The 288,358-nt window shown below is 39.9% G+C and overlaps 1 protein-coding gene and 1 long non-coding RNA gene across 3 annotated transcripts; both read right to left on the bottom strand.

Annotated features, from left to right (window-relative positions):
- Positions 1 to 120,834: 120,834 nt before the first annotated feature.
- LOC136861319 (coiled-coil domain-containing protein 112) lies at positions 120,835 to 276,518 on the bottom strand. The gene is made up of 11 exons (XM_067138814.2): positions 276,396 to 276,518; positions 238,540 to 238,812; positions 233,438 to 233,541; positions 229,395 to 229,470; positions 224,817 to 224,985; positions 180,082 to 180,226; positions 174,811 to 175,055; positions 160,307 to 160,402; positions 156,225 to 156,367; positions 143,273 to 143,506; positions 120,835 to 121,083 (listed from the first exon to the last, which is right to left on the bottom strand). Exons 2-11 carry the CDS (start codon positions 238,743 to 238,745, stop codon positions 121,050 to 121,052), a joined length of 1,452 nt encoding a protein of 483 aa, XP_066994915.2. The 5' UTR covers positions 238,746 to 238,812; positions 276,396 to 276,518; the 3' UTR covers positions 120,835 to 121,049.
- Positions 276,519 to 280,333: 3,815 nt separating this feature from the next.
- Positions 280,334 to 286,632, bottom strand: LOC137502920 (uncharacterized). 2 transcript variants are annotated; one of them, XR_011018924.1, is made up of 3 exons: positions 286,343 to 286,632; positions 285,609 to 285,776; positions 280,334 to 283,200 (listed from the first exon to the last, which is right to left on the bottom strand). It is a non-coding gene; the product is annotated as an uncharacterized lncRNA (long non-coding RNA). The 2 variants fall into 2 exon arrangements; XR_011018923.1 differs by having other exon boundaries at positions 285,609 to 286,632.
- Positions 286,633 to 288,358: the final 1,726 nt, after the last annotated feature.

Genomic DNA, 288,358 nt, shown 5'->3' with positions numbered 1-288,358 from the left:
TAGAGGCTCATCCCCCGACTTCACATACCGATTTTCATTAGACCACCAATAACATAAATAGTTGAGAATTCAATTTTAGGCCTTCCCCTAAACTACCATTTCACTCAGCGTGAGTAAAATGATTTATAGCCTAGACTGTAGAGGCTCATCCCCCGACTTCACATACCGATTTTCATTACACCACTAATAACATAAATAGTTGAGAATTCAATTTTAGGCCTTCCCCTAAACTACCATTTCACTCAGCGTGAGTAAAATGATGTATAGCCTAGATTGTAGAGGCTCATCCCCCGACTTCACATACCGATTTTCATTAAATTCTCTTCAACCGTTTTCTCGTGATGCGTGTACATACATACAGTACATACAGACAGACAGACAGACAGACAGACAGACAGACAGACAGACAGACAGACAGACAGAAATTACGGAAAAGTAAAAAGTGCATTTTCTTGTTATTATGGACATGACCGATACACAAATACCATTATTGTCAAATTCTGAGCAATGTACAGACAAAACTCTTATTTTATATATATAGATGCATCTCAACAATTAAATTTAAAACATCGGTATTTAGGCATACCAATTAGAAATAAGCACAGTCAGTACAAATCCGATAATACGAAGGGTAGCTAAATTTATGTATTACTTTCATTAGCTGCATTATTTTCCTCTTTTTCATTTCTTTGAGTTATTATAATTTATTAACGTTTGCAATCGATGAAATTAAATTATGGTTTCTTTCTAGGAACCTTATTTTTTAATATAGGCCAGATGCAGTCATTTATACAAGTGGAGGCACACGCACCGTCACTGCATTGTCTTTCAAAGAAGGCTTGCTGTGGTGTCTCAACGGCATACTAGCGCCAGCGTCTTGGAAAGGTGTAGCATTCCAACTGATGAGCCCATTGCTACACTGGAGTGAAACGCTGGTAATTTCAGGATTGAAAAAGGCTTAAGACTTAAAGAGCTTAAATATTATAATGTAGTTTGTTAAATCAATATAATGCGGATAGTTTTTCTGGGCTACTTTTTTCTTATCTTATTTTTAAACTTTAGTACTATTTTGTGAAAGCCTCCGTGGCTCAGACGGCAGCGCGTCGGCCTCTCACCGCTGGATACCGTGGTTCAAATCCCGGTCACTCCATGTGAGATTTGTGCTGGACAAAGCGGAGGCGGGTACTCCGGTTTTCCCTGTCATCTTTCATTCCAGCAACACTCTCCATTATCATTTCATAGCATTTATCACTCATTACTAAGTCACCTTGGGAGTGGCGACCCCATTGTAATAACAGCCTATATATGTTTCATTCCTTTCATACCTGACCCGGTCAATGACTGGAAAACAGGTTGTAGGTTTTCATTTTCAGTACTATTTTGTAGTTCTTAGTGTTTTAAGTTTTAATCTGTTTTATAGTAACAATATGTGCCTTTGCTGGCGGGACCTAGTGTTTACAGTGCACTATGTCTTCTGGTATGGGCTAGAGCAAATTTGTTACTTTCATTGATCTGTCTCAGCTTTATCCTTGGCTTTGACAAAATGAAAGTGACTGAGGTATGAGTGATACTAGTAATGCCATTCCTTCTGCAGCCAGTCCTTGCTATGAATGGTGTGAAAATATTGCTCATAGGGTCCGTTGGTGCATGCATTTCAGTGGGCTTGGCAGACTGATATGTACTAGCAACTTCTGGCTCGGTGAGGAAAGCAACGGAAAACTACCTCACTCCTCATTTCCCTAGTACGCCTCTTCAGTGATGCCTAGGCCATCTATGACAGCTTATGGCGGAACTGTTGAGGATCCAACCAGCCTTCGGGCTGAGGACTAAACATACACAGTAACAATTAAGAGATTAATAGATGGGCAGGATCTCTAACGTTGCTACGGACGATAAAACCTTTATCTAGATCTAAATCTAGCCTCAACAGTAGATATTTCAACGATACATTTCAATTCGTTGTTAGGCGTCACCTTTCTTCTAAATCGAACACTAAACAGTATGTGAATATAAAATCTAGCTGTGAACACGTACTGAATTATTCACGATCGCAGAAGCCAGATCCTGTCACCACTCTGTTTCATGACAGTCATACCGTCGCTGTGTCCTTTAGATGCGCTGAGAACTGGCTTCCGTGTCCGGTTGCGGTGGTCATTATTGTGCTAACGGATTGTGTTCTATAATATATTAATTAGTAGTGCAAATAGTTCATTGCAGAAAAGCACCCATTTTGATACTGGGGTGATTTGGCTACGCAGTTTGAATCACGTAGCTGTGGGCTTGTGTTCGGGCAATAGCGGGTTCGAACACCACTGTCGGCACCCCTAACAATAGTTTCTTTCACATTTTCACACCAGGCAAATGCTGAGGCTGTACCTATCCCATCGTCAAACTTAAGATTTTTCCGTATCGATGCGTCGTAAAGCAAATAATAATAATAATAATAATAATAATAATAATAATAATAATAATAATAATAATAATAATAATAATAATAGTCAAGTCTCCGGGATGAGTGGCTCAGACGGTTGAGACGCTGGCCTTCTGACCCCAACTTTTCAGGTTCGATCCTGTTTTTTTTTTGTTTTTTTTTTTTTTTGCTAGTTCTTTACGTCGCACCAACACAGATAGGTCTTATGGCGACGATAGGATAGGAAAGGCCTAGGAGTTGGAAGGAAGCGGCCGTGGCCTTAATTAAGGCACAGCCCCAGCATTTGCCTGGTGTGAAAATGGGAAACCAAGGAAAACCATCTTCAGGGCTGCCGATAGTGGGATTCGAACCTACTATCTCCCGGATGCAAGCTCACAGCCGCGCGTCTCTACGCGCACGGCCAACTCGCCCGGTGGTTCGATCCTGGCTCAGTCCGATGATATTTGAAGGTGCTCAAATACATCAGTGTCGATAGATTCTGGCACGTAAAAAATCTAATGCGGGATTAAATTCCGGCACCTCAGCGTCTCCAAAATCCGTCAAAGTAGCTAGTGGGACGTAAAGTCAAGAACATTTATTATTATTGTTATTATTGTTATTATTATTATTATTATTATTATTATTATTATTATTATTATTATTATTATTATTATTATTATTATTATTATTATTATTATTATTATTATTATTGGAGCCTCCGTGACTTAGGCGGCAGTGTGCCGGCCTCTCAACGCTGGGTTCCGTGGCTCAAATCCAGGTCACTCCATGTGAGATTGGTGCAGGACAAAGCAGAGGCGGGACAGGTTTCTCTCCGGGTACTCCGGTTTTCCCTGTCATCGTTCGTTCCAGCAAACACTCTCCAATATCATTTCATCTGTCAGGCATTAATCATTGGCCCAGAGGAATGCGACAGGCTTCGGCAGTCGGCATAATTCCTATCCTCGCCGCTAGATGGGGGCTTCATTCATTGCATTCCTGACCCGGTTGAATGACTGGAAACAGGCTGAGGATTTTCATTTTCATTATTATTATTATTATTATTATTATTATTATTATTATTATGTCAAGAGAAGTTTCAAAATGAGTATAATTACAGTTTCTAAGAAATTATATCTCCTTATGGATGGAGGCGTAAAATAACATACTCGGTATCCCCTGCATGATATTAAGGCGCAACACAACACACATTCTCAGCCAAGCGCTCAAAGCGAGCACACCGCAAGAGAGCCAAGGACCAACCGAGCCAGCACCCTGTACAAGCGAGCTCGCCACCGCCAAAACTCTCGCCAAGCTCCCGCACTGACTGCCAGCCAATCAGAGAGCAGCACCACGACTGCCAGCCAATACCAGCCACCAGCCTGCCAAACCTTGTGCGGGCCCACGAGCAATTTGTCTAGTACTCAGTGTGGTCATTAGTTCGTGTCTTATCTTGGCGTAATCCAATTTAAAACTAAACCTGACACGACTAGTGCCCACTGAGTACGCCAAGTAAGACGCCGGTCCTCGAATAGAGTTTGACCGTTTCCAGTGCTTCACCGCACCCCTGACCACCAAGCCTCAGTACCTAACCCGCGCCGGGATAATTCTGGTGGATTGAGTAGCCAGAACCCCGGCCCTTCCCATTTCCACCATGAGCACCGATTCCTTTGACTATAGTAACTGGTCCTGGAAGTCACCCACACCTATCACCGAAGAAGAAGAATAAGAAGAAGAAGACTACGAAACCCCCTTCCATTACGTCCGCTTCGACTCACCTTTCCCTACATCAGAGAAATGTGACGTCCTCATCATACCTCTACAGACATCAGGCCCTATCCCACTTACCAGAAAAACCGTTATTCAGTCCATCAGACCCATCCTGGAAAACCTCATCGCCGTTGCAGAGGAAACCCACAATAGTCTACTCCTGATCACCCCAATCAAGAACAAATTCACACCAACCATCATTGAAGTAATCCAGCAAGCAGGACTCCCTAAACCTATTCTGATCAACCCCCTCCACCTCACCTCAGACCCCACCTACACGGCCACACCATACCCAGAAACCCAAGACGCCAGCACTCTTACAGATCCCACACCAACCGTACACACCGATCCCGAACCATCACCACCCGTCCCACCACCTACCCAATCCACAGACACTCAGACCAACCCGCAACCAACACTCACCGACACTCAAACACAAACCAAGAGCAGGCGTAAAAAACCTGCTCACACTGCACCACCCCAGCACAGAACCCAGACTCCTTCACGCCCAACCCTCATCACACAGTGCTTTAATTGCCTGGAACTAAACCACGTAGCCAGTTCCTGCTCTAAAGCCACCCGATGCAATAGGTGTGGCGGTTCTCACCGTCATACAGATTGTAAGGTGCCAAAAGCCCAGGCGAGGTGTGCCAACTGCCAAGGTAGTCATGCCGCCTCATTTCCTGGCTGCCCGTTCATCAAGAGCGCAATTAAGGCACACTACAGACAATCCAGACACCTACAGACACACACACAACCACCCTCACTGCTCAGTCTACCTATCCAACCACCCATGCAACCGAACCCGGGACCTTCGACTCCTTACCACATCACACAAATTCCAGACACAACCACACTAATACAGCTCCTTCTACTCAACTTAATGGCAACCCAACCCAGACCACCACCAATACCCACGCCGCAAAGCCATCCCACCCTCAAGTAACCACCCCCACCAAGCAACCGCCCCCACCAAGTCCAGAGTAAGAATCCCGAACAGTTCTCACTTCCTCATAAGACAATCACCGCACATCCTCAACCAACAACTGCCAACACCCAATTCACCGCACATCCTTAACCAACAACTGCCAAAACCAAATTCAGTACGCACAACCCCAAAAAGCACTGGAAACATTGCCGACGCCGAGGCGGGTATTCATAAAAGCTCCAACTTCAAATGCTGTATTTTTCTAAATTTACAAGTATCAAAAACAACGGATACACGGGAATATAAACATATTCCAGCGAACAATCCAGCGGCAAGGCCCGGTAAACCAAAGCAACACCGGGCGTGGTCAAAACATGGATGGGTGACCATCCAAATTTGCCCTTGCCGCTGGCTCAAAGGCAAATTTAGATATTTTATTTAACATCCAGCCATGGCACACAAAGAATAACGTTGAGTTTTACCATATTCCCACACAACCGCACCCACTTAACAGTAAAACTTCCACCATTTATTATTATTATTATTATTATTATTATTATTATTATTATTATTATTATTATCACTCTAATATATTTTATTCTTTTTATACTTATTTTCTACAACAGGCCAGGTGAGGAGCGCGGCATAGCGCACCGGTACTGGCACCGCAACCGGCACCCCCTAGGGGGTGTCCAAACTGAAACATGGGGATATTAAGGCGCCACAGGGGGTCTCCACTTGGGAGCATGGGTTGGCGACCACGGGGCCCATATCTGATGCATGGCATTTCTTCCACTTACTTACGCCAGGCTCCTCACCTATGCTATCCGACCTCCCATGGTCAACTTTTGTTCTTTTCCGACCCCAACGGTATTATGTATCAAGATCTAGGGAGTCTCTCATTTTCACGCCCTTCACGACCCTTGGCCGATACCTTCATTTTTTGAAGTGTCGGATCCCTTTCATTTTTTCCCCTCTGATTAGTGTTGTGTAGAGGATGGCTGTCTAGTTGTACTTCTTCTTAAAACAATAATCACCACCGCCACTCTATAAATTACGTTACTTATGTTACATTAGAAAATAATAAGAGTTATATAATGAATTGTTTTATGATTAAACAACCCCACTGAGGTAAGGGTATATTCTGCCCAAAGGCAGGTCCGAACCTCCGCAGAGGTGTGCCTGAGCCGGAGTTTACGTGCAGTAGGGTGGCCAGTTCCTTTCAGCTCCTCCATTCCCTTACACCATCCCCCCCCCCTTCCCCCCCCTCCTAACAACGCGCGGCGACCCATCGTTGCTTAACTTCGGAGACCTCACGGGATCCGGTTTTTCAACACGACTACCGGCCGTTGGCATCCCGACTGAAATTTAAAATAAATACACTTTATATTAAATGTAATACCATATGTTTAATACGCGATTATGATGTTTATTTAAAATACCATGAATTTCACGTTGCTACTATTCTAAAGAATGTATTGTTACATTTGTATATTATTTATGCACTTTCCAGCGCAGCTGATTCATTGCGTGGTAGACAGCACACTTTCTTTTTTACAAGAGATCTTTGATAAATTTCTTTGTTAGTGTAATCCTAGCCTAAGTAAGGCAGGCCGCAGACATTTTACGATTCCCCGGTACACAGACTACTACTCTCTTCAGCTCATTTACCCTGGCTGACACTAATCTAACCTCAAGCGACAGTATTAGGGGAAGCCTATTAAACATGCATTAGAGTTTCCAAGGAAACGGATGGAATGGCGAGAATTCAGCAGCACCGTGCTCCGGGGAACCGGTCGCTGCCTAATTCCTTGTCGCCTTGCGTTTTCCACACACCTAGCACAGTGAATGGATCGAGAGTCGCTCCCTCAAGACAGGACCAGTTCTTCTCAAAGCACGCCGCCCCGTACGGCACATGTCAACAATAGTTGTTCCCATCTCCACTACTTAATTGGCCGTCTCCCAGGTAGCTGGAATTACGCAAGGGAAAAAAGATCCGTTAACTTTACATTGCTGTGGCGGCTTTAAACCCTATCTCTTTAAAAATCAACCTCGGTTCTTTTCTCGGCATTATTATGTATAATCGACAAGAATAATCCAGTACTTCTTCAGAGCCCTAGCATTTCTGTGTTCCTGCAAACAGATATCCCGTTTACGTAACAGAGAAAGTGTTGCTAATAAGGTGCCTACTCATTTACTACTTTCCAGACCAACCGAAATCTATTCTGTCCTTCGAAGAGTTCCCTATGTAGTTCCGTTTACATACCAAAGCCGGCGGTCGACTGACTCGTGGTATATTCCCTAGCCTGTCAACATGAGTTTGATCCTGGCCGGGTCCGTGACCTTCGAAAAAGTGAAAATCGATTACACACCATATCTTTCCTCATCAGGGCCCGCAATGTGCTAACTTACATATAAATCCTGACCATGCCCCCTCATTAAGGAAGTTCGCATTTATTAAGTCATTTTAACACGTTTTTCTTTTATTTATTTTTTCAATTTTGCCTTATTATACAGGGTGTATCGTAATTAATAGCGCAAACAGAAACAGCTGTAAGTCTTAATTGGCCGTCTCCCAGGTAGCTGGAACTACGCAAGGGAAAAAAGATCCGTTACCTTTACATTGCTGTGGCGGCTTTAAACCCTATCTCTTTAAAAATCAACCTCGGTTGAAAAAAGTCTTAGTAAACATGGGTACGCAAACGAAACGTTTACGACATAAGTTACCATTTGTGGTTACCAGCCACTACTGACTTAATTGTGTGTAAACGCCATCTTAGTTAGAAAAAATCCGGGCGAGGTGGCCGTACGGTTAGCGCCGCGCAGCTATGAGCTTGCATCCGGGACAGAGTAGTTTCGACCTGTCTGTGTCGGTGCGACGGAAGACAAATGTAAAACAAAAACTGCACTTTTACCAAAGTACATAATAACTTTTCTTAATGTCGTATTGGTAACTGTTCCTATTAATTATGATACACCTGTATTGTCTTTTCCAGCAAGTCGTTTAATTACATTCTTGTTTTTAAGTGTTATTTCTTCTGTTACTATTTAATCACTCATATGTATTTTGGTACATTCATTGATCTGTCTGTCTTATCCTTGGCTTTTACAATGTGAAAGTGACTGAGGTATAAGTGATGCTAGTAATGGCAGCTAGTCCCTGCTATGAATGGTGTGAAAATGTTGCTCATAGGGTCGGTTGGTGCATGATATGTAATAGCAACTTCTGGTTCGGTGAGGAAAGCAACGGGAAACTCCCTCCTCATTTCTCTAGTACGTCTCTTCAGTATTGCCTAGGCCATCGGTGACAGTTGATGGCGGAGCTGTTGAGGATCCATCCAGCCTTCGGGCTGAGGACTGATCATACACATACATACATACATACATGCATTTACGTTGGGTAATCAACATACCTGAACAACACCTGAGCTTTCAATAAACGAGAAAACTTAAACATCGACAGGTTCAATACTCGGTTCGAAAACAGTGAAATTAAGTAACTTTGTACAACCCTTAGCGGAACTCTTTGGAAATCCACATCCCTAGAAAGCGATGAGACACTGCTTCTAATCTGGATGGGCTTGCGATAAGAGTGGTATTATCACTGTAGTAGGTACTGATGATGATGATGATGATGATGATGATGATGATGATGATGATGATGATGATGATGCTTGTTGTTTAAAGAGGCCTAACATCGAGGTCATCGGCCCCTAATGGTACGAAATGAAATAACAAAAAATTCAAATTCATCCACTGACCAAAATAAAATAAAAAATGTCATGAAGAATGAATGGATGGACATGAACCCTACAAAAAACAAAAACAAACAAACAAACAAACAAACAAACAAACAAAAACAGACTCAAAAAGTAGTTAATTAGAGTATTACTGACCAAGGGACCATTTATAAAGCACAATGATGCTTGATGTCTGAAGGGGTGCTAAATTCACGTCTAAGGCCCCACAGAATGGTACATGTCGCAAGTAAAGTAGAACCATGGTATTTGTCATTTTGGGGTACTGATCAAAAGTAGCGAAGACTCACGGTGGTCCACACAAGATGGTACTACTCACAAGTATTGCAATTCGTACAGGGAACGCAGACCTATGGTGTTTCTCACACAATGGCGCCACTCATAGCCAACGCAAACCGGTAAGGTTCCTCACCTAGGTGTACTAGTCACGGGCGCCGGTATTCCCGTGGTGTTCCTCACATAGTGGGTACCAATCACAGGCAACGCTGACCCACGGTGCCGCTCATATAGCGGTACAACTCACAGGCTACGCCCAGACCCGCGGTGTTGCCCACATGGGTACAACGCACGGGTACTGGAATCCACCAGGCCAGGCTTTTTACTGCAACTAATCACAAACCTATTTCGTACCAATTTAGTGATACTACTCGCAAGTACATGCAACCCATGGTGTTCCCCGCATGATGGTACGAATCAAGAGTAGTTTCATGGTTCTAATTCAATCATCCCTTGGTCGCCCCTTGTTGTCGCCTCTTACGACAGGCAGGGGATACCGCGGGTGTATTCTACATGTGCGTCCCCCACCCGCAGGGGGTAGTGTGTTTGGTCCGCGATTCCCTCAAGCCCGCCGGCAAGCCGGTTAGGACCCCCCTATCCGCCACCTGGGACGCGCCACGTGGGAGTATCACCTCTCCCCCTGCTACGCGGCGTAGCAGGTTCGTGGTAGTAGGTACCAGAGGCTTGCATTATTCGAACTTCAGACGAGTAACCAAGACAGATGTACCTTGCTGCATGTGCAACCACCGCTAGGCATGAGTGGAATGTGTAATCTAAAATGTCCGACTTTGCTCTATTTCGTTCGACAGACAATTGGTTCATCCAGAGAGTAATAAGTCCTTGTTTACAAAAAGCAAAGGCCGGGAATTTGGAGGTATAAAAGGATGATGGAATGGTTGAGTTAACGATTAGTTTTGAGCTAAAGTTCACAACGCCACATGAATCGACGGGCAGTGTTATGGCTAAAATTCAAAACAGTGAATATAAACTAATCAACAGAGAAGGGCTCAGTTCTGATGTTTGGAAGAAATTCCTGCTTGTTGTCACTGCAGACAGTCAGGAGACAGGTTATATTTCTTGTGAAACGTTTAGTGTACTGTTAGCATATACATCCGGAACTAATTTAAAAACAAACACATTTTTAAATTTAATTCTATCCCTTCTCGCCAAGTTTTGCCCGGCGATACAAAGCAAACCGAAGATTTTCGAACATTCAACGCAGCTGCCGGAGAAGGCTTTAAATAATTAGGGCAAGAACTGATTAATATCGATATTAATTTTAGCAAAGTAGATCTTGTTGATCTGTTACCGCATCCTTCCACCATTAGTAGAAACAAGAACGGTTGGAGGGGAGCAGGCGTGAAGAAGCGAGTATCAAGATACAAGGTCGATCGAATCCACCTCTGTGGTGTAGTGGTTAGTGTGATTAACTGCCACCGCGGAGGCCCGGGTTCGATTCCCGGCTCTGCCACGACATTTGAAACGTGTTACGAGGACTGGAACGGGGTCCAGTCAGCCTCGGGAGGTCAACTGAGTAGAGGTGTGTTCGATTCCCACCTCAGCTATCCTAGAAGTGGTTTCGTCGCCATAAGACCTATCTGTGTCGGTGCGACGTAAAGCCACTAGCAAAAAAAAAAAAAGTGGTTTTCCGTAGTTTACGACTTCTCCTCCAGGCAAATGCCGGGATGGTACCTAACTTAAGGCTACGGGCGGTTCCTTCCCTCTTCCTTGTCTATCCCTTCTAATCTTCCCAACCCTTACAAGACCCCTGTTCAGCATAACAGATGAGGCAGCCTAAGCAAGGTACTGGTCCTCCTCCCAGTCGTTTCCCCCGACCAAAAGTGCCATGCTCCAGGACACTGCCCTTGAGGCGGTAGAGGTGGGATCCCTCGCGGAGTCCGAGGGAAAACCAACCCTGGAGGGTAAAGAGATTAAGAAAGATGGTCGAACGAACATGTCCCGCCTTTTAGAAGCAAACTTCGATCATGGTCATGTTCGACAAAATAATATGAACCGAGCATAGAGAGCGTTTTGCATGAGACTAGTAGGTACAGAGTCGCATTTAAATTCGATTGTTGAAGTGCCGGGGTACTAAAAACATATATTCCTACGTACTTGTTAGCTTCGTGCGAGTGTTGTTTATTCGTGTGATTCACTTCAAGATAAAACTGTAGCTGTCCATTAGGGTTGGGCAGACCGGAACATTCACTTGTTCCGCAACATTAGGAACTTGAGGCGGAATGCTTCGGTACAGAGTGCCGAGACACGGGACACAGGGCACAGGACTGTAACTGCGTCCTAGAGAGAACTTCGAGAGGCAACAGGACATGCTCCGCTTCAGCTGGAATGTGCCTGAACCGAACGTGCTGTGCCAAGGCCGCACTAGATAGATTAGTTGGCCTTGGCTGTGTCTGCCTGTCGATACCGGCTGTGTGCCGCCCTGTGTTGGAGTGTCAACATTTTTTCATCCAGTTATATCTTTAATTCCAAAGCGATGACCCGTATTTTTCTTGGGCTTAAAAGTTTCCTTAAAGTCCAAATTAATTTTTAACATCAATCCCCGAGAAAGTGTTGAGGGAAATTTTCGAGATATTGAAGAAAGTAAATGGAAGTTGAGAGGGAAGGAATTCGAAGTGCAGAGAGCACATTGGGACGCAGGCGAAGCAGCTAAAGCAGTGCAGCGCAGAGCAGATTTTTGTAATCCACACAAATCATTGCACCATCGCAAGTTGACAGACACGGCAGGACAGAGCAGAGCAGGCCGGTTCTGCACGTACTTCCGCCTACCACGCGATGTCTTCGAAACACAGTTTCCTGCGCACGTGTCACGCAGTTAAGAAATGGAGGAGAAAATTACCACAGCCATTCAGTCTCGCCATGTTTTGTAGGTACTATGTGAATCATGTGGACTGCAATGCAGTATGTATGTATTATGTATGTATGTATGTATGTATGTATGTATGTATGTAGGGCCTATGTATGTTCGTGAGAAAATGGCTGAACAGAATTTAATTAAAATCGGTATGTAAATTCGGGGAATAAGGCACTACAGTCCAGGCTATAAATCATTTTATTCACGCTGCGTGAAACAGGGACATAGGTAGTTTAGAGAAAGGCCTAAAATGTAATCCACCGAGCAAGTGGCCGTGCGGTTAGGGTCGCGCATCTGTGAGCTTGCATTCGGGAGATAGCGGGTTCGAACCCCACTGTCGGCAGCCCTGAAGATGGTTTTCCGTGGTTTCCTATTTTCACACTAGGCAAATGCTGGGGCCGTACCTTAATTAAGGCCACGCCCGCTACCTTCCCAATCTTCCACCCTTCTTCCGTCGCCGAAAACCTTCGATATGTTAGTGCGACGTTAAACAAAAGCATGCAATCCTCATATATCTATGAAACAATCCACGACCCAAGTTCTCGCAACATATAGAATTTAAGACAAAGTTCTAATGTTGATTATGGAGAGCATCATCGCCGACTCCGTCGCCGTCATCCATCATCACATTTATGTGAAGAGATAAATACGGAAAATCATTTATCATGTCTTGTCAAATATAATTGCAAACGCGTTCACAACAGATTGTGAATGTTGATTGATTTTAGTATCTTGTGTCTTGTGACAACTAGATGAAAATCTAGCAGTACATTTGTAAATACATATTTTTCCCTCTCCCCCACTGTGATCCTATTAATGAATTTACCATGCAAGTTGGTCGTGCGGTTAGGATCGCCTTGCTATGAGCTTGCATTCGGGAGATAGGGGGTTCGAACCCCTCTGTCGGCAACCGTGAAGATAGTTTTCCGTGGTTTCCCATTTTCACACCAGGCTAATGCTGGGGGTGGGGGCTGTACCTTAATTAAGGCCTCGGTCGCTTCCTTCCCATTCCTAGCCCTTTCCTATTCCATCGTTGCCATAAGACCTATCTGTGTCGGTGCGACGTAAAAAATATAAAAAGTAATCATGAATTAAATTCTTTGCTTAGTCCATATGAACGCCGAATATCGGTAACATAGAAATATTGTTCAGTCTTGTAAACTGGCGAAGGTGGTTGTTTTTATTGCGATTGTCTTAAGCTGAATAACCGCGTTGCCATCAGCACAAGGAAAATTGTGAAGATGACTAACAAAATGAGAAAAATCGCGAATGCTTGAAGAAAAAGAAAAAAGAGCCTCTTTATACTGGATGCCCCAGTATCACAGAGTCTAAAGAAAACATGTTATTTCTGAAAACCGACGAGACCCTGCGTGGCAATGTGCACTCACGTCCACTTTGCAATTTCGTAAGGTTCGCGGTGTTCTGCTCTGCTCTTCCCTGCTCTGCGGCCAACTGCTTCTCAATGTGCGCCCGGCCTAACAGCAGGAAAGTACAACAATGTATTCATCCAGTTATATTTTTAATTCCAAAGCGACGATCCATATTTTTCTTGGGCTTAAAAGTTTCCTTAAAGTCAAAATTAATGTTTAACGTCAATCCCCGAGAAAGTGTTGAGGGAAATTTTCGAGATAGTCTATTAATTACTCACTAATTACTCACAATACAGGCCAATACATTCAACTGGTGAAAATATTCTTGAATTGGTTACTTTTAAACACCTGCACTGCCATTGTAACCGTGTTATGAGTATTTTATATTGACCGGAAAAATCTTAACCTAATAGCAGCCTTTAACGTGATTATTGGGCGCGAATTTCAGTGTTCCGACTGTTCGTTCACGTTCCCTGCAGCTTTTATGCTGGACCATGGCCATAACTACACACAGGCACACACCACACAGCACGTTCCGTACAGGCACACTCCCAGTTCCCACTGGCGCGGAGCATGTAATGTTGCCACTCGAAGTTCTCTCTACACTGCGCAGTTGCAGTCCCGCGTCCCGTGCGCCCGCTGCACAGTTCAGCTAGTAGGCGAAGGGCAGTGCATAGCGGCGCTTCTGATGGGACAACGAGTCAGTGTCTCCGGCTCGCTTGAGAATGTTTCGGAAGAATTGATACTCGGTGTTCTGGAACAGCGGAACGTAACTGTGCACCGGCACCTTGTGCCGAAACAGGGACATAGTGCCCAACCCTACTGTCCATAGAAGGAAAATATTTCACAATTCGGTGAGTTCTACAGATGGTCAGATACCTTTCTGAGAAATGTGTGAAGTGAGAGGGGCAGTAAATAAAAGATTTATCATTCAGCAACACGTGGTTCACGACAAACATGTAGTATCCAGAATATCAGTGAATGACATCATAGATGCTTAGTAACTTGGATTGTAAGAACTCCATTTTAAAAAAGAAGGATTGAAATCTGAGTGGGTCAGGTGATTGAGGCGCTGATCTTCTGATCCCAACTTGGCAGGTTCGATCCTGGCTCAGTCCGGTGGTATTTTAAGGTGCTCAAATACGTCAGCCACGTGTTGGTAGATTTACTGGCACGTAAAATAACTCCTGCGGGACAAAATTCTAGCACCTCGGCGTCTCCAAAAACCGAAAAAGTAATTAGTGGGATATAAAGCTAGTATTATTATTATTATTATTATTATTATTATTATTATTATTATTATTATTATTATTATTATTATTATTATTATTATTAAAGACTGAAATATTATTCTCTCGGGTATTTTTGTATGTAGTAGTAGTATTTGATGAAACTTATTAATTCAATGGCCGAGAAAGAAAGGCATATAATTCAAAATCCATGATTTATCAGGGAAAGAGATTAAAGTTTTAGCAGTTTACTGCATTGCCTCTCAAAAATAATGTTACCCATATTTTTTAAAGGGAAATTGGTATGTAAATGGTTCTCAAATTATTTACTGTATTATAATCTAGAAAATAATTACAACTCAAAATGACCCTTCCGAACTAAGCAAAGCCACTAATGTCAGAACACTGAAAACCATTAGAAATGCTTCCTGGTATGAATACATTAGATATTTTATCGTAACACTTTCGGAGGGGGTAGAGGTCGAAATAAACTATACATTCATGGTAAAATCTCAAAAATGCTTTTCCTTTTTTTAAGTTTAATCCTTTCGTTCTCAGCCGTGGAATTCTATTTACTTCATTACGAGTTAAAGGTAATGTGGACTTACCTTTTTTTTTTTTTTTTTTACCAGTTGCCTTACGTCTCACCGACACAGGTAGCTTTTATGGCGACGATGGGTTAGGAAAGGGCTAGGAGTGAGAAGTAGTGGTGGCCTTAATTAAGGTACAGCCGCAGCATTTGCCTGGTGTGAAAATGTAGGAACCACGGAAAACCATTTTCAGGGCTTCCGACAGTGGGATTTGAACCCACTATCTCCCGAATGCAAGCTCTGCGCGCCTCTAGCTGCATAACCTACTTACTGGGTACTAACTATTTTTAGGCAAATATATATTTTCTTTCATGTTCCGAGTCATTTTCTCCCTCTTTTTGTACATCATTCTTTTTTAAGGATTTGTACGTAATTTTATAGGCTATTGTTTGGCAATTATTAGATCATCAAAATCCGTTCACCATCATATTCCTCCTCCATCTCTTAATATTATCCAGCAAGAGCAGGACCCGTTTTCCGGATCGCATATTCTATATCTTAAAACGCCAGCATTACAATTAAATAGACTTAATTTATATAACATGCAAACTACGACCACCTTAGTTACAGCCACGGCCGCTACCTTCCCAATTCTAGCCCTTTACCATCCTTGCATCTTAAATGTGTTGGAGCGACGTTAAAACAAGTAGCCAAAAAGCTATAATAGTAACAATTGTCTACCGTTTCACAGTAGAAATACAACCTGTACCCTTCTCGCTGTACTCAATGTACTTTATGTTGCTTCAACTATGTTGTTGTCGTTTGAGTCAATAGTCCATAGACTGGTTTGATACAGCTCTCCATGGTACCCTATCCTGTGCTAACCTTTTCATTTCTACGTAACTACTACATCCTACATCTACTCTAATCTGCTTGTCATATTCATACTGTCCGACTCGTTGGGTGAATGGTCAGCGTACTGGCCTTCGGTTCAAAGGGTCCCGGGTACGATTCCCGGCCGGGTCAGGGATTTTAACCTTAATTGGTTAATTCCATTGGCTCGGGGGCTGGGTGTTTGTGCTGTCCCCAACATCCCTGCAACTCACACACCACACATAGCACTGCCCTCCACCACAATAACACGCAGTTCCCTACACATGGCAGATGCCGCCCACCCTCATCGGAGGGTCTGCCTTACAAGGGCTGCACTCGGCTAGAAATAGCCACACGAAATTATATTATTACATTCATACTTGATCTACCCCTACCGTTCTTACCGCCTACACTTCCCTCAGTAACCAACTGAACAAGTCCTGGGTGTCTTAAGAATTGTCCTATCAATCTATCTCTTCTTCAGAAGTCTTCAAAAACATCTTTCTAATTCCTATATCAATGTTCGAAATGAGCAAATTTCTTTCTTAAATAAGGCCTTCCTTGCTTGTGCTAGTCTGCATTTTACGTCCTCCTTACTTCTGTCTGCCATTGTTAGCTAGTTTTCTGTCCAAGTAACAACATTCATCTACTTCCTATAAGATTTAATTTCCTAATCTAATATTTCCTGCGTCACCTGAGTTCGCTCGGCTGCACTCCATTACTCCAAAATTCTGCCTATACCATTCAACAATTTCTCCAGATCTTCTGCAATCTCAGATAAAATAGCAATATCATCGGCTAATCTCAAGTTTTAATTTCTTCTCGTTGGATTGTGATTCCCTTTCCACATTCCCCTTTGATTCCCTTTACCGCTTCTTCTACATAAAAATTGAAAAGGAGTGGGGGAGGGACAAACTGCAGCCTTGCGTCACTCCTTTCTGGATTCCTGTTTCTTTTTCAAAGCCCTCAACTACATGTTGTTAGAAAGATAATCTTGGAATTTTACGTTTCTTCTTCGGCTTATGCACAGTTAACTCACGATGTGGTGTCGCTTCTTCTTCCACTTCTTATGTCGTGCACCTTCTCCTTCACAAGTCGGCACAGGTTCATATTACCGAGCTCGATAGCTGCAGTCGCTTAAGTGCGGCCAGTATCCAGTATTCGGGAGATAGTGGGTTCGAATTCCACTGTCGGCAGCCCTGGAGATGCTTTTCCGTGGTTTCCCATTTTCACACCAGGCAAATGGTGGGGCTGTATCTTACTCAAGGCCACGGCCGCTTCCTTCCCACTCCTAGCCCTTTCCTATCCCATCGTCGCCGTAAGACCTATCTGTGTCGGTGCGACATAAAGCAAATTGTAAAAAAAAAAAAAAAAAAAAAAAACCAGTTCATGTTGTCCAACATCCTTTGGGACGCCCTTTTCTTTTTTTCTTTTTTTTTCTTTTTTTTTTTCCCTCTGGCAGCATTTCCAGCATATCCCTGGTGACTTCTTTTGACGTGCTCGTACCATCTGAGTCCAGCTTCCCGTGATTTATCGAACACTTGCATCACTGTTTACGTTACTATTAATCTGACATCAGACATCACACGACCTAGAATTTCAAGTAGAATCAAACCACGTGGTATTTCATTTCGAAAATCGTATTTGCATTGTCCAGGAGTAAAGCCACCATCGCTTTAATGGGAGACTATCACGCCCGTTCGTTTGCCCGGTTTTTCAAATTCAGCCTAAAGCATTCTCGAGAATCTTTGTGATATTTCCGGTTAACAAATCTTTTTTCCGTGACTCTCTTAAAGTAATATTTGTAGAAAAGCAGATCACACATCAGTGACTGTTAAAGAATCCCATTGAGAAATCCCGCTTTTAACAAACTAACCCCAATAGCACAACACATCTGATGTGCCTTGGCCAAACAAACGACCACTGCTCAGCCCCAAGGCCTGCAGATTGCGAGGTTCTGCGTGGTCAACGTAACGAATCCTCTCTACCACTATTCCTAGCTTCCTAGATCGGGGCCGCTATCTCAATGTCAGATAGCTCCTCAAATGTACTCAGGTAGACTAAGTGGACCTCAAATTGGCCCTCAGTTCCGGGTAAAAATATTTGAACTGGCTCGGAATCGAACCACTATCCCTGTAATGCCTATTTTAAAAATAAAATTCCGGTGCTGAGAGATTCTTCATACGTGGCTTGCTCGTCAACGTTAGAATCAATAAATCACCGCATCTTCCCCTTATATCTTCCGGTTTCTAATGACACTCACAGACAGACAGACAGACAGACAGACAGACAGACAGAGACATATTTAATGTAGTCCATATACAATTTCTCGTAAAGTAGACTAAGTACTCCATAAACTATACGTCATGAGTGACACCATCATTTGGATCGTGAAAATTGAATCTCATCCCTCGGGCGATTGGTAACACTGATACGAAAGGCTATTGCATGAATTGGTGTCCATCAGTAGAACTAAATCTTTATCAAATACACGAGAAGTAGGATTAACCCTTTTACCGGAAAAGAAATGTTGCTGAAATAATTCTGATTGCCAATTGTTAGCACTGATCCAGTACAAAAGCCATACATTCCTTATAATAAACATATATATATATCATCTTTATAGACCGTTATGCCTTTCAGCGTTCAGTCTGCAAGCCTCTGAGAATTTGCTAAACGTCGCCAGAATCCCCTATTTGTAACTAGTACTGTGGCTTCATTTAGTTCAATACCTGTTACCTTTAGATCGTTAGAAACTGAGTCTAACCATCGCCGTCTTGGTCTCCTTCCACTTCTCTTACCATCCATAACATAGACCATTGTTCTCCTAGGTAACATATCCTCTTCCATTCGCCTCATATGACCCCACCACCGAGGCCGGTTTATGCGTACAGCTTCCTCCATCGAGTTCATTCCTAACTTAGCCTGTATCTCCTATTTCGAGTACCCTCCAGCTATTGTTCCCACTCGTTTGTACCAGTAATCATTCTCGCTACTTTCATGTCTGTTCCCAAACCAAATCCCACGGCACTTAATGCTCTTGAAAGGGCCTTGGCCTGGCCAGCGACCGCTGCTCAGCCCGAAGGCCTGCAGAATACGACGGGTCGTGTTGTCAGCACGACGAATCCTCTCGGCCGTTATTCTGGGCTTTCGAGACCGGGGCCGCCATCTCACCGTCAGATAGCTCCTAAATTCTAATCACGTAGGCTGAGTGGTCCCCAGGTCGAGAGAAAAATCCCTAACTTGGCCGGGAAACGAACCCGGGGTCTCCGGGCGAGAGGCAGGCACGCTACCCCTACACCACGGGGCCGGCTTCATGTCTGTTACTTCTTATTAATAAGATATCCTGAGTCAACCTAGCTTTCGCTCCCGTAAAGCAAAGTTGGTCTGAAAACAGATCGATGTAAAAATAGTTTCGTGCAGGAGCTGACTTCCTTCTTACAGAATACTGTTGATCGCAACTCCGAGCTCACTGCATTAGCTTTAATACGCCTTGATTCAGTCTCACTTACTATATTACCTTCCTGGGAGAACACATATCCTAAATACTTGAAATTATCTACCTGTTCCAGCTTTGTATCACCAATCTTTTTTTTTTTTTTTTTTTTTTTTTTTTTGTTAGTTGCTTTACGTCGCACCGACACATATAGGTCTTATGGCGACGATGGGACAAGGAAGGGCTAGAAGTGGGAAGGAAGCGGCCGTGACCTTAATAAAGGTACAGCCCCAGCATTTGCCTGGTGTGAAAATGGGAAACCACCGAGCTCGATAGCTGCAGTCGCTTAAGTGCGGCCAGTATCCAGTATTCGGGAGATAGTAGGTTCGAACCCCACTGTCGACAGCCCTGAAAATGGTTTTCCGTGGTTTCCCATTTTCACACCAGGCAAATGCTGGGGCTGTACCTTAATTAAGGCCACGGCCGCTTCCTTCCCACTCCTGGCCCTCTCCTGTCCCATCGTCGCCGTAAGACCTATCTGTGTCGGTGCGACGTAAAACAACTAGCAAAAAGTGGGAAACCACGGAAAACCATTTTCAGGACTGCCGATAGTGGGGTTCGAACCTACTATCTCCCGAATACTGGGTACTGGCCGCACTTAAGCGACTGCAGCTATCGAGCTCGGTAATCTGACGTTCTATTCTCTTAGATTTCTTAGCTATTGGCATCAGTTTAGTCTTCGAAAGGCTAATTTTCATACCATACTCATTGCACCTATTTTCAAGTTCCAAGATATTAGACTGCACGCTTTCGGCACAATCTGCCATTAAGACCAAGTCATCAGCATAGGCCAGACTGGTTACTACATTTCCACCTAACTGAATCCCTCCCTGCCACTTTATACCTTTCAGCAGATGATCCATGTAAACTACGAACAACAAAGGTGAAAGATTACAGCCTTGTCTAACCCCTGTAAGTACCCTGAACCAAGAGCTCCTTCTACCATCAATTCTTACTGCAGGCAAATTGTCAACATAAATACCTTTGATTGATTTTAATAATCTACACTTAATCCCATGGTCCCCTAGTATGGAGAACATCTTTCGTTCGGTACCCTGTCATATGCTTTCTCTAGATCTACGAAACATAAACATAACTGTCTATTCCTCTCGCAGCATTTTTCAATTACCTGGCGCATACGGAAAATCTGATCCTGACAGTTCCTCTGTGGTCTGAAACCACACTGGTTTTCATCCAACTTCCTCGCAACCACTGATCGCACCGTCCCTTTCAAGATGCCAGTGAATACTTTGCCTGGTATACTAATCAATGAGATAGCTCGATAGTTGTTGCAATTCTTCCTGTTTCCTTGCTTATAGATAGGTGCAATTACTGCTTTTGTCCAATCTGAAGGTACTTTACTAACACTCCAGGCTAATTTTATTTCTCCATGAAGCCATTTCATCCCTGCCTCCTCGCTACACTTCACCATTTTAGGTCTAATTTCATCTATTCCTGCTGCTTTATGACAATGGAGTTTATTTACCACCTTTTCCACTTTCTCAAGCATAATTTCACCAACATCACTTTCCTTTTCCCCATGAGCTGGGTTGTTCGCGACACCACAAGGAATATTTCCTTTTACGCTGAGAAGATTTTCAAAATAATCCGTCCACCTGTCCAGTGATTCCCTGGGACCTACTATGAGTTCACCTGAATTACCCAGAACACAGTTCATTTCCTTTTTTCCTCCCTTCCTAAGATTGTTTATTACTGTCCAAAAAGGTTTCCCTGCTGCTTGACCTAGCCATTCCAAGTTATTACCAGAATCTTCCCTTGACTTCTTTTTGGATTCAACAACTATTTGCCTCGCTCTGTTTCTTTCATCTACGTACAGTTCTCTGTCTGCATCAGCCCTTGTTTTGAGCCATTTCTGATAAACCTTCTTGTAACGTTTACAAGCTGCTCTCACTTGTAATTGGTCCATATGTTCGAATGATCAAAAAATACACACCCACATCGTTGCACATTTCCAGGAACGAAGACATACGATCCGACTGAACAGAAGAGTCTGCAGTACCAGCGGGATCAACAGCATTGTACAAGGACGGGTATTTATTTAAGTAATATGAAAGCACCATTATTAACATCGCTTCAGGTAGTATGGATGATAAGAGACGCTGAAGTTTTCGGATTGCGTTCTGAAAAGGTGTTCTTTAACGTGCCAGTAAATCTACTGACAACCGAGGACACAGCTATACGTTGAGGCGTGCGACAGCGCTGTATCCTGCCTCTTCTCCTTTTTAATATCTAATCTGAGGCTGCGTTCAGAAAATCAATAAACTCCGCATAGCTGATGATACTGCAGTGTTAGCTAGTAACCTTGCTGCTCTTCAAATTATTATTAATAACATCCTAAGGATCAGTGCAGCATATGGCCTGTTCATGAATACTGACAAGACCAAACTGTCTGTATTTTTGAAAACACCTAAACAGTAGGGTTGGGGAGACCGGAACATTCACTTGTTCCGCAACATTAGGAGCTTGAGGCGGAGTGTTTCGGTACAGAGTGCCGGGACACGGGACACAGGACACAGGACTGTAACTGCGTCCTAGAGAGAACTTCGAGAGGCAACAGGACATGCTCCGCTTCAGCTGGAATGTGCCTGAACCGAACGTGCTGTGCCAAGGCCGCACTAGATAGATTAGTTGGCCTTGGCTGTGTCTGCCTGTCTATACCGGCTGTGTGCCGCCTTGTGCTGGAGTGTCAAAATTTTTTCATCCAGTTATATATTTAATTCCAAAGCTGTGACCCATATTTTTCTTGGGCTTAAAAGTTTCATTAAAATCCAAATTAATTTTAATATCAATTCCCGAGAAAGTGTTGAGGGAAATTTTCGAGATATTTAAGAAAGTAAATGGAAGTTGGGAGGGAAGGAATTCGAAGTGCAGAGAGCATAACAGCACGAAAGTACATTGTTTTTTTTCATCCAGTTATATTTTTAACTCCAAAGCAACGACCCATATTTTTCTTGGGCTTAAAAGTTTCCTTAAAGTCCAAATTAATTTTTAACGTCAATCGCCGAGAAAGTGTTGAGGGAAATTTTCGAAATATTGAAGAAAGTAAATGGAAGTTAAGAGGGAAGGAATTCGAAGTGCAGAGAGCATAACAGCACGAAAGTACATCAATGTTTTCATCCAGTTATATTTTTAATTCCAAAGCGACGACCTATATTTTTCTTGGGCTTAAAAGTTTCCTTAAAGTTTAAATTAATTTTTAACGTCAATCCCCGAGAAAGTGTTGAGGGAAATTTTCGAGATATTGAAGAAAGTAAATGGAAGTTGAGAGGGAAGGAATTCGAAGTGCAGAGAGCATAACAGCACGAAAGTACATCAATGTTTTCATCCAGTTGTAAATTCCAAAGCGACGACCCATACTTTCCTTGGGCTTAAAAGTTTCCTTAAAGTCAAAAATAATTTTAACGTCAATCCCCGAGAAAGTGTTGAGGGAAATTTTCTAGATATTAATTACTCACTAATTACTCACAATACAGGCCAATGCATTCAACTGATGAAAATATTATTTAATTGGTTACTTTTAAACACCTGCACTGCCATTGTAACCGTGTTATGTATATTTTATATTGACGGGAAAATCTTAACCTAAAAGCAGACTTTAAACGTGATTATTGGGCGCGAATTTCAGTGTTCCGACTGTTCGTTCACGTTCCCTGCAGCTTTATGCTGGACCATGGCCATAACTACACACACCACACAGCACGTTCCGTACAGGCACATTCCCAGTTCCCACTGGCGCGGAGCATGTAATGTTGCCTCTCGAAGTTCTCTCTACACTGCGCAGTTACAGTACCGCGTCCCGTGCGCTGCACAGTTCAGCTAGTAAGCGAAGGGCAGTGCATAGTGGCGCTTCTGACGGGACAGCGAGTCAGTCTCCGGCTCGCTTGAGAATGTTTCGGAACAATTGACACTCGGTGTTCTGGAACAGCGGAACATAACAGTGTACCGGCACAGTGTGCCGAAACAGGAACATAGTGCCCAACCCTACTAAACAGGCTTCCCTGCATATCAACAACACTATTTTTCCGCAAGTATTATCCTTTAAATACACCCTTTGGGACTATAGTGACTGAGCATTGCGAACTCAACAACGTAATCTTAACCAAGATTTCGCAAGCCAAACATTTGTTCAACAGTATGAGGGCCGTATCCACCAGTAGAGATCTCAACCTTCAGCTCCGAGTTCAGATGTTGCGATGCTATGTTTTCCCTTGCCCTTTTGTAGGTTTTGAATGCTGGACGCTCAGCCCTTTGCTGGAGAGGCGGATTGAAGCTTTCGAAATGTATTTTTTCAGAAGAATGATTCGAATATCCTGGGTAGAAAGGAAGACCAATGAGAAGTCCTCAATTTGTTACATAAGAAAAAATCTTCTAACAACCAACCAGGAACGAAAGATCAGATACATCGGGCACGTCATGAGAGGGAAACAATATGAACTTCTCCAACTCATCATCAAGGAGGAAAGTGAAGGAAAACTGTCTGTGGAGAGACGGAGAAACTCCTGGCTTAAAGACCTGCGCCACTGTTATGGACGATCTTCCATTGAAATAATTCGAGTCGCTGTTTCGCGAGTTATCATAATCAATTGGATCGCCAACTTTCATAGGGATACGGCGCTGGAATAATAATAAGAAGAAGAAGAAGTCTAGTGACTGTCTTCCGCATTTAAGTGCTTTTAAACATCAGCCGACTGCGGCAGGATTAGATCCCAGCTCTGTCTGCATTGAAAATGAGTGTCTAACCAACTATGCTACACAGTCGGCCCCAAGAAGTATTTGTGGACGACATATGAAGATGTAAGCTTTTTAGAAAATAATAAAAATATCTTAAAAACGCGAAGACACAGATAAATATGTGAATACACTATGATGAATATCTCAATCAGTCACCTCCAAAGTCGGCCCAGCATGAGAAGTCCTGTTCTTTCGAAGGCATGTATTACGTAACCTTCGACTGCGGTTGTCAGGCTTTAAGTACAATATAGGGCATTTCTCAAAACTTTCCTCTACCCAGTCATGTTTATTACGGATATGCCTTCTTTTCAGTGTTGATATTTTTTCCCATTGTATGAGAGACAGTTTCATGTAGAACCATTGACAGATTTTGTTTTACATCGTTATCCCCTCGAAGAGTAAAAGAAACTCTGCTATTATTATTATTATTATTATTATTATTATTATTATTATTATTATTATTATTATTATTATTATTATTATTATTATTATTATTATTATTATTATTATTTATTAATATTATTAATTTTGTTTTCGTGAGTTATTCCTCGCAAGTGAAAGCAAAGTACATTGTTTCCCACTTCTCTAAATACACACAGAGGAGAATCACTCATTTTGATTCCAACACTAACTTCTTCTCTAAGTCTTAACAAACACTACACTCGACATTCGGGATGGCAAGAGGGCAGTGTAACGACCATTATTTAATACGAGAATTCAAATTCATTGTAATTTTTTGGTAGTTTAATGTATGTGTTGTTAATATCCCTGAAGGTGATTCTGTTTCATCTGTGCTGAACAGTTACAAACGTACAAGATAAAACACATCAAGAAAGTGTACAGCCAAGACTGTATGTGGTAAATAATAATACATGCCTTATAATGTAGTCGGGTTTTTTTCTTCTTTCGTCTCCGATACAGTTTTTTCCGTATATAACACGATATCTTCACGATTTTAATGGGTGAAATAAGTAAAGAAAATGGTTGATTTATACTGTTCTATAAGAATGAGATATTGGCCGTCCCGAATGGGATCAAATGGGACGTTTGTTAACCTTACCCATGACACCAGCTACAGGAAACAGAAAAGATCGGCCAAACGAACATGCACGTATTAGAAAGAGAATGAAGGTACACGTTGTCTCTAGTACACCAATGAGGAAAGTACAGTGCCCCATAAACGACAATTATGAAACTAAAGATGTCAAGCTTTTCTCGAAACCTTCCAATGACAGAGTTGATATTATCGAGATTTTTAATCTCTTATATAGGATTGATGGTACATCTAGAAAGGAACATACCAGAAGATATCACAGACAATGATATATCTAACAGACAACAATAATGTTAATGAAGAGTAGTCTAATTATGTATTTGTACATACTACTGCTTCTCCAAGCTGCCATAACTTCAGGAAAGGCGGTGTCACAGCTCAAAGACTTAAACGCCCGGGTAGAACATGAAAGGGTCCGGAGTTACGAAATGTATATTTAGTATGTTTTCTGATTGGAGATATGTGAACAGTGACTGAAAGGACTTGCCTGTCAGATTAATAAATTACAAAATGTACGTGGAACAGTCCAAAATATTTTAATTTTAAAACATCAAGAATTGAATCAATAAATGATGGAGGGGACGAAATGGTAAAGTCCCGGAAGCTCGAATAACAGCTGAAAGTTCTGATACTACCAGACTTGACACTAGGCTATTTCGCCTGCGTGTTATTTGTTCCTTACTTTTGTTTATTGCTATGTTAGTCGATCGTTGGGAAACAACCTTACTTTCGAATGCTAGGAGAAATGGGACTAACATCCATATACTCTCTTTGTATTCAGTATTAGTTCATTTCAACTTCCAAGGCCTGTAGCTACGGGTGATACAGCCCGGAGTATGAAGTTCTTTTTTGTTTATTGCTGCGTTACTCGATCGCTGGGAAACAACATTACTTTCGAACAGCAGGAGAAAGATATTGACATCCACGCACTCTCTTCGTATTCAATAGATTTTCATGTTAATGTCAAGGCTTGTAGCTGCGGATGATTACAGCCCACAGTAGCTAAATATGTTGTGGTGTGGAAAGCTCACTTTACCCTCTCGAGAATCTAATTTTAGTGGTGGTGATGATTATTGTTTTAAGAGGAAGTTTTTTTTTTTTTTTTTTTTGCTAGGGGCTTTACGTCGCACCGACACAGATAGGTCTTATGGCGACGAATTAAGAGGAAGTACAACTAGGCAACCATCCTCTATATAACACTAATCAGAGAGAAAAAATGGAACGGAATCCACATTTCGAAAAATGAAGGTATCGCCCAAAGGAAAGCAAGAGCCACGAACGGCATGAATATGAAAGATTTCCTAGGCCTCGAGTGCTCTAACAACGTCGTGGTCGGAAAAGAAAAGAGTTGACCAAGGGAGATTGGATAGGATATATGAAAGTGAGGAGCCCGGCACAAGTAAGTGGAAGCAATTCCAGGACTCAGCTCAGGGTCCCGTGGTCACCAACAAACGCTCCCAAGTTGAGAGCCGCTGGAGCCCCTTTTAGTCGCCTCTTACGACAGACAGGAGATAACGTGGGTGTTATTCTACCACCTCCACCCATAGGGGGATCTCTAGTTTTAGCGACTACTTATCGATCTCCTCCCTTGTTCGATTTAGAGAACATGTTCGCAAAATTTTTAGTCTCTCGCTTGAAGCACTTGCGCTGGATTTTGAATATTTATTGAATTAAACAAGTGCAGTTCCTAACACTGACTGGAAATGAATTTCATAACCAGTCAACTGAAAGAAGCGGTTTTATGCTGATGAACGATGCACAGGTAAGTTATTGCAAGCGAAAAAGCTTATTGTGTGTTATGTTCATAAGATTCGGAGAGAAAAGCAAACTTTGAGGGTAGATACTGGGGTTTTAATTCATTCTACCAGTTGAAACATGCCAGCTGGAATGTGAAGATATCGTAGTTCGTCTATTATTTTTAACTAAACCAAAAAAAAACCTAACCCCATGGCACAATAACCCCGAAAGACCATGGCCTACAAGCGACCGCTGCTCATCCCGAAGACTTACAAATTACGAGGTATCGTGTGATCCTCTCGGCCGTTATTTTTGGCTTTCTAGACCGGGGCCGATATCTCGCCGTCAGATAGTTCTTCAATTGTAATAACGTAAGCTGAGTGGACCTTGAACCAGCCCTCAGATGCAGGTAAAAATCCCTGACCTGGCCGGGAATCGAACCCGGGGCCTTCGGGTAAAAGGCAGGCATGCTATCCCTACACCGCGCGGCGGGCCTATTTTTAACTAGGAGAGTATTATTAATAGGGGAGGCGTGTGTTGAAAATGCAATTGAAAATATCAACCTAATACACGAGTTCATTGCCTTCTGTAGTTTTATTGTTTCTTCCATGAAGGCAATGATCGTTATAACATCACAATAACCGGGCGATTTGGCTGTGCGGTTAGGGGCGCGCGGCTGTGTGCTTGCATCCGTGATATAGTGGGTTCGAATCCCACTGTCGGCAGCCCTGAAGATAGTTTTCCGTGGTTTCCCATTTCACACCAAGTAAATTCTTGGCCTGTACCTTAATTAAGGCCACGCCCGCTTCCTTCCAAGTAGGCCTTTCCTATCCCATCGTCGCCATAAAACCTATTTGTGTCGGTGCGACGTAAAGCCACTAGCAAAAAAATAAACATCACAATATTTACGTAAGGGAAATATGAGAGTCTGGATAAGTTTAATTTTCATGTTGTGTAGTAGAAGTTACTGATGAGTTTTGAGAGAGTGCAGTGACGAGTGAATTTTCCTACAGATGTTTGTTATGTGCTCACTGCAGTCTAACGTGCCACTCATGAGAATCCCAAGATTTTTACAGACTTCTGAAATGGTATAGCTACACCATAAAGTAAAAGTGAATGTAACGATCTCTCGTTTAGGGCATTTAGCTTCCCTATTAAGACAGCTTTTGTCTTTTTTTGATTAATTAACAAATAGTTCCCACTAGCGTATGAGATAATTACTTTTAAAACAGAATTCACCTGATGAATTCCAAACTCAATATCAAAAATTTTGGAATGGCTTATAGATCACCTACATACATATGGTGGCTGCAGTTATTGAACTTAGAAGAGATGTCATTGGTGTATAACGTAAACAGAAGAGGTCCAAGCACGGATCCCTGTGGAACACCTGAGTGTTTATTTTTCCAGTTCATGGCCATACTGAAACAACATGGAGTCGTCGATTGGTTAATTAAGAAACAAAATGTTTAACAGCACAATAATATGTCAATATTTACAGTGCCCAACACACTACTGAAGTCAAGTAAAAATATAGTCACCTTCCGTTCGTCCATAGCTCTTCTAACGTCTTCTGTGATTCTCAGAATTGTCATCCATGTCCTATGTTATTACCTGAAACCAGAACGGAAGGAATCGCGCAGAGAACTTTTTTCCAAGTATTCGGCAGTTGCTTTTAAATCAACTTTCTAGAGCTTTGTGTAGAGCTCAAAAAATGCGTACAGGATGAAAGTCAGATGCAATACTGTCTGGCGACCTTTTCGAAATTGGGACAATTTCTTCATCTCTCCATTAATTCAGGAGATAACCGTAAGAGAGACAGGCATTAGAGAAGTAAGTAATAGTTGGTAATTATTTCAATAATATCAGTAATGAATTAATAGGAATTGTACCATCTTCCGATGCATGGTATTTAATTCACTTACTTCTCTTCTCACTTCATACCCTGAGAATGTTTGAAATTCGAAGCATGGACGATCCGATTATTGTTATCATACTATAAAACTGATGGTGTTCTGTACTATATCGTATTCAGGAGTAAGAATATCTGTTGAAAAGAGTCTATTAATCTCATCAAGGAGTGCTTCCGGTTAACAGGAGGCTTCCTGATATCTAATGCACAGTAGGGAGTTGTCACCAAGTACGACTAGCTTTCATAGCATTTGGAAGACGCCGAAAATAATCACATTTCTTATCGTGGATAGTTTGTTTAATTCGATTTCGTAGTTTGCGGTACTCTTCAAAACTGTGCCGAAGACTGGAAGCATTTACCTTCCACTGATCCAAGGGCCTTCGTGGCCTGTGCGAAGATGGCTTGACTTAAATATTTCAAAAACATCTTTCAAAAATCACAACAAATAATTAGAGCAGAATAAACATTTTGTATAATAGAAATGGCTCAGTCCCAGACCTATTAAGTAGGAAGAAATTCCAAGGAAACTACTCATCCCAGGACATTCCGTACCACCTGATTTTTGAGGACATTCCGTACTCTCTATGTCGTTAACTACCTGCGAACGGTTTCCCCGTAGTTCCTAAATATTTACGCCAGAACAATCCGTACCACTTGATGTCAGATGGGAATTTCAGTTCCACATTAACATCAGTAGTGATCACACTGCGCGGCTTATAAAATTTTGGAATTGTAACATGGAGTTGTGTACTACGACTACGGGTGGTTTGTGTGCGCACTTCGAGGGATACGCATGTAGCAAGGAGCGTCAGGAGAAGGATGATACTATTACTTAGATTTATGCAAAACAACAATCGGACAAGTATTGTGTGTTTATAAAATCAGGAGGAGATTTGCCAATCCACAGCATGGATTTAGTGTGATGGGAATCAGAAAGCTTCTGAAATTTTATGTTATTGTCCGCATATATATTATCAGGATTAATTGAGCAAAATATTTGGTTTTTTAATTACAACTCTGTAAAAATCCGGTTTCATCCACGTTTAGCTCATCATAAGCAGCTATTTTTATGTTTCTTAGCGCAACGTCCAGTTGTTTTAGCATTATTTCTCAACAGAACTATTCAAAATCCAATGTGAACCTTCTAAATCATCAAGACTATTGCCATGTTAAATTTAACATCAGTGTCGTCAGCCAGTTTCACAAAATATTCTTATGCCAGCAAAAGATTACAACAAACACCAAAGAGTTGAGCTTTCCCGTATTTCTGTTCGTCCCCGGAAACTCGGCAATGGTTAATCGAAGGCGTTAACCGCATTCACTATAACCCTATGGTGTACAAAACATTTTCTCGGGTAAATTAATATACTGTAAACTCATTTTGGAGACGTAAATACGGCCATAATGAACCTGGAATACTTCCCACTCTTTCAAGTGGTACGGAATGTCCTCTCCTGAATATTTTACAGTCATTAGCTGACATTTCGCAGGTAATCAGCCAGTCAAGTGGTACGAAATGTCCGGGATTCAGAAAAATAACGCAGGTTTTCAGAGAATTTCAACAAACATAACTGAATAGGGCTGACGACAGTAGATATTGAAATCTCGAACATGTAGCAATAATAGCAGCTCCTTTGTGCCAATTCTGTTTCCATGCATAAGATGCCCGGCAAAAGTCAGTCACGAGGTTATGGGTGTATTGTTCAACAGTAAATCTGAACAACAAGAAAACTAGCACTCAAGTATTTCGATATATGACAATAAATATTTACTCGAGTTGTATACAGAGGTTTGCTGAGACTACGATTTTCGTGTTCTTTGTTTATCTCAGTCCACAAGACACACTCTTACAAGCCTTGAGAAATCTTAAGGAGGTACTTGAAACTGCACGAACTGAGAGCGCGGCAATCTTTCATCTTCTTCATACCAAATATACCAGGCGGTACACCAGGAACTATCAGACGCTATGTAGATAGTACGTACAGTGTTAGCTCATTACATTAATGGCAGTTGAAGAATACACTTCGAGGGACGTGGAATTCAGATAACGGGTGGCTATGATTGAACTAACGCTACCTTGGCGGTTCGAGATGGTAAATGTGTGATTAAAGGAACACGAGACTTTCTGCGAACAAGCAGAAGAGAACAAATGGTCCTGAAATGCCAATGACATAGTTTGAATTAAAATATGATCTGCTGAAAATGATCAAGTCCCCAAGAACAGCAACGACCGAAAGGAAGGAGCATATTATCACAGATATTTGCTAAATATATTTTGAGCATGCTCGGTAAATGTTGGGTGATGGGCAGTAGACACTGGTATGAATATAAATGGGATGAAAAGTAAAGTTCCAAGTTTCACCTTGAAGAAAAGCCCTCTCAGTTTTAATGATTGTGTTGATGGAGTGATAAAACATCTTAATTGGGCTAATCACATTAACGGGGTTACAGATTACATGCTACAGATCTCTCCACGTGGTTATGAGAGTATTTAGGAGTTGTAGTAAGGATGTAAAGGAGAGGGCGTACAAGTCTCTAGTAAGACCGCAATTAGAGTATGGCTCCATGCGTGGGATCCTCGCCAGAACTACTTGATACGAGGACTGGAAAAAAACTCAAAGGAAAGCAGCACGGTTTGTTCTGGGTGATTTCCGACAAAAGAGTAGTGTTAGGATAATGTTGCAAACTTTAGGATGGGAAGACTTGTGGGTAAGGAGAATAGATAATCGACTATGTCGTATGTTTCGAGCTGTCAGTGGAGAGTTGGCGTGGAAAGACATTAATAGACGAATAAGCTTGAGGGGAGCTTTTAAAAGTAGAAAGATCATAATATATATAATAAAAGTTTTGTCTGTACATTGCTCAGAATTAGAAACAAATTGTATATCTGTATCGGTCATGTCCACAGTAACAAGGAAATGCATTTTTTTCTTTTCCGTAATGTCTGTCTGTCTGTCTGTCTGTCTGTCTGTCTGTCTGTCTGTCTGTCTGTCTGTCTGTCTGTCTGTCTGTCTGTCTGTCTGTCTGTCTGTCTGTCTGTACACGCATCACGAGAAAACGGCTGAAGAGAATTTCATGAAAATCGGTATGTAAAGTCGGGGAATTAGTCGCTACAATCTAGGCCATAAATAATTTTATTCACGCTGAGTGAAATGGTAGTTTAGGGGAAGGCCTACAATTTTATTCTCAAATATTTATGTTATTAGTGTCGTATCGATAAATACTACATAACTAAAGTTCGTCCATAGCTCTTCCAACGTCTTCTGTGATTCTCAGAATTGTCATCCATGTCCTATGTTATTACTTGAAACCAGAACGGAAGGGATCGCACAGAGAAGTTTTTTTTTTTCAAGTATTCGGCAGTCGCTTTTAGATCAACTTTCTAGAGCTTTGTTTAGTGCTCAAAGAATGCGTATAGGATGAAAGTCAGATGCAATACTATCTGGCGACCTTTTCGGAACTGGGACAATCTTTTTGTTATCATCCACTCTTTATTTATCCTATAATTTTTCTTCAATAGTAATCTTAATTAATTGAATTATTCTTATTCCTTATCTGTCTCGCTTGTCTCAATAACTGTAATTGATTACAATGATATTTTAAATTAATACTGTAAAAATAAATAAAAAATTGTATGTGGTTAAGTGTAAGAGAGGGCCAGAGCCCTAACTTCGCCACTTTATAAAGACACAAATAAATAAATAAATAAATAAATAAATAAATAAATAAATAAATAAATAAATAAATAAATAAATAAATAAATAAATAAATAAATAAGAGCCAAGTTAACTCCTAGCGTTAAGATCAGCCGAGCATGGAACTAATCACTCTATCTAGTGTTATGAGTTTGGAAGCTTTCACTATCCACACTTTCAAAGGCTAAGCAGAGACTTTGCTTTAAAATGCTGGCCAAAAAGCCGTTACTTTAATAGCAATCACTATCAGGAGCCTAGTGATCTTATTTTTTGGTATATCAATAAATTTGACCATTTTTGGTCAAATTGCAGGGGCACGGTGGGATTGTTTGATCCGCTCTCTTTATATATGACCAAGTACCCACCATAATAGGACGAGTCTGTACAACTAAGTTACAGTCCAAGAGGTAACTTATTCTAAACAGATCTTAGGTGATAGAAAGAAATTCAGTGGGGAATAAGAACGCCATATATGGATTTTTAACAGCAAGCAGGACCCCAAGATGTTAATTGTTTTATTTTATTTAATCCAAGAGATCAACGACGATTTTTAATACGAATATTTTAAATGCTTTCTCATCAATAAGAACAAATATAACAGCTATTAATGCTATTTAAATAAGCATTATTAAGGAAATGTTTTAGTGTGTATGTGTGTTAATATAATATTTTACGATTTTAACTATATTTAGTGTAAGTTAGTATTAATATATCTAAGAATGTGAGGAATTTTGTTTTGAGATGTCAAATTCGCTGCTAAAGAGAGTGGGGTATCTCTTGAGACATGTACGAGTAGCCTAATAATTATGTAAACTTACGAATTTTATAATAAATATTGACAGGGCGGACCCAACAACCAATTACAACGCAAGTTCGTGCATGTTGCGAGCATAAACCAACTGATAGTTTTGTGCCCATGCAGGCACGCGAGGGCTGAGCTCAGCCGTGTAGTGGTACAATGATGAGAACCTGTCCGCCGCGCTGTTGTGGACTTCCACAAGGGCGTGGCAAGAGGAAGCACGTGGCAGGCTCCAGCATCCCCTTCACACTACCCGCCTACTAGATTTGACCTCACGGGGTTACGAGCGAGCATACCGCCCGTGATAAACATCATACAAGATGCCAAGAGTTCTAACCACAGCTCCTGCTGGGTAACAGCATTGTGTCAGTCAGCCCAAAATCGAATACCTTCCTCGCTGGCATCAAGGAACATGTTGGTAAAAGAAGGAAGTTCAATGTCACAATGACGTAGCTAAACTCAATAAGATATTGTTCTTTAAAATGTGTGTTTCATGTTATGTGCACCCATCATCACTAATTGAAACAAAAGATGAGTCTTTCCTCTACGGCAAAAAAAGTTTTATTTTATTTAGCGTGCGAGGACATGTTCGAATGCAAGCTCACAGGAAAGATAGTGATAAAAACATGCAGTTTCACTTGTAAAAGCCGGTGTAGGGGTAGCGTGCCTGCCTCTTACCCGGAGGCCCTGGATTCGATTCCTGGCCAGGTCAGGGATTTTTACCTGGACCTGAGGGCTGGTTCGAGGTCCACTCAGTCTACGTGATTAAAATTGAGGAGCTATCTGACGGTGAGATAGAGGCCCCGGTCTAGAAAGCCAAGAATAACGGCCGAGAGGATCCGTCGTGCTGACCACACGACACCTCGCAATCTGAAGGCCTTCAGGTTGAGCAGCGGTTGCTTGGTAGGCCAAGGCCCTTCAAGGGCTATAGTGCCATGGAGGGGTTTCACTTGTAAAATTGGTTCTTTCATTGTAATTATAGCATCTTGTAACACCGTCCAATCAGCACGCTAAAGAAAAGAGCCGAAAGATATCTCGCCAACTGCCCTACTACTTAATTAGAGATAATTTCTACCAAAAATACCAAATAGTTCTATAAGATTATGTGCTACTACGTATATTCTACTGTATTCTACTGTAAGAATAAAGCAAGTTTTGGAAAGAATGGCATATGCCCCATAACAAAGTTAAATCTATATAAATAAAGTTTTATGGGTGTCCTCTGTCTATAATTCCATTTATTTTACTATATTTTGATACATTTATTCGCTTTAGATGACCTCAGAACCGTATCAGAGGTTTTTAGCTTTCGTGTTTGTTTGTCCGTCTTCAATCAATCAATCAATCAATACTGATCTGCATTTAGGGCAGTCGCCCAGGTGGCAGATTCTCTATCTGTTGCTTTCCTAGCCTTTTCCGAAATGATTTCAAAGAAATTGGAAATTTATTGAACATCTCCCTTGGTAAGTTATTCCAATCCCTAACTCCCCTTCCTATAAATGAATATTTGCCCCAGTTTGTCCTCTTGAATTCCAACTTTATCTTCATATCGTGATCTTTCCTACTTTTATAAACGCCATTCAAACCTATTCGTCTACTAATGTCATTCCACGCCATCTCTCCGCTGACAGCTCGGAACATACCACTTAGTCGAGCAGCTCGTCTCCTTTCTCCCAAATCTTCCCAGCCCAAACTTTGCAACATTTTTGTAACGCTACTCTTTTGTCGGAAATCACCCAGAACAAATCGAGCTGCTTTTCTTTGGATTTTTTTCAGTTCTTGAATCAGGTAATCCTGGTGAGGGTCCCATACACTGGAACCATACTCTAGTTGGGGTCTTACCAGAGACTTATATGCACTCTCCTTTACATCCTTACTACAACCCCTAAACACCCTCATAACCATGTGTAGAGATCGGTACCCTTTATTTACAATCCCATTTATGTGATTACCCCAGTGAAGATCTTTCCTTATATTAACACCTAGATACTTACAATGATCCCCAAAAGGAACTTTCACCCCATCAACGCAGTAATTAAAACTGAGAGGACTTTTCCTATTTGTGAAACTCACAACCTGACTTTTAGCCCCGTTTATCAACATACCATTGCCTGCTGTCCATCTCACAACATTTTCGAGGTCACGTTGCAGTTGCTCACAATCTTGTAACTTATTTATCACTCTATAGAGAATAACATCATCCGCAAAAAGCCTTACCTCCGATTCCACTCCTTTACTCATATCATTTATATATATAAGAAAACATAAAGGTCCGATAACACTGCCCTGAGGAACTCCCCTCTCAACTATTACAGGGTCAGACAAAGCTTCACCTACTCTAACTCTCTGAGATCTATTTTCTAGAAATATAGCAACCCATTCAGTCACTCTTTTGTCTAGTCCAATTGCACTCATTTTTGCCAGTAGTCTCCCATGATCCACCCTATCAAATGCTTTAGACATGTCAATCGCGATACAGTCCATTTGACCTCCAGAATCCAAGATATCTGCTATATCTTGCTGGAATCCTACAAGTTGAGCTTCAGTGGAATAACCTTTCCTAAAACCGAATTGCCTTCTATCGAACCAGTTATTAATTTCACAAACATGTCTAATATAATCAGAAAGAATGCCTTCCCAAAGCTTACATACAATGCATGTCAAACTTACTGGCCTGTAATTTTCAGCTTTATGTCTATCACCCTTTCCTTTATACACAGGGGCTACTATAGCAACTCTCCATTCATCTGGTATAGCTCCTTCGACCAAACAATAATCAAATAAGTACTTCAGATATGGTACTACATTCCAACCCATTGTCTTTAGTATATCCCCAGAAATCTGATCAATTCCAGCCGCTTTTCTAGTTTTCAACTTTTGTATCTTATTGTAAATGTCATTGTTATCATATGTAAATTTTATTACTTCTTTGGTCTTAGTCTCTTCCTCTATCTCGACATTATCCTTGTAACCAACAATCTTTACATACTGCTGACTGAATACTTCTGCCTTTTGAAGATCCTCACATACACACTCCCCTTGTTCATTAATTATTCCTGGAATGTCCTTCTTGGAACCTGTTTCTGCCTTAAAATACCTATACATACCCTTCCATTTCTCACTAAAATTTGTATGACTGCCAATTATGCTTGCCATCATGTTATCCTTAGCTGCCTTCTTTGCTAGATTCAATTTTCTAGTAAGTTCCTTCAATTTCTCCTTACTTCCACAGCCATTTCTTTCCAGTCTGCACCTCCTTTTTTTGTTTGTTCCACCATCACGTGGAAACGGCTCTATAGATCTCAATCAAATTTCATATTTAGAGTCTGCTCATTCAGGAACAGGTTTTGATATACATATGATTTCAAAATCACTGAACATACTGGGGGTTTATAGGAAAAACAAGCGAGTTATTTGATATTTTCTCACAGACTATTGATTTTCTGTCAAATCTGTAGACTATATTTAGGAACCGTCCCTTCCTTTTAAATAATTCTTGTTATCTACATAACTTCACTTACTCTTCAAATGACGGAGAAAATGATTATTTTCTAGAATTCCATGCTCTTCACAGAGTGACAGACACCCGCGCAGACCAACAGCGAATTTGCCGAGTGCCATGGCAATGTCTCAGTCTGCTTGCCAGTAGGGAAGTAACATAAGGATATTGTTGTAATCATTCCTGTAAACTCGTGGTTGTTCGTTGGGTAGAAGGCAAGAGAGGCGTCAAACTGCCATTCTACGGCATATTTGCGGAATAACGTTGGAGGATATAATCGTCTTCGAATAGTGCTAAGTGTGGCTGTTAATAACCTACTTGCACAGTATCGGGAGTGAAGCCCACTATTTCACACAGTAAGGTTTCTGGCATTTGCTACAAACTACTTCTGCTCTACTTCCGTTTTCTGGTTTAATTTCTTGTCTCTGCTTTGCCTCTTTAGTCATCTACTTACCTGATTGCTTAACATGTCCTGCACTGAAATTTTTCCTCTGTTGCCGCTTTCGAAAATCCGCTACTCATATCATCAGAATTTAGTGAATGGCATTTTTTATTTTTCCAATACATCCACATGGTATATACATAATAATAATCAAAGACAGAGGCTGTCCTATCTGACGTACAAAGCTGCTTACGCAACAGGTGACCATTCGAAAGCTAACACCGTGAGTATCCTTTCAAGGCACTATCATGTTGTAATTACATAGGTTATTTGTCAGCCAGTTATCAGCTCGAGTTTCAAAAATATGGGAATTATCCCCTGAGGCGAAACAACAAAATAAACAGTGGAGTCCAGCACGCCTGCTAAGATAAGCTTCTTGCTACTGGTGTGGAGAGCCACCTCGAAGGTTAACTGGAGTAACAGTGATGGACAGCTCCCGATAGCGCACTAACAGCACATCGATCGGTCAGCCGACAGATGTCCGATAACTGAAACACTTGTGAACAGTTGTGTCAGGGGCAACGGGTGTACTGAGGTTGCCAACCTCCCTGTCAGTTACAGCAAGAATTTAACTCCAATAATATCATGACAAGGACTCGTCGGACCACACTCAGATTTTTATTTCTCGAGATTGATTGGGCAGTTCACAGTTTGTGTGTTACATTATTTATTGGCTCAGGACTTATACCCGTGTGCGAGATGATAAACTAAACAATTGTTCACTTGTAGAAATAACGAAGCGACGAACTCGAGTACTACTAAGAGGTTTTAATTCCATCCCTGAAGGGGTCGGCGGGCCTCCTAGACGGTAACGCCATCTCTCAAGCCAGGGTGATGTGATACGGTGAAGGAGATGTTCAGAGAAGATGAGGGGGTTGGCGGCTGTGGCCTATACTAGGAACTGTCCCGGCATTCATCTTAGTGCAGGAGAATGAAAAACCACGGAAAACCATTCTCAGGACAGCCGACGGTGGAGACCAGCCCCTCTCCGTCTCCCGAATACAGAGACGTAGAGCCTACCCCTCCTCTGTCGGTCGGTTGGAGTACAGGGCTGTCGAACCACGGATCAGTCGTGGCCACCTGTAGGCCGAAGCCTACCTGCAACCGATTTTGGCAAAAGAACACCAGAAAAAAGAAGAATAAGATGTGATCCGCAAGACATGGACGTGCTTGTATTCTGCTAATTTTCACAGTCAAAGTCCTGTGTTATAACGCATAAATCTAGCCTGAACTACTCAAATTGCAAGGACAGGCGAGTAGGGACATCATCAAATGATTAGACGTGACAATATTTCTTCCTACAAATGTATACTTTCAACATTCATTGATTGATTGATTGATTGATTGATTGATTGATTGATTGATTGATTGATTGATTGATTGATTGATTGATTGATTGATTGATTGATTGATTGATTGATGTGATATTTTAGCATTACTTTATGTACGATTTCGCGAAAGGGAAACTAATTTTCCGCGTTATTTCGCGAAATAGGCCTTAACCCATCGCTCGAATTTCGTTGTAATCATTTTTTAAATTGTTGATAAAAGACTCATTCGTGTCATTTGTGACCTTTTTATGTGAAATATATGAAAATGAAAACCTACAACCTGTTTTCCAGTCATTGACCGGGTCAGGGATGTAATGAATGAAACATATATAGGCTGTTATTACAATGGGGTCGCAACTCCCAAGGTGATTTATTAATGAGTAATAAATGCTATGAAATGATAATAGAGAGTGTTGCTGGAATGAAAGATGACAGGGAAAACCGGAGTACCGGAGAAAAACCTGTTCCGCCTCCGCTTTGTCCAGCACAAATCTCACATGGAGTGACCGGGATTTGAACCACGGTATCCAGCGGTGAGAGGTCGACGCGCTGCCATCTGAGCCACGGAGGCTTCTATGTGAAATATATATTATAGAAAAATACCATAGAAACAATATTGATAATAATGTATTTTCCCTATGTAATCTTGATTAGGACTATGATATAGCCCTAATGATTACATAACAAACTTCCTTCTCACTGTATATGGCCTTGATTTTCTCCCTACATGACCATACCCTACCATTAAGGGATTCCCTAGAAAAATAAAACGAAGAGGCGAATTGAGAAATCCCTATTCTGTCTTCAGTTTCCCTTCACGCACGTTATATGCTCGTTATATGCCATGAATTTCGCTGCAGTTTCTCGCTTATTGCAAAAGTAGTAAATTTCGCTTTAAACTGGCCTTATCGCTTTAATTCGGTATCCACGCAAGTAGTATAATGGGACAGTTCTGCGGCCTCCTCCGCCGCCCGCCGCCTCCTCCGCCGCCCGCCGCCTCCTCCGCCGCCGCCGCCGCCCGCGGGAAATTTGAATTTTGGCGCGAGATTTGAATTTGTAAACAAAGCCACGTGCTTTTTGACAGCTGTCATCGACAACAACGCATCGCTAACCTCACTGCTGCCATCTTGACGGGCATAAACCTCACTAGTGCCAACTTAACCTAACTAGCATGTGGTAAACAAAGCCACGTGTTTTTTGACACCCACGTGCTTTTTGACAGATTTGTAAACAAAGCCACGTGCTTTTCGACAGACAACAACGCATCGCTAACCTCAGTACTGCCATCTTGACGGGCCTAAACCTTAGTGGTACCAACTTAACCTAACTAGCATGAGGTAAACAAAGCCACGTGCTTTTTGACAGCCACGTGCTTTTTGACAGATTTGTAAACAAAGCCACATGCTTTTTGACAGACAACAACGCATCGCTAACCTCAGTACTGCCATCTTGACGGATCTAAACGTTAGTGTTACCAACTTTACCATAACTAGCATGAGGTAAACAAAGCCACGTGTTTTTTGACAGCTGTCATCCGCCATCTTTAAACACTGTGCTGCCCTCTTGCGTCACCTGTCATCGGCAGTGCTGCCATCTTGGCGGGCCTAAACCTTAGTGCTACCAACTTAACCTCACTAGCTCGAGATAAACAAATCCACGTGCTTTTTGACAGCTGTCATCCGCCATCTTTGAGCATCGTGCTGCCCTCTTTAGCTACTTACCTTTGAAATGTGGTACATCATTCGCCATCTTGCATCCGAAACCTCAGTGCTGCCTGGTGACGGCAAATACCACGTGCTCTTGTTTGGAAACAAAGCCACGTGCAGCTGTCATCCGCCATCTTTGAGCACCGTGCTGCCCTCTTTAGCTACTTACCTTTGACAGTTGTCATCCGCCATCTTGCATCCGAAACCTCAGTGCTGCACTCTATGTAGTGACGGCAAATTCCACGTGCTCTTGTTTGGAAACAAATTCACGTGCTATTTTTCTGACAGCTGTCATCCGCCATCTTTAATCCATAGAGCACCGTGCTGCCCTCTTTAGCTACTTACCTTTGAAATGTGGTACGTCATCCGCCATCTTTAATCCAGAGAGAACAGCGCTGCAATCTATGTGGTGGCGGCAAATTCCACGTGCTTTACAAATCAACATGCTTTTTTGACAGCTGTCATCCGCCATCTTTAATCACCGTGCTGCTCTCCTCTTTAGCTGCTTACCTTTGACAGCTGTCATCCGTGGTGGCGGCAAATTCCACGTGCTTTACAAAGCCATATGCTTTTTTTGACAGCTGTCATCCGCCATCTTAGAGCACCGTGCTGCGGGCAATTTCGTCAGCTGTCATCCGCCATCTTTAAACACCGTGCTGCCCTCTTTATGGCTACTGCCTTAAGCACATAGTAGCGGGCAATTTGAAAAGTTCTGTTAGCTATCATCCGCCATCTTTGAGCGCCGTGCTGCCATCTTTAGTTGAAATGTGGCGGCGGATAATTTGAAAAAATGCTTTTTCACAGCGGTTATCTTTGAGCACCGTGCTACCCTCTATGTAGTGGCGGCAAATTCTACATGCTTTACAAACCCACGCGCTTTTTTTGACAGCCATCTTTAAGCAACAGAGTACAGTGCTGCCCTCTTTGTTGTGGCGGCAAATTCCACGTGCTCTACAAAGCCACATGCTCTTTTGACAGCTGTCACCCGCCATCTTTAACCGACAGAGCACTATGCTGCGGGCAATTTCGTTAGCTGTCATCCGACATCTTTAATGAACAGAGCACCGTGCTGCCCTCATGCGGGGCAATTTCGTTAGCTGTCATCCGCCATCTTTTAATGAACAGAGCACCGTGCTGCTCTCTGTAGTAGCGGGTAATTTGAAAAGTTCTGTTAGCTGTCATCCGCCATCTTTGAGCACCGTGCTGCCCGGTGGCGGCAAATTCCACGTGCTACGCGCAGCTGTCATCCGCCATCTTTAATCTATAGAGCTCAGTGCTACACTCTTTAGATAATTTTAAAAAGAAAAAATCTACAGCAGCCATCTCTCGACGCTAATTGCACAAGATGGTGGCTATACATGACTCCTTAAAGGTGCTCATGCAAGATGATCGCTATACATAGACGCCCTTGGGATGCTTGCGCAAGATGGCGGTTATACAAGGCTCCTTATGAGGGATGCTTGCGCGAGATGGTGGTTGCTCTTATGAGGCGGCTTAAGGATCCATGGCTAGAGATGCCCTAAGGATGCTTGCGCAAGATGGCGGATGCAAGATGGCGGCTATACATAGCTCCTTATGAGACAGCCAGTACTCGATACAACATGTGATCAGAACATTGATTGATGTGTTCAGAACACAAAATAAGTAGAATCGAACACTGTACTCGATACAACATGTGATTAAAACATTGTCTGGTGTGCTCAGAACACCACATAAGTAGAATCGAACGCTGTACAACATGTTAGGGGATACCTTTGTTTAGATTGAAACATAACAAGACTAGAATTGAACACTGCGTATTGATTGATGTGTTCAGAACACAAAATAAGTAGAATCGAACACTGTACTCGATGTCGTTAACTTCAACATGTGATTAAAACATTGGCTGGTGTGTTCAGAACACTACATAAGTAGAATCGAACGCTGTACAACATGTTAGGGGATTCCTTTGTTCTAAGAAGATCAGATTGAAACATAACAAGACTAGAATTGAACACTGCACTCGATGTCGGAAGATCAGATTGAAACAGAACAAGACTAGAATTGAACACTGCACATTGATTGATGTGTTCAGAACACAAAATAAGTAGAATCGAACACTGTACTCGATGTCGTTAACTTCAACATGTGATTAAAACATTGTCTGGTGTGTTCAGAACACTACATAAGTAGAATCGAACGCTGTACAACATGTTAGGGGATACCTTTGTTCTAAGAAGATCAGATTGAAACATAACAAGACTAGAATTGAACACTGCACTCGATGTCGTTACATGTGATCAGAACAATGATTGATGTGTTCAGATCACGAAACAAGTAGAACCGAACACTGTACAACATGTTAGGGGATACCTTTGTTCTAAGAAGATCAGCTTGAAACATAACAAGACTAGAATTGAACACTGCACTCGATACAACATGTAATCAGAACATTGATTGATGTGTTCAGATCACGAAACAAGTAGAACCGAACACTGTACAACATGTTAGGGGATACCTTTGTTTAGATTGAAACTAACAAGACTAGAATCGAACACTGCACTCGATGTCGTTACATGTGATCCGATACAACATGTTAGGGGATACCTTTATCCTAAGAACCGAACACTGTACAACATGTTAGGGGATACCTTTGTTTAGATTGAAACTAACAAGACTAGAATCGAACACTGCACTCGATGTCGTTACATGTGATCCGATACAACATGTTAGGGGATACCTTTGTTTAGATTGAAACATAGCAAGCCTAGAATCGAACATTGTTTGATGTGTTCAGTACAACTTCAATGATTAACACACACTGTGCACATATCGCATAGCTAAAAACACACTGTGCACATATCGCATACCTAACACTTCAAATGATTTGCTTAGTACGAAAATAAAAATAAAAAATCTATACCGCGTAGCTAACTCGTTCATCACACTGCTAAGACGCTTAGTAATTGTGAATACACTCATACGAAAATCAAGAAAGCACACTGCGTAGCCAACTCGCTCGGCTCACTCGCTTAGTAATTGCAACACTGATACACACACGGATAAGAATGTTCCGAGATACTTACATGTTTTTTAAGGGGGGGCTGAAAGATCATAAATTATATGTACACATGTTGTCTCCTCCAAGTTGTAAGATGAAATAGACGCAGTACTGCGAGTTTCCGCTCTAGCTGGCGAACGGAAGTAGCATGATATCTCAGCAAAAAATAAAAATACGCGTGAGCTTGCAAGTCAGACACAATGATGGATACCGCGATTCAAATCCTGGCAACGTATGCCGTCGGGAAGGGCATCCGGCTAGATCATGTAATTACGATCGCGCAGGTCCCTCACCTAGCATTTGCTATTTTTTACGGCTTCTAGTTCGAACCCGCTATCTTCCGAAGTAGCGAGAATGATTGAAGAGTGTTGAGGGTGATTCATTTGACGGATGGAGACGTTAAGCTGGCTTCTTCGGTAGGAGTAGGCTATGTCGGGATATCTAGTTATCGATTTAAAATCCTAGTCAGGAAGGGTACGCGATTCAAATCCTGGTAACTTATGCCGTCGGGAAGGGCATCTAGCTAGATCATGTTATGACGATCGCGCTGGTCCCTCGCCTAACATTTACGGCTTCCAGTTCGAACCCGCTATCTTCCGAAGTAGCGAGAATGATTGAAGAGTGTTTGAGGGTGATTCATTTGTTGGATGGAGGTGTTAAGCTGGCTTCTTCGGTAGGAGTAGGCTATGTCGGGATATCGATTTAAAATCCTAGTCAGGAGGGGCAACCGGTCGTGTAAAACTATGGTGTGAGGCGGGGTGTGCAAGAAAGATAGCAATAAGTAAGGGCTGTTGATAGGGGGTGTTAAACCTTGTGCAGACTCCTTCGAAAATGATTTTTTGAGTACAAGACTTGACGGTGATTCATTTGTCGGATGGAGGCAATAAGCCTTGTGCAGGCTTCTTCAGTGGGAGTAGGCTATGTGTCGGTACCGGGATATCTAGTTATAAAAAACGCTACAACAAATTTATCGCGTATACTGCGATTTAAAATCCTAGTCAGGAAGGGCAGCCGGTCGTAAAACTATGGTGTATGATCTAAGAGGCGGAGTGTGCAAGAAAGCCAGCATTAAGTAAGGGCTGTTGATAGGGGGGGCGTTAAACCTTGTGCAGGCTCCTTCATCAGGAGAAGCCTACATGCCGGCACCGTGCAGGCTCTTTCGATAGGGGTGTGCTATATGCTCGCACTGTGTGTGTGTGTGTGTGTGTGTGTGTGTGTGTGTGTGTGTGTGTGTGTGTGTGTGTGTGTGTGTGTGTGTGTGTGTGTGTGTGTGTGTGTGTGTGTGTGTGTGTGTGTGTGTGTGTGTGTGTGTGTGTGTTTTAACCTCTCCGTACAATCATGATAGTTTACGTTAGGAACTTACATAGGCTAAATGCTACACATTCCGTAGCAGAGCCGGGAATCGAACTCGGACCTCCGAGGGTAGCAGCTAATCACACTAACTACTACACAACAGAGGAGGACTATTTCAGAATATTTTACAACCTTAATTGGTACTGTGTTTTAAGAGCTTACATGCTACTCAGCTAAGAAGACGTTCGCGAGTTACAAGCCGCTTATCAGCACACCGTGTCCTCGTTCAAGGCCGAGCCGGAAGATACGTGTTCAATTTCAGCAAACACACGCATTCTACAACTCGCTGAGAATGACTGTGCCGATACTTCAAGGACTGTAGAACAAACCCATAGCCTACAGTTTAGTTTAGCGTGCATGCCTCTCACCCAGTAGTCTCGGGTTCGATTCTCTTGGGAATAAAAATGTGTTTAAATCGCATGAATGTGTTGAGTTACCCTTCCTGACGCAAAACTAGCAGTATCTAACCTCATACACTATAGTTCTCAACCGGTTGCCCTTCCTGACAACTCGGATTAAGAATCTGTTTTGTTTTAAGACTAGTTGTCCTTCCTGACGCAAAACTGGTAGTATCTAAGCTCTTACATCATACACTATTGTTTTCGACCGGTTGCCCTTCCTGACGTCAAAGAACTCGGATTAAGAATCTGTCGAGAATCGGGGGTTTTACAGCTAGATTTTAAATCGCTGTATCACTACAGCCGGATGCCCTTCCTGACTAAGATTTTAAATCGCAAGAATTTGTTTTAAGACTCAAGTCTTGTTATGTTTCTTTCGTAATCTGCAAGTCTAAACAAGCATATCGCTGCACACTCTTGCCTTCGCGATGCGTGTTCGATAATTGTTTTCAACCGGTTGCCCTTCCAGACGTCAAAGAACGCGGATTAAGAATCTGTCGAGAATCGGGGGTTTTACAGCTAGATTTTAAATCGCTGTATCACGAACTATTGTTTTACTACCGGTTGCCCTCCCTGACTAGGATTTTAAATCGCAAGAATTTGTTTTAAGACTCAAGTCTTGTTATGTTTCTTTCCTAATCTGCAAGTCTAAACAAGCATATCGCTGCACACTCTTGCCTTCACGATGCGTGTTCGATAATTGTTTTCAACTAGTTACCCTTCCTGACGTCAAAGAACTCGGATTAAGAATCTGTCGAGAATCGGGGGATTTACAGCTAGATGCACTTCTTAGATTTTAAATCACGAACTATTGTTTTACTACCGGATGCCCTTCCTGACTAAGATTTTAAATCGCAAGAATTTGTTTTTAAGACTCAAGTCTTGTTATATTTCTTTCGTAATCTGCAAGTCTAAACAAGCATATCGCTGCACATTCTTGCCTTCACGATGCGTGTTCGATAATTGTTTTCAACCAGTTGCCCTTCCTGACGTCAAAGAACTCGGATTAAGAATCTGTCGAGAATCGGGGGATTTACAGCTAGATGCACTTCTTAGATTTTAAATCACGAACTATTGTTTTACTACCGGATGCCCTTCCTGACTAAGATTTTAAATCGCAAGAATTTGTTTTAAGACTCAAGTCTTGTTATGTTTCTTTCGTAATCTGCAAGTCTAAACAAGCATATCGCTGCACACTCTTGCCCTCACGATGCGTGTTCGATAATTGTTTTCAACCAGTTGCCCTTCCTGACGTCAAAGAACTCGGATTAAGAATCTGTCGAGAATCGGGGGATTTACAGCTAGATGCACTTCTTAGATTTTAAATCACGAACTATTGTTTTACTACCGGATGCCCTTCCTGACTAAGATTTTAAATCGCAAGAATTTGTTGAGTTGCCCTTCCTGACATAAAACTGGTAGTATCTAACCTCTTACATCATACACTATTGTTTACAACCGGTTGCCCTTCCTGACGTCAAAGAACTCGGAGTAAGAATCTGTCGAGAATCGGGGGTTTTACAGCTAGATTTTAAATCGCTGTATCACTACAGCCGGATGCCCTTCCTGACTAAGATTTTAAATCGCAAGAATTTGTTGAGTCGCCCTTCCTGATGCAAAACTGGTAGTATCTAACCTCTTACATCATACACTATTGTTTTCAACCGGTTGCCCTTCCTGACGTCAAAGAACTCGGATTAAGAATCTGTCGAGAATCGGGGTTTTACAGCTAGATTTTAAATCGCTGTATCACTACAGCCGGATGCCCTTCCTGACTAAGATTTTAAATCACAAGAATTTGTTGAGTTGCCCTTCCTGACGCAAAACTGGCAGTGTCTAGCCTCTTACATCATACACTATTGTATTCGACCGGTTGCCCTTCCTGACGTCAAAGAACTGGGATTAAGAATCTGTTTTGTTTTAAGACTAGTTGTCCTTCCTGACACAAAACTAGTAGTATCTAACCTCTTACATCATACACTATTGTTTTCAACCGGTTGCCTTTCCTGACGTCAAAGAACTCGGATTAAGAATCTGTCGAGAATCGGGGGTTTTACAGCTAGATGCTCTTCTTAGATTGTAAATCGCTGTATCACTACAGCCGGATGCCCTTCCTGACTAAGATTTTAAATCGCAAGAATTTGTTGAGTTGCCCTTCCTGACGCAAAACTGGCAGTATCTAGCCTCTTACATCATACACTATAGTTTTCGACCGGTTGCCCTTCCTGACGTCAAAGAACTGGGATTAAGAATCTGTCGAGAATCGGGGATTTACAGCTAGATGCTCGCCGGATACCCTTCCCGACGGCATAAGTTGCCAGGATTTGAATCGCGGTATCCATCATTGTGTCTGACTTGCAAGCTCACGCGTATTTTTATTTTTTGCTGAGATATCATGCTACTTCCGTTCGCCAGCTAGAGCGGAAACTCGCAGTACTGCGTCTATTTCATCTTACAACTTGGAGGAGACAACATGTGTACATATAATTTATGATCTTTCAGCCCCCCTTAAAAAACATGTAAGTATCTCGGAACATTCTTATCCGTGTGTGTATCAGTGTTGCAATTACTAAGCGAGTGAGCCGAGCGAGTTGGCTACGCAGTGTGCTTTCTTGATTTTCGTATGAGTGTATTCACAATTACTAAGCGTCTTAGCAGTGTGATGAACGAGTTAGCTACGCGGTATAGATTTTTTATTTTTATTTTCGTACTAAGCAAATCATTTGAAGTGTTAGGTATGCGATATGTGCACAGTGTGTTTTTAGCTATGCGATATGTGCACAGTGTGTGTTAATCATTGAAGTTGTACTGAACACATCAAACAATGTTCGATTCTAGGCTTGCTATGTTTCAATCTAAACAAAGGTATCCCCTAACATGTTGTATCGGATCACATGTAACGACATCGAGTGCAGTGTTCGATTCTAGTCTTGTTAGTTTCAATCTAAACAAAGGTATCCCCTAACATGTTGTACAGTGTTCGGTTCTTAGGATAAAGGTATCCCCTAACATGTTGTATCGGATCACATGTAACGACATCGAGTGCAGTGTTCGATTCTAGTCTTGTTAGTTTCAATCTAAACAAAGGTATCCCCTAACATGTTGTACAGTGTTCGGTTCTACTTGTTTCGTGATCTGAACACATCAATCAATGTTCTGATTACATGTTGTATCGAGTGCAGTGTTCAATTCTAGTCTTGTTATGTTTCAAGCTGATCTTCTTAGAACAAAGGTATCCCCTAACATGTTGTACAGTGTTCGGTTCTACTTGTTTCGTGATCTGAACACATCAATCATTGTTCTGATCACATGTAACGACATCGAGTGCAGTGTTCAATTCTAGTCTTGTTATGTTTCAATCTGATCTTCTTAGAACAAAGGTATCCCCTAACATGTTGTACAGCGTTCGATTCTACTTATGTAGTGTTCTGAACACACCAGACAATGTTTTAATCACATGTTGAAGTTAACGACATCGAGTACAGTGTTCGATTCTACTTATTTTGTGTTCTGAACACATCAATCAATGTGCAGTGTTCAATTCTAGTCTTGTTCTGTTTCAATCTGATCTTCCGACATCGAGTGCAGTGTTCAATTCTAGTCTTGTTATGTTTCAATCTGATCTTCTTAGAACAAAGGAATCCCCTAACATGTTGTACAGCGTTCGATTCTACTTATGTAGTGTTCTGAACACACCAGCCAATGTTTTAATCACATGTTGAAGTTAACGACATCGAGTACAGTGTTCGATTCTACTTATTTTGTGTTCTGAACACATCAATCAATGCGCAGTGTTCAATTCTAGTCTTGTTATGTTTCAATCTAAACAAAGGTATCCCCTAACATGTTGTACAGCGTTCGATTCTACTTATGTGGTGTTCTGAGCACACCAGACAATGTTTTAATCACATGTTGTATCGAGTACAGTGTTCGATTCTACTTATTTTGTGTTCTGAACACATCAATCAATGTTCTGATCACATGTTGTATCGAGTACTGGCTGTCTCATAAGGAGCTATGTATAGCCGCCATCTTGCATCCGCCATCTTGCGCAAGCATCCTTAGGGCATCTCTAGCCATGGATCCTTAAGCCGCCTCATAAGAGCAACCACCATCTCGCGCAAGCATCCCTCATAAGGAGCCTTGTATAACCGCCATCTTGCGCAAGCATCCCAAGGGCGTCTATGTATAGCGATCATCTTGCATGAGCACCTTTAAGGAGTCATGTATAGCCACCATCTTGTGCAATTAGCGTCGAGAGATGGCTGCTGTAGATTTTTTCTTTTTAAAATTATCTAAAGAGTGTAGCACTGAGCTCTATAGATTAAAGATGGCGGATGACAGCTGCGCGTAGCACGTGGAATTTGCCGCCACCGGGCAGCACGGTGCTCAAAGATGGCGGATGACAGCTAACAGAACTTTTCAAATTACCCGCTACTACAGAGAGCAGCACGGTGCTCTGTTCATTAAAAGATGGCGGATGACAGCTAACGAAATTGCCCCGCATGAGGGCAGCACAGTGCTCTGTTCATTAAAGATGTCGGATGACAGCTAACGAAATTGCCCGGAGCATAGTGCTCTGTCGGTTAAAGATGGCGGGTGACAGCTGTCAAAAGAGCATGTGGCTTTGTAGAGCACGTGGAATTTGCCGCCACAACAAAGAGGGCAGCACTGTACTCTGTTGCTTAAAGATGGCTGTCAAAAAAAGCGCGTGGGTTTGTAAAGCATGTAGAATTTGCCGCCACTACATAGAGGGTAGCACGGTGCTCAAAGATAACAGCTGTCAAAAAGCATTTTTTCAAATTATCCGCCGCCACATTTCAACTAAAGATGGCAGCACGGCGCTCAAAGATGGCGGATGATAGCTAACAGAACTTTTCAAATTGCCCGCTACTATGTGCTTTAGGGTAGTAGCCATAAAGAGGGCAGCACGGTGATTAAAGATGGCGGATGACAGCTGACGAAATTGCCCGCAGCACGGTGCTCTAAGATGGCGGATGACAGCTGTCAAAAAAAGCACATGGCTTTGTAAAGCACGTGGAATTTGCCGCCACCACGGATGACAGCTGTCAAAGGTAAGCAGCTAAAGAGGAGAGCAGCACGGTGATTAAAGATGGCGGATGACAGCTGTCAAAAAAGCATGTTGATTTGTAAAGCACGTGGAATTTGCCGCCACCACATAGATTGCAGCACTGTTCTCTCTGGATTAAAGATGGCGGATGACGTACCACATTTCAAAGGTAAGTAGCTAAAGAGGGCAGCACGGTGCTCTAAGGATTAAAGATGGCGGATGACAGCTGTCAGAAAAATAGCACGTGAATTTGTTTCCAAACAAGAGCACGTGGAATTTGCCGTCACTACATAGAGTGCAGCACTGAGGTTTCGGATGCAAGATGGCGGATGACAACTGTCAAAGGTAAGTAGCTAAAGAGGGCAGCACGGTGCTCAAAGATGGCGGATGACAGCTGCACGTGGCTTTGTTTCCAAACAAGAGCACGTGGAATTTGCCGTCACCAGGCAGCACTGAGGTTTCGGATGCAAGATGGCGGATGATGTACCACATTTCAAAGGTAAGTAGCTAAAGAGGGCAGCACGATGCTCAAAGATGGCGGATGACAGCTGTCAAAAAGCACGTGGATTTGTTTATCTCGAGCTAGTGAGGTTAAGTTGGTAGCACTAAGGTTTAGGCCCGCCAAGATGGCAGCACTGCCGATGACAGGTGACGCAAGAGGGCAGCACAGTGTTTAAAGATGGCGGATGACAGCTGTCAAAAAAACACGTGGCTTTGTTTACCTCATGCTAGTTAGGTTAAGTTAGTACCACTAAGGTTTAGGCCCGTCAAGATGGCAGTACTGAGGTTAGCGATGCGTTGTTGTCTGTCAAAAAGCACGTGGCTTTGTTTACAAATCTGTCAAAAAGCACGTGGCTGTCAAAAACACGTGGCTTTGTTTACCACATGCTAGTTAGGTTAAGTTGGCACTAGTGAGGTTTATGCCCGTCAAGATGGCAGCAGTGAGGTTAGCGATGCGTTGTTGTCGATGACAGCTGTCAAAAAGCACGTGGCTTTGTTTACAAATTCAAATCTCGCGCCAAAATTCAAATTTCCCGCCAAAATTCAAATTTCCCGCGGGCGGCGGAGGAGGCGGCGGAGGAGGCGGCGGGCGGCGGAGGAGGCCGCAGAACTGTCCCATTATACTACTCACGCATACCACTGATGTATGAGTAAATGATTATGTAATATGTAGAACGCCCATCAGAGTGCATTCGTGATGGCACCGTCCTGTTGTTAATAAGTAGCTACCAGTCAACAGCTGTGAGTCAAACAGTTAAGCAAGCCGTGCAGAGAGTACTGCGTACAGTACGAAGCACCCGCGATGTCTCGCAGACGCGTTAGCCTATCCACCAATTGACAGCATTTGACAGAGGCCACATTGTGGGACTGTATGAGGATGGTTGGTCGTATCTTGTAATTGCCAGGCATGTGAGCTATTCATATGTCACAGTGGCACGATGTTGGACTCAATGGGTACTTGAGGGCACCCAGTCACGTCGTGCAGGTTCGGTTCGACCAAGAAATACAGTACCGAGGGAGGACCGTCGTATGGTGCACCAAGCATTGCGGGATCCCATAACTTCGGCACCAACAACCGCGAACATGTACCAGAGACTCTACAACATCCTGTGAGTTCCCGCACAGTGTCTCAACAACTCGCATCCACCGGAATGGGATCCTACCGCCCCATGCGTCGATTGCCATTGACACCAGAACACCAATGCCTGCGTTTGGAGTGGTGCCTTGCCCGGGAGGCATGGACAGAGGACGACTGGCGTCGCATCATGTTCAGTGATGAATCCCGCTTCTCAATAACCTCCGATGACAATCGTGTGCGGGTTTGGCGGCGTCGAGGGCCTACCTATATTGTGGAACGACACACAGGCGTAATCAATGGCATCACGGTGTGGGGAGCCACAGGATATGTGTTCAGGTCACCTCTAACAGCGCTTCGGCCGACTTTGACGGCACAGCGATACGTCACAGACATTCTGCGTCCGCATGTCCTACCCCTTATGGCACAACATCCTGGGACACTATTCCAACAAGATAATGCACGTCTACACACATTACGTGTGTCTATGGACTACCTAGAGCATGTCGAGGTCCTCCCGTGGCCAGAAAGATCCCCGGACACGTGTGGGTTGACATTGGAAGGGGACTCCGTCCCAGTACCAACCTGTGGGATCTGGAGGGACAGCTTCAACAACTGTGGACGAAGTTACCTCGAGAGAGGATCCAAAGGTTGTTTGACACCATTCCGAACCGCATAAGGGCACGCAGTGCGGCTAGGGTGGGTACGACACCCTACTGACATGGCGCGAACATTCCACCTCTAACTGCCAACGGCCTTGTCTCTTTCATCCCATATTGTAATCAGATCAATAAAGGCACATGGTCTTTCAGCATATGTAGTTTCATTCACTTTCAACCACTCCTTCTGGTTGGTTAATCTTTTTTGTCAGGTAAGGTAAGGTAAGGTAAGGTAAGGGTTATTGTACCCGAAGGCAGATCCGAATCTCCTCAGAGGGGTTCCTGAGCCGGAGTTTACGTGCGGTAGGGTGGCCAGTTCCTTTCCGCTCCTCCATTCCCTTACCCCCACCAACAGCGCGTGGCAACCCATCCAACTCCTGACCACGCCCAATGTTGCTTAACTTCGGAGATCTCACGGGATCCGGTGTTTCAACACGGCTACGGCCGTTGGCTTTTTTTGTCAGGCATTGTACAATATTTAGGAGATATAGTAAGGATGTAAAAGAGACCACAATTAGAATATGGTTCCAGTGCATGCGACCTGCGCTAGGATAACATGATTCGAGAACTGGAAAAGATCCAAAGGAAAGCAGTGCGATCTGTTCTGGGTGATTTCCGACAAAAGAGTAGCGTTACGAAAATGTTGTAAACTTGGACTGGAAACACAGGGTGATAATTTGAAAGTACAGAGCGGAGTGCCGAGGATTAGGCGCGCTGGGAAGCGGAGACAGCGAGCGCAGTGCCCGCCATGACAAGCAGGCATAGTCGGCTCAAAGAAGCGGCATGATTATGCCTATAGAAACCAAACGAAACTGAACTCGCCGCCTACATAGATGATCTGGACAAATAAGTAAATGAATAAACAAATAAATACATCAACTAGGAAATTAAACTGAATTCGCCAGTAATAAATAAATATATAAACAAATAAATAAATAAATCAACTAGGAAATTAAACTGAACTCACCAGTATTTACAGACGATGCTGAAAGTGATCTCCTTCAGCTGCAATGCAAGCTTCACATCTTGTAATGAGATTTCGAAACACAGTTTGTAGTTCATAGACACCGATAGAACGCACAATGATCCTAATTTCAGTTTTTAATTCTTCTGCAGTTCGAGGATTATTCCTGTAAACTTTTCCTTTAAGATTTCCCCATAGATAAAAATCACATGTCCTTAAATCAGGCGAACGAGGGGGCCATAAGCCTTTACTGATGACCTGATCATCATCGAACATTTCCCGTAACCGTCGCATAGAGCTACGCGCCGTATGGGCCGTTGCACTATCCTGCTGGAAATAGCCGTACCTTTTCTCTTCTTCAGTCAGTTCTGTAACTGTTCCACCTCGTCAAGACACTTGAGGAGATGAAAGTTATTATCTTGGGACACATGAATATTAAATAAACTATTTGTGGCTTGCCCGCAAATTGCCACGCAAATAGAAACAATTAACATTCCATGGTTTCCCATTTCTCTATGTAATGTTTGGGGCGCCATGGTTACAGTTTTAAATAAAATTGTAAACCAAAATTTATATTTACTAGCATAGAGACTTATACTTAAATCATAGGGGTAGGATTTTAAATAATTAACCATTAAGTATCGCTTAAGAAAGAAAATTAACGCAATATCAAATACAAATGAATTTATTATACAAAAAAATGAGATGAATCGGAAAAGTTTCCTTAAAGCGTGGAGGAATTTATAATTTACTGAATTTACTATTGCTTGCTTTATCTAATTGAAGCTCACCAATTGCAGCTTCCGTTGAAGTCATCTGGTTTCCGTGGTTACTCGTTCTCTCCTTCTCGATGTAGAATTTGCTCCATGGACATCCTTCCTTCCTTCTCTGATATGGTACGGGCTATCTGGACTAACACTCCCTACTTGCCTAGTCTTTAAAATAGACATTGGCCCTATACTTGTAAAAACTGATCAGCGTTGATCGTATGAGGAGAAAATTCAGAGATATGAATTTTTCCATATTAGTAGAAATCTCAAACCAACTGAGCTATACTATTTATACGGTACAGACTTGTACCAAAATTCCGTAGACTTGAACTAAACATAGTTCTTCTTCCACAATATTTACTGAATATCACACAAGCCATAAGCTTGTTTCGTTTCTCGTAGATCCGATAACCTTACCGCAACTAAGTACTGTATCGAAGCGATAACACATTGTACAAAAATAACTATGTCGCAGAGCGACCACACACTGTTTCAAATATCAAATCATGTCGTACAAAGTAGATGTTCACAGTAGAAGTACTAGTGATGGAGTATCTCGTTAGGATGTTAGCTTCACAGCAGAAGTTGTACTTAGTTAGGTGCCGTTCTCGTGTTGAGAATCAGTATATATCCGGGCTCACCCCCACTCTTGGTAACAGCTTAATCTCAAAAGTCATATACAACGAAGTATCTGATTCGATAGATCGAAGCATCAACTCCCCTTCTCTTGTTCCTCGACAAGTCCAGAAGGCGTGGCGAAGATATAGCTGACCCTCTTTGCAAGCCTCGCGCACGAGTCGCTGTTTACTAGCCTCGGTCATAAAATAAACCCATGACTAACGCAAAATCCCAAGCTTCAAGAATAACCCTCCGTATACACAAACATGAGATGAAATGAAAACAACTATGTCTCAACATATTGACCGTATTTACAACATAATGAATTCTTATCCTACATAATATAATATTTTAAATAATAAAACTATGTTATCATATTGCACCCGCCCCCTCCCTAAATGGCACTGGCATGGAATCTACAGGATCGCACATGGGTCAAGAAGAATGAAATAAATAGGCGCTGAACTAAAGTAAACTTAAAGGCGTACAGGGGAGGAGAAGCGGGGCATACATAACTAAAATGAGAACACATTCGAATTAAAATATTTAACTCACAAACCGGTTTATTCAACCTTAATGATGATGGGAAATGGCGCATTAAATAACACTAATGAATTACATTAAAATTTATAAATGTTTGTTGTGACTTGTTATGTGAACATCTGTCCGTTATGCTTGATAGAAATGAGTACGTTTTTCGCGAAGCGGTGTATCGTGACATGTAGCGAATGGTAATTTTATCATAACACTGAGGCTATATTATCACTTACACATAACACTAACATGCACCCGACAACACGTCTGAGCAATCCCTATTCTAATGAAGACCTAGATTCCCGAATGAAATGACGTAAAAGAAAATACACACATATAATACAACACCTGGGTTCGAACCGACCCTCGCTATTATAGACATCGCCAGGCTGATGGACAGAACCACCACCGACCTTATTTACGACCACACATGACATAAAGAACACATAAATCATACATTATATGCAACAAAATACGTAAAGGCACTTTGATCTTTCTTCTGACGCTGTAGGCCTCCTATGCCTACGTTGAGCATCGAACTGACAACCTCTTGCGATGAAGGCAGGGTCCTGTAATCCCTATCTATATTATACTCGAACAATTAACAATGATTCATTGGCAAACATTATCATTATCGGCCGGGTCGCTTGTTAATAACTACACTGCTCTGGCGTGTTAGGTAAATCACATATTTTGCCGTTCAAAGAAACCAACTTCTCTTTAACAGCAATGTCTCTACTTCCTCAGCTTACGGGACACCCAAACAAAAAAAAAAGAAACACAACTGGGGCAAGTTCAGACGGGCGCGTCCGCCACCCCAAGGGTCAACAGACCACATAACACGCATGACATTCCCTTTTCAAAGGAAACAGTAACACTTCACTCGGAAGTACGTCTACGATAAACTGCGATCTCAAAGACTCGCGCAAATCACCTTGAATTCAACACATATTTACCCAACAGTATCACGTCATTTTCACAACGCGACTCCGGTATTACAATGCTCGTCTTTGCCCGATTATTATTATTATTATTATTATTATTATTATTCCTGCCGTCCTACATGGCTTACCCGCTACATTATTATACATGGTCATCGTGCGGAATCTATTCAGCAATTACAACGCAATTAAGTGCTCGCGCGGCAATTAACATCTGATTACTGACTGCTAATTAATCGATGGCCAGCACATGGTTACTTTATCGTCACACGGCAGTACATTCATTAATTAATTAATATTCACACGGATTGATATTTGACACACGCATTATGATCACTTCCTGGTAAATTAAATCACATAATCAATTTAAATCATATCACTTCCTATCTAAGTATTTCAAAGGGTGGGGTTTTTGTCTGTCATTTCGGCCGCTGAGCCTCGTAGTTACGTGCCCTACGCACTGTAGTACTTACCGTTTTACTTGCCATGCACTTATCAAAATAATAATTACTCTAATTAATAACTTCTCTCACTGCACTCCCCTAAACTCACTACTCCTGGTCTTCTGACGCAAATAATCAAACAAAATCTCCCAAGAAAGAAATAACTGAATAAATCTCTACCCCATGCAAAGCTAAAATATTATATTCCCTAAATTATTTACAATCAATTACTCAGACCTGTCGTCGTTTTCCTAAACTATGAATTAACAACTACGCGCCCATTTCGGCGCTCTATTTCAACAGGACTACATCTTTAATCTCTTATAGCGTCAGTTTACAATAAACATTCCCATCCCCTCTATGAATGCCAGATATTAAAACTTTGTACTCATCTCTATCGCATGATGACACCTTCGTCAGCTCAGGAGGTCCATCCTGAGCTTACTCCTGGTCCATGGGCACCGCGATGGTTACTTCCATTTCCATTCCATCTTGAAGTTGAAGATCCATTGTTCGATGCTGGTGGAGCCGCTGGCAGTTAATCCTGTACACACACAACGTCACTGTTTAATTTACACTCCGGTTAACAGCGTTCACTGTGAACGTCCGGTCACGATCTCGTAAGCGACTACGTAGTCCGCGGTTCAGTACCGAATCTCGTCTATCTCTCGGCCACTATTCAGTCTGCTGCTACGTAAGATTATTATGCTATAGTAATGATAATAATATTACTTTACACATCACGGTTTTATAAAAAGGTTAACACTGGCGTCACAGAGACCAAACTATACACTGTTCATGCGAATTCTATTATTTCACTTAAAATGGGAGTTAACTTCACTTGAACAAAGAACTAACGAGGGCTTAACCGAGCATAGCTTCGCCGTCGATGAGCCGCTAGCCCCGAATGACGCTCGTCCCTTACTGCAGTAGTTTTTACAAGGGAGCGATACCCCTTCCACTAATTTGCGCATCGCCTATTCACGGCATACTCGAGGTATAATAGTACGGCTAATCGGTGACCGATATTTAGTTGATGCGATTGAGACATAACCATTCAATTATCCTTCGATGGATCTCCTTCAATTAATTAAAATCTGTCCGGCTTCCCCCTCCTTGCGTGGTGAACTCCCTTCTTCGAGGACGTGTCATGAGACTAACCAGATGGCCCAGTACTTTTCCACGCAGAAACCACACAGTATTCTTTCTTCTTCTGAAATTTATCAAGAAAAGGGACATTAAACACTCTAAATAAATGTCCCAGCGACATTTATCCGTTTTAAATCGGGAGACGACTCCATAATTTGAGTTTCATTAATTTTCTGGATCGTAGGTAATTAAGTTGGCTAGTCCGAGTCCAAGATGGCTCCTATATTTCGTTTCAAAAAAGTTGGTTTCCCCTCATTCTGTGAGTCTGGAGGAGGGATGTCTTCTCTCGAGTGATGTCACGGGGAATCCCCATTCATAACCCCTCCCGGGTCTAAGTTGGCTTGGCTTCCTCTGCGGGCCCCGCCACACAAAGGACAATACTGCGCAATACGTTGCAGACAAAGAAATCTCGTAGAATAATTTTTAAAGGACACAATTTATCTATTTCAATGGTATGAATATTAATTAGTTTCGGAATTACCTGTGTCAATTATATGAATATTAATCAGTTTCAGCATTATTTCCCTTAAATAGCATTGCGTGCGTAATTACGAAGATCAATATCAACCAGAGGTCCTTGGATCATGCCCCTGTCGGGTTCAATATATACAATATGATTCCAAAAATCCTTGATTACAAATGATTGAAGTTGAATAAATATGTTATTACAAATAATTGCCGATGGCGGATAAACTTGATATCAAATGATATCGCGTAAAATGATATTATTAAATTAGTAAGGCTGGAGAAGCCTGGACGGTTACATACGCCCTCCTGTTATTTACAGATATAACATATATGAAAATAACACACTACAACAAAATGGCTGATATATACATCATTACATCTTACAAACACTTAATAAAAAACATATATAATCAAATCTTGTATCTCATTGTAGAGTGTCTGTTTCAACGATACCAGATAACATTAGTAATAAATCCTGCCAATTTTCTTGCGAAAGTTTGTCAGCAACACTCATAATATTTACAACAACAGGTAAATAACTCTATCTTCGCACTTCACCATCAAAGTGTTCGGCAGTTCCAGGTTATAATTATATATACACCATACACACACGTAATCACACGTGGATTACCTCTCATAGATGGCCGCAAGCAATTTCTTGTTTTCATTGCAAAAAATATTACTACTTAGAAAATTATTGCATTAATTTCCTTCTGCAGTTTCAAAACAAAATCCCAAATTACTCATGGCTTCTACAATGGTGTCAGGTCTAGGTTCACAACCTATACATGAATTCACGTTTTCCAACTCAAGAATATATAATGTTGTCAAAACAGCGTCTGGGAGACATTACACTTAATTCGCAGTAATATATCGTCTCAGAGAGCGAATATTATAAGTGCCCAACATGACACGATTACCATCTTTCAATCTGTATGCACAAGCACCAACCCGACAATGACTCTGGAATGGACCCTGATACAACAAAAAGAATTTCTTCGTCACTTTCTCTTCACTGGACGAGAGCATGGGAACACGTAACAGAACAGAATCTCCTACCTGAAATTCGTCTAACACCTGACGTTTCTGCTGTCTGCTACGCTTCACAGCCGCTTTAACCAAATTCTCTCGCTAACCTGACATATATCTGAGAGTCCCGCTGAGGTTCCTGTGTAATACCTAGTACTTTTGTCAGCTCATTCCTTGGATTGCTGCCAAAATGAACCTCTGATGGGGTGAATTTCGTACTATCATGCTGAACCATATTAATCCATTTCTCAATCAACGCTAAAGAACCAACCCACGCAGTGTGCTTGTCATGAACTAAAGATCTAAACATCCTACCTAATTCCTGAATATACTTGTTACTAATAATCTTACTGCAACTAAAACCTGTCGCTTTACTAAATAAAAGATTGACACACTCACTACACGAAACTTCAATAATACCATCCTCTAACATAGCTTCAATTTGACTGTCTACTGCTTTAGCATATTTATGTGGTATCGGATATCTCGGTCCAGCGAATATAGTTTTATCCAGCACTGAAAATGAGTGTTCATACACATGTGTTTTGCCAGGTTTCGATGAAAATACTTCCTTGTGTTCTCTCAACACATACAACAATCGGTCCCTCTGACCTTCTTCCAAATTGCTACTATCTACCGCTTCTCTCAAAGCATCATCGTGGGGTTCTCCTCTAACCACACTTCACACAACATAAAATCCCCTCTCTCTTCTTCATCTTTTGAAACCTCATTAACACACCACATGTTACAAACCTCCACTTTCGTCTGAACTTCGGCATCCCACGTGACTTTAACATCCTCATTATCCCACCTTAAATATACTATCACATCATTGTAATCTAGCCGAGCTGAGTATAAACTTAGCCAGTCAGATCCCAAGATAACATCAAATATAAGATTCGGAATAACAAGACAGATCTGAATTTTCGATTTCCCGTTAATACAAATAGGTATGGCAACTTGTTTACATATTTGCTTGGATCTTTTACCTACAGCAGTGACGATATATGTGGATTTCACAGGCATTTCTTCAATCTCAATATTCTCCTTTTTTCTGTCCTCATACCACTTCGAACTTACACATGATCTTTGACTGCCTGAATCCAATAAAGCCTGATACTGCGCCCTCCATATAACGATCGTAACAACGGGGTTCTCACTTTTACTACCAACATCGACTTGATCCATTTCCACCTCCCGTAATAACTCATCTCTAACATCGAGATCATAATCCATGTGCGTCATTACACAATTTCTCGCAACATGTTCTGAAGACTGATAATCTGATCTCTCATTACCGTCTACTATCAGTTTAAATTACTGTGCCTCCTTGTATCCTGATTTCGGCTTGTACCTTCCTCTACATTGCGTTCCCTCTGAACATTCCTATTTTGCTGGTGTGACTGATTACCTACAGGTTGTTGTCTCGGTTGAACCTGACCACGGTGATTGTGTCCTTGTCTTCTGGGTGGTGTTTGATAGTTTGTGTGCTCTCGTGTAATATTACTATTTCCTAACGCATCGAAACTTGCTAGCAATCTTTCAATTCCATGAATAGACTCTATCTGTTGCATACAGCTAGCTTCACGGATTTTGTTGGGAAAATGTCTGAGTAATAACTTCACAATATCTCTCTCCGCTGACATCCCGTCTACGTTTTTACAAATCATAACGTGGGCTAAAAAATATTCGGTCATAGAAACTCCTTCGTGTGGCCTAAATTTCCCAAAGACAATGCGTTCTCTTTCCCTGCTTTGTATAGCTTCACTCCAAAAATTTTTCGTGAAATATTTCTGGAATTCCACCATACTGGTCATGCTGCTCTTATACACCGCAAACCATGATTTCGTTTCCCCAATAAAAGCTTTACCAATTATTTCTAACACTTCTTCCCATTCAATGATTCCTTCTTCTATTCGCTTTTCAAACCGTTTCTTAACAGTGTTTAAAAAATCTAAAGGGTTTGTCTGCCTCCCATTGAATTTAGGTAAATCAGTTTCATATATGAAATTTGTACCATGGCACTGACTTCCTATATTACCTTGCTTTTCTCTGATTTCTTTACGTATTAGTGCCTCCGACCTCTCAATATGTTCATTAATTCTTTTCTCTCTAGTTTCTACGTCATTTGCAATGTGTTCCTGTCTTTCCTTGGTGGCTTTAATTTCAATAGCATATTCCTCTGCTTTCTTAAACTTTTCATTACATATTTTGGCATTAATCTCTACCTTACCACACAGATCATCGTATTGTTGGTGTACTCTTTCTCTAACTTTACTATTTTCTTTCTCTACCAACTCTATGACTTCGGTTTTATGTTCAGTTAACTTTCTTTCTACCACTTTCTCATGTTGGCTGCGTCTCATCTCCTGTTCCGCTAACTGATTCTCAAAAAGTTTCTGCTGCTCTAGTGCTTCATCTAATCTATGATCTAAAGCATCCATCCTAGCATTCACTTCTCTGCTAATTTCGGTTTTCGTCTGTTCTATCTTCTTTCTATTTTCTTTAATCTCTGTCTGTGTTTTCTCTACTTCTTTGCTAATTTCGGTTTTCGTTCTCTGTACTTCCTTCTTGATTTCATTCGTTTGCTCAAATATCCCTTGCATAATCACAAACAGTTGTTCAATATTCTTATCACTATTCTTATTACCTTTCTCGCCCTCCATCCTAGCTACATCAGATTCTGTGCTATTTCCCATGCTCCCACCACTCTCTGCCGTTTTATCTACTTCAATGCTTTCATCTACAACATTCCCAGAATTCAGCGTCTCGCCTCCCTTTACTAAGTTTCCGCTACGTAATTTCATGTCCTTTTCACTTTGTGCAGCCATGATTCCCCCAAAATCATACATACAAATTATATGGACACTCACTTAACCCCCACAAACACAGATTCTACTTTTACTGCTTTCCTTCCACGAATACTTAATGGTTTTCGAGCTCCACGTTGGTGCGACAAATGTAACTGTTCCACCTCGTCAAGACACTTGAGGAGATGAAAGTTATTATCTTGGGACACATGAATATTAAATAAACTATTTGTGGCTTGCCCGCAAATTGCCACGCAAATAGAAACAATTAACATTCCATGGTTCCCCATTTCTCCATGTAATGTTCGGGCACCATGGTGTAAACCAAAATTTATATTTACTAGCAAAGAGACTTATACTTAAATCACAGGGGTAGGATTTTAAATAATTAACCATTAAGTATCGCTTAAGAAAGAAAATTAACGCAATATCAAATACAAATGAATTTATTATACAAAAAAATGAGATGAATCGGAAAAGTTTCCTTAAAGCGTGGAGGAATTTATAATTTACTGAATTTACTATTGCTTGCTTTATCTAATTGAAGCTCACCAATTGCAGCTTCCGTTGAAGTCATCTGGTTTCCGTGGTTACTCGTTCTCTCCTTCTCGATGTAGAATTTGCTCCATGGACATCCTTCCTTCCTTCTCTGATATGGTACGGGCTATCTGGACTAACACTCCCTACTTGCCTAGTCTTTAAAATAGACATTGGCCCTATACTTGTAAAAACTGATCAGCGTTGATCGTATGAGGAGAAAATTCAGAGACATGAATTTTTCCATATTAGTAGAAATCTCAAACCAACTGAGCTATACTATTTATACGGTACAGACTTGTACCAAAATTCCGTAGACTTGAACTAAACATAGTTCTTCTTCCACAATATTTACTGAATATCACACAAGCCATAAGCTTGTTTCGTTTCTCGTAGATCCGATAACCTTACCGCAACTAAGTACTGTATCGAAGCGATAACACATTGTACAAAAATAACTATGTCGCGGAGCGACCACACACTGTTTCAAATATCAAATCATGTCGTACAAAGTAGATGTTCACAGTAGGAGTACTAGTGGTGGAGTATCTCGTTAGGATGTTGGCTTCACAGCAGAAGTTGTACTTAGTTAGGTGCCGTTCTCGTGTTGAGAATCAGTATATATCCGGGCTCACCCCCACTCTTGGTAACAGCTTAATCTCAAAAGTCATATACAACGAAGTATCTGATTCGATAGATCGAAGCATCAACTCCCCTTCTCTTGTTCCTCGACAAGTCCAGAAGGCGTGGCGAAGATATAGCTGACCCTCTTTGCAAGCCTCGCGCATGGGTCGCTGTTTACTAGCCTTGGTCATAAAATAAACCCATGACTAACGCAAAATCCCAAGCTTCAAGAATAACCCTCCGTATACACAAGCATGAGATGAAATGAAAACAACTATGTCTCAACATATTGACCGTATTTACAACATAATGAATTCTTATCCTACATAATATAATAATTTAAATAATAAAACTATGTTATCATATATACAATATGATTCCAAAAAGCCTTGATTACAAATGATTGACGTTGAATAAATATGTTATTACAAATAATTGCCGATGGCGGATAAACTTGATATCAAATGATATCGCGTAAAATGATATTATTAAATTAGTAAGGCTGGAGAAGCCTGGACGGTTACAGTTCGGCAAAAAATGGTTCCAGAATGTTGTGAATATAACGGTCAGAAGTAATCGTGTCCTGAAAAAATATCGGACCGATAATTCGTCGGGCACCGATAGCGCACCACACACCCACCTTCACACCGTGCAGAGGTCTCGGCTGTAAAATACGCGGGTTGTCTGTATCCCAGATTCTTGTTCTGTGAATTGACATATCCACTCAAATGAAACCAGGCTTCGTCGCTCATAAAAAGAAAGTTCGGATCCACAATACCGTCGTGGACACTATTTATTAGCCAATTGCAAAATCGTATTCTTGCATTGAAATCTGTTGGCAGTAGGTTATGGACAGAATGAGTCCGATAATATCGTAAACGTAACAATTTTGTTGCATTACGTGCTGAAGAAGGTGAAATACCACTTTCCTGAGCTAATCTCCGAAGCGACTTACGTGGACTGACCTGGAGTCTTGCCTGTATATCTTCTAACCTCTCTTGTGTGAGAGCTGTTCTCCTTCGCTTCTTTTTCTTATTGCTTACGGAACCAGTACCACGCCACTTGTAAACGAGCTGATGCACGTAACGTTTTGATGGTACTGTCGCAAATTGTCTACGGAATTTTCAAAGGCACCTTTTAACTGGTTTATTCTTCTTCTTGTGCAAATAACACTCGACCAAAAATATTCTTTGCTCTATAGTGTATTTAACCACCGTGATAATAACCTCACAACACACCTTAAAAGTCCAATATTTTCTAACTAACTGAGGGACAGAGTGCTAAACAGCTGTACATTGCAGTGAACACATTTTATCTCGCCGTGTTGACAGAAGCCATATGGCGCTCGCTCGGGACTTCCCACGGCATGCGAGAAGAAGTCGGAACACTTAAATTATCCTCCCTGTACTTGACAGTAAGGAGACGAGCTGCTCCATTAAGTGGTATGTTCCGAGCTGTCAGTGGGGAGATGGCGTGGAATGTCATTAGTAGGCGAATAAGCTTAAATTGAGTTTTTAAAAGTAGGAAAGATGTGAGTATAAAATTGGAATTCAAATTGGGTCAAATATTCATTTATAGGGAGAGGAATTAGGGATTGGAATAATTTACCAAGGGAGATGTTCGACAGATTTCCAACTATTTTGAAATGATTTAAGAAAAGACTAGCTAAACAACGGATAAGGAATCTGCCTCCTGGGTGACACCCCGATATGCAGATCTGTAGTAAAGGAATTTTTTTTAAAATGTGTTACTTTAATTGACTTGTTTCAGAGTTACGCTTCGCTTGGGCATTATGAAAGCGAGACTGGGTATGAACAATGCACTCATCCCGGGGAAAACCCAGATAAGTCAATTTTTCGTTTGTTTGTTTTTAATTTTTGCAGTGACGTATGAAGGTCTCTCTATCCTTTGACATTAAAAGATAAGACATTCCATCATATTATTGAAGAAATAGCCAAGTTTTACTTCCACGCAAAAACAGTCCCCGGTAAGAACCAGAGAAGTTGAGTTAATATTCCGAATATTTTTAATAAAAGTGGCTTCAACCAGATAAATCAGTTTGTCTTGCGTGCAGTATATTTTCTGTTATTATTGTGAACTTCGATATCATTATCTTGTAAATGAATTATTGGCAGTGAATTTACACAGTTGCTTCTGTCAAAGAGAACTATTAAATCTTACTAGCTAACGATACACAAATGTGAGTTAAACGCTTCCGTTGTTACTGGTCCACATAAGGAAACAATGCCTGGTAAATACAGCACAACTCACTTTATTCTAATCTATTTACTTTACTCTAAGCAGGTCATCGTTAGCTGAGAGGTGTGGCTACCTTCTCAGCAGTATTTAATACAAAACTTGGAAAGAGTCCAAATAAGATTCATGAAATGGATCAGCTACAAAGGTTTGGGTATTTCTCTCTCTTCGTCCGATTACAAGTCTTTTTGTGAGACTATGAGTATGAAGACATTGCACTCACGCCGCAGATGTGCTAATGCCCTCTTTCTTTATAAGTGTTTGACGAATAGAGTGGATTACTCAACATTATTGGAGATGATTTCATTACATGTTTCTAGTCGCAATACTAGGCAAAGGTATATTTTTCATCTGTCTATAGTGAGAACTGTGGCTCGGGCTAACTCATGGCTTCTGAGGGTACTAACATCACTGAATGAGGTGGGTGAATCAGTGGATCTTTTCCACTCACCCCCGTCTAAAATCAGACATGCACTAAAGACCTTACGAATGTAAGGCACTCTGTAAAAATATTATGTAAATGTTTCTAGATGTAGTTTAATCATGAAAATTATTTTAGGAGGTTCAGTTTTATTTATTTATTTATTTATTTATTTATTTATTTATTTATTTATTTATTTATTTATTTATTTATTTATTTATTTATTTATTTATTTATTTATTTATTTATTTATTTATTTATTTATTTATTTATTTATTTATTTAAGGTGTTGTAAATATGCACATATAAAAAGGTCTCTAGATTTAGTTTGAACTTGGTTATTATTTTAGGAATTAGTGTTATTTATTTAAGGTGTATTTGTTGTATATTATGTTTTACTGAAGCATCTTTAATTTGGCAAATAACCTGTTGATGATAAAAATTTATCTTTATATCTATCTATTTCGTTCACGGTCGAAAGCAGATATTTCATTCATTTTTTAAATTAATCAAAAGCCAACCAAAACCATTATTTAAAATGCTTTTTCATATAACGCGGAATGGTTTGACAACATTTGGTGAATAGGTGTTTTCATATTGTTTAAAAAATGCTTCTCCTGTAACTTTAATGGTTTAACTTATCTTGTTATTCTTGTTAGTAACATTCTCCACGCAGTCAGTCCCTGTTATGAATGGTGTGAAAATGTTGCTCGTAGGGACGAACAGAATGCACATTTCAGTGGGCTTGGCAGACTAATAAGCAACAATACCGTCTGGCTCAGTGAAGAAAACAATGGGAAACTACCTTACTCATTTCCCGAGTTCGCCTCTTCAGTGATGCCAAGGCTATTTATGACAAGCCGAAGGTGGAGTTGTTGGAGATCTAACCAAACTTCTGGCTGAGGACTCAACAAATATACAGAGCTTGCATTACCATTATCGCCTGCAAATACCGCCTGTTGACGGTTAAGCCTTTACAAATGGTGGTCAGTATCACTGGAGTCTCGGCTCTGCAAACTGCAGGTAATCAGTCAAGACCTACGCATGGCCGGATACAGTACCAGTTTCCGCGGTAATTACGTGCAGTTAATGTGCTAGTAGATCCAGACCCTCCCTGTCCTGTGTTTATATGCCTGAATTTATTATAGTTGTTAAGCAGACTTGCTGTTTCAATTGTATTCGCAAGATATACGAGCCATGGCGCCGAGGCTGTGGGACAGACAAATGCTTGTATGGATTATTTATTCATCCGTCATTACTCCCGCTGAGTAAGGCTCTTCGGGCGTAGCTCTAGGTACCAGGATACTCAGTGACCAGGTTTGAAATATTATAAATATATCTTTAATAACACCGAATTTACAAACGCTTGTAGGTAAATAAGGTGGAATCAAGTCATCACTTGATAATGGTCATGAAATTTCAGAAATTATATTAATCTCCGACAAATAATTTCGAATGATGTATGAATCAATATTCATCAAACACCACTTTATAGGTCACTAGCTGTCATCCTCATATTTCACAGATTAGTTTGTATACTAGTATAGCAGAAATGCTGCCTAGCAGAAAGGAGTGGCAGAAAAAGTCAGTCGATCAACACACCAGGTGGCGGATTCCCTATCAATTGTTTATATGGTCTTTTCTCAAATGATTTCAGCATACATACATCTTCATTATAGACTGTTACGCCTTTCAGCATTCAGTCTGCAGATCTCTGTGAATTTATTAACCACCGCCACAATCCTCGTTTATTTCTAAACCATTTATCTTTAAACGCCCGTCTCCATGGCTAAATGGTTAGCGTGATGGCCTTTGGTCACAGGGGTCCCGGCTTCGATTCCCGGTCAGGCCGGAGATTTCAACCTTAAATTGTTAATTTCCTTGGCTTGGGGACTGGGTGTTTGTGCTGTCCCCAACATCCCTGCAACTCACACACCATACATAACACTATCCTCCCTCACAATACACACAGTTACCTACACATGGCAGATGCCGCCCAGCCTCATCGGAAAGCCTGCCTTACAAGGGCTGCACCCGGCTAGAAATAGCCACACGAAATTATTATTATTATTATTATTATTATTATTATTATTATTATTATTATTATTATTATTATTATTATTATTATTATTATTATTATTATATCTTTAAATCGTTAAAAACTGAGTCTAACCATCATCTTCTTGGTCTCTCTCGACTTCTCTTTCCCCTCAATAACAAAGTCCATTATTTTCCTAGGTAACCTATCCTCCTCCATTCACCTCACATGACCCCAACACCGAAGACGATTTATGTGTACAGATTCATCCATCGACTTCATTCCGAACTTATCCCTTATCTCCTCATTCCGAGTACCCTCCTGCTTTTTTTCACCTGTTGGTACCAGCAATCATTCTTGCTACATTCATGTCCGTTACTTTTAACTAACAAAATATCCTGAGTTCATCCAGCTTTCACTCCCGTAAAACAAAGTTGGTATGAAAATAGACCGATATAAAGATAGTTTCGTCCAGGAGCTGACTTCCATCTTGCAGAATACTGTTGATCGCAACTGCGAGCTCACTATATTAGCTTTATGACACCTTGATTCAATCTCACTTACTATATTACCATCCTGAGAGAACACACATCCTAAATACTTGAAATTATCTACCTGTTCCAGTTTTTTTATCCCCAATCTGACACTCAGTGCTCTTGGATTTCTTACCTACTAACATCAATTTAGTCATGGAAAGATTAATTTTCACACCGTACTCATTGCACCTATCTTTAAGTTCCAAGATATTAGACTGCAGGCCTTCGGCACAATCTGCCATTAAGACTAAGTCGTCAGCATAGGCCAAACTGCTTACTGCATTTTCACCTGACTGAATCCCTCCCTGCCACTTTATACCTTTCAGCAGATGATCCATGTAAACTGTGAACAACAAAGGTGAAAGATTACAGCCATGTCTAACCCTTGTAACTACCTTGAACCAAGAACTCGTTGACCCATCAATTCTCACTGCAGGCCAATTGCCAACATAAATGCCTTTGATTGATTTTAATAACCTATCCTTAATCCCATGATTCCCGAATATGGCTAGCATCTTTTCCCTCGGTACTCTATTATATGCCTACTCTAGGTCTACGAGACAAATACATAACTGTCTATTCCTATCGTAGCATTCTTCAGTTATCTGGCGCATACTGAAAACCTGACCCTAAGAGCCCCCCTGTGGTTTGAAACCACACTGGTTTTCATACAATGTATTCTCAACCACTCATCGCACCCTTCCGTCCAAAATTCTAGTGAATACCTTGCCTGAACAGTTGGAAATTTTGGTCGAAAATCTCTCTTAGTAAATGATTTCAATCCCTAATTCCTCTTCTTATAAATGAATATTTGCCCAAATTTATCCTCTTGAATTCCAGCTTTTTCTTCATACTATATTTCTTCCTTTTAAAAACTCCCTTCATAGTCATGAAATTGCTCATGAAATTACAGTAACTATTATATGTATATATACATATAATATATATATACATACATACATAAATATATAACCCTTCAAAATAAACAAACGAAGAGTGGAAAATCTTCCCCTATCACATTAAAATATAATCATAAATAAATTAGAATTAAATATATGGGAAATTAGGCACTACGATCTACTATTATTTGTTGTAATCGTATAAACAACGGCGAACAATGATACCAGTGACAATTCAATATTTTGTGGAATATCCGCAATTTTTAGGGACCGTTCCACCGACACGTGGTATCATGATTTATATTGTTACTAATAAAACTCCGTGTGATTTATAACTCTAATTTATTTCAGGATGACACAATAACAGGATTTAACAGCAGGACGATACTCACAACAGCGAACATTAATACAGGTCCATTTACCCCGACACTCACGATAGCAGGTTCCCTCACTGACTCACGGCGATCTTCAGTCCACAGAAATACCCAAATACACAGTACTCTCAGGTGGTACATTCTTCCGTTCCGCACGTCGCCTGCAGTTCAGCTGCTCGCTTGACACTCCGACACACACACCAAAAACTAGTTGTTCAGACCTCGGTGGGACACTAGCAACAGCCAACACCTCTATCGCTCTCAGCCCAGCCACCGAACACCAACACACTGAGTCTCACACTGATTCCATCACGGAGTTCAACACTGACTGACTGACTGACTGACTGACTGACTGACTGCCCGCGGCTAGCCTCCATTTTTATAGCACGTGTGATGTGAACCAGAATATTCGCGAGATGGTGTGGGAAGAACATTCTCGTTGAATCTCCAAGAAACTCACAGGTAAGCCAGCCCACGAGAACAATACATGGTCGGCTGACTCACTAGTCCCTTCCAAGAAGTATCGAAAGGGGCTACAACAGAGCTGGCATATAACATATAACAATATCGCTTTTGTCTACTGTACCTTTTTAGCCACTCACTGGTTTTAACACAAGTATAATCATGCTGTTTACTTTTCAAAACCACACGTATCTTCACAAAACCCGTATACTCGTACGCCTTTAAAGCAGGCTGTAGACTGTAACACTTCAACAACCCATACTAGTTAACATACAGCAGATACTAGACTTTAGACAGTCCATGAGCACTGTACAACTGACAACAAATAAGAAGACATATTCTAGACACTTGATAATTAACTGACTGACCTTTGATTACTGACACTAAGCCGTGCCAAACACAAGCTTTGTGGATATTTCCAACTTCACGCTCCAACTTGTCATGACGGACCCTGATGGTAAAACTGTCCAGTTCGGAAGAGAAAAAGGAATATCATTCTCGATGAATGTGGACAGGTGTGATTAGAGGATTGGCAGAGGTAAAACCGTCTGGATCTCTTAATATGTAAGGTTAATAAAATCGCTACGGTGTTGATAAACCCGAAGATGTCCTTGAAGAAGAGGTAGGGGTGAATGGGATTTTATCTGATGATGATGTTGTTGTTTAAAAGGGGCCTAACAGCAAGGTCATAGGACCCGGGAATTTATCTGAGATGCTGTTTAAAAGAGCGAAATTTCCCGCGCTAACCCTCCAATCAAGTCGTCCCAGGAAGACACAGTTTAAAACAGTACTTTGGTCCGTAGCTACTATGCTGATGCACTCATCCTGGCTGAGTCCGTAGTCGCAGAAGTGACTCATAAACGTTTCCCTTGATTTGTTTATAATCTGCAAATACCCCTAAATTTCCCAAATACTATACAAATATAATATATTATTAGATAACTTTCCATCTCCTATTATTTATATATGAGATTAATAATTTAACACTGAATAGACGTAATATAATATAATATAATATAATATAATATAATATAATATAATATAATATAATATAATATAATATAATATAATATAATATAATATAATATAATATAATAAATATAATATAATATAATGTAATATAATATAATATAATATAATATAATATAATATAATATAATATAATATAATATAATATAATATAATATAATATAATGATTCATGGTGTAGGTTACTGTAGTCACGTATTGGTACGTGAACCATGGGCAACGGCTGAGTGGCCTAGTAAGTGGTCCTCAGAGTCGGGATACCAGTTGCTACGGAATGGGAGTGGGCATCTCGGACATATTCTGTGTCATGGTCCTCTTTGTGCTCAGGCGGCCAGGCTATACAATCCACCAGTGGCCCCTAACCCGTTAGAGGAGAGATCCTCACTTGGACTATGTGTAAGTAGGGTAGCATCCTGATTCACAGAATTTGCCGAGCCCAGAACATTTTAAGCAAACCTCGGACCTATGGGAGTAACGGAGTCCCACTCCCATTTCACAGGCGAGGGACTCCTTGGAGACTTGGCGAAAGAAATGGAATTCGATGGGGAGCTATCAATATTAACGGGGCTTATGGAAGAAAGAAAGTAGAACTGGCTGAATCAGCAAAGAGGATGCATCTGGATGTGCTAGGACTAATGATATTCGGGTAAGGGGATATAACGAGAAAGAGATAGGAGATTATAAAGTGTACTTGACCGGTGATTGATATAAAGGGAAGGGCTGTTCATCAAGAATATTACTGCAAGCAACATAGTTTCTGTTAGGCTCATAAATGAGCGAATGATGTGGGTAGATTTGGCAGTTGGAGGAATTAGGACGAGAATTGTCTCTGTGTATCCACCATGTGAGGGTGCAGATGAGGATCAAGTTGACAAGTTTTATGAAGCATTGAAATACATCGTGGTCAGGGTCAACAGCAAGGATAGAATAGTGCTAACGGGCGATTACAATGCGAGAGTTGGAAATAGAACTAAAGGATACGAAAGGGCGATTGGTAAATGTGGGGAAAATATGGAAGCTAACAGGAATGGGAAGCGTTTGATAGACTCCTGTGCTATTATGGGTTTAGCAGTTACGAATACATTCTTCAAGCATACTGCTACACATGGGAGGGTAGGGGTACCATATCTATGATAGACTATATCTTAACCGACTATGAATTCAGGAAATCTCTCAGGAATGTGAGGGTATTCCAGGGATTTTTGATGATACAGACCACTATCTGATCTGTAGTGAACTAAGTATCTCTATGCCTAGGATAGGGAACGTGAAATATGTCTGCAAACGAATGAGGATAGAAAATATCCAGGACGAGAAAATTGGACAGATGTACATGGATATAATTAGTCCGACTCGTTGGCTGAATGGTCAGCGTACTGGCCTTCAGTTCAGAGGGTCCAGGGTTCGATTCCCGGCCGGGTCGGGGATTTTAATCGCTTCTGATTAATTCTTCTGACTCGGGGACTGGGTGTTTGTGTCCGTCCCAACACTCTCCTCTTCAAATTCAGACAACATACCACACTACAAACCACCACAGAAACACGAAATAGTGATAACATCCCTCCATATAGGGTTGGCGTCAGGAAGGGCATCCGGCCGTAAAACAGGGCCAAATCCACATGTGCGACCCAGTTCGCACCCGCGACCCCACAGGTGTGGGAAAAAGCGGTAGTAAAAGAAGAAAAGAAGAAGAAGTACATGGATATAATTAGTGAGAAGTTCCGAACAGTGGACAGTAAGCAGGATATAGAAAGAGAATAGGTGGCATACAGGGATGCTGTAGAATAAACATCAAAGGAATGTCTAGGAACAACTGTGTGTAAAAATGGGAAAAAGCGAACATCGTGGTGGAATGATGAAGTGAGAGCAGCTTGTAAACGTAAAAAGAAGGCTTATCAGGCATGACTCCAAACATGGGCCAATGCACATAGGGATTTGTACGTAGATGAAAGAAACAGAGCGAAACGCAATATAGTTGTTGAATTCAAAAAGTAAGTCGTGGGAAGATTTTGGTAATAACCCGGAAAAGGCTAGGTCAAGCAGCAGGGAAACCTTTCTGGACAGTAATAAAGAATCTTAGGAAGGGAGGACAGAAAAAGGAAATGAACAGTGTTTTTGGTGATTCAGGTGAACTCATAATAGATCCCAGGGAATCACTGGAGAGGTGGAGAAAATATTTTCAACATCTCAACGTAAAAGGAAATTTTCCTGGTGGTGTTGCGAGCAACCAAGCTCATGGGGAGGAGGAAATGATGTTGGTGAAATTACGCTTGAGGAAGAGGAAAGGATGGTAAATAAACTTCATTGTCATAAAGCATCAGGAATAGATGAAATTAGACCTGAAATTGTGAAGTATAGTGGAAAAGCAGGGATGAAATGGCTTCATAGAGTAGTAAGATTAGCATGGAATATTGCAAGGTACCTTCAATTTGGACAAAAGCAGTTATTGCACCTAGCCCCTATCTATAAGCAAGGGAACTGGAAGGATTGCAACAACTATCGAGGTATCTCATTGATTAGTATATAGACGGGCGAGTTGGCCGTGCGGTTAGGAGCGCGCGGCTGTGAGCTTGCATCCGGGAGATGGTGAGTTCGAACCCGACTGTCAGCAGCCCTGAAAAAGTTTTTTTTCGTGGTTTCCCATTTTCACAGACAAATGCTGGGACTGTACCTTAATTAAGGCCACGGCCGCTTCCTTCCCACTCCTAGACCTTTCCTATCCCTTCGTCGCCATAAGACATATCTGTGTCGGTGCGACGTAAAACAAAGAGCAAAATAAATATATATATCAGGCAAAGTATTCACTGGCATTTTGGAAAGAAGGGTTGCGATCAGTCGTTGAGAGGAAGTTGAATGAAAACCAGTGTGGTTTCAGACCACAGACGGTTTGTCAGGTTCAGATTTTCAGTATGCGCCACGTAATTGAAAAATGCTACGAGAGTAAAAGACATTTGTGTTTATGTTTCGTAGATCTAGATAAAGCATATGACAGGGTACCGAGGGAATAATTTTTCGCAATACTGGGGGATTATGGAATTAAAGGTAGATTATTGAAATCAATCAAAGGCATTTATGTTAAAAATTGGGAATTGATGGTGGAATGATTTCTTGGTCCAGGGTACTTACAGAGGTTAGACAAGGCTGTAATCTTTCACCTTTGCTGTTGGTAGTTTACATGGAGCATCTGCTGAAAGGTATAAAGTGGCAGGGAGGGATTCAGTTAGGTGGAAATGTAATAAGTTGTCTGGCCTATGCTGACGATTTGGTTTTAATGGCAGATTGTGCCGAAAGCCTGCAGTCTAATATCTTGGAACTTGAAAATAGGTGTAATGAGTATGGTATGAAACTTAGCCCTTCTAAGACTAAATTGATGTCAGTAGGTAAGAAATCCAAGATAATTCAATGTTAGATTGGTGATACAAAGCTGGAACAGGTAGATCATTTCAAGTATTTAGGATGTGTGTTCTCCCAGGATGGTAGTATAATAAGTGAAATTGGATCAAGGTGTAACAAAGCTAATGCGGTTAGCTCGCATTTTCAATCAACAATATTCTGTAAGAAGGAAGTCAGCACTTTGACGAAACTATCTTTACATCGGTCTGTTTTCAGACCAACTTTGCTTTACGGGAGTGAAAGTTGGGTGGACAGACATGAAATGATTCTTGGTACAAACAGGTGGGACTAATGACAGGAGGTACTTGGAATGAGGAGGTAAAGGATGATTTAGGAGTGAACTCGGTGGATGAAGCTATATGCATAAACCGGCTTCGGTGATGGGGTCATATTAAGCGAATGGAGGAGGATAGGTTACCTGGTATAATAATGGGTAAGAGAAGTAGAGTGAGACCAAGGCGACGATGGTTAGACTCAGTATCTGACGATTCAAGGATATGAGGCCACAGCACTAGTTGCAAATAGAGGATTGTGGCGACGTTTAGTAAATTCACAGAGGCTTGCAGACTGAACGCTGAAAGACACAACGGTCTACAGTTATGATGTAGGCTATAATAAATGTAATGCCCCGACGGCCTTACCTGCTATGCTGAATAGGGGCGTTTGGGGGGATGGGAAGATTGGAAGCGGCAGGCAAGGAAGAGGGAAGGAAGCGGCCGTTACCTTAACTCAGGTACCATCCCGGCATTTGCTTGGAGGAGAAGTGCGAAACCACGGAAAACCACTTCGAAGATGGCCGATGTGGGAATCGAGTCCCCTCTACTCAGTTGACCTCTCGAGTGGATCCCGTTCCAGTTCTCGCCCCACGTTTCAAATTTCGTGGCAGAGCCGTGAATCGAACCCGGGCCTCCGGCGGTGGCAGCTAATCACCCTAACCACTACACCACGGGGGCGGACCACGGCATGGCTTTCGTGATTAAATTACCTCGCTGGAAGTATTTCGTCTATGGTAGGAAATAAGAGTGCTGCATCAGACTACCGTATATAACCGTTGTATGTTCGACTGATCAGGTAGCAATCTGTAAGGTCACAGGTCCGCAGCAGAACATTCGAACTTCTGGCGATTATCACTCATATGTTGCGATGGTGATGGTGGTGGTAATTGTGGTTTTAAAAGGAAGTACTACTAGGCAACCATCCCCTATTAATCAGGGAGAAAAAATGGAAGGGGTCCGACACTTCGAAAAATGAAGATATCGGCCAAAGAAAGACCAGGGCCAAGAAGAGCGTAAAAATGAAAGACTACCCAGAATTCGCAAACTTAATACCGTCGGTATCGGAAAGATAGATGAAAGTGAGGAGCCTGGCACAAGTAGGTGTAAACAATGCCAGGACTCAGCTAGGGGCCCCGTGTCTCCAACCCACGCTCTAAAGTTCAGAGCCTCTGGGGCCCCTTCTAACGACAGGCAGGGGATACTACGGATGTTATTCTACTGTCTCCACCCACAGAGGATGATGCGTTGCTAGTTACGCAGGATATCAACAGGCACATGAACATTTCTCACTTATAAAACTGGATTCCCGGGCAAACGATCGAAAACATTCACCCGGATTACCTTCACGGAAAACCTTTCCCGCTAACGACATATTCTGGAAAAGTAATAACCCCAGAAGTTTTCTAAAAGTACGAATTGAAATACGCATAGAAATGTACAAGTAATGCTTCTTCCAGATCGAGTAATGATTGAAAATTGGCTGGTTAGTCTCGTCTTTTTTTTTCAAGTTGTTTTACGTCGCACCGACACAGATAGGTCTTATGGTGACGATGGGACAGGAAAGGCCTAGGAGTGGGAAGGAAGCGTCCGTGACCTTAATTAATGTACAGCCCCAGCACTTTCCTGATATGAAAATGGAAAACCATCTTCAGGGCTGCTGACAGTGGGGTTCGAACTCACTATCTCCCGAATACTGGACACCAGCCGCACTTAAAGCGAATGCAGCTAACGAGCTCGTTGCGTCTCGCCTTTTCTTCCTCCTCAACGTCTTCAAACTCTCGCGTTACGGTAACAGCATGAGCAAGCGTGGCGGAACCCTAGGAAGTTCATTCTTTAGAAAGTTTGGTGATCACTCGCGATACGCATCAACCTGATTTTCGCTCATTCAGCATCCGTAGCCTCTCTATTTTGAGCGTGGATATGCGTTGACTCCTCAATTTTTAAAACCTGAAGGTCTCTCTCTCCCTCTTTTTTTTTTTTTTTTTTTTTTTGCTTTACATCGCACCGACACAGATAGGTCTTATGGCGACGATGGGTTAGGAAAGGCCTAGGAGTGGGGAGGAAGCGGCCGTGGCCTTAATTAAGGTACAGCCCCAGCATTTGCCTGGTGTGAAATGGGAAACCACGGAAAACCATCTTCAGGGCTGCCGACAGTGGGGTTCGAACCCACTATCTCCCGGATGCAAGCTCACAGCTGCACGACCCTAACCGGACGGCCAACTCGCCCGGTAACCTGAAGGTCTAATAATAATTTTATTGTTTTTATGTCCCACTAACTAGCCTACTTTTGACGGTTTTTGGGAGACCACAAAGTGCGAGAATTTTGTTATTTTACGTACCAGTAAATCTACCAACACGAAGCTGACGTATTTGAGCATCTTCAAATACCATCGGACTGAGCCAAGATCGAATCTGCCCAGCTGAGGTCAGAATGCCAGCGCCTCAGCTGTCTGAGCAGGGGCGTAGTCTGGTAATGGTTGGGGAGGGGGATTACAACCCTTCCCCATTTAATTTTTACAAAAAGAAAATAAACATGAACTGACAGTAAACTAAACAAACATTCAAAGACATAATTATGATTGAAATAACCGTAACTATAACCCCCCACCCCAGTCCGCCATCGGCCGATCCTGGCTACGCTGCTGCATCTGAGCCACTCAGCCCGACACCTGAAGGGCTTTTCCATGTCCACTGCTAATAGCCTAGCAAGGCATTCTTTGTTACGTACCTTTTGGTAGTCCCAATAGGCTTTTCCTTTGGGCAAAACTGTACTTTTGACAAAAATGTATCCATAAGGTAGGCTTTTTTTTTCCTATGCCCTCTGAACTAATGTTTGAGAATCCATGTTCTAAATGTGTGTTGGCCCCGTGGTGTAGGGGTAGCGTGCCTGGCTCTTACCCGGACGCCCCGGGTTCGATTCCCGGCCAGGTTAGGAATTTTTACCTGTACCTGAGGGTTGGTTCGAGGTCCACTCAACCTACGTGATTACAATTGAGGAGCTATCTGACGGAGAGATAGTGGCCCCGGTCTAGAAAGCCAAGAATAACGGCCGAGAGGATTCGTCATGCTGACCACACGACACATCGTAATCTGCAGGCCTTCGGGCTGAGTAGCGCTCGCTTGGTAGGCCAAGGCCCTTCAATGGCTGTAGTGCCATGGGGTTTGTTTGTTTATTCTAAGTATGTGAGTGCGGGCAAATATATTTATTACGCAAAAATATTTGGTGTGGGTATGTGGCAACGGAATCTATTGTTAGTTCGGGTCTTGGAATTTTTCCGGGCTGCCCTTCTCGATTGTTGAATCGGGAAAACATCTTCGGGTGTTTCGATTCGGGCGATTTGATTCTGAGTATTGCTCGTCCGGGCTGTGTACATTTGGGGTATTTTATTCGAGGTATTGGATTCGGTGGAATGAGCAGGAACGATAAAATTGAGCAACACTAGGAAGAAATTCACGTTCTGTCTTTCAAAGCAGGTTATACATGCAATGAGTACTGAAATACATTTTATTCCGTACCTGAACTTACAAATTAGCTCTAATCGATGCGAATATTCTTTAACCGGTCAAGTATGCAGTCCGCCTGACACAAACGTTGTGCATCCTGCCTACAGTGGATGCCGGAAAAGTGCGAACACGGAAATTTGCGAACACGTCATTAAAGCGGAAATTTGCGCACACTAGGGATTATTACTACCTGACTAGGGTTTCCCAGGTCTTGGTAAATATTTCGTTGCCGGAAATCTGCGAACACTATCCTGAGAATCCCATCTGGATCAGCTTTCCGATTTTAACATTGTGTTTGCAACCTCCCACACCACGTCACAAACATCTACAAGGTAGTTTTGTAACTATGCGAACAATATTGGGGATTTCCGCTGCGGCTGATTCCACCGCCGGTTCGGGGCGCATACCCATACTTTTGTTCATTTTACTTTTAACCTCCATAGCCTTAACAATATTGAGTATAGAAACTGTTACCACGATCAGGGGTAGGCCCTCCGCTCATTATAATGGTTACGCGTATCGTAAGTATAGAGAAACAAAAGCAGGTGTTGTTACGTGGCTATGTTTACGCCAAAAGTCATGTCACTGTAAAGGATTGATGCGGTCGAAGAATGAACAAGTACTTTTTGTATCCGAACATTTGTGTGGACCGCCTGATGACGCCGCTCAAGAAGTGAAGAAGCATGTGTGTAACGCCAAGAAGAGGGCTCGAGAAGAAACTACACAGTTATGCGAGATATACACCGATGAAACAGGAAACCTACAAAATAAAGGTTACTAAAGAAACGTCCTTATTTATATTATAATAACTTTCGTGTTATATTAATATAAAGTACACATGCCATATGGTAAAATAAAGCAAGATAGAGTTTTGTATTACAAATCATATTATAGGTCAATAAATAACAATATGTAATGTATATTTACGAAAATTCATATATTTACTGCTAATATAGTGTACTATTATTTGGCATAGCCTGTACATCCGGAAACAATAAATTGTTGGAGCTCTTCTACTCTCTTGACATAAATTGTTTTTTGGTTGTTGTGATTTTTAGCTTTAGATGGTACTTGAAAGCAAATTAAGACCAAACACAAATTATAGAGGGTAATAATTTCTACAAAATTGGTTATGATTTTTTAAAATGCATTGTAAGTTTATAAGTAAGAAAAATAAGAATGAGAGAATATATTTTGATGTTTTAATATATACTCTAATAATATAATTAAGATTTTATAATTAATCAATATGGTCGTTTCAGGTTATGACTTTGTGACAAAAATGCCCCACGCAGAATCGTTGAAGAGGACCTTGCGAAATCAGCGAAGTAACGAGCATGGAAATCAACAAGAGCCAAAAGAACGTGGTGACATTATTCTCAATAAAGAAATCTTAAAAATGACCGATGGTAGCAGTTTTCTTCTTGTAGATGACGAACCAAAAGAAAGAATCCTAGTTTTCAGTGGAGACAAAGGAAAGGAAAGGAAAGTTTAAAAACATCTACACATTTTTTTTATGGATGGTACATTTAGGTGCTGCAGCAAACAGTTTGCACAAGTCTACACTGTTCACGCAAGCCTAGGAGGCCAGCCGGACGAAACAAATGTGTTCCCTGTTATATTTGCCCTGCTCCCTATTAAGAAGGAAGAAACCTACATTCGCCTGTTCCTTCTTATTAAAGTAGTAGTTCCACAGTGGTGTCCCAGTAAAATCAATGTCGATTTTGAGGCAGCTGCAATATCGACTCTACATCAAGTTTTTCCCTCAACTCAAGTGAGTGGGTGTCAGTTGCATATGAAGAAATGTAATAATAATAATGTTATTTGTTTTACGCACACTAACTACTCTTTTACGGTTTTCGGAGACGCCGAGGTGCTGGAATTTAGTCCCGCAGGAGTTCTTTTACGTGCCAGCAAATCTACCGACACGGGGCTGACGTATTTGAGCACCTTCAAATACCACCGGACTGAGCCAGGATCGAACCTGCCAAGTTGGGGTCAGAAGGCCAGCGCCTTAACCGTCTGAGCCACTCAGCCAGGCATGACAAAATGCTTATGGAGAAAAATTCAAAGTCTGGATCTACAAGAGGAATACCGTCAGAATGAATAATTAAGGCTTCGCGTCACTATGTGTGCGGCACTGGCATTTTTGAAACCGGAGGACGGATGGCTCTAGATTCGTGCGGAAGCTCCCGACAACCAGAAACTCTTCGAGTTTTTCGACTACTTTGTGGATACATGGCTACAAAATGAAGAATTCCTCATCGAAATGTGGAGTTGCTACGGTAAGAGACATAGAACCACGAATGCTGTAGAAGGATGGCACAACGAATTAAATACTATCGTTGGAAGCCCCATCCCAGAGTCTTTTTTTTTTTTTTTTTTTTTTTTTGCTTTACGTCGCACCGACACAGATAGGTCTTATGGCGACGATGGGACAGGGAAGGGCTAGGAGTGGGAAGGAAGCGGCCGTGGCCTTAATTAAGGCACAGCCCCAGCATTTGCCTGGTGTGAAAATGGGAAACTACGGAAAACCATTTTCAGGGCTGCCGACAGTGGGGTTCGAACCTACTATCTCCCGAATACTGGATACTGGCCGCACTTAAGCGACTGCAGCTATCGAGCTCGGTCATCCCAGAGTCAACATGCTGGTGGAATATTTGAAGAAGGAAGCGGAACACACAAATTGCATGCATATGAGGTTAGAAATACATCTTGAAGGGAAGAAGAGAAAGATAAAATACTTGAAACTGGACGACAGGATTGAGAAAACCATAAAAGTATATGAAGAGACAAGAGACATTAGATCCTGCTTAAAAGCCATTTTTCATATTCAGAAATTGGAATAAATTACGGTAACCCACATGTAAATATATACGTGTGTAAAAATGACGAAGCCTATAAAAGCCGATTTTAAACAACGAATGTATGAAAAAATGACGAAGCCAATGAAGGCTGATTTTAAACACGCCAAAATGGTAAGATGATAATTATCATTTTGACAGGCCAAAGCCTGTGTAAAGTGTGATGGAAATCAGTTTCAATAAGTTGTATGGATTAAAGATTTTTTTTTCAATTTGTATACGTCGCATCGATACAGATAGGTCTTATGGCGACGATGGGACAGGATCGGCCTGGGAATGGGAAGGAAGCGGCCGTGGCCTTAATTAAGGTTCAACCCCAGCATTTGAATAATCCCTAGTGTGCGCAAATTTCCACTTTAATGATGTGTTCGCAAATTTCCGTGTTCGTACTTTTCCGGACACCCCTACAGTACTCGGAGTTCACAGCACATGATTTCGAGCTTAATCAGAAATTGTGTTTAAAAAATGTACTACTTCAAAAGTATTTAAAAGTATTGATTTATTTTTAACATAATCCTTCAGATTCAATAAAAAGCTACAGATATTAAAATGGTTCATGAGTCTGAATATCTGAATATACAGGTAAAATAACTTGGCAGTTTATGTAGGAGAATCTGCAAGATTGACTGGCCCTCAAAAAAAAAAAAAAATTCGTTGACTTTTATGAATGGACAAAGGTTCATCGTCTAGCAAGCTGTTAAACCAATATTATGCATACTATTTAAATAAAACATCGATTGTCCTCTATCTCGTGTAGCTATTTAGTTTCTATCAGTATCTCCTAAATCTAGAGAATCTTCACATGAGATGACCGTAACATTCTGTCCCAAGAATGACATTCTGAAGACAAGTCTACTCCTATCATATATTTTAACACACGACTGCTGTACTACTTGACTCAAATAGTTCTAAAGTTGGTAGTAGCGCATAGGTTTTGGGTGGCCCGTCGTGTCACGCACCCACACCGGTTAGATGCTTATCATCAGGTTCGAGGCCCGTATCTCCAAACATGGTGCTAGCTGAGCGGGGGCTAGGCCCATCAGCAAACTGCTGAGATGAGGCGTGCACTCTGCGCCACAAACAACGTTTATGTCGACAATGTATACGTTCATCCATTCTTCATCTCAAATTTCTCATGCTAATCCAAATCGTTCATTTACATACGTAATGACCTCAAAGGTTAACAGTTAACGGAGATCTCGTTGGAAGGAACTCGAACAGCAGAGTCGCCAGCTGACAAAATAAACTGGTTGCACAGTAACATGAAGGAACAAGACGCTAAAATAGTATGACTAATCTTCAAGTGCTAAATGTGTAAGACAACAAATACAGTACATTAATAGTCACCAGGCACAACATGTGTCGAGATATTTGTAGATGTTAAAGTTGGCAATGTTTGTTCCTTTACTCTTTGTGCTTTGTGAATTCTGTGGTCGGGTGTTAACATGTTTTGATTGTAAATAAAAAGTTGTTTATGAATGTTGAAAACTGAATTAGTTGTTACAAAAATAATGTGTATTTACGACATAATTCTACATATGGCGACCGTGACAGGACATAACGTAGACTTCGTTGAGTTATAATTTGATAGCGAGTATAACTGTGTCTGTATATCCAGTATACCGTATCCTGTTGTTTACATTCGTACCGGTACATCGTAATCATGACGTCTACACAAGTAACTAAGAAAAGAGCTGTTATCCGCACATTGTTCACGAAAACTTGCAATGCTATAGACGAACTAGTGACGCAGAGGGATGCAGATTTACAATTAATAAGCGCGCGTTTACTAGTGCTCGAAGAGAGAAGAAACGAGTTATCGGAACTGGACAGTCAGATTTGTGAAAACATCTGTGCTGAAACAAAAGAAGAGGAGATTGAAGAGGCGCTGATGGCAGAAATGGAGAAAGCAGAGGAGTATACCTTACGTTACCACAGCATTAAAGGTAAGGCCTCTGATTTGATCACAGTGAATAGTGCTGCCCATACTTCGTCTAGTTGTGTTGGTGATCGTTCGGGAAACGAAATATCTCTTCGTCTACCGAAATTGGAATTAAATAAGTACGACGGGGAAATAGCCGGTTGGATATCATTCTGGTCACAGTTCTCACAAATTGACGAGAGTCAGTCGTTAAGTAGGGAGGAAAAGTTTCAGAAAATTCACGAGCACGCGCGGTTGTTATGAGTTTTCCTCCCTCAGGTGAAAATTACGGGAGGGCCATTCAAGCACTTAAAGACAGATTTGGGCGTAATGACCTCCTTATCGAGTATTATGTTCGGGAGCTACTAAGTTTGGTTTTGGAAAAGAAGACAGTCAAGATCAGTATTTTGTATGACAAACTAGAAACTCAGTTACGGGCACTGGAGGCATTAAATGTCTTCTCGGATGATTATGCCGCATTATTGTTCCCGCTAATAGAATCGTGTCTGCCCACAGACATATTGAAGGTGTGGCAACGTTCCAATGAACCCAATAGGACACTGCAGGAGCAAATGGATAACTTAATGTTGTTTTTGAAAAGAGAAGTAGAAGGGGAGGAGAGAGTCGCAATGGCAAATAATCAGTCCCTTTCCTATAGCCAGGCTAAGAATCCGGGGAAATCACATGATAAGGACAAGGTTAATTTTGCCTCTGCAATCGATCTTGCTACTCTCGGAGTTGAATCTGACTCTCAGAAGTGTGTATTTTGTAAAGGAGTGAATCATTATTCAACAGAATGCCTCCATGCACAAAAAATGTCACTTGAAGATAGGAAAAGGGTTCTGTTTAAAGTTAAGCGCTGTTTTTCTTGTACCAAAGCAGGCCATTCTGCGCAGCAATGTCGAGCACGGTGTGTTGTTTGTCGTGGGCGGCATGTGCCATTATTATGCCCCTCTGTTGAGAAGTACCAAGTGGAAGAGAAAGAATGCATTGAGGGTAGGCATCCTGAGAGCAAACGAGAAGAGGTTTCCTTGTTCAATACCTCATCTGTTGATAACAATTTGACAGTTGGCTCCCAAACGGAGGTCTATCTACAGACTCTGCTAGTTTATGTAAAGAATTGTGACAAAATCAAGAAGGCCAGGGTACTGATAGACAGTGGATCCCAACGTTCGTACATTTCTAGTAGTTTGGCCGAAGAAATGAACTACTTTCCAATTGGGGAAGAAAACATTATACACTCTCTTTTTGGTGGTAAGCCAACAGGGGTAGTCAAGCACAGATGCTATAAAGTGCACTTACTCAGCTTATGTAATGACTTTGCATGCAACTTCATGGCGCTAGACCAGAGAACAATTACAGCTGCGGTTCCATCAGTAGAAGTCAGGGAGGAAGTGAGGGAAGAGTTGCTGAGAGAACACATTCCAATGTACAGAGATTCTAGGGCTCCGATTGATATCTTGATAGGTTCTGACATCGCGGGAAAGTTGTGGACGGGCAAAATGAAGACTCTACCTTCTGGACTGGTTGCCATTGAAACCCGTTTAGGATGGACGGTAACGGGGAAGAAGAAGGAAGTATGCACCATAGGAAAAAACGATCTAGCCCAGCATGCAAGTATTGCGAATACAGTCACTGCACTCAGTATTACTCAACTACCTGTATCTGATCTATGGAAAATGGAGACCAATGGGTTCACCGATCCAGTAGAGAATGCAACAAAGGAGGAGAAGAGGATGTCAGCACTCAGTTTCAAAAATACGGTTAATTTTGTAGATGGCAGGTATGAGGTACGTCTTCCATGGAGGAGAGATGCTCCAGACCTTCCAACCAATAGAGTGATTGCAGAAGGCAGATTAGTTCGAATGACCCAAAAATTAAAGGCAAAGCGTGGACTTTACGAAGAATATGATACCATCTTACAAGACTGGGTGAAAGAAAGCATTGTCGAAGGTGCAATGGATCTATCTACAGGACACTACCTTCCTCACCGCCCGGTATTGAAGGAAACTAGTGCAACTACAAAAGTGCGTCCCGTATTCGATGCGTCGGCGAAAGAGAGAGGTTTCCCATCACTGAACGACTGCCTTGAAGAAGGACCGAACCTCGTTGAAATCATACCAGAATTGCTCTTGAGGTTTCGACAACGGAGGATAGGTATCACAGCTGATATAAAAAAGGCATTTTTGCAGATAAGAATACACCCAGACGAGAGAGACTACTTGAAGTTCTTGTGGTATGAAGATAATGAGAAAGACCTACGAGTCCTTCGTCATGCCAGAGTGGTATTCGCTGTTACCAGTAGTCCGTTTCTTCTTGGAGCAGTTATTGGTTACCACCTAGAAAAATGTGTGGAATCAACTGATCCAAAGGAGGCAAAAGTCGCGGCATCGTTGAAGAATAATTTTTATGTTAATAATCTAGTGACAAGCCTCGACCGAGCAGAAGAAGTAGAGGAATTCGTTTACCTTTCGAAGACCTTTATGGCGAGGGCCGGGTTCGACCTTCGAGGGTGGGAGTGGACTGGAGACAACTCTCCCCAGGAGTCTACACTGCTTGGCATTAGGTGGAATCATCGAGACGACACTTTGAAGATCAATGTGGATTGGTGGGAGAAAACGTAGGAAATGGAAAATCTGACAAAAAGGACTGTTCTTTCAATAGATCACCGCATTTTTGATCCGATTGGACTAACCGTTCCAGTAACGATAAGGTTGAAAATGTTAATTCAAGAGTTATGGACCAGAAAGTTAGGATGGGACGACCCTATTGACAAAGATACTCGACGACAAGAGAGGTGGTTGAAGGACTTGCCTCACCTAAGAGAAATCGGGATGATGCGCCACCTCGGCAGCGAGGAGGACATCTCACTGCATGTATTCTGTGATGGAAGTCAGAATGCATATGCAGCTGTTGTCTTTATCAGGAGTGGTTACCAGGGAGAGGTACACATTCGGTTCGCGGTAGCCAAAGCAAGAGTAACACCGCTTAAGCGCCTGACCATTCCTCAAGTGGAATTATTAGGAACTCTTATTGGAGCTCGTCTACTGAAATCAGTTCGAGAAAGTCTAAATTGGAAAGAAGTCCCTGTTCATTGTTGGACCGATTCAAGCACTGTGCTAGCCTGGATTCTTGGCAATGAAGACAAGACTGTGTTTGTTAGAAATCGAGAGAAGGAGATAAGGGAACTCACTGATGTACGACGCTGGAGACACATACCAGGTGAGTTGAACCCCGCAGATCTGCCCTTAAGAGGATGTACTGTCGCGCAACTGCTCGAATCCGAATGGTGGAAAGGGCCTAAGTGGCTTGCTGAAGGAGAAGAAACCTGGCCTGAATCTCACATAAGCTATGGAGTGGCAAACGAATATAATCTTATTGCAGTCACTCACAATACTACGTGGCTGTATCACCGGTTCAGCAAATATGAAAATATTGTGCGGATGGTGGGATGGATATTCAGATTTCTCAACAACTGTCGACGCACTGAAATTAAAAGAAGAGGTTCGTTATCGACAAGTGAGGTAGCTGCAGCTGAAGATAAACTTGTTCTGCTCATTCAGGCAGAGTCCTTCGAATTCCCAGACGATCAGAGACTTAAGAATTTCCAAGTATTCCAAGTATTCCAAGATCAAAAAGGCATAATCAGACTCCAGACACGGATAGTCGAACGTGTGGACAAGGGCCCCTTCAGACTACCGGCCTTGCTGCCTCCCGAACTTCCGGTGGTCAAAAGGTACGCGGAAGAATTGCGTCGTAAAAATAATCATCCCAGTCCAACAACTCTCCTAGGTTTGTTACGCGAGAGATTCTGGATCGTTAAAGGACGCCAGTTTGCGAGAGGAATCGTCAACAAATGTGTTATTTGCCGGCGTTTTCAAGCAAAAATCTTTGACACTCAGCCCCCTCCTTTGCCTGATCTTCGAGTTAAGGATGCAGCCGTATTCGAAGTCATCGGGTTAGATTTTGCAGGACCTTTACATCTTCGTGATTCGTCAAAGACATGGATTGCCCTATTCACGTGTGCTTGCTACCGGGCTGTCCATCTGGAACTAGTTCCGTCTCTGTCAACCGAGACATCCATTGTTCAGTTACCCTCAATGTTTTGATAATTTCCAATTTTGAGAAAATTGTAAATTAGGTGGGAGTATGTCGAGATATTTGTAGATGTTAAAGTTGGCAATGTTTGTTCCTTTACTCTTTGAGCTTTGTGAATTCTGTGGTCGGGTGTTAACATGTTTTGATTGTAAATAAAAAGTTGTTTATGAATGTTGAAAACTGAATTAGTTGTTACAAAAATAATGTGTATTTACGACATAATTCTACAACATGACACATAGTGAAGTAACAAAGCACAAACCTTCTTCTAATCTCAAGTTAACTCGTAAGAAAGCAAGCTCGCAGGGTTACAACATTTAAAACAAGACCAGCAACAATATTTCAGGTCTAGCAGGTCTTCAATTTTACATGCTTATGGTGGTGGTGCTATGTAAATTGAAAGTGATCCCACATTCTTTGGTTTAATTTTGTTTGATGACGTGCGCTGGCCCCGTGGTTTAGGGATAATCTTGCGAGTCTGTCTTTTACCCGGAGGCCTCGGGTTAGCATCTGCATATGAGGGCTGGTTCGAGGTCCACGTAGCGTACGTGAAAATTATTGAGGAGCTATTTGACTGTGAGACAGCGGCCGGCTGTGGCCTTAAGGTACAGCTCCGGCATTTGCCTGGTGTGAAAATGGAGAAACCACGAAAATCTATCTTCAGGACTGTCGACAGTAGGTGTTAAGAGAATTTTGATTTCTATCCTGTTATGTGTTTGTAGTGGTTGGTATCATGACAGCCCTCCCTTAAGTTTTGTTTCAAAACAGATGACAGTCGTGAAGTGAGCTAGTGCGTGTGTTTTTATGTTCCAGTGGAAGTGCTTTTGTCAATAATGGTGTTAGGAAATATTCCTGTACAATAAATTATTTTCCTTATAGATTAAGCTCCAAATTTATTATTACGGAACACTTTCTGGCGACCGTGACAGGACTTAGTTAAGATGGAGGAGCTTAAACAGTATAATAAGGAAAGATCACAAATACGTAGACTGTTTACGAGAGCACATGGCGAGTTTCAAATAAAAATATCTGAAGCAGTCGTAGATGCGGAAGAAATGTTGACATACTTCCGTATTTTAGAAGATAAGGCAATGCGGATGTTATCTTTGGATGAAAAGATTCAAGCACTTAGGGGTGTCGAAGAAACGACAGAAGAAGACGACGCCAAGGTATTCGACACGGCAGAAACGTACCGGGAGAAGTGGCTACAAGCTAAGGTTAGGTTCGAAAGTAATTTTCAAGTGAATTTATCTGTTGGTGGAGGTGAAGCCTTAGCGAGTGAGATCGAGACGACGAAGAAAAGGAATTTTAGTTTACCCAAGCTACAGCTTAAACAGTTCGACGGAGATATAAAAACTGGATTGGTTTTTGGGGACAGTTTAAGAAAATAAACGACGATAGTGATATCGACCCGGAAGATAAATTTCAGTATCTTCTACAGGCTACTGTTCCAGGTTCCGTGGCCAGGGAGCTAGTTGAGAGTTTCCCTCCGTCCGGAGCGAACTATCAAAAAGCAATAGATCACCTGAAATCCAGGTATGCCAGGGAAGAATTACTTATAGAAGTATATGTCCGAGAACTTCTAAATCTTGTTCTGCTTCAAGCTACCGAAGGTAGTACCCTTAGTATTGGAAGCCTCTATGATAAATTAGAAACACAACTGAGAGCTCTGGAATCTTTAGGAGTCACTAGTGATAAGTATGCAGCAATGCTGTATCCTTTGGTGGAGTCTGCATTACCAGAAGAGGTTATGAAGGCATGGGAGAGAGTTCGTGTATCTCATATATCAGAAAATGATCACGATCATCACCTAAACAAGTTGTTACTGTTTATAAAACAAGAAGTGGAGAGCGAAGAACGTTTGTCACTTGCTCGCTCTAGTTTTATTGTGAAGAGGGATGACATGTTATGCAAGCCAGGTAAACAAGAGAGACTTCCCACTGCTGCTGCTTTGTACTCAGGTGAGGGTCAGAAAACTGAAACAGGTTGTGTCTGGTGTGACAAGAGTTCCCATAGATCTGCTGATTGTTTTAAAGTGAGGAATCTTCAGAATGGAGAGAAGAAGGATATTTTGAAGAAAAGGGGTGCTTGCTTTCGTTGTTTAAGGAAGGGGCATAACTCGAGCAAATGTAAAGAATTTGTGAAGTGTATGATTTGCTTAAAAAGGGATCATTGTGCTATCGTATGTCCTGATTTAGTTACTAAGAAAGAGGAGAGGGAAAGTTCAAAGGGAAAGGATAATCAAAATAATCAAAACACTGAGACTTTAACTGCCTATCAAAATGCAGAGACGCTATTACAGACTCTTGTTGTGAAGGTTTCTGGTAGTGAAGGACCGGTCAAGCGTGCACGAATTTTATTAGATTCTGGGTCACAAATGTCTTACATAACCAAAGAAAGCGCTAGGAAGTTAGGACTACAAAAACTGGGAAAGGAAGTGATGTCTCATTGTTTGTTTGGAGGTGTAGAAACTAGCAAAGAGACCCATAATGTTTATGATGTAACACTACAAGCACTAAAAGGGGATTTCAAATGCTCAGTTTCGGTGCCTGATAAGAAAATATGTGGTTAGGTTCCAAGGTTAGAAACGCAACATGTTTACCCTGTTCTTGCAACTAGAAACATTCAGTTAACAGATGTTGGGGTCAATGTTCCAGAGGTGCATTTGTTGCTTACAGCAGATGTTTTGGGGAAGCTGCTTACAGGAGTTCTGATTAAGCTGGATGAAAATATGTATGCACTGGAAACCAGGTTAGGTTGGACAGTGATGGGTCAGCGAGATCTAGCTAAGGGCAATCAGTCACTAGTCAGTCTCACTTGTGGTAAAGCAATGGATATATCAGACTTGTGGAAGTTAGAAACTATTGGCATAAAGGGCCCTGCAGAGTCTCAGTCAAAGAAAGAGATGGAAGAGGAAGTCGTGAAACACTTCAATGAAACTGTAAGGATGAATGAAGAAGGGAGATACGAGGTTCGTCTCCCCTGGAAGGATGGCCATTCAGAATTGTTGATAACAGGAAGTTGGCTGAGAAGAGGTTGGAAGCAGTCACTAGAAGATTGGTAAACTTGGACAAGCTTAAAGATTATGATGATGTGATTCAGGAGTGGATAGAATGTGGAATCGTGGAGACTGTAAATGAGAATGACGAGGCGTCAGGCCACTATTTACCGCACAGAGCAGTAATTAAGGAATCAAGTTTAACTACCAAAATTAGGCCCGTGTTTGATGCCTCGGCAAAGGACAGACATGGCAATTCGCTGAATAAATGCTTGGAGAAGGGACCAAATCTAATCGAGATTATTCCCAAACTTTTGTTGCAGTTTCGAAAGCATGCCAGAGGGGTCACGGCTGATATTAAAAAGGCATTCCTACAGATAAGCCTCTATGAGGATGACAGGAATTTTCTAAGATTTCTCTGGTGGAAAGATTACTCCAAAGGCGAGGTCATCACATTGCGGCATTGCAGAGTAGCGTTTGGGGTTACATGCAGCCCATTCCTATTAGGAGCAACGATAGCGCATCACCTGAGTAAAGTTTCAGCTGAAGATCTGAAAACGGCCAAGAAGCTGCAGAATTCTTTCTACGTGGACAATTGTGTCACTAGCTGTGAAACCAAAGAAGAGATGAGCTAGTTCATAGAAAAATCTACTAAAATGATGAGTTCAGCACATTTTGAATTAAGAGGGTGGATAAGCAATTCACCAGAAAAATCAGAGTCAGAGAACATTGTTTCAATACTTGGTCTTATGTGGGATGCTCGGTCAGATGAGATGTTCTGTATCATTAATACAGTTGAGCTAACCACACTTTCAACTTCTAAGAGAAGCTTACTGTCAATTGTACAACGTATTTTTGATCCACTTGGTTTTCTGTGTCCAGTAACATTAATCCCTAAATTATTGATGCAGGAAGCCTGGAGAGAAAAATGTGGATGGGACGAGGAATTACCAGAACAAATAACAAACAAATTCCATTCTTGAGTGAAACACTTACCTTTGTTGAAACAATGCAGGATTCCAAGAAGACTTGTACCATGGGAATTTGATAGCAGGGGATTAACTATTCATGTGTTTGCTGATGCCAGCAAGTTGTTATATGCTACGTGTATATTCCTAAGGGCAGAAAAGGACTCTATTGTGTCATTACAGTTGGTCCAAGCTAAAGCTAGGGTTGCACCTTTAGGACCAATAACTGTACCCCGCCTAGAATTGTTAACTGCGGTCATAGACACTCGGTTATGCACACAAGTGAAAAGGGCATTAAACCTCCAAGACTGTAAAACGTACTTTTGGAGTGACTCTACAGTGGTGCTCACCTGGATCAAGACGAAAGGAAACTGGAGTGTATTCGTAGGAAATCGTTGTGAGGAAATACGCAAGTTCAGTAACCCGAAGGATTGGCATCATGTTCCAGGGTTTTTAAACCCTGCTAACCTACTATCCACAGGCATGAGTGAAAAGTTTCTGGTAGAAAGTAAATGGTGGGAAGGTCCCACATGGCTCAAGTATGACACTGAACGATGGCCTAAATTGGACATTGCGGCTCCTGAGGATGAAGTCAACAAGGAGAAGAGAAAGATTCTCGTAACGAATGCAGTATTTGATAAGGAAGAGTTTACATCGAGACTCTGCTATTTTTCTAGTTACCATAGAACGTTATGCCTGATTGGCTGGGCACTGAGGTTTGTCTACAACCTACGAAACCGAGATGCCAAAAGGAATGGAGAACTATCTGTAGAAGAAGTAGTTGAGGCAGAAAAGTGTCTGATAAGATGTGTTCAAACAGAGAACAGAGAGATCATAGAGCAAAAGACGAAAAAGAAAACTCAGATTTTTGAAGATAGTCAGGGAATTCTAAGGCTGCGAACAAAGTTAGCCTACGGTGATTATACAGAAAACTTCAAGTGCCCCATTGTGCTGCCTTCAGATAACATTGTCGTTGAGAGAATGGTGATGGAAAAACATTGCCTGTCTAAGCACGTTGGACTTCAAACTTTATTAACAATGCTTAGAGAAGACTTCTGGATCATAGGAGGAAGAAAGTTGGTTAGGCGAATCATAATGAGCTGTGTCAGATGTAAGAGGTATCGGTCCAAGACAATGGAGACACAATCTGCCCCACTTCCCAAGGAGCGAGTTAACTGCACCGCAGTATTTCAAGTCACCGGGGTAGATCTTGCTGGACCATTGTATCTGAAGACTGGAGAAAAGGCGTGGCTCGTGTTATTCACCTGCGCCGTCTATCGAGCAATTCATATTGAGCTTGTCAGGTCTCTGTCAACAAACGCATTCCTACAAGCCCTACGAAGATTCATTGCTCGCAGGGGCAGGGTGTCGGTTATCTACTCGGACAATGGCACAAACTTCACAGGGGCTAACCACGCTTTGCAAGGGTTAAACTGGGAAGAAATAGTTTCCAGTTGTGTTGTAGAAAGAATAACTTGGAAATTCAACCCTCCCACTGCTGCATGGTGGGGAGGGTGGTGGGAAAGGTTTATTGGAATGGTGAAAGAGCTACTTCGTCGTAATTTGGGCAAGGTTTCGGTTACTTGCGAAGAGTTAAGCACGATACTGTGTGACTGTGAAGCTATTATAAATTCACGGCCATTGACATATGTATCCGATGAGTTACACGCTCTGAAACCACTGAAACCAGCTGATTTTCTTCATGAGATACCCAGCACTGATGTGCCAGATTTGGATGTCATCGACAGAAAAGGAATAGAATTAAGATGGCGTTATCTACAGAAACTGCGGGACGATCTTCGGCAGAGGTTCCGCAAAGAATACCTGGCTCTTCTTATTCAACAGGGAGGTAGGACATCCAACAAAGTGAATGTTGGAGACGTTGTGCTGATCGGAGCTGATGACATCAAACGATCCGATTGGCCACTAGGTGTCGTCCAGGAGGTGTACTCTGGTAAGGATGGCGTCGTCAGGGTTGTCAAACTGAGAACAGCTGCGGGCGAGAGGCTGCGGCCAGTTCAAAGGCTTTATCCCTTAGAAGTCGCCTCATCAGATGAATCTGCAGTAGTGCAGAGCAATCGGCCAGATTCTATCCTGGAGATACATCCAGAGAAGGCTTCGCACGGATCATCGGATGCAGTGGCAAATCCACAAGTGAAGTCTACAAGAAGTGTTAGAATGGTGAAAACACCCAAACGTTTGGACTTATAAATACTCCAGAAGAGACAAGCATTGTATGAAAATCAGTGTCAAATGAAAGATTGTAATGTTTTATTGTAGAATGCTGCTGTCTATTTTCATTGTGTTGCAATTTTATCTGTGGATTAGTGTAAACAAAATTGCAAGGTGGGGGGGGGGATGTTAAGAGAATTTTGATTTCTATCCTGTTTTGTGTTTGTAGTGGTTGGTATTATGACAGCCCTCCCTTAAGTTTTGTTTCAAAACAGATGACAGTAGTGAAGTGCGCTAGTGCGTGTGTTTTTATGTTCCAGTGGAAGTGCTTTTGTCAATAATGCTGTTAGGAAATATTCCTGTACAATAAATTATTTTCCTTATAGATTAAGCTCCAAATTTATTATTACGGAACAGTAGGTTTCGAACACACTATCTCCCGAATGCAAGCTCACAGATGCGCACCCCCTAACCGCGCAGCCAACCCGCTCGGTCAAAGTCAAGAATAACGGCCGAAATGATATGTCGTCCCGATCTTGCACCACCTCGTAATCTGAAGGTCTTGGAGCTGAGCAGTGGCCATTTGGAAGGCCAACGAACTTTAGGACTATAGGATTATGGGGTTTGTTTATTTGTTTGTTTGTTTGTTTGCTTGATGACGTGAATTCCAAGTACGTAGTTAAATATCGCCATTGTTCTACTCTGGCCTGATATGGTAACGTGTCATTATGTCAAAATTTTAAATTACTTCCTCTGTGTTACAAGAAAAAGAATTCACTGGGATAACAAAAACGCTCCTATCCTGCAAGAAATTAGGGAAATCGAAAAGACTTGGACAGTTTGCTGTGTTACTGTATTTTAACAAATTAGTTAGCCCAAAAAACTGTTCGTGAATGAAAAATATCTGGTTTCGTATTAGCAAACATAAACAGAAGGAGTGGAAGTGACTTTTTAAGGGTAAGTCCGTTAATTCCAAAAAGAAGAAAGAAAGAAAGAAAGAAAGAAAGAAAGAAAGAAAGAAAGAAAGAAGACATTGGCAAAAGAATGGGAGGGGCCAGTGGGGACGAGAAAATGAAAGACTCCCTAAACCTAACGAACATAATATAGTCGGAGTCGGAAGATAACAAATCGGCCTAGAGGAAAGGTGAAAAGAAGGCCTGGAACAAGTAAGTGGAAGCAACGAGCCACTGGCAAATCCAAGTAAGGATAAGATAGCAAAGTCGTGCTCCAATTGGAGAACTCCCGGAGTCGCCTCTTACGACAGGTGGGGAATAAGATGAGTGTATTTTCTTCTTGTAAGTTACCGAAAAGCACGGAAAAAGCCTAATGAACCATGAGAGGGAAGTCTTCGTGTTAAAGGTTATAACAGATGTTAATAAGTTCCGAGCTAGAGGAAATGTTAGTAGGTAAAAGTTTCTTATGTGATGTGCATTTACCTCAGTCCGTGCTTTTTTTTCTTCCAGATCTTTTCCCAACTACATGGGGTCGGCAATTTTACGGTCTTTCCTGATACCACTCCTGTGCGGAGGGATGTATACACTATTGCGGGTTTTTCTTTTTTGTGGTCGTTTGTAAAGTGATACGTTGTATGCAATAATCACCACCGCTACCACTGTTAAGAAGACGAACACAAACGCTCTGGCGCTGAGCTGGATGAGTTGACGAAGCAGGGTTAAAATCCGTGGCCCGGACGGGAATCGAACCCGGAATCCTCTGAACTGAAGACCAGTACACTGACTTGTTAACCAAGGAGCCAAATATTTATTAGTCTCAATGGAAGTGTGAAAATGAATGTTCAAGTATGCAGAAAATGGGTCGTTCATGCTATACTCTAACCTGTAATTCGAAGCATGAGATAGACATATTTAAATGTTTCTATTTCCATAATAAAACATAAAGAGGAACGTGGACAAATATTTTAAAATGCGAGATAATGTTTCATGTAACAAACAAATATATTTGCTTAGTGAGGATACTTACCGAACTGAAAGGGGTGAAGTCCACTACCTATCGTCGCAGAATTCCCTTGCGGATGGTTTTAATCCCAACATGCCAGTCATTTTATATTCGTAATTCATGAACTGTACTGTTAAGAAGTTTCATTTTCTGCCAAACGAAAGTGTGTCTGTTAAATGTATGATTATCATCCAAGGATGTATTGCTGTGCTTTATGAGCTTGTTTTAAAAGTTCTGAGTGAATAATCTACGGTGCTTTCCAATCTGTGCTGGTATTATTGAAATCTTTGTGTGTTAAGAGTTGTTCATGTATTAGAATAATTATTCATTAGCGGGATAAATTCTAAAGTTATCAACAATTCTAGTTTTCATCTACAGGGATAATAGCTATTCAGAGTGGCTACTATATGGGCCAGGATACTAACCTCAGACTTTCAAGATCTCCATTTGTGCGCGAAACTATTTTTGCCCCGTTTTTTTGGTCATATTATTACAGAAGAAGATTTCAATCCAGCTCAGAATATTCTATGATTGTTTTAACCAAATTAAGTTCGTGGTAGTCCGTTATTTTAGTTTACATGTTCTGGCGTAGAGTAAGAGGTTGGCCCTGCTTACAATCTCCTGACGATTGGTGGTGGCGATTATTGTTTTAAGACGATGTAAAACTGGACAACCATCCTCTCTTAACATTAATCAGTAGAAAACATGGAAGACGTCGAAGCCTTGAACATCGGACAGGAAAGTTGAAAATGAGGAGCAATGCCGACTCAGCTAGAGGACCGATGGTCACCAACCTACGCTCTCAAGTTCAGATCCGCCGGGGGTTAAGCTTTTCAGTCTTTCTTTCATTCTTTTTACAAGTTGCTTTACGTCACTATGATGTGATAGGATAGGGAAGGAAGCGGCCATAGCCTTAATTAAGATAAGCATTTGCCTGGTGTGAAAATGGTAAACCACGAAAAAACACCTTCAGTGGGGTTCGAAACCACTATCTCCCGAATGCAAGCTCACAGCTGCGCGCCCCTAACCGCACGGTCAACTCGCTCGGTTTTCAGTCTCTTATAACAGGTAGGAGGTACCATTAATCCCCACCGGTGAAATACTTTTAATTTGTTTTTATATAACTTTAAGAGGAACATTACATGTATCTGCAATAAAACAGGAAATACAAAGAACTCGCCTTCCTGCATTATCTAAGATTCTGGACGTGCAAAACTGAGAAGGGTATTCCAGTATTAATTATTTCCTTTGGTGAACTCATTCAATCTCTACAGGAATGTAAACCTACAACGACCTCCGAATTCCGCAGTCCGAAGTCTGACACTGTGGTTTCTGTCAGTGATATTTCATGTTTTCCGTCCGTAACGAAAGGTCTGGTCGGAGTTAGGGCTTGAATTCCAACAGATAATTTTATTATCTTCACTGTTCCTTCTAATTCGACCTCAATGTGCCACACTTACGAGATGAGGAGTTCCAAGCTGACCACAGTTTTTGCAGGCCACTGGGAGATGAAGAGGTCGTGTGTAGCCTGACCTTTGTGCAACAAGTGACGTGGGAACCGCGCGGGGTGCCAAGCCGTCAAGCTCCACCCCTTGTGACCCATACGGAACTAGCGAGATGATATCAGAGACCCCAGCAGCTATCTGTGAGGTGCACGCCGGCATTTGCAAACAATCCTCACATTGTTCCGAGGAATTAAGCAGATCCACCGTAGGTACTCCGCGTCTCACCTGACTCTATTGCCTTGGTAACACTTGAACAATGAATAGAGTTTCCAATTTATTACCACATTTTTATCTATTTAATGCTCTCCAGTGTTAATTGCATATCTATCTAGAAGTTCTTCTAATTGTTAGAATAACTCAGAAGCCACAAAATCAATTAAAGATGCACGATTATTATTATTATTATTATTATTATTATTATTATTATTATTATTATTATTATTGTAATTTTCGAACCCACTGTCGGTGAATCCCTGAAGGTGATTTTCCGTGGTTTCGCATTTTCACATCAGGCAGGCAGACTGTACTTAATTAAGGCCACGGTCGCTTCCTTCTCACTCCTAGCCCTTTCCTATCCCATCGTCTCCATAAGACTTATTTGTACCGAGCAATTTGGCCGCAGGGTTAAGGGTGAGCTTGCATTCGGAAGATAAAGGGTTCAAACCCCACTGCCGGCAGCCCTGAAGATGGATTTCCGTAGTTTTCCATTTTCACACCAGACAAATGCTGGGGTTGTACCTTAATTAAGACCACGGATGCTTCCTTCCCACTCCTAGCCCTACCCTCTCCCATCGTTGCCATAAGACCTATCTGTGTCGGTGCGACGTAAATCCAGTTGTGAAAAAAAGACTTATTTGTGTCGGTACGACGTAAAGTAAATTGTAAAATAACATCATACATACATACATACATACATACATACATACATACATCATTATAGACCGTTGTGCCTTTCAGTGTTCAGTCTGCAAGCCTCTGTGAATTTACTAAACATAATAATAATAATAATAATAATAATAATAATAATAATAATAATAATAATAATAATAATAATAATAATAATAATCACTGCTCCGCATGGATTTCTATATCTAACTGTGAATAACGGTTCCTAAACGGATTTGTTTCCATACGGTTCAAAAATGCAATCTCAGGAATTTTAAATATTTGATTTTGTTTTCAGGAATAGCGTAATGAGACGGTATTTGCATGGTTTTCTACATCTAACATTGAAGAAAGGTTCCTAAACGGATTTATTTCCATACAATTAAAAAATTCAATCAGTCTACTTCTATCATGTTACGTTTTCCATTAACAAATATTTGATATAAGGTACATGCACTTAACGACAAGACACATGTATTGACACTTGAAGTAGGTAATATAAAATGTTAAATACATCTATAGGAAAGAAAAAATGTATAGGCCTACTTACCCTACTTAATATATTTTTGGGCCATTTAATTTGAAACGCGCAATGAACCTAGGTCACCTGTTTATTAATATCATTATTTAACACGGCCCACTTAATTAGTAGAAAATATGCGTATATCGAACTTTCCCTTAAGATTTATGCGCATACCGAAGCGCATTGGCACCGCTATTAATAATCTAACCTACCGGGCGAGTTGGCCGTGCGCGTAGAGGCGCGCGGCTGTGAGCTTGCATCCGGGAGATAGTAGGTTCGAATCCCACTATCGGCAGCCCTGAAAATGGTTTTCCGTGGTTTCCCATTTTCGCACCCGGCAAATGCTGGGGCTGTACCTTAATTAAGGCCACGGCCGCTTCCTTCCAACTCCTAGGCCTTTCCTATCCCATCGTCGCCATAAGACCTATCTGTGTCGGTGCGACGTAAAGCCCCTAGCAAAAAAAAATCTAACCTAACCTAACCCCATGGCACTACAGCTCTGAAGGGCCTTGGCCTACCAAGTGAACGCTGTTCAGCCCGAAGGCCTGCAGATTACGAAGTGTCGTGTGGTCAGCACGACGAATCCTTCCGGCCGTATTCTTGGCTTTATAGATCGGGACCGCTATCTCACCGTCAGATTGCTCCTCGAGTCTAATCACTTAGGCTGAGTGAACCTCGAACCAGCCCTCAGATCCAGGTAAAAATCCCTGACCTGGCCGGGAATCAAACCCGGGGTCTCCAGGTAAGAGGCAGGCACGCTACCTCTACACCACGGGGCCTGCACCGCTATTAATAATATTGTGATAATGAAAGACGAGTACGGGGCGGCCAGCGGATCGCAACAATGCCGGCGAAGCGACGTGGACAATATGGACGAGGCTAGCAGCGAGCAAACTAATCGCACCGGCGAATTGTTGAGACTCGCCATAACGAAAATTCTAGAAGCTGGAAGCTGCTTAACAGTGGACCAGGCGGCCAGAATGATCTGGAATCGGAAACTACTATAAACTACAGGAAGCATGACCAACAAATGGCAAATAAGTTAATATGGGACGGGCATCTGATTGAGAAAGTGATGGAACCAACTAGAGCGAAGAATATTCTGGACGTGGTACTGGTAAAACCAAATGAGCTCTATAGAGAAACCGAAGTAATAAATGGTATTAGTGATCACGAAGGTGTTTTTGTCGTAATTAAAAATAAATGTGATAGAAAGGAAGGTCTTAAAATTAGGACTATTAGGCAGTACCATATGGCTGATAAAACAGGCATGAGGGAGTTTTTAAAAAGTAACTATGACCGGTGGAAAACGGTAAATAAAAATGTAAACAGACTCTGGGATAGGTTTAAAGCAATTGTTGATTAATGTGAAAGCAGGTTTGTACCTTTAAAGGTGGTAAGGAATGGTAAAGACCCACTTTATTATAACAGAGAAATAAAGAAACTAAGGAGGAGGTGCAAGTTTAAAAAATAATAATAATTAAACAATAAAAATAAAAAACAAATATAATAAAAAATAAAAATAAAGAACGAAAAATTGGAAAAATGAAATGATATGAAATGGCGTATGGCTTTTAGTGCCGGGAGTGTCCGAGGACATGTTCAGCTCGCCAGGTGCAGGTCTTTTCATTTGACTCCCGTAGGCGACCTACGCGTCGTGATGAGGATGAAATGATGATGAAGACAACAAATACACCTAGTACCCCTTGTCAGCGAAATTAACAAATGATGGTTAAAATTCCCGACCCTGTCAGGAATCGAACACGGGACCCTTGTGACCAATGGCCAGCATGCTAACCATTTAGCCATGGAGCGGGACAGTTGGAGAAAAAACAGAGTTAGAAATGGCCGTGGAAGTAAGGAGAAATTGAAGACACTTACTAGGAAATTGAATCTAGTAAAGAAGTCAGCTACGGATAACTAGATGGCAAGCATAGTTGGCGGTCACACAAATTTTAGTGAAAACTGGAAACGTATGTATAGGTATTTTAAGGCAGAAACAGGTTCCAAGAAGGAAACTCCAGGAATCATTAATGAACAAGGGGAGTGTGTATGCAAGGATCTTCAAAAGGCAGAAATATTCAGTCAACAGGATGTAAAGATTGTTGGTTACAAGGTTAATGTCGAGATAGAGGAGGTGGACGATACTAAAGAAGTATTAAAATTTACCTAAGATAACAGTGACATTTACAGTAAGAAACTAAAGTTGAAAACTAGAAAAGTGGCTGGAATTGATAAGATTTCAGGGGAAATACTAAAGGCAATGGGTTGGGATATAGTACCATATCTGAAATACTTATTTGATTATTGTTTGGTTGAAGGAGCTATACCAAATGAATGGAGAGTTGCTATAGCAGCCCCTGTGTATAAAGGAAATGGTGATAGACATAAAGCTGAAAATTACAGGCCAGTCAGTTTGACATGCATTGCATGTAAGCTTTGGGAAAGCATTCTTTCCGATTATATTAGGCATGTTTGCGAAATTAATAACTGGTTCGATAGAAGGCAGTTTGGTTTTAGGAAAGGTTATTCCACTGAAGATAAAATTGTAGGGTTCCAGCAAGATATAGCAGATATCCCGCATTCAGGTCAAATGGACTGTATCGCGATTGACCGATCTAAAGCATTTGATAGGGTAGATCATGGGAGACTACTGGTCAAAATGAGTGCAATTGTACAAGACAAAGGGTGACTGAATGGGTGGCTATATTTCTAGTAAATGAACTCAGAGAATTAGAGTAGGCGAATTTGTATCTGACCCTGTAATAATTAAGTGGGGAATTCCTCAAGGCAGTATTATTGGACCTTTATATTTTCTTATATACCGGGTGGTACAGTTGTGATAGTACATATATCACACCCTCGCACTATATGTAGAAGTGAGAGATATTATTGTCAGTATTCGATTTATTATTATTATTATTATTATTATTATTATTATTATTATTATTATTATTATTATTATTATTATTATTATTATTATTATCAGTATTTCATTTGTATATTTATATTTGTAAGCTGGGAGATATCCACATATGTAGGTATGAGTAATTTGTTTTGTACTGGGAAAACACTGCTATATTGGACTTGAGAGTTTGTTTATAACTTGGGACCAAGGAGAAGTTCAGGGCACGGTCATGACAAAAGGATCTACCATGATTGGCTGGCGAGGATCTATCTCGGCGTATCATCTGAGAGGAAGGGAGAAGAGGATGTTTATATATACTTGGACATCACAGCGGATAGGAACCACAACTGACACACTGTACGAGAAGGAAGTAGTGCGGACACACGGTACGGGAATGAAGCAGTGCTGATACACGATACTGGAGTGAGACTGCTGCACTATACTGGACTGGACTTCAAACGTTCGTGGAACGTAGTTTTGTTATGTTCGTGGAAAGTGGCTGATCGACAAATTGTGGAGTTTTTACGCATTAAGGAGGTATTATAGCACTTGTGGCGGCCTGGCATTATATATTGGTGAAAGCTATCTCAGACTTTCCATAATTTATGTTCAAGATCGACAAGCGTGTGTTGCTCATATGTATATATATCTTTACAACAAGTGTTAAAGTCTGTGAACACAGTATTACGAGGTATAGCATCTGTGTGATGTTATAACTGCCAATTATGAGAATAGGCAAGTCGTGTTGATACAGAGACAGTGAAGGTTCTTATATACGTATATATACATTGTTCAGCGAACTAACTACAAATGGTGGCTTAGTTCTCGCTTTCGTTTTCCCACTGTTTTCATTGTTGTTGTAAATATGGAGTCTTCCAGCAATCTTTTGTTTGTGTATTACAAGTGTATTTTGGTGTGTTGATGAGGTGCTCATGCACGGATTTTATTGAGAATATAGTTAGATATTTTATAATCAGTGGAGTTATTGATGAACCTAGGTGCAGTTCATACCTATTTAGTCATTTTCAGGTTAGGTAAGGCCTGAAGCAGATGTACCAGTACACAGCTTTTATGTACACGCCCTGGGATATAAAGAATGATCATGCTCTATCTAAATTCGAGGGATCCATTCTGGTAAACTCTGACGCCCATACTACAGACATTTCGATTTTTATTCATTTAATTTATTTCAAGTATTTTATGAAGTTTTTGAGTAATGTCATTTATTTATATATTTTTATTTTTATTCATGATTATATTTATTAATAATCATCAAAATGTTACACAGTTGCCCCTATGTTTTTGCAAACATATGCAACCAGCTAGGAATTAAATGTCTCTTAGTCCTATCTTGCACAATATCTTAAAGCAATTTTATTTGCAGTGAGCCACACCTCGTAACCTGCTTGTCTTGTTTTCATATTCTCCAGATACCGCATTGTATGCGATGTCTTACAGTATGTCTGTCTGTCATGGCTGCTAGGCATCATGAATGCCGTGCCCGATGTGTAATTTATCCCTATTTAGACAGATGGCAGCTCATGCCATGAGGATCGCCAAAGCATTTCTTTCTGTCTTATCTGCATGTTGCGTTATCTTTGACAGCCTGACGTTGAGAAAGAATAATATGGAGACGGTGTTTTGTGATGTGGCTTTCGTCTCATACAGAAGGTATTAGTCCGCCTCTGTGGTGTAGTGGTTAGTGTGATTAGCTGCCACCCCCGGAGGCCCGAGTTCGATTCCCGGCTCTGCCACGAAATTTGAAAAGTGGTACGGCGGCTGGAACGGGGTCCACTCAGCCTCGGGAGGTCAAATGAGTAGAGGCGGGTTCGATTCCCACCTCAGCCATCCTGGAAGTGGTTTTCCGAGGTTTCCCACTTCTCCTCCAGGCAAATGCCGGGAAGGTAGCTAACTTAAGGCCACGGCCGCTTCTTTCCCTCTTCCTTGTCTATCCCTTCCAATCTTCCCATCTCCCCCCTCAAGGCCCCTGTTCAGCATAGCAGGTGAGGCCCCCTGGGCGAGGTACTGGTCATCCTCCCCAGTTTCATCCCATGACCCAATGTCTGAAGCTCCAGGACACTGTCCTTGAGGCGGTAGAGGTGGGATCCCTCGCTAGTCCGAAGGAAAAAACCGACCCTGGAAGGTAAGCAGATTGAGATAAGATTGCAGAAGGTATTATAAACGTTTTAAGTAGTTTAGTTTTGTCATGTTCGTTCCAATCATTCACGGTTTGAAATGTCTGTTCCTATCATTCCCGGTTTGCCATAGGTAGTAAGCCTGTTTATAAGGAGGCCTCTTGATTTGTTGTGTTATTTCTTTTATATCTTGTTGCGAACTTATTTTCCGTTACCTCCCTTCCTTTGCATGTCTGCTTATGTGTGCTCATTTCGGCTCATTTTATATGCGTGATGGGTTTGCTTGTTGTGTTTGGTTTGAGACCTTTAATTTTTCTTTATCTTTGATGTCTCGGCTCGAGTTCGTGCTCTACATTGTGTTTTGTCGCTGATACTGTATGATTCATGTTCGTCTTTCTGCACGATATGAATACGTGTTATGCAGCGAGTTAAGTTGTTTACGTTGTGTGTTTGGACCAATCCAGGTTTCTGATCTGTGCTTTGTGATCGAACTCATGAGCCGTTAACAGAATCATTTTATGATGCACGATTCTTGTTGTTCGTCGTGGCACTCTTGTACTTTATATTTCGTATGGCGGTCTCTATGTGTGAGCGTGAATGTAGTGTGATTACCGGGCCTATGCTACTTTTCAGTATCTAGCTATTATTTACTATTATCATTGTTCCTATTTTGCCTTACTTTCGTTTCTGGCCTTCTTAGCCGATTTATCTATTTTGGACTTGAACCTCATTTTTACGCCTTTCTGCCGCGTGTTTGTTTATTTCTTGTCGCTATGGCAACCCTTTTCTTTACTCCCTTTTGTTCCGTGTTTGTTCTTTTCAGCGGTCTTGATTTCGCTTGATTTTATTGGGGATTTAATCTTCATGGGGATTGTTAAAAAAGGTGAGAGTATAGATTCTGATAATGTACCTCGGGATGATTACTTTTCCTATTTCGAGAGGGAAATGCTTAGGAATCTGATCTTAAGCGCTGTGCTCACTCTGTGGTGAGGGAAATATTATATTACTAAACAGATTTTTATATCCTTGTTTTCTTGAAGTATACAAAAGAAATATGAGATTGTGTAACACCCCCTTCGAATGGACCGTTCTTAAACATCATGTATGTGAGTTTCTGACTTCCCATATCCTTATTATTTGTTCTTTTATGCCAGTCTTGGACTGATTTCTTGCCTGTTTGTTACAATAAATGTGTTTCATTTAAATTAACTCTAGAGCTACGTTATTTTATTATTATTTTTGGCAGTAGCAGCGATTAGGGAGGGGTCGAGGGAGGGGACAGTCGCCCCCTCACTTTGTGAAGAAACCATTGGGCCGATTGCAGAAACGATGACTAGTTTTAAGCCTTAGACATCGTCTACCTAATCAACGTCTAAATCATTCACGATCTTCCATTGCATAAACAATGTTCAGTCGATGTTTAACTAGACATCCCTTAAAGTTTCAATTTTGGTTTGAAAATGGAGACAGAAGTATCTTTCATGCAACTCTTTGCTTGTCGCAACCAATGAAATTCGTCGGTGCGCGCGCCGAACGCCAGTCAGCTGTTTGTCTTCCTACACATTACTCAAATATGGCTGAGCATGACTTGCCCACAGATAAGAGTATCGCTTTCGGTGCAAATTAAATCTCATAATATTATCGACACTAAAGCGACACGCCACCGTACGGGGAAGTGTAGCTTTCATTATAATGTTGTTACAGTGAGTGTAATCTACTCATAAATACGGTAGCTTCGACGAAGGGAAGATGAAGCAATAGTAATGTGTAACCGAGTGTGTTGTACGGGCCATATAGATGTAGCTTGCATTCTGGAGATCGTAGATTCGAAACGCATCATCGACAGCCGTGAAGATTGTTTTCCGTAGTTTCCCTACTTTTACACCAAGCAAATACCAGGGCTATTATTATTGCCACGGCTCTTCTTCCCCAGTCCTCTTTAAACGATAATCACCACCACTTGCCTTTTCCTATCTGATAGTTGCCGAAAACCTACGCGATTATATATATAAAAATCCCATACAACCTACTTTTTAGTTTTCACTATTATGTGTGTTTACTTGGCAGTAAATATAAGTGAATCTCTCCCGGTTGATGTATGCGACAGCCCTCAGACGATCGGGACACGTAATGATTATGTATGTAGTCTAAGTGACCTATAATTCCATGGAAATTACCCCATGTATAATAAAATATATCGATTGCCAAGAATTGTATTCAAGTTGACAGTTACCGGACTGTCACTTTGTCAGTCTCAAGAAACAAGTCTCTCGTAAAGCGGAACCTTATTTTCTGATTATCTCCCCGTGCATGTCAGACGGATTGCTGCGATTTAGCAGCGGGCGACCCACAGAGAAGCCGTCGGACTAACCTTTCTTCCCGGAATCGCCTCAGCATGATAATACAAATTACATATTTCACGGTACATAACCTCTGATTGTGATTCACTCCTGTCATTTGAGGTTAAACAGTGCTCTCGGCAGTGTTTAAACATGAGCGGTTGAACATCGGTTTTAGACAGTGTCTAAGTGATAAATAACGTCTCTGCAATGCGGCAGCCATACTTAGGCATTGTTTAACCGTAGACATAGTCTAAATGCCGTTTCTGCAATCGGCCCATTATATTTTAGTCGGCTGAAACTAAGAATTATTAAAAAGAAGCAATTTGTACAAACCCTGTTGTCTTATCAGCTAATTCTTTCCTTTATTTCATTTAATTATGAACAAAGTTATTAGCGTAAATGCGCAAAAAAAAAAAGTCGTTCGCCGCGGCTAATTGGCTTTTTATAGCATCACAGAGTAGTGAAGACTTTGCATGTGCTGTGAGGAAGGGTAGCAGGTGTATATATTTTAGTCAAGGTCATGGACATTCTTAGTATGTAGTCAAATACTAACTGATTTTGAATTGTATAATCATGCCGCACTTCTATTTAATTGTAATACGTGTGTAATATTGTTCTTTTGTTGAAAGTTTTATTGTATAGGCCTAGTATTGAAACAAAATCACAAAAACTATTAATACTGCACTGTCAACCTTTACCTCTCTGTCGACTGTCGAAATTTGCTCAGAGAACATTTAAAAAACTTACAATTTTGTAGCTATTTTCCCCTTCAGTTTTGATGTATATACACTGCCGTCTCCCCCCCCCCCCCCAACCGCTATATCCCATAAACACGGCTACTTGTTGTTTGTACCATTTTTTGCTCCACGACTTCTAATTCCCAATCGCCGCTACTGATTTTAGGACGGGCCTCTTTCACTCTGTTTATAAGTCTAAGAGGCCCAGATTCAGCTCCTGGCTATTTTCGACCGATCCAGTGAAAATGGGTAGTAGTAAATAAGGTTGTCCAATATAGACTTACCCGCACAACACAAAAACGGTACAAGAGGCAGTAAGTGAGGATCATCTCAAAAACACTACCATTTTATGTATTATTCGCACACTTTTTAGTGATAGATTTTTGTACCCGGGTTGAGGAGTAAGGAGGGAGCACTGCCGGTTCCGGTAATACTGCCAACTGAATGGAAATGAAATCTGAATTGAATCGATAATATGAATTTTCTAAACCTTTATTATATTACGCCAACAACTGTGTCACACACACATATCATATAACATTTCTTGATGCGAAACTTGTTCCTAACATGAATTATATAGTTTGGCTTTGCTGTGTAAACAACAACAGTACGAGTACGTAAAGTGTACGCCAGATGTCGCACAGCGATCATAAGCGATTCGTAGTTCGTGTTTCAAAGGTTGCCAATACGAATCTCGAAGATAACCGAGGTCGGCCGATTCAGCACTAGGGTGTAAATCTATCACTAAAAAGTGCGCGTACAATAGTGAGGAGTCCAATATTGCAATCATTTTTTACGAAACGTTACTGTACTGTACAAACCATAGCCACTCCTTTAGGTGTCAGTCGAGAATTGTGCACCTGATTGGTTCAAGAGGCCATTTTCTTTTAACAGAAAAGGGTGGTCACGGTACCATAGAAAACGTGATAGGTTAGGACCAATTACTGACGTGTCAATTCACCGCCATTGTGTATAGTCTGATCACATCGAAATTGATAGAAACGCGTTTTTCACAATATTTTATCATCTATGGCATGCAAATGCTGTACAGCAGATGTGATAGCTTACGCCATGTAATTACTAGCGTTACAGCGTTCAATAAAGTCATGAACTAAACACGTCAATAACTTTACGAAGCGAGAATTTCCGCTCTCCTTGTGAATACAGAGTTGTGAGAGCTAGACGTTCAAGCAGGAAGTAGTTGCGCGGAATTAGGCCACAGCGATCAATGAGGGTTCGAAACGTTATTGAGTCATGCCTTTTTTTCTTTTAATTTTTTAATTTTCTAGGCATCTTTTACGAAGACTTGGCTTTTATGAAGTCGCAGATATTCTTCTAATGACTTTATAATAAACAGACATAATAATTATCGCCACGTAAGCACCGACTACGGACAAATTCATTGTGAATACCGCCTGAAACATAATGCTAGGCTCATTTAACCAAGTAAAAAATAAATGGTCCACCTCTGTGGTGTAGTGGTTAGCGTGATTAGCTGCCACCCCCGGAGGTCCGGGTTCGATTCCCGGCTCTGCCACGAAAATTTGAAACGTGGTACGAGGGCTGGAACGGGGTCCACTCAGCCTCGGGAGGTCAACTGAGTAGAGGTGGGTTCGATTCCCACCTCAGCCATCCTCGAAGTGGTTTCCCGTGGTTTCCCACTTCTCCTCCAAGCGAATGCCGGGATGGTACCTAACTTAAGGCCACGCCCGCTTCCTTCCCTCTTCCTTGTCTATCCCTTCCAATCTTCCCATCCCTCCACAAGGCCCCTGTTCAGCATAGCAGGTGAGGCCACCTGGGCGAGGTACTGGTCATTCTCCCCAGTTGTATCCCCGACCAAGAGTCTGAAGCTCCAGGACAGTGCCCTTGAGGCGGTAGAGGTGGGATCCCTCGCTAAGTCCGAGGGAAAAACCGAACCTGGAGGGTAAACAGATGATGATGATGATGATGATGATGAAAAAATAAATGAAATGGCGTATGGCTTTTAGTGCCGGGAGTGTCCGAGGACAAGTTCGGCTCGCCAGATGCAGGTATTTTGATTTGACTCCCGTAGGCGTCCGGCGTGTCGTGATGAGGATAAAATGATGATGAAGACGACACATACGCCCAGCCCCCGTGTCAGCGAAATTAACTAATGGTTAAAATTTCCGACCCTGCCGGGAATCGAAACCGGGACCCCTGTGACCAAAGGCCAGCACGCTAACTATTTAGCCACGGAGCCGGACATTTAACCAAGTAATATGTACCTACAGTGGTTAGTGGGATTAGCTGCCACCCCTGGAGGGCCGGGTTCAACTCCCGGCTCTGCCACGAAATTTGAAAAGTGGTACGAGGGCTGGAACGGGATCCACTCAGCCTCTGGAGGTCAACTGAGTAGAGGTGGGTTCGATTCCCACCTCAGCCATCCTGGAAGTGGTTTTCCGTGGTTTCCCACTTATCGTCCAGGCAAATGCCGGGATGGTAACTAAATTAAGGCCACGGCCGCTTCCTTCCCTCTTCCTTGTCTATCCCTTCCAATCTTCCCATCCCCACGCAAGACCCCTAGTCAGCATTGCAGGTGAGGCCGCCTGGGCGAGGTACTGGTCATCCTCCCAAGTTGTATCCCTCGACCCAGAGTCTGAAGCTCCAGTACACTGCCCTTGAGGCGGTAGACGTGGGATCCCTCGCTGAGTCCGAGGGAAAACCAACCCAGGAGGGTAAACAGATTAAGAAGAAGAAGAATAGGTACCTACTCTACTCGTAGGGAATTGTTGCAACTATCTGGGATTAAGAGAGGCATGATTCTTTAGCACACTGTGGTGTTTGCAGCAAGGTAAATCTGTCTGCACATTCGAGTTCAGAACTTGTAACATACAAGATCAGTTTCGAAGCGATAGCGTAGATTATTCCATTAGGACAGAGATACAAGACCTACCCTTCATCGCCTGGAGTGGCTACATGGTACTAATCGCAGCCAGCATGTGATTTTTCCGATGGATTCAGAGTTCGAATCTAGCTACGAGCTTTTTACTTTTTATACTCTTAAGGCATTCGTGGTTAAGGTTAACTTATTAAGGTCTCAAAAGTCACTTTTCACCTTTAGAAAGAAAACATAGATCAGAAAGGAATAATAACATGCGATTTTTATATGGCAAACGGCTACAACGAATGAAGCTCACTGCACTTACTGTCAGCATTGCTGTATGACACACCGGGCGAGCTGACCGTGCGGTGAGGAGCGCGCAGCTGTGAGCTCGCATCCGGGAGATAGTGGGTTCGAATCCTACTGTCGGCAGCCCTGAATATGGTTTTCCGTGGTTTCCCATTTTCACACCAGCAAAATGCTGAGGATGAACCTTAATTCAGGCCACGGCCGCTTTTTTCCCATTCCTAGGCCTTTCCCGTCCCATCGTCACCATAAGACCTATCTGTGTCGGTGCGACGTAAAGCAAAATACCAAAAACAAAAACAAAAACAAAAAAACAAACAAAAAAACACTGTATGACACAGCCCCGCCTCTGTGGTGTAGTGGTTAGTGTGATTAGCTGCCACCCCCGGAAGTCCGGGTTCGATTCCCGGCTCTGCCACGAAATTTGAAAAGTGGTACGAGGGCTGGAACGGGGTCCACTCAGCCTCGGGAGATCAACTGATTAGGGGTGGGTTCGATTCCCACCTCAGCCATCCTGGAAGTGGTTTCCCGTGGTTTCCCACTTCTCCTCCAGGCAAATGCCAGGATGGTACCTAACTTAAGGCCACGGCCGCTTCCTTCCCTCTTCCTTGTCTATCCCTTCCAATCTTCCCCATCCCCGCAAGGCCCCTGTTCAGCATAGCAGGTGAGGCCGCCTGGGCGAGGTACTGGTCATTCTCCCCAGTTGTATCCCCCGACCAAGAGCTCCAGGACACTGCCCTTTAGGCGGTAGAGGTGGGATCCCTCGCTGAGTCCGAGGGAAAAACCGAACCTGGAGGGTAAACAGATGATGATGATGATGACACAGCCATTCAACCAAGTAACTGCGCACGTTCGACTTGAAGAACGACTGGACTTCATACGTAGGGCACATGAAACAGCACATAGTAATTTTTACGGCAAAGTGCAGGCCGGTTCCACCACATACGTTGCAGCAAGCAGGAATGACACATCTACCGTACTCAGATATGCATTAACGAAGGAGGTGGTCATTGTGAACATTTTCTTCATTAATCGAATGGCTATGCACGAGCTCGTTGCATCTCTGTCGGTAATAGCTTATTTTACTGCAAATAGCGCTTTTAAGAGCTGCTTAGAAATGAACATAACAGAGTACCTGCAACATGAGAACTGATCATGATTCAGATTTGTCTTCAAAAACGCGACTCTCACGAACATTTAACAATGAAATAAATAAAAATCATCCTACATCAGACTCGAACTTCCGACTAACAAGCGCCGCTTTCCTCTTCTAACTTCAAACACGCTCAGCTATCACGAGCTGTCGTTTGGCAGCAACACTTCTAGTCATTCAGCCAACATATCCTCCGTACATGACGTTTCTGTGATACAGAACTTTCACGATTCTTTACAATAATTCGGTATTTTACCGTTAATGCTGATTTCGTTGACACGAATAAACGAATTATAGAAAGCGTAGTAAGACCAGACATCGCTGTGAGTAGCCAACAGTTAAGTGAGCCAGCATGTTCACCTCTTCTCGTAAATATGTTGAGACAGTGCCGAACTTTGTGTGTGTTGTGCTACTATTCAGAAGATCGCGCCTTACTTCATATAAGTGACTGACCTTCTACTTCTTCTAGATTTTACGATTTAAAATCCCACAGTGCCAACCCCCATTATCTTATTTGACTCTTCAACTGTTTTTATGAAAGACTCATTCTTTTATTTTCTTATTTACCTATGCATTGTTTTTTGCATTTTATTCAGCTGATGATGACCCAGATTGGGGTCGAAACCGGTACCGCTTCCACTTATAATTAAATAGAAATGTAACACTACATTTCTTATTTATTTGTATTGAATAGGTTGAACTACTTTATTTGTTATTTCAATTTAATTGTGATACAGTTCAATACGGAACATCATGAAATTTTTATCTTTAAACAATATCTCTCTCAAGGTTGGACAAGGTGTGACTCATTATCAGTATGTCACTAGGTCAATGGATTGACTCAGGGATTGTGTCCCATTTGCGATCACAGCGAAATTTGTTCCATTTGCGATCACTGTAAAATTATCGGCAACCTATCAGGGTTTTCTAACGTCCATGCAGCAGAGGGACAGCTAATTTTTTAACGTTTTTTGAGGTAATATTATTCTATAGTTTTCAACATACTTATTCCAGCTGTAGACATCCATCGTTGATACATCAACGTTATTATCTGCGTGCTTACTTATGACATGGAGTTCGTTGAGACGAAGGGAGGCAAGCCTCGTGCTTTATGTAATGGATACTCTTACAGAAATTTACCGGAAAGTCATGGGTGTTTGGTGACATGGGTATGTTTAAAAAGAAAGAAATCCCAGTATAAAGGAAAACTAGTGTGTCAAAAATACAGTGGTGAGAATGATCAATCATCAGTGCTTTCCTGACGAGGTGAACTTGGACGTAAAGAAATCTATATTTCGAGCGAAGAAGCGATCCCGCGAGGACAATAGTGCGGCACAAGGTAACTAGAATATAAGGTAGGCTACTCCGGCGGTTGAAGCTTCCATTGGCTGGAGCGCTCTGACGTCACACGGTATGAACGATAGCGAGTAAGGTACACAGTCGCAGTACAGCAAGCCTGTGAGTTCTCGTGCCTGTGAAACATCTTCTCAATCTTTCAGCAAATAATAGTCTGGTTTAGTCTGATTCGAGAAGTAACGGCACTTCCAATAGATTTTAAAACGTGAAAATGCGTTAAATTTCGTCAAATGCTGAGCAGGTAGAACATCAACTATCAAATACATGACATATAATACGATAAGAAATAAAATATTGCCATGCAACTCAAAATAATTAATTTATTTCCTGATGAAGTAAATATTTGGATCAAATGGCATAGGAAAATATGCATCATATCGACATATTTATGGAATTATATTAAATTATTAAAACGTATGTGTCAGGAGACTTATTACTTGATGAACCAGCCCAAAGCTTAGCCTTCTTATTGGCATATTTTCTCAGTGCTAGCTCCTTACTCTTTGCATTAAAATGCCATATCCTAATAAATGCCCTGGTCCTTACGTAGAGCAAATTATTTTGTCATGGAATACTGGAAATTTTGACTTTATAATAGAAATAAGAGTTTTCACGGTTTTGCATCTGGATACAGTACACCAAATGAAATTTCGAACTGGGCTATATTTTTTAACCACTCATGACTGGGATGTGTGAGGCCCCGTTTTGAAATAACCGAGATCCAGTAACAGGTCTCTTCTCGCACGACATTTTTGTCTCTTTCTTCGTATTTACTGTATATCGGATCACGGATACTATATTATCTCACGAGCTTCGAAATATATTCAGAAATATAAGTTATTAGCACATAACAATGTTAATGTTATTGGATTGTTCGTCCCACTATGTTTTTGAGCACTTTCACCACCGGACTGAGACAGGATCGAACCTGCCAAGTTGGGCTAAGAAGGCCAGCGATCTACCATTTGAGTTGCTACTCAGCCCGGCTATTAGCACACAACAATAATTATAGAAAATATGATTTTCATTCAGTCATTTATATCTGACACCTTTTTACCGTACGAGCTGTAATAATGGAGATATTAAAGAGTTTATTACAAAGTGTTTTAATAACTAAGCATTGCTGACGAGGAAGTATTGTTATGCCATCACAGTAGCAAACTAACTGGCTATGATGGCTGTTGTCGTTATTGTCTTTATAATATGCGAAATAATAATAATAATAATAATAATGTAAGTGCGGCATTTCCTCAGATATTTAACGAAGAAATTCAGCCTTTAATAAACAGGAATTATGAATTCGTTAAAAGGACGCCACAATTCTACAATTTAAAGATTACGTTGTACCGAAATAGAAACCATGCTTAAGGAATACAAAAGGAGCCAAGTTGTTCCGAGGAGACTGTTCTTCTTGAGGAAATCGTAAAAATGTCTGCGGGGAGAATTTTCTCCTGACCGATGATGGTGTAAAAGATAGGTTGCTGGTGGAGACAAAGGAAAGGAGATTTTGAGAACAAAAACAGCATTTTTTCATGGATGGGACATTCAAAAGCTGCAGTAGTCGGTTTAATCAAATCTATTCCATACATGTCGATCTTAGAAGCACAGAAGATGAAACAAACGTTGCACCAGTCGTATTTGCTCCTCTTCCTGACAGAAAGAAAGAAAGAAATAAACTTATTTACTGATACTACGATTGCTTCTACGAGAAATCTAATCGGCAGCCTGAGACGATATATACTGATTTTGAAACGTCGGCTATCTCCACCTTAAAGGGGATATTCCCCTAATTTAATATCCGCGGGTGTGTTGTTTTTCACTTTTTTCTTTCATTTTACGCAATGACTCTGGAGGATGATTCAGCAAATTAGTATGACTGCACTATACAAGGAAAATGAAGGCGCCAGGCTGTGTACAAATATGTGCTGCCCCTGATCTTCTCAAGCTTGGAAATGTTGAAGAAGGCTGGCTATATATCCACGGGCGAGCACCAGAAGGAGAAAAGCTCGTCGAATTCCTTGACTACCTACTTCATGGACCAATGGCTACAAAATCCACTTGAATTATGGAACTGCTACCGGCGACGTCATAGGACGAAAAATTCAGTTGAAGGCTGGAATGATAAACTGAACCGACGGATTAGAAGACTACACTCCAGAGTGAACGACTTCATAAAGTAATTAAACACTGAAGTTGAGAAATTTTAATAATAAGAGTATGAGGACGGACTTGAATTTAGAAGGAGTGAAAAGGAAAAAACTGAATAGGGAGTTGGATGGAAGAATAGCAAGGATTACTGGAATGTACGAAGAAGATTCTGATGTTGGAAAGTTTTCTACGACTATCTCTTACGTTCTGAAACTTGACTAACATCAAACGAGCACCAAGGTCTTCAACTGAAGACCGAGTACGGTTGCCCGTGCAGGTCCAGGGCGTCCGTGGGTTACTTGACACCCTATCTTGAAGCTGGTGCAAGGCAACAAGTCAGACTCACCTCAAAACAGTTGAGGTGCCTATTTACGCAGGCACGCAGTTCTGACTGGCGCTAACAATGGATCTTTTCGCACTATCATCATATAATTATTATTTCTTAAAATTATTTTAATAAAAACATTTTCTTAAGATTAACTTTTGGAAGTTTGTACATCTAATTCGAGCGTATACAGTAGACAAAATTACAATTTTATTTATATAGGTGAAAGTGGTAGCCTCCGTGGCTCAGGCGGCAGCGTGTCGGCCTCTCACCGCTGGGTTCCGTGGTTTAAATCCCTGTCACTCCATGTGAGATTTGTGCTGGACAAAGCGGAGGCGGGACAAGTTTTTCTCCGGGTACTCCGGTTTTCTTTTTTTTTTTTTGCTAGTTGTTTTACGTCGCACCGACACAGATAGGTCTTACGGCGACGATGGGACAGGAAAGGGCTAGGAGTGGGAAGGAAGCGGCCGTGGCCTTAATTAAGGTACAGCCCCAGCATTTGCCTGGTGTGAAAATGGGAAACCACGGAAAACCATTTTCAGGGCTGCCGACAGTGGGGTTCGAACCTACTATCTCCCGAATACTGGATACTGGCCGCACTTAAGCGACTGCAGCTATCGAGCTCGGTACTCCGGTTTTCACTGTCATCTTTCACTCCAGCAACACTCTCGAATATCATTTCATTTCATCTGTCAGTCATTAATCATTGCCCCAGAGGAGTGCGACAGGCCTCGGCAGCCGGCACAATTCTTATCCCATTCATTCCACCCCTGAGCCGGTCACTGACTGGTAAACAAGTTGTAGGTTTTCATAGGTGAAAGAAGGCTGAGTGGCCGCGAGTGGTAACGCGCTACGGCTATGGAGCCGCATGGGTTTGAACCCCACCGTCGGCTGTCCTGAGAATATTCTTGTGTGGTTTCATATTTTCACTTGCAGGAAAATGCCGGGACAGTTCTTATCCATAGGCCACAGCCGATTTCTCCCACCTCCTTACCCAATTTTATTCACTATAACACATTTCATCTTCATCAGCTAATCAACCGAGGCTGGTGCCAGGAAGGGCATCCGGCGTGGAAACATGCCATATAAATTCATCTCATCTCATTACAGAACCCGTATCAAGAAACGATACTAAGTGGTACACATACATACAGACAGAAGAAAGTAGGCTAATTATACTTTGAGCAGCTGTATACTTAACGTGCCGGTATAAAAAGCCAAGAATAACGCCCGAGGGGATTCGTCGTGCTAACCACATGACACCTCATAATCTGCAGGCCTCCGAGCTGAGCAGCGATCGCTTGGTAGGCCATGGTTTGGTTTGGTTTTGTTTTGGTTTACCTACCGTGTCAGTTTGAATATTTGAACAGTTTGAGCATTATTTAAGCATTAATTTAATAGTGCCCCCTATTGTGTAAGAAAGTATAAGTTTACTGCTAAGTTCGAGATGAGCTACAATTGCTTCAAAAAGGGTAGGAAGCAAAATGTCACAGGAAAAAATCTTTGTTTTGAGACTTAAAAGTGTAAAATTCAACGGTTTTTAATACGCCGTCCTTTTGTCCTGCTTTTTAAAACTAATCTCGCCGCCTACCATCGGCAGCCCTAAATAAAAGAAAAGCAGCTCGATTTGTTCTGGGTGATTTCCGACAAAAGAGTAGCGTTACAAAAATGTTGCAAAGTTTGGGCTGGGAAGATTTGGGAGAAAGGAGATGAGCTGCCCGACTAAGTGGTATGTTCCAAGCTGTCAGAGGAGAGATGGCGTGGGAGGACATCAGTAGACGAATAAGTTTGAGTGGTGTCTTTAAAGGAATGATCACAATATGAAGATAAAGTTGGAATTCAAGAGGACAAATTGGGGCAATTATTCGTTTATAGGAAGGGGATTTAGGGATTGGAATAACTTACCAAGGGAAATGTTCAATAATTTTCCAATTTCTTTGCGATCATTTAAGAAAAGGCTAGGAAAAGAACAGATAGGGAATCTGCCACCTGGGCGACTGTCCTAAATGCAGATCAGTAGTGATTGATGGATTGATGGTATTTAGTCTCTGTCTGTCCCGATGTTAACGCATCAGACTCAAATGTTAACCATAAGTAATTTAATGTTTCAACGTCAGAATCCTGGCGTGTAGTTTTCGCCAGTTACTTGATGGTTGTCTCCCTGTGCCAGTCCTTCAGTAATTCCCTCACGGCAACGTGAGTGTTTGTAAGTCATTATGTTCTCACTGATATGAGTGATCGCAAATGAGACTGGTCGCAAATAGGACGATAGCGACTCAGGCACCTGTGTTTCGTCCTTTCCTGTCCTACTGGGTTACCCCAGGCTCGGACGAAACGTACCTCAATATCTGCTTACTGATCCGTAAAAGCGTCGCAGACGAACTGTAGCATTTTTCTACGAATTTCGCTTTCGGACGAGCTGCAGTTCGGACGAAACGCTCCGTAACCAAAGACTTGGGGCAATAAATTAATAGGCTCAAGGCAATAGCTTAGATTGTAGAGTCCAGTATTCGAGACTTGAGGCAAGAGGCGATATCACAAATTCATTCCAGTGTTCGATATTTGTAGCACGAAAGGAGTGATTTACAGGGAAGAATAACGGCCCTAGAAACCAGACCGAGGCGTACCAGCGGCGACATCGGTACCAGCGTTACGAAAGTGAAACCCCCGCGCTTCGGCGGATTATATATGGAGTAGTCAATCATACTCAGTGGACGCCGGAGGAGAGGGCCGTACAACTAATCGCGGGCTGCATGGACGTGCGACAGAGGTGTTACACAGCACCTCTCCGGGTGTTGTGTACTAAAGATGTGAATGTTGGGAGTATTTAGGGGTTGTAGTAGGGATGTAAAGGAGAGGGTGTATACAGAAAGAACCAAAAGCATTCGGAACTGCAAGCTTCTTAGGCCGTTTACTCGTAGAGTGACATTATACATACATGTAAACTTGAATACACCGGGAGAGTTGGCCGTGCGGTCAGGGACACGCGGCTGTGAGCTTGCATCCGGGAGATAGTGGGTTTGAATCCCACTGTCAGCAGCCCTGAAGATGGTTTTCCGTGGTTTCCCATATTCACACCTGTACCTTGATTAAGGCCACGGCCGCTTCCTTCCAACTCCTAGGCCTTTCCTATCCCATCATCGCCATAAGACCTATGTGTGTCAGTGCGACTTAAAACAACTAGCAAAAAAAACTTGAATACACAAGTATACAAAATATCAGACACTTAAACCTTCATGAAGCACTGATGGAAGTTGGAAAATAATAAATTACAACATTAGAAACAACAGGTAAATAAAATATAATATAATATAATATAATATAATATAATATAATATAATATAATATAATATAATATAATATAATATAATACCAATAATAATATAATACCAATAATGGACCAACTATATTGATATTATAAATTTACTCATTCAGGACAAATATTTCAGGTTCCCTATGGGAATCAACATCTATATCATCAGATGGCCACACAGGCATCAATTTTTAGTAATGAGACGGAGTATCTCATAGTGCACTGGCACTGCCGGTGGCTCCAAGTAGCCTACGCAGTGGCCTCCACACTATGCACTGGCCATGCATCTTGGTGGGTGTGCTAGGTACCAACTGATGAGCCCAACCTAGCACACAGGGGCAAAACGCTGCCAACCAGGAATGAGTAGCTGGAAAATTTATAATGTCCAATAACGGACCATTTATATTGGTAATATATGGTACGTTCCGAGCTGTCAGCGGAGAGATGGTGTGGACTGACAGTAGGAAACGAATAAGTTTGAGCAGAGCTTTTAAAAGTAGGAAAGATCATAATATGATAATAAAGTTGCAATTCAAGAGGATAAATTGGGGCGAATATTCAATTATAAGACGAGGAGTAAGGGACTGGAATAAATTATCAAGGGAAATGTTCGATAAATTTCCAAATTCTGTGAAAATGTTTTAAGAAAAAGCTAGGTAAACAACTGATAGGGAATCTGCCACGTGGGCAACAGCCCTACATACAGATCATTGATTGGAAAACATACTGTGTGAGCAACATCACAACCTCACTCATTCACTCCTGCAATATCGTAAGTCACTTCCTGATTACATCTTTCTCTTTTGATTCCTGTAGGTTCAGCCACACCCTACTTTTCATCTGAGTCTTATTGTTAGAATAACCCAAGCACTCACCCCAAAATAAAACTTGCACAATGCCCAGCCTCTTGCAAATTATAATTGCTATTAACTTTATTAGCCACATTGGACCACTTGAGTCATTCCACATTCACTTTCTCTTTGAAGATTGTACTGTTTAGTTCTTATGATCTGCCCAGTACTTTTCGATTTGTTCCAATCGCCATTTTTTCAATTCATCTGAAATTTCTACAGCTCTTCTAGATCTTGCTGAATTTCGTGGATCTATTGCCCTCTTGTCTTTTTTTCCAAGATTTATCATCCTTACAAATATAATACACAAATAATATGCCATCTCAGTCAACTAAAATATTTAAACCTATTCTAACATATACAATATTTAATCAAATAAAAATATACATATGTCAATTGTAATTGGTAGTGGCTACATTTCATAAATTTAGAAGTTGCAATATGAACATGTACACGGTATCGTTTGAAGACGTAACTATTTTCAAGAGCAACACTTAACAAAACTTCGTAACAGTAGTAAGCACAAAACAGTTATTTCAGATGTTTTAAATTGTGCTCGCAGATTTACATTCATCTGTTTATGATGATAAAATGTAGCTGGCTGTAATAAAGTGGGAAAACTTGATTTACCAAAAGCAAAAACTGCAAGAATTTCGATAAATGGCATTTGAAACTATATAACAAGAACAAAATGGTAAAATGCTGGTATTTGTTGTAAAACGTGAAAGCAGTTACTTTATTGTATTATATTACAGAATTCTGCGTTAAATAATAATTCATAAACATGTTTATTGGAGTAACAAAGGATAATATCAACTTACATGTTAGAAAACACAGAAATGGGGCCATTTCACAATTTCCCAACACAAGTATTTCATGGATCCCTACCTATATCCACTGACACTTATATATACATACTGTAAATGGAAATCTGTTCTGAGTGATCATTAAAGGTATAAAAATGAAAGTAGACGTGAATAATGAGGCACATCGAGACCAATAGAACTAATAGTCATGTTAAATTGGACAGCGTTCCAGTTTTCAAATATCTGGGTAGCGGTATATCAAATGACAACCTAGCAAAACATGAGGTGAACAATCAAATCAATAAGGCAACACAATTTTACCACCAGGTAACACACCTGCTGTGGGATGAGCAAATATCCATGAAAACAAAAATGACATTGTACAAGTCCACCAATTGTACACCAATTCTTACATACAGTCTCGAAACCACAACACTGACCAATAGAGATAATTCCAAACTTCAGGCAGTTGAAATGAAATTCCAACACACTATGATCCAGAAAACCAGGAAAGACAAGATTAGGAATGAGAAAATTAGAGAAGAAGTAGGAATAGATGATTCTCTTCTCAATAAGATTCAGATATCAAGACTGAAGTGGTTTGGTCACATGAAGAGGATACCAGTAAACAGAACTGCAAGGAAGGAATTTGACAGAAAAGTAGAAGGAAGATGACCCATGGGAAGGCCACAAAGGAAATGGATAGATTTAGTTAAGAACAATGTACTGCTGAGAGGTCATGACTGGAACAAGCTGGTGGAGGAAGAATGGTATAAGGACAAGATGAGATGAAGGAGGCTCATATACCACACCCGGGAAACTGGAGATGGTTTAGGATGATGATGATGATGATGATGATCGAGGCATCTACCTTAGAAACTTAAAACTCACTACCAAAGTAGCTGATAACCTCAGGATTCCTAGGAAAATAAAAAATTCCCAAAATTTCTCGTGGGAACCAGGCTGGAGATGGCCAACTCGCTTGGTGAGAGTTGTATCCTCCACTGTCCCATGCAGATACCATATATGTGTGTAAACTGTGACGTAGGTTTGAATATTGTTCTTTGCTTCATAACAAATGGCAGAATTATGACAGAGAATAAGAACAACTTTGCATGAAGTTATAGCACAGCTTTATTGCAGCAATCTGTAGCTGCTACATTTCACTAGCTTCAGCAAGGAGTACATATTATTATTAAGATAAATACAAATAATAAAATTACAATAAATTACAACCAATCATTAATAATGATGACATTCATATTTCAAATGTACATTAAATAACTATCTACAAGTAAGTGAAAATATTTCCTGCTTACTACATAAATCTTTCATGCCAGACCTTTCCTCCACTTCGGAACTCCCCTAGAAAAGAAAACAGTTTCATTAATTCACATGAAGGTCTAATTTCAGAAATGAGGTTCCTAATATCAAACATGGACATGCGCCACCTATATCAAAATTGAGTTAAGGATTGATCCTATAGCATTTTTTATGCTCTTTCTGAATTAGTGGTCCGTATCTTTCATAAACGAATATTTGTACGTAATTTTTAACATAGAAATATGCAGTTTCTTTCATAATCGGACACCTCCAGATGTAGTTTGTATCAAAAACGGACATGAATGTTTCAGCCAATCATATTGCTACAAGTGACATCAAACTGTCATGGCGACCAGAGAATTTTTATCGACATCTTAAGGAAAAAAGAGGAGGACTGTTTTTAATGTCCTATGATTGCCAAAAGAATCTCGTTTTGCCAAAATTAAGTGATCAGTCGGCTTATTATTCCACGCAACTCTGCTGTTACAATCTGTCTGCTGTAATAGGCACATCTCAAAGCAAACTGCGCCCTGATAATGTGTCTGTTTATACGTGGCTGGAGAATGAGGGAAAGAAATCATCAAACGAAATAGCATCAGCGGCTGTCAATGAGTTACGATCTAATGATTTACAAGGCTTCACTTCAGTCAAGTTGATTGCTGACGGCTGCGCTGGCCAAAATAAGAACAGTAATATATTGGCGATGTGTGCAAAGTGGCTTACAACGTATGCACCATCCTCTGTTGACAAATTAAAACTGGTATTTCCAGTTACTGGGCACTCATATTTGCCTCCAGATAGGATTTTTGGACTCATTGAGAAAGACCTTAATAAGATGACGACCATAGTAAGTCCTGATGAATATCTTGAGGTGTTCAAAATGTACGGCACAGTGAAAGTGATTGGACAAACCTTGGAACCACTGAATTGGAAAGAACAAGCACAGATTTATCTGAAATCTGCTAGTCAACTTCATTTCAAGATTTCACAGTGTAAAAGAATTATACTCAGGAGCACAAAAAGAGGCAATGTTGTAGTTAAAGGTGAGGTAGGCTACTATTTGGAAACATGTATTAAGCTTAAGATCATGAAAGCATGACAGGTAAGTCTAATGTTAATGAATCCTTTACTTCTGATATTGGCATGAATGTATACCCATAGAAACTTAAAGATGTTGACATATTACTAGGAAAGCACTTCGGTAAAGATTGGAAATTAATGACTCTCTTAAGTGGTATATCGAAGTCATCAATAAGAACATTTGTAGTGAAAATGAACAAACTGTTAATAATTATTTATGAATGTGATTGTTGTGAAGACCCTTGTGATGAACCAGAGGTTATTTGCCCAGAAATACAGTGAAGCAAGAACTGAAATGAATGTTAAAAATGTCAACAAAGTATAAGAATAGCCTTATTTCTTTCATATTTTAATTATATTTCTTTTAAAATGGAAGTTTACTTCCGTGTCATACTGCAACTTTTTTCCAAATATTGGGATAGTTCGTTTCAAAAGTGGACAATTACATGGATGTTTGTATCAAAAATGGACAAAAGCCAATCTCGGTTTCAGAAATGGACATCGTCATATTCGAATGTGTTTTACAATGACTTAGACTGAAATTCCTAAGTGTCGACCATGATTTTCTTGTTCATAGGGCTGGAAATATGACACAAAAAAATTTTCACACATATAACGGGCGTTTAACATAGTGAAACGAAAATGTGGCTCTACTGAAAAATTAACAAAATGGCTTTTGTCCATGTTTGATACTAGGCACCTCAAATAACATCAATCATCGCTCCAACAGAATAAATCCAACATCTGGTATCCAATGGTGTACTGGATTGAAATAGCAGAGGATTTCAAATAATAATCCTTAAACAATACCAACTACAATTCCAATTGGTGTCAGAGTTAGTTATCCTACTGAAATGTTTATAATTTTGGACCAACAGACAATCCTCCCTCTCATATGTGCTAACAGGGACTACACTTCAGTCAATGTACAGGTACCATTCAACCAGGGAAAAAGGAAGAACCCCAGAAAAACGGACCAATTCTGGGACTATCTGGAGGATAATCACTTTAAAATCACAAAGAGACATATCACTATACTGCTAAGTGACTTCCATGTACAGTTGGGAAGAGAAAGAAAATACAGAAATACAGTGGACAACTATCCAGTGCACAAGCGAAGTAACCACAACAGAGAACAATTGGTGAAACTGTGATGGACTTTCATCTATACCTATCTTAAAAGACCTAGAAATTCTACCAAAAAATCTGTCTGCCACAGTAGTAACTCCCCTCTCAGCCACAGAGTGGTGTCAGAATTCATTGTGAGGGCTTATTGCAATGGCAAAACAAATCTCCATACGCATATGAGTTTGTCTGAATTGTGTCACCTCTTCGTTCTCTTATTATTGACCATACAGCTATTCAACCTGAAGTTCAATATGTATGTGCAAGAGATTCTGTAATAAGTACACAGGATATGGATGGAATGGAAAAAGAATGTGGCAAGAAGAAAATTGCCACAACACTCACATGCTACGGCTTTCAAGTGTTAGCATGTCATTTTGTAATTCCTGAGAACACTAGAGGTGCATTTCGCAAGATGAGCTCTTTGTTCTGTAATAATCATCTAAATCTGAAGCTCAGACAGAGATTAATGAAGTGCTACATCTGGTCAGTACTGTTATATGGAGCAGAAACATGGACCTTAAAAGCCGCAAGTATCAAACGACTTGCCGCCTTTGAAATGTGGTTGCACAGAAGAATGCTTAGAATACCCTGGACAGATATGATAACAAATGATGAAGTCCTAAGGAGAGCTAGGACAAAGCAAGAACTAATAACAACTATAAAAGTTCGCAAAAAAGCTTATCTACGCCACATATTAAGAGGAAACAAATATGGCCTCATAAAACTCATTCTCCAAGGTAAAATAGAGGGCAAACGGCAAGTTGGCAGACCAGAGATAACATGGTTACACAACATCAAGCAGTGGACTGGTACTGAGACAACTGAGAGGCTCTTCCGACTAGCAGAAGACAGAAAAACTTTCTCCAGAGTAATCGCCGACGTCTGGGCAACCGGATATGGCACTTGAAGAAGAAGAAGAAGTGCACCATTTCTTCATTGAAAGTAGAAGATGCTGGTTTTATAATTATTATAATAATGACAGACAACCATGCTGCAAATGTGTTCTCAGGACTTTGCCAGAGAAATCCACATCCTGAGATAACTCACTCTTGTGACCCTACCAGGCCATTACTTTTGTCATGACTATTGTCATATCATTAAGAACATGAGGAGTCCCTTTCTTGATATTACAAGTACACTAATCAATAACGGGACATACATTAGTCCAAAGTAATTCAGAATGCTGTATGAAGTGTGGAAATCTTTTCATTTCTTGACAGGAAAACATCGTACACCTAGCAATTTTGAAAACATGAATGTGAGGTCAGTGCAAATTTTCTCTGACAAAATTATTGCATCCCATTGCACTCCTAAACATCATGGTTTTGGTCCTGGAATAGCTGGATCTGAAGACTGTGAATCCACTATTGAACTCTTGAAGGTCGTGAGGAAGTGGTTCCGGATTCACAAAGTGAGGATCACGACGTATTATATCCATTCTGATATAGATGTTGATTCCCATAGGGAATCTGAAATATTTGTCCTGAATGAGCAAATTTATAATACCAATATAAATGGTCCGTTATTGGACATTATAAATTTTCCAGCTAGCTCATTCTTGGTTGCCAGCGTTTCGCCCTCGTGTGCTAGGGTGGGCTCATCAGTTGGTGCCTAGCACACCTACCAATACACTCGCTAGTGCATACCGTGGAGGCCACTGCGTAGGCTAACTGGAGCCACCGGCAGTGCCAATGCACTAAGAGACTTTGTCTCATCACTAAAAATTGATGCCTGCTAGGCCATCAGATGATATAGATGTTGATTCCCATAGGGAATCTGAAATATTTGTCCTGAATGAGCAAATTTATAATACCAATATAAATGGTCCGTTATTGGACATTATAAATTTTCCAGCTAGCTCATTCTTGGTTGCCAGCGTTTCGCCCTCATGTGCTAGGGTGGGCTCATCAGTTGGTACCTAGCACACCTACCAATACGCTGGCTAGTGCATACCGTGGAGGCCACTGCGTAGGCTAACTGGAGCCACCAGCAGTGCAAATGCACTAAGAGACTTTGTCTCATCACTAAAAATTGATGCCTGCTTGGCCATCAGATGATATAGATGTTGATTCCCATAGGGAATCTGAAATATTTGTCCTGAATGAGCAAATTTATAATACCAATATAAATGGTCCGTTATTGGACATTATAAATTTTCCAGCTAGCTCATTCTTGGTTGCCAGCATTTTGCCCTCATGTGCTAGGGTGGGCTCATCAGTTGGTACCTAGCACACCTACCAATACACTGGCTAGTGATAACCGTGGAGGCCACTGCGTAGGCTAACCGGAGCCACCGGCAGTGCAAATGCACTAAGAGACTTTGTCTCATCACTAAAAATTGATGCCTGCTTGGCCATCAGATGATATAGATGTTGATTCCCATAGGGAATCTGAAATATTTGTCCTGAATGAGCAAATTTATAATACCAATATAAATGGTCCGTTATTGGACATTATAAATTTTTCAGCTAGCTCATTCTTGGTTGCCAGCGTTTCGCCCTCGTGTGCTAGGGTGGGCTCATCAGTTGGTACCTAGCACACCTACCAATACGCTGGCTAGTGCATACCGTGGAGGCTAGGTACCAACTGATGAGCCCACCCTAGCACACGAGGGCGAAACGCTGGCAACCAAGAATGAGCTAGCTGGAAAATTTATAATGTCCAATAACGGACCATTTATATTGGTATTATAAATTTGCTCATTCAGGACAAATATTTCAGATTCCCTATGGGAATCAACATCTATATCATCTGATGGCCAAGCAGGCATCAATTTTTAGTGATGAGACAAAGTCTCTTAGTGCACTGGCACTGCCGGTGGCTCCAGTTAGCCTACGCAGTGGCCTCCAAGGTATGCACTAGCCAGCGTATTGGTAGGTGTGCTAGGTACCAACTGATGAGCCCACCCTAGCACACGAGGGCGAAACGCTGGCAACCAAGAATGAGCTAGCTGGAAAATTTATAATGTCCAATAACGGACCATTTATATTGGTATTATAAATTTGCTCATTCAGGACAAATATTTCAGATTCCCTATGGGAATCAACATCTATATCATCTGATGGCCAAGCAGGCATCAATTTTTAGTGATGAGACAAAGTCTCTTAGTGCATTTGCACTGCCGGTGGCTCCGGTTAGCCTACGCATTGGCCTCCACGGTTATCACTAGCCAGCGTATTGGTAGGTGTGCTAGGTACCAACTGATGAGCCCACCCTAGCACACGAGGGCGAAATGCTGGCAACCAAGAATGAGCTAGCTGGAAAATTTATAATGTCCAATAACGGACCATTTATATTGGTATTATATCCATTCTCACAATGAGATCTCCAGGCACATTTTGAGACCAAGGATTCCAGATTGCAGTGGTTAGAGGATAACTTCATCGGTTATAATAATGGCCACCAGCACCCCCGACCCATCAGAATTAACCAATGAAGGTCGGCATCCTCAACCTGGCCTGGAATCGAACCCGCGACCCTTTGGACCAAAGGACAGCATGCTAACCATTTAGCTATTGTGCTGGACACTTCATCAATTATTATTTGAATAGATGGAAAGACTCATATATAAACCAAAGCAGGGAATTTCTGAGCAAAGAAATGTACAAAACCTTGGTCTTGACATCTATGTCTATTGTGAAATGCACTTGGTGCCTCATAAAATCTGGTTTCTATTTCTTTCCACAGGAAAGTTCTTCAGTGACCAAAGTGAGATCCTTTTTACCTCCATAAGAAGGTCAGGAGGAAGTAATGGCCAGACAATTACTGTTGTAGGAATGCAAGCCATTCATAAAATCTCCACTGGAGTTATTTCCTCCTTTCTCAGCTTTGAATGCAAATGTTGTTCATGAAGGTACAGGCCATTCATCTGCCCAAAAAGAAGTGAGAAGCAGAACTTTGGACTGTAAATTTTTCACTGGAGGGTAAGATAAATCCCTATCTTGAAGTCCTGGATCAGATGTAAACCTTAAAATCTATGAATCTAGCAGTTATAGCTATCTGCTCAGAAAAATTAAGGATCATATTGACTGTGAGGGCTTCCAGAACATATTCAACTCGGCGAGTTGGCTGTGCGGTTAGGAGCACACAGCTGTGAGCTTGCATCCGGGAGATAGTGGGTTCGAATCCCACTGTCGGCAGCCCTGAAGATGGTTTTCCGTGGTTTCCCCTTTTCACACCAGGCAAATGCTGGGATGTACATTAATTAAGGTCACAGCCTCTTCCTTCCAACTCCTAGGCCTTTCCTATCCCATCGTCGCCATAACACCTATCTGTGTCAGTGCAACGTAAAGCCACTAGCAAAGAAAAAAGAACATATTAATGTCCAAGCATAAAAGTATTCCTGCTCTGGCTTTGCTGAAGAAAATCAATCAAAGTAACTATGTGTATTCTTCTACCAACTTCACCGGTATAGTCGTGATGATAGATTTTGTAATTGAGGCAGCAATTCCTTACATTTGTCATCATTCCAAACCACTGTTTATATTTCAAAATACTTTTGAAACTATCTGAGCAAGAACTCTAAAAATTAATTGTAGTCATGCAAACGGAAATGTGCATCATGTGAAATCACATAGTACAGTGAAACCTCGATTCTCCGTTTTTCGAGGGACCATGAAAATAAAACGTACAACACGGGAAAACGGAACATCCGGGAATGAATGAAAACCATCAATAATTTGGCTAAACATCACAAAAATGAAATATGTATCATTATAATCTTACAAAAACTCCTAAACCAAACCAAACTACACCCCCAGTGGGACTTTGCCTGCCAAGCGACCGCTGTTCAGCCCGAAGGCCTGCAGATTACGAGGTGCACATGGTCAGTGCGACGAATCCTCTCGGCCGATATTCCTCGCTCTGTAGATCGGGGTCGCCATCTCACCATTAGATAGCTGCACAATTAAAGGTAATCACGTAGGCTGAGTGGACCGGGAATCACACTTATATCCAGGTAAAATTGCCTGACCTTGTCGCAATCGAACCCGGGCTCTCTGGATGGGAGGCGGGCATGTTAGACCGCGAAACCGCATTAATTACCGATACGCGAGTTCAAAATCTTGAGACTTTATATTCAGTTTTACAGGGGAATCTTCGTCAGTTTCCCGTGAAAACAACTTTCAGTTCAGCAACTTTGATTAGCCTAGCCAAACTCTTCGAAAAATCTAATAACGCCAAGCCAAACGACAATCGACCACAAGTAGTTTTTAATTCTCTCATCTAATAAAATAAAGCACATTAGATACAAAAGCGCCCAAAATGATAGCGAAACCCGTTCATTTCTTAATCTTTCATTGTAATTTGGTCCCCGGTATACTGTTCGTAGTCAGTTTCTGAAAATCTCGTACCGCGCAAATTAGGTCTACATCGACATTTTAAAGGTTATGTTGAACTCGAAAACATGGTTTCAAATGTAAGTATCGATTCTTAAAAGTTCTCGAATGCATTATATTCAATTCTGCGCGTCACAAATCCAATCAAATTGGAAAGATAAAAGAAATATCAAAACTTCAGAAATTACGGTTATTCGTGACCTTGAGGTCATCTGTAAAGCGCGCTCGCTGCACATGTCACTACGAGTTTGAAATGATACCAACCATTTAAAATGTAACGTGCGCAAATAAAACGACTGCGTTTTTTTGGTATTTTAACACGAAAACGTAAAATTTCCAGTCTTACAGTAATAGGCAATCCCAAAACCTCCCATGGCTTTCTTTCTTTTTTTTTTTTTTCATGTAAGGTGCAACATCTGTTTTGGTCTCGCTAACATAATCATGTAGGATAATATCAAAAATACTGAATTTGTTTTAAGAAGGAGCAGTTTCGATTCCTGCCTGAAAGCCCAGTTACTCTGCAGTGCCCTGAGCAAAGTGCCGAAAACCTCTTCGGCAGTACGAACGAAAAAAATGTAAAAATATAAACATCTAACCCTGGACATAATATGGACGTTTTATAAGTGCGAACATTCGACGAAACTCGTTCCGTCTTCAAGCAGAGCTGTCGAATGCGCCGTGTCTCCTTGCAATTATTGTTGTGGCCACTTTCTGCTTTATGATTTTCCGAGATTCTCTAAACAATACCACCCGCATGCGATGCTAAGGTGGTCCCTTATGCAAGTTCACCGCCGATCGCTTTTCCAGTACGGGTAGAGTACTTGCTTTAATTATCGCAGTGACGGGGCGTTAACGCCAAGATCCATAAATATGCCATAGCCGTCCTTTCGTGAGATACAGTTTATTAAAAAACGATTGATCGAGGATTTAGCGTTGATGGGACTGGAATTTCTGGACGGTTGATCCGGGAAATCGTTTCTTCGAGGAACGGATAATGCGGGGCTTTTACAACGTGATTTAATTACGATGCTCGCGGGACCACGTAATTTGAACGCATATTCCGGGAAAACGTATTTCCCGGGAACGGATAATCGAGGTTCCACTGTATTGTTCCAAACAAGTTTCTAGGACCATGCCTTATGAATTACTTCAAGCGATTCACAGAAGCTTCGAAAATAAGGAAATGTGCCCTAAGAAATAAGCCACTGACACAGAAAGTTCACAAGATCAGTTAAAAAAGAAAAGCGATTGATTGGAATGTAACCAGCTGTTGATGATGTGTATTAAGAATGACAATTAGTACTTATAAACAAAGTAAAAAAATAATTCACTATATCCAATAACAAAATATTAAGATAAGGAGTATATTTGTACAGGTAGTGCTGTTTATTTATTTATTTATTTATTTATTTGCTTTCAACTAGTTTTATCTTTAATAAAGCACAGTTTATTTGACACTTTTGCACTTGAGTCTTCTTTGACCTTTATATTATACTAGCAAATGTACCCGTGCTTCGCTACGGTATTCTACATTGTATACAGATATCGACGTAAATACTGTGCGTGCAGCAAATGAGATTGTTTTAAATTGCATGTCTCTTAGCCTTATCCGAGAAATAGCATGGGGAGGTCCACATACGTTGTTTCCAATGTAAAGTGAGGGCTGCGGAGTTGTGATGATAACGCCAGGCTCACTTGCCTACTGCCATTCACAATCGAGTTGGCAAGTTTACATTATAATTGCAGGCCCCAATGCCTACTGCGCGGTCACAATCGATTTGGGGAGTTTTAGTTACAATGGCAGACCCATTTCCTACTTTCAGACAGGTTACAGTTGAGGAGTTTTTATTATAATACCAGGCAACTTCCCTACCACCAGTCAAAATTGAGTTGTGCAGATATCATTATAATGACAGTCCCTTTTTACTGCTGCTAGCCAGCTTACTGCCAGTCACACAGAATTAGTGAGTATCAATGAAAATAGCAGGCCACTATGCCTAATGCTAGTCAAATTTTAGATTGGAACATTTGTTTATAATGGCGGGCACCCTGGAGTAGAGCCAAACACAATAGAGTAGGGGACTTTTGAACAAAACTGCATGATCCCTTGCCTTCTGCAAGACAAATCGAAAAGTGAATTATTCATTAAAATGGTAGGCCCTCCTTACTAATGCCAGTTACACAGGAGTTGGAGAAGGACCCCATTCCTACTGCCAGCAGTCAAAGTCGGTAAAAAGTGAAAAATTTGAACATCTTGGAATTTTCCCGTCGGTTAGGGACCAAAAGCTATAATTTCACCAAATTTCAATTGTCTACCTCGTCTCGCAGGTTGTGCCGCCATCTTGATTTGGGGGGATGGGGGATAAAAATGTTGAAATTCCCGAAAATTTTTAAGCCCACGAAACCTATAGGTTATCGTTTTGGATATACTATACGACTGTGTTCTTATGCTGAGCCCAAAATTTGAGCCCCCCCAGCGTGCCCCCTTCAGGGAATTTTGAGAATTTCCGATTTTTCTAGGGATCCTGGGGTCATCAGTTTCCCTCGTACCAAGTTTCAAATTTCTGAGATTTCTGGAAGTGCCTCATTAATTCACGTCTTTTTTCATTTTTAAATATTTATATATACACCGCTCCAGCCCGACTTGCTTTTATATATATAGATGCCGGATAAGCATTAGCACGTTGAAAAGTGCAGGCTTCCACTTCGAGATTCATATCTCCGAAACGGTTTATGATATTAAGAAACGGTTTGCGCCATCAGACGCCTCATTTATCGTTCTACATGTTTGTTTCTAAATCATTTCCTCGTATCTCCCATATTAAGGGGGTAAATTGAGTTCAAATTTTGAATAGGGTGAAATTTGGGTGCATTTTTAACATTTTACATTACATTTTGCCTACTTATGTATAAGCTAGAATCATGAAATTTGGTACACATATGTCCCTTAATTGTGCCAATGTGTGCACACAACGTGATGATCCTATCATTCTTATAAGTGTGTCAAACAATAAAATATACTTGTAAAAATCACCAAATTTACGAACAATCCAGAAACACGGCCAAATTTAACGTACAAGGGAGAGAGATACGACAAAATGTCACAGGACCAAAGTTGTAGATCACTCCGAATTGAAGGGACATTGTGCCATCCGTTTTGTGATACGACTTACCGTTTAGCCAAAAAATAGCTCAAAAGGAATGTCTGCACAGTCATTAAAATTGCCTCCATATTTCGATATCCTTGTGGGTAAAAAGTGAAAAATTTGAACATCTTGGAATTTTCCCGTCGGTTAGGGACCAAAAGCTATAATTTCACCAAATTTCAATTGTCTACCTCGTCTCGCAGGTTGTGCCGCCATCTTGATTTGGGGGGATGGGGGATAAAAATGTTGAAATTCCCGAAAATTTTTAAGCCCACGAAACCTATAGGTTATCGTTTTGGATATACTATACGACTGTGTTCTTATGCTGAGCCCAAAATTTGAGCCCCCCCAGCGTGCCCCCTTCAGGGAATTTTGAGAATTTCCGATTTTTCTAGGGATCCTGGGGTCATCAGTTTCCCTCGTACCAAGTTCCAAATTTCTGAGATTTCTGGAAGTGCCTCATTAATTCACGTCTTTTTTCATTTTTAAATATTTATATATACACCGCTCCAGCCCGACTTGCTTTTATATATATAGATACATACTGTATCCCCATGGTATCTTTAACGCTAGGAAGTAAAAGATGAACTGTGGCTTCTTCCTTCACTTGATCATTATACTACCATGACAGTTCAGTTAAATATCAGCACTCACAGAGGCCAGTGAGAGGCAGACACGACAAAGCATTATCCAGCAAGGGAGTAGGTAAGGGTTATTCTGGCCGAAGGCAGGTCCAAACCTCCACAGAGGTGTTCCTGAGCCGGAGTTTACGTGTGGTAGGGTGGCCAGTTCCTTTCCGCTCCTCCGTTCCCTTACCCCCCACCAACAGCGCGTGGCAACCCATCCAACTCCTGACCACGCCCAACGTTGCTTAACTTTGGAGATCTCACAGGATCCGGTGTTTCAACACGGCTACGGCCGTTGGCTAGCAAGGGAGTGAGTAGGTCTTTTATAATCAATGTAGGTCTATCTTTTGGTTTGCTTATGAAGTTCGCAGCCTTTAGACACTTATCTAGGAAAGAGAAGAAATGGATCTCTCCCAATGCTAACCTGGGTGAGTTCTAGATAGACCATGTGACTATCTTGCAAAATCACAAAAGGAAATCCAAAACATAAAAGTGCCAGAGGCGCCAACCTGGAATCATGCCAGATGGCAAAACACCCCCAACACAATCAGATTCAATACAAAATGTTTGAAGAACAACCAACAAGTAAGTCAGAGGTTGAACAAAGTAGATCTGAATAACTGGGACTAACTTAAGCAGCCCCTAGTCAAGACAGTCAGCGAAATCATTTCGCTCATAATAAGATGGAAACATGTGGTGGTTTGAAGACAGACTACACAATAATCCAAAGACAAGCAGCATGGCTGAGATGGAACTCCAGAAGACCAAGAAAACTGGGAGAAATTACTGGAACAAAGGAAGCTCATGGCCAAGATAATCCTATGAATCAATCGAGCCTTCATACACAAGCAAGAGAGCTTCAATAAAAATAACTCCAGAAATATTTATACAGAACTTTCAAGAAGAATCTTAGTAAATATAATAAATCAACTCTTCACTTCAGACACTTACAACAAGGACAACTGCTGGCTCCTAGCCGAGTACATTAAGGACATGCCCAATTGTGATCCATCCAGCGTTACCAGCAAACAACACCAAAACCTGGACTCACTACCTCCTTCAGTGGACGTAGTCAAATCATCCAGCTATTGAAGAATAACAAGACAGCTTGAGAGGGCTCCATTGTGGCAAAACTCTGGAAGTGTGCCAGTAGCAAGGCAGGGAAAAAGCTCACTGAGATCATTTAGAATGTCTGGCAAACAGAGAAGTTGCCATCTGATTGGAAGTCAGTTCTGATCCACCCACTTCATCATCATCATCATCATCATCATCATCATCATCCTTCATAAGAAAGATAATCTTAAAGACATGAACAAGTACCGAGGGATCTCTCCTCCCAATGATGAAGAAGGTCCTGTCTATGGCCTTACTATCAAGGACAGATAATCAACTGGACAGTCAACTGGAGGGATACTGGGAAGGCTTCAGGAAGAGCCAACCCAGTTCTAAGCAAATCCTCAACTTCAAAACAATACTAGCCTACTCCAAAGACTAGAAGCCGCAAGTGGTAGTCAACTTTGTTGATTTTAGGAAGTCCTATGACTCAGTAGACAAAAACTCACAAGAGAACATCGGCAATAGTTAAGTCTCCGATGCGATGAAACTTGGAAAACACATAGAGGTACACATAAAAAAACGATGTCGACATCAATTTTGGATGCTGACATTCATTACGGTGTTAACTAAGGGGCCTAAAAGTGGCTACATTTCAAGTTCCACGCAAACAACAATGAATACCTGCTGGCCAATGCTAAGCCAGCACACTGCACTTGATAGTGCCACACCTCTGCCCCCCCTCCCCCACCTTCTGGTTCATCACGGCACGTTTCCATTCTCCCCGCGCCTGCCCATCTGCTTAGCTGTTGAACGGGCCCGCCGCTATACTTTGCGTACTCTATCAGCCTCCCTCACAGCTCTCCTTTGTAATCCCAATTTTGTATTTGTCAGTTTACTTTTTCTGAAACGTTTATAGAAACGTTTGTGATGATTCCTTAAGCGTTATGTCATTGAGTATGTCAAAAATTATTTTTCATCTTTAACACTAGAACGGCCAGAGCAGTCATTTTGACCGTTAGCGAATTTCAAGGTATTTCCACACTCGTAATTTTTTACGCGCGAGGTTGTTCTTTTGTGACTTTTAATCTTCTAGGGTTATGTACATTCACGCCGAAAATTACATCCGTACATGATAAGGGAACACCGATATTGTCCCTTATACCTAGGAAGGCCATAAGCGGTCATTTTGACCGCTTCACTTTCTTGATACGGAGAGCTCTATTCTGCTCACTGCTTGCTTACTGTGATATATTTACAAGTGGCGCTATAGGGGCGTATGATTTAACTAAATAGTATGCCTCTAGCAGTGGTTGCGAGTGGACGAGTTAATGCCTGTCCCTTTTGTCGTATAGTGCGTAATAATGGCTTGGCGGCAAAAACTTACTCCTGTTCAGTTATTAGCAGAACTTGTAAAGCTACGAGAAGACGAATCAGGTGACGAAGATACATTATCAGTTATAGACGCAATGAGTGACGATGAGGATTTTACACCTCAACAGTGTGATAATATGTCAGATAGTGATGGTGATTCGGCTGATGAAAATATGCACACAGTGGACTTCGCACCTACAATAGACGCAGTTACTCCTTCAACCAGCCGTGATCAATCTTGCAGCAGAGGACGATCTCTTAGCAGCGGGCAACCTGTTCGAAGAGGAAGGGGACGAGGTGGGAGAGATCATGGACTGGTAAAGTCTCCTCTTCATTTGCACCAGGGGATCTGTTATGTGGTAAGGATGGAACAACTATTTGGACTGTTATCAACAGTAGTGGGAACCCCCCTGGAAAGATGGATGCTCAGAATGTACTGAAAGAGGCAGCAGGGCCTACTTCTCACGCTAAGCGTAACGTAGAGACTAATAGCAAGGTTAGTGCCTGGCGTTTAATCATTGACGCATCCGTGTTGAAGCATATAAAGATGTGCACAGAGACCGAAGCTCGTAGACCGAGAATGGATAATAACTGGTCTATTTCTCTGGAAGAATTAGATGCTTTTACTGCTTTGTTATATGCCCGTGGAGCTTATAAACTTACTAGTCTAGCTGTAGATCATGTGTGGCCTTCTTTATGGGGTCCCCCTGTTTTCACTAACATTATGGCAAGAAACAGGTTCGAAGAAATTCTAAGGTATTTGCGCTTTGATCTCCATAAAACTAGATCCACTCATTTGCAGACAGACAAATTTGCTTTGTCGCCGGCTATTTGGAATAGATTTATTGAGAATTGTTATGCGTGCTACAAACCAGAAGCGAATGTCACAGCTTATGAACAACTCTTCCCCAGCAAAGCTCGGTGTCGGTTCACGCAATACATGGCCAACAAGCCAGATAAATTTGGCATAAAATTCTGGCTACTGATAGACGTTGATTCTAAGTATGTGTGCAAAGGGTTTCCTTATCTTAAGAAAGACGAAATGCGACCCGTCAATGAGTCACTGCCTGAAAATATTGTCATGAAACTTATGGACCCATACCTCATGAAAGGACGTAACGTGACCACTGGTAACTTCTTTACATCGGTAAAGTTGGCTGAGAGGCTGAAAGAGAAGAAAACTAGTATTGTTGGAACAATCAATCGAGTGAGGAAGGAAATCCCGGTGTCAGTCAAAGCACTACATATGAATCTGTACGAGACTGTCGTACTTCAGAAGGAAGATCACACTACTGTCACAGTATATCAAGGAAAAGTGAACAAGGATGTGCTTGTGCTAAGCACTCTACACCCAAGTATTCAAGTCAGTGAAGATAACAAGAAGCTCCCTAGTACTACTGAATTTTATAACGGAACTAAGTATGATGTGGATGTAGCTGATCAAATGGCGCGTAAATACACCACTACAGCTGGATGCCAAAGGTGGCCTGTACATGTATTTTACAACGTACATGATCTACCAGCAATAAATTCATGGATAGTCTACACGGAAGTAACGGGACAGAGAATCTCTCGACATGATTATATTCTTGAAGTAATACAAGAACTAAGATCTGATTTTGTGAAGACAAGATCCCAGTTGATTGAACTCCCTACACTTCAGCCTGAGCCTCAGATTCAGGTTCAATGTGCCAGTCGTAAGCGACGACAATGTCAAGTGAACTCCAACTGTAAACAGAACAAAACCTCTGACACATGTTCTTCGTGCAACAAAGTAGTCTGTGGAAAATGTTCGTGTAAGGTAATAAGTTCCATAAATTGCTTATCAAGTGCCTAAATAGGCTTGTAAACAAATAGAGACTGTTATTTTTATCATAATTTTTCATAAAGGCGTTCAGTAGCAAGTCCGCCAAAATATTTCATTGTTACCTAGTAGGAGTGAGAGAATATGAACTATTATTAAAATTTAACAATGGATTAATCTATATACAATACATCCTAATGCTTAACTGTTGTTTTAAAATAAATTATCGAACATTCGCATGTTACCCAGATCTGGATCCTAGGTACATATCAGCAAGCGGCAGCGGTCAAAATAACCGCCTGCGGCCTTTATAGGTATGTGGAATGTTCGGCCGTTCTAGTGTTAAGCAAAGATCACGGAAGGCACAGTGAAGAAGGTCCGCTGAACCTTGGCGAGCTGCAGCTTTAAGACGGGATTGAGGGTGAGTGTTAAGTAGTCAACTGTTTTTAAATAGGTTTTGACACTCACAGGGTGATGTCACACTGCATGGCATAGGTCGTAATAACGTAGATTGAAGCGTGGTTTTTTTGCGCTGCATGTGAAATTTTAGGTTTTAGTTTTCAGCACTGGACCGTCTGACATATTTTTAAAAAATTAATTTGTGTCCTCATCCCGAGGTGGTGCAGCTCTTTTCAGGCACACTCCCAATGGAGGTGAGCTGCATGTGCCATTTCAACCACAGACCAGCCCTCCTGCCATCCTTAAATTTCTGGCAATACCGGGAATCGAACCCGTGCCCCCGAAGATGGCAGCTAATAATACTAACCGTTATGCTACAGAGGCGGACACCGTCTGATATGTTGAATCTGATAACTCTCTCGTTTGCTTTTAAGCAAACATTTGTGTTTTCCGTTGTTTCCGTCAATGAATATTACACATATAACAACATGTATTTTAATTATTTTTATTTTATTTTTCAGAACTATTTGAAAGACCTAAAAAGAAGGTCTGGATCTGTAACCAGGTTTTGGTATCACGAGGTACCGAATCTCATTTCATTCATTGAGATCCTCTACCTGGGCAAGTAATTTCTTTAAATAAAAAGTTATTTAATGTTGTTTAAAGGTGGGTGATTTAATTTAACCCACCGGCATACCTAGCTGACGAATCGACGGGATACGCAAGCCTGTGCCCGGCTTACCTCACCGTCAAATCGACGGGGTAATGCAGCGTCCTGCTTTATCAATGGTAAAGGGAAGGTAGTGCATTAAAAACTCAACAGATGGCATTACAATCATTCTTGAACTCCACTGTCGGCAGCCCTGAAGATGGTTTTCCGTGGTTTCCCATTTTTACACCAAGCAAATACTGGGGCTGTACCTTAATTAAGGCCACGGCTGCTTCCTTCCCACTCCTAGCCCCTTCTTATCCCATCGTCGCCGTAAGACGTATCTGTGTCGGTGCAACGTAAAGCAACTTGTAAAAAAAAAAAATTCTTTATACCTGAAGGAAGTCTCTTCCGCTGTATTTGACCTTCAGTCAGCCATAAACATCTATACAAGCTTGAGCTAGCCATTGTTGGGCAGGCAGGGACGGCACTCTACTGTACATTCACATTCCACTTATGAAATCACGTTCAGATATTCCGCCTACTTTTTAATCAAGAATTGTTAACATCATCACGCCAACAAGATGAACTCAATATTATTTTACTGGAACCCTCACTCATGTTTAACATACGTTTAACAATTTATCTTCATTCTACTGGAACTGAACATTGTGCTCCATATCACCAAGTTTCTACCGACGCATTTGGCAAACTGTATGTCAACACAGCATCATCGCATCAAGAAGGACTCTATTACAAATTTTATTGAACCATCTCATGTGTTCAATATTTTTAATTTTCATTTGTAACAGTATTCAAGTGTTGTGCTCGGAACATTCCAACATATTCTTCAACATTTTAAATGACGCATTCGGTATTCCGAATTATTTTTAATATGATTTTGTTCTTAATCTTTTCGGCTGATGATGTCTACAAGATAGATGAAACATGTTCTGTTATAATCAAATGTTATGTAAATAATTATATTTAGTATTATCAAGGTATTGTATTGTAAAGGTGGAACATATGACCATACCTTTTAAGAACTATCAACAAAACCCGAAAACTCATTCTACAAACCCTGACTGACACGCACTTAAAGTTTACATTCAGAGGCAAGATCTTGGAAAGCTTAGAGATCACAATAGGGATCAGACAGGGTAATGGGCTTCCCATCCCCCACCTCCCACCAACTCTTCAACACCATCCTTGAAAATGGTGTGAGAGAATGGCACAAGGAACTTGTCAAATAGGGTGTCCAAAGTGGAGTCTATCTGGGTCACAAGAGAGGCTGACAGCAGACTGACCTTTACAGACAACATAGCACTGATTGCTGAATCTTTGGAAATAGCAGCAACCTAGGTCAATTGTCTAAGGAGACAAGTGGCCAAAGCGGGACTTCAAGTGTCACTGGAGGAAACCAAGTACCTTACTGACATGAAGGAGGTTAACAGAGAGATGTCACTAGAACAGGATAAAATCAAGCAAGTGGAGAAATTGAAGTACCCTTGGCGATTGGATTGAATCCAATTGGTCAGAGAATGGAGCCCTTTCTACGAGAGTTAACAAGCTGGAACTGGTCTATCGACTGACTCTTACTCTGACACTTACAAAAGTTATGCCTGTCACGCAATCTGAAACACTGCACAACAATCATCCACCTAGAAGCCCTGTATGCCATGCTTTAATTGAAAAACTGAAAGTCAGAGAGGGAAGAACTTTCAGAAATATTGTAGGCCGGATACAGGAAAATAGGAAATACTGGAGATGTCAAAATTCAGAGCTCTACTCTTAGATAGAGAGGCTCTCTGACAGTTGCAGGAAAAGGAGAGTAGGTACCTACAGCCATGAAACAAGATTATCTTCCAACAGACTGACCAACTGCCTGTTCATCAACGCTGAGGCAAAGTGTGTTGTTAATAGCAGGACATACAATGAAATACAGATAGGTACTCCGCACGATATATGACGATCACTTCAAATCACAGGTTCAAGGTCATGAATCCAACCTGATGAGCCCTGCTATAGAATATCTGATGCAGTAATTTCAAATAATTCAATAAAATTATTACAATATAATGGAAAAATCCAGTTATTGTTCAGTCTAAAAACTACTGTTATACAGGCTGAATGTATTTTTGGTAAAATGAACAGAAAATCAGGTTCAAAATTAAACACAATACATTTATAAACAAAAATTGAAGAACACTAAACAAATTCAGTTATTTCAGTGTAGTGATTTGCTAACTAAATTACATATCCCTCGGAACAAAAGAAATAGTGGTGATTCACGTTCTTGAGGTCTTTATGTACTGTTTTGGATTAGGTCGTCCCTTTGGTCTTTGCTGAGTGAGTTCATCTTGTGTTTGGCTTTCTTCTTATTCTACACTTTAGAGACACAAGAGAAATGGACCAATGGGTGCACTCTGGGAGACTTCTCTCAGTATAATCCAATATTTACTGTCTCTTCTAACTTCATCTGAATACAATCCATTTCTTTTCTTATTACCTGTTTTCTTCAACTTGCAATCATTTAAGACCATTCATATTATTAAACAGTTTCCACAAATCATCTGTATAACTGGATAAAGAGACAATACCAATACAAATCTCCCAGTTTTTATTTCTCCTGTTTGAACTGCAATCTTTTTCCTAACTTTCTCTCTCATTTCTCTCAAATTGCTAATCTTTGCCCAAGCTGGTTGCTGTGTCATGCTATGAAGGTCTCTGAGCATGTTCTGGAAAAGGACTCATTAGATCATATGCAAACAATCTGAATTTGGGAAGAATGCAATTCAACCAATGCAATTCAAGCAGCATGATTCTTAGCTGGAACATCACGAGAAGGGCAAGCCATTTCATCTCGAATTCTTGGCTCTCAGACTGAATCTCCTTCTAGATGGCCCACCCTGCCCCCTCAGGGAAGGGAATGAAAAATTTAGATTTAGCTGATGATGATGATGATGATGATGATGATGATGATGATGATGATAAAGACCTCAAAAAGGCTTTCGATCAAGTAATGCACAGTCTCATCTGGATAGTGCTTTGAGAAGATGGTGTGCCAAAATTTCCTGTCACCTGGGTGCAGCTGCTTTATGCAGAACCGAGAAGCAAGATCCAATCGAACAACTACAGGACCATCCAAAGACTTTTCCATCATACACCAAGGTTCCACCCTATCAATGTTCCTGTTCAACGGGATAGATGGTGAAGAAAAAGAAGATGATGATGATTTCTCTCAAATTGATTCTTCTATCAACCAGACACCACTTTTTATTTTTAGTCCAGTCTACGTTTGGATTTCAAAGATTTTACGTACACAATTTTGTACAATCCAGCTTTAAAGCTGACCTAAAATGGTCATTACTATGGACCCTTCTCTTTGCTGATGATGTCATGTTGGCTGCAGAGAACAAGCAGGGTCTATAGTACCAGACTCAAGAAAAGAGCAACTGACTAGCACAATACAGCCTGCCCTAGAACAAGAAGAAAACTGAATACATGACATCAGGCATACAAGAAACAGGAACCAACAAAGTATTTGATGATGGCCTGCTGTAAGTGAGAAAGTTTAAATACCTTGGTTCCACAATATCTGATGGCGGCCAACACAATGAGGAAAATTCTTAATTGAAAGTGGCACACAACAAGCAGAGTGACTTGCAATGGGAGGATAACAGATCATCTATAATAAAAAATCTGCTATACTGTCACACTGTACAAAAATCAGTCTGCAGTGATAAGAACTGAGGGTTTTGAAAAAGTTGCAGCTATCCAGAAAGGAGTTAGGCAAGGCTGCATTTTGTCCCCTCTCCTTTTCATTGTTTACATAGAACAGGCAATAAAGGAAATCAAAGAGGAATTCAGAAAGGGAATCACAATCCAAGGAGAGGAAATCAAAACCCTGAGATTTGCTGATGATATTGTTATTTTATTTTATTCTGCAGAAGATCTAGAGAAATTGCTGAATGGTATGGACAGTGTCTTGGGGAAGAAGTACAAGATGAAAATAAACAAGTCCAAAACAAAAGTAATGGATTGCAGTCGAACAAAGTCAGATGATGCAGGTAATATTACATTAGAAAATGAAGTCTTAAAGGAAGTAGATGAATACTGTTACTTAGGTAGTAAAATAACAATGGCAGAAGTAAGGAGGACATAAAATGCAGACTAGCATAAGCAAGAAAGGCCTTTCTTAAGAATAGAAATTTGCTCACTTCGAACATTGATATAGGAATTAGAAAGATATTTTTGAAAACTTCGTCTGCAGCATGGCATTGTATGGAAGTGAAACATGGACGATAACCAGCTCAGAAAGAAGGAGAATAGAAGCTTTTCAAATGTGGTGTTACAGAAGAATGCTGAAGGTGAGATGGGTAGGTTAAACCACAAATGAAGAGAGAATGAAACGAAATGGTGAGAGGAGAACAATCTGGTGAAATTTGACGAGAAGAAGAGATATAATGACGGGACACATCTTAAGATACCCAGGGCTTGTACAGTTGGTTTTTGAGGGAAGTGTAGGTGGTATGATCGGTAGGGGTGGACCAAGGTAGGAATATGACAAGCAGATAAGAGCAGATGTAGGATATAGTAGTTATGTAGAAATGAAAAGATTAGCACAGGATAGGTGGCATGGAGAGTTGCATCAAACCAATCCATGGACCGATGACTCGAACAACAACAACTGTCACACTTTATGGTTATGAGTGTTAACAGAATAAAACTGAAACAGAAAACTGGCTTAGCATAATGGAGACAAAGATGCCGAAGTGGACAGCGAGGATCACTAAATTAGATCACATTTCCAATAATGCATCAGAAAATGGTTTGATGTTGCACCAATCCATGATACAATGCACAAGAGCCATCTCCAGCGGTTTGGCATGTCTTACATGCAAGAACCGACACAAATGCCAAGACGGGCTACAATTTAGAGGTTGTCAGCAAAGATCAAAGGGATGACCTAAGCAATGATGGGCCATCACAGTACATAAAGAACTCAAGAGCATGAATAACCATCCAGATGCAGCCCAAGACAGAACTAAATGGAGACAGCAGATCCACGTAGCAGACCCCACGACCAGGCGGGATAGAAGCTGAAGAACAAAATGATGATTTCTTTCAAATTGATTCTTCTATGAACCAGAGACCACCTTTCTTTCTTTCTTTCTTTCTTTCTTTCTTTCTTTCTTTCTTTCTTTCTTTCTTTCTTTTTTTTTATTTTATTTGAATCCAGTCTACTTTTGGATTTCACAGATTTTACATACATAATTTTGTACAATCCAGCTTTAAGGTTTCTTTTTGTTCTTCACGAACTTTGTAATCTGCCAAAGATTTTGTAACTCTTGCATTCATGTTCCGATTTCTTTGATTGTAACAAACAAAATTATGTTACAGGTATTACCCTTACCATTACCAGTATTTACATAAAGGAAAATTGAGAAGATAAACAGAAATGAAGTAAGAAGAAGGGGAAATAAAGAAGCAGAGAAAAACATCTTAAGTTTACTGTTCAATAGCTTAATTCATTTTTGTGCCTATTATTTAACTACCTAATTATGGTAACACAGCAATGCTCACAAATGTCTTAAAATAAATGAAAAGAAAATACAGACAAAATTAATACTCACAAATGTGGTATATTACGCAAATGTAGGACAGGCTTCCCAAAGGAAGGAGATACTTCTTCATTAAGTTTTTGAAGTCGTTCCTGCCACACCCTTGTCAACTTCAGAAGCCTGTTAGGGTCACGTTCTGCAACAATCTTTGGCTTAGGTAATGGTAATTGCAGCCGATCTTCCTGTTCAGATAAGCGACGAGCCCGTCTATTTTTCATGCGGTTAATGAATTCTTGATCTTGCTCCCTAAAGGAATATCTCACAATTTCATTGGTTAATCTCAAAATAAATTACGTTTAGCACAATTGCAGGTGAGTAATAACACAGCAATGAGGCTAAATACTAAATATTCATAATTAGAGCTCATGTTTAAATTATTTTGTCCATTTGGTTCCACTGCAAAAATCTAAAGAGGTCTGCACAGAACTTCAATTCATATGATACATAAACATAATGTTATATACCTATTAAACATAGGTGCTGCAAAAAGTCCTGAAAAAGATCCCAATTTCCAATATGTGAAAAGGTATCCAGATTGAGTTTACAATATAAGGTATATTACACAGATTTTACATACATAATTTTGTACAATCCAGCTTTAAGGTTTCTTTTTGTTCTTCACGAACTTTGTAATCTGCCAAATTTTGTAGATTTCTTTTAAATGCTGGAAGACAGTAACTAGGATATAGAAAATTTTAGAATGATGATTAGTGTTATAGAGAGCAAGACTTTGATCATGATGACAGAAAACAGAACAGGCAGGTAGGCAAATAACAAAAAGAAATGAGCCTCTGGATGTAGTGGACTGTTTTAGATACATGGGCAGATTATATTTCTTTTTTAGCATATGGCTCTTAGTGCCCGGAGTGTCTGAGGACATTTTCAACAAAATATCATGGTGCAACTTATGGTCCAAAATATATGGTAATTAAAGAATTGAGAAAGCAACAAGATTCTACCAGTGTTTTAAAGACATCATTCAGAACAAAAGTAAATCAGTGATATGCAAACACCCTGTATTCATCTTATTTTGTACCAATATTGATGTACGCTTCAGCAGCCTGGACCTGAAGTGAGAAAAATAAGACCAGGATTCAAGCAGTAGAAATCACGTTCTTATGGAGCATACAAGGAACGACCAATATGAAATGAGGAAAGACAAAAAGAGTATGTGTGAGTAAACTGCAAGAATGAAAGAGCAGAGCTAATGTGGTTCGGCCATATGATGAAAATGTAAAATAAAAGCCTTTCAGAAAATGAACACTGGAAAAGGAGCTAGAGGACAATCTTAAAAGAGACGGAGGAACTCTGCAGTGGAATACACTGAAGTGCAAAATAGAAAATGCCAAAAATGATTACAGAAGAATTGTGGAAAAATATATGAATAAATAATACATTTCCAAATTAAAAATGAAAGAAGAAATGATCAGCTGCAAAAAATGAAAGAAGAATCATCAGAACTTGCATAAATAAAAAATACTAAGATGCATAATTTTGACCATAATGGCCACAATTCATCCGCATTGACTTTGATCAATATTAAGTATTAAGGATCTGCCTTGTCAATAAAGTACAATAGATACTTAGTTTATTGTCTACCATATAGTGATGTGCAATTAGTGTTGATTCAGTTTGTCCCTGTTTTTTTGACGTAATCATTGGCAAGGCGCATCCAAATGGAAAGATATATCGACCGTAGTAAAATATCAGCCTGCCAGGTTGAAGTGATATCTCATTATATTGAATGCAGATACCGGTACTTCATTCATTTTTTGAATTAAACAAAATCCAACCAAAATCATTATTTAAAAAGCTATTTCATCTAACATAGAATGGTTTGATAATATTTGGTGCATCAGTGATTTCGTATTGTTTAAAAACAAAAAAAAATGCTTCCCCTGAGAATTTTAATATTTCGACTTATTATGTTATTCCCTGAGATGAGTGATACATAATATTGATTAGGTGGAAACATCCAACCTTTATGATTGAGAACCAAAATAATCTTCAGTGGTATTGCTACAGCCCAAAACATTTCACTCGTACTGCACATCCAAACTGTCACTTTTTAGTGACAAATTCACATAACCTGTTTTTGATTTCTGGAAACCGCTTTTTGTCCATGAAAGACCCAGTGGTTACTGTTTGCCTGTTCATGATGAGCTTTATTTCTCCTCCAATCACAAACCACAACTCTAGTCCCACATACTTTTTTCCCCACAGTGCAATTATTTGCTCTGCCTCCTCGATAAAGTGGAGCATTTCTTTAGCCATGAGCAATCTATAACGAGAACTTACACCAGGCATCCTAAACTCTTACTATTACTTTAACTGACACCACACAAATGATGTGATATATGTGGCACATTTCTCTCTTGTGGCAGGAACAGAGTTGCCAACAGAGTGGGTGGAAAAATACCAGCTTCCAGATTTATGTATGACACGAGCACTGTACCAATCTTGACACAAATAATACCTGCACCCCAACTTTTTGCACCAAATTTTAAAAAAAATTGCAAGGATTATTCATGTATACATGGTGGAATCTAGAGTGTCTAATGGTAGCTGAAGGACCACTTTCAATATACAGTAGTTCTAATCAGAATATTAGAATCTGAGAGAAATCTTGGAGCTTTACCTAATGGGCTGGCCTAAAATTTGTAGAGAAAATAGAAGATGCTGGAGATGTGTTGAGACCAGATTACAGCATTACTTTTTCTTTTTCTTTTCTTTCACGTTGTTTACAATTCTTGCTTCACCAAAGTTCAACATTAATGTCTTCCAAAATGTGATTTGTTTTTTCTACAATGATTGTGTCCTACTAATTTGTAAGCCTGTCCGTGACAGCCAAATTACTACTGTATGTGAAAAGTCATTTAAAATGAACCTGTTAATGTATCTTATGAATAAAATTTACACATAGTTACTGCAGTACGGATTTTAAAGAACTTGCACCAAAATAACAATATTATCTTGTTGATTGATTGATTGATTGATTGATTGATTGATTGATTGATTGATTGATTGATTGATTGATTGATTGATTGATTGATTGATTGATTGATTGATTGATTGATTGATTTAGAAAGAACCAAGCACATACAACTCCACCCAACACAAATCATAACATTACCATGAAAATACCTACCTCTAGGATCAAAATTTGTTAATGTCACTCACCAACCTCACTGGTAAGTGTTCTATCTTGTGGTTAAAGATGGAGGTAATGTCACTGCATATGCCAAAATGGTGAGCATTAATTCACTCCATTGATAGAAGATATTCTTTTCACTATACAGGTCAAATACAATGGTACCATTGTATTCTTCTTATAACCTATATCAGGTGCCAATTTCAACCTTCTAAACATTCTTGTTTTCTTAGTATCACTGTGAAAGGTAACAAAACTGAGAGCATGACCGACTGTAGCCTATCTAAATACATGCATGTGTTTTCTTGTTTTAAAAAGTGTGATTTCTGTATAACAAAATATCTATTTAAGAAATGTTATCCCAAAAACCATCAAGTTCATTAAACAAGGGTTTCACTGTACTATTTCCTTCCATGTATTATTAGTTCTATGAATCTGCATGATTGTGTTGTCTAAAGTAAGATATAACGTTTTGTTTTTACTAGGAACTTCATTTTCAATGCCTAAGGTAAAGAAAACTGTTATTTGAATGCATATGTTTGAAAGTTTCAAGAATTTCTCAAAAACAGAAGTGTTTTGTTTTCAAATATTACAGAATTAAAGTGACCACAACTAAAAGGTATCAAGTTCATCAAATATCCAAACAAAATAAAATGAGAGAGATCAATCTGAAATAAAAAGCCACCAGTCTCCTATTACAACTGAAACTGAACCAGTGAAAAAAAATTTCAATGAAAATATATGTGAAGCTTTTGCCTTGGCAGACATATCATTGATTAAAAAATAATAATAAGTAGGTAGCACGTAGGGACCCTCTTCGGAGGCAGCCCTACCCAGGGAGTGACGCCCCTGCCTATGTGAGTCCCAGAGCACACTGACCCGGTGTGTAACATCTGGTATGGGTCCTAGCTCAGGGTTACGAGTGAAGACCTCAACGGCATCTACGGCGAAGAAGGTGGACTTCGGTACGGCAGAGATGGCGGAAGGGGCATACCCGTAGCGTCTGTACTCCAGAGGAGCGTCTACGAAAGGCGTCTGTCTCCATGTTAGGGGCGGCCTAATTTTGAACCTGGCAGTAGGTATAAAATGCCTTTGGGTGTGACGAGCCCATCGTAACAATAGCCTATATGGACAAAGCAGATATGGTACCTCGGAAAAGGTTAGGGCGTCCCCTGCTAAAAGCGACGCGCAGCTCTTCAGATGCTGGGGGAACTGTGAAAAATGGGCAACCAGCTCCAAACTACATCAAAATTGCAACAGTTAATGTACTGACACTGACGGGAAAGACAGAAGAACTGGTTGACTTCATGATAGAAAAAGATATAGCCATACTTGGACTGTGCGAGACCAAGAAGAGGGGTACAGGGGAGATCCCTCTGAGAGAAGGATACAGGCTGTATTACAGCGGAGGACCTGAAGCAAAAAATGGAGTGGCCATCATACTTAGAAGAGAAATCCAAGAATATCTGGAATATACAAAATACCTCAGCGATAGGATGATGATGATGAGACTCCAGTCTGAAAATGGCGTGAAAGATCTATTTCAGTTGTATGCCCCACAAACTGGTTGCATAGATGAACATCTAGAGGACTTCTTAGAGGAAGTGGAGAGACTGATAGAAGATAAGGAAGTACTATTGATGGGAGATCTAAATGCACAAGTTGGAATGGAAAGACAAGGAAAGGAAGATGTTGTAGGGCCCTTTGGATATGGAAATGTAAATCCAGAAGGCGAGTTGTTGGTGGATTTTTGCATGAGGAATCAAATGATTGTTGAAAACACCTGGTTTAGGAAGAAGAACAGTCAGAAGATTATATAATCATAGAGAAAGAACACCGGAAGAACCTTGTAGATGTAACAGCCATGCCTGAAGAAGCCTTTGGTGGAGATCATAGAGTTGTGATAGGAAAACTGAAAGTTGGAAAGATTGAAAAACCCCAATTAAGAAGAGAGAAAAGAATTGAAGTATGGAAGTTGAAGGAGAAAAGCATACAAGAAGAATTTCAAAGGGAAATAATACCCTTGGTACCCAGGACAGAGGTGGGGAATGTTGAAGAGGAATGGAAAAGATTTAAGGAAGCACTGGTTGGATGTGCAGAAAAGGTGTGTGGTAGAACATCAGGAAATGTGAAAGACAAAGAAACACACTGGTGGAATGATAGGGTAAAGATTAAAGTGAAGGAAAAGAAAATGGCATGGAAAGCATGGAAAACATCGAAGACTGAAGAAAGTAGAAGAAAATATGTGGAGGCGAAGAATTTGGCCAAGAAAGTAGTGGAGGAAGAAAAGAGAAAAAGCTGGGCCTTATTCACACAAAAATTGAGAGATGATACGCAGGGCAGCAAGAAATTACTGCATGGTATCTTAAGAAACAAAAAGAGAGATCAAGTAAACACCAGATTTGTGAAGGATGAAGGTGGCATAATTTTAACAAAGCCAGAAGAAATAAGAAATAGATGGAGAGAGTATTTTCAGAAGCTGCTGAACATAAGAACGGATGACAGTCATTCAATGGACGACCAGGAAAGGCAATTAGTTGACGAAGAAATGGATAAAGAAATTACAATGAATGAAATTGAAATGGCAGTAAGAAAGATGAAGAATGGAAAAACTGCTGGAATAGATGAAATTTCAGTGGAGATGATAAAGGCAGCTGGAGCTGTAGGCCTGCAGTGGACATATCGGGTTCTCAGGAATGTCTGGGAGAATAAGGAGGTCCCTGAGGATTGGCAAAAAGGAATAATCATCCCAATTTTCAAGAAAGGTGATAAGAAAGTTTTGAAGAACTACAGGGGAATTACTCTAATATCCCATGTTTCTAAGATAATGGAAAGGATACTGGAAGTAGAATAAGGTTGAGGGTTGAGAATCAGATACAGGAAAATCAGTTTGGTTTCAGAAGTGGAAGGTCAACAATAGAGCCCATTTTCATTATGAGACAACTAATGGAAAAGCATTGGGAGTACGGGAACGATATGGTGATGACATTCATTGACATTGAAAAGGCATATGACAGTGTCCCTAGGACGAAAGTTTGGGACAGTCTGGTGCAAAAAGGAATTGGACAGGGATTAATAAAAATGATCATGGCATTGTATAAGGAATGTTGTAGTTGCGTGCAAACACAAGTTGGCAGAACAAATTGGTTCAAAATAACTAGTGGGCTGAGACAGGGAAGTGTTCTATCACCAATCCTGTTTACAATAGTAATGGATGACATCATGAGAACAGCAAAAGCAGCATATGGAGGAAGAGAAATGAACATGATCTTATTTGCAGATGGTATTGTGATTTGGGGAGAAGACGACAGGAAGGTTCAAGAACAGTTGAATGTGGTGAATGGGAAGATCGAAGAATGTGGATTGAAAATAAGTGTAGAAAAGAGTAAAACTCTTGTTATGACTAGAGGGGAGAAAGAAGGGACAGGTCAGATTAGACTTGCAGACAAGCCCCTGGAAGTAGTGGAAACGTGTAAATACCTGGGGAGTGAATTAATGGAGAATGCTCGACTGGACGCTGAGATTAGTAAAAGGATTCAAACTGGAAGTTGTTTCTATCATAGTGTAAGAAACATGTTATGGGACAAAGATGTGCCAATGGAAGCAAAGGATACTATGTACAAGATGTATTACGTACCCATAACAACTTACGGAGCAGAAACTTGGACAATGACAAAGAAGGATGAGAGTCGAATATAGGCAGCCGAAATGAAATTCTTGAGGAGTATAATACAGAAGAGTAGAAGAGACAAAATAAGGAATGAGAAAATCCGGGAAGAAATTGGAGTGGAAAAAATGAATGATAGAATAGAGAAGAGCCGACTAAGATGGTTTGGGCACATAAAGCGAATGAGCGACGAAAGAATGCCAAAAATGGTGATGGAAATGCAAATCCAAGGAAGGAGAGGCCGTGGACGACCACGATTGAGATGGAAGGATACCATCCAATGCAGCATTATAGAAAGAAACCTGGACTGGGACACAGTGTTGGAGGAGGAGTGGTGGAAAGATCGAAGAAAGTGGAGAGGAACCATATTTGCCCCTACCCGGCTACAGCTGGATAAAGGGAAATGATGATGATGATTAATAAAAATAAAATAAAAACAATTTAGTTGAGTTTGTGGAGAAGTATGCAAAACTAGGTTAACATCCAGAAGGATTAGAAACTGCAATTTGGATTGCAAATTCCTTCCACAGAAAGGATATACCACTTACTCTTCTACAGACAAGGTTAAACAATTACTATTTTATTTCAAATAACCTCAGCCTTTGTGGACGAGGTTAACTTCCGAAAGTAACTGGGGGAACCTGACCACTACAGTGTGTGTCCCCAGGTGGCAGATAGGGGTCTACTACAGTATGTAGGGCTGGTTGAAATTCCTGGGGGCTTTTAAATACTGGTACACCCTCTCTCCAGGGGTCATAAATATGGAGGGCCCTTGCCCTGGTTTATGGGTGAACTCCTCAACGGCATCTATGGCGGAGATGATGAACTTCAGTATAGTGGAGATGGGGGTAGGGGCAAACCCGTAGCATCTGTACTTCAGGGGAACCGCCGCGAAAGGTGCCTGTCTCCATGTTACAGGCGGCCTAATTTTGAACCTGGCAGTAGGTATAAAATGCCTTTGGGTGTGGCGAGCCCATGGTAACAACAGCCTACATGGATAAAGCAGATATGGTGCCCCAGGAAATGTTAGGGTTTCCACTGCTAACAGTGACGCGCAGCTCTTTGGGTGCTGGGGGAACTGTGAGAAGTGGGCAACCAGCACCAAACTACATCAAGATTGCAACAGTAAATGTCCTGACACTGACGGGAAAGATAGAAGAACTGTTTGACTTCATGAAAGAAAAAGATATAGCCATACTTGGACTATGTGAGACCAAGAAGAGGAGTATGGGAGAGATTCCTCTGAAAGAAGAATACAGGCTGTATTACAGCAGAGGACCTGAAGCAAAAAATGGAGTGGCCATCATACTTAGAAAAGAAATCCAAGAATATGTGGAATCTACAAAATGTGTCAGTCATAGGATGATGGTGATGAGAATCCCATTTGAAAAAGGGATGAAAGATCTATTTCAGTTGTATGCCCCACAAATGGGTTGCATAGATGAACACCTACAGGACTTTCTAGAGGAAGTGGAGAACAGATAGAAGATAAGGAAGTGCTATTGATGGGAGATCTAAATGCACAAGTTGGAATGGAAAGACAAGGAAAGGAAGATGTTGTAGGGCCTTTTGGATCAGTGGCAACTGGTGCAGAAAATCAGTTCTGTGCTGTAACCCATCCCTCGTCCATAATTAAAAATATTTAGAAACATATGCGGTTTTCAAGAGGCTCTCCACTGAGTTTTTCATACTGGACAAACACGCAAACAATCCCAACACATATACGCATTCCTCATACAAAACTAATTAAACACACAATAACACTTTCAATCTCAAAACATTCACAAACTCAGAAACACTTGCTGTGAGTGCACAAAAACAGAACTTCGCAATGTTATAAAAATCATTGAAATAAAATCAGCAACATCGTAATGCAAAATTACATGTTATGTTGCTATAGTGAAATTTATGTCCGCCTCCGTAGTGTAACAGTTAGTGTTATTAGCTGCCGTCCTCGGTGGCCCGGGTTCGATTCCCGGTACTGCCAGAAATTTAAGAAAGGCAGGAGGGCTGGTATGTAGTTAAAATGGTACATGCAGCTCACCTCCATTGGGGGTGTGCCTGAAAAGAGCTGCACCACCTCAGGATGAGGGCATGAGTTTAGTTGGTGAAATTTATAAACTAGACATTTTGTAATTAAAGGACATCACAATATCAAGTCCTTTATTTTGACAACATAAAAAGTACATATTTTATAGTTCATCGATTTACAAATGTGGCTTTGGAATAGGCAAGTTGGGTGTATTAAGAGACCTGCAGCTGATGGCTTTCTCTACTGTATTTTGTTTTCCGTTTGCTTTGAGCGATCCACTCGTAAATACTACCTCTGAGTCACCTCCCACGTTCTCATTTCAGTCGAAATGCTGGTGTGATCAGTGCTGCCTTCCTGTGGCCGAACAAAGACTCGCTGTGAAGTGATGTCTTGGCTGTTCTTTCCACAGCCTATCAAAGAAGTTAGGCATGCATGCGCAAAAGGTGGAGTTCCTGCTTTGTGGGAAAAGGCTTAGAAATTTTCGCTGAGCCACGCTGAGCTGTGATCTGCACAGCCAGCACCCGGCATGGAGCGCACGATTAACGTGCTTGTGAGGAGAGTTGAATGATTTGTTATTCTTTGGCTGGCGTCTTTTTTATTGCATTTTCAAATAGACATGTGCTGCAGCACTTCAGCACATAAGGTACGGCCGCCCCTGCTTTGGATATGGAAATGTAAATCCACAAGGCGGTTCTTCAGTTTTTTTTTTTTTTTAATGCTTATTAAAGATTTGCTTATATTCTAATCCTTTTAGATATGTTTCAAAAGTTGTGAATCTGTGCAAATATACTGGGGGGTTCACCAGCCCCTTGTGATTTAGTTTTATGCATCCTGCTGCATTTACTACAATTCTGAAATACATCGGTCTCTCTCCCTAAGCCGGGGTAATATAATGAGATGTGTTAATTCAGTATGGTTACCTCAAATGAACTCGTAAAATGAGGACAGATACGAAGAACACGTGCCTTACAATCAGAGGTGCACACACACGGACCAGGAGTAGCCTAGGTGTTGTATAGGTTGGAAACTGAGTGCTACATATCAAGCCTCGCAATATTTCACTTGGTAGGTGTGCAGTGGGAGTTGTGATAGTCGATGGTGCTCAAAGATTTGAATCCCACGCAACTTTTTTGCCCTGGATGTGGTAAGGTTGGATACTTGATAGCTTCGACAGACTGATTTGTTTATTTGGCCCCGTGGTGTAAGGGTAGCGTGCATGTCTCTTACCCGGAGGCCTTGGGTTCGATTCCCAGCCAGGTCAGGGATTTTTACCGGGATCTGAGGGCTGGTTCAAGGTCCGCTCAGCCTACGTGATTACAATTGAGGAGCTATCTGATGGTGAAATGGCGGCCCCGGTCTAGAAAGCCAAGAATAACGGCTGAGAGGATTCGTCGTGCTGACCACACCACACCTCATAATCTGCAGGCCTTTGGGGCTGTTGCGCCATTGGGGGGGGGAGTAATGGGCCATATAATATCATGGCACAGGGTACTGAGCTGGGTTGGACGATGATGAGGAGTTGATGATCTGTAGCTAGGACATAGGCAACCAATTAGCTATATCATACATGCTCCAGACTTCGTAGACCACAAGTAGGGCAAAGTGTGTCCTATTGGAATGACAACAACATGCAATGGCAGGTAATGCAATGGCTGCACAAACTCCCTTCTTCGAGTCAAGTCACAACACAACATAACACAACACAAAGCTTATTCACAACCTCGTGATGTATTCCAGCAACAAGTATGGAGATATATTACTCATCTATGGAGAAACTAGACAGATTGCATACTAGCAAGACCATCTACAATAATATCAGACCCTCATACAAAAACAACATGGCCAACACATTGGTTGAATGTAAACATGCCTGTGATACATAAATATAACCTTTTGATTATCGTATTGAAATTCTGTCAATAATAACGAACAGAATACTTTACTTTGGGTTATAGACCAATACTATCTAGAAATACCCTGTATTTAGAAGAGCAATGTGTGGATAATTCAAAATATAAATATTTTCTATGAACTAGTATGGTAAAGGATATAGGTAATATAGGATTGCATTCTAAAATAACAATCCTGGGGGAATATTTGATGCATTTCAATTCAGTCAATTAATTAATCAATCACCAATGATCCGAATTTAGGGCTGTTGATCCAAGTGGCAGATTATGTATCAATTGTCTACCTAGTCTTTTCTTAAGTGATTTCAAAGACATTGGAAATTTATCTAATTGGTGTAGATATAGTAGGGGACACCCTTGGTAAATTATTACAGACCGTAATTCTTCTTCCTATAAATCAGTACTTGTTTTAGAAATACATTTATTTGAATGATCTTTCTATTACCATGTGCTTTTAAATATAATAGCCTACTTCGTTCAAGAAATTTATTAGAAACATAACCTTTTTGCGAATTTCAATTCTCTCATAACAATGATTCTGATAATGATCCACCAAACTGTTTCATTTCAGATAATCAATAGGAGAATCAATGAAGTTCTCTGGTAGTATATGCATTTTCGTATAAAGCACTTTAACAACCAAATCGTTGGCAACGTAAATACGTACTGTAAGTGACAGTATATCAGCTGATACCTTGTCCTATAATTTAACAAAGACAATATATTCTTCATTCACAGATAAAATGAATAGCTTTATCACTTTTTATAACCTCACTTTAAAAATCCTCAAAAGGTATAGCAATTGAGAAATGTACTAGAAGTGGCACCAACACAGAGTTTTGGCCTTATCCGGAAAAAAACAGCTCATCAAGTATCTGGAACACATCCTCTCTATTGACAAATTTATCCTCAAATGTTTTAATGCACCCTAATAAATTATTTGAAACTACAAAATCGTCACGATGCATTAAGTTCACATGATCTGAATGTAAGTGCATCTGCTGTAATATGAATTACATCCAGGAACGCAATACGATCAACATGTCCTAATATATCAAAATAGTTTTAAAACCAAATTTCAATAAAAACATCACTAACTTAACGTTTCTTAATCAAACCAACAGAAAGAACTTAACAGATGCTTCGCACATGCTCAAGTTTACATTTGAACAAACTGATCGGGGCGTCATTTTAGCTAATATCGATAGCTGCATTAAGGTCTGATATATTGTAGTTGGTCTTGATACCAGGCACAATGCCTCTATCAAGAACACTATCCGGATAGGCAACAACCGACAGGCATGATATTTCAGAGTGTGAAAAGATATTTCAGGGCCACAGTGTCCCTGGGAAGGTCACAAAGTGTCAACATTTTAACATTTTAAGATTGACTAAAGGCTGAAGATGCCCTCAAGAAAGGGCGAAACATATACCATAAAACTCTATAGCTGTATATAAATGTAACCACATAAAAGTGGATAGTATTGAATAGGTAGACCAATAAAATACCTTTGTTATTTTCTTGTATAAGTGGTATATTTCGAGCTATCAGTGGAGAAATGGCATGGAATGACATTAGTAGACGAATAAGTTTGAGTGGTGTCTTTAAAAGTAGGAAAGATCACAATATGAAGATAAAGTTCGAATTCAAGAGGACAAACTGGGGCAAATATTTGTTTATAGGAAGGGGGGTTAGGGATTGGAATAACTTACCAAGGGAGATGTTCAATAAATTTCCTGTTTTTTATGCAATAATTTAAAAAAGGGTTAGGAAAACAACAGATAGGGAATCTGCCACCTGGGCGGCAGCCCTAAATGCAGATCAGTATTGACTAATTGCTTGATTGATTTACAATGACAACACATTTGAATGACTGAGATAAATTTTATTACATTAAAATTGATTTTTTTGATATAAACTCAATTTGGTATCAAGAAAAAGAAACAAATAAAACTGATGATAAAACAATAAAATTCAAGCAGTTATCAAAAAACAAACTAATTTCACAATTGAATAATGAGACTCAAGAAAGAAATTTCACTGAAAAATTCAGTATTCCAAAGTTCTATAAAAAGCCTTACATGTCAGTAAACAAAAGTCTAAAAAAAAAAAAAAAAAAAAGGAAAGTTTAAATATTTATAATCTAAAATGATAAAACTGGCAAAGTATAGATTTTCTTAAAGAAAAGAAAAGTTGTATCTACCTGAAAGCCTTCAGAGCTTTGTTGGCTAAAGCTGCCCTTTTCTCCATTTCTTCCATTTCAAGTTGCTGCTTTTGTACGCGTAAGGCCTGCTCATGATTAAACTTTTCTGCTTTATAACGTTCAACTTGAGTTTTTTGCATTTCCTGCAAACATCCACAAAATTTGAAGAGAATAAACAGAGTTAAACAAATTCTACTTTGTTCTACAGCTATAGTGACAATAACCACCACAAACTGTTACAAAACTATGTGGGCCATAAATTAATAAACTTTTTTTAGTCCATTTCAATGTGATATTGAACACTAAATTCCCTCATTACCTATACTGTTCAGTTGGAGACTTCAGCATTTCCATTACCGGTACATATCTACATCTTAGAAGAACATCATATACAGTAGTGTTAAATTAATTCTACTTTGGTAAAAAGAAGGGTCATACAGCACAACCAACACATCAAAATTACTATACAGGCTGCGTACATGTACAGTAACTAGTTCAGAGGGTTTGTAACCTGGTATCTGAGGCCAAATTATTATTTATTTTTATAATTTTTATGTTGATATTACTAAGTACCTAACCTGCATAAGGATACACAGTTATAGTTCGTATCAGGTATAATAAGAAAATTCTCTGAATTTCAGAAGCTTAGATTAAATTTGGTTGGAAATATGCTTCAACATGCTTTTTCATGAAACCATCTTCGAGTTCCTTGTTGTTCTTCAAATAATTGATTAATCATGTACCGGTAATAATTGCCAATATACCCAAGAATGTTACGAATAAATGAACACTACTATAATAATGAGGATAATACTTCTGGATATAACATAAAGAAAAACAGGGAAGTTCTCATTTTTATGAGGATACTAGTTATTTTCTCTTAACATATTTTGTGATATGTTAAGAGGAACATGATGTCAGTAACAAAGAAAATGTTTACTAAAGTTTTATATGACTAATGTTTCAACTTTTTAATGTTTACTGATTTAAATACTATATTAGGTGTATTGGGGTTGCTTTCTTCATGTCAAGACTACCAAACTTGATAAAAAGATTGACAGTGTCCAAATAAACATCCAAGACAGGAATCTAGAAACAAGGAAAGGAACATATAAAAAAATGTGGGTAAAATGGTGCTGATTATTATCACTTTAAGGAAGAGTACACCTAGGCAATCATTTCCTCTTAACACTAACCAGAAGAGAAAAAGAAAGTGACCCAAAGGAATCCATACTTTGAAAATGAAGGTACCGGTTTCAGAAAAACAGGGAATGTTATGTGAAATGTTATATCTTATGCCTCATAAATGAATTCTGGAAGAGTTCTGATGGAGTAACCAGTGACATGATCAAAGCTGCTGGCAGTCTTGGACTCTATTTGAACAGGAAGAATTAGGGTCAGATAGGAGAGATAAAAGTGAGGAACCCGTCACAAGTGAAAGCAATGCCAGGCTCAGGTAAAGGCCCCATGGTCACCTATCCTTGCTCTCAAATCGAGAGCCTATTCAGCATGTGAAGAGCAAGTAACAACAATAAGAAGAGACAAGGACAAACACAAAAACATGAAGGATACAGAACTCTGCATCTCTGTAATAAAATAAGCCTATAGGCTGCAGTATAGCTGCTGATGGGCCTTGATAACACAAACAAAAAACTCTGCATCTACACGTACTGCCATCTTTCTACACAGGCAATTCTCCAGGGTTCATCCGTAGGTATCCCAAATTAGGCGAGATTCTTCCAATTTTCCCAGTGGAAACCCAACTCCCAATTAAAGCCCGTTGGGACTGGTAAAAATTCTGATTACCACATAGAAGGCAATGTTTCACACAATTTAATCTCTACTTGCAATGGTCCATTAGAAGAACATTTTGCATAATTTAGTCTGTATTTCTAATTGTCCATTATTATTTCAAGAGAATTCAGAGTGATGCTGCTTTTATAATAATAAATAAAAAAGGCTGCATTTTACCTTGCACTGAAGTTGTTTTGCTGCACAAAGATCCCAAAAAGAATTATGATAAACTGAGGAGAGGAAATATGCAGGAAACAGAATATGAACCTGCTACCAAACTGGACTTATACGACATGCAAGATGACAAGGAGTGCTTTTCTTACCATTCGGGAAAACTGTGATTCAGATTTTCTAGCACTCCTCACATGACACACTAGGTATGTTCTCTACATCTGCGTGTAAACTTCGGTCATGCATCTGGCATGTGATTCACACTGAATGTGTTAAAGAGATGAAGAGAACTACAAAAGTGACTGTGGTAAAGTGAAAAGCATTCTGAAACGTGATAAAATGTTATGTGCAATCATACGAGCAACAGTGAAAGATGGGATTCCTCCTAAGAAAAGAAAAACTCAAGGATCTGAATGCATTGCTGACAAAGTATTATCGGAAAGACTGGATGAAAGATGAAACATTACATTTTTCAAGACGTTGTTTGATCAAAAGGGAACTTTTAGAAATGATATGCCAGAGCATGAATCAGATGTGAGAGATTTTATTAAAGACATTGAGGGTTTGTTAATGTAATTGTATTAACTGTGAAGAACTTGTCAGAAACTTCTTGAAAGAGGATAGATTCAGTGATGTGGTTGTAAAATCAAGCAGTAGGATTTAAATATCAATGTTTTTCTTTCTTTTTACAGACGTATACCATGCATAATGAATAACCATAAAATGCACATATCATTACAAATACTGCTGCAAGAAATAACACAAGTTTTAAAAGTGACATTTTTCTGAGACAATGAACATAATATTTTTTTTCTTTGACTGTATAGATATGATAATTTGTATTTACTTTGTACTCATCTTTCACTGGTTGTGTAAATAGTTCATAGGTTGTCATTATTCATCATACGCCAAATAAATAAATAACCACTTTATTAAAAAAGAATCAAACATCTGCCTCAATTCTGCAGCAAATGACTTTTGTTTTGCAGTTCCTAAAAACTCCATTCACATGGAGATAGCGAATTTTGCAACTGCATGACCCATTTGTCCTTCATAAAGGGACAGACCAGCAAGTATGGCTCCTGTAAGATACAGTCACAGAGCTCATAGTTGTTGTTGAGTACAAAGACTAACTCCATATCTTTACCACACTGCCACTTCATAGGCAGATTCTCTCCTCAACAATCTCAATTCTTCAAGATTTTTCTTCTGTACCCCTGAAGAGTTTGCTTTAGGGAGGTGGGCATCACCCTAACTAAGGGAACCATTTTTGAGAAATGTTCAGTTTTATTATGGGATGTTCAGATCAGGAGAAAGATAAATACTGTATTTGGTTGCAGTGGCACCGACTGGCGGGGGGGGGGGGAGGCGTTTTCTGCCACCGCCACCCCCCAAATGATCTTAGGAGGGGCAGAGTGTCTTCTTGCCCCCCCTCCAATTCACCTCCTAGATGTTAAGTTCCCTTACAATGAAACGTGGAGTTCAGCATATACACAAGGAGGCAACTAATGTGTTAGATCTGGAGAAGGTGGCACATGATTTTATATCAAGAAATGAGATTAGAAAGCGGGCATTCCTTCAGATAATTATATTTCATACTGGAGACTGTTAAGGCGGTACATCTGGTGGTAGAGCTTTTCACATTCATGATCAAATGAACAATACACAGAAATAGGAGATTTATTCAGAAAATGTATTTGTGAAGCAAGTTCTACTTTTACTGTTTGTGGTTATTTTTTATAACTCTGTACATAAGACATTCCATCAAAATATGCATTTATTCAACAAGTTCTTTTTTTAAAATTTGTGAATATTATTGAATACTCCGTACATAAAATTCATTCAAAAAATGTATTTGAGAAACAAGTTCTATTGCTGTTCTGTTTTACTGTTCGAGTGTGAATACTGTTAATGTATAGGAATGTTTCCATTAATAGATGTTCATCATTCCACTTAATCATGCCCCCCCCCCCCAATAATTGGTTGTTCCCTTTGAATTAAAACTTACAAAGGTAAACAAAGCTTAACAGTATTTAAAAAGGATGAAAACTGAAAGATTTTATTCCTGCATACATTCTTGCATTGAATACTGATTTCCCTTCAGATTTCAAAATTACCTGCTTTGCCTTTCTCTTTTCCCAATCTGACAGTGATTTTTTCTTCTCTTCAAGCTTTCTGACCTCCTCTAAGTCCTTCTGTTCTTCCTTCTGTTTCTAAAATGAAAAAAAGTTTTTTAAAGTGAATCTGCACCATATAACAAAACACTGAAAAGTCAAGATTTTAAAAGAGGCCATTCTACCTTATAATGCTCATATATTTCTAATTTTTTCCTTTAACAAAGAACTTTGTCTACCTAGGCTAACTTACAAACCACCTGTTAGAAGACAAGAGTTAAATAATATTTTACAACAATTCAATCCTATTTAATGGATTTTTTTAAGGCAGGAATGCAAGTTATTAAAATATGACTGTGATCAGAAAAGCAATTCCGTTCTTTTGTAAGTCTGTAAGTTTATTGTTTGGCTGCAAATGATAATTGAAGACTTGAAATAAAGAAGGCTCTAAGTGCCAAAATAATAGTTTTGAGGAAAATGAGTTTAAAGTATAGAAAGCAGCGTGGAGCATAAACATGCCATCTGTTGATAGATATGGTTACTACACCATCATTCGTGGCAGTTCAAGCTTTTTAAACATTGTCTCAAATATCTCAAAATGTGTAACTTTGGCACTTAGAGCCTTATTTATTTCAGGTCATCAATTTGGCAGACACATTAATGTGTGCCTTACACACACTTACAGAAGAGATTAAAAACATAAAAATTAATTAAACATCAACATGTTGTCAGTTTTAGAGACGAACAACAAAATATTTAATTCGAAACAACTGAGTAATTTTTTTTAACAATTTGTTTTTCGTTGCACCGACACAGATAGACGATGGGATAGGAAAGGCTTGGGAGTGAAAGGGAAGCAGCCATGGCCTCAATTAAGATACAGCCCAGCATTTGCCTCGTGTGAAAATGGGAAACCACAGAACACCATCTTCAGGGCTGCCAACAGTGGGGCTCGAATCCACTATCTCCCGGGTGGAAGCTCACAGCTGCGCGCCCCTAACCGCATGGCCAACTCGCCCAGTGAGTAAATTAAGAATCATGGCACATATACCCTCGAATTGGTTATTTAAAGTTTAGTAAATTGTTTTAGCCACCTTTAAGTGTGTGTAAATTTGTATACAGTATGATGATGCTGGATTTATAATATTAAACTAGCAGTTTTTCTTGTAATATTTTCTTTTCATTGAATTGAGGAGGAGGAGGAGGAGGAAATTGTCTTAATCTAGAATAATAATTTCAATTGGTATTAAACCTCACATTCCATTTATTTTGGTGGTCATCTCACCTAGCATGCATGCTACAGATGCATCAACATGCAGTGTGTGGAAATACAGAATGTAAACAAAATAACTAGATTCATTTCTTGCCAAATCCCTGAGGCCTTGGCAACAATGAGCAGGATAGTGAGGTAAATAAATAAAACACAGCAACTACACCTATGGTGTAGTGATTGTAAGTCAAAGTGAACTGCAGAAAATGAATAAAAAATGCTAGGTAAGTACATATACTCTGAAAGGAGTACTATCCAGAAAACTGGAGATGTAACTATGATAGTTATAACTAGGGCTTGGAAGTTGAAGACCTATCTATATATTAAAAAAATTTATGAAAACTAAAGTCAGTCAGTCCGGCCATTCTATACGGTCGATTTCCTTCATTTTTCCTTTAACTGAAAGGTATTCATGTACAGATTTGTCATCAGGTGCTATAAATCACTTAACTTCCACCTTCCTCAAATTATTTGATTTTTCAATTTTTTGTCTCTCTGAAGCAATCATATCTTTGGTTCTAATTGAGGTACGGAGTTTGTTTTGACCTAAGAACACTCAGTGGATGAAGCACTCTCATTTCAGCTCTTAACTATTCAAATTGGTTGATTCTGAGGAAAGTTATGAGTGCACATTCAATTTGACATCTCATTTCTTCAACATTTTTTCTCATTGAAGCAATCATATCTTTCGTTCTAATTGAGGTACGCAGTTCGTTTTGGTCTAAAAACACTCAGTGGATCAAGAGCTTCCTTTTGACGTAGTAACTACTTAAATTGGTATATTCTGAGAAAAGTTATGAGTACATTTGTCTTCATGACAAAGATCTCTGAAGGACTTTTTAAGAGTTCGGCGCACAGTGTTGTTCCAAGGAACGTTTCATTCAGTTTCTTTGTGTGATGTATTTTCAAGTGTTTTGTTGACATAATATTACATTCTATTACCATAGCAGATCATGTGCTTCATTTCATTAACTCGAAACTTTGCAAATACATCCGTGAGGATAGTAACGAACAACACCATACTTTGTACATTGCGGGCGGAGACAGTGGGAAAGTGCTAGTAAATTGTCTAAAAAAGACATACACAAAGACCTAAAATTATCAAAAAACTAAAAAACGGGCAAAAAAAGAACATAAAAATCTGATCCAAATTTATTTATAATTTTAGTTTTAATAACATATTTAATAAAGGAATATAATGTTTAAAAATGCAAAATTCTGGTGGTATGCAACATACAGTGCAAAAATATATGATACTTCTTCTTTCAGACATTATATATTTTTAAATTAATCAATCTCAAATGGATTATAAAACATCAAAGGATTAGGAGCAAAAATTTAGTGATCAACTGATCACTTTTGTTGATTTTCAAAAACCTTATGATAGTATCCATCCTAAATCATTATTGCATATCCTTAGCCTACTGAATTTGGTTTACATAGGAAAATTGTTAACCTTATTGCGGTCACTCTTAGAAATACAAAATATAAAGTTAGGTTCAGAAATGAAATCTCTGAGCCAGCTGAAATTCATTCTGGACTTCGACAGGGAGATGGATTATCCCCATTGATGTTTAATTGTGTGATGGAAAAAATTATGCATGAATGGAATAAGGTATGTCCACCGACTGTTAAGATTTGACTAAATTGTCTTGCATTTGCTGATGATCTAGCATTATTAGCAAATATTATTGAAGAAGCTAAATTTCAAGTAGAGGAATTGAAACGATTAGCAGCGAAGGTGGGGTTGAAAATTTATTTTGAGAAAACAGAAATTATGCCATCTTTTCAAGTTGACACTTCACAAATTATGTTAAATAATACTCAGAAAATAAAGGTTGTAGACAAATTTAAATATCTTGGTGAGATTATAACTTAGAATCCTAATGATAAAGCATCCATAGATAGTAGAACTCAAAAATTGAGACGAGCACAACAAATTACCTGGCCGAGTTACAAGAAACAGTCTCTTTTGATTAATGCTAAATTTCAACATTATTACTCCGTCGTTACGCCAGAAAAAACATATGCAAGTGAAACATTATTTAAAATGAATAGCCAATCAACAACAGACAAACAGCAGAAAGTTGATAGAAGAATTCTTTGGGCAATTATTAATTAAAAAACACATTGATGGCCAGTGGAGACTTTTGCCAAATTCAGTACTTTACAAGGAAAGTGAATCAATCATTGTTAAAGTCATCTCCGTACAGGCCATGAAGGCCCTTGGAGGGGTGGAAGGTACAGGCTTCCACTATCTGTAACCTCGGCACTTGATGGGGTAGAGTGGTCAACTCTACGCCCGGCCGCCTTTGCCCCCAGGAATTAACCTGGTACTCATTTTTGGTGTAGGCTGAGTGAACCTCAGGGCCATGTGCACCTCCGGAAGTGGAAATCTTGTTTCTTAAACTTTATGACTTCCTGACGGGGATTCAAACCCACGTCCTTCCAGGCGAACCGAGCACATATTTACCGCCTCGGCCAGGCAGCCCCCGAATCGATCATTGACACAATGCAAAAAAGAAGGATTGCATTCTCTGGACACATATACCGTTTACCAAATACTAGACTCCTGAAACAACTTTTTTTATTTCTTTTGGAATAGTAAAACAAAAAACACATGGTTTAGAGAAATACAAATGGATTTATCCTAGAGGTGAAGCTTCCACAGTGTGTAGAATTATTTAGTTTATTTTCCGGGTTGAACCATGTTTTTCTTTCTCGAGTGTCCGAAGACGATGCCCAACTTAATATATGTTCATTCTGGGTCATTGTAGGCCAGAAAATTGTGGGTTTTACTTGTCCTTTATTGTCTTTTTCGGCGTTTATTGGCTTATTGGTCCTCTTACAATCTTTTTTAAGGTCTTAATGGCCTTTTTTGCAACTTCATCTTCTTTCGACTACATTTTACTGCCCATTCTCAATTCAAATCATCATTAGTTCATCCATTACCTTTTAAAACATCTTTCCTCCAGTAAACACACATATTTATTCAGCTGCGACTAACATGTGAAACAGGCGCTGTTGAGGTACTGCCACTAACATGTGGAACCGTTGTGCCCTTTATTGCCTCAAGATGTTTATTTTCTGGCTGTAATTTTATGGCTTTAGGCCAACCCTCCTCTTTTTTCTGGGCTTGGGACTGGCAACAGCAACTACTGACCTACTCAATCCACCCAGCAGATACTGCATTATTAGCAAATAGTATTGAAGGTAGCAGGTAGGGACCCTCTTCGGAGGCAGCCCTACCCAGAGAGTGGCGCCCCTGCCTATGTGAGTCCCAGAGCACACTGACCCGGTGTGTAACATCTGGTATGGGTCCCAGCTCAGGGTTACGAGTGAAGACCTCAATGGCATCTACGGCGGAGAAGGTGGACTTCAGTACGGCGGAGATGGTGGAAGGGGCATACCCATAGCGTCTGTACTCCAGAGGAGCGGCTACGAAAGGCGTCTGTCTCCATGTTAGGGGCGGCCTAATTTTGAACCTGGCAGTAGGTATAAAATGCCTTTGGGTGTGGCGAGCCCATCGTAACAATAGCCTATATGGACAAAGCAGATATGGTGCCTCGGAAAAGGTTAGGGCGTCCCCTGCGAAAAGCAACGCGCAGCTCTTCAGGTGCTGGGGGAACTGTGAAAAATGGGCAACCAGCACCAAACTACATCAAAATTGCAACAGTAAATGTACTGACACTGACGGGAAAGACAGAAGAACTGGTTGACTTCATGATATTTAAAGATATAGCCATACTTGGACTGTGAGAGATCAAGAAGAGGGGTACAGGGGAGATCCCTCTGAGAGAAGGATACAGGCTATATTACAGCGGAGGACCTGAAGCAAAAAATGGAGTGGCCATCATACTTAGAAGAGAAATCCAAGAATATGTGGAATATACAAAGTACGTCAGCGATAGGATGATGATAATGAGACTCCAGTTTGAAAATGGCGTGAAACTGGTTGCACAGATGAACATCTAGAGGACTTCTTAGAGGAAGTGGAGAGACAGATAGAAAAGAAGGAAGTACTACTGATGGGAGATCTAAATGCACAAGTTGGAATGGAAAGACAAGGAAAGGAAGATGTTGTAGGGCCCTTTGGATATGGAAATGTAAATCCAGAAGGCGAGTTGTTGGTGGATTTGCATGAGGAATCAAATGATTGTTGGAAACACGTGGTTTAGGAAGAAGAACAGTCAGAAGATTACAAGGTATGGTTGGGGAGACAGACAAACAAAGACCATGACTGATTATATAATCATAGAGAAAGAACACCGGAAGAACCTTGTAGATGTAACAGCCATGCCTGAAGAAGCCTTTGGTGGAGATCATAGAGTTGTGATAGGAAAACTGAAAATTGGAAAGATTGAGAAACCCCAATTAAGAAGAAAGAAAAGAATTAAAGTATGGAAGTTGAAGGAGAAAAGCATACAAGAAGAATTTCAAAGGGAAATAATACCCTTGGTACCCAGGACAGAGGTGGGGAATGTTGAAGAGGAATGGAAAAGATTTAAGGAAGCACTGGTTGGATGTGCAGAAAAGGTGTGAGGTAGAACATCAGGAAATGTGAAAGACAAAGAAACACACTGGTGGAATGATAGGGTAAAGATTAAAGTGAAGGAAAAGAAAATGGCATGATAAGCATGGAAAACATCGAAGACTGAAGAAAGTAGAAGAAAATATGTGGAGGCAAAGAATTTGGCCAAGAAAGTAGTGGAGGAAGAAAAGAGGAAAAGCTGGGCTTTATTCACACAGAAATTGAGAGATGATACGCAGGGCAGCAAGAAATTACTGTATGGTATCTTAAGAAACAAAAAGAGAGATCAAGTAAACACCAGATTTGTGAAGAAATGGATAAAGAAATTACAATGAAGAAATGGCAGTAAGAAAGATGAAGAATGGAAAAACTGCTGGAATAGATGAAATTTCAGTGGAGATGATAAAGGCAGCTGGAGCTGTAGGCCTGCTGTGGACATATCGGGTTCTAAGGAATGTCTGGGAGAATAAGGAGGTCCCTGAGGATTGGCAAAAAGGAATAATCATCCCAATTTTCAAGAACGGTGATAAGAAAGTTTTGAAGAACTACAGGGGAATTACTCTAATATCCCATGTTGCTAAGATAATGGAAAGGATACTGGAAAGTGGAATAAGGTTGAGGGTTGAGAATGAGATACAGGAAAATCAGTTTGGTTTCAGAAGTGGAAGGTCAACAATAAAGCTCATTTTCATTATGAGACAACTAATGGAAAAGCATTGGGAGTACGGGAATGATATGGTGATGACATTCATTGACATTGAAAAGGCATATGACAGTGTCCCCAGGATGAAAGTTTGGGACAGTCTGGTGCAAAAAGGAATTGGACAGGGATTAATAAAAATGATCATGGCATTGTATAAGGAATGTTGTAGTTGCGTGCAAACACAAGTTGGCAGGACAAGTTGGTTCAAAATAACTAGTGGGCTGAGACAGGGAAGTGTTCTATCACCAATCCTGTTTACAATAGTAATGGATGACATCATGAGAACAGCAAAAGCAGCATATGGAGGAAGAGAAATGAACATGATGTTATTTGCAGATGATATTGTGATTTGGGGAGAAGACGACAGGAAGGTTCAAGAACAGTTGAATGTGGTGAATGGGAAGATCGAAGAATGTGGATTGAAAATAAGTGTAGAAAAGAGTAAAACTCTTGTTATGACTAGGGGGGAGAAAGAAGGGACAGGTCAGATTAGACTTGCAGACAAGCCTCTGGAAGTAGTGGAAACGTTTAAATACCTGGGGAATGAATTAATGGAGAATGCTCGACTGGATGCTGAGATTAGTAAAAGGATTCAAGCTGGAAGTTGTTTCTATCATAGTGTAAGAAACATATTATGGGACAAAGATGTGCCAACGGAAGCAAAGGCTACTATGTACAAGATGTATTATGTACCCATAACAACTTACGGAGCAGAATTGGACAATGACAAAGAAGGATGAGAGTCGAATACAGGCAGCCGAAATGAAGTTCTTGAGGAGTATGATACAGAAGAGTAGAAGAGACAAAATAAGGAATGAGAAAATCCGGGAAGAAATTGGAGTGGAAGAAATGAATGATAGAATAGAAAAGAGCTGACTAAGATGGTTTGGGCACATAAAGTGAATGAGCAACGAAAGAATGCCAAAAAAAGGTGATGGAAATGCAAATCCAAGGAAGGAGAGGCCGTGGACGACCACGATTGAGATGGAAGGATACCATCCAATGCAGCATTATAGAAAGAAACCTGGACTGGGACACAGTGTTGCAGGAGGAGTGGTGGAAAGACCGAAGAAAGTGGAGAGGAACCACATTTGCCCCTACCCGGCTACAGCTGGATAAAGGGAAATGATGATGATGATGATGATGATGATGATGATGATGATGATGATGAGTATTGAAGAAGCTAAATTTCAAGTACAGGAAATGAAACGATTAGCAGTGAAGGTTTGGCTGAAAATTTATTTTGAGAAAACAGAAATTATAATTAGTTGTGCTCGTCTCAATTTTTGAGTTCTACTATCTATGGATGCTTTATCGTTAGGATATTAAGTTATAATCTCACCAAGATATTTAAATTTGTCTACAACCTTTATTTTCTGAGTACTATTTAACATAATATGTAAAGTGTCAACTTGAAAAGAAGGCGTAATTTCTGTTTTCTCAAAAGAAATTTTCAACCCAACCTTCGCTGCTAGCCGTTCCAATTCCTCTACTTGAAATTTAGCTTCTTCAATACTATTTGCTAATAATGCAGTAGTGGGCTGACAAAAAGAAGAAAAACCTCCATAAATCTGACTAAGTAGTCCTATGTTGGCTAAAAAATTAAAACATAAATACACATATTTGAACCATATCTGAAAAAGAGAGAAAATGAAATGAAATGAAAAGGAAAAATGAAACTAGTGCTTGAAAAAACCAGGGGTATCAAATTATGTGGAAGATAAGTGATATATTGAAAGAAGAAAATTTTAATGAGAGTGTTTTTGAAGAGGAAGCACGAACCCTTAACATCCGTTGATGTGGAGAGAAGTTTCTCGATGTTTCGCAACAAGCTGTCTGAAAACCGACGATCCTTTACACCTAAGAACCTGGAGGTGTATATTGTGATATACTGCAAAGCCAACAGGTTTCCAAATTCCAATTTCTGTAACCCTAGTGTGGTTAAGCCAAATATGATTCCAGTTTTACTCATTTCAATTTCTTTCTTCAGGATGTTCGTTGTGGGTTCGCTAAATTCAAATTCATTCTAGATGGAAAAAAAAATTCATTCTAAATTCTGCAAGTACTTTTTTTTTTAATAAACACAGAATTCCTTTCTTTCAATTTATTTATTTATTCACTCCGTTTTATGCCCACATCAGAGCACCAAAATCAAACCTTACACAACAAAGTCTTCAAAGAATAAGTTCAGCTTTTAACACTTGACAACTTTCTCCTTTCCCAAAACTCCTTCATTCCAGATTATCTTGCAGCCTGTTCTGCTGCAGATATAACATACTGCTTAAGCTGAAATATTTTTTAGTGATAGTCTTGTGTACTTGTTATTTAGAATCAGTTTCTCTTTTCTATTTTTAATTTGATCTTGAGTAATTTTCAATTCATCTAAATCCATTTGTTATTTAGTTTATTTTCCGGGTTGAACCGTGTTGTTGTTGTTTTCTGTACATTACATACAGTTTGCTGACGTTTCGAATACATTGCAGTATTCTTTGTCAAGGCGACTGAAATACTCCTACTCGATCCGAGGTAATCAGTCTCCCAGGTAGCAATCACACTACAAGAGTGGTTCCTGACCTTGGTCTTATATATCCTAGCCTTTCTGGCTAATGTAAGCCCCATGGCTGTCTCGTGAGAATTCTGGAAGGTACAGTATGCGCACAGCCAGGTAGTGGGGCTTGCCCGCGCCATTATGTAACTGGAGGTTTGACCTGCATGTTTATGTTGTGGTCTGTACATCTTAATCTATGTATGATAGGCATCCAAGAACTACTGATTTTATATCCTTCTTCTAAAATCATATTGTTTGGATGTTTCTTGTTTTGATAGCCTTCCAGATTTTTCTTTCCAGATTCCAAGGAATACCTGCTACGATCTTGGTCTTGTCAAATGATACTCCATGTCTTGTTTCCTAGGAATGCTTGGCTACCGCTGAAATATCTGTGGTTTTGGTTCTTGGTGTGATGGATGTGTTCTTTTAGGCGGACAGAGATCAGACGTTTTGTTTCACCAACATACCACTTTCTGCAGCTACATTCAATGTGGTATACTCCAGGAGCCTGTAGTTCTATTGTGTCTTTTACTGGTGGTAGATAATGGGCTAGCTTCAGGTGTGGTTTATGGATGGTTTTTATGTTGTATTTGTCCAGTATCTTGCCGATCCTGTCTGTAGTGTTTTTAATGTATGGAAGTATCGCTGTTTTCAGGCAGGTCAGCTCTTCTTTCTCGTTGTTTTCTTCTATGGTGGGCTTTATTATTATTTTTTTGTAATGTTTGGTGATTTTAATATGTGACTGGTCAAGTTGACAGTAATGATGAGTCTTACTTAGGGGGCAGCCTTTTTTTTTTTTTTTTTTTTAAGGGACCAAACTTACATGTTGTTGTTTGTCCAACCCTTGTTCTGTTTCTCTATGGGGTCGAGTATGAGGTGGGATTAATCTGGCATGGCGGGTTTTTATGACCGGATGCCCTTCCTGATGTCAACCTCATTAGAGGAGTTAATGAGATTAAATGAATGATGTGATATATGATAGTAGGGAGAGGGTGAAACCTGGTGCCGGCACATAGCCTACTCCTGTCAAATAGCACCAAGGGGTCTGCTCAAGGCTTAACGTCCCCATCCGACAGACAAATCACCATCAACAGCATCATATGCCCTCACTCCATATGAGCACTGCGGTGAGGTTTGGAATTTAATCCAGGCTTTTGGCACGCAATCTAGTGATTAGAAATTGTATACCACCACCTCCCCTACCCTGCCAGCCAACATTCTGATGGTGAAAAAATTTTTGACCAACGGGACTCGAACCGGCTAACCATGGTGTCAGACCGTTTAGATTTCAGCGCCATAACATGAAAGCTAATCGGAAGCTACATGTGCTTTTTAACGCAACAGAAGTCTTCCACAACTTCTTCCCAAAATATCTGGGTGTCACACTGGATCAGTCCTTGTCATTCAAACAGCATTGCTCGAATCTGTCAAAGAAGCTGAGTACAAGAGTAAATCTACTGCATAAACTAGCGGGCAGCAACTGGGGTGCAGATGCAAACACTCTTCGCACTGCTTCACTTTCTCTAGTATACTCGGCTGGTGAGTACTGCGCTCCTGTGTGGGAAAGCAGCGTGCATTCGAGCAAGATTGACGTACAGCTCAATGAAACCATGAGAGTTGTTACTGGTACAGTGAGGTCCACTCCTACTCAGTGGCTGCCTGTTTTAGCAAACATTGCTCCTTCAGATCTGAGGAGAAAAACAGCGAAAGTACAGTTGCTCAAAAGAACTTTGCACACAGGAACTCACTTTTGTTCAATGCCTTACGAGATCCACCTGTGATGAGGTTAAAATCCAGGAATCCACTCTGGACTGATCTACACTCCTATGAAAAATTCAGTGTAACAGCAGAATGGAGACAGCAATGGGAATAATGTCCACCCACCAACGCCTTTCTGATTAAAGACCCAACGAAGAAAATGCCAGGTTTCGATCTTCCTCGACATGAGTGGTCAAAACTCAACCGTTTCAGAACAGGCCACGGCAGGTGCCGATATATGATGAAAAAGTGGCGATATTGTGAAAGTGCTGCGTGTGAGTGTGGTGCTGAGAAGCAGACATTGCTTCATGTTGTTGAGAGCTGTCCACTGTCAGCATTTAAGGACGGTTTATGGACTCTGCATGAATTGACACCAAGTGCAGTGTTAATTATATATTTTTAGAGATTATGCTTGTAAATGCCATACGATGATAATAATAATAAGAACAAAGAAGAAGGAATTGAAATTGGCACGTGGTCCTCTGGTGGCCCATTCGAAAGAAGAAGAAGAAGAAGAATAAGAAGAAGAAAAATAGAGCTTTTTGGTGTAAAGTCTGTAACAAGAGGAGACCGAATGCTTAGGAGAATATTTCTGAAGACAAGGTGAGTTTTAAAAGAAAAAAATGGAGAATGTATAATCACTTACCCTTTTGTCTGTAATGATGTAAATCGGTTATGGAAAGATTAGTTGAAGAAAACAACGCTATGTGTATATTCACTTATCTCCTTGACTGTTATGGTGTTAATCAGTTGCTATGGTAGCGTTGAAATGACTTATGAACTGTCCCCTGCAGCATTCGTCTAATTAGAGTTTTTATCTCAGTTGGATTTGTATCCACCCAATCTCTCGCTCGTGACCGTGGTTTCAAGTTCGGACGGGCTTCTAAAAACTGTTCAGCATACACATTGGTCTGTTCGGCAATAAGTTGAAACATATCATCACCAATGAACTGTTCAAAATATTCCAACACATTGGATGCATCGTCAAAGTCCACATTTACACAACTAGCACCAGAAAATACAAATTTCTGACGTGAAACACCACGCGGTAGGAAAGGTTGAAACATGTCTAGCACTTCGCCTTCATCTGATTTGTCATGTTGTTCATCGTGTTCTTCATTCTCATTCTCTGAGCTACTTTCACTATCAAACTCACCTTCATCTGTATCAAACCACTCATCTTCGGATTTCTGAGAAGATAAATCGTCACAATCATTCTCTAAGTGCTGAATAATCTTGTCTTCTTCGAGCGTTTCGAACTTATGCTTTGAACTACATGCTGCCATATTTGGCCTACTGCGGACAAGTAGCACCACACAATTGTAAAATAAAAACAAATGAGCTTCAAGAAGCAGGACATGTGGTATTTGCTACCATCGTGCAGAAAAAACATCAATTAAGACAACAATACACGACGCGGCAAAGTAGCTCGTCATACCCAGGAGATATTCGCAGTAAAAGACGAGTACATATATATTCGTCATGCCCATTATCCTGTAACATTCAGCGTACGAATATATATGTCATGCCCAGTTAAGAGGTTAAAGGTTCATGGTTCCCTGTTGAAGTTCACTACAACATAAGACTGAAACATGCTACAGGAGGATGTTTAACCTAATTTAAACATCTTTTTATGCACTTTGTTATATGTGACATCTAATTTAGTTCTCACTACATCAAAACCTTGTGTATCAACACATCAAAGAACATTTTTTAGACTTTCAGTGATTAGCTTGCCAGTAATATGTGTGATGTTTTATGATTTGATAGATGCACTTTCTATTCATATTTTAATTTGGTGTTTCATTCCAGATTTTAATGAGTCATGTACTAGTTTCCCCATGGATTTTAATTCCATTGTTCTCTTTTAATAATTCGGTATAAATGGTTTAGTACTGATCGTATTTAACTGAAGATGTCCACTAAGTGGACGAAACATGTACTACATACCTGATTAAATAGTGTATTGAATTGGTGGATCTTTTACATTTGTATATATTTTTAGACCTACCTGTATCGGTGCAACATTAAGAAAATTGTAAGAAAAAGTAAAGTAGGCCTACAAGGAATGTCATATATAAGGAAATCCTTCAATAAATATTTACTCCATTGACCGTCAGGTCTTGATGGGTTTCAACTAGTGTAGCATAATTTTCATTGAGAATAAGACTGTTGGAGACACATTTTCATTCATTCTACAGCACATTTTTGAGAGCCAGCAGTTTTCATTGCAGTGTACTGTTGGACTGTCACAATTAAAACGCTGGATTATTAGCGATTATTGCTGGCAATTTACACTTGCTCTGTGTAAATATTATACTCCCACACCTGTTTGCTTATACTTTAATAAACCGGGAGATGGATCTCTCAATTGTTTTAATCATTTTTTATTTGTAGTTAGGTATATCCTATCACCTGCCATTTATTTATTTCCTAATGTACTGAACTTTTGCACCTCACTTGTCTTGTGCACATAAATTCTCTGTACATTAATTTGTAGTGTTTTATGCACTTGAGTAACCTACTCTCTGTGATGAGACTCCTTGCTCATGATTACTGTATTAGTATGTATTGTTTTGCAACCCACGAGTGTATGTCAACATACTAAGGTATGACATATTCCGCTGAGCAGCCGATGAAAAATTCTGGAGTGTTACATGACCACTCCATCTTCTTCATAGATGTTCAACTTGGATCACCTAGATTTTGTTGCAATACTGACAATGTGAATTTGACTAAAAAAAGCGGGCAGATAGAAAAGCCATCATGCACAGTCGAGTACATTAAGTGGATAGGGGAGAGTAAATCTGAAAGATCAGCTGTTTTTCCTGTATCTAGTTGAAAGGAAACAATAGTTTTCATAGCATCCTGAAACAATCATTGCAAAAAAAAAAAAAAAAAAAAATAATAATAATAATAATAATAATAATAATAATAATAATAATAAATGCGACTATCATTCTGTCTAAATTATAACAGGTCTCTTCTCTATTAGTCTTCCAGGAGGGTGGTTGAATCCTCAAATAATGCCACCAAAAGTGGTGTGGTAACAGGGAAAATGATAAAAACCAATGGCAACGTCAAAATTAATCTTACAGGCAGGGCGAGAAGTGAGGTAGTTTGCCACTGCATTCCTTAATGGACCAGAAAGTACTATTGCAGCACAACTGATCCTAGGAGTAGCACATTCAGACATAGTAGTCATGCTCCAAATATCATTACTCAGCTGCTTCCATACTGTCACAGCTATACACAGGACTGAAACTTCGGTAGAAGCTAGATTTTGTTCTGGCCTGTGCCGAAACCCGGACGCAAAAACACTACATCCAACAAGATATGGCAAAAGGGGTATCTATTAGTGTAAATAATAAAATGACATAAAAATGACTGATTGTAAACTACATTCTTTTGAGTATTTACTGGAAATATTTGAAAATGACCTGAGATATTTTGTAGTAACAGTGAATTTTTAAATAGACCACCACACTTTCATATCACTCACACCTGAATCATCTCCATCTGCTAGGTACTGTAGAGTGCCACTTAAATGACCCACATCACTGAGGGGTTGATCTATCTTGTCTGTCTTATTGGATAAGATGATTGATAGAGAGTAAATTTAAAATAGAAATCACAAGACAATTCCTTTCTTCAGGTTAAATATTTCAATAAAATAATCTGAAAATTAATTAAATACCTTCCAGTCTTCAACTTTTTGCTTCTTATCTACTGAGTCCTTATCAAGAAATGTTTTTGACTTATTTGCACAACTGGGTTTCACTCTTTCCAACAGAAAAAGGTCTTCATCATCAAGCACTTGCGAAGTTTTTGTCTTTGACCTACGCGCTCGCCACTCTTCAATTGCCTTCTTTTGACGGGCCTTCAAGATGTCAAATGATATCAGCCATTCTTCGTGGTTTAATATATCTTCAAATTTCTTGTCTGTAAAGTGAAAAAAAAATATATATAAAAAATATCAAATTTCTTATCAACAACATGTAATACATTGATTTTGTATTGTATAGGCAGCAATGTTCAATGGTACAGCTGGTAGAAAGAAATCAATATCAACAATCATTTATGCTTACTTTAATAATTCTGTTGAATCATTTCTGGCATTGGGATGACAAAGGAATAAAAAGTGAAAATAAATGTAATGTGAAGAGAAGACTGTGAAAATCATCTAATAAGGAATAAGTAGAATCTGAGAATAAAACAATGTCATGGGAGGTAAGGTTGCTGACTGCAACATTCCTTAACACACTGAATACTAGCCCATTCTTCACCCTTCAGTTCCAAAACCCCAGGCTTTTTAGGACTACTACAAATCATTCTGCACCAGATTTTTTTGAACATATTCAGAAACATATATTCTGAAAGAATGAGGATCAAGGATATTTCAGAAGTGTTAAGTGTCAAATTTATAACTTCTAGATTTATTATGTCCAATTATGATGTGTAAAAAGTAAAAGCGGAATTATCGATTATTCCTTCTATGGCATTGACAATTTCATTTTTATTTTGGACAACTCGTGGTATTCGTGGTATATTTATGAATATAGGTGAACAAAATGAGAACACATGGAAATGAATCACTTAAACTATCAAGATATTGCAAGAATATCATGCTACACAATACCTTGTCTCTTGTATTTCCTAGTAATTATCTAACTAGTTGACTGATAGGGAGACAAATCTATAGCATCATGAACATATCCATGGTAAACAAACCCAATTTCTGGTCATGCAAGCAAATTTACAGCACAAGAACTGTTTCCCCAACCCATACTTGGGCACGGAATTCACAAGTGTTTTATGTGACCTGAGTATACAGGATGACCGAGAAGTCCCCGTACCCCTACGTCAAACATTATATGTACAGTGGAGTACTTACACATAAAAACAATGTATCCAGGGCATCTGTACCTGCACCATCATGCCTTACACAGAGTTCTATCCGTCTCCAAGAGTCCTCATTGACATCTTGCAGAGCATCTCAGGAGTTATGTTTCAAAAGGCTTCCTCCATACTTTGGCGCAATTCTTCATTAGTCATGTACCAATGCTGAGCCATATAGGACTTGATTACTGCCCATAATGAGTTGTTTGGCATGGTAAGGTCCGGGTTTCGTGGTGGCCATTTCAATGGGGCCATAATGAATCCAACGCCCTCGAAATTGTGCATCATGGAACTTACGCACCTGAATAGCAAAATCTGCTGGAGCCCCATCCTGCTGTAACCATACATGATGCATGATTCCCTTGTCTTGGAGCTGTGGGAGGTATTAACTAAGTTTGTAACATGTGCAAAAAGAATTTCCTTTCAAGTACCCTTCAAAACAATACGGTCTGAACAGGTAACGTGATGACATCCCGGCCCATATCATAACATGAGGTGGGTTACTTTCCAACTCTTGCAGATAACAGGGATTTTCCTTAGACCAGAAAACCACAATCTTACTCTGTAAACTGCAATACATCACTGGTGAATACCAGAAAATAATACTCTTGAAAAGGGAATGGTGATGGTGGTATTTCATAGAGAACATCAACTCAGTAAAACTTTATTCTTTAATTCCTATCAGAACTTTTTACTGTATGGGGCTAACTAGCTGAATTACCTTCCTTCAAACAGGATGTGTTATCCATCCTGTATGTCCCAAAAGCTACTTCCACCGTGAATGAATCAAGTCTGAGATCTGTAATGAGCAATCAATCCCATCAAAGGTAGAACTGTCCAACATACTCCAGAGCCTGAACTATCCTGCTTTCTACATCTCACTTTGATATTTTTAAACAGGATGAACAAAGTAAGCATGGAGTTAGTCCTTAAAGTAAACATTCAGAAAACAAAATTCATGATAACCACCCTAGACAGAAACATCATTGAAAAGGTGTCATATTTCAAGAATCTAATAATAATGTCATTTGCTTTACAACTATTTATGTTTTTTAGAGACGCCAAGGTCCCGGAATTTTGTCATGCAGAAGTTCTTTTTACATGCCAGTAAATCTGCCGACACCAGGCTGATGTATCCGAGCACCTTCAAATACCACCGGACTGAGCCAGGATCAAACCTGTCAAGTTGGGATCAGAAGGCCAGCACCTCAACCGTCTGAACGACTCAGCCCAGCTTTCAAGTATCTAAGATACTAGCTAATGCAAGAATGGAATCCAGATGTAGAAATCAAAATCACAATTGGCACTGCAATATGTGTGTTTCTGTGCATAACCATGACTTCTGATGTGAAATTCACTGGCGTGTCATGAAGTATTATATGTTATCAGTGCAGCTTGATGGTGTCAAAGGTTGGATACTAATGGAATGACTGAAGGCTTATGAAATACAGCAAAACATGGAATCTTGAAGATCACATCACCAAAAAGGAGGTTCTCCAATGTGCTAGTAAATCGTACTATGTTCAAACCTTCACAGAACACAAAAAAACAACCTATTTTGGTCATATTTTTTCATATTGAGAAATACAGCCTGATACTACTGTAATAACTAATCACAGAAGGCAAGACAGAAGAGAAAAGTGAACAAGGGCAGAGAAGATATCCTGGGTAAGGAACCTCTGATATTGAGATACAGCAAATCTGATACAGGAAGTACATGTAATAATAATTACTCTATGATGGTCACCAATCTTCTGCAAAGAGAAAGTAGCAAAAGGATGAGGATGAAACGTGGAGGAAAGGTAGTCATAAAATGACTGCTAGTTAGTTCGTCACTTCATTAACTGATTGACTAACAGCTTGGATACAGATCATCATCATCATCCTCATCATCATATTTTCCAGCTCCAGTTTAACGGGTGTGGTGTACAAGCGCTCGTCACTTCTTCCTGTCAAAGTATAGTTTCTGTTCCTCTATGTCCTCCCACTTGGCATTTCTCTTGCTGACCTCTGATTTCACTGTGTCTATCCATCTATTCCTTGGTCTCCCAACTGGCCTCTCCCCTTTCACTTCTCTGTAAAAGTAATAGCTTGTTGTTCTTGTTCCGTCCATCCTCATAACATGTCCAACCATTGTAGCCTGTGTCTTCCTAAAAACTTGGTAACAGGTATTTTGATGCCAGCCTCCTTCCTGTTTGCTTCGTTTCTATTCTTGTCCTTCCTGGTCTTTTGGTTCACTGTTCTGATGAATTTCATTTCTGTTGATTGGATTTTACTATTTGCCTGGTTATGCAGGGTACATGTTTCGATTCCATATGTGAGAACTGGATTGAAGTAGGTATAAAAACATGGTCAATTTTGCTTTCTGGGGTATTTTATTATCCCAGATTAGATTTCTCACTCAGAAATAAAACTGAGAAGCTTTCTGAGTCCTATTAAGTATGTCTTGGTTTACTGTGTTATCTTTTGAAATTATACTTCCAAGGTGAACCTCCATGGCTCAGGCGGTAGCGCGTCAGCCTCTCACCGCTGGATACCGTGGTTCAAATCCCGGTCACTCCATGTGAGATTTGTGCTGGACAAAGTGGAGGCGGGACAGGTTTTTCTCCGGGTACTCCGGTTTTCCCTGTCATCTTTCATTCCAGCAATACTTTCCATTATCATTTCATAGCATCTATCAGTCATTAATAAATCACTTTGGGAGTGGCAACCCCATCGTACTAATAGCCTATATCTGCTTCATTCATTCCATTCCTGACCCGGTCAATGACTGGAAAACAGGTTGTAGGTTTTCATTTTCACTTCCAAGGTATTTGAAGTTAGAAACAGACTGCAATAGAGTTCTCTCCAGGAAAATGTGCCTTTCCTGTTGATAGTCACTTCAACAGTTTTTGTTTTACTGATGTTTAGTCCATATTCTTTAAATTGCCATTCCAAAGATTTAGTTTCTCCTGTACTTCTGCTTCATTTCTCCCCAGATCAGAACATCATCTGCAAATATTAGAGTGTTTAGCCTCTTTGCAATGTTCTTTGATGGACATTATGATCCGATCCATAACAATAATGAACAGGAGTGGTGACAAGGCACTTCCCTGCTGGACTCCTTTTTTGGTTTCAAACCAATCTGATCTTCCATCCCCTACTTGGACACAGCTTTAGCACTTTTGATAGATCATCTTGACTTAATTGATTGGGAAGTTTGACACACCTATACCTTCTAGGCATTCCCAGATGATCTCTCTAGGCACACTGTTATAGGCCTTCTCAATGTCCATAAATAAAAACCATCACTAAGTTCCTGCCATATTCCTAGCACTTCCCTGTTAGCATTCTGATGGCAAATATCAGTCAGGTCTGTAGTGTTTCGGTTCTTCCTGAACCCTTGCTGCTCCTCCATCTATAACGGTTCAACTATATTTGTGAATCTTCTTTCAATTATCTTCTGCAGAAGTTTAAGTGAGTGAGAAAGTAGAGTGATACCCCTATAATTTCTACATTTCTTCCTGTCTCCCTTTATATACAGGGGGATAATGATACCATTCATTCAGTCCTCTGGTATCCTGTTCTCTTTCCACATGAAAAGTACTCTATACAACCACTGTATGCCTTGTGCTCCAGCTGCCTTTATCATGTCAGCAGTGAGGTCATCAAACCCTGGGGACTTACCATTTCTCATATTCTTCAGCTGGATACAGGTCATATACGTTATCAATAAGACAAGTACCCTGGCACCTCAAAATAAAACTAGAGTCAGGGTAAAAAAGAAATAGGGCTTTACAAGGTCAAAATTTAAGTTTCTGTAGCCCTAGTAAGAATATAACCTGAACAAGCAAAGTTACACATAATGTGAATAAGACAACATTGGAAAAGAAACAGAAAACTATGTTCCACGGAATTCAAAGACATACAGTACTTTCCATTAATCAGAAGTACAGTCCAGGGGAACAGAATATTAGATCTGGGATATTCAATACCAAGGCAGCCAATTAAAACCATAATCTACAAATGACAACAAACAACCATTTTAAAATGTTACATTCTAATAAGAGTTACACTACACGCAACTTACCAGGCATTTCTTGCTGAAGTGCACCCAGAAATTCATTTCTGTCTGTATACTTCCGTCGTAAACGTAAAAATAATAAGTGATCGTCTTCATCCCACCCTCCTGTATAACCACCTGAACTATTTAAAAAGTTCTGGAAATCCATGACCTGTGAAGGAATAACATGTGTTGAAATTATGGAAAACAAGGTAAGAAAACTGTAACAGCAGACCTACTTTTTTGTGTGTTTTAGTTCCAAATAAAAATATTAGGCATTATGCATTTAATAAAGTAAAAATAGGGAAACTCATTTACTAATGTATTTTCACAATTTTTGTGGACAGATATAAGTACAAGCTAGAAGCTACATTTGTATTGCTTTGTATGGTTGTTTCCCACTTGGTCATATTGTTTCATATGCATTTTAAAGGATGAAGATACTCATTCTACTCTTGGATTAAATATATTCATTCTAATTGCATACTACTTATTTATTTACTTCATGTTACCACTTGCACAACTCAAAGCTCTTCCATGCTTATTTGGTTCCTGTGTTCTACAACAGAAGATTTCCTGCCATTCCCAAACTAAAGGTTGTTTGGCATACAAAGAAGACAGAAAATTTATTTATACCTCAATGGAGAAAAGAAAACTCTTTCAATATCAAATCATTTACTGAACACTTTGGTTTTTTAGATATTTTCAATTTACATAAACTGTTTTATTAACATTCATCATCATGCGGGTGATCATGTGCTTACAAACACCACAAACTGCTGCAAATTAAGCAGAGGGAACAAGAGAATAAATCCAGGGACATTCCAGGGACAAATTTCCTCTGGGACAAAAAGCATAATAGGGACTTCCACAAAAAATGGGGATGTCTGGTTGCCTTAATGTAGTCTTACTGTAAATATTATTACATATCTACTTCACAGTCCACAACTTTTATAGAATGTAATGGTCACCAACTACCCATGTAGCAATACAAAGAAAGAGAATATTTAATTTTAACAATCGCATTGTACTTGAAATAAACTTTCAATGTATTAGATCATGTTCAATATACACTAAAGAAATTTTGAATACAGAATGAAAATAGCCCACCTAACCCACAATTGGATGCTCTATCCAACTGAGCTATGGTGGCCTACGTCATATTTGTTCTGTTGGAAAGGACCTAAGCTACTGGCCTCGCACTACTACCATTACACAACCTAATACACTGAAAGTTTATTTCGAGAAAAAGGGCTTTATTTTGTGTCAGATTTTACAACGCAGCCAAGCTCTACAATCTCTACAGTGCGCTTATCAGGTGGACTGTTATACCCTTAAGAAGATGCTGGCAGCTAGTGCGCCGTTGAGACACCACTGCAAGCCTCCCATGTAGGACAATGCAGTGACGGTGCACTAGGGAAAGCATGCACCTCCACTTGTATAAATCTGCCTTTGGCCTTTATATCACTGTGAGTGAATGATAACATATGTTTGTGTGTGCATACACAGTGGAATAGAAATGTTAAGGAAGCAGATGACAAAGGTACAATTTCTGTGTTTAACTTCAGTTTAAATAGAAAACCCACACAGATCAACTTAAAGATATGTGAAAGGATTTGAATTATCCAGTCTTGTGTGTTCTCGAATGTGACCACTCACAAACTGAGCCGTACATGCTACGATGGTTAATGGCTAGTGAACCAGAATGAAACACTACTAAATAATATTGATACAGTATTTGTAAATATTTTAATTCTCTTTGCTTTGCAATGAAGGAACTTATTATACACCTCCAAACAGCTTAAAAGATCAATACATGGTAAAAATAACATACTCCTAGGCAGGTATATATTCTTACAAACACAATTTTAAAAAATTGTACGTAAATATTGTTTTACTTAATATTTTGCTTCTCAATCATAAATGAAGCTCAAGTATCAATAATCTTTTAGCCTAAAGATAGCAAAGAAGTGATCTTACATGGATATGAAATTGTACTATTTTGGAGGCCTACTTGTATGTGAGGGAAAGAAATGTCCAGTCAATGGCGTACAAGGTGCATCTAAAACGTTTGGTAAAGTATACCATAACACAAAGAGATACTGTCTGGCCAGGTTCAGTACAGCCAGTTTCTCAACGCCGAGTGCTGGGCGGCGGAAAATAATTCGACCCCCTACGGGACCAAAGGCTTTGGGCGGAGGAGTCCTTTAGGTGGGTGCTGGATCCATCATTGGAGGAAATGCCACTGAAATTCAGTGTGTAGCATCTGTTCTCCAGGTTAGGAGCAGCTACAAAAGGCGTCTGTTCTCCGGGTTAGGGGCGGCCTAAAATAAACTTTGGAGCTTACAATCCCAGTTTTAGCTCTGAGGAGTGGGCTATACACACTCTCCCAATTATCTTCACTTTAAGGCATGATGGAAACACTATCGGTAAAGGCTACTCCAGGAGGTAGCCGGAAACGGAAATCCTCCACCGCCATGAGCGGTGCAACCAGGCCATTGGATTCTGGATAACCTGGAACATCATGTAGGGAAGAGTCAGAGCTTCCCAGAATTTCAGCGCAGAAGATTTAAGCCAAGCAAAAACACTACCTTGGTATGCTTAACATCAACATATTACTGAAGACAGGAAAATTAAAACAACTAATCAACATTTTGAAAGACTGGAAGATTTGCATACCGGCACTACAAGAGACCAGATATCTGGATGAAATTCCAATAGATTCAGAAAGGTTGAGAATCTACAAGGGAAAATCCACGATAAGCAATAGCTCCAACATAACAATCCAAGGGACAGTGTTAGTTTGATGATTTCTGTAGTTTTCTTGTCAATTCCAAACTACTCTAAGACATTAAAGAGTTTGTCTTTCAGTCGAATGTATGCTTTCTTGAAGTCAACAAAGATGACCACGGTGTTCTGGCTCCTTGTCGCTCTTGTTCTCAGAATGCTTTTAAGGTTGAATATCTGTTTTGCACACAACCTCCGCTTTCAGAAACCAGCTTGGTATTCTCCAATGAGGTGATCAGCTTGATCTTCAACTCTGTTCAGCAGCGCTTTAGAGAGTATCATATAGATGATTGGAAGTAGAGATCCCTCTGTAGTTGTTTGGGTCCATTCACTTACCTTTCTCCTTCAGGTCTAGTAATAAAGCCTATATAATTATAAATGCATGTGCCCCTACAAATGAATATAATAAAAGAAACCCGGAAAAGATGGATGACTTTTGGGAAACTCTTGAAGACACTGCTTCCAAAATCCCTCAACATCATGTAAAAATCATGCTTGGTAACTTCAATGCTCAGGATGGCAGGGTAAGGAAGTACAGAGCAATTATGGGGGACTATCCGGTGAACAAATAAAACTGGTGCAAGACTAACTGCATTATGTAGACAATTCAACCTTAAAATAATGTCCATATATTTCAAAGCCCTCGCAAGAAAGAAAAAAAACATGGGTCTGTCCTAACAAGATGCTAGGGGAGTTCCAGATAGCCAGACAGACCGGAACTCAGACCCAGCAAGAAGCCCAGAATCAATACAGAGACACTGACGCAGAATAAAGATAGTATCTTGAAAACCTGCATAACCTAGAGATAAATAGCTGGGAAGAGATCAGAGAATCCTTGATCAAAGCATCCGAAAGTTTGGGGAACCCAACGGAAGCACAGGTGGTGGAATGCACAGTGTGATGAAGCACTTGAAAGAAAATTAAAATCCTGGAAGAAGTGGAATTATAATAACACCAAGGACAAATGGGAAGACTTCAGGAATGAAAGGAAGGGAACAGCCAAGATCATAAGAGTCAAAAAGAGAAAATATGACAGAAACAGGGTGGAAAAGGTGAAGAAGAGTTTAAAAAGAACAACACCAGGGAGTCTTATGGAATCTTCAAAGAGGAGCTACGGGGATACCAACCATCAAGTCTTTGCTTCAAGCAAAAAGATGGAAGTACAGTTTTATCAATAAAGAAAACTGCCAGCTCTTAGCAGACTATTTTAAAACGCTGCTAAACTGCGAAGAACCTCTGTAAAGAATAGATTCCCAGAAACAAATTCACAACAACCCAGATTCCAAACCATCAAACCTTGACGAGATCAAACAGATAATCAAAGAACTCAAAGAAAAAAAAGCACCTGGTGAAGATGGCATTATGGCAGGAATGTTGAGGATCAGAGGAGAAATTGTTGCAGAAAAAATCCACTGCCTTAATGAAGACATATGGAAAACTGAAAAGAGCCTGAATGACTGGAAATATGCGCTCATACACCCGTCCACAAGAAATGTAATCGAACAGATCCGAACAATTACAGAGGGATCTCTCTACTTCCAATTGCCTGTAAGATACTCTCTAAAGCACTGCTGAAGAGAGTTGAAGATCAAGCTGATCACCTCACTGGAGAATACCAAGCTGGTTTCTGAAAGGGGAGGTTGTGTGCAGAACAGATTTTCAACCTTAAAAGCATTCTGAGAACGAGAGCGACAAGGAGCCAGAACACCATGGGTATCTTTGATGATTTCAAAAAAGTATACGACTCAATTGATAAGACAAACCTTATTTAGTGTCTTAGAGTAGTTTGGAATTGACAAGAAACCGACAGAAATCATCAAACTAACACTGGCAGACACCATCTCAGTAGTAAAGTTGTTAGGAGAAATCTCTGCTGCATTTGAAATAACGACAGGGGTCAGACAAAGAGACGGATTATTCCTGATCCTCATCAATATCATACTGGAGAAAATATTGAAAACCTGGAAAACAGCTCTGAAATTGGAAGGAATAAGTGGAATACACGTGGGGAAGAAGGACAGAGCCTAGAAATCAAGTGTTTAGCTTGTGTAGATGACCTTGCCATCTTAGCCAAAAACCGAGAAGATGCTCAAAAGATGCTGGAGAGCCTGCATGAAATCGCTGAAAAAGTGAGTCTTAAATCTCTTATGAAAAAGACTGAATATATGAAGTACAAGCATCAAAGCATCAAAGGTATATGGAGGTAGAATATGGCAATATTAACAGGACAGACAAGTTCAAATACCTGGGTGAATGGATCCAACTCACGGACTGGATAAAGATTCAAACAAGGCAAGAGCAAGAAAATTAGATCTGGCCTACAAGCTAACACAAAACAGGTATAACAAACGAGCAATATCCTAAAAGGCCAAAATCCGACATTATAACTCAGTAATAAAACCGGAAAGACTGGAGGCTTCAGAGTACTTAATTTTAAATTTTTAAAAAGGGGAGCTGCAACAACTCAAAACGAAGGAAAGGAAAATTCTGAGGAAAATTCTGGGAGCACAGAAGACTACCAAACTGGGCGAGTTGGCCATACGGTTAGGGGTGCGTAGCTGCGAGCTTGCATAGTGGGTTAAAACCCCACCGTCAGAAGCCCTGAAGATGGTTTTCCGTGGTTTCCCATTTTTCATACAAGGTAAATGCTAGGGCTGTTCCTTAATTAAGGCCATGGCCGCTTCCTCCTCACTTCTAAGCCTCCCCCATCCCATCATTGCCATCAGACCTATCTGTGTCAGTGCAATGTAAGAAAAGGAGAAATGAGGAACTCTACAATTATACTGAAAAGATCACAGACACAATGGGGAAACGAAGGCTGAAATTGTACGGGCACCTACTAAGAATGGATGAAAAACGGCTGACCAAAAGGTTCATCAAATAAATCGTATGGTTAAAAGGCACCTCCAAGTGGGTAGAAGAGGTCAAGAAGGATGCAGAAGAAGTTGAAATTACATTGCACATGATCCACGATAGAAGAGAGTTCAGAAGAAGAGTCGACAACCTAAAATCATTTGAAGAGAAACCACTAAAACGGAAGCCCAAACGGATCATTTCTGAAGAGGAGAGAAAGATGAGAAATGGAAGAAAGAGGTTTTAGGAAGAGAAGAAAGATCAAGAAGTCTCGAGTACTATGCGGTCCATCGGAGGTCAAATTCGGAAGCTTGCAAAGTACTCTCCACTGGCCACAATGCACTTTTGGCAATGTACATACAGCTGCTGGAAACTAGCAGCAATGCCGTCTTTCATAATCGATCAAAGCATTGATGTAACACATCTCAGGATGCTGGTATGTCCTCAGTTTTAATTACTGTGTTGATGGGGTGAAAGTTTCCTTTGGGGATCATTGTAAATACCTTGGTATTAATATAAGGAAAGATCTTCATTGGGGTGATCACATAAATATGATTGTAAATAAAGGGTACAGATCTCTGCACATGGTTATGAGGGTATTTAGGGGTTGTAGTAAGGATGTAAAGGAGAGAGCATATTTGTCTCTAGTGAGACCCCAACTAGAGTATGGTTCCAGCGCATGGGACCCTCATCAGGATTACTTGATTCAGGAACTGGAAAAAAGCCAAAGAAAATCAGCTCGATTTGTTCTGGGCAATTTCCAACAAAAGAGTAGCGTTACAAAAATATTGCAAAGTTTGTGCTGGGAAAACTTCGGAGAAAGGAGGCGAACTGCTAGACTAAGTGGTATGTTCCGAGCTATCAGTGGAGAGATGGCATGGGAGGAGACATCAGTAGATGAATAAGTTTGAGTGGTGTCTTTAAAAGTAGGAAAGATCACAATATGAAGATAAAGTTGGAATTCAAGAGGACAAATTGGGGCAAATATTTGTTTATCGGAAGGGGAGTTAGGGATTGGAATAACTTACCAAGGGAGATGTTCAATAAATTTCCAATTTCTTTGCAATCATTTAAGAAAAGGCTAGGAAAACAACAGATAAGGTATCTACCACCAGGGCGACTGCCCCAAATGCAGATCAGGATTGATTGATTGATTGATTGATTGATTGATTGATTGATTGATTGATTGATTGATTGATTGATTGATTGATTGATTGATTGATTGATTGATTGATTGATTGATTGATTGATTGATTGATTGATTGATTGATTGATTGATTGATTGATTGATTGATTGATTGATTGATTGATTGATTGATTGATTGATTGATTGATTGATTGATTGATTGATTGATTGATTGATTGATTGATTGATTGATTGATTGATTGATTGATTGATTGATTGATTGATTGATTGATTGATTGATTGATTGATTGATTGATTGATTGATTGATTGATTGATTGATTGATTGATTGATTGATTGATTGATTGATTGATTGATTGATTGATTGATTGATTGATTGATTGATTGATTGATTGATTGATTGATTGATTGATTGATTGATTGATTGATTGATTGATTGATTGATTGATTGATTGATTGATTGATTGATTGATTGATTGATTGATTGATTGATTGATTGATTGATTGATTGATTGATTGATTGATTGATTGATTGATTGATTGATTGATTGATTGATTGAAACACAAAGAAGTCTGCAGCGATTATTATTTTAAGAGGAAGTACAAATGGGCAAACATCCTTTATTAACACCAATCAGAGATAAATGGAAGAGGTCCAAATTCAGACTATAAACATTTTTCATGGCAGAAGGAAGGAAGAATTAAGATATTGCCAAATGAAAGGGAAGGGTCATGAAGGCCATGAAAATGAAACTCCCTCATACTCTTAATAACTCAGGGGCATGGAGAACAAGAGTTGAACAAGGGAGGTCACATACGCAAGAAGAAAAGAGGAGCTTAACACATGATTGATAGCAATTTCCAAAGACAATCAGTTCACCTGCAAGTACAAAATTAGTAACTTCAAATACATAGGGAACTTTGTTTCCTCCGATAATACCATGAACCAAGAAATAGGCAGTAGCATACAAGCTACCACTTTGTTCACCAACAACTTTAGGATGACATATTTCCTCAAAGCTTCCAAGATCACACTGTAAAACTTTTTTTGTACCAATTCTAACTTACGGAACCCTCCGTGCTCAGGCGGCAGCTCGTCAGCCTCTCACCACTGGGTTCTGTGGTTCAAATCCTAGTCTATCCATGTGAGATTTGTGCTGGACAAAGCGGAGGCAGGGCAGGTTTATCTCCAGGTAATCCGGCTTTCCCTGTCCTCTTTCATTCCAGCAACACTCTCCACTATCATTTCATTTAATCTGTCAGCCACTAATCATTACCCCAGAGGAGTGTGACAGGCTTCGGCTGTCGGCACAATTCCTATCCTCGCCGCAAGATGGAGGCTTCATTCATTCCATCCCTGACTGGAAATCAGGTTGCAGGTTTTCATTTTTCTAATTTACGGACTGGAAGCAGCAACTTGGACTGGACCAAGTTTATTAACTTAACCATTGTGGTTTGATTTTTATAATGGTCCATACTGACTACAATCTCTACTCCAATAAATATACCTTTGATAACTGAAAGTCAGCCTTGTCAATACTTAATTCTTGTTTAATTAATATGTTTTATCACCTCATACACCGTACATGTTTCGAGGACCTTACTGTCCTCTCCCTCAGCATTTTTTTCTTTCACTACCAATTATCTTTTGGACCTCTTTACACCTAGTTCTAAACATCTCTGAATAGAAATCTAATACGTGTCATAATTAAAATGAAATATATCCCAAATGCCATACAAGAACACTAAAACTACACTATTATATTTACAATTCCTTAAAATGTCGTCCTTGTCTATTACCTAAGTATACAATCAATTTATTAAAATTAGCATCTCAGAAACTTTTTTCAGAAATCATGTCAGTTAAATTTTCCTGATATCTCCATCTGTTCTTGAAATACCTAGAGATGTAACTCTTCAATGTAACCTAAGTTGAATATGCTGTTATAATACATAAACATAATTGATCTTGACCTTAGCATCGGGTAACATGCCTGTCGGCCGAACACCGATATCAGGATCACTATCTTTTTCCTCTATTTGCAAAATGGACAACGATTATTTTGACCCCCAAATCTGAAACTCTGTCAGTTCTATTTCAAATTTAGTGCATTCCTTTGCCCTTGACCTCCGTTCGTAGCCAATCAAATCAAAATAAACATGGATTTGGACTCGCAAAACGTTGTTTAAGAGCTACTGAAATGAAGTTTTTCTGTCCTTGCCTCTAAAAGACAAGGAGACAAAATAAGGAATGAGAATATCATGCAACAACTTGCACTGGACAGGAATCTGTTGAAAATCTTAGAATTAAACAGTTTACGATGGAGTGTACATATGAGAAGGTTGGCTCCAAATAAGACCCCAAGAGCATGCTACAAAAGGACTGTTGTTGGTAAGAGGTCTTGTGATGGTTGGGAAAAACAAATTTTCCAAGACCCTGAAAAATGTGATGTACATTGACAGCAAAATGTAGAACATCAGCCTTGGATGGACAGGGTGAACTAGAGGAGGCTAATAAACACCCGCACCCAGCTTGCTGAAGTGGAAAACTGATGAAGATGATGATAATGAATCATTACTCCGGTTGATTTTGCTTTGAGTCAACAGTGACAATCATCCTTGGTTAATAAATAAAATAATAAGGTTCAAAGTTACATGGTTAAAACAGTGACAAGATCTTGCAGTTATCAAAATTTAATGACAAGAATTGAATCAGTCTACAAGATTTTGCAGTTCTCAAAATTTAATGATGAGAATGATAATGATAATAATGATACATGCTGCATGATGCAATATAAATTTCACATAGGGCATTATAACTTAGTGTTATTTGCATAACAGGGTTTATAACAACAACAATATTTTATACACTCTAACACTTTCCACTTTATATTTCAGTGTAGGTAGCATTCATGAGTTTTACCAGTGTTTAAGACACTTTTTCATCAAAATAATAGCATATTTAACTCAAAGCAGCTAATCCAATCAGGATGATGACAAAATATCATTCAACAGCTGAAAAGTTGAACCAAATAAAATATGTCTTGATAGATGCACTTTCGATTTTCTGTAATCTAGTAATATTAAAAATTAAAAGTATTTTATGGCTAGGTAAACAAGAAAGAAGAAGCAAATTCCTACATTTCAGTGCAGAGAAAGAAAAGTTAAGTGAAGAAGAAACCCAAAAGTAAAAGGTAAAGAGTATAAGAACTAGATCTAACTTACCCTTCATTATGCTGTAGCAAATTAAGTGGCAGCAGAAGAGAAAGACAGATTTAAAAGATACACAGAGTAAGAACAAAAACTGGTACAAGATCAGGAAATGAATTACTCTATTTTGAATATACATGAACAATATGATACCATTTCAAAATTTTAAAATAAACTGAGTAATATTTATGTTTTCTTTAAAAACTTGAATTAAGAGGAAAAGTTCCTAGTTAAGAAAGGTACACAGACAGGTCATATGGTGACGATGGGACAGGAAAAGGCTAGGAATGGGAAGGAAGCAACTGTGGCCTTAATTAAGGTACAAACCAAACTAAACCAAACCAAACCCCATGGCACTACAGCACTTGAAGGGCCTTGGCCTACCAAGCGACCACTGCTCAGCCCGAAGGCCTGCAGATTACCAGGTGTCGTGTGGTCAGCACGACGAATCCTCTCGGCCGTCATTCTTGGCTTTCGAGACCGGTAATTAAGGTACAGCCCCAGCATTTGCCTGGTGTGAAAATGGGAAACCATGGAAAACCATCTTCAGGGCTGTCGACAGTGGGGTTCAAACCCACAATCTCCCTGATGCAAGCTCACAGCTGCGTGCTCCTAACCACATGACCAACTCGTCTGGTAAAAATAAAGAAAATACTGAAATAAAATACAAAAGAGTCATAGTTATGTAATTGTGTGAATGTATGAATAATGGAATTATAACAGAAAAGATGAGTGAGGTAAGAAAATGTAGTGATTTGTTATAGAATGAAACAAGGGACAGGGCAACAAGACACCTGGTTAAAGCGAGAAAAACACTGAAACAGTAATAGTTTGCATTTTAGTACATTGTCATTTCAAGTGAATGAAAGTCAAAAGAAGAGGAAGTTGATGTAGATGTTTCAGTAGGGTATAGGGCCATTTAGGTACTGTAATAACCTTTTTACCTTATCCAGCACCTCTCTGCTATATGGTGCAGGAGGAAATCAAAGCCACCACACTTTTCAGTATAACAGTGTTTCTTGTACATCATACCACATATTGCTTCTTATTTTGCCTTCTTGAAACAACAATTACCATCTGATTCCAAAATCACAATTCAGATGGTTCATAAATTCTTCATAAAAGTCTTGAACACAAACCTTGCTTCGTATGACCTTAAATTACCGACAGTGCTGTGTACAGCTACTTGTCAGCATCCCTGAATTGTTTACAAACCTCTGAGTTTCTAAAACCATCTGCAAACTAAACATAGCACAGATTATAAATATTGACAAGTATGTCCGTACGAACTGTAATTCCAATCCAGTAACAAAATATCTGCAAATAACATCTCAAAAATTCCCCAAGTGATTAATTTCAGGCAAATGCTATGGCTTAGTAAAGACCATGACTTCTAAATTTTTTTGACTTGGCCCTTTCCTATCCCAGTACGGCTAATAACTTGCAAGTGTTAGTGTGTTGGCAAGAAGATTTCTTTTTTAATTAATCCTATAGTAAATCTAAATTAGGTGGAATAGAATTGTATATTAATGTTCTTGAAAACATCAGACACCCTAAGCAGAGCTATCCACCTACATAACCAAGAAATAGTACGGTCACCAAATTTTGGATCTTGAAAGACAGGTGGATGGAAGTCGTTGAAAATGATGGTCCTTAACACTCTAGTGACCATGTCTGTAGATTGCACATGCTCCCACTCTTTCAAAATTGACCAAGCCCGTAATTTCTCAGGGCCTGAGCATAAGATGTAATTTAAAATACCTGCTCGCAATTTTTATGGGCTTGGTTATGTTATTGGTTATGTTTTTGGTACTACGTAGTAACAACTTCTGTTGCTAGATGTCAGTTTTTGTTATATTTTTCATGAATCAAGGATGCAGTGCAGAGAATCAAAAGAATATACAATGGTGTGTAACCTCCAGAGAGGCCTGGAGCAGGTCTTTTGAGATGAGGCCTTACAGGTCAGGCATCGTCAATGAAGAGCAAAATGCCTTCGGAGCCAGTTTGCTCCCCGCTCCCGAGGAACAAGAGCAGCTTAGCGAGCAAGTTGGGGAAGAAGTAGGGGAAGTGCATGACGTAATACGTACTGCAGGTCAGTAGCACAAAGGTATAGCACATCTTTCCAGGCAGGTTAGATTGCGTCACGATACGCGTGAACTCATGAGAGGTGACACTAGTGTGTTTCCGTCTTTATCCTCACACCACACGACGTTCAACTCTAGTTGGCTAATTTTGCATTTACTATGGAAGAGATTTCAGCACAGCGTAGGCCATCGACGCCAACAAGTTTCAAACTTTCTTGGGAAGAAGAGTATTTAATAGTTCAAGAAAATAACACAGCAAAATGTGTAATATGTAAAAAAAATATGGAATCACATTTAAAAAACATTAGAAGAATATCAAGAGGTTTTAATGTCACTGTGAGAGTAGGTTTCACGATATTCAGGCATTAGAAAAGGATCTGCAGGTGTTCAGTAATCCCTTCTCAGTGGATGTGCAAACTGTTAGACCAGAACTGCAGCTTACTGACTTACAGTGCGATACTCAAATGAAAGATAGGTTTGCAAACACAAACAGTTTGACTGAATTTTATGTTCGGTTACCACGGGAGAGATTTCATAGAGTGTACACATTTAATGCTCATATTGCAAGCATATTCGGATCAACTTTTTTTTTGCTAGTGGCTTCGAGTCGCACCGACACAGGTATGTCTTATGTCGATGATGGAATAGGAATACGAGTGGAAAGAAGTGGCCGTGGCCTTAATTAAGGTACAGCCCCAGCATTTACCTTGTGTGAAAATGGGATACCATGGAAAACCATCTTCAGGGCTGCCGACAGTGGGATTCGAACCCACTATCTCCCGGATGCAAGCACACAGCCGTGCGCCCCTAACCGCACGGCCAACTCGCCCGGTGATCAATTTATTTATGTGAACATGTTTTCATTAATGAAGATTTGTAAATCTAGACACAGAAGTAGGCTCACCAATGAAAACTTGAAATGTGTTTTGCGACTTGCCAATACACAAACGACAGTACCAAACATTGACGCACTACTATCTAAACGAGCCTGAAGGTCTCAGAAGGAGTACACCACTGATATGTTTCAGTTCGTGTATTTAATTTCTTGTCATAGTCATAAATGCCATACAAATATTGAAATGTATGTTAATGAGAGTGCAAAGAATAAGTACAAATCACATCAATTGTATTTTCTTTAGGTAACTATACGTGTCCCAAAGCTTCAGTTAATCTTGAAAATGCATTTATTCAGGAAATATTGCACACGGCTGTATATTTCCTTTTTCAATGAATAATTTTCTTCTCCTGTTATACACTGTAATCTGTGTCCTGTTTGTCTCATATGATTTGTGCTGCAAATTATTATTATTATTATTATTATTATTATTATTATTATTATTATTATTATTATTATTATTATTATTATTATTATTATTATTATTATTATCATCGTTGGCTGAACGGTCAGCGTACTGGCCTTTGGTTCAGAGGGTCCCGGGTTCGATTCCCGGCCGGGTCGGGGATTTTAACCTTAATTGGTTAATTCCAATGGCACGGGGGCTGGGTGTACGTGTTGTCTTCATCATCATTTCATCCTCATCACAACGCGCAGGTCGCCTACGGGTGTCAAATAGAAAGACCTGCACCTGGCGAGCCGAACCCTTCCTGGGATATCCCGGCACTGAAAGCCATACGACATTTCATTTCATTATTATTATTATTATTATTATTATTATTATTATTATTATTATTATAATTATAAAAGCTGTTATTCATATAGTAACATTTCTGAGCGGCAAGTACAGTACAGTCACGGTATGCAACCCGCCTGTCCGCTGCTCTCTTATCACGTGACCAACACCCGTCCTGAGTGGAGCAAGTAACACCGGCTCCCTAGAGTAACTACATGATGACGTGTGTTATAGGTGACCTGCATGTCTGTCAATTCTAATGTGCACGCATGCATGCAGACTCAGCCCCTCAGTCATTGGAAATAACCAATAAATCATAAAATCTCCAACCCACCGGGAAATGAACTCACAACCCCCTGGACCAAAGCTCTGATAGTGAAACAGATGAACTGAGGAGATTACTAATGTGTTTGAAGGTAGGTACGTATCATAAATAATTTCAAATAGGACTAAATCGTAACATTCTTTAATTTTATCTAATTTTATCTATCAATTTACCAAACCAAACCAAAAATTAAGAATGTGTCAGTTGTAACCAAATCTTCATGTGCCATCCGGACAATGTCCAACAGCATTTAAACATGATTTTAACAAGCATTATGGGAACATTTCATTTTATTCACGTTGGTCGATGTGGAAATACCATCTAGCAGTTCTGCGTCAGCTTGTGGTTATTTACAGTGGCATCCAGTGGCTTGCATACTGCTAACACCACTCAAGTAGATTTGGTGATTGATGATCTGACTACAGAATCAACATTTACCAGTTCCTGTTTTACAATTGAAACTGCAATGATTAGCAGTGATGGAACTATGATTATCAATCAATACAAGAAAGAGTCTGGATGAGGAGCATACTCCAGATGCCAAGAATTTAGAGCCTAATTTATTTTTCAGATTTTACACATAGATCATCCCAGATTTTAATGTTAATTGTGTGTTTTGTACATTAGTTTTCATGTCCATTGTATGTTTTTTCATGTGTTTAGTCATTAGTTGTATTACATTAAGGCTGAAGATGGCCAGCCAAGGCCAAAACTGGTCCCTAGTTTGGTAATGTAATTCAATAATATTGCATATAGTATTGAAAAAGGTGGACCATATGACATTAATTCAATAATTATTATTGTGATCACAATTCAATACGGATCAAAACTATGAAGTTTATATCCTATAATTACGTAGATAACCAGGCAAAACAGAAGGTATATTTATATTTAGGTCTTACAAGTCAAAATAGCCAAATTGGGCAAAGACATCGAATTTCTCAAACAGTGTATCGCTCACATTTGACACCAAACTTTCTAAAAAGCAAGTTTAAGAAACATCGTTCTTCTTTTCAAATTACTAAAACGCAAACTAGAACTAATAAGATTTGGCTGAGAGAGGAGATCAAATTTTTGTACAAGAAAAAGTCCTCTTTAACCATAGATTATATGAGACTCACCTCGAAACTACAAGTTCACTTTCAGATGCTCACTAGAACTTATATCAAGCCCAAGTTGACAATAGATTATTTATTGTATTATCAAAGAAACAACAAACCCTAGAGAAAAAGCTGCATACGTTAATGAACTCTAAACTCAACAATAACTATGCTAAGGAAACCAACAAAACCACTAGGCCTAACATGCCCAACCAATTTCATCCTCCGATCATAAATTTGTCCAATGTACCATTGAATGGAGACGAAAGTTTCCATTTTAGCCAAGGGCCCTAAACACAACTGGCCTAATTTTAACACTCTGAACACAGCCATCACTACAACAGTAGAAGCAGAATTAGCCATTAGCAAATTGCCAGCAGATAACCAAGATGAAGTAAGAATTGAAGTAAAAAGAAAATTAAACTCCATTCTTAATGCAAAAAACAATATTAACTCCCGTAATTCACCCCTTACTACTCATGACGACAATAGCTTCAAGGATTCGATTCTCAAACAAAAGCAAATGCATGCTCTCAAAAAGAAAATCAATGATAATAATCTTATAATTACAAAAGCAGATGAAGGTAACACTACCGTCATAATGGACAAAAACAAATATGTAAGCAAAACAAATAAACTTTTTAAAGATAGCTAATTCTCTACAGTAAAGAAGGACCCTACCCTGAAAATCCAAATTCAACTTAAGCAGACCCTCAAGAATACTTCATATCTATTGACAGATCAAGAAAAATCTAAATTAATTAATATGAACCCAGGTTTACCCACCGCCAAAGCCCTCCCCAAGATACACAAAACCAGCGTCCCCATTCGCCCGATCATTAACTATAGACCGAGTCCGTTATATAAAGCATCACAATTCATTCAAAGATTTTTAAGAAGGAACTATCATTTTTTGTCGAACAAATCTGTCAAAAACACTAAAGAACTGATTGATAAATTTAAAAAGTTTAACATTCAATCCAATCATTCTCTCCACTCATTCGATATTGTAAACATGTATCCTAGCATACAAGTCTCCAAGGTATACCCCATCATTCAAAACAATTTTTAAAAAATACAGCGGCCTAAGTATATTAGAAATACAGGATTTCATGTCTATGCTTAAATTAGTTATAAGCAACAATTATTTCACTTTCGATAATGTTATTTATCAACAAGAAGTATTGGATATGGGATCACTGGCCTCAGGTATCTTCGCTGAGATTTACTTTGATTTTTTGGAACACACCAAAATTATTGATGATGATGATGATGATGATGATAATAATAATAATAATAATAATAATAATAATAATAATAATAATAATAATAATAATAATAATAATAATAATAACAACAACAACTTTGACAACATCTTTTTCTGGGCAAGATATGTACATGACACCGTAGTAATTATGGATGAGAGCATCATAGACATTGCTACCATCCTCATTTATCTAAATAACATTGACCGGCATATAAAATTCACACTTGAATCTGAAATTGAACAGCAAATTAATTTTTTGACTTAACTTATTACCAGGCACCGAAGCTACTTAAGATATAAGATTTTCAGATAACGCACCCAAACAGTCACTACAATCCATCAAGATTCTTCACACCCCCATATTCACAATTCAGCAGCGTACAACAGCATGGTGTACCGAGTCTTTAATGTTCCAGTGTCTAAAAGAGACCTCAAAAATGAATTGAACACCATTCGTAATATAGCTAAATCTATGGATACAACAGTTTCTTTATTGAGAAAAGAATCAATAAATATAACTGTCGCCCCTCTACCACTTTGAAAAAAGATAAACAAAACAACTCCTCCCTTTCTATCTTTACGTTCAACGAACAAATTCACAAAGTCACCAACATCTTTAAAAAACATGATGTAAAAGTAGTTTTCAAAACCAACAATAGGAATGCACAAGTCTTACATAATGCCACATCCATAAACAAGTTCAATAGTTTTTCAAAAACAGGAGTATACAGGATTATTTTCAACAGTTGTAATTCTTCTTATGTCGGACAGACCGGAAGGAATTTTAATATAAGGTATTCAGAACACATCAATGCCCTGAAGTACAATAAATTTTCAGCTGTAGGATAGCATAAGCATGACTATAATCACAAATTTACAGACATAAAACAAGATATGGAAATTCTCAAAATCATCAACAAAGGACAAGAATTTTCAGTGTATTCATCATGTGAGGTGCAGTTGAGGATGAAGTTGACAAGTTTTATGAAGCACCAAATGATATCGTGGTCAGGGTCAACAGCAAGGAGACAGGTTAGTGATAATGGGGGATTTCAATGTGAAAGTTGGAAATAGAAATGAAGGGTATGAAAGGGTGATTGGTAAATGTGCGGGAGATATGGAAGCTAATAGGAATGGGAAGCGTTCGCTGGACTTCTGTGCTAGTGTGGGATTAGTAGTTACAAATACATTCTCCAAGCATTAGGCAATTCACCATTACATACAAGAGGGTAGGGGCACCAGATTTATAATAGACTATATCTTAACAGACTTTGAATACAGGAAATCTATTAGACATGTGCAGGTTTTCAGGGGATGTTTCGATGATATGGACCACTATCTGATCTGTAGTGAACTAAGTATCTCAAGGCCTAGGATAGAGAAAGTGAAATCTGTTTGCAGATGGATAACAGTAGAAAATCTCCAGGACAACGAAATTAGCCAGAAGTACATGGATATGATTAGAGAAAAGTTCCAAACAATGAACAGAAAGTAGGTTCGGGATACAGAAAGAGAATGGATGGCATACAGGAATGCTGTAGTAGAAACAGCCTAGGGACAACTGTGTGTAAAGATGGGAAAAAGCAAACATCATGGTGGAATGATGAAGTGAGAGCAGCTTGTAAACATGAAAAGAAGGCTTATCACAAATGGCTCCAAATAATGACTGATGCAGGCAGTGAATTGTACAAAGATGAAAGAAACAGAGTGAAACAAACAGTCAGGTCTATTGAATCCAAGAAGAAGATGTGGGAAGATTTTGGTAATAACCTGGAAAGGCTAGGTCACACAGCACGGAAACCTTTCTGGACAGTAAAATAAGAATCTTACAAAGGCAGGGAAAAAGGTAAATGAATAGTGTTTGGGTAAATCAGGTGAACTCGTAATAGATCCCAGGGAATCACTGGAGAGGTGGAAGGAATATTTTGAAAATCTTCTAAACGTAAAAGGAAATCTTCCTGGTGACACCACAAACAACTTCCCCCTGTGGGTGGGGGCGGTAGAATAACACCCACGGTATCCCCTGCCTGTCGTAAGAGGCGACTAAAAGGGACCTCAGGGACTCTGAACTTTGGAGCGTGGGTTGGCGACCACGGGGCCCTCAGTTGAGTCCTGGCATTGCTTCCACTTACTTGTGCCAGGCTCCTCACTTTCATCTATCCTGTCTGACCTCTCTTGGTCAACTCTTGTTCTTTTCCGACCCCGACGCTATTAGGTTTGCGAGGGCTAGGGAGTCTTTCATTTTCATGCCCTTCGTGGCCCTTGTCTTTCTTTGATCGATATCTTCATTTTTCGAAGTGTTGGATCCCTTTCATTTTTCCCTCTGATTAGAGTTATATAGAGGATGGTTGCCCAGTTGTACTTCCTCTTAAAACAATAATCACCACCACCACCACAAACAACTGAGCTCATGGGGAGAATGACAATGATGTTGGTGAAATTACTTCTGAGGAAGTCACACAGCACGGAAACCTTTCTGGACAGTAAAATAAGAATCTTACAAAGGCAGGGAAAAAGGTAAATGAATAGTGTTTGGGTAAATCAGGTGAACTCGTAATAGATCCCAGGGAATCACTGGAGAGGTGGAAGGAATATTTTGAAAATCTTCTAAACGTAAAAGGAAATCTTCCTGGTGACACCACAAACAACTGAGCTCATGGGGAGAATGACAATGATGTTGGTGAAATTACTTCTGAGGAAGTGGAAAGAATGGTAAATAAACTCCATTTCAGATGAAATCAGACCTGAAATGGTGAAATATAATGGGAAGGTAGGGACTTTCTTTTTCTTTTTCTTTTTTTTTACAAGTTGCTTTACGTCGCACCAACTAAGATAGGTCTTATGGGACTAAATTGATGTCAGTAGGTAGGTAAGAAATCCAAGAGAACTGTATGTCAGATTGGGGATACAAAGCTAGAACAGGTAGATAATTTCAAGTATTTCGGTCCCCTTGCGGGTGGGGTGGTAGGATAACACCCACAGTATCCCTTTCCTGTCGTAAGAGGCAACTAAAAGGGGCCCCAGGGGGTCTGAACTTTGGAGTGTGAGTTGGCGACCATGGGGCCCTTAGCTCAGTCCTGGCATTGCTTCCACTTACTTGTGCCAGGCTCCTCACTTTTATCTATCCTATCCGAACTCTCTTGGTAAACTCTTGTTCTTTTCCGACCCCGACGCTATTAGGTTTGCGAGGGCTAGGGAGTCTTTCATTTTCACGCCTTTCGTGGCCCCTGTCTTTCTTTGACCGATATCTTCATTTTTCGAAGTGTTGGATCCCTTCCATTTTTCCCTCTGATTAGTGTTATACAGAGGATGGAAAAAGCTGTGCGCATAAACTAGCTTCAGGGGTGAGGTCATGTGAGACAAATGTAGAAGAATAGGTTACCTAGGAGAATAATGGACTCTTTTATGGAATGTAAGAGAAGTAGAGGGAGAACAAAACGACAATGGTTAGACTCATTTTTTAACAATTTACAGATAAGATGTATAGAACTAAATGAGGCTACAGAACCATCCACAAATAGAGGATTGTGGTGGCAGTTAGTAAATTCAGAGAGACTTTCAGACTGAACGCTCTAAGGCTTAGCAGTCTATAAACAATGTGCGTGCGTGCGTGTGTATGCGTGCATGTGTTTGTGTTGTTTTTTTTTGTTTTTTTGCATATTGTTAATGTCAATATGGAACCAACCATGAAATTCATAAGTTGTAATAATTACCTTAAACATTTTTTTAGTATTAAATAGCAGAGCTGGCAGCACTAGAAATACAAAAGTATATTTTCAGATTTATATTCTCTCATTTTAAAAAATCTACTCAAATTCAGAAACAAATACACTAAAAGGTCAAATATGTCACAGCAATATAATTTTAAAGTTATAAAATTGTTCAAAAACACTTTCCTAATCAAAAGAACATTTCTGTTGCATAGCAATGAATGCCTTTCAATGGTGCATTATTTAAACTATTCTCCATGGTTACTGAGAATTATTATGGTTTAGTAACACACCTCACCATTAAATGATACCATACAAGAATGGATTGTAGAGATATTACAAACACATTACACACATTTTCACCATAGTACGTTAGTTTCCAGAATACTACCTGGTTTAACCCATTAGCGCCGTGCACTGTCATATGGCAACGATTTTTGCACCTTTTCTTTAGTTCTGTTGCCAACAAGAAAGAATCTGGAAGACTGTGGTGTCATCCAACAGTTAGAGAAGTGTTTGTAGAATCGAGTAATAATGTTTAATTAATTTTAAAATCTACTGTTGTGACACAAGGCATGGTGGACTGTTGGTTATTTTCAGAATCCTACGAAATGGCTGCCAGCTTTGCGTACGAAGGATATAAAAATTTATAAATGAAGTTGTTTCATTAGATTATACTTACAATAGTGTTGTGCACACTTAATTATACATGTTGTAAGCATTTGAAATGGTACGGGCGAACAATGCCGCAGTAGTGTTTGTTGAATCATTTAGGCGTTTATACCCAGTAAATTTAGATCATATTACTTTATCCTAAATCATACATCTTCCTTGCAGGCAGGGATTTTCCCTTTCAGAAGCAATGGATATGCTACTGACTGAAGATCTCAATGGTGATATTTTAGTGGAACCACCCGATGTAAGTGTAGTTACAGACGAGGGCTCCTGGTGATGAAGATGATAGCGGGCTAATTGATAATCTCAGCTCTTGAAAGTTACATGCCAGTGCTGAAATGAAACTTGTAAATAATGAAAGAATTAGGAATAGTTACGATGGTGAAGGTGTGTTACCAGAGGACGAAGTGACTTTTGTGTCTACTGATGCAAGATCTGTTTCAATACCTGAAACTGCAAATGAGGAGGTAACTGATAGAGAAAATAATAAACCAAATTACAAACCAAGATAGACTGAAGGGCCTCATTTTGATATAGGATGTCTGTTGACATTTAGGGAGCCTAATTACAGCAAGTACAAATCCATGAATATTGTTGAGATTTTTTAATTGTTTGTGGATAACCAGCTGATTGAACAATCATTTCAAGAGACCAGAAAATATGTAATGTTTTTAAATTGTACAGACCCACAAATAACTGATGAAATTCATTGCTTTATCACCATATTTTTCATTTCTGGATACAATAAGTTACCCTCCAAGTATTCTTATTGGGTCATGCAAGATGATACGAAGACAGGAAAAGATTGTCATTCTCTATCTCTGTGACTAACGCACAAGTATTGAGGGAAGGCTTTTATCTGCCTCAGAAAATACTGACTACTGTAGTTACTCTATAGGCTCCATGCGTTGAAGGGAGAAATGCACCACTGCACTTGCGAGTGGTGAACATTGCAAGTTAATGCGTTTCACCGCGCACATATCCGCTGTCGTCACACCACGTGCTGCCATGGCCGACTAAATAATAACAGTGGGATTTCAGAGTGTTTTATGCAACAACAATTGGCCACATTATTCCAGACTTGCAGAAAGTGGTCATGTAATAAGTTTACAAGAAAAACAGTTTGAAGGAAATAGCAACAGAGCAATAACTGCAAATGTGATCAGGAAGAAACATTGGTTCCCTAGATATCCTACCATTTCACGATAGAGGCAACATAGTAATTTATACATTAGTAGTGGTGATATCGAGATTAGTGTTCATATACACATTCAACAATGCTGTCTTCAGAAAAATATCCTTGGTCTATTTCTAATGCGATATCATGTTAGCATAGGACAATGCTGCTAGGGAGGCGATTTATTTTAAATTTAAATTTTAATTAACCTTAAACATAACCACGTTTTCTAAGGAAGGCCTTGGTAACAATAATTATTTCATGAAGGTGAATAATTGTTTCCATGAAATGTAACCATATTTCAGCTGTTGTTTATATAAATCAAGCGATACTGATCTGCATTTAGGGCAGTCACCCAGGTGGCAGATTCCCTATCTGTTGCTTTCCTAGCCTTTTCCTAAATGATTTCAAAGAAATTGGAAATTTATTGAACATCACCCTTGGTCATTTATTCCAATCCCTAACTCCCCTTCCTATAAATGAATATTTGCCCCAGTTTGTCCTCTTGAATTCCAACTTTATCTTCATATTGTGATCTTTCCTACTTTTATAAACGCCATTCAAACTTATTCGTCTACTAATGTCATTCCACGCCATCTCTCCGCTGACAGCTCGGAACATACTACTTAAAATAATAACATTAAGTTATTTATTAGACAACCTAATCAATACAAAATCGTCTTGGATGATTTACATAAATTTGTTAACTAATAGTGGTACATGTTTCGCCTTCCCTGAAGGCATCATCAGCCATAGTCTTAACCTTAAATTAAAAATAAGCGTCTAAATAACATGTAATAATGAAATGAATTTTAAAATCTTGAAGAGATTTGAAGTAAAATAACATTAAAAATAACAATGATGGTTTAAAAATACAATGTATAATAGTGGAAGTATTAACAAAATTAACATTAGAAGGCTGCTAAAATAAGTGCAATGGATAAAACAACAGATTGTTATACAACAAGTAGTAAGATATAATTAGACGATGGCGAAAAATCGTATATAATCAAAGTAAAGAAGAGAGAATAAAAGTCAAAGTTAGTCGAGAGATCCGAAGTTAATCATGATCTTGAAGATAAAAGACGGAAGTCAGAGGCATATGGTGAAGTTGCAGAACACGTTGAGGATATGAAGTTGTAGAATAGAAGTTTCAAATAGGATCTCTATGGACCATCTCAAAATTTGAAGTAATGCTCAAATGTTGTAAATTGTGTTTTCTGCAACAACAATTGGCCACATTATTCCAGACTTGCAGAAAGTGGTCATGTAATAAGTTTACAAGAAAAACAGTTTGAAGGAAATAGCAACAGAGCAATAACTGCAAATTTGATCAGGAAGAAACATGTAACATATTACTTAGTCAAGCAGCTCTTCTTCTTTCTCTCAATTCTTCCCAACCCAAACACTGCAACATTTTTGTAACGCTACTCTTTTGTCGGAAATCACCCAGAACAAATCGAGCTGCTTTTCTTTGGATTTTTTCCAGTTCTTGAATCAGGTAATCCTGGTGAGGGTCCCATACACTGGAACCATACTCTAGTTGGGGTCTTACCAGAGACTTATATGCACTCTCCTTTACATCCTTACTACAACCCATAAACACCCTCATAACCATGTGCAGAGATCTGTACCCTTTATTTACAATCCCATTTATGTGATTACCCCAATGAAGATCTTTCCTTATATTAACACCTAGATACTTACAATGATCCCCAAAAGGAACTTTCACCCCATCAACGCAGTAATTAAAACTCAGAGGACTTTTCCTATTTGTGAAACTCACAACCTGACTTTTAACCCGGTTTATCAACATACCTGCTGTCCATCTCACAACATTTTCGAGGTCAAGTTGCAGTTGCTCACAATCTTGTAACTTATTTATCACTCTATAGAGAATAGCATCATCCACAAAAAGCCTTACCTCTGATCCCACTCCTTTACTCATATCATTTATATATATAAGAAAACATAAAGGTCCGATAATACTGCCTTGAGGAATTCCCCTCTTAATTATTACTGGGTCAGATAAAGCTTCACCTACTCTAATTTTTTGAGATCTATTTTCTAGAAATATAGCAACCCATTCAGTCACTCTTTTGTCTAGTCCAATTGCACTCATTTTTGACAGTAGTCTCCCATGATCTACCCTATCAAATACTTTAGATAGGTCAATCTCGATACAGTCCATTTGACCTCCTGAATCCAAGGTATCTGCTGTATCTTACTGGAATCCTACAAGTTGAGCTTCAGTGGAATAACCTTTCCTAAAATCGAATTGCCTTCTATCGAACCAGTTATTAATTTCACAAACATGTCTAATATAATCAGAAAGAATGCCTTCCCAAAGTTTAGATACAATGCATGTCAAACTTATTGGCCTGTAATTTTAAGCTTTATGTCTATCACCCTTTCCTTTATACACAGGGGCTACTATAGCAACTCTCCATTCATCTGGTATAGCTCCTCCGACCAAACAATAATCAAATAAGTACTTGAGATATGGTACTATATCCCAACCCATTGTCTTTAGTATAACCCCAGAAATCTGATCAATTCCAGCCGCTTTTCTAGTTTTCAACTTATGTATCTTATTGTAAATGTCATTGTTATCGTATGTACATTTTATTACTTCTTTGGCCTTAGTCTCCTCCTCTATCTCGACATTATCCTTGTAACCAACAATCTTTACATACTGCTGACTGAATACTTCTGCCTTTTGAAGATCCTCACATATACACTCCCCTTGTTCATTAATTATTCCTGGAATGTCCTTCTTGGAACCTGTTTCTGCCTTAAAATACCTATACGTACCCTTCCATTTTTCACTAAAATTTGTATGACTGCCAATTATGCTTGCCATCATGTTATCCTTAGCTGCCTTCTTTGCTAGATTCAATTTTCTAGTAAGTTCCTTCAATTTCTCCTTACTTCCACAGCCATTTCTAACTCTATTTCTTTCCAGTCTGCACCTCCTTTATGCATTTTGCTTGCATCTCAAACATAGAGAAAGAGAACTACAACAGGGGGAAGAGAGTAGAGGAACTTTTTCTGATAAAAAAGCTCAGGCCTGATGTTGGACCTATTGAAATTCCTGATATTGAAACCACACGTACACTATCAAAAATTATGCATGAGAAGAAATGTTCAAAATTACTTAAAGTTGCCAATAAGTGATTACTATATTTATATTGTGTGTCTCTTTTTATAATATGATCAAAGCCACCTCTGTAATATAACGGTTGCCGCTACTAGCTGTCCTCCTCGGGGGCCCGGGCTTGAATCCTGACACTGCCAGAAACTGGTATGTGGTTAAAACGGTGCATGCAGCACATTTCCATTAGGGATGTGCTTGAAAAGAAATGCACCACCTCGGGACGAGGACATGAATTTACGGATGTAAAATACGGTATTTCTGTGAGCTATTGATATTGCATAATGGAGGTCTATTTGTGTAATTATATTTGTCTACTGCCTTTCCAAATCCATTTTGTTAGGTTGTAATGGAATACTATAAAATTTCACACTTTGGTCTGTACTATAGTACGGTATATTATTATTTATTATTAATATTATTTATTATTAATATTATTTATTATTATTATTATTATACTGGTTATAATCAAGACTATGGTAATACAATACAATTCAATACAATACAATACAATGTGTATCTATTATGATGTGTGAGCTTTGCAAATATAACATTGCTATAATAATTTATTTATAATTGTTAACCTATTTGCAAAATGGTTAAAATACATCTTGTAAAGAGTTATTTTGTATTAATTCAAATGTATAAATCCTGAATTACTTCTTGGAATTTACTGCTATGATTCACTGTCTTTTCAAATGCATTTCATGAGGCCATGAAGAAAACCTTTGTATCACACTATCTATTAATGCAGCCAACAAGCATATACTGTAGTTCTGCCCGAACGTTATGACATTAAAAAATAATCATCTGAAGACAGCATTGTAAACCGATTCTTCTTCTTCTTCTTCTTCTTCTTCTTCTTCTTCTTCTTCTTCTTCTTCTTCTTCTTCTTCTTCTTCTTCTTCTTCTCGTTTTTAATTTATTTATTGGGTTCCGCTTTCGCGTTATACTCAGCCACTAGTCGTTTTATCGAGTAAAGCCTTAACTATGAAGGATGATATATTAATTGTAAAGGAGGGGAAGATAAGAAATTAGCTGAAAAAACATACGTAGGTATCATATACTGTGTCAAAAACAAACTAAAACAAACCTTGGAATAGAGAATGTACAGGGTCACAAGGTTCTACTCTTCACACCAGTGTGATCCATCACTGCGGCTACCTACATCACAAACATGACCGGATCAACACATAGGGAATGTGGTCTTAGGTTCTAATAATGGCTTTAAACAAAAACATAGAAAGGGATTCAGCGATAGAGGGCCACTGTAAAATTATTGAATACATGTATGTAAACATCACACATATTCCAGCTTCTTATGATGAGCTGTTGATGAAGCTGTCGAGATTATCCGTTCCTCGAAGAAACGATTTCCCGGATCAACCGTCCAGAAATTCCAGTCCCATCAACGCTAAATCCTCCATCAATCGTTTTTTAATAAACTGTATCTCGCGAAAGGACGGCTATGGCATACTTATGGATCTCGTAATTTCTATCTGCAGCAGCACATTGCTATACGCACAGAGCCTATACATAGTGTGTAACTGCATCTGAAGTTCTTCGGTTCTCTGTTTCCCTATTTTTGATTTTATTCTATTGTTCCAGTGAGAGTTTTGTTTTGACAGGCAAAAAACTACATATATGTCTCTCTGTATTGCAAACAAATAGATTTTCCTTTATTCAATAATTTGATTTCTTTAGCTGTGATGTGAATAAAAAGTAATATTCCATATTCTTACAATAAATAACGCTGAGATTTTTCAACAGTGTTATTCCACAACAAACAAAAAAACTACTCTGCAACCTAAATTCTTTTATCAAAACTCATTGTTAAAAAATAGGTAGTGCAACATCAAATATCTTATGACCTAGCGGTCCCAAAATTCTGAAACTTGTCTCATTAGTTTATTTTGGTCCCAAACAAGCAGTAAAACACAATAAATGAATTAATCTCCAAAAGAAAAATTAATTCAGGTGCTAATGGGTCAATATAGGTAATCGCCTTAAGGAGAATGAGATAATCAACCCTTCTTAACTCTAATTATAAGATGATGTCCAGTCCTTCAAAAACATTAGGAAAAGGTATGGATGGGCCATGAAAGGCAGAAAAATGAAAGGCTACTTAGGTATCCACCGTACCGAAGTCCACCTTTTCCGCTGTATATGTCGTTGAGGCCTTCACTCGTAACCCTGAGCTGGGACCCTTACCAGATGCTACACACCGGGTCAGTGTGCTCTGGGACTCACACAGGCAGAGGTGCCACTCCCTGGGTAGGACTGCCTCCAAAGAGGGTCCCTACCTGCTATGTTGTTGTTGTTGTTGTTGTTGCTGTTGTTGTTGTCATCATTGTTGTCTCTACTGGTAAGCCTACCTTGTGGAAATTTACCGGCTAGAGCGAGCTGGCCTAACTGCACAGAAATCTTCTGATTTTACTCATTTGATCTATTTCCTGTCTAATAAAAAGTTCTGTGAAGTTAGATAGCTGCTTGGTGTGAATTTCCAAGAAAAATTATCTATCATTCCACAGATATTCATTATTGATTGCTATAAATAGATTTGTCGGAGCAATCAAACTGCACTTTAGTTCTAAATACTAAATAAAATGTTGATTATGACTTCTTGGGCATTGTAAAACTTCTCGTTTGTTATTCTCACTACCAACAACCTATCAACTATTCTGTTAACATTTAAAGTATCCATGTGACAAAAAATTTCAGTTACATTATTGTATTCCAAGTGTTGTACCTGGAAAGCTATATACTCCCAAACACCAGGACTATGTACTGTAGGAATGGAACCTGAACTCTATAAAAATAGCAAGGAAAATATCTCCAAACTTCAAAACAGTATTTCTCTCTAAAGAATTCATTATTTCAGCACCTAATATGCTGATATATATCATAGCTCACAATGCGATTAGAGGAACTAAAAATACTTTCAACCCCAACTGAATTAGGTACTTCATATTGGCAACAGAAAGGGAAAGGCCACGAAGGGAATGAAAAATAGGCCTCGCGAACCTAACACCGTCGGGGTAGGAAATGAACAAGAGTTGACCACAAGGGAGTCAGACAGAAAAGAGGAAGGCAAGGAGACTGTCACAAGCCAGACTCAGCTAGCATAATTGTGGTCACCAACCCATGCTTCCAGGTCTAAAACACTGACCTCCTTAAGTTGCCTCTTTTAAAAGCCAGGGGATACCATGGTTGTATTCTACTACCCCCGCCCATAGGGGGTTATAACACAGTCTCTTCCACAAAATTAGAAAATAACTTAATGTAGTTTTCCTCTAAAAATGCTTAATTTATTATACACAAGAATTTAGGTAGGCATACACAAGTTGAAAACTAGAAAAGCAGCTGGAATTGATACGATTCCTGGGGACATACTACAGACAATGGGTTGGGATATAGTACCATATCTGAAGTACCTATTTGATTATTGTTTGCATGGAGGAACTATACCAAATGAATGGAGAGTTGATATTGTAGCCCCTGTGTATAAAGGAAAGGGTGATAGACATAAAACTTAAAATTACAGGCCAGTCAGTTTGACATGCATTGCATGTAAGCTTTGGGAAACCATTCTTTCTGATTATATTAGACATGTCTGCGAAATTAATAACTGGTTCGATAGAAGGCAGTTTGGGTTTAGGAATGGTTATTCCACTGAATCTCAACTTGTAGGATTTCAGCAAGATATAGCAGATTTCTTGGATTCAGGAGGTCAAGTGGACTGTATCACAATTAACCTATATAAGGCATTTGAGAGGGTGGATCATTGGAGTCTACTGGCAAAAATGAGCGCAATTGGACTAGACAAAAGGGTGACTGAATGGGTTGCGTGCCGGCCTTTGGTCACAGGGGTCCCAGGTTCGATTCCAGGTAGGGTCGGGAATTTTAACCATAATTGGTTAATTTCACTGGCACGGGGGCTGGGTGTATGTGTCGTCTTCATCATCATTTCATCCTCATCACGATGCGCAGGCCGCCTACGGGAGTCAACTCAAAAGACCTGCAACTGGCGAGCCGAACATGTCCTCGGACACTCCCGGCACTAAAAGCCATACACCATTTCAGATCTCACAGAATTAGAGTATAAGAAGCTTTAATGACCCTGTAATAATTAAGAGGGGAATTCCTCAAGGCAGTATTATTGGACCTTTATATTTTCTTATATATATAAATGATATGAGTAAGGAAGTGGAAACAGAGATAAGGCTTTATGCGGATGATGTTATTCTGTATAGAGTAATAAATAAGTTACAAGATTGTGAGCAGATTTGGGGAAAGGGAGAAAAGGAAGTACAAAGGAGACTGGACATCTGGAATGAAAATCTGAAGGAGTTTAGAATGGTAATTAGAAAAAGAAAACTGTAGTCATGCACTGTGAAAAAGAGAAGAAGAGAAGCCAAGTGAACATAGACGGAGAATGGTTAGAGAATGTAGAACAGTTTACATATCTGGGAAGTATTATTAATGGAAGTAATGAAATCAACCCTGAAATTAATAACAGACTAAAGTAAAGGTACAACATTTTATCATCAAGTCTGAGAGCTTTTATGGGATGACAAAGTACCCAAGAGAACAAAATTAACATTATATAAACAGTATTTCATACCAATTGTAACATACAGACTAGAAACGCTGGTAACTAATAAGAGACAAGATAGTAAGCTCCACGCAGTAGAAATGAAATTTTTTAGAACATTGGTTAAAAAAGACAAGAAGATATAGAATTCAAAATATTAAAATCAGAGAAAAGCTAAATATAGAACCCTTAGTACAGAACATACAGAAAGCAAGACTGAGATGGTTCGGACATCTAAAAAGAATGGGAAAGGAACGGGTAGCAAGAAGGGAATGAGAAAGAGAAGTTAAGGGAAAGAGACCAGTTGGAAGACAGAGAAGAAGGTGGATGAATCAGATCTGGAAGGACATTAGAGAAGCTGGATTGGATGCGGTGGAAGTAATGAAGCAGGAAAAGTGAAGGACAGAAAGGAGTGGAGGAGGCTTGTTAACCATATCCGGGCGACTGGAATGGGACATTGATGATGATGATGATAAAGATTGTGAGCAACTGAAAAATGACCTTGATAATATTGTGAGATGGACAGCAGACAATGGTATCATGATAAACGAAGTTAAAAGTCAGGTTGTGAATTTCTAAAATAGGAAAAGTCCTCTCAGTTTTAATTACTGCGTTGATGGGGTGAAAGTTCCTTATGGTGGTCACTGTAAGTACCTAGGTGTTAATACTGTATAAGGAAAGATCTTCATTGGGGTAAACACATAAATGGGATTGTAAATAAAGGGTACAGATCTCTGCACATGGTTATGAGGGTGTTTAGAAGTTGTAGTAGGGATGTAAAGGAGAGGGCATATAAGTCTCATAAGACCTCAACTAGAGTATGGTTTCAGTGTATGGGACCCTCACCAGGATTACTTGAGTCAAGAACAGGGAAAAATACAAAGAAAAGCAGCTTGATTTGTTCTGGGTGATTACCAACAAAAAAGTAGCGTTACAAAAATGTTGTAATGTTTGGGCTGGGAAGACTTGGGAGAAAGGAGATGAGCTACTCGACTAAGTGGTATGTTCTGAGCTGTCAGTGGAGAGATGGTGTGGAATGACATTCGCAGACGAATAAGTATGAGTGGTGTCTTTAAAAGTAGGAAAGATCCCAATATGAAAATAAAGTTGGAATTCAAGGGGACAAATTGGAGCAAATATTCATTTATAGGAAGGGGAGTTAGGGATTCGAATACCTTACCAATGGAGATGTTCAATAAATTTCCAAATTCTTTGCAATTATTTAAGAAAAGACTAGGTAAACAACAGATAGGGAATCTGCCACCTGGACGACTGCACTAAATGCATATCAGTGGTGATTGATAGAATGCTGCAGTAACAGATCAAAGATTTTTGACAGCACAAGGATGGCAACAGGCTAGGATTGGGATGGCAGAGGCCTTGGCCTTAATTAAGGTATAGCCTGGCATGTACCTTGGAAAACCATCTTCAGGACTGCTGATGGTGGGATTCAAACTCACTATCTGCCATATGCAAGTTCACAGCTCTGCGACCCTAAGTGCACGGCCAACACACTCAGTGTACCAGATGTATGTTACTATGATTGATCAAAGCAGGCAGTTTTCCATCTTGATATCATTAATATATAAATACTGGGAGGCCTTGTAATAAACATACAGGCAGGTTTCTCAGCAAACTGCTGACAACCTGCCAGTAAGATTTTCTTTTTCAATATCTTGATATATTGATACCTAATCACTAGAGTTTGTGATTTTTAGCATTTGCGATAAATGCGAAATATGCCGAAACTTTGTCAGTGTATGTGCCTTCATCTTATATGACCCGTACGGGTGGTTTTTAGCGATTTCGAATTCGCGATAAAATGCGAAATTGGTTCAAAATGCGAAATTATACAATTTATGCGAAATAGACGCGAAACTCTCAGTTTTATACGAAATAAACATATATTTTTAAAAACTATGCATTTTTCTTAAAAATAAGATATAAATGTTGTTATTTATTTCAGGAGAAATAATTATTACGGCGCCCATTGCGATCGTAAAGCGGTAACGTGCTTTGACGGACACTTCCGTCTTGATGCACGGAATATCTATAAGTTCATTATCGCAGTTAGCTGGTCGGAGAGATTTATTCTCTTTGTTTTGCAGCCTAACCGATTGATGTCAGATGATACCGGAAGCTATTTTCTCTGTGTAAATAGTAACTCTGAGCTGAAATACGGAAAATAAAAAAGCACCTCATTTTGCCGCTCGTTGTAAACAATCATGGCGGCATCCAAGCGCGGCATGGATGAGTTTATTCGTAACTGGCTTGAAAATAGTGATGTTGAAAGTGGAAAAGATTCTCTGGAAAGTGAAAATACTTCTTCTTCAAATGACAGTGATGAAAGTGATTCCGATTTCAGTTCCGAGATGATATTGCCAATTGAAACTACGTGACAAAACCAGAATGCAACAAGAGCGAGTGAGAAGTCTAGTTTTCTTTTTTTTTTTTTTTTTTTTTTTGCTTTACGTCGCACCGACACAGATAGGTCTTACGGCGACGATGGGACAGGAAAGGCCTAGGAATGGGAAGGAAGCGGCCGTGACCTTAATTACGATACAGTCCCAGCACTTGCCTGGTGTGAAAATGGGAAACCACGGAAAATCATGTTCAGGGCTGCCGACAGTGGCGTTCGAACCCACTATCTCCTGGATGCGAGCTCACAGCTGCGCGCTCCTAACCGCACGGCCAAATCGCCCGTTGAGAAGTCTAGTAAAATGATACTTGGAATTATGATCTTGTTGACAATAAGCACCTTTCTGTAACGTGTAAACCAGTTTTTGAAATTCGGTCTATAGTGAGGAGGGGGTTGGGTAATAATCTGAAAGAAATGGACTTAGGGAATGAATTTCTAACCCCACAGTTCTGGGATCACGTTACTAAGGAAACCAATACCTATGCCTCTACATTTCTTGCTAATTTATCTGCTTCCCTTGAATCCAGTAATACTTACGAACAAAAACATTGGTTTCCTGTTACTATAGACGAGCTAAAAGCTCACTTTGCTTTGTGTGTTCTTATGTAGCCTATGTGATTAATCAAATTTATGTTAAAGTGACAAAAAATAAATAGTATGTAAGGGAATATTTCCTTTCACAAGTAATGGCAGGCCAAAGGGTTAAATCACTCAATGTGTGGAATTTCTTTCACTGGCTAAAGAGCACTGCAAAGACCAGTCAGTCAAACAGCAAATACACTTTCAAGCACCACGTTCATTCTCTTTGTGTGTTGACCCTTGATCTTAGTCGATTATTCTTGACATTGGTGTTGTGTAGGAATTCTGTTTAAAAGTACGGTAGCGATTTATTTTATTGTCTGTTAGCCATGGGTAGAAGCAAAGTGACGATCAAACAGCATGCCGAAAGTCACAAATCGGGACATTTTTATGTAAGGATACAGATGGTCTATACTGATGTGCCGACTCTGCAATCAAAAACTTGAAGAAGAAAAAAAATGTTTTGCAAGCTTTCCTTGGCAGCACTTCTGTGCATTTGGGCCTCTACGGACAGTGTCGATGTAGAGTTTTTTTTAGCAAGTACAACATAATTGTAACTGATAGGCGGTCTATAATGAAGGAGGACACCTTTTAAATAATTGGCATGTTGTACTTAAATCATCATTAAAATTCCTCTTCCTTGTAGGTGTGTTGTACTGTGATAAATAAATACGTTCAAAATAGTATTTTTCACTTTGAAATTGTGTTTGTAAATTTGAAAATAAGCATATTCCTGTGTGTTCGTTAATACTTCTTGCAGTCTTATGTTGATGTTTGTCTTATTTTCCATAGTGAATTCAAAACTGCATGACGAGCAATGTGTGATTAAACAGTATGATTTTACTCCCAACTGTTGTGTGTGCAATTTAGCAAATTATGCCTATTTTTAACCAATTTGCTACAAAATGCTAAATTTGAGAAGTTTAGATGCTACAAAATGCTAAATTTGAAAATCAAAACGCTAAATCACTGATTTTTAAATGCTATAAACCACTAACTCTACTAATCACATAGCATTACAGGAAGCAGTTTGAATTACCTAACTATGATTGACCTATAACAAGTCAAATGTATTTTATGCCTCCTTGAAGATATCACAAAAAGGATGAAAGTAATCTAAATGCATTGGCAATTACAGTAGTTAGAGAGATATTTATTGTCAACACAAATAATTAAAATCACTTTTACTTGAGCAAGACATGGTTTCTTAGTACCTCAAGGAAAATCATAGAGTTGAATAAATTATATTACTTTTAGGAACTTTAGGGCTATTTTACTCCCAGTCATTATCTGGAATATTTTGAAGCAAGGAACATTTTAACTCTTCCTGGAAGTCGTCATTTGGAGTTCAGTGAAAGATCAATGTATTATTATACTATAACTGCAGTTACAAGACCAGATGGGGTGTTAGTTTCCCAACTGGAAAGACTCTGATTTGATTCTTGGTAATGGTAGGAATTTGAAAACTGCTCCTGCATTCCATGCAGCTCCTGATAAACTCAGTCTATGATTCAGACCAACCAAAATCATTTCAGAAAATCAACTTTCTGATCAAATTGCTGCACCTTATATCCTAAGAAAAGTAGCTGCAGTATTTGAGAAGAAATTGATCCACAACACCCACGGTTTTGTCATCAACCTACCTGACAAAAACATAAGACTTGAATCCGGGTTTATAAGAAAGACCCTGTATTAGCAGAGGAAGGTGCACTACTACAAAGAACACAACGAAGACCCAATACAGTGGATTTGGTCAAAACTGGCAAAGACTGCCAGGAACTGGACCCGGGCCTCTTAGACAGATAATATACACTGACTGACAGAGCAAATGCAACACCAAGAAGGAGTGGTCAGAACTTTATGCCAATTGCAGGGTAGACTGACGTCACTGAGGTATGCTCAAGATGTGAAATGCGCCGCTGTGCTGCGCACGTAGCGAACGATAAATGGGACACGGCGTTGGCGAATGGCCCACTTCGTACCGTGATTTCTCAGCCGACAGTCATTGTAGAACGTGTTGTCGTGTGCCACAGGACACGTGTATAGCTAAGAATGCCAGGCCGCCGTCAACGGAGGCATTTCCAGCAGACAGACGACTTTACGAGGGGTATGGTGATCGGGCTGAGAAGGGCAGGTCGGTCGCTTCGTCAAATCGCAGCCGATACCCATAGGGATGTGTCCACGGTGCAGCGCCTGTGGCGAAGATGGTTGGCGCAGGGACATGTGGCACGTGCGAGGGGTCCAGGCGCAGCCCCAGTGACGTCAGCACGCGAGGATCGGTGCATCCGCCGCCAAGCGGTGGCAGCCCCGCACGCCAAGTCAACCGCCATTCTTCAGCATGTGCAAGACACCCTGGCTGTTCCAATATCGACCAGAACAATTTCCTGTCGATTGGTTGAAGGAGGCCTGCACTCCCGGCGTCCGCTCAGAAGACTACCATTGACTCCACAGCATAGACGTGCACGCCTGGCATGGTGCCAGGCTAGAGCGACTTGGATGAGGGAATGGCGGAACGTCGTGTTCTCCGATGAGTCACGCTTCTGTTCTGTCAGTGATAGTCACCGCAGACGAGTGTGGCGTCGGCGTGGAGAAAGGTCAAATCCGGCTGTAACTGTGGAGCGCCCTACCGCTAGACAACGCGACATCATGGTTTGGGGCGCTATTGCATATGATTCCACGTCACCTCTAGTGCGTACTCAAGGCACGTTAAATGCCCACCGCTACGTGCAGCATGTGCTGCGGCCGGTGGCACTCCCGTACCTTTAGGGGCTGCCCAATGCTCTGTTTCAGCAGGATAATGCCCGCCCACACACTGCTCGCATCTCCCAACAGGCTCTACGAGGTGTACAGATGCTTCCGTGGCCAGCGTACTCTCTGGATCTCTCACCAATCGAACACGTGTGGGATCTCATTGGACGCCGTTTCCAAACTCTGCCCCAGCCTCATACGGACGACCAACTGTAGCAAATGGTTGACAGAGAATGGAGAACCATCCCTCAGGACACCATCCGCACTCTTATTGACTCTGTACCTCGACGTGTTTCTGCGTGCATCGCCGCTCGCGGTGGTCCTACATCCTACTGAGTCGATGCCGTGCGCATTGTGTAACCTGCATATCGGTTTGAAATAAACATCAATTATTCGTCCGTGCCGTCTCTGTTTTTTCCCCAACTTTCATCCCTCTCCTTCTTGGTGTTGCATTTGCTCTGTCAGTCAGTGTACATGTAAGAGACACAAAGAAATTAAAGTAGAACAGGAATAAGGGAAAAAACATAAGTTTATTAAGGAGAGAAAAATCAAAAGGTCACATAGACTGATATAGGCAAATCAAGAAGGTTAAATAATATAATTGTTTATGTTAGCTGTACATGGCCCTTAATAAAAATATATAGGATTCACAGTTTATCACGCCTTTCTTCTCTCTCTCTCTCTCTCTCTCTCTCTCTCTCTTACCTTAATGTAAGTCGTGATGAAAACTCACATACAATGGCATGGCATCTACCTCAATTAAATGAGGAACATAAATTCAGGTGAGTTCAAAGTATTTCTTTTATGTACATCAGATCATCTACCTCAATTAAATGTGGAACATAAATTCAGGTGAGTTCAAAGTATTTCTTTTATGTATATCAGGTCCAAGCGACCGTAAGTTAACCCTTTTGCACTCAGCCTATATGCAGGGTTTTGCTCGATGAAGCTCAAACTAATTTCTGTGATTTTTCAGGAAACTACGAGCATTTTAGAAATGAATATATCTTGGATGTATTATTATTGGTAAAGCCAAAAAAATATATTAAACTTTGAAAATAAATTAAAAATAAATTATGGTTTTCAATGACAGAAAGATCAGACATTATTGCACCTTTCTTCTTTACTCTTAGACCTGAAAGAAAGAACATTTAATTCTGAATAATTTGATATCAATAAGATGTGTGCGCTGCAATTCACTCATGAAGCATGGCACAAAATTATTTACTGTAAACATAACTATCATCGATGTCAGGTCCTCGCGGTCCGATGCACGGTGATCAGCTGTGACTGTGTCACTTCCCACATAACGGGAATCACTTTCGGCAAAAGAAGGTCATTATTACTCTCTAAATCATCTGAAATTTCAAGGATATCAGCCTCATTCGGCCTTGAATATGGCCTAGCCAGTACGATAAAAACATGACGCAAGCACGTGCAACAACAGAGTAATGAGAAGGAGTAAAATTATAGTTTGTGAAGTACAGCGAACACACGATATACCAAAGAAAGGAAATAAACTCTAAACGAAACTGATAGCAAGATCAAATTGTTGTATTCATAAGCCAACCAAAACAGATCCACGCAACAACAACTTCGAATAACCACAACATAAACATTCACGGTCAACAGATTTCATTTGTCGAAAATAAAAACATTTTGTAGGGCTGGTGGATATATCTGTACAGTAAAACGCAAATTCAATGCTTTAAGTTAGTCATGATCAACTGTTACCATTTAACAGCCATGCAAATGACCAAAATTCCTGAATAGGACTGAGCCGAAGTATTGGCACAATGACCTTTCTCGCCATAGCCTCACGTGCTGATAGATTGGTGCGCTGAGTGCGAAAGGGTTAAAGAAGAAACAGACTTCTATCATAACATTCTCTGTTCCAGTCGAAAGGAGAAGACATAATGCACCCAACAATAATACCCAAATAAACAAAAACTATATCCCCGACAATAAACGATAATTGAGTGAAAGAGCTTAAAACAGACGAAGAGGGATGGATGCACCAAGCTCATAAAATTAAAGCTAAGAGAAAGGGGAAAAGGGGAGGTTTCCATGGTCACACACCAAATAAACAAAGATAAAATAGAAAGGCGTTCCGTTAAGAATAAAACATAATAAACTAGAAAATAGGTAAAGAAAGCCAATGAAGGCAACGCGTAATGAATAATAAGTAAATTAGACACAAAAGGTACCACGGATCCAAGGGCCAAAACCACCCTCGCCCACACAGAGACCATCGTGTTTAGGTTGCCGATAAGGGGACACGCAAGCAGGATGCATAGGAACGTCAGCCACGTAGCACATAACTAAATAAACAACAGCTCTCGAGCTCAAACAGGCAATACGGACCAGAAAGTGGTCCATCATAGGGAGACAGGGTGTCTCCATCCAATATACACAGAAAGCAATCAACTGCCTTGTTAGCTTGTATTCATACCACGTAAATGTGGTGGACATGAAATATACAGAACAAGCGATAAAATAATAGAACATGAGCTCGAGCTGTATGTCAAAGAAGCGACACGAGTAAAAGGTCTCAGACAGCACACAGCAAACGATCCCATACACACACACATGAATCCGTGTCACCTTCTGTTTTCAAACTAACATAGTGGATCGGTGAAGGAAAATACGGAAAGAAGCATGTAAAAGCAAAGTTAACACACAAATAAATTAGAAACATATGTAATGAGAGAAGCCTTTCTAACCCAACCATGGCTAGCATAGGATGAAGCAATTATCAGGCCAAGAGAAGATTAAAGAAAAATAAATACCTCAGATTCTCCAAAGGCTGAGAATCGTACAAAGACATCTTGAACCGGTAAAATATCCTATATGCGCCACAAAGAAAAATCCATCACTTCCATATTTTCACATCAAAATATTCTCCACCCTACCAACCAGAAAGATAACCCAACAAGACAGGGCAGAAAATAAATGCTTTGACATATGCTGACGCATGAGATGCCATCTACCGGAATAGGGAAAAGTTTACGTAGTAATAACAATATATGATGGGAGAGAGTAACAGTTCACAATTGATACAAGAGATCACTAGGAACTCGATGTCTTCAGAACAGACAAACGTACCATAAAATGATAGGGTGCGGTTGAAAGATCAGTAATGTGCTAGGCCTTATCCTTGACCTCCATTCATAATTATACTAGGAGGAGTATCTTAACTATCCTCCAACAACGTAATTCTGACTATTATTTCCTCTGATTGGTTTTACACTGGTTTTTGGATTAAAATCACTCCTGCAATGTACTTGCAAATACTTTGTTGGCTGGACATGTTCTACACGACAATGATAAAAGGATTATGAAGAAAATATTCAATATGTTGCCAAAAGAATACTGAAAACCTGAAAGACCAAAACTAAGGCAGGAGGAATGTGTGCATCAGGACATCACGCTCCTAGGAATTACGAACTGAGAAGCACAGTACTGAACAGGAAAGATGGGCAGAAACTTCTGAGCAAGGCCAATGCCCACAAACGGCTGTTGTGTTGATGACGATGACAATCTGACAATAATAAGTGCTACATAAGCATTGTATGTTTAAAAAAATCTTTATTTTAGGGTGAACATCCTGCTTCTTACAAAATTGTACAAAACTATTTTAATCCTCCTAGTCAATACTAAATATTTTACGTCCAATTAAGACGAAACTTCACAAATAAATAGATATGTTTCAACCCGGCATTGGGTCATCCTCAGTAAGACATGTAAAATGAATTAAAATCCATAAGAAACACACAAAATGAAATGTTGGTTTATAAGTTTTTGAAAAGCACGATGAAGGTTAAAAAACTGTGAAATTTCATTTTGTGTGTTTCTTATGGATTTTAATTCATTTTACATGTCTTACTGAGGATGAACCAATGCCAGGTCGAAACATGTCTATTTATGTGTGAAGTTCCGTCTTAATTGAACGTAACATATATAGTATTGACTAGGAGGATTAAAATAGTTTTGTACAATTTTGTAAGAAATTCAACCGTCAATACGGATTTAACATGAGATTCAAAGTGTGCAATGAACATTCTGCATCAAAATCCCGCTATACATATAATTTACAAAGTTTATTCCACCTACTCAATACTGTACAATAATTGCAATGTCTATAAATACATTAAAATATGTTATCAAGGGACTAGTTTTGACCCTATGTGGGTCATATCAGCTTAACTAAGATACACTTATGGCTTTGCCGATGTCAAAAAATAAAATTACATTGTGGAAATAAAAATTAAAAGAGTGAACTTTGTATGTGATGCAATAATATACATATAAAATGGTGAAGTGATGAAATGTTCACAGATTAAATAATGTTGTACTGATCAATGACAAATAAAATTTCAGGTTTTACATCAATTACAATTAGACTGTAAGAATAGTATCACACAATTTTTTACAATGATGATTAAAACATGCCCTTGTTTAGTCAATACTCTAAAATTGCACATTAAAAGTATTGCACATTGCATTTAACCAAAATTTTACACTTTTAATGTGCAATTTAGAGTATTCACTAAACAAGGGAATATTTTAAACATCATTGTAAAAAAATCGTGTGATACTATTCTTACAGTCTAATTGTAATTGATGTAAAACCTGTAATTTTATTTGTCATTGATCAGTACAACATTATTTTATCTATCAACGTTTCATCACTCCACCATTTTATATGTACTGTACCGGGAAATAGTTATTGGGCAAGAGCATGGGAAGGATCTCAGGTAGTGTGCAGTTGTGATTGGAGTCGGTACAGAGAAGGATGATTTCGCAGAGCGAATAATAGATGGTAATTAAAATTTTTGACAATATTTATTGATAATCTCAAGCAAATCACCCTGCTTCTCCTTCATCAAAATTAGATTTCCAATTGATCTCTTCAGAATGCAATTAAGTAAGTGAAATATATGTGCTGTCACAATCCTATACATCCACTAGATGTTAATAATGTTCCGAAAAATTATCAGTTTTCTAAGATCTCCATACACCCTACAGTTCATCTAGGATCTCTCATATAAACTCAAATTCAAAATAACACTCTGATCATAGAACTTCGTTCAACCACTTGTTGATTTACCAATGTTTTAAATTGCAAATTAAGTCCATCACTTGTGGTGAAAACCTAAAGTCTTTCTAACATTATTAAACATAATATTAACTGACACTTGCTTTAGCAATCCTATAGTTCAGATTAAATATTTTCAATCACTTGCTGAATAAATCCTACAGTTCATCTAAACAATTATACAAGAATGTTAAATTGTGCACTTGTTATAGATAAGCCCTACAGTTCATCTAGTTATTGTGAAATGATTTCAGTTTACACAACTTCGAAGAGAAACCTCAAGTTCATTGAAATATGACTTGAAATCTCCTACAATTTCTACAAGCAGAATTCACACGATTAAAAATTACGAAGCACTTTTCATTTGATCAACGTAACACTGTTGAATGACTGAGTGCATTATTAAAAGGTCAGTTATTGTCTAAGTGTAATTACTCACTTAAGAAAAGGTAAAATACACTTTTACCACCTGTGTTCTGCTCATAAGAATGGATGAAGTACAGCTCTGCAGCTTGGTGACAGGAACTTCTGCAGCGAACAGCCTGAACTCAAACTCAGCACCAGCAGCGTACCACGTTTCGTCCCATGATGACACCACGTCTAATCCCCCTAAGACACCACGAATAATCCCACGCTGGATATGACGTTCTACGTAGTGTGATATTACGACACTTCGCCAAGATTGCCGGTGTTTTAAAAAGAAATGTTGAAACACGGAAAAGTTCAATTGGCACTATACAGAGAGTTATAGGACTATTAATTATCATTAATGAGTTGTATTTCACACTGAAATAAGTCCGAATGCACAGTTTGTACTCGCACTTTTGTACTATGGCATTAAATACGTGACTTGGAATAGCACAGTCTGTCACAGTTCGAGCTATAAGTCAAGATACTGTAGTAATAAAATGATATCGCTTCTGCAATCGAAAGCACAGTCTTTCACCACACAGTTTATAAGACATGAAATGAGACACTAGCACAGTTTATAATAATCACAGATTATGTCGAAATTCAGTATAAGAATAACTATCACAGTCCGTTAAATACTCGAATAAATGCAGTTAAGGTCACTTCTCGAACAGTCTCTTGAATTCTAATATTCACTGCTTAAGTGGTTTTAATGAATGAGTTCTCATAATAAGAGTTTGTATGACCTAATATCACCATAAATTGTCCTTCATATTCAGTTCTTTTCTTATGACACTAATCGAATGTTCAAGGAAAAATGTGAAATTATCCACACTCAGTCCTATTAATTACTGAATATTTGAGTGGAATAGTACTTCAAATAGTTCACAGTCGTAATTGTATACGAGAAATACGTCTCAAGACTAGTGAAATTATCATTAATTGAAGGTCTGATTTATCACGCACAATTTCCTATTATGCTCGTCACTGTAAATGATCACGACAGAGTTCAAATCTATGAGGAATTGACAAAGTCCATAATACTGTCGAATTGTAAATCAAACACTTGTATTCTCGGTTTTACCTAAATGCACAGTCTCTATAACAAGATAACTTGTTCAAGAAATTCGTAAATCTTATATGACGAAACTCGGTTTGATAGAACTTTAGAACATCCCACACGTCCACGAAGCGGTTGAAACTTCACTTACTACAATCTTGCCTGGTGTGGAAATGGGAAACCACGGAAAACCATCTTCAGGGTTGCCGATAGTGGGGTTTGAACCTACTATCTCCCGAATACTGGATACTGGCCGCACTTAAGCGACTGCAGCTATCGAGCTCGGATTTTTTAACACGTTCCCTGCGGCAGTGAATTTCGATGACTTAATGTTACGTCGTATCGGCCCACCGGTGACCCGATGCTGCCTTTAGTTATTATCGGTTCGGGTCACCGGTGACCTGACGAATTTGACTTTGTTTACTCCCTAGTATGACATCCTAAACCATGCATGTGCACTTGTTGTGTGCGTTATTGTTGAGGAGACATTCCAGCGTATTTACCTGTGCGACAGTGTTCCGATTCAACAATTGCGTGAAACAGAAATGACCCCGGAAATAATTGGGTCACCGGTGGGCCGATCAAAACTAGCAGTATGCCTCGATCCTTTACTTCAATTGGAACACTATGTTGCCATTAGTTAACAGAAATTCGTAACTAGGACGTAGTTACTTACTTCGCAATTCTGGGAAGTTCGCACCGACGGATAAGAGTAACATGTTTCGGGGCACATGGTGACCCGAACCGCACGGAACGTAATATAGGCCCACCCCAGTGCTGTCCTAACCCTCTTTCTTTTCCGTGCCACCGGTGTGTCAGAATGTGAAAGCTCCATACCTAAAAAAGGACGTGAAATTGCTTGTAAATATTATATACGGAAGATAGTAAATATGTCAATAACTATTCCAATAACTCCAATAACCTCTATTGGCTTTCCTAAGAGGAATGTAGAAAGCAGATATCAGAAGGGTGGTACTCCTTAAACAACAGTCTACAATCTGCGGACAGCAACACTCTAGGCTTCATTCACCGTAACCGCGCTAAGCGATTCCCGCGTAAAAATATAGGTCAGACAACAATCGGGACTCAGGGTGACCCGAAGCGATATGAATGGAAGATGAAAAAAACTTCCTTCGGGTCACCGGTGGGCCGATCAAAACTAGCAGTATGCCTCGATCCTTTGCTTCAATTGGAACACTATGTTGCCATTAGTTAACGGAAATTCGTAACTAGGACGTAGTTACTTACTTCGCAATTCTGGGAAGTTCGCACCGATGGATAAGAGTAACATGTTTCGGGGCACATGGTGACCCGAACCGCACGGAACGTGTTAAGAATTTGATTAACACATCTGATGCGCGACAGAACAGTATGACTTCTGGCCATGATAGAGTTGTAGATTTCAAATGACTATACCCTTGAGTCGTTGACCTATTTATATTCTACTGGGAGCGAGCTCACTGGGTCAAACGACAGAGGGGTGGTTATGCATTCCAAACTTCTACTCATCATATCTTCTAAACTACTAGGTGGAAGGACCTCAAATTTTGAACATTGTACCTTTGAAATGTGGGCTACATATTGGTGTTTGTTTCATTTTTATCTGTCGAGTCATTTAGAAGTTATAAAAATCATTTCTAGACGTTTCCACGGGGAGGTGAGATACATGTGGCGCTGACATCACTTGACGTTGTTCCCCTCTCTTGCTGTCATGGAACAGTAGAGACAAGAACATTCCCTCGGACAGCTGTTCCTTATGTCACAACTCAGCCATTCTTTCATTAAAGATTTTATAACCTGATGTGCCAGGTCTGGACCAGCTCTGACTGTGAGGTCTAAATGAAGACACCTTTACAGGGATACTCCATTCATCTATTTTTTGTGCCACTGTCTCCACATGATCCCATAAAGCATTTTCTTACTGTACTTCCTGGTACAGTACATTATTGCACTGCATACACAGTTCACTCTTTTAATTTTTATTTCCACAATGTAATTTTGTTTTGGGACATCGGCAAATCCATAAGTGTATCTTAGTTAGGCTGATGATGAACCACACAGGATCGAAACTAGTTCCTTGATAAAGTATTGTAATGTATTTATAGAAATTGCAATTATTGTACAGTATTGAGTAGGTGGAATAAACTTCGTAAATTATATGTAATCTTAATTCAATACGGAACCAATAATGAAATTCATAACCTTGAAAAATCCATCTGCACAAAAGTTATCATTTAATAATAAAAATTTGGCAATAAACTTTTTAATTGTTGTTATTACCCCATGGGGGCTGCCTAAGAAAGGACGCAAAAGGAATGCTAGGTTCATCCACTAGGGCATGGGCTCTATTCCTCATGAGGAAGTCAAAATATTTAGAAACAAGACTTCATCTCTATAGTGGCACATGGCCCACATGAGAAATGAGCACCAGGTTAATTTTTGGGGACAAATGTGGCAGAGCATAGAACCAATCTCTCGATTTAACACGGTAACTGTCGTGCAGAGCAGGATTGTGATATTTAAGAGTCTTAGTTGCAATAATTCAGTCACAATTCCCAAATTATATATGATATTTCAATCTCCAGAGTTAAACTGGCTTAAATTAATAGTGAAAACTTTCAAAAAAAAAACTCAGATAATATATCAATGTGTAGGTTTGAACATATATGTTTCATTTGCATTATTTCTGAAAAATAATTCTAATAAGGTGTTTAAAAATATTACTATGATATACCTCAACACTTCTAGCATTTCCCATATATGAGCTTCCAGGTCTGGACCAGCTCTGACTGTGAGGTCTAAATGAAGACACCTTTACAGGGATACTCCATTCATCTATTTTTTGTGCCACTGTCTCCACATGATCCCATAAAGCATTTTCTTGAAATGCTAACTTCAGGATCCTGAAATACAAAATAGATATGTGTCACTACAACCATCCAATGAGCAAAGAAAACTGTCGAAGCTACACGAGTGATTTCGTGTGAACTTTTAAATAAACAAACAACACAACATGATCACCAACAACAACAACATAACTATTCCATTATAGACTGTTATGGCCTTTCATCACTCAGTTCTCCTACTTCTCTATTTGCAACTAGCTATGTTGCCTTGCTTCACTCTTTCATTAATCACTGAAAACTGAGTCCCTCTACTTTTCTTACCCTCCATGGCCAAATCCATTCTTCTCCTTCGTAACCTATCCTCCTCCATTCACCTTACATGACCCCACCACTGAAAGTGGTTTATGCGTATATTTTATCATTTAGTGGTGGTGGTGGTGGTGGCGGCGGCGGCGGTGGCGGCGGTGGCGGCGGTGGCGGTGGTGGTGGTGGTGGTGGTTATGGCAATAAACAGAGAGTGACAACCAGCGAACATCATGCTAGGAAACCATCCACTGGAAAGTGTGGAAAACCTTACATACCTCGGCAGTGTAATACCTCGAGACATACTAGTCACACAAGGGGTGGCAAATAGCGTGCAGAAGAGCTCTCACTTTTACTGGTAAGTACGAACACTCCTCTAAATCTCAAAGTACCAACAAAATCAAAGCTGGTGATGTTCAATCATTACTTCATACCGATCTTAACCTACGGTATCGAAACCTGCACCCTCACTAAGGACTCATCAAAGTTGCAGGCATCTGAGAAGGTCAACAATTCAAAAAACAAAATTGGACAAGTTAGACATGGTTAGAAACGAAGCTGGAATTGAGACATCATTTGTTGGATCAGGTCAGCATCTCCAGATTGAGGTGGTTCAGGCATGTAATGAGGATAGAGCAAACAAGGACAGCTTATGTTAACTTGGACAGACATGTAGCAGGTAAATGGATCATGAGAAGACAAAGAACCCACTGGATGGATGTCATAAAGATGGACATTACAGATAGGGGAAGGACACTGGAGAATGTCCTTAACAACAGAACGTATCTCAATAAGACAAAGTGAAAGAGGCTCGCTAACAGTATCTGGTAAACTAAATAATAATAATAATAATAATAATAATAATAATAATAATAAGGTAGCAGGTAGGGACCCTCTTTGGAGGCAGCCCTGCCTATGTGAGTCCCAGAGCACACTGACCCAGTGTGTATCATCTGGTAAGGGTCCCAGCTCAGGGTTACGAGTGAAGACCTCAATGGCAGTGAAGGCGGAGATGAAGATCATTGGTACGGCGGAACTGGCGGAGGAGGCACCCTTGCTTTTTGGGATAGTAATAAAAAGCCTGTTTAAAATCCAGGTGCGTCTGAGTGGTATCCACCGGCTTCCTGGTCCACGTCTGACACCTTGTAGGTGCGGCGGCAATATCAAGCTCCAGGAACTAACAATCCCTGGTTCTAAGCACCCAGTACTGCTGGATCTCCTATTACAAGCCAAACATGATTCGTGAGCGTAGTAACAACATTACCCCAGGTGGTATCCAATCCACTCGTCGCATTGAGACGGCAACCAGGCTTTCGGATTCTGGGGAGCCTGGACAATTACGAAAACATGGGAGAGAGTTGGAGCTCTCTGGTAAACTATCCCACAAAACCCCCCACATACATTGGTACATTCAATATCAACACTTTGGTACAACCAGGAAAATTACTAAATTTAGTCACAGAACTTAATTGGCAAAAAATTCTTATCCTTGCCCTGCAGGAAACTCGATTTACTGATGATTCCACCATGGATTATGGAAATTACTGTATATTCAAAAGTAAAACAGACCAAAAGATTCTAAATAGGACCCCTTTATTTGGTATGAGCTTCGTAGTACATAAAAGTGTATTGAACTCGATCCAGGAAGTTAATTCCATCAGCAATCGCCTAATGACCATGAGGATTCAGTGTGCCAATAAAAAATATACATTAATAAATGCACACACCCCTACAAATAGAAAAAACAAGAAGAATCCCCAAAACGTGGACAAATTTTGGAACAAACTTGAAAAAGTAATGTCAAAAATTCCAAAGGATGACGTTAAAATCCTCTTAGGCGATTTCAATGCACAAATTGGCCGAGAAAAGGAACACAGGAAAACTGTCTGACTCTAGCCGGCGCACAAATTTACCAACAAAAATGGTTCAAGACTCATTGAACTATGTCAACAGTGCAACCTGAAAATCATGTCCACATCCCTCAGGAAGCATCCCAAGAAACAAAAAACCTGGAGGTCCCCCATTGAATCCATTGGTGAATTTCAGATTGATCATGTAGCTATCTCGTATCAGCTACAGAAAGAGGTACATGATGCACAGGTGAGAAGAGGAGCAAACATTGATTCTGATCACTATCTCACAAGAGTTAAAGTAAAATTTACTCCAAGAAAATACCACCCCAAGAAAATCCAACAACAGAAATTTGACATAAAACAGATTCCTGTTACGGATCTAAAAGAAGCATGGGAAAATCAGCCAGCGAAAACATGGGAAGAATTCCACACCAAAATCATACAGAAGGCTCAAGAAATGGTACCCTTAAAAAGGAATACAAAACACCCCTGGTGGAACTCAACATGCAATCAAGCCCTAGAGATAAGAAAATCTGCGTTTCAGAAATACAACAGTAGAAAATCCCAGAAAACTCAACGAGAATTTTATGAGACCAGAAAACAAGTATCCAAAACCATCAGGCAAGAGAAAAGAAAGCAACTGAAAGAACAACTGGAGTTATTCCTTCTATTCTACAGCATCTCGCCCACAAGTTTCTCTATCATTCTCTTCACACTATTTTGAGGATTGGAATCACTGAACAAGAGCCTTGCTACCTTTCACTGCCCCATTTCTAATTACAGATGAGTCCTATTTGATACAGATCCCATACAGCTGTTCCATATTCCACGATACAGACTTGTATGCTCTGGTAATTATACTTCTTATAAGAGTGTCGCACTGTAGATTTTTTTTGTTTTGTTTAATATATGGATTACTAGATATTTGCATGTGTTACTCTCCACAAGAGTATCCGATCCAACAGAGTACACAAAGTCATCTTGCCTTAGCTTCCTCCCTATTCTTATTGTGCCTGGTGTTACGTGTGTTTGTTTTTAATCATCTTGTTGTTCTGGAACAAACTTTTGAAATTCTATAATGTATTTTTGGAACTGCCTGAAATGCCACACTTTTCTATCCTGTCAGCAATAGCAAGCATCCTAGAAACCATCAGTTATGGAAATACCAGTAGTTTTGAGTAGGCAGGATTTGATTGGTTAAAGAAATATTGCAAGGTAAAACCTGCATTCTTATTGGTCACATTTTATGCCTGCCCATTTCCTATTCCACCACAATCACCGGCTCCTCAATAAGAGCGCATGAAAGTGTGTCGTCTTTTCTGCTTCCCTGTATCAGGTTCCCTATTGGAATCAAGATCTATGTCATTTTTTTGTTTGACTAGCCTACAGGTTGGGCGTGTGAGCTGTGAGATTCACTCACACGGGGAGTTCCAGCTCTCCTTGAGGATAAGCACTCTAGTATTTGCTAATTTTCTTTTAAATTTAATGTAACTTGGTTTCTATAATGCATGAGTTTACCCTCTGATCTTACTTTAACCACTAATTTTGTAAAACTAAACAATGGCATAATTTTTCAATTCTAGGTTATATATTCTTATGTAAATTTTATTGTTTTTCATTTTCATCCACTTGATAGCCACCTCTATTAGGGAATCAAAAATTCGGCTTCCTAATCAGTTCATATGAACAATATTTATTTTATATTTGTTTGGATTAAGCAGGGCTTGAGTCATAACTCAAGGTTAAAATTGCCACCATCAGGCAGATTGTCTCTTACAGATTTTATTTGGAAAAGAAAATCCAATACATTGTACTTCAAGTTAGAAGTCTAACAATCGCCAACAAATTTTTCAATGAGGAGTCCACTATGGTCTCAATAATGGTGTCCAGGATTTTGTTTATTCTTAAAACGTTCAGTGTCTCCTTAGGAATTGTCCCTCTAGCGTCAATCATAAGGCCAATGACTTCCCATTTTGTAATTTCATACTACTTTTAATTTTAATTTAATATTAAAATATATTTATTCTATAGTGAAAATTATCCTTTTGAAAGTTGTCATCATACTCCTCTTCCACGTTCTTGTCATTAGTCATCGTTTTTGTTCCAAATGGTTGATTTTAAGCTGCCAAAATTTAATTACCCCCATATTTAAAATTATTTATTTCACTTGTTGTTAACCTACTTCAAGGTTCCATTCATGAGAGTGCATTTACGCTAAACCATTTTCAGCTCTTCATTCTAATAACACCGAATTATAATATTTACCTTAAGAAACTACCACACAAAATAAAATTAAAATAATGTACTCACTCTTTTTCATTAGAGTCCTTAGATGTTGAAATTTTATTTTCTAGTTCTAATAAATCTTGTCTGTAACGATCTACATCTGGAAAGATAAAGACATTTGAGAACAATGCCACATTATAATCCCTCATTAATGTCAGCATTTGATATGGTGGGCATTGATATGGATTTGATATGGAGTCAACCTCTCAAAATCTAAGTATTATGTATGGCTAGGTATTGTGTACTAATAAAATTCAATTGAAAAAGAAAATCATACTGCTCATAACATTGATCTAACAGTGAAATAATGGTTTAATAAAGAAATATGAGAATGAAGAAGTACATTATCAATGAACAAATATGACTTTCTTATTCAAGTAACATATTGTGGCAATAAAGGCTGAGTGCAGGGCGGCCAGTAATAATGCCAGCGAAGTTGCGACAATGTGGATGGAGATGGCAGCTAGCAAAGCAACAGTACCGGTAAATGGTAGAGGTCTACGACAGGAAATTCCTAGAAGAAGCTGTAAGCTGATTAACAATGGTACAGCACCCAGAATGATCTCGAATTAGGAACTACTAGAATTTTCTACATGCCTTCATAAAGTGTGCAAATGGCTGACGCCAGTCAGTGCGGAGTCATTCCCCACTGAGTCAGCCTTGAGTGCGGTGAAAGTCTGTAACAAGTTGTTCATCAGGAGCATATATGTTAGACGGCTACACAGAGTTCAATGAGGCTTGCTAGTGTGCACTGTACTAGGATAACACTGCACTGTGAGAAGCAATGTTGGCGACCAGGAGTTCAATGCATCGGTATGCAGTGTGATCACCCAACTGAGCGTGTTTTAGTCAGTGTGTGTTACAATCATGAGTGAAAACTCTGTCGAGCTAGTGAACTCAAATGCTAGTGAACTTGTGATCAACTGTAAATAGTAGTTCAATAAATTTAGTGGTTAGTAAAACATCCTACCTTTCTGCATAATAATGTTAGTTTTAAGGACCCCGATAATCTACCATAAGATTATATAATGGGTACAAAATAGATATGATGAAGGATGCTGGCTTGAAGTTCGTTACACCCCAGTACTGTAGTTTCCTTATTCCTAAAAAGTGCAAACCAAATAAAGAATATTATACCATTAGCCTGATGGTGAAGACTGAGTCGCATAAATATATGAACTGCAACTGAGTAGTATCTTGATGATATTACAATATCAGTTGGGATATAGTTGAATGGAATCACATCAACTCCAATTTTGATTTCTGAAAAGCATGTTAATTAAAGTTCTATATATTTACTTGGTGGCATAAGACACTATTTAACAGAGAAATGTGGCCCAAACATATCTTTAACACGTAAAGTCAACCCCGTGATGTAGGGTTACCATGCCTGCCTCTTACGCAGAGGCCCTGGGTTTGATAACTAGCCAGTCCAGGGATTTTAACTCTGGACTAAAAGCTGCAACAGGATTCACTCACCTCATGAGACCAATTAAGGAGCCATAGATATGAGAGACAACGGACCCAGTGAAGAAAGTCAGACAATATGACTGAGGATGTTGTCACACTGACCAAATGGCACTCCAGCATCCGCAAGCCATCTAGCTGGAGAGCAGTAATTTTTTTGCAATTTTTTTTACATCACAGACAGATCTTAACAGCAACAATGCAACAGGACAGGGCTAGGACTGAGAAGGAAGCGACCATAGCCTTAATTAAGATACAGTACAAGCATTTGCATGGTGTGAAAATCGGAACAGTGGTGTTCAAATCGACCATCTCCCAAATGCAAGCTGACAGTTGTGTGACCCAAACCATACAGCCAACTCGCTCAGTAATGGTCATCTTGACAGGCCAACAATGCCTTAACAGTGCCGGGGGGAGGTGACCATGCAAACAATAAAAGGTGTTTTTTAATGACCTTCACAGTAATAGGACAGTAAGAAATTATCAATGTCTGCACTATAGTATCAGTTAAACAACTGACATAATGCTGAAATTTGATCAAATTACAGTAAAATGAAAAGAATCAATCACCAGTAATAAGTTTCCTGTATCATTTAAAAATAAGATATTTAGAGACATGGCTATTTTTGGCTACTGTAAGAATCACAGCATTTTGCCATAACGGCGAGGTTTAAATGTATGGTGAAGCAGAAAGTCAAGCTGTAGATGTAACCATATTTGAGTACTTGTGGGGAAGACAGATCAAAAAATTGTTCTGAAAAAGGAGCAAGTATTTTTTTAATACTGTAGTTGTAAGTGCAAGTCTGTAACTGACTGAAACAGCCTTATAACATCACCCAACACAATTTAGTTGCACTGACATGAAACCACAACCATTATTACCCAAGAGATGAACCTCTCTCTGTACCAGGTGAAATCTGTCACCATTCGTGGTTTATTAGTGGGCGAGAGAAGAACTATAGCAATGTTATGGTTGATGTCCAGAGGAAATTGCTATTAATTGAGAGCTTCCAATCAATGACTGCCAAGGTATCAATGAAAGAGTTGCTTCTTCTTCAGAGAAAGAATCTTTGTACATACCAATACATTATTGTTTAACTACTATGTCTTATGGCAAACTAGCTGAGAGTCAGTTTCTGCATTTGTTTTGATCTCCTCACAAATAAAATATTTTGGAGATTAAATAAGTTTTCACTAGCGCCTCGAAGGAGCAGACAGCCATCAAAATGGTAAATACCAACATTTTATGGGACAGAGTATGGAAAAGTAAGAAGTCTGAACCTTCGTGGTTTAGAAAATTTTAAAAAGAGAAATAGATAGCCTAAAGTTTAAGGTAGTAGAAATAAAAGTGTTGGAGCAGAAAAAGAGCAAAATAATTCTGGTCAAATGAGAACAACATAATTGTATTTTGAAACAAAAGAGACCATTAATGCAAACAAGACAGGGTCACAACCCTGACACTACAATTTAACAGTGATACTTAATAAGGAATAAGATACCTGGAAGAGAAGAAATTTTGCTGGCAGTTTTACACTGCACTAACACATAAGGTTTAAAACTGGGAAGGTAATGACCATAACCCTAACTAAAATACAGCCCTAGCATTTATCTAATGTGAAAATGAGAAACCTTAGAAAACTGTCTTCAGGGCTGCCAATGGTGCGGTTCAAACCCATCATATCATTAATGTACCAACGAGTTACAGGGCAACAGATTGCACACCTTTCTGGCTTTCTGTCATTCAGGGATAACTCTCACGGAGAATGCACTTCTAAACATTGTGGGTGAGGTTTGTGTGCACACACATGCAATGGTCCAAAGATTTTCTGTATCCTGGCCCTGTCTTGACTCACCCACTCACCCCTTTTAATTCAGGTGGCCAGTTCATACAGTATCTCAGCACTGTTGAAAGGAACAGTATCAGAACATATTACTTCTAAATTTAAATATTCATAGACAGGGGGTTTATTGCACCATTGAGCTATAGCAGACTAGTCTCCACATCACTTCTGCATCGTATAACTGAAGAGAAGATAGTGTCTGACAGGAACCCACACTTTATCATGAAAGGAAACATCCAGTAATAACAGCACAACTTCTCATAAGTTATGAATTTCATTATGGTCCGTATTGACAACTGATCACTAGCAAAGGGTAGACCCAATATATATGGGGTCGAAACTAGTCTCAGTTTTATATGACAATATGCAAGCTTATGGTATTGAATAGGTGGACCCTTCTCTACCCTCTGATAGAGAGCACAACTTCTGTCTGGCTCCATGTATAAATGGTTAGCATGCTAGCCTTTGGTTACAGGGGTCCCAGCTTCGATTCCCAGCAGAGTCGGGAATTTTAACCATCACTGGTTAATTCCGCTGGCATGGGGGCTGGGTGTATGAGTCGTCTACATCATCATTTCATCCTCATCAAGAAGCACAGGTCGCCTACGGGCGTCAAATGAAAAGACCTCCACCTGGCAAGCCAAACATTTCCTCGGACACTCCCGGCACTAAAAGCCATATGCCATTTTGTTTCATTTAGCACAACTTCTGTCCTGACAATAAATATAAATATACGAAGAAATCATCTAAGCTACTTACCTAATGATTTTAGTTGATCATCATTACTAACAGCCACTTTCAATTCCCTCAAGGACGGCATGATCAGCATGAGTGATTGGTGAAGTTTTTCCAAGTGTTGCAATCTGTTGAGTTTTTTTAAAATATCACATAAAAATAATAAAGGTTGAATCAGGAATGTTTTACCAACATTAATGAAAACAATACAGATAAGGTTGTTTCTGGTAAATGGAGCCATAACATGAGACTGTAGTCCTAATGAAAACCTGTATCTTCATCATCGATGATGATCTATGAGGTGATTTTAATTCTTACTACAGTCCTGCATCTCATACTCCACTGAGAATATAATGTTATTTGATAATATCAGTATATAGAAAGACAGACAAAGAGATGCTGACTCCTTGGCTGAATGGTCAGCATTGAGGCCTTCGGTTCAGAGGGGTCCCGGGCTCGATTCCCGGTCAGGTCAGGGATTTTAATAGTGTCCGATTAATTCTTCTGGCTCAGGGAATGGACGTTTGTGTTTGTCACAACACTCTCCTCTTCATATTCCCACAACACGTCACACCACCAACCACTACAGAAACACTCAATAATGACTACATCCCTCCACATAGGGTTGGCGTCAGGAAGAATATCCAGCCGTAAAACAGGGTGAAATCCAAATGTGCGATGCAGAAAGATGAGGACATGAACAGGAACAAATAACAGAATAAAGTCAATGACAGATCAGCATAGGAAGAGTAAAACAAGGACAAACATGAAAACACAAAGGACATGGACAATCTCCTTATCTTGATACACAGACTCTCATCATCAATCAAAGTTCTTATTTATTATTTTCTTCTCAGTCCTCTAACTAGTCTCTGCTTCCCAGTTTCATCATGGGGGCAGACTTCAACACTCACTGATGGGTCTTGGAAGGATCTTCAATTATGATATGGGAAGTGTAGGATAAGACAGGAGAAGGGAAGATACAAAATGATAAAGAATGAAGATGATAAAAGACTAGGATAACAAATGAAGGAAAAAACCCAACAGGTCAATATGAGTAATTTGTTCCTATTCACTGTCCTATCTTTACATATATTTATACACATGGTCTCAGAATTTGGTCCTGCAGGAGTTACTTGATGTGTCAGAGGCAGCAACACAGAGTGTTCACATTTAAATGCCACCCATCTCAACCAAGATAGGGTTGCCATAACTGTCTGCCACAAAACTGGGACAAATACACATTAGCAAATAATTCCTGTGCTTCACTGTACCAACGTGATCTTTGATGTCACTTTTCCCCCCATGTGCAATCGAAAAATAGCAACTGTAAAGCAAAATATTATTTTTAAATTACCAAGTCTGACTTCAGGTAAATGATAAACCATAAACGAAATTCTTTCATCAATCATTTGTTCTATTTCTTATATAAAAAAATAAAACAAACTTGCATAGTTTACATTCCGCCTCATATTCACTTCTACCTCGTTTTATTGAAGGAAAATCTTTGGCGTATTCATCTTTAGATTTCGTTTTCCGTTTTGATGCCATGCTTAAAAATGTTAAATATTCACTCACTCAGAATATCACACTGAATTTAATCGATTCCTACAGATTCTTCTTCTTCTTCGAACATAGAATAGAACAAGATTCTTTCCAGTATTCTAATTGAAAACAATCTGTAACACCAGAAGTACGTAGAAAGAAGCGATAATTCGATAGTTTACTTTGACTACTTCATGGATAAGATCGATAAGGTAAAATTTAATGGATACTTCTTCAATCTCGGCCATTCAATTTACTCGAAGTTTTAAGAGATTGGACGGACGTTTAAATTGTATTTCCTTTAGGAGTAAAGGGATTACTTTTTAAAAATCCAGGACTTTTAATTAGCCGGACGGGACATTATTTATACCACTCTAATCCGGGACAAGCCCGGTTTTCTGGGACATATGCCAACCCTAAACCAGGATCGAACCTGCTATCTTGGGAACAAATGTACAACTGACTGCACCAGTGAGGTTGGCTTCAGTGAAGCACTTCTTCTTCTTCTTTTTCTACCACTTTTCCCACACCTGTGGGATCATGGGTGTGAACTGTGTCACATATGTGGATTTGGCCCTGTTTTATGGCCGGATGTCCTTCATGACGCCAACCCTATATGTAGGGATGTAATCACTATTGCGTGCTCTATGGTGGTTGGTAGTGTAGTGTGTTGTCTGAATATGAAGAGGAAAGTGTTGGGACAAACACAAACACCCCGTCCCCGAGCCCGAAAAATTTATCAGAGGCGATTAAAATCCCCAAACCGGCCGTGAATCGAACCCGAGACCCTGTGAACCGAAGGCCTCAACGCTGACCATTCAGCAATGAGTCGGACATCAGTAAAGCACATTTTAATATATAAAATAAGAGTTTTGTCTGTACATTGCTCAGAATTCAAAAAGAATTGTATTTCTGTATCCGTCATGTTCACAGTAACAAGGAAATGCACTTTACTTTTCCATAATGTCTGTCTGTCTGTCTGTCTGTCTGTCTGTCTGTCTGTCTGTCTGTCTGTCTGTCTGTCTGTCTGTCTGTCTGTCTGTCTGTCTGTCTGTCTGTCTGTCTGTCTGTCTGTCTGTCTGTCTGTCTGTCTGTCTGTCTGTCTGTCTGTCTGTCTGTCTGCACATCACGAGAAAACGGCTGAAGATCATTTAATGAAAACTGGTATGTAAAGTCAGGAAATAAGTCACTAGAATCTAGGCCATAAATAATTTTATTCATGCTGAGCAAATTGGTAGTTTAGGGGAAGGCCTAAAATTTAATTCTCAAATGTTTTTTATTAGTGGTCCTATCAATAAATACGACATAACTAAAGATATACAGAATTAAATTTCCTATCATTTATGTCTTATACATTTTTACCATCTTGGCCATGACAACAGAGATATTCATAAATTTGGATTTTTGTTGGTAAGTCCATATCAGTGCCAAGTCACAAGAAAATGGGTAACCAGATTTTAATGAAAATCAGTATGTAAAGTCTGGAAATAAGGAACTATAGTCTATGCTATAAATAATTTTAAAAGATGCCGTAATATCACAGAGTCAGAAGAAAACTAAATGTGAAGGTCTACAATATAGAAAGCTCATAAAACTGATCAACAATAACGTTACATTGACCATTGTTTGTTGTGATGTTCTTTCTCACTTCTGCTGCCACTCATCAGGAACTTCGAAAAGCGGTGACAAAAGGGGCTCTGGTTAAGACGCAGCAGGTTGTTATGCTAGTTAGGTTCCAAAATGGTTAAAAAAATAAAAAATAAATAAATAAATGCAATGTAAATTTTAATCTTATACCAATTGCATAGTATTATTTGAAGTAATTCCACATACTGTATATGAGTTGACTATGTTTGTAAGTACAGGATACATTATAAGTAGAATTTTGTAAACAACATAAATTTATTAAGGATGAGCTGTGTGTTTAATAGAAAAAATTGTTAGTGTAAATTGTATAATATTGTATTCTAGAAAAATATCTTCTTCTCTTGTTAATTTAAAATTTAGTGCTTGACAATAATGTATTTTAGAGTACCATTTGCTACCGAGGTAGACACCTCATTTGCAAATAAAGTGATTTTGATTTTTTTGGATCTCCGACAGATGGGATTACTACTGCATACCGAGTATGACAGCCTGCCTGAATACTGAGGGGAAGTAGCTAGGGAGTTAGCTCTCTCTCTTCTTTAGCACACCATTCCTTTCCCCAGGTTCATAAATTTTCTAATACTACTGGTACGTAACACACTGGTTCATCATATCATTCCAGCTATTCAATTCCTACTATGAGGCACTGATGAGAATGAGCAGTGCGCACATTTAATGGAATAATGGCAGAGGAGTGTTTGCAGCTGTCTGTGGCCTGGTCATTCCAACACTGGAACTTTTGAATGTTAGATCGGCAGCGTAGTACTGTTTGTTAAATGTGAGAAAATGTGCAGTTTTTCATTTGATCAAGCATTTTATAAGATAACACTGCATTTAATCTCTACATTCCTATTGACGTCATTGTAATGATCTATGTTGACTTCATTTGGGAAAACCACAGACAGTCTTTCTGTTCTGAGAATTCCGTAACGAAGCATGGGTGCATCAGCTAGTCTGTATTAATTTTATTCCACTAATGACAAACCATACAAACCTATCCAAATTAACAGGCCACAGGTGGCCATAAGGGTAATATTCATAGGAGAAGACTCTGGTAACTTCACTGGAACATTAGCTCCCGCCACAGATCAGTAGTAGAGTGTCAGACTCTAGATTCCAAGGCACCGAGTTCAAACCCGGCAGAGGCAGTCAAAATTTTGAAGAGATGAATAGTCCATTTAACATTCAACTCAATGTAATATTAAATTACAACTGTAGCTGTAATCTGCTATGATCATGAATCCTTTTGAATGAGTTCCTTTCCATTCTAGCAGGGAATAGTCAATGTATTCCAATTCAAATTTTCTTTGAAATTTGTTCAAAGGTACAAAGTAGGAAAGTCATATTAAAAAAAAAAAAAAAACATTGGCAGTGATTATCAAACTGTAACATCACAAATAATGTGTGGAAATCTTACAATAAAAACTGTTAGAAGCAGCAATTGGACACCTTTGCATGAGGTCGAAGCAGTACTTAAGAACTGAATTTAAGTGATGAACGAAGGACATTTATAAAGCATTCTTTTAGTATGTTATTTCTTCCTAGTTTTTCAGAATACCAACTATTTCTTCAACAGGTATGTTAGTATAGTTCTGTCACAAGATGCTTGAGATGAGTTCTGTGGGATCTAAAAATCTTCAATTCAATTAAGAAATACAAGTTATCAGTACGTCAAAAGAACTACCATTTGTTTTTAAGTTCAAGTACAATGGAAAACTCATTTGCCTTTTCTCACCAAACTCATTTACCCAATTTTAAGTGAATTATTATCTGATTCCACAGTTTAATGCAGATTTTTACATCAGGATGTCAAGTGCTATGGATTTAAGGTCGCAAGCATTAGCCATAAGAAGTAAATGTTAAAAAACCGAGGTTTCCTGAACTATCACGGAGAAATTCAGTTTGCATACAGACCAAAAAATTAACAAACTTACCTTTTACGCTCCAAATCTGTGTACAGCTCCTCGAACTCTTTAACAAACTGTCGATCAACAGTCTTCATACTGCTAATTACAACTGCCTGAGACTTGTCAAGAAAATCCTGTTGTACTTTCAACCTCATGGCTCCACTCACAAATGCAGTTGCAGTGCTCACTCTATCAAAGCTAGACTTTTTGGTATTTTGGATAAAACCTGCCATCTTGATTATGTTAGCACTGTTGATAAGTCACTGTAATCTGTAAGTCTATTTTATCACATCATCAACCCTTTAAAAGAAACAGAAGAATGCACATAAGATTTTTGGACGGTAAGGAACAAAAAATATGATCAAGAAGTAAGATCACTGAAATGAGATAATCAAATACATATCAATAATAGAAATCATTTGCCCGGCTTGGAAGCTGGAATCTCCGATATCTTCATTTTTCGAGGTGTCAAATCCCTTCCTTTTCTCTCTCTGATTAGTGTTATTATAGAGGATGATTGCCTAGTTGTACTTCATCTTAAAACAATAATCACCACCACCATGTCTGTGAAAACCACAAAGGTAGTTAATGGATCTACAATAATAATAATGATTCTTATTATTATTAATAATTATTCATAATAAAAATAGTAATAATTTTCTCCAAAAGTTTGTTTGTTTGTTCGGCATAAATATTAGAGAAAAAATAAATTCTTTAAGAATAATTAAATGTTATCAGTCACAATTTTTCTTTTTTAATAACATTCAATAAAAATTGTGACTGGTAACAGAGTTAATTATTCACAGTCATGGACAAGACCTACATAAAACTTGTCTCTCTCCCTCTCTTATCATTCCCTCAATTTTGAGGATCGTAATCTCCGAGGAGGCTACTGGTCAGTTGTCTCTCTCTTGCGGTCCTAAGCCAGACATGCTGCACCAAAGATGTTTAACCCAGTTATACTCTTGATAATGTTCGACCATTGAGTGGGAATTCTTCCACGATCTCTCTTGCCGGGAACATTTCCAAGAATGATCCATTTTTCTATGCTGTCATTTCTACGTCGCATAGTATGTCTAAATAACTGTAAAACTCTTTGTTTACATATTGATGATAATCTGAGTCTGAGGTTGAGCTGCTTTATAATGGAATCATTGGTATGAAATGCTGTCCAAGGTGTGCGTAATATTATTCGCCAGCACCACATTTCAAAAGAACTTATTTTCTTTAGGTCTGCAGCAAGAATAGTCCACGTCTCAACTCCATAGAGGAAAACTGAAAATACCAAATTGGATACTACTCTCATTTTCAGTGGTAACAAGATAGAGCAATCTTTTCATAAATGGGACAAATTTGTCATTACATTTTTGGCCATAGTTGTTCTTCTATTAATCTGGGGAGCACAGCTAAGTGAAATGGAAATGACTGAACCAAGGTTCAGACGTTCTCAATTCCTTGAAGACATCTGTGCCGACTAATTTCTCGGCTCTATCAATTAGGTAATTGAATGCACGAATTCGAATAAACTGAAAGTACTCCCCAAAATAATTTAGAAACTTTTTCCTATGTCATGAAATAATAAAAGAAATAAGAAACTTATCATGTGATTTAAAGGAATACCCTAACTAGGAAACATAATATTGATTTTCTCTGCAAAGCACTCATATTTCAGCAAATATACTCTATAACCACAAAATAAAACCACAATACATACCAAGATATTACCATGAAATAATTTATCTAAATAGCCTATCTTCATGATTCAGTGATCACTGGCTCTGAAGACCACGTGCTGCTTTACCAAGTTGCCACCATCTCTGTCAATCTAGAGTTTCTCCTTTCCAATCTTCTGCAATGCCCAAGTGGTATTCCCTCTATCACAATTCTAGGTATTGCTTTCTCTAGCACCCTCACCACATGATGAGCCCACTGGATTCATCTGCTTCACAAGATGTTTGTAATTTATCTGCATTTTGTACTGTATCTCTTTGTTTGTCCTCTGTCTCCACTCTCCTCCATGTTGTATACAAGAACAGGTATACAAGAACACAACTATATTTTATTGCTTCAGATAGTCTTAACAACATATATACATACAATCAAATAAAACTTTCCTCGAAGCAGTATGAAAATTATAAACAGTTAACGTTGCTTGAAGACTGAAGTTCCAAAAAAAATGTACAATTTATATACATATATACATGAATTTATCTTGATGCAAAAGTTCATTGAAAAGCTAGAGTTCTTGATAGTTGAAAACTATCTGCTCTATACCGTCACAAGTGTAATCAGTAGCGAAAGCTTGCACTAATAGAATATTAGTTGTTTCTGTAACTTGTCAGGAACTGACATTGAAATGCATAATTAGTAGAATACTAATTGATGTGTTTGAGCCTAGGTGGGACTGAGGGAATACTGTCATCGGGCTCGCCGTGGCTGCGGGAAACGGGAGCGGAGGCAGTAACCCGAGGTGAAACCTCAAACACTCAGAATCAGTCCACCTATTCGAGACACCTTTTTAAGAGGGATAGCCTCCGTGTTCGACATTCGGCGTAATCTGGTGCTGGGCACTGGCAAGTCCTCGCCTGTGGCTGGAAGGCAGCGCCTTTATATAGCTGGCTGATGTAACACACAAGCGCAGTGCAGACGTCTCGTAGAGTCGAGAACAATCCAAGCTGTTGCGTGCGCGGAGCAGGCGGCGCAGAGCGAGGAGCGCGAAGACACACGACACTCCACCTTTGATAGCCGTTTTGCAATTAAAATTGTAATGATCAGCAGTGATGGAACTAACAATTCTATGAATAACAATACAAGAAAGAGTCTGGATGATGAACATACTCCAGACGCTAAGAATTTAGAGCCTAATTTATTTTTCAGATGTTACACTTAGTTCATTCCAGATTTACTGTTAATTGTGTGTTTGTACATTAGTTTTCATACCAATCTGTGTGTTTTTACATTTGTTTAGTTATTAGATGTATTACATTAAGGCTGAAGATGGCCAGCCAAGGCCGAACTAGTCCCTACTTTAGTAATGTAATTCAATAATATTGCATAATATAGTAGTGAAAAAGGTGGACCATACAACATTAATTTAATAATTATTGTTGGGTTCCCTATTCCAACTGAAGTGAAATCTGGTCTGGGACAACATGATGCACTATCCCAACTTTTAATCAATCTAGTGCTGGAATAGTTTATTAAAAAACATAACATTTATTAAACACAATGTGTACATGAGAGTTGTATATTAGAGAAAATTTTTATCATCTGCGTAAAATGTCAGCGAGTTTGTCCTTGCTATGCAATTGAAACGATGATACTGTTCACAGCGTTGCCCACTTAGTGTGCAGAAACATCGAGGTGATGCCTGGTGAAATCCTTGTTGCATGCAGATTCTGAAATGAAATCCATGCGCTGCCATTCTCGTATAGACGTGTCGCAGTGGGAAGTTAGGGGCCCTCCATTCATCTGTGCTCATGGCCGGGGTGTGATAGAAGCTTTGGTCTATTGTATATATTAGCTTTTTCTTCGCTGTCCCCTATATGGGTTTTGTATGCTGGGGTTTGCAGCAGATTGTTCTTTATTGCTACCTCTCTGATGTCCCTGTGTCTGCTAGTAGATAAACAAGTCTGGTCCTTGTCATTTGGGATAACCAAAGGGCTCTCCGTAGATAAGTTGATTTCTTAGATTAGCGGGAGTAAGGTGGATCCATATTTTGGTGATTGCATAACAGGCTATAGGGGCAATCTTAATGTAAAAGAGTTTTGGAGCTGTGTCAAGTGATAGCTTTTCAATGTTCTTTCTGTCAAAATGGCTTTAGTTGCTGCGGCGCATCTTTCTCCTGTTTCATGAATACTTTCCCTGTGACATGAAGGATTAATCCTAGGTATTTATAAGAGTTTACCAACTCTATCTTGTCGTTTGCGCAGTGGAAGTTGTCTAGTTTGGGGATACTGCCTATTCCCCTGAATTTCATGATTTTTGTTTTGTTGGTGTTTATCCTAATTAATTTTTCTATGACCACTTACAGAGCTTAGTCAGTCCTACGTGCAGGGCAGATCTGCTTTTTGAGAGAAGAACCATATCATCTGCATAAAGGATCATTGATACCTCTTCTGATGCAACTTCTCTGACTACGTCATGAGTTAGGATGTTAAATAACATCGGGCTAAGAGGGTCTCCTTGGAAAACCCCATTTGTTTGGAGAATGGGCTTAGATTGACTTACTCTATCGGCGATTGATAGCAGGTTGAACACTAGTATACTCTCGATTAGTTGCAGGAACGGGTTTTGTTGTCCTAGAATGGCACAGAGTTTCCATATCAGGATGTTCCGATTCACAGTATCAAAGGCTTTAGTGAATTCTACAAAACTGATGTATAAATGTCTTCCTATTTTACTGGTGGCGTTCCATATGTTTGCAAATATTTTCTCAATGGCCTGGAGTGTGGATTTGCCGGGTATGAAACTGAACTGTTCCTCTGGCATATGTGCTATGAGAGAACTTTGAAGGGAACACATTCAAGCGCAATTCCTCGGTAAGAATCTGGAACATCTTTCGGTCCTTTTACCTTGTACAGAATCTGGACAGTTGATTTTCTCCACTTTTCATGGATATTTCCTTGTTTGATGCATTCATTGAACAGAGCAGTCCAGAGCCCAATGGTGAATGGTAGCGACTCTTTTAGGACCTCATTGGTCAGGTTGCCGGGACCAGCTGCTTTTTGCGGTTTCCCTTGCTTGAATGCCATCCAGATGTCTTCTGGTGTGACTACTGTGATACTATCTTCTGTTGTGAATTCGTTTTGCACTTCAGACATTTGTGATTTATTATAGATCCTTGAGAAGTGATGTTCCCAGACATGCAGAGAAACCTTACTGGGCAGGTGTAGTTCTGAATGACTGTCATAAATGGAGAGCTCACCCATTTGGACCCAAAGAGTGGCAAAAACATTAAAAATTGCTGTAAGTTGAACACATATCATAAATCTATGAAATTAAGAAAAAGCAGAAAAATTAAGAACATTCATGACAGCCTGAAAAATTCTGAGAGAACACTGGAATCATAAGGTTATAATATTTATTACTCTAATTGAACATCTAAGTTCCCAATGAGGGAATTAAATTTTTCACACCAGTTGAACATATCAAAAATAAGTTGTAAGGCTTTTCAGGTGTTTGCTCTATAAAATCAGCTTTTTATCTTAGGCCAGACGCTAGACTCATCAGAGTGGGATGTGTCCCGACAGACTGATTAACCGACCGACCGACCTAATTCACCTGCATACACCCCAGCATGAGTGGGTAGGGCCTAACACCCGTCTTGTGTTTTGGCTATTTGTTGGAAATTAAGCAGGATTTGAACATTTCTGAACAAATTTAGCCTTATTTTATAGGGCATATACATGCCTAGTCTACCAATTTTTGTTTTGGACATATGCCCATCATTTTAAGAGCCTCCATGCCTCAGGTGGCAGCACACCAGCCTCTCACCGCTAGATTCCGTGGTTCAGTGTGAGATTTGGGCTGGACAAAGTGGAAGCGGGACAGGTTTTTCTCAGGGTACCGGTACTCTGGTTTTCCCTGTCTTCTTTCTTTCCAGCACCACTCTCCAATATCATATCATTTCATTTGTCATTCATTAATTATGGCCCCAGAGGAGTGCGACAGGCTTCGGCAGCCGGCACAATTTCTATCCTCATCGCTAGAGGAAGATGTGGAGAGACTGACACATCAGTGTCAAAAGTGCATACATTCCATTCCGGATCCAGTTGAATGACTGGAAACAGGCTGTGAAGTTTTTTTTGTTGGTCATTTTAGAAGTTTAAGGTCATATTTTGGTTATATTTTGCAAGGAAAATTTTACTATACTTTGAATGTGGTGTCTGATGTCGCTTGTGTAAATGTGTTTGTGGCACTGTGATGAAACTTAAAGCTCAGGCCTCAAAGCCGAGTAGCTGACGCTTATTATATCTCATCTGAGTTTACATCACTGATTTTAGAATAACTTCCTTTTGAGTATGACTTGCAGTGCAGTATTTATGTCCACTAGAATGTTGTACTTGTTAAGAGACAGGAAATACCATAAGGGCCTTATCTTCTTATCTAAGCACTTGTGCCTAGTGATCGATTCAGGTAGGGCTAAATAGCCATTCTCCCCTCACCTTTCTTAAATATTTAAAAAGAGACAATTTTCAAGACTTCACAGTTACATTAATAGTGAGAGAGCTGACATAAGAATACGTAAAGAAAGTGTTAAATTAAGACACTGTGTTAAAGAGTTAGGGGAGAAATGCTTCTCTATTGAAAGAAAAATCCTCTTCTACTGCAAAGTGTGAGAAGTTAAAGTGCTATAAACCGTTTTTATGTCCAGCAGCATAGCGATAATGCTAGGCACAAAAATGCTGATATGAATCGGGAATAAGAGGTATGTTGCTTTTCTTTTTTCTTTTTACGAAGGGTGTATTTTTCTACTCAAATGAAGTACATTACACATCAGTTGTTACGTCCACCTTCTCAACATAATCTCCTTGTAACTGTATGCACTTTTGACACTGATGTGACAGTCTCTCCAGACGTTCTTGAAACCATTCTTTTGAAGTGCTGTGTACCCATGCCTTGACAGCTGTGTCCAGTTCTGCAAAATCCACAAAACGGCGACCACAAAGAGGTTTCTTCATGTTCCCGAACAGGTGATAATCACTTGGTGCCAAGTCAGGAGAGTATGGTAGGTGTGGCAGCACCGTGAATCCCATTTGATCAATGGCAGCAGTGGTCTCTCGGCTAGTGTGGGGCCAGGCATTATCATGTTGCAGAAGCACACCTTTAGCCCATTTTTCTGGCCGCTTAGTTTGAATGGCATGATTTAAGCGCTTAAGGGTTGCCACATATGCTGTACTGTTAATCGTGGCCCCAAATTCCAGCCAGTCAATGAGGATGATGCCCTGTGTGTCCCATTCACTTGCCAACTGATGGCACTATTAGACATTTCTTTGGTGGTGGACTGCCCCTATGCTTCCATTTCATCGATTTTGTTTATGGCTCATGGTAATGGCGCTATGTCTCATCACTAAGGAGCGGATTTTTATGTGCATAGTTAAAGAGAGGAATGTCACCAACACTAACGCCATCAATTTCACCAACATGAGCACCCTCTAATACATTTGAAATTTGGCACATTGTTTTAAATCCTATGTTTTTCCTGAACAAATTTTTATATTTGACCTTTAACAGTCCATGTACCTGCGAAGCCGGGAGTGAATCTAATTTATTTTCAACAGCGCGCACTTCCTTCACTGTTTCGGACAACAGGTTAGTGGATGTTTCAAGTATGCCTATAGTTTTACACAAGAAGCTTAGATTGACAGATGTAAACGCCAAATCATTTTTCAAAGAGGTGTCTTTCAGTATCTCTTGAAGAATCTCAATTGATGACGCATCGTTTTTATCTAGTGCGTTCACAACGGATGCAAAACTTCCAAAATTGTCTGCCTAGTATATCACAGTGCTAAGCTAGGTACCCCACCGTGCAACAATAGGCAGAGGAGGAAGCGCAAGACCCGGGTTTTTCTCTTTAAAGATATTGATTCTTGAGGGTGCTTTTACGAAAACTTTTTTGCCATTAGACACTAATTTATCCACTTGAGGATACTGAGCCCGCACAGTTTCACATAACCTGTGTAGAGCATGAACAACGCAAGTCACGTGTATCATTTTCGGAAAGCTCACAGAAAGGCCTTCGGCTGCCTTTTTTATGTAAGCTGCACTGTCAGTAAGAAAAAGCAATACATGGTCGTATTTTATACCTTTTGGCCAAAGTAAGTGCATGGCTTCATTGAATAACCTAGCTACAGTGACATGGTTTGCAGCAAGCATTTCTTTACATGCTAGCAAATAAGAATGTTCACAAGCAGTTTTGTCATTCTTCAACATACCAACTACAACATTTCCTACTTTTCTGCCACTTGAATCAGTGGTTTTGTCAATGCTCACCCACAGTTTTTCGCTATCACATACTGCCTGAATTCTCTGTAAGGTTTCTTTGTAACATTTTGGGAGATAGCTTTTCCTTAATGTGGATTCGTCTGGAGGCTCAAAATTAATGTAATTTGATAGGAAATTTCTCAGTCCCGGATTTGAATCTCAGCACAAACAAATGCTCTGCACACATCTAAATAATACTGGGAATATTTAGATGGGCCTGCATTTGAAGTAGCTGGTTCAGCTATTAGTAATTGTCACGAACGCACACACAAAGCAGCCGCAGTATGCTTATTTCCAGACAACTGCTGGGTTAGTTGAGAACGCTGATCTGCACTTACTGTTGTACCACACGGTTGGCAGAATAATACTTTTCCATTGGTAGTGAAAATGGTTTTAAATCCCACTACATATTGTTGAAGAAGCGACCTTGTACTCGACTACTCTTTTGGCATTATTTTGCAGGTTACAACACGCATTTACAGTGAATCACTGTTTCAATAAAAAGAATAGCAGCAGACACTGAAAGAAATATTTTTTAGAAATCCATACAGAATCACATGACCACAGGAATTATATATGGACCTGAACAGCTAACCTTACTCTTAGGAGTGATGAAATTCCACTACCTAATGGTAGGGCAATATTCTTCCGAGTCTCCCATGTCGTAACGGAATTATGTCACCTTATCTCTCCGTGATTGCCTTTCGCTGATATTCTATAAACAAATACTGAGCGGGCTGACTCATAAAAGCATGTTGGAATGACAACTTGTGCAGCAAATCGAATCGCTGTCTAAATGTAACGACGTAGCCAGTGACCAGCAAGTTTTAGAACTTCTGGAGAAAAGTCTATAAATAGCCAAAACATTCAGATACATGATGTTAAATACACTGTTAAAAACAATACCGTAATTGTAAAATGAAAATATGAGCATTATTTTATAACACAGATGCATTTTAAATTTTATTGATCAACAAATATTGCCGATTTATGTGCTTATTATAGATTATCTTAAAATATGTATTTAAATTTTAAAAATGTGAAAATATGTGTTTTTGTGTGAAATACAGTAAGATTCAGCTTTTACACTTGGGAATGCACAACAGGAATAATGAACTTTGTAACTTGAACTTAAGCAACAAAAAAAATGTAATTACATAAAAATCCACTCCCTACTCATCACCAGTCACAAGCCTAGCCATGAAGTCGGCTGGATCTTGATCATGGCGTTGCAAAAGTTCTCTGAACACGTCCACACGTCTCTGCATTTCGTCTGCAGACAAGAGTCTAGGCACCCACGTGGATGACACCTTCACCAAATGTAAGTGGCCATGCACGATCTGCTGCAGGGTTTCTGGCTCATTCCCGTGGCTGCCTCCATTTCTGTAAATGTGATGCATTTGTTTCCTTGGATGGCCTGTTCAACCCGAGCAATGTTGGCTGGTGTTGACACAGTCACATTCCTACCAGAGCTGCTTCCCTTGTCCACCGATGTGCGCCCTGTTTTCAAACCTTCCACCCAGTTGTAAACTGTTTTCCGTGACGGCATATGTTCTCCACAGACTGCCACCAAATGCTGATGAATTTCTGCAGTGGTCACGCCTTCCTCCCATAGGAACCAAGTCGTATAGCGCTGTCCCTGACAGTTGCTTTCCATGTTGCCTGCTCCTATGCTGACAGTGTTGTTATGAAATGGCTGCTACCAAACGGTGGAACAAGACACTAGTTACACACTATCACCTTCAAAAGTGAAATGTGAACCATTCCCAGGCGTACAAAAACTAAAATGCAAAACAATATAGTACGCCCCTCGTTTATTTTACATCAATTAAAGATTTTGAGCCCACGGCAACTGTCGGCACTTCTTAATTCTGACAACTAACATAATTTTCATTGATTTGCAGGAGCAGTGATGTGGTCACGTCACCATTATGTACGTCTGCAATCATCATCAATTTAATTTCCTCTTGTCCAGCTCCAGCCAGGTCATCTTGCTCTGGGCCTCCCTCTTACCCTCTATTTTAGCCTCCAACACTTGTCTTGATATCCTGCAATATTAATTAAAAATATCTTATCAAATTAAGTTAAAGGAACTATAAGGAAATAAACTGGAGTAGTGCAATAAGACTATAATGAATTGTGTCTTTAATATAAAATAACTAGTGGCAATAATCATACGTTGGAAGTATACATATGTTTGGTCATATTTTCCATTTTTTGGGTCATATTTTTAAGAGCAGACTTGCCGGCATATTTAGACGATGTTTAGGTCCTAAATATCCGAACGCTATCACCTTATGTTCCCAGTGTCCACTCAAAATTTCTCAACCTATCATGAATGTTCTTAATTTTTCTGTATTTCTCCCTTAATTTTATAGATGTGTTCAACTTCCAGCAATTTTGAATTTGTTCATCATACTGTGGATTCAAATGGGTAGGCCCTCCATTAATGACATTCATTCAGAACTACACTCTCCCAGTGATTCTCTGTGTGTCTAGTAAACCACTCCAGCACTAGTATGAATAAAAGATGGGATAGTGTATCACTTTGTCTCAGACTGGATTTCACTTCAAACATTCCCGACATCTTCCCAACACACAACACCATTGCTCCTGTCCCTTGAATGCACATTTTTGTGTGTAGCTCAGGGGTTCTCAAAGGGTGTGCCGCGGCTCACTAGTGTGCCGTGAAATTGTTGAACTGTGCCGCGAAAAAAATGCTTGTTTATTAAATATTTTAGTAATACTATTTACTAATATTATAGAACGGCATAGGCCTACATACAGTAAGAACTTAAAAAATAAGATGCTCTGTCAATAATTTTACACTATTGTTGCAATTTAGTGGGAAATGTGGGCTTGTTTATTTTTGCACGACTGTTCGATGCGGGGAGGAATTGCAGACACACATACCTGTAATTCTTGGTCTACAGAAGGATGTTGCTCACGTTTCTTATTTTCAATGCAGGTCAGTGCCGAAAATCCCTGTTCGAACAGATATGTTATTGAAAACTGTATCAATAAAGGTATGGCATGCTCTGATATCACTGAGAACTTTCTTTTCACAGAAATAGTGTTTCTTCTCTGAATTTCAGCTTCAAAGTTCGATCGGCTTGAAGTTCAGCCAATTCTTCTGCCTCTTCTAATGGTAGATGTTGTGTCCTCAGTAGTAATGGCAAAGGGATTGCGAACCCAGTCGCATTCATTCACGTTGAGGGAAGGGAAATATTTTTGCAGTTTATTCTCCAAAACAGAAAGATGTTCTAAAATCAGACTGGGACAGATGTCGGTATCAGCTGTGAGAGGAAGCATTTCAATATCAGTTTTTCAAATTTTAACTTCCACAGTTGAATTTTTCTTGAGCATCCATTCAGTTTGTCAATTGATGTAAGAATATTCTCTTTCTTTCCCTGCATAAGGGCACTGAGACTATTCAAATGTCCACAAATATCAGCTAGGTATGCAACTTTGGAACACCAAGTTTCGTCGCTAATGAGGTCAGAAAACTCAGGTTTTTCTGTGAAAAATATTTGTAATTACTCATTTCTAAGTTCATAAAATCTGGAAAGTACACTTCCTTTGGACAACCAGCGAATTTAGATGTGAAGGACTAGAGTTTCATGAACAGCTCCTGCTTCCTGACACATTACTTTGAGAAGTCTAGTTTTTAGAGCTCTACTTTTAATGTAATTAACCATTTCAACAACCGAGCTCATTACGTTCCATAGATCTGAAGGAATAGTTTTTGCCACCAAAGCTTCCCGGTTTTAAGAAAGAAAACAATGTGTGAATGCTTTGTGTGGAAAATCTTGCTTCAGCCTTGAAGTAAAACCTTTCATTCGACCAGTCATTGCTGGGACTCCATCAATGCACACTGGAATAAAATTGTTCCAACTCAGTGTCCATTTTCTTCCAATGTCGCTGTCACAGAATTATATGTGTTTGATCCTGTTGACGTCAGAGGCAATTCTTTGCAGGATAGAAACTGTTCAGTAAGTGATTCTTCGTTTAAAAATCTTATGTAACTCATTAATTAACATTTTTACTTGTATGTATGTTCAGTCTTCAGCCCTAAGGCTGGTTGGATCCTCAACAGCTCTGCCATCAGCTGTCATAGATGGCCTAGGCATCACTGGAGAGGCGTACTAGGGAAATGAGGAGTGAGGTAGTTTCCCATTGCTTTCCTCACCGAGCCAGAAGTTGCTATTACAATCAGTCTGCCAAGCCCACTGAAATGCATGAACCAACCGACCCTATGAGCAACATTTTCACACCATTCATAGCAGGGACTGGCTGCATAAGGAATGGTATTACTAGCATCGCTCATACCTCAGTCACTTTCACATTGTCAAAGTCAAGGATAAGACAGAGACAGATCAATGAAAGTAACAAAATTGCACTAGCCCATACCAGAAGACATAGTGCACTGTAAACACTAGGTCCTGCCAGCAAAGGCATCATTTTTACTTACGACTCTTAATTCATCCAATTAAAGTGCACATTTTTTACCATCATGTACATTTTTTTTCCAACTAGTTTTTAATATCAGCTGACATGTCTTTTACGTGGCGAGCAATTGCATCGTTTGATAAAGGTACTTTTGATATCTCCCTCTTGGCAGCCTCTCCAACATGGAAGTAACTATTACTTTACAAGCAGGTAAAATCAAAGTTTCTGCTGCTGTATGTGACTGCATATTCCTGGCAATTATTTCTCCTACTTTATAGCTAGATACTATTGCTTTTTCTGAAGTTGTAATTATTTTATTCATTACATTGCCTTCTTTAATTTGACAAGAGAGTAAACAATTTAAATAAGAACTATTTATTTTCCAAGTGACTGTGTTTCGTTTTCATGTGTTTCTTTAGTTTGCTTAGAACCATACATTCATTGCTTAATTTTTCGCCACATATAACACACTCAGGAAGTTTACGATTTCCATATTCAGTAAATGTAAATCAGAAGCATAAATAAGAATCCTGATAAGTTAAGTGTGCACAGCACCTGGCGATGCGGAAGTAGTTTCTCACTGACAATTGATCCGGGTGATTCACTTGTTCTATTTTCACTCTGATGTTCTTCACTGCTGTTTGTCCAACTCGTTGGCTGGTCAGCGTACTGGCCTTTGGTTTAGAGGGTCCCGGGTTCGATTCCCGACCGGAATGGGGATTTTAATTGCTTCTGATTAATACTTCTGGCTCAGGGACTGGGTGTTTGTGTCTGTCCCAAAACTCTCCTCTTCATATTCACACAACACCCTACCAACCACCACAGAAACACGCAATAGTGATTACATCCCTCCATATAGGGTAGAAGTCAGGAAGGGCATCCGGCCGTAAAACAGGGCCAAATCCACATAACATAACATAACATAACATAACATAACATAACATAACATAACATAACATATCATATCATATATATATATATTTTTACGCAGTTCGCACCCGCGACCCCACAGGTGTGGGAAAAGCAGTATGAAAATAAGAAGAGGAAGACATTCTTCACTGCTGTTTAATCATTGGCATTTAATTAAAAACTTCTCCATATTACAACACATATCTGTATATTTAGTTCAGTTTCATAATAATACTTTATGGCAACTTATTCGACAATCAATTGCACTACATGTAAACTTCTCTCTGAATCCAATTGAAGTACTGAACTGACTGCAGGTGACCAATGATTGGTTTATATATGCTCTACTAAGGTTCGGGAGTGATCGACATTTCTCTACTAACGTCACATCAAGTCGACCGTGCTAACGTTCCAGTGATTCGTGTACCCTCCGCGAGGGTTTTCATTCTTTCAGGACTGCTCTGTAGCGTTCGAAATTCCTCTAAAGCAGGCATAGTTACTTGTGCATTGGGGTGTGCCGCTATACTCAGCATAGCGAAACAGTGTGCCGTGAACAAAAAAAGTTTGAGAACCCCTGCTGTAGCTTCTGTAACATAAGTACAAACAGTAGAAAAATTCTTTGAAGGCAGTTGGAATGCAATAATTTATTAGTGTCATTTTTTTGTCACTCTTATATTTTGGTTTTCCTTTGTTTTTAGGGCTTCATTATAGCAAAAGGGTAGCAAAATGGATAGCCCAGGTACTTCTGTAGTAAAAGGATCTCTCAGTAAATAAAAATAGAATTATATCTCAAGGGAAAGGGAAAAATGTAAATGTTCAAGACCAGAATTCTGAAGAAGCTGTGCTCTGCTGGATAGATGAATCACATTCTAGTGATTATGACCACTGCTCTGAAGACTTTGTTCCTCCTTTGAATGGCCACAACACATCCTCAGAACAGTGTTTATCAGAATTCGAAGATGACCTAAGTTTAGTACTGTACATTAAGTGGGTTAAGACTCTGACGACAACAACAAAGATTCACATGACTATCTACCCAGAAGAAATTACGAGGGTTGGGGCAAAAGTCATGGCAACTACTTTTTTCTTGAAGATACCAGTCTGGTCGGAAAATGTGACATATACCAGAGTCCTGCAGCCAGGCCCACTGCGCAGCACTTCAAACCCATGGGCTCCGGCAGCCCAACCCGTGCAGTGCCGTTCTCTTCTGACGAGACAGCGTACTGGCCCACAGCACTGGTCTCATACAGCCCACCGCAGTCCACCGCACTGGGTGGGCTAAGTAGAATAACCTTGAGTACTTCTCCACAATATCATGTGCACCGTGCACAACGAAATGTTCACATCACACTACTATTCGGATTATTCACTCTACGAATTCCCGTACACTAATAACATATTTTAAAGTAGGCTAATCACATTTTGAAATTAAATGGTAGAGATTTATTCTGCACTATAATAACAACAACAACAACAATAATAATAATAATAATAATAATAATAATAATAATAATAATAATAATAATAATAATAATAATAATAACCTTGCGGCCGACATCAGAAAAAGACGCCTGAAATTTTACGGACACATCAAACGCCTTCCAGAAAACAGACTGACAAGAATCTTACTTGAGGCAACAGAAAACATCAAAACAAATAGGTGGACAACGGAAATCCGCCAAGACCTGGAAAAATCAGGAATCAAAGTGGCCGACATCGCTAACCGAACCTGCTACAGAACGAAAATCAACAAGTGGGAAATAGAGTCAGAGAGAAACCACAAGAAGAAGACAGGAGCTAAGTGGACAGAAGAACGAAGAACCACGATGAGAGAAAAACTGAAGGCTGCCTGGCAAAGAAGGAAATGCACAACTTCTAAGTGAGCTTTGCGTGATCAGTTTTCTGGTCTTTTTCGCATCTAATAATAATAATAATAATAATAATAATAATAATAATAATAATAATAATAATAATAATAATAGGAAAGAACAAAGAAGAAGGAACTGAAATTGGCATGTGGTCCTCTGGTGGCCCATTCGAAAGAATAAGAATAATAATAATAATAATAATAATAATAATAATAATAATAATAATAATAATAATAATAATAATAATAATAATAATAATAATTGAAAACAAAGAGAAACTTTATTATAAACTAATATTTGTTTGCAATTGTTATCAAGTTAACTGAAAATGAATCTAAATAACATGAAACATATTCATAGGACTTCATTCGTGTTTACCTCAAAATAAAATATAAACAGAAATGACGTGCAATATGCCAACAACAAAAACAAACCTGAACATAGCTTTTACTTAGTGTGCGTAGTTTATTTGTCATTGTTAATGTGGTGGAATGGAATTACTGTGAATGAAAAGAAGAGTATCAGCATTGTCTGGCTGTAGAAGAGACCGTCGTGCATTGAGAATGAAGCTCGCTGAACTGAAATTTCTCTCTGAAGCTGAACTTGATGCTTGCATACATATTAATTTCTTAGCGATCTAGTTAAATCTTGGATAGTTTTGTCCATTTGTTCTCCAATAGGATGCTATATCTATCTTCTTCCATTCCACAATTTTGCTTTAAATATCATTCCAGCTCATCTATTGGAATAGGAGCATCATGAACGTCAGTCCACGAAGAAAACTTCATTACTTTGGCAGGTTGTGGTATATTACACGTTATGAGCCTCATTATGATAGCCGTATTGGATTACAGAACGTAAAAGTTTCAAACAAATTTATTTAAAAACCACCATTCCAATACTTTAAAATCTCTAAGTCTAAGATACAAATACTACATATATATTAAAATGGGACATGTTTTGTTTAGGCTTTGTAAGCAACTTCAGCCATACTTAATCTAAAACTAAGTCAGGGCCCTGAACTGGGTTTCTCATTAAAGTATAATAATACAAGATAAAACAGTCATAAAATCTAGTTTGTGGAAAAAGCAATACTTAAATGCAAATAAAATTCAATAATGAACTTGTCATAGTATTATATGTACATGGAATGAATACTAGTGTTCATCTAAAAAAGTACACATTAGTTATTTGTAGAACGAGACAGTCATAATGATCTGATATACATTTGGATTGTACAGATTGTTTGACATTAATGACGCGTGGATTAATTTAAAAATGTCGAAAAATAAATCTTCGAGCGTTGTTGACTGAGAATCAGGTACGTAGAATACAGTAGAGTTGTTGACTCCAAGTAGTTGCGTAATAAGGTCAAAAGGCGCTTGAAGCATCAGTATAAAAGTGTTGTGTCTCCTTCTAGAATAATCTTCGTAATAGATTGTAGTCGCGAGCTGTCTAGTGTAGATTGAACAAATGAGGTGTTCAATGGGAGAATTCGCAATGTAGCATGTGTTTTTCTTACACATTTCAGTTTTCAGCACGCGCTACATTGCGAATTCTCCCACTGATTGAAAGTTAGAAACTTCATTTTGTTCCGTATTGAACTGGGATTACAGTAAAATGAAAATGTTAAAGGTCCACCTTTTCAATACCATGAATGTTTATTGATATGAATATATATCACATAACGTCTAGAGAAGGTTAGTACTAGTTTCGACGCTCATTGCGTGTCATCATCAGCCAACAAATCAATTGAGCAAAATGCAACTTATCGAACAGCAACATATAACACATGATAGCACCTACACGACAAATGTTAAACTATGACTAGTTGAAATATAAAACACATGACAGCAAATACAAGGATTAATGTTGAAAGCTAAATTGTCAAAAGTTAAAACAATGAAATCAAAACAGAGAAGGTAACAATAGTTAGGGTATGATACACGAGAAAGTAGTCCAGCTTGAGGTTTGTAGAACATAAGGCGTATCTATATACAACATTTAAATACACCAACCAAGGCAAATTTCAAATATAACATTAAATGATGAGGGTATGGTGCGTATAACCATCTAAAACATATGACAGCACCTATAAAGTCACTGTTAGATTATAACCAGTTGAAATGATGTGGTGTGTCTGACTGTAAAACATAACATTTTTGAGAAGGTATCCTAGTAGTTGAGTCTTGATAAACAAGAGAATAGTCCAGCTTGAAGTGTATAAATCATAAGGCCTCATATGTTATCAGTGGGAAGAATAATCTTGTTTTCTTAAGTTGCGGTAATTAAAAGGCTTAATTCAGGTGGTTTTGAAGCCAACAATGTGATCTTGTGAAGATCATAGTTTGAATTAACGTCACGATTCCCAGTTCAGTATGGAAACATGGAGACCTGACGAAAAGATTGAAAGCCAAATTAGGCATGATATAAATGTACATAGCCAAAAGAAATATAAGGGAAAGGAGGCAAACTCACCTTGAGTAGCGTGATGGCATAGATGTTGAAAGGAGAGGAGCTGGGCTAATGAAGAGAGCAATAATGGAGGCCGAGTAGCGGAAGGGAAGGGAGAGTGAGGGGAGGGGAAGGGGGAAAAGGAGGAGCTAAAGCTGAGGAGTGGGCTATGGTGGGGCAGAGGGATGAGGTAGTGAGGGTAAGTGACGGGGATGTGGATTGCACATGGCTTGAAAAATAGCGCTAGTGTTCGGAAATTTGATATTTCTAAACAAGTTAATTAAGAAATCGAAAAGGATATTAGGCTTGTCAGAGATTTCATTTAAGTTGAAGTTAGGATTAAAGTATTGATCGAAATGGATGAAACAATTTTAGATTATGTTCATGGGAGGCCCTTTATTGGCCATTTGAAGGATTTCTAAATCGTGTTCAATATCGGTAAACTTGTGGTTGGAGTCAGAGATGTGTTGACCTATTGCTGAAAACCTATTGTATCTTATAGCGTTGAAGTGCTCTGAATATCTAGTTGAGAAACTGCGTCCTGTTTGCCCGACGTATGAGGAATTGCAGTCATTGCATTTGAATCTGTAGATTCCGGACTTTAAGAAAGTATTGAACGTGTTAACTGATGGGGAATTGTGCAGAATTTCAGAGTTCCTGTTATTTGTTCTGAAAGAAATTTTTACTTTATGTTTACTGAAGAGATTGGTGATTTTGTAGACATCTTTGTTGAAAGTAAAGGTGGAAGAAGTGGCGTCTTTAGATTTTTCTTTAGTAAGAGTGGTCTTAGGTCGGTGTCTGAATTTGTTGATAATCTGTTCTATAAAGGGTTTATTGTAACCGTTAAATTTGGCAATTGCACGAATAGTATTGAATTCGTTGTTCAAGTCTTTCTTTGACATGGGTATTGTGAAGGCACGGTGGACTAAACTATTATAGGTAGCACGTTTGTGTGCTTGGGGATGTGTGGAGTCTTGACGAATGGTAGTTGCAGTTTGTGTGGGTTTCCTGAAGATTTTGTAAGAAAAAGAAGAAGACCATTCATAGACACCTATCCAAATCTTGAGTAGCTGTTTATGTTTCTTTCGAGGTAATAGAATGAGTGAAGCATCTGGAACAAATGGAAATTATCCCTGAGGGACATGGGCTGTATTTTATTTTCAAAAAAATTTGAGAAAGGGGCGACGGGGGAGATATAAAAATAATAGGCTAATATAGGCGAAATATCAATTTTGTCGTCAAAGGCGGAAACTAAGCTCATTTTAAGCCCCTTGACCCAAAGAACAAATCTTGGTAAGCCCTGCAGGCCCGAAATCCATGTTTCAAGGCCCTAAAACCAACCGTTATGGAGATATTGGCATCACACTACTCCTGCTCTCGGAATCGAATAAGAAAATGAACTGCCGTAACCATGGCAATGCCAGCTCCAGGATTCTAAGGCTGATTCTCCACGAGCAGGTAAAACGCCGCTGTTCGCCCGCCTGAACTCTCAAACTTTTTGCCTATTCTACACGAGCGGTTGAATTGACGCCTGTAAACAGCGCCAAAAACGCCGGCGACACGCGCAGTCATTCTCCACCAGCGATAAACCCGCCTTACTGTAATGATGGATGTCGTACAAATAGGTTGTGTTGTCGGAGCTGTTAAACTACAGTTATTAGCAATATTAAAAAGTAAACCTGGTAAGAAAAGACGTTGGTGGACTCACCCTGCCTTATCGAATCGGCTCACCACTGGTCAATTTCATTTAAAGTTGTGCGAACACAGGAACTATCCGGAAATGTTTTTCTAATATTATAGAATGTCAATTGCTTCATTCGATGAGCTTTTTGAACTTATTAAGTTGCGTATTACTAAACGAGTGAAGCGGTAGTTTAGGGTAAGTCCTCAGATTTAATTCTCAAATATTTATATTTTTAGTGGTCTTATCAATAAATATTACATAAATCAAGTTATAAAAAATTAAATTTCCGATCATTTATGTCTCTTACATGTTTACCGTACCGGTTATGACAACAGAGACATTCATGAATTTATATTTTTGTTGCTAAGTCCATATCAACGCCGAACCAGGAGAAAATGGGTTAACAGAATATGATGAAAATCGGTACATAGAGTCGGGGAATAAGAAACTACATTCGAAGCTATAAACAATTTTATTCACCCTGGATGAAACTGCAGTTTAGGAAAAGGCACCTAAAATGACTATTTTAATACCTACAATAAGTTATTGGTCCTATCGAAAAGTACTGCATAACAAAAGTTAGAGATAGTGCAATCTCCGATCATTTATGTTTCACTGCCAAAGACCGTACCGTGTTGAAACACCGGGTCCCGTGAGATCTCCGAAGTTAAGCAACATTGGGCGTGGTCAAGATTGGGATGGGTTGCCACAGCGGATCCCGTGAGATCTCCGAAGTTAAGCAACATTGGGCGTGGTCAAGCTTGGGATGGGTTGCCACACGCTGTTGGTGGGGGTAAGGGAATGGAGGAGCGGAAAAGAATTGGCCACTCTACCGCACGTAAACTCCGGCTCATGCACACCTCTGCGGAGGTTCGGACCTGCCTTCGAGCAGAATACACCCTTACCTTTATGTTTTATTCAGTTTCACCACACCGACTATGATAAGAGTGGTATTTCAGAGTCGGAAGAAAACTAAATGTGAAGGCCTACTATATCGAAAGCGCATAACATTCATCAACAATAACATTATATTGACCATTGTTTGTTGTGATGTTCTTTGTCTCTTATGCTGCCGCTTAACTCCGATATATGGGATTACTGCTGCGTACAGAGTATAACAGCCTGACTGAATATTGGCGGGAAATAGCTGGGGAGATAGAAAACGTTCATCTTTAGCATTCCATTCCTCTGGTTCATACATTTCCTGACACTGCTAGTACCGGTACGTAACACATTGGTTCATCATAGTATTCCAGCTATTCGATCCCTACTCTGACGCGCTGTTTTGAATGAGCAGTGTGCACATTTAAGGCAGAGGCTCACTTGTAGTAGTAGTAGTAGTAGTAGTAGTAGTAGTAGTAGTAGTAGTATGACCTGTCTAGAATTATAATTTAGGTCTACTCCAAATTATAGCACCACAATCCACTAAATAATTCAAAATTCAACCCTAAAAAGAGCCGTTTCTTAAGAAAAGCTTCTTCCGCTTCACTTTTATTAAATCTATATTCATTTCAGAGTCGGAAGAAAACTAAATGTGAAGGCCTACTATATCGAAAGCGCATAACATTCATCAACAATAACATTATATTGACCATTGTTTGTTGTGATGTATTATGTATACTTTTCTATGTATTGTCCGTGAAGAGGTTCTCCTCTGGCTTTGAGAAAGAATTTGCCTCCAAGTCAGATAGTTTCTTCCCCCGCCAGTGTAGTGAATTGAGATTTTCCGATTCATTGTGTATTGCTAGGAAACAGAGTAGTAGTTTTTGCCCTGGGACTCTCCACTATTCGACCCTGCCCCCCCCCCCCCTCCGAAAAAAAGACGAAGAGTGTTCACGGATCACGATTGTCTGCGGCTTGGTCTCTCCAACTCTGAAAATTTGGATTGTTAGATCGCAAGCGTAGTACTGTTCATTAAAAGTGAGAAAATGCGTGGTTTTTCATTTGATCGAGTATTTCATATCAAAAGATTGCTTTTAATCGTGTCATCCTACTGACATCATTGTAATGGCCTATGTTCATTTCAGTTGGGAAAATGACTAATACAGTCTTTCTGAGGATGTAAAAAAGGCAGGTGGAGATTGAGTGTCTGCCATTATAATGCTCCCCAAGTTGATTTTGACTGACGGTAGGCAAGCGGGCTTATCGTTACAATGGATATTCCCTAATAGAGTCTTCATATTAGAAAAGACGTTCGGTGACTTCCCCGTCGCGTTTCTAGGGTAACGTTAAGAGCCATGGAACTTAATACAATCTTGCTCACAACGTGTACACTACCTAACCTATACTTCTGTATACAATGTAGAATTCCGTAGCGAAGCACGGGTACATCAGCTAATAAAGAATATACTACACTTCAGGCAGTTCCTATCGTGCGACAGAGGCGGGTGAACTGCTCACAGCCGCCACGTGGAGTATGACTCGCTGTTCTACCGCTAGCGGGAATGACGCCTCTGCTGGCGTTAGACCCGCCTGCCCGCTCATGGACGCGTCCACCCGCGGCGTGCAAACCGCCCGTGTAGACAGCTCTACAAATACCCCATAGTTCTGTTCCGCAAGCGGGTTTGTAGCGGGCGAACAGCGGCGTTTTACCTGCTCGTGGAGAATGAGCCTAAAGCAGCGAGATTATATGTGTACGTTTGGGCATAGCTGCCAACCAAAATTTGTACACATAATCCCTGAGCATATCCACAATATATCTCAAAAACTTAACATGTTACAGACATGAAGTGGTATTTAAAATCTCTTTTTAAAATAAAGAGACATGTACTATTTTGTTTCCGGAAAAGACACATGAGGGGGGGGGGGGGTAAAAAGGACTGAAATGTGGGTTGGTGTGAATTTTTAAGATGAGCATATCTGCAGTATATCTCAAACACTTAACATGTTACAGATGTGAAAATTGATATTTTAAATATTTTAAAAATAAAAAATGGGTATTTTTTAACCACTGAAAAGGGGGTTGAATTAATTTTATTAGGGTACTGATATCTCAAAAACTGTAGTTGTTACAGACGTAAAAATTGGTATTTCGAGTCTCCTTTAAAAAGAAAGAAATTCGTATTCTTTTGATTTTGGAAAATCTACATAAGAGAGGATGAAAGAACTGAAATATTAGTTGAATTATTTGTATGAGAATACTTATTTCTAAAAAACCTAAAGAATTTGCAGACGTAAAAATGGGTATTTGAAATCACCTTTAAAAATTAAAAAACACTCATTTTTGGGGGGTTAAATTAACTTCGGAGGGGGGGTTGAAATAGGTGTTGAATTCTTTTTATGAGGATAGAAATATCTCAAGAACTGAAGATGTTACAGTCGTGATAATTGGTATTTGGCATCTCCTTTATCAACACGTATTTTTTGTATTCGGAAAAACACTTAAGGGACTGAAAAGAATTGAAAAAGCAGGTGAATTTTTAAAATGAGTATCGGTATATCTACAGTGTATGTCAAAAACTTTACATGTTACAGACATGGAACTTGGTACTTGGAATGTCCTTTAAAAATAAAGAAACATGTCTCACTTTTTTGTTTTCAGAAAATCCATGTAGATGGGGGTGAGGGAAGGGCTGATAAAGGGGTTGAATTTTTTTATCTCAAAACCTGAAGATGTTACAGATGTGGAAATATGTATTTGTAATCTCCTTTAAAAATAAAGAAACTTTTTTTTTTTTTAGAGAAGTCGTTCTCACATGTACAGTTCTATGTCGCATGGTCATCTCACCCCCAAAAGACAATACCACAACAAACTTGGTTTACAAAGAGTTTCTGGGGTAAATGAAACTCAATTTTTCAGTGAGGTTTTATACTTCAGGGATTTTCAGATAATGCCTTAGTACAGTACCGAGGAACAATTACTTTTATCAAATTACGAAATCCACGCGAGAAGCCGCGGGTAACTGCTAGTGTGTACATAAAGTTCACTGCAGATTGTACAGCACACAAAATTAACATCTTTCCCATCATCATCAACTGCAGGCTTGAATACCAACCAAATATGACTTTTAAGTTTAGGATCCGGTTCAGAAGTCTTGTATTGTGTGGGTTTAGTTTGTTTGATGCTTCTTTTTTTTTTACTTCAAGATTTTCTGCCACGGTTTCTTTTCTTTTGGAACTACAGTCCACATTCATTTCCGATAACAGGATAGATGGAGAAGTCAAACTGAAAACCACAGCAAATTTGATCGGCTCCACTCGACCGTAATGCAGCATACTCCGCTGACACACAGTACACTGTACACATTGAAGCAGTAGCCCATAGAACTACCACAGCACTATCCTTGGCTCACTGCGTACAAATGACAAGAGCGCTGCCCAGCCCGGCCAGTGCGATGACGTCACAGGCTTCATATGTTCGAGCCTTTCAAAGACCATTACAGTCTACTGCCAAAGCAGCTCATGGGCTGGGCCTCTCTGCAGGACTCTGACATATACAGACGAAAGGACAAGGTGTTAACTACATGTGTGGACAATGAATAGCACTGAAATATCACAACACACTAATTTATTACGGTAGTATACAGGGCAATATGGCCTTCCCGGTGCAAAAGAATGACAATACATACATACATACATACATACATACATACATACATTATCATTATAGACTGTTATGCCTTTCAGCGTTCAGTCTGCAAGCCTCTGTGAATTTACTAAACGTCGCCACAATCCTCGATTTGCAACTAGTGTTGTGGCCTCATTTAGTTCTATACCTCTTATCTTTAAATCGTTAGAAACCGAGTCTAACCATCGTCGTCTTGGTCTCCCTCTACTTCTCTTACCCTCCATACCAGAGTCCATTATTCTCCTAGGTAACCTATCCTCCTCCATTTGCCTCACATGACCCCACCACCACAGCTGGTTTATGCGTACAGCTTCATCCATCGAGTTCATTCCTAAATTAGCCTTTATCTCCTCATTCCATGTACCCTCCTGCCATTGTCCCCACCTGTTTTTACCAGCAATCATTCTTGTTACTTTTATGTCTGTTACTTCTAACTTATGAATAAGATATCCTGAGTCCACCCAGCTTTCGCTCCCATAAAGCAAAGTTGGTCTGAAAACAGACCGATGAAAAGATAGTTTCGTCTGCGAGCTGACTTTTTTCTTACAGAATACTGTTGATCGCAACTGCGAGCTCACTGCATTAGCTTTACGACACCTTGATTCAATCTCACTTACTATGTTATCATCCTGGGAGAACACACAACCTAAATACTTGAAATTATCGACCTGTTCTAGCTTTGTATCACCCACCTGACATTCAATTCTGTTGAATTTCTTACCTACTGACATCAATTTAGTCTTCGAGAGGCTAATTTTCATACCATACTCATTGCACCTATTTTCAAGTTCCAAGATATTAGACTGCTGGCTTTTGGCACAGTCTGCCATTAAGACCAAGTGGTCAGCATAGGCCAAACTGCCTACTACATTTCCACCTAACTGGATCACTCCATGCCATTTCATACCTATCAGCAGGTGATTCATGTAAACTACGAACAGCAAAGGTGAAAGATTGCAGCCTTGTCTAACCACTGTAAGTACCCTGAACCAAAAATTCATTCTACCATCAATTCTCACTGAAGCCCAATTGTCAACATAAATGCCTTTGATTGATTTTAATAATCTACCTTTAATTCCATAGTCCCCCTGTATGGTGAACATCTTTTCCCTCGGTACCCTGTCGTATGCTTTCTCTAGATCTATGAAACATAAACACAACTGCCTATTCCTCTCATAGCATTTTTCAATTACCTGGCGCATACTGAAAATCTGATCCTGATAGCCTCTCTGTGGTCTGAAACCACACTGGTTTTCATCCAACTTCCTCTCAACGACTGATCACACCCTCCCTTCCAAGATGCCAGTGAATACTTTGCCTGGTATACTAATCAATGAGATACCTCGATAGTTGTTGCAATCCTTCCTCTTCCCTTGCTTATAGATAGGTGCAATTACTGCTTTTGTCCAATCTGAAGGTACCTTACCAACACTCCACGATAATTTTACTACTCTATGAAGCCATTTCATCCCTGCCTTCCCACTATACTTCACCATTTCAGGTCTAATTTCATCCATTCCTGCTGCCTTATGAAAATGGAGTTTATTTACCATCCTTTCCACTTCTTCAAGCATAATTTCACCAACATCATTTTCCTCCTCCCCATGAGCTTGGCTGTTTGCAGCACCACCAGGATGATTTCCTTTTACATTGAGAAGATGTTCAAAATATTCCCTCCACCTCTCCAGTGATGCCCTGCGATCTATTATGAGTTCACCTGAATTACTCAAAACACTGTTCATTTCCTTTTTCCCTCCCTTCCTAAGATTCTTTATTACTGTCCAGAAAGGTTTCCCTGCTGCTTGACCCAGCCTTTCCAGGTTATTACCAAAATCTTCTCATGACTTCTTTTTGGATTCAACAACTATTTGTTTCGCTCTGTTTCTTTCATCTACACACAAATCCCTGTCTGCCTTGGCCCTTCTTTGGAGCCATTTCTGATAAGCCTTCTTTTTACGTTTACAGCCTGCTCTCACTTCATCATTCCACCAAGATCTTCGCCTTTTCCCGTCTTTACACACAGTTGTTCCTAGGCATTCCCTTGCTGTTTCTACTACAGCATCCCTGTATGCCACCCATTCACTTTCTATATCCTGAACCTGCTTACTGTCTACTGTTCGAAACTTCTCACTAATCATATCCATGTACTTCTGTCTAATTTCCTCGTCCTGGAAATTTTCTACCCTTATTCGTTTGCAGACAGATTTCACTTTCTCTACCCTAGGCCTGGAGATACTTAGTTCACTACAGATCAGATAGTGGTCTGTATCATCGAAAAATCCGCGAAAAACTCGTACATTCCTAACAGATTTCCTGAATTCAAAGTCTGTTTAAGATATAGTCTATTATGGATCTGGTACCCCTAGCCTCCCATGTGTAGCAGTGAATAGCCTTATGCTTGAAGAATGTATTCGTAACAGTTAAACCCATACTAGCACAGTTTAGCAAACGCTTCCCATTCCCATTAGCTTCCATATCTTACCCACATTTACCAATCACCCTTTCGTATCCTTCAGTTCTATTCCCAACTCTCGCATTGAAATCGCCCATTAGCACTATTGTATCTTTGCTGTTGACCCTGACCACGATGTCACTCAATGCTTCATAAAACTTGTGAACTTCATCCTCATCTGCATCCTCACATGGTGAATATATGGATACAATTCTTGTCCTAATTCCTCCAACTGACAAATCTACCCACATCATTCGCTCATTTACGTGCCTAACAGAAACTATGTTGCCTGCAATGGTATTCCTGATAAAGAGCCCTACCCCAGACTCTGCCCTTCCCTTTCTAACACCCGTCAAGTACACTTTATAATCTCCTAATCTCCTATCTGTTCCTCGTTATCTCCCCTTACCCAAATATAACTTACTCCTAGCACATCCAGATGCATCGTCTTTGCTGACTCAGCCAGTTCTACCTTCTTCCTTCCATAAGCCCCATTAATATTGATAGCTCCCCATCGAATTCTATTTCGTTCGCCAAGTTGTTTCCAAGGAGTCCCTCTCCTGTCAAATGGGAGTGGACTCCATTACTCCCATAGGTCCGAGGCTTGCTTAAAATGTTCTGAGCTCGGTAAATTCATGAAGCAGGATGCTACCCTACTTGCACATAGTTCAAGTGAGGATCTCTCCTCTAACGGGTTATGGACCACCGGTGAATTGTATAGTCCTAGCCGCCTGAGCACAAGGAGGGCCATGACTCAGAATATGTCCGAGATGCCCACTCCCATTCCATAGCAACTGGTATCCCGACTCTCAGGACCACATAATAGGGCACTCAGCCGCTGCCCATGGTTCACAAACTAGGACGTGACTACAGTAACCCACAAACATGAACCATGAATGACAATACAGTACACATAAAATTGACATGACAAACCTGGGCCTAAAGACCCTCAAAGTAGTCTCCTGCTACTGACACCACACGCTGCCAACGATGTGGGAGACACTGAGTACCATCTGCCTCAGCATTTGACGCACCATATGTTAATCGGGTCACCTGTTGGCGCACAGCATTAGCAATGTCCTCTCATGTTGCAAACCACCTGCCACGTAGTGGTTCCTTAATCTTTCGAATGAGATCAAAGTCACATGGCGAAATGTCAGGAGAGTACGGTGGGTGCTCCAATTCTTCCCATCCCCAACATCGCAGTAGCTGCCCTACACACTCTGCTTTATGTGGTCTTGCATTGTCGTGCAGGATTATTGCACTGTCCACAAGTTCCGGACGTTTCACCCAAACGCCACGTCATACCTGTTGCACCAGGACCTTCTGCCTCCTTGGTAATCCAGCCTGTCGCCACTCTGCGGACTGACGTTTCAATTCTGGTTCGTATGCCCTGGCCCAAAATTCATCTATGGCAATTATTCGTGACAAGAATTGATCGCCGTCCTGTTGCCAGCGTGCAAGGTGGTCGGAGCATACTGCGTAGCGCACCCACCTTTTAACTTCTATCAGTGCATGCGGTACCCACCGCTCATCACTGGTTGACACACGTCCTTGCTGAAACTTTCCTACCCACCATGCTACTGTACGGTACGGTAGGGCATTATTCCTAAGGGCTTCCACTAATTCACTGTGACATTCCATCGCATTTCTCCCTCGGAGACTGGCTATTTTGATGTAAGCGCGCTGCTCAACATGGGTTATGTTCATCTCGTACGACACTCACCAACAAACTGATTTCACAGCCCTCGCTGCGCTACTACCAGCTATCACAGAGTCATCTGTTGTTCTGCATACACACTATGCCTGCGGAACTTCCACACAACACATATACATTTGTGATCCGTTCATATATCTATAAGAAAAAAAATAGTTGCCATGACTTTTGCCCCAATCCTCGTATTTTTATGGCAAAAATAAAGACAAACAGGCCAAAACCCCTGCAATAGAAGCTGTTAGAACTTCTTGTCATAACACAATAATGCATTTTCCATACATGAAGCTAACTCAAGTGAATCCAATGGCACCTATGGCATCTTACTACATACATACATAGATAGATACATACATACATACATACATACATATCCCACGTCGTTCCATCTTAAGCGATGGGTCAGCGAACGAGGCTTCTCCACCAGTTGCGGTCTCTGAACTGTTATTTTCTCCTGCAGTCTTACAACTTGAGCCTGTTTGCGGATTTCCTCATTACGGACTCTGTCCCTCCGTGTTTTACCGATCATGCTACGGACAAATTTCATTTCTGCTGCCTGGATTCTACTAATATCTTTATTTCTCATGGTCCATGTTTCGCAACAATAGGTCAGGATTGGTACGTAATAGGTTTCATATATGACTCTCTTACATTTTGTTGGTATTTTCTTGTTCCATATTATGTCTTTAACTATTTTGTAAAATTTGCTCCCTGCCTGAATTCTGTGGGAAATTTCCTTGTCTATAGAACCAGTATCAGAGATAACACTTCCAAGATATTTGAATTGATGGTTCATCTGTAGCTGTTTCCCCTCCATTTCAATGTGTCCCATTGGTTGTCCGTATCTCTTCATGGCCATAACTTCACTTTTCTCTTGGCTGAAGATGAGTCCATATTCTTTAGCAACTTCTGTCCAGGAGTTTATTTGTCCTTGAAGATCTTCTTTAGAGTCTCCCCACAAGCATATATCATCCGCGAACAAGATAACTTTCATTTTCTTACCTCTGATGGTTTAGTGAACTTTTCTCTGAATCTTGTTCATCACAGTGATGAAAAGAAGAGGAGACAGAACACCACCCTGTCTTAACCCAGATTTAATATCAAAGGTTTCAGTCATTCCTACAGGTGTTTTGACTTTACTTTGGGTATCTTCATACATATTCTTGATCCGGTGTATCATGTCATCCTGTATTCCAATTTTCTTCAGTGTTTCCCACACCTTCTCTCTGTTCACTGCATCAAATGCTTTCTTGATATCCTGAAAGGCTAACCACAAATCTAGGTTGTGTTCGTTGTATTTTTCCATTAACTGACGGACTGTAAAGATTAAATCAGTTGTTGATCTCCCCTTCCTGGATCCATATTGTTCTTCGAAGAGGTTCTCTTCAATAAGGGGTGTGATTTTACACTCTATAATTCTTTCATAAAGTTTACCAACTTGAGATGTTAAAGTGATGCCTCTATAGTTTGAACATTTCTATCTCCTTTCTTGAAGATTGGAATTATGATGCCTGTTTTCCAATCGACTGGTATGTCCCCTTCTTTCCAGATCTTACGAAAGAGTCTGTAGATCCAATGTTTTCCAGAAATGCCCATAGCCTTGATCATTTCTCCATTAATTTTATCAGCACCAGCTGATTTTCCAGTTTTGATGTATTTCCAGGCATATTCTACATCACTCCATGTTAAGTCTAACCTGTTGTCAGAGGTAGACTTGCAGGAGGTAGTACCGGTACTATCTTTTTGTGTAGGCTGCATGCAATTCACGTTTAGCAATTCATGAAAGTAAGTCCTCCAAGTCTCTTTGATCTTCTCATCTTCAGTGATCAGATTTTCATTACCATCTCTTAGGTATTTGGAGTGTTCTTTATCACTTTTTCTATTTTTCATCATCCCATATAACATTTTCTTATTACCATTAACATCCTCTTTCAATTCATCACTCCATTTGCTCAACCACTTCTCTCATTCTCCTGTAACAACTTTGTTTGCTTGTTTTTTAGCAACCCTGTATAGTTCCTTATTTTGATGAGTCCAGTCCTTGAAATATTTTCTTTACATGTTGTTCTTGTTCAGGACAGCAGTTCTTGTACTGTCATTCCACCATGGAGTTTCCTTCCATCTGATGCCACTGGTTCATCCACAAACCTTCTCAGTTATCATTAGTAGATTTTCTTTCAGATCCTTCCATTCCTCCTCAACTGTTCTTTCATCTGCCTTTGGTATTACTGTTTTGATGTTTTCTTGGAACTCTATTATTCTATCATTGTCCTTCAGCTTCCAAGTCTTGAGTTTCTTTACCTGTGTGGTTCTTACTTCTTTTAACTTGTTAAACTTGAAGTATCCAATGAGGAGTCTATGATCACTTTCCAGGGAGACACTAGGAATCACTTTTACGTCTAACAGTCTATTTTGTAGTTGTTTCTCGATCAAAAAGTAATCTATAAGAGATTCACTTTTTCCATTCCATCCATATCTTGTGACCTTATGGCTTTTTTGTTTTTGATACCATGAGTTCCCTATTATAAGGTTGTTCCTCAGGCAGAGATCAAGTAGTCTAGTTCCTTCTGGGTTTCATGGACCCCATCCATGTGCTCCTAGAATACTTTCATATCGATCTCTCACAGTTCCTACTTGAGCATTCATATGCTCCTTAAATGGATGCAAGCTAAAACAGACTTTAGATAGAAATCTTCTGACACAAAACTAAATCTGAACTTCAAAACCCGAATATGGATGAACTTCTGACATTTCTGGAGCTTTTAATCTATCAGTAGTGTTCAAACAGAACCATGAAAATGAAATACAATAAAAATTAATAAAGGCTATTTGTTCGGGGTGTCGACCTATGAAGATCTTTTGCCCCTACTTGCACCATATGTGAGGAACTTGCATGTATAATGTAAATGGCAGAAGTGTAAAGTGTTGAATGTGATGAAAGGAACGTTAAGGACGACACAAACACCCAGTCCCCAGGCCAGGGATATTAATAATTTACAATTAAAAACCCCTGACCCGGCCAGGAATCGAACCCAGGGCCGCCGGGTGACAGGCGGATGTGTTGCCCCCTACACTGAGGGACTGGACATGAAAATGAAAACTTCCTTTCTAAAATTATAGTTCTGGCCAGGAGATCTTCAGGTGAGTGTGTCAAGAAACTGTTTACTAACGTTGTCGAACTGCTTACATTTCGATGACTTTTCAACCAGACAAGAAAGCCTGAAGGACAACAAATTGACTGCTTTTTTTTTTTCCCCACAAAACTGTCAAACTCCCAGATATATTTGATATATGTGCAAGTGCTACTGTGAAGAAGCGACTAGTTCCATTCCATGATAAAACAAAGTTTATTGTCTACTTGCCTAAAAAAACTAAGTAAGCATAGTTTGAAATTAATGCCTTGTATGATGCACTAAACTGTTCGGTGTGTGATGTGGCAATATCCGCAGCTACAAGTCGCTTGCACAGTGGGAAACGCGGATATATCCGCCGATTTTATTATATTTTTTCCTCAGTTGCATTCTTGCGGAGGTTTATTTATTTTTCAGCAGCGTATTCTGGATGAGTCTGCCCTCTGAGGTGAATTTTTCCAACTATGTTCTCCCAATACCAATGTGTCATCCACGAGTTACATCATTAAGAACGCAACTTACTTCTGGGCAAGAACGACCTAAAGCCTAACAGTCTCGCGCTGAAGCTTTAGCTCATCACTTAACCATTCCTTGGATGCAATAATGCTGCTGTAGAAGGATTTATGGAAATTATGATACTATACAGACCTCTCTGAAGACACATTAGAACTGTAACCTGATTTATTGTCCCCAGTCTTGAGTTCTCCCTTCACGACTGGAGTGTGTTTACCGCGAGTTTCACAACATTTATTATCGCACGCATGTGTTCCATAATACAGGCAGAATTCATGATTTTCTTCCAAACTGCAGAGACCAGGGTTTTATTCGATTCTGTTTCTTAGGCCTACATTTTTTCCACTAAAATGCCTAAAAGGAATTACTGGCCCCCACTGTTGAAGGAAGATTATTTACGAGTTATGATAAAAGAAATGTTGGAATTTAGTGGGGAGGATAATGATCTTAGTGAATTAAGTCCTACCAAAGGGGAATTTGTTAGTAATAGGAATTTACCTTGGAACAAGCACTGCAGGCTCGAATGTACAGAGTTCGGGCCCAGATGATGCGAATGTTCAGCAGTCGCGAAAGAGACAACATGTTCAATTCCAGTTCAAGGAATGATCATGACAGTGATAGTGATGACGATAATATTGATAATAATACAACTGGTGCAACTTCTTCGCCAACCTGGACTGGAAATGGACAAAGAATGTCCCGCTTTGATCCAAAATTCCATCACGATGTAATGGGAGAGTTTTAAGGGAAAACAAAACCAAGCAAAATATTTGAATTATTTTTTGATGACGAGGTATGTCAGAACATAGCTGAACAGACAAAAGATGCCCAGCAGAAAATCGCACATAAACTCAGTTTAGTAAGATGAAACAAAGAAGTCAAGATCAAGACCGGGTCCGGACAAATAAGGACGAAATAAAGCTTCTTATGGGCATACTGTTGCCACAGGGGATTGTATAGAAACCTAAATTAGGACATTATACTTCTCGCAATCGCTTGTTGACTATGCCTATTTTCTATGAAATGATGACACCAAAGAGATTATTCCTCGCCGGGCTGAGTGGCTCAGGCGGTTGAGACGCTGGCCGGCCTTCTGACCCCAACTTGGCAGCTTCAATCCTGGCTCAGTCCGCTGGTATTTGAAAGTGCTATATGTCAGCCTCATGTCGGTAGATTTACTGGCATGCAAAACAACTCCTGCGGGAGTAAATTCCGGCACTTCGGCATCTCCAAAAACCGTAGAAGTAGCTAGTGGCACATAAATCTATTATTATTAATATTAGATTTTTCTCTACAGCTTTTTACATTGCTTTGACAATGACGCATATAACGGACAAATTCCTCCCAAAATGTACAAGATAGCCAGTATTTAACCACCTGGTAGCAAAATTTTCAGAAGCTTACACTTCTGATGGCAAAGTATCAATTTATGAGAATCTCTTGTTAGGGAAATGGTGGCTAATGTGGAAAGTTTACACACCAAGAAAACTATTGCGTTTTGAAATGGAATCATACAAATTATGCGAAGCTGGGACAGGGTATGTAACATGATCTGCTTTCGTGCGTTTCATAATGAACAGCTGTAAATGACATAACACTGTGAAGACTGTAAATACTGTAAATACCACCTGTAGTGTTATGTAGTATAGTCCGTGTGTGTTGCTTATGAATTGGAATGAATGAATGAATGAACTGGATCCCACAAAAGTGCGAAACAGCATAGCAGAAAATGTTGTATTATAATTTATTCCATTATAAATCTTTAAAGTACATGTAATCTTTGTAAATCTACAATTTACATACGTACAGAAAAATTTATTTTCAGGCAGAGATTGTTAATAAACTGCCTAAAATATTTAGGTATAAGTTACTTTATAAACGAAAACCAGAGCTTTGCTATTAGGAGGAAACAAGCTCAGTATCACAGTGTGAAAGCACTTAGTACGTTCTTGCACAAAGTATTGAAAAATTAAAATAATAGGATATTTCAACAATTAAATACACTATATTCAAGTAAATATTTATCTTAGGGCCCTTCTATAGTTTATTTTAGTCTTTGTTCTTAAGCAAGTAATTAAATATTTACTTCAATCAGCAAAATCGCTCTCCACCTGGGAGTAAGCCGATGTGTACCGAGCTCACCACTTAAGGGGTGAAACAGTTACTTTTACAATGGATATGTGCGTACTGGAAGAAACTTGAATGTTCACATTTTAACTGATGAAGAAAAGAAACTCTAAATTCCTACTCCTACTCAATCCGCCTTGTGTCAACAGCAGTGACAGTAATATTACAACCGACGACTGGTTTGGTTCAATTCACATTATGGAGCAAATCAGGAAGACACGACTGATGTTTGTTGGAACCCTTAAGGAAAACAGGAGGGGAATTCCAGAATAATAACACAGTGTTGTTAAATAAAATTCAGGAAACTCAATCATAATTGCCAGTGTTTTTCCCCAGTGCACAGCACTGACCTCAAGTGGAAGCCATATTTTTGGTCACAGAGTTCTTTGCTCATCTCTGTTATGACTTCACGGAGGACATCACACTTTTATCGCATATGCCCAAAATAAACAAAGTAGTTCTACTTGCGTCATCCATGATGATATACAACTAAAACACTACTGAAGAAGGTGTGGATGAACTAGACAAAAAAAATTCTCACTCTATACCTGCAGTCAAAGAACTTTTTTCTACCATCTTTTGAATATAGGTATGGTAAATGGTATTACTCCAGAGTGCATCAAAAGAGCCACTCGATGTTAAGGGGGAACTTTTCAAGGAGTCATGCTAAAACACATGCAAAGATGGGCTCAAAATGCAAGACTTCCACAGGAGTTATGGCTCAAAATTTGTATTACATTCTCAGAACTAATACTCCAAGTGATAAAAATCATTGTTATCCGTATTGAAGATACTGAATGTAGGACGCTAAAAGGTTTGTTTTGTCACCTATTCAATACATATGTATTCAATGGTGACAAAACAAACCTTTTAGCGTCCTACTAATACTCCACTTGAAGAAAAACTGAAAATTGAAGTGAACTCTAACAGCAGGGAAACGTACATGATTTGCCCAGCAGTAAAAGAAGGAAGAATTCTCACACATGCTTTGTTTGCAAAAAACCGATCAACATGCAGGGTAGTTTTTTTTTTTTTTTTTTTTTTTTTTTTTTTTTTTTTTTTTTTTTTTTTTTTTTAGATCTGGAAACGTTGCAGTGAAAACTTGTGAAACGTAAACCGAGAATGGTAACTTAAAGGATGTTAGTTATTTAAACAGTTTTCTCTGCTGAATTATTGGTTTATTGATAGATAGATAATGTGTACAAGATGTACAAAGTTACCTACATTATGAATTTGATTTTGCAGAATTCGATTAGCAATCAGTCACAAAACTGATCACACATTTCATGGCAACATTCTGACTTGCAGAGTTTGCGGTAGTATCCAATCCATGTAGTACAACCAGGAAATTCATGAAGTGGCGCAGTTCTTGATTTATGCCAGATCACAATCTGCCTGAACTTCTTGGTTGATTGAGAACACACACAAACCAAACCAAACCCTATGGTGAAACAGTCCTGAACAGCCATGGCCTACCAAATAACAGCTGCTCAGCCCAAAGGGCTGCAAATTATGAGGTGTCGTGAGGTCAGCACGACGAATCCTCTCAGCTGTTCTTCTTGGCTTTCTAGACCAGGGCCACCATCTCACCATCAGATGGCTCCTCAACTGTAATCACGTCAGCTGAGTGTACCTCGAACCAGCCCTCAGATCCATGTAAAAATCCCTGACCTGGCCGGGAATCGAAACCAGGGCCACCGTGTAAGAGACAGGCTGCATGCTACCCCTACACCGCAGGGCTGGCTTGATTAAGCTATTGACTTTACATAGCACCAACACAGATAGGTCTTATGGCGACGATGGGACAGGAAATGGCTAGGACTGGGATGGAAGCGGCCGTGGCCTTAATTAGGGTACAGCCCCAGCATTTGCCTGGTGTGAAAATGGGGAAACCACGGAAAACCATCTTCAGGGCTGCCAACAGTGGGGCTCGAACCCACTATCTCCCGAATACTGGACACTGGCCGCACTTAACCCTCCAAGTGGCAAGCGCCTAATATCGGGCATTTTATGCGTTTGCCCAGTGGCAACGCCTGATATCAGGCGTTTTGACATGCTCTTTATTTTATTTCGATACTCTTATTATTATTCATCGAAATGTGCTAATTACGAATCAATTGAAGGAGAAATGTTCGGCCATAATCATGAAATAGTTTGTATAATAACATCTTACACTAATCTAGTGTAAATCTTTGCCAAAGTAGCGTCATAATTCCGCTGTCTTGTGCTAGCTGCTACATACTCAGCGGCCGGCCACACAAATGTCTCAGCTGAGCCAGCTATATTGAGTCGCCAGTTTTCCTTCTGATATCAATCTGAAGTGTTGATACGCGCTCATCTCAGCAATACTGAATCATCCTCACAGGAACAGTGAATAAATCTTCAAAGGGACTGTCTCAGATTGTTTTAGGTACAAAACTTGAACCTAGGCAAATCGTTTACTTTAGGCAAGGTGACGTTCTACTGGTTGCTTATAAAGAGATGAAAACAAGGAAACCAGTTTATTGTCTCACAGCGGGATGTTACACTGAGGGAAATGAGGAGTTGAAACCTCTATTAATTCATAAGTACAATAACTTAATGGGAGGTAGGTAAGTGCATTTTCCATGCCACTTGTTCCCGACCCACTAGAAGGTACTGGAAGCAGTTAGATATGACATTATTTGACACATACGTCCTATACATAAAGAACACTGATAAGCCTTTAGCAAGATTAGACTTCATGATCACTATAGTTAGGGGATTGCTAAATGAACAGTTCCCAATTCCAGTTGTGAGGCCAACAGGTCATGCAGGAGGCCCCTCTCATGCTCTCGAAATATTGCCACAGAATAACAATCGCCTATGTGTTGAGTGCTTGAAAGTAAAGGAGAAGAAGGAGAAGAAGTCTACATTCTAGTGTCGAGGATGTAATGGTGGTATTCACCAGGGGTGTTATAAAGTAGTGCACTTCTGGAGGCCTCACAATCATGGAGTAAAAAGAAAGACCCACCCAAGTGACTCTGAGTGAAATGTACAAGTGGTAGCATACAATTGTTGTATACATTGTTGTATAATTTTTCCAGCTACGAACAGTATTATAAACTATATACTGGTACGCACCTATTTACTATGAACGGGTGCTTCTTTTGTATATGTCATTTTTTTAAATTTACCTAAATATAAACCTTTTATATATAGCAAAACTTTTGCAAAAAATAAATAATATAAACAAATTCAACATATTTTTGGTCTTACATTTTGTGGATGATAAATAACAGCTTTAGTATTATCATCATCGTATTCCTTGTACTTTTGAGGATAAAAGGGTGTGCTGTTTATGTATGTATAACAAGTCAACGATTTTTAACACAATTTATACTAAGAGTCTGCAACACCGATAAAATATCGCTGCCATTACAGGATAAATGACCGCCACTTCGAGGGTTAAGCGACTGCAGCTATCGAGCTCAGTGGCTTGATTAAGAACGCAAAGAAGTGATAATTTTGTGGGTCTTTTTTTCATTACATTGTAATGTATTTTTCTACGAGTTGGCTACCGAATCTTTGTAAATTTAGGCTACTATGAACTACTTCTGAAGGTGAATAGGAGATCGTTTCTGTCAATTTATGCTTTCTTGATCAATATATGTCCCCCTTTCATACCTAAAACAAAGTTCTTTAAAAATATCAAAATTATTAACATTAAAATCATCAAATTGCGACTGGTGTCTAGACCTACCAAGTTATCTAAAGGTTATGTTAAAGGGAGAGTAGGCCTACAACCCCTTTCCAACTTCTTTGTACTCATTTAAGAAATCACGCGGTAAAAAACTGATCGGGAATTACCATTTGGGCGACAACCTTAAAATGTAGATCAGTGGTGATTGATGACTTATTCGTATATTTTTCTTGATGTAGTTCCCAGCTACTGATAAATACTATAGGCCCTATTACAGGTGTCCCCGTCGTCAAACAATAGTACCGTAACTCAGACTTTTACAGCTACTTTAATCGTCTTATGCAAATAGAAGTACAATCAATACTCACGTGGAACAATTAAACCCTTTTAAAACAATTCCATCATTTGCAAACACGAAGCTAACATTTAACATTGGTTATATTCTATTTATTCTCATACAATATTCTGGACATAACGCACGACAGTTGTTTACTTCGTGTTTACCAATTGTTTGTTTACTTTTGTTCATATGTTTGTATTCGTTACTCAAGGAGTATTTACCACAAAAAAAAAAAAAAAAGGACGAAATTTAACCAATCAATGTGATATTGCTATTCTTAGCTTTCAGGACCCAAGTCCACTCAAATTGAATCAGTCATTGTTAGAAGGCACTGTCAGTTCTTGTCAAAACTGAGATTACCAAAGAGTAGAGGTGAGTCGGTACTGCTGTACCGGTACGCGTCACCTATTCTCCGAATGGAGCAGTGACAACCTGCTCCAGGAGCCTCTTCTCTACCGGTCCACTGCTACTGTGACAGTCTTGCGCTGCGACTCACAGTTGGCTGCTACCGGTCCACTGCTACTGTGACAGTCTTGCGCTGCGACTCGCAGTTGGCTGCTACCGGTCCACTGCTACTGTGACAGTCTTGCGCTGCGACTCGCAGTTGGCTGCTACCGGTCCACTGCTACTGTGACAGTCTTGCGCTGCGACTCGCAGTTTGCTGCTACCGGTCCACTGCTGTCTGCTACTGTGACCAAACTGTGACGGTCTTGCGCTGCGACTCACAGCGTCCTGTACCGGTCCACTGCTGTGACAGTGTTGCTACTGCTATCCGCAAACGGTCCAGCGACACAGCCGTCGTCGTCCCGTACCGTTAGGGAGGATGTGACAAGAACAGGACGGAGACATACCGGTACGGTGTTCATTATTTAATGTGAACGAAAGAAATCCACAGTAATCTACTTCATCACTAAAACATTTCTACAAATAATAATAATAACAATAATAATAATAATAATAATAATAATAATAATAATAAACCAAACCAAACTCCATGGCACTACAGCCCTCGAAGGGCCTTGGCCTACCAAGTGACCGCTGCTCAGCCCGAAGGCATGCAGATTACGAGGTGTCGTGTGGTCAGCACGACGATTCCCCTCGGCCGTTATTCTTGGCTTTCTAGACCGGGGCCGCTATCTCACCGTCATATAGCTCCTCAATTCTAATCACGTAGGCTGAGTGGACCTCGAATCAGCCCTCAGGTTCAGGTAAAAATCCTGACCTGGCCGGGAATCGAACCCGGGGCCTCCGGGTAAGAGGCAGGCACGCTAACCCTACATCACGGGGCCAGCAATAATAATAATAATAATAATAATAATAATAATAATAATAATAATAATAATAATAATAATAATAATAATAATATCATTCTGGTGGATTTTAATTTATCATTTGGTAAATTATGTGAGTCAAGTAAATATTAGCACAGCGCTTCGCGTAATCGTGTGGGTGCGTGATGCCATGTATACTTTAATTTATCATTTGGTAAATTAGGTGAGTCAAGTAAATACTAGCACAGCGCTTCGCGTAATCGTGTGGGTGCGTGATGCCATGTATACATTTCCTAAGTAATAGCATTTGAGTGCATGACTCATTCACACGTGCGGAGCATGAATTCATATTTTTGGAAGGGTTATCGGAGACGCACACGCGTCCTGTAAACCTGTCAGGGAATAGAGATTGGTAATTTTAATTTAATTTCCCTGTGATGTTATCGATGGACAACATTTGGATGTTCCCACCAGGATGGCATCAACTTAAAGAACCTTTAAATATTTTGTTCGAAATCTTACAGTAATGAATAATTCATTTGCTTACATAAATTGACAATGTATTGCATTACATCTTCCTGTTGTGATTTCATTTGCAAGTTGCTTTACGTCGCACCGACACAGATAGGTCTTACGGCGACGATGGGACAGGAAAGGGCTAGGAGTGGGAAGGAAGCGGCCGTGGTCTTAATTAATTAAATTTGCCTGGTGTGAAAATGGGAAACCACGGAAGACCATCTTCAGGGCTGCCGACAGTGGGGTTCGAACCCACTATCTCCCGAATACTGGATACTGGCCGCACTTAAGCAACTGCAGCTATCAAGCTCGGTGATTTAATTTGCAGTAGTTATTCATAGGTTTGCTTTCGCTTGGTAGGTCATGACCCTTCGGCGCTGTTGCGCAATGGAGTTTGGTTTTATTCATAGATTTTACATTTTATTTGACAGGGTCCGAGTTGTAATTTTTTCAGGCGGGCCCGTATAACACAATGAGAGCAGCTCTGGCCCACAACCTTAGCCAGAATTGGTTGCAATCGTTACTGTGCTCTTGATGAGAGGAGACGGGTAGTGTCGTGTTTGATATCGTGTTTCTTTTGACGTCAGGTTATGTTTGGTATGTCAATATGTCAAAAGAAAGGGTTAAATGTACAGTCAGATATTTCGTAAAAAGTGGTTAAAGAATTAAACTTTAAAAGACTAGTTGGTTAAGCATCCTAGTAATCCCAAACACGGACGGTGCACCTATTGGTAGTGCAATATAAATGCGAAAGTGTTAGACATTATTTTTTTCCGTACTTATCAAAACCAATGAAAACAGTAATGAAAGTGAAAGTAACTTTCGAAACAGATTTGAGAATTTCCGGATGTGCTTTGCACTTTGAACTGCCAGCATATATTTTGAAAGAGAGTAGTACCATGTGGCTTCATATGCAACCACAGGACGTCAGATCTGCAGATCTGTTTCAGAGCATATAGTGCGGTGAGTGTTGAGTTAATCCCCTCTATTAACACAGTTGATATATGCTCCTTTACTTCAGTTCGAAATTTAGCAGATTTTGAACAAAAAATTGGTGGAGAAAATATTTATGGGCTGGCAACAGTGTTCCTCAGCTCCATTTGTGCTTGTACCGGTTGTCACTGGACCGGTAGCGTGTCACCGCGGAGCCATGATCCTCAGCTCCATCTGTTGCTGGACCGGTTTGTCACTGGACCGGCAGCGTGTCACCGCGCTCTGCATGCTATCCCATGCTCCTCAGCTCCATCTGTGGTTGGACCGGTTTGTCACTGGACCGGCAACGTGTCACTGCTCCAGTCGTGTCACTGGAGCAGTTGGAGCAGTGACACATTTTCTCTGGACCGTCACACCTCTACCAAAGAGAATGAGTAAGAGATGACTCTCAACGTTATTTTTCACTTCTGTACGCAACGGCTGCGCAAAGATCGCCAGGAATCGCACGCTAGCGCCCCTGGCGAGAGCAGGGCTGAACTAAAATTACCGGGCGGGCGATTTAAACCGTTTAGCGCGCGGAGGGTACCCAGGTTCTCGCCCCCCTCCCCTCCTCTTAAATATTATATTAAATCTATGTTTTCGTTTTTTATTTCTTTTATGTTTTTCTTTCATTTCCTTTTCTTTCTTTCCTTCGTTCTGTTACCTTTTTCTGAAATTCTGCATTCTGAACAGTGATACACCTGGAGGTTGGCCTGTGCTTTATTGTTATTAATAATAATATTTTTGCTGGAGAAAAGAAGCTTACCAGATTGTGCTGCTTATTATAATTATTTGATTTATGGAGCTATATTTTATTTTTACTAATTCACAAAGCCACGAAGGATGGGAGTGACTGGCCTTGCCTATGCTGCTTTTTTTTTTGTTTCTGCTGAGGGAAAAGGAAGCTAACTCACAAAGGGAGGAAGGAAGTGTCCAGAAGGTGAGTGGGATTGGCAATCCTTATCTCAGATTAAGACCTACAACAGAAATAGACACTAACATCCCCTCGTACATCAGTCCTCTTTAACACTACTTAAGCCAACCGTAACAATCAATAGTATCAAGATATGCTACTTATGCAGAAAATAAAATATAAATACAATGTAAGAAAGAAAACCATACACAGGAACCAAAATGATTAAAGCAAACTCATATGATAAGGAGGGAGTTTGTAGGATTCAAAGGTAAATTGAAATGAAACATGATCTTTTGATTTATGGAGCTATATTCTACCTACTATCCACAGTGTTACAGGTATAAAATGGTGTAGAAATTTGCACAAAAGTTTTAGTGATCATAGTATATCATAATCTCTTGACATTACATGCAGCAGTGTTAATCATCAATTAATATTCATCAGCCAGAAAACTATTCAATACAACACAAATACAAAATCATTCATTTATGAAAGAACGACTGGAACTGACAAGTTACAACATAATACTTTTCTCTCTTATTGCAGTCTAACGTTGCATTGACATGTCAAAAGTTTTCAGCAACACCATTTGTAGCCTATTTTCCCAAGGAACTTACTATATGATACATCTTTCAGTCTGTCAAATGAGGCACCTAGGGCCACACACTGAGAAATATTGAGATTTTTACTTCTTTTGCATCTACTAGAGGATGGCAAATCTCTGGCAGAGTAGTGTTTGAAGAAACCAAGACATGATAGCACATACCCTGTTCCTACATATTGCATCAAAACACAACATATCATTCAATCAGTCATCTGCATTTAGATGACAACCAATGTCAAGCTACAAAATTGTGTGCATCCCTTGTATTCATTGATCTGCACTATTTACAATAGTTAGAAATGTTCTATTTTGTGTGACAGTAGGATATATCTAAATTTTTCTGGTACATGGAAAAGGATGGAATCATGAATACATTTGTGAGTTTAAAAGACAAGAGAGCGCTTACAGATTCTGTGATTGTTCCCTCATACAACATGCAGGAGGTACAAATAATGCTTCCTTTCAGTCCATCCACAGGAGAGGAGTTCCAATAAATTGACAGAAATATGTAGCATCAGGATCTACGTACAATAATATGGCAGCTGATCCAGCACAAAACATACCCATGCCAAGTCACAACATAGCTCCACCTATTAAGAGCTACATCCAAGAAATTGTTTGATAATTTAGTACAGTATTATGAACAATATGCTGCTACCTTCCACAACATTACGGTGTGCAAGGGACTGTGCTGTGACCTACACAAAATGCCAGTTGAAGACAGTGGAAACTCACTTCAGACAGTGCCATTTGTATCTACTGTACAATGAAGGCAGAAATCTATGTCGGTGGTTGCAGATAGGCTGATCTGTGGTATGATAACATGCACTCCAACCGGCCAACCAAGCAGAGGAGGGGTGGCCACGGTTCCACCGTGTTTCTACACCTCTGCATTTGGGACACAGAAACGGGCTGTTCCCCTACCACTGGCTGTCCTGAGAATGGTTTTCCTTTCACCTGCAGTAAGGCGAATGATGGGACAGTTCCTAGTATATGCCATGGCCACCAAACATCTTGCCCTCACCACAAATCTCCTTGCTTAAGATGATGATGCTTGTTGATTAAAAGGGCCTAACATCTAGGCCATTGTTTTAAGAGAAAGTACAACTAGGCAACCACCCCCAATATATATTAGTAATCGGAGAGAAGAAATAGAAGGGGGCCGACACTAGGAATAATGATGGTATCGGCTAAGGAAGACCAGGGCCATGGAGGGTTTGAAAATAAATCTCCCTAAGCCTCCATACATAATACAATCGGGAGCAGAAAAGAACAGGTGGTGATCAAGGTAGATCAGATAGAATAGATGAAAGTGCGGTGCCTGGCACAAGTAAGCGGAAGCAATGTCAAAATTCAATTAAGGGCTCCGTGGTCGCCTACCCCAGATCCCAAGTGCAGAGCGCACATGGGATCCCTTTTAGTCATCTCTTACAGCAGGCAGAGGATGTCGTGGCTGTTAGTCTACTGCCCCTACCCACAGGGGGACAACTATTATAAGGCTAGTTGCTTTAGGTTGCACCAACTCAGATAGGTCTTATGGTGACAATGGGACAGGAAAGGCCTAGGAACGGGAAGGAAGCAGCCATGGCCTTAATTAAGGTACAGCCCCAGCATTTGCCTGGTGTGAAAATGGGAAACCACAGAAAACTATTTTCAGGGCTGCCGACAGTGGGGTTCGAACCCACCACTGCACAAGCGCAATTTCATAGATGCATGACCCCACTGCACAGCCTCCTTGCTGGGTGTTTTGTAAAACAAAATTAAATATATTGATAAACAATCATTAGCATTCACAAATTGAAATTGTTTAATCTGAATGTAAAATGAACATTAATAACATTAGCACCAGTGTTCTCCCCAGTAATGTTTGTCAGCCGGGTGGCAAGAATGAGTAGGCAGGTGGGGAATACTATGTAAAACTTCAATATGAAAATAAATTTCAATTCGTTCCCCTCAGGGTGTTAACAAAAATATCAGACAGGTAAACATTAACTGCACAATTGAACTATTTGAATGTTATCATCACAAACAAGATATAACAGAGTAGGCCTACTTTGATCTTCTAGTGTTCTATAGCTCCTTCCAAATCATGTAACAGTGGAGTTAGGCCTCCCACTCAGTTGCTGTGGGCACGTGGACTGCCATACAGGTTTGTGATGTTATGCGGAACAGAGGGCTCGCATGTGATTCCACGCTAATCCAGACCCCAGCTCGTGACTACGTAGTGGTCAAGCTAAACATTTGATCTCCGATGTAATTGATGAAATTTTGCTAATGATTTATCATTTAAATTCACAGTTTTATAGTATTTATATGTGAAAGCAGGAGCAGCAGGAGTGGAGGTCATGGTAGTAATAGCAGCAGCACCATTACCCATAGCAGTAGCAGTAGTAGCAGCGGCAGGCATGGAGATGGTGGTGGCAGCAACAGCACCGGTGGTAGTAGGTAGTAGTAGCAGAAGCAGTAGGAGTGCCGGTGGTGCAGGTGGTGTGAGCAGCAGCAGTCATAGCAGCGGAAGGACTTGGCCGTGGACCAGCCTTGTGTCGAGGCACACCTATATGAAAAAAAACACACACACACTAAGAACGGTATAACGGTATATGCTGATGACCTACATAAAGGTTCTCAGAACAAAGATGATCTTTAAGCAACTGTGGTCAGGCTTGAAAAATATTCTGAAGACAACAAAGTTAGCGGAACCTGGGACACATTTTTTTAAATGGATGAAATTGTTGAAATTTGAATTCTGGCATAAATAAATTATATTAACCATCCTCTAAATAACAAATGTGGTTTTGTGCCGCTGTGACTGTTTTTGACGTAGTTACGGTCGTTTTTAAATGGTTCTGCACGGTCATTTAATTATCAACCACGCCTCCTCTCCTCTGTATGCTCGGCTATCCGTGTTCCTTCTGTTACCATTAATTCCCTCTTTACAGTAGCATTGAGATTATACTATTTTTTAATATTGCAATATATACTGCCAACTGTTAGCTATGTTATGAACTACTTCATCCTACAATTTAGTCAACCATGAAGGAACTACACTTGGGGGAAGGGGACCTGGAAGTTTGAAGGAAGCAACTACTGCGAAGCTCACAAATGATTATAGGCAGGCAATATGTGCAAATATTCCCTCTGTAGATAATATGAAATCTGCAATATGTGCCACACTATACTATTACTCCTCCACAGAAGAAGATCCTAAGCATAAGAAATGCCCCCAAAGACCTGAATCATGGTGCTTCTACAATAAGAGTATCGCAACTGGACAAACCCCTCAAAGTCACAAAAATTGTCAGTTCAGTTCACAATTGCAATGCTGCTGAAAAGTTTGTCTGTATACCAAAGGCTGGCATCAACTGAACTTCTGTCTAGATGTTGTAAAGGGGATACTCAAATTGCCAATGAAAGTCTTCATGCATGTATGTGGAAAAAGTGCCCATTGGCGCCCGCAAGGGAGGGGGGGGGGGGGGGGGCAAGGGGGGGTATTTGCCTCCCCTGGAATTCTAAAAATGTTGATGTTCTATTGTTTAATATCATACCAGATTATTTCATAAACTGAAATTACTGACAGTCATCTAGCATCTGTTATAACCGGAAATTTCTGTAAACAATTTAATGTTGCTGACGTTATATTGGTTTTTATATTCAAGAAAATTGTTGATGTGCCCCCCCTTGGAAAAGATCCTCCGGGCGCCCATGAGAAGAGACCTTTGTGTCCTCAAAACGACTTGGAATAGCTGTTTCTAATGCAGTTGCAGAATACAACATGAGATGTAGTGCAACACAAGAAATGAAAATGGCTGTAAGGAATTATAAACTTTCACCAGCATCCACCAAACTTGCCACACAAAGAGATGAAAGAAGAAAATTTCACAGTCAGCAGTCAGTCACCCAATAAAAGAAAACAGCCAGGAAAAACTGAAACTCCTAAAGGTACACAGGGATGAAGCCAAGAAGAAGCAGGAGGGTAGGAGTTATAGTGCTGGTGAATTTTAAGAGATTTGGAAAGGCCATTATAAAAACTTTTAATGGTTTTAGAACTAAAATTCATTTAACTCAAAATACCATTTTTTGTAACCTGCACTGTTCCATGCAGATCAAATCTAAACCTATATTTGCCAAAGTTGGTATGTAGCTTCTATGTGACCTACCAAGAAAATTGTAGGATAGATTTTTCATTCTTCTACAATATACTCATTTTATGAGGCAAAATGAACAGAAAATTAGTGGAAAATTACATATAAAATACAATTACAAACTTGAAACAGGAGTTAATTAAGCGACATAGGGTGAATTGAAAATTCCATCCTTGAGTTTTTTTATGTTATAAGGAAGAAGTTTTCAAACTCTCAGGTAAAAATCCATCCCACAGGGAACTTTTTGAAAGTTGCCTGTTTTGCGAGCATCATAAACACAACGTACATCATATCTCATAAACTAATAAGGATATTTAGCTGAAAATAAGATATGTTATTTCTATAATAGTCCTACATATTCCACAACAGTTTCATTGTGATTGCTCAAAAATTGTGGAAAATAAAAAAATGTGTACCAGGTTCCCTTAAAATGAACCTGGACAAAACGGTGCAAATGGTTTTCAGATAAAGAGGGAGTTAATATAGCGAGCTCAATTAAATACCTCACCATCACAATTCAACTAACGTAAAGCCACTGATGGATTATAAAAATTATAAAATTTGCACATTTCTGCACTATTCTGTTAATAATAAATGTTAGGCCTGTAAGAGATGTACCAATTTCAACTTACAGGTACGGCAAGACCAGGTGTGACAGGCATTATAGTAAATTTCATTATGAGAAGCGAGGTTCCCCCTCATCTGGCACTGATGAATTTATCATCATTACCTCTGGAGAGCAATTTGAAATGAAACCCAGGAAAATTTGATAGGTCACAGTACTGTGAAATTAATAACAACGACTACTACTACTACTTACCTCTTTCCGGGACAGTATCTTTATACAGCAACCTTGATAGCGGTCCTGGATAGCTCGAGTGGCGAAAGTGCCTAGAACACACAGTGCGGTTCTTCAGCTGCTTCGGAGGAAGCTGCCGCAAGCATTCGACCCCCCACAACGTCCAACCACTCTCTGCAAATATCCGGTCTACCAACAGGGAAATGATGAAATAAGATTCCCTGTTGCTGGCCTTCTTTGCTATCTGTGTAAATGCCACAGATCTGACATGTTTCGTGCATGGTCTGAGACATGAAAGGAAATAGAAGAAAGTAATAAAGGACACTGTATCAGTTTATATTTTTACTGCTAATTTCAATACCCTCAAAATAATAGTGGATTATCATAAATAATATAACATTACATCAACAGAATTTTAAGGTGTCTGTTTCAAGTAGACTTATGTAACCACCATGCAAAAAGGTAATAAAACAGCGACAGCCAAAAAGAAATTTTTGGGAACATGAGCAGCTATCAATCATCAACTTAATAACTACTTAACCTCCTGCGGCCTACTATCCTTTTAATAGGATTTTGTTTTAAAAATAGAATGGAATATCCCGCAAACAATATTCAAACGTTAAATAAAATAAATAGCAAATTTAGGACTAGGCGAATATGATTCAATTTATCCGAAAGTCATTTGCCTTGGTGTGGTATATTTTCATGTTCTGGCCTCAGGAGATTAGTAAAACAAGAACCATAAGGATGCTTACCTCAAATATCTTGTACTTTTTCTTCAAACACGAAAACGAAGATAACAGATAAATGCATACAAATCAAAGTGAAGCAAAGTGTCACAAACGTGGTCGTCCCACGTGGTCCAAGTTGTCAAACTCAAATTGACCAATAGCAATCGGGAGATATTTCTACCAATAGGAGCTGCCGTATTCGTCACGTGGGCTTACGGTGAGTGACGTGAAGTACAACAGCGCGCCCCCGCGAGTGCAGGGCTAAAGTATTCAGTCTGAGCTGGGCCCTCGGAAGGGTAGGACCTATGCGGGTGACATACCCATGGAGATTACCATGGATTACCATGTAGACGCATCTAGCTATGTTAAAAGGAACCACCGCCGTCTCGATCCTCCTATAAGAGGATCGAGACGGCGGTGAAAGGAACTAAGTCTGTCCGTCCCACCGCCGTCTCGATCCTCTTATAGGATCTGCTGTAAAACTACTACCTGAATTTTACGTTCAGTGTTAAAGAGAGTTCCATTTAATGGTGAAGCAGATTATGTTGGCAGCAAGCAGTGTTGTTCTGTCACAGAAGAACAACAAGCACAGTCTAATAATATAAAGAGATGATTCATAAAGAGCGAGAGTGGTCATTTTAGTTCCCTCTTAGCAGTGCTCGTGTGCAGTTTGAGTTGACAGTTGCTGTGAGGAGGTAGCGTGGACGGTATAGAGTAGTGCTTTTGCGAGTGTAATACGTAAGTTATGGGGGAGCAAAGTGGTGGTGAGGAGTCTCCTGATCCTTCAACCCTCAAAGTTGCTCGGGAAGAGACAGTTCAAATGGAACAGGATGAGGATGATAGTCTAAGTGAGAATAGTAGTACAGTGAGTACACCTAATACACCCAATGAGGTAGTGAATAAAGAGACTGCTACTTCGAATTCGAAGACTGAGTCGCAGGAACTTTATCCTAGTACTCATTATGGACCTTTCATTATTTTTGTGGAGTCCACAGCATCAGGCAATGTCGGTAACATGCATCCTATGACCCTAGGTAGGACTTTCTATGAGAACAATATTCCAGGCATAAAATCAGTGGCCCGCAAGGGACGCAATAGGGTACAAATAGAATTTGTCTATGCTGTACAGGCAAATTCATTTTTGAAACACCCTATATTAGTTGAGCTGCAGTTACGGGCATACATACCTAGCTCTAATGTATTGCGGGTAGGAGTCATCAGGGGAGTAGAGAAGACCTTGGCTGAGGATGCCATATTAAAGCACTTGAAGTCTCCTGCTACAATAAAATCTGTAAAACGTTTGAACCGTCGAGTTGTTAACGAAGAAGGCACACAGTATGTACCTACTGGATCTATCAAAGTGGTTTTTCGTGCACAGAAACTTCCACAGTACGTGTCTTTATATCAAGTGCATTTAGAGGTGGAGCCATATGTTTTTGCTCCCATCATCTGCAAAAAATGCCAGCGGTACGGGCACGTTGATAAGCATTGCAGAGCAACAAGTCCCAGGTGTGGGAAATGTGCATTGCACCATACTACGGCGAACTGTACTGAAACTTTCTTTCAATGTGTGCATTGTCGCGGTTCCCATTCAACTGGCAATGTGGATTGTCCAACGCACCAACAGCAGGTCCACATTAAAAAGATAATGAGCCACCAGAATTTATCTTTCAAGGACGCTGTTCAAAAAGTCCAACCTAGGGAATATAATCTAGTGGACACTTCTCAAAATTTTCCCCCTTTAAATGGGGAGGGGCAGACTCCTACACAGTCGAATCCCCGTAAGAGGAAATTCACTCAAGTAATTTTAAAATCCCCGAGACCAGCACCAGCCCCAGGATATGATAAGGAAGGTTACCAAAATTTGGTTCGCGAGCTTCCCTGCATGGAGATGGCGGCTTCAAGACTTACACCTGTTTACGGCGGCGCAAACCGTCGGATGGAGGCACCTTTTGACGAACCTGTTGCCACGAGTAGCGCATCCATAGCGCAGCCACTTTCGTCATTTCATAGGCAAAGAGAACATCTTCAAAGTGGTCT

Source organism: Anabrus simplex, chromosome 1, assembly GCF_040414725.1.
Source record: "Anabrus simplex isolate iqAnaSimp1 chromosome 1, ASM4041472v1, whole genome shotgun sequence".
Taxonomy (NCBI): domain Eukaryota; kingdom Metazoa; phylum Arthropoda; class Insecta; order Orthoptera; family Tettigoniidae; genus Anabrus; species Anabrus simplex.
This window is presented reverse-complemented; position numbering and strand designations above follow the sequence as displayed.

Excerpts from the sequence above, each read along its gene's own strand:
- LOC136861319 (XM_067138814.2), bottom strand. The coding sequence starts at position 238,745 with ATGGCAGGTTTTATCCAAAATACCAAAAAGTCTAGCTTTGATAGAGTG. Across the intron at positions 229,471-233,437 it reads TGATCAACTAAAATCATTAG|ATGTAGATCGTTACAGACAA; the intron begins GTAAGTAGCTTA and ends TTATCTTTCCAG. Across the intron at positions 180,227-224,816 it reads GAAATGCTAGAAGTGTTGAG|GTCATGGATTTCCAGAACTT; the intron begins GTATATCATAGT and ends ATTCCTTCACAG.